The sequence below is a fragment of the Sus scrofa genome, chromosome 15, assembly GCF_000003025.6.
Source record: "Sus scrofa isolate TJ Tabasco breed Duroc chromosome 15, Sscrofa11.1, whole genome shotgun sequence".
NCBI lineage: Eukaryota > Metazoa > Chordata > Mammalia > Artiodactyla > Suidae > Sus > Sus scrofa.
Window position 1 is genome coordinate 49,222,798 of NC_010457.5, and position 288,358 is coordinate 49,511,155.

The 288,358-nt window shown below is 40.7% G+C and overlaps 1 protein-coding gene across 1 annotated transcript; it reads right to left on the minus strand.

Annotated features, from left to right (window-relative positions):
• Positions 94,313-221,540, minus strand: KCNU1 (potassium calcium-activated channel subfamily U member 1). The gene is given in 31 exon segments (XM_021075407.1): positions 94,313-94,879; positions 97,419-97,552; positions 101,584-101,778; positions 107,609-107,748; positions 110,695-110,747; positions 110,849-110,864; positions 114,001-114,039; positions 116,611-116,767; positions 118,826-119,050; positions 122,528-122,645; positions 127,737-127,752; positions 140,571-140,622; positions 146,133-146,152; positions 166,406-166,503; positions 166,644-166,733; positions 171,048-171,116; positions 171,698-171,810; positions 175,090-175,242; positions 178,921-178,990; positions 180,322-180,404; positions 181,714-181,819; positions 196,174-196,287; positions 198,014-198,105; positions 199,027-199,197; positions 203,904-203,979; positions 205,308-205,383; positions 206,321-206,432; positions 207,724-207,814; positions 208,857-208,918; positions 218,308-218,424; positions 221,394-221,540. Coding segments are annotated over 31 exon segments (3,171 nt in total). The 3' UTR covers positions 94,313-94,713.

Consider the following 288,358-nt stretch of genomic DNA (forward strand, 5'->3'; position numbering starts at 1 on the left):
TCAACCAGTGTTAGCCAGGACTCGCTTAGAATCCCCATTTAATATAAATCCTGTTGGATCAATTTCACTTCAGAAGATAATCAATCTGTCTTTGACCCCTGAGTTAGAGGACAGGGATTTCATCATCTCCTAGAAAGAAATTTTTTGATAGCTCAGGCCTGTGTCTTTGGTCCTCTGTCTTGGTCAATTGCAATCCCAAATACTCTGTTGGGGGGCTCAGTGTGACGTCAAGAAGGGGATCCTGAGGAATGAAACTAGAACCAAGGTTGAATTCTATTCAGGGAGTTAGGGTAGGCAGGCAAGCAGGCTGTTGTGCATAACCTCCTCGGCAGAGACGCTATCTGAGGAGTTTTATCTTCTTTTAGAGTTGCAAAGAAGGATTTCATCCCACATGTCTGATTTCAGCCATGTTTCTACATGACACTCAATGGTTTTATTCAGATTGATTCAGGTGGTGCCAGAAAATCGATGCATTGCTGCCTGGTCAATAGGATTGGGTTGTTCAAAAAGTGAACTTCTCAGACCACTTCTTAAAGCTCAGATCAGAGCATCGATGTGTATTTCACCTGTCCGCTGGGTAGTGGGCATGATCATCAGAAATCAACCCCAAAGAAGCTAAGCCAAAAGCCCACACCTGCAGGTTTGACACCAGAGAACATGTCCACGTTTAGCCAGCTGTACACGCAGTCCAAGCAGCATGCCATGCATCCCATTGGGCTGGAGTGAGAGTGGGCTCTGTGCATTTTCACATCTCAGAGCAGGTGATGAAGTCTTGTGTTTTACAGGATTAAGGAACATTTTGGGGCGGCGACGATTGAGGAAAAGGAGGCCGAAAACTGTTGGCAAGGAAAAGGGAGCTGGTAATTGTCTATTACCTGCCCCCCTGAAATGGACATGGGATTTCTGGGGGATCCCCAGTGCAGAGTTGGCCCCATCCTTTCTTTCTGGATGATCTCAGGACTTCTGAGTTATCTACCTCAAGAGAACAGCTCCGTCTGGCATCCCCACAGGCTGGCCTCATGATTGACGTCTTTCATCAACAAGGGGAGGCAGGTAATCTTGCCATTAGCAAAAAGAGATTTAAACTTGATGTGTAGGCTCTGATTCATGCTTCTAGAAAGACCTTGGCCAGGGGCCTAAGTGGATACCATGTCTCCCCATCCAAAATTTGCTCTTGCTTGTGTCCTGTCTTTTGTAGGAACTGAGAAATTGACAAAGTGCATTTATCTATTTATATCATGGTTGTGGCCGACATCAGTCCATTAGAATCAAATCATTACCACCAAAATAGGGACTGGGTAACAGCATGATTAGGGTAAAAGGCCCCCCTGCCAAAGATAAGATAGTGACGCTACCATAATTTTGATGTTATACAGGAAAATAGCGTGATTCACAAGATGCTGTATGTGTAGTAGACTTTTATGTGTCCAAAGGCAGAATCCCCAGCCAGCCTGGGGCCCAGGCTGGTGATGAGCAGAGGCCTAGTTTGAACAACTCCAGAGCAGGAAGACTAAAGACATAATAGGAGAATAGTGATTTAGGGTGGATATAATTACTTTTTTTTTTAAACATTCTTTCATTTACTTATTTTTCCCAGCGTCTATACTTTTTTTTTAAAGCTTTATTCAAATCTAGTTTATTTACAATATTGGGATAATTTCTGCTATACAACAAAGTGATTCAGTTATACACATACAAACATCCATTTTCTATCAGATTCTTTTATTTTTTTTGGTCTTTTTGCCATTTCTTGGGCTGCTCCCACTTTATCAGATTCTTTTCCCATATAGATTATCCCTGAATATTGGGTAGAGTTCCCTGTGCTATACTTGCTAGATGTAATTATTTTTAAGCCAAGAAAATAAATATGACAATGTGGAAAATATATTCTGATAGTTGGTGACCTAAGCCTACCACAATGTGAATTATTCAAGGACTGGATTGGGATAAATTTACACCAAATTCACCTCTTAGATAGCTTTTTTTTTTTTTTTTTTTTTGGTGGTGGTTTGCAAGGACATAATGGAAGATAATTAAAACAAATTTATTGAAACCAAGTAACATGTTGCATTTAGAAATATTCTTAGCTCTCATTTCTTCCTTTCTCAGTCCTTTTTATACACATATAGAGAGAGAAGAGAAAAAGAGAGACCCACTTACACTTGCACACTTTTTTGTTTAAATCAAGCTGAGAGCAGCCCAGTGGAGCTCAGGTGGGTTTTCTTGCAGGTCCTGCAGGAAGGTGCAAAGTAAACCAATATGCTTCAGTCAGCAGGACTCAGCAGGACCCCAAACCTGGGGACTTTCTCCCAGAAGCCCTGACCTCAAAGCCTGCCGAGCCCCACAAGCTGGGCCCTTTCTTCATGTTCTTCAAAGAGATATTCCTCTAAGGCTTGGGTGGTGTTTTTCATCAGAATGACTCCTGCCCATGAGCTTTACCAGCCACTCAGAAACACCTCTGAAAACAGAGGATGGCACATCCCTTTGCCCTTAGGCCCTGAAAAGCAAGTTTACTGCAGTGAGTTCAGGCACAGTTTTTGAGGTGCTGACCTGGAGGGTGGTGGCAATTCAGGGGGCAGAATGTGCTGAGTCACTAGACTGGCAGGTGGTCTGCAGAGAGCATCTTAGGGTCTTTCCTTCCAGAGGAGGAAGCTCTGATGCCCTGGTCCCAGGAGTGGAGCTGTTGAGCTGAGAAGGAGAGCTTCCACTGTAGTAAAAACTGGCTTGGGTGAAAATCCTGAGCCTGCCATTTGCCAGCTGCGTGACTTGGCACAGGTGGGAAAATGTCTGCACATGTTCCTTACGGTGTGGTGATGAATGCAAGCTCCCCCAGGGTTGGCATTAGCTTCACTCTGGGAGCAGAGGTGGCCTCCCCACAGAGGAAGCCCAGACAACTAAACCCTGTGCCGTGAGGTTTGTAGTGCAGGGAAAGGGTGAGACAATGAGACTCGGAAAAGACCATCTTTGTAGGTCAGTAGAAGGAATGGAGAATTTTGACCTGTGATATTTTGAAGCGCTAGGACAAGTCCATCTGTGCTGAAGAAAATGTTCCAACATAGAAGCCACGACCCCCTGCGCCAGAATGAGGCTAGTGCAATTTGGGAACTCATTTTTTTTGATTTGGTATTGGCTTCTTGAACTTTAAGTATTCATAGATGGCTGCTGTATGTAATAACCCAGTTCTAGAACAGTGGTTCTCAACTCAGCCCCGGCATTTGAAGCCTCTGGGAAGCTTTAAAAAGTATGGCAGACTTGACCTCACACCATGTACATCCTGAGAAGCTGTAAGAGTTCCTGAGATGATTATAATGCGTAGCCAAGGTTGGGGACCACAGCTCAGGGTAGGAGAGGGATTTTCGTGATGTAGGTGCTTGGATCAATCATGGCACTCTCCATGCTAAACAGGAGAGCTGATGGAGACTGGTTTGCTCTGGGATGGATCCACTTTGATGTTTCTCTGTTGAGAACTCCAGGAAGTGTGCTCTCAGAACCATGTCTAGATACCTCTAATTGTGGCAGGCTAACTGGTCACGTTTTTTCACAGTCCTGAATATGTATTTCTCTTGGCTGACAAGATTGGGGAGGGTTCTTGAGTAGGGAGCAGAAATGGTTTGGATGAGGGTTACGTGGACCAAGATTCCTACAAGGATGATAAGAGGCTTCCTCTCCAAGTTCTGAACAACCCTCTCTCTTCTATTTCCCTCATCGTTTACCCAAGGGAAGTTTCATTTCTTACAAGCAGTAAGAGGGCTTTTAGTGGAAGGACATAGGGGAGGGGGGAGGGTCCTACCTCCTTGTAGAGAAACAGGATCATTGATAACTTGAAACCCAATTAGACCAGAAGGGAAATGCTTTGTTGGGATTGAAGGAGCCAGAATAGAGTTTTAATGAAGAACACATTTTGTTTCTAAAATAACTGGTCTTGTGTTTATTCCAGAGAAAGTCCTTTGAGCTCAGAGAAGAGAAATGTAAGAAAATGATAACGAGGGCATCCATGACCCTGACGAAAACACTGCTCTTGTAAGTGGCTACTTCGAGGAAGTCTCCTGCTGCTTCCACCTCCCTTGGTGGTGGTGCCTGGCAGAATCTTCTTATTCTAAATCAATGCATGTGCAGGGAGGCCTCCCCCCACCAAAAAAAAAAAAAAAAAAAGAGAGAGAGAGAGAATGTGCTTAGAGGTTGTCCTAGAAATGGAATCAGAGAGCAGAAGAGGGGTTGTCAGATGGTCTTCACAGCCATCAGCTTTCCAGGTGTGCAGCCTGCTGTGGTCTCTGACTGAACCATGCCTAATCCCAGAGCCTACCCTGGTTCCTCCCCAAGACCTTCACCCTAACCCCAACTTCTTACCACCCACCTGTGTAAAAGAGGCAGGGAAGGGTGGGACAGGCCTTAAAGGAAGGGAAAGCTTTCATTTGAAGACCTAGAAAGACTCAGAACTTCCAATTCTGGATTTCTGGACTCTTCTTAAACTTGATGCAGTTCAGCCTGTTTTCGCCAATTGAGCTATATGTCTGGACCCTAGAAAGCACAGAAGTCTCAACAACTATTAATAATTTCTCTTCCCATTTTTAACACCAAAGGTCCTTGGCATTGCTCAGTAGTGTTCATGACCTAAACATGATTTAAAAAAAATGCTACACATACTATCTCATTTAATTCTCACAACTATTCTATGAATAACTGTCATTATTATTTACCATTATCACTGTTGTCATTATGATGTGTTTATGTTTAACAGAAAGGATAAGTGCCTTATCCAATTCGCATACCTGGTGAGCATGTTCAGAATTTGAACCTGTGTTCCTAACCTCTGCCCTGCACTGAGGTGAGGAATAGGCTGGAGCTCCCCCTAGTGGTCATCGTGCTAAACCAACAGTGCCTACACTGATTTTGACTCATTGTTCTTCCTCTTCCATTATGACTGACCGCTTCTTTCCAAGCCCTGACCATTAAAATCACAGTCCTAAACCCACACTTCTATCCCCCTTCACCTTAGCCCTTATTTTAATTTCTTTCCATAGAGCCCTAAATGCTTGTCGAAACCATGTGCTCTATCCCCTGGGATTCTTCATATTTAAAAAACAACCCTCACAGATCTCCCCAAATAATTTTTCATCTGTCCTTCCACTTCCTAGCATTAAGCAACTTCTGGCTTTTCTCTGAAGACTCCATTTACCTTGTAACCATCTCCAACCTATCTTTCCCTTAACTGGACAGAAGGTGGTTTAGCACACTCATGCTCCCCAACCTTTCCCCCAACAATCATTTCATGATCTTTATCCAATGACTTTGGCATGCAGAAATTCCTATTCCAGAATTTGGAACACTTTCTTCCTTTCCTTAGTGACCCCGGCAGCTGACTCACAGGCATCCTTTTCTTGCTCAAGTTCGAGGGACTCCAATATGAAAACTGGCCATCCTCCCAACTCTATGATCTGCTACAATTTAGGTTCCACGTCCTCAGGGAGTTCAGTTTTGCCTCCATGGATCTGCTTACCTGGGTGACAGTAAAGGTTGTCACGGCAGTTGGCATGAAGTTCCCTGGAGCTCATGGGACTAGGTTTGAATTCTGAGTCTGTCAATTGTGTGCCTGGAGGCAATGGCCTGGCCATTGGTAGCCTTCATGTGTCCTTGTGTAAAATGGGATAATAATGATACCCTTCTGACTGGGGCATTGTGGAGATTTGCTGAGATAATGCAAAGAAACTGGCTAGGGTACTGTCGGCACTTTAATACCACAATCAACATGAGCTGTAATTATTACTATCATTATTATCATCCCCGAGAATTCTTCCGGTACTTAGATCTTGAACTCTTCAATTTTCTGAGACCATAACCTCCTCCCCACATGTACCTTTCTTATTCCTTAATGCATTTAAGCAACTTTCAATTTTCAACAGGCTTTTGCCCATCATTCATGACTCATTGGTTTCCTCTTCCATTCTGGTCGGTACTTCTCACCACCTCCCTCCCGGCTCAGGCCCCTCCTCAGTCTCTCTCATTTTCACTTGCTAGAAAAGACAAGGCTTTTCTACCTGAGATCCTTCAAGGGCTCGCCTCTCTGCTAAGCATCTCTGCTTCTTCTTTGTTTTGTTCCACTTCTCTTTCTTTACCCTTCTCACGGACAGGGAGGCCTGCACTTTTCCCTAATTCCAATGAGTCTCAGTGCCTGTGATTTTGTCTCCATCCTTTTCCATTTCCTCTGAAACTGTGATTCCACATATATTCCCAATGCAGTAGTCATGCCCCTCCCCCACGCTGTCAACTGGGCTTGTGGAGAATTTCTCCTCCTGTAGCTTCCATACATTTGCATAATCCTGTTTCCTTCCTTAATTCCTCTCCCCCTTCCTCCTTTAAAAATTTCATTTGGTATCTTCTTTTCTTTTCTACTCCATACTTGTAAGATACTCGTTAGGCTGTGTCTATGTGTGTGTGTGTATGTGTTTTAGAGGTGCACCTTCAGCATATGAAAGTTCCCAGGCTAGTGATAGAATCAGAGCTGCAGCTACCGGCCTACACCAGAGCCACAGCAATGCCGGATCCTCAACCCACTGAGCAAGACCAGGGATCAAACCCACATTCTCATGGTACTAGGTGGGTTCGTTTCCACTGAGCCACAATGGGAACTTCAGGCTCTGCCTATTGATTTTTACTTTCTCTGCTATCCTCCCTTCTAAGTGGCCTAACTCTCCTCCCATACCCTTGTCTTCTAGTCCATGTCTATGTAGCGACAGGATTACAAGCTGAAGATTCAGGAACACATCTCCAGTTACCTGTTGGGCACAGACTTCATGTGTTCAATTAGCATCTAAGTTGAGCATCACCTGTGTTGGGTTATCCTGTCCCAACCACTAGCCCTCCTTCCTCCAACTTCCTTCTTTCTAATGTCCATTATCTCTGTTCATGGTACCCACTCTTCTCCCTTTTCCATAGACTCAAAACTTTGGAAGCAATGCTGAAATTTCTTTTACTAAATGCATTGCCTCTAATCAGCAGCCATTTTCCTTCGAGTCTATATTCAGGATATCTTCCATCTTTCTCCCCTTCTTTATACCCCTAAGCTGATTCCAGTCTTATCTTCTTGGCTATTATATTACCTGCCTCTGTCATCACTCATCACTTCCAGATTCTCTTCCTTCCAGTGCATTCTATCTGTATATCATTGTTTGTACATTGCTTTCTAAAGTCAACTGCGTTCATGATGATTCATTCATTCAGTAATTTACTCAATCATTCACTTCTAAAATTTATTGAGTTCCTATTTTGCACAAAGCCTGACAGATAGACATAGCATTCTTTATATGGGGTTATTAGCTAGTTGCTAAAATGTACAAATTGAAATTTCAGTGGCCCCAAATGGTAGTCACAGTTTTATGCAGATGTGAGGCAGAAGGAAGGGTGGGTTTCCCTTCACCCAGATTTTGATGCTCAGCCCTTCTATCTAGGGTTTGGCCATCTTTTAGAGCTCTGGATCCTCTTCCCGGATCCTCTGCATTTGGTCAGCAGAAAAGAGAATACGTGAAGGAACGCAGGAGAAGGTATAGAGGCCAGGCTTGGAAGTGGTGCACATGGCCTCTATCCATATTTCTATCCACATTTATATTTGGCTGAATGCTTCCAGGAGGTTGACCAGATAGCCACAATCCAGATCTCAGTGTTCTCACAGTGGGTAAGTTTCATGACTCCAGACAAATTTATTTCCATTGCCCCACTCCTGACAGATGAAACTTGACTTAACATCAAAAAAGCTCTTTCCTATAACTCTTCTTTGGGCACTAATAGGGTTTTGGCCTGAGATTTGCTGCTTTATGATTTCATGATGAAGTTGGGGAAGCAGAAGATATGTTCTCAGAACTTGTCAATACATGGCAAGTCCTCTCCAGACAATGAGGCTACTGTGCAGGAGAAGAGAGCCTGCTGGGACAGATCCCAGGTGTTTGGTTTAGGAGGTGTACCTCTGCCAGGCACCACAGAACCCTTGTGATGCCAGTTATGTGCCAGAGGAATCCAGGATTCAGAGAAAACTTAAGCACTGGATTTGTGGGCTTGCTCTGTTAGCATGGCCGTGTTTCTCATCTCCCTCCCTGTTTTAGGATGTGCATTCTTCAGTATCTTGGTGGTGTTTTCAGTGCAGTTCTAATGTGTCCACTATTTCCAAAGTTATTTTTGACTTCCCATCCTCTCACTCTATCTTTACCAACCTGCAGAAGTTCTGGGCTCAGGATCACAGTGACCCATGTTTTAGCTGAACTCCTTGCTCTGGGACTGAGGTCAAACTGACACCTTCATGACCTTGAAAAGGCAATTCTTGCCAGCTCCCTTTATCACTTGGTTGTGAGTCATGATGCCATTGACATACTGTCAGGATAGTCTTTGGAGTGTTGCAGATTATAGTATTTGAAACAGAAGTATACATGTGTGAATTACTAATACCAACATCCCAAAGAGTTTTGGGATGAGAATAAGCCACCATCACTACCATTGGGTCCAGAAACACACCATTTTTATTGTGATTTTAGGGCTTGGGGGCATGACCACTATGACCCAAATGTCACAATGCTCTCTTTCTCCCGCTCCTCATGCATCCCCTGGCCAATGACTAAAATTCATATTATTGAAAATTGCATTTCTGAAAATGCAATTCTTTGCCTATTGGTCTCCTCTCTAGAAAGAAACATGAGCCAAGGGATTATATATTTTCATTTTTTCTTTAAAAAAATCAATGTTCAGAAAGGGACTGACACATGAAATTTCTTTAACAAATATTTATCAAATGCATGACTGGAATTTATGTATCATGAATTGAAATGTGACACCAAAGAAATACATAACCTTACTCAAATGTCTTCTTTCTATACGCATCTAATTCTATGTCTCAAAAGCAAAAGGATTTTTGCTAAATGATTTTGAAGGTTTCCCTTAGCTCCAATATTCTAAGATACTTTTTCTTATTTCAAGAGGTCTGGGGTTTGGTTTTGCCCAAATTTGATTACTCTACAAGGGAAATAATAAAGCTGAAATGATAGGCTTGTCTCAAGAAATATTTAGAATAAGTTAAGTCATTGGCATTTCTAAGATCCATTAGGAATTATAACGTCTTTCTCTGTGGTGGGTGGTGCAAACTGCACTGTTAATTTATGCACTAATAATTCAATGCCTAGGGCTAAATGGGAGAGAAGGAAGAATAAATACTGACAGTGCTTCTCTCCTTCATCAAATATTAACAATGGGTGAAATGTCGTTAAGATAGGTGTAAATGGTCATTAAAGGGAAATATGATTAACACAGTTTTTTTTGTTTTGTTTTGTTTTTTACTTGCCTTTAAGAGGATCGGAATAGAAGAGGTCCTGAGTGAATTATGAAGAATGAAGAGATGACTAATGAAATCCCTCAGAAAGGTGGCACAGAGGAAAGACATATGCTAGGTCTCTCATAGATAGATATGCTATCTCTCTCATTTTTTTTTTTTTTTAATAGCTCCATCTCTGGCATAGGGAAGTTCCCAAGTCAGGGGTTGAATCTGAGCTGCAGCTGCAACCTATGCTACAGATGTGGCAATGCTGGATCCTTAACCCACTGTGCCAGGCCAGGGATCGAACACACAGCTCCACAGTGACCCAAGCTGCTGCAGAGACAACACTGGATCCTTAACCTGATGCACCACAGGGAAAACTCCTCAGATATGTTATCTCTGACCCACAGCTGTCACTGCTTGAAAAGAATTTTGAGTAGAGGAAGTAAAGTGTTTTTTTAGGTATAATGCCTTTGTCTGAAGGTAACAGAAGCTTACCTGTAGGAATTCAAATACCTTCCCAAGTATTTTTTTAAAAAGAATTCTGAAGTTTCCAGGATTAAAAGGAAGTACAGAGTAAGGCTTGATTTATCCAGTCACTTTTGCACCAAGTTCCTGCTCTGGGATAAATCACTGGCCTCTACTTTCTTTTCTTAATTTTAATTTTTCATTTTTAAAATTATTATTTTTTAATGCCACATCATTTTTTTTTTCTTTTTATGGCCATATGTGCAGTATATGGAAGTTCCCAGGCTAGGGGTTAAATCGGAGCTGCAGCTGCGGCTGCAGGTCTACGCCCCAACCACAGCAACACCAGGTCTGAGCCACATCTGCTATGTGGTAACTTGAGCCAAAGCTGAGCGAGGCCAGTGATCAAGCCTTCTTCCTAACAGAGACAACATCGGATCCTTAACCGGCTGAGCCACAATAGGAACCCCCTATTTTCTCTTTTTTCAGTTGAATGATCATTAAGGAGTTCCTGTCGTGGGGCAGCAGAAACGAATCTGACTAGGAACCATGAGGTTGCAGGCTCTATCCCTGGCCTTGCTCAGTGGGTCAAGGATCCGACATTGCTGTGAGCTGTGGTGTAGTTTGCAGACGTGGCTTCGATCTGGCATTGCTGTGGCTCTGGTGTAGGCTAGCTGCTGTAGCTTTGATTCAACCCCTAGCCTGGGAACCTCCATATGCAGTGGGGGTGGTCCTAAAAAAAGCAAAATCATCATCATCATCATCATTTATTTACAACATGTGTTAATTTCAGGTGTATGGAAAAGTGATTCAGTTATGTGTAAATATCTTTTCAGATTATTTTCCATATTCTCTGTCACCCCCCATAATTACTGTCCCTTCTCTACAGGACCTTTCCCGTGAGTGAACATCTCTTCCCTCTTTATGCAATGAGCAACACTAGTCCTGTGCAATTGTGTGTGATGGACCTCATGATATTTGGGGTAAAATGGAGGGCACCACAGGACAGCAAAAACTCCCATATAACCTGGAGTCATGTTTTCAGCCTCCTTACCGTAGAAAAGTCTTCAGAAGTTATCTTGGTCCTGAGGCCTACTATGGCTAGAGGTTGGGGCCACTTTCACCATGGCTCTGGAACTGCCTCCAGTTTCCCCTCGTGTTCACCATTTCAGGATCCCTATTCTCCTCTGAGGTTTCAAAGAAAATACCATGGAAGTTCTCTGGATTGGTTTTGACTTGATCATTAGGCTTCTGTCACTTTTGCTAATCAGAAGAGTCCAGAGAAGCTGAGTGTCCAGCACACCCTCTAGTCAAGAGAGAAAGGGCTCAGCACTTTCTTTTCTAAAATGGCATTTTCCTCTTGCCTGACATATGAATATGCAGCCCCTTGTAAACATTTTATTGGCTTCATAATGATTTCTATTGCTGTCATCTGAAGTGGTTGAGTCATATTTTGGCACCAGTTGGCTAGTACTCCCACCCAAGCAGCTCCGAGCAGTTTTTTAGTCATCTAAATATTCTCTTTATTTTTCAAAATTTGTCTGTACACCAGTATCACCTGAGGAGCATTTTTAAAAAATACATTCTCAGAGTTCCCACTGTGGCGCGCGGGGATTGGTGGCATCTTGGGAGCGCTGGGCCTCAGGTTCAATCCCCAGCCCAGCACAGTGGGTTAAGGGTCTGGCATTGCCTCAGCTTGGCTTAGGTCTCAACTGTGGCTCTGATCTGATCCCTGGCCCGGGAATCCATATGCTGCTAGGTGGCCAAAAAAAAAAAGGGAAAAAAAATTAAATAAATAGGAGTTCCCGTCGTGGCGCAGTGGTTAACGAATCCGACTAGGAACCATGAGGTTGCGGGTTTGGTCCCTGCCCTTGCTCAGTGGGTTAATGATCCGGCGTTGCCGTGAGCTGTGGTGTAGGTTGCAGACGCGGCTCGGATCCCACGTTGCTGTGACTCTGGCGTAGGCCGGTGGCTACAGCTCCTATTCAACCCTAGCCTGGGAACCTCCATATGCCGCAAGAGCGGCCCAAGAAATAGCAACAACAACAACAACAACAACAACAAAAGACAAAAGACAAAAAAAAAAAAAATTAAATAAATAAAAACTGCATTCTCTTAGGTACCATCTCATGCCTAAGAAGAAGAATTTGGGGAGGAGGGTAGGTTGAATTTGGAGCCCATGATTCTAAAATTTTAAAACTCTTCACATGCTATGCTTGGGTACCTGGTCTCAGGACTGCTGCCATAAAGAATGAGGGTCTGCTGTAGTCAGTCCAGTTTTCTCTTTTCTTTCATTCTTTCCCTTACTCCATAGGTATCCGGCCTCCTCTCTTCCTTCTGCTTTTTTTTTCCTCTCTCCCCTTTTTCTTTTTTTTTCCCCATGGCATACAGAGGTTCCCAGGTTAGGGGTCTAAGTGGAGCTGTAGCCACCGGCCTACACCACAGCCACAACAATGCCAGATTGGAGCCACGTCTGTGACCCACATACACCACAGCTCACGGCAATGCCAGATCCTTAACCCACTGAGCGAGGCCAGGGATTGAACCGGCAACCTCAAGGTTCCCAGTCGGATTTGTTTCCACTGTGCCACAACAGGAACTCCTCTCTTCCCCTTTTCATCCATCAAGTATTAAGTTCCCAGCACTTGGCCTCATACCCCCATTGCTCTCTCCTGTTGTATTAGAGGCACTTCATTTTCCAGTCTTCCTTTGCCTCTACCCATTTCCAAACACCCCACATTGTGGGAAAACATCCTAGTCTTCTGCAGCATCCATTACCTAAGACATTGTCTCCTTTCTCACAGCCAAACATTTCAGGAGCACTTGAGCAGTCTTTCCAAAGTTGCTATGATGTTGCTTGGAAAATACAAAGACATTAATCCTGTGTCTCGATTGATGGTGACCATTATCATTTGCACTGGATCTGCTCTTCCCTTCTATCTTCCTTAAAATCACTTACAGCTGAAAATGTCTTAATGGCCCAATGAGGCTGAATGCCCCACTTATAATAATTTCTAGATAGAGACAATGAGGAAGATCTGTCTCTTAGGAAACCCAGGAAGAGGATACTCTACTCAATTTCTCTCTCACTTCTTTTTTTTTTTTTTTTAAATTGTAACATGATGAAAACCAGACCATTTAGAAATTATTCGAATCCCAGTTTCAAGCCCTATCCTTTTCTCCAGTCATGCACGTATTTAGACTTTTTATTCCTTCACGAACATGGGGGAAATGCAGACCATTATGACAGTCAGCAGACATAATTTTAGACAAATACAACTTCTTATCAAATAAGCCTGCAATAAGTATTTGATGAACCAGGCTCTGCAATATAACTTCCAACACTAATTTAATGAGAAGTATCAAATGAATTTTTTTTATTCTGATATCTCCCATGAGACAAATGATACTTTGCAGGCCTATTTTTAACAAATGAATTATTGACTTAAACTGGCACAATTAATCACAATATAATGGGATCAGGGGATGTCAGGGGCTCATTCATCACAGCTGATGATGAGGACTGACTCTTCCGAGAAATGAAAATCCTTAATCACTCCTAGATTAACAGTTACATGCTTTCCAATTTCAATCATGGGAAACCGGCAGTGTGGAATGAAAAGGAGCCAGTGCTGGAGGAGAAAAACGGAAAGGGAACATGCAGGTTTTGTGGTCTGCAGTCAGAAATCTGGCTCTCACCAGGACTCTTCAGGGAGCCAGAAAGATGATTCCTTAGAAAGGCCACGTTGGCGTTGGCAGGGAATCAGGATGGCAATGAACTCTCTTGCCATCTGGGCTTAACTCATCCGATAAAACTCTGTGTGACTCCTGACAAACTTCTTGATGTCTCTGAACTTCCTCTTCTTCTTCAGCAAGATAAATATTGTACAATCTCTCCAAGGAACCTTCTCGTGACAATCAAATGACATAACCCACGTCCTCGTGTTCTGGATAATCAGAAAGCATGTTTTTTTTTTTTTTTTTTTTTTTTGTCTTTTTGCTATTTCTTGGGCCGCTCCCGCGGCATGTGGAGGTTCCCAGGCTAGGGGTCTAATCAGAGCTGTAGCTGCCAGCCTATGCCAGAGCCACAGCAACTCGGGATCCGAGCCGCGTCTGCTACCTACACCACAGCTCACGGCAACGCCGGATCGTTAACCCACTGAGCAAGAGCAGGGATCGAACCCGCAACCTCATGGTTCCTGTCGGAATTGTTAACCACTGCGCCACGACGGGAACTCCTTGTTTTGTTTTGTTTTGTTTTTTCATGGGAAGCTCATTATTGCTTTAGGAATTGCTTGTTTTCCATCTCCAGGACCCATAACCATGAGATACTTTTGACTCATTGAAAAAAAGATATGCAGTAAAATGGGAAAGCAAAATAGGGAATTCAGAAAGAGAAGGTATACCTGCTAACTCAGCAAGTGTGACAACTTCTGTCACAAGCCCAGCTGCTACCAAAAGATGAGTCAGATGTGACTCTTGTTTTCTGAGAATATGCAACCATATTAGGTAGACAGACAAGAGAGTCACATTATTTGGACCTAAGAGAAAGTAAAAAGGCAAGGCAATGAAGGAATTTTTTTTTTTTTCATTCAAAGATCTGTGTATAGTTAGAAAAACAAATAGTACAGAAAAGCTAACTGGTCCCTTCCTTATATGGTGACTGTACTTCCCAGTTTGCTCAATTCATTCCAGTTTTATGCTCATTTTCCCAGCATAATTATTAATAGCATCTACTTTTGCTCTCCAAAGTGTCTTGGTTTGACAATGTTGGTCAAACTAATCTTAACCATTTCATTTTTCTTTTTTTATTGCCAATATCTAAATAATACGATAATATATTTATTCTATCTAATTTATCGTTGTTATATATAGTCCACTAACTCCCTACCCTTCTAGAGATTGTGGTAGCTCATACCTTTCCTGACTTCCCTCCTCTTCTCCTAATGTAGTTAAATAAGAATCCTAAGTTTCTTCTTTTGTCCCATCTGCCATTTCAAACATCACAATTAAACCTCCATATAATTTCTGGATAGTCTTCTGGACTCCCCATTTTTACAATAATATTAATATCCTCATGATTTCATCCATTTCTAATCCTCTTCTACCTCTTAACTGGCATCTGATATACCTTTACTTTTTATCTTCAAGGTTGATTTTTCAACCTGCTATTTTACTTCTTCTTACCTGTGAATTTTGCCACTCTTTTTCCTTGATTGCTTTCCCCCAATATGTCTTTTTGGGAAACTCCTCATTTTTCAAGATGCAGGTAAAATGCATGTTTTCCGTTAAGAATGCAGCATAGTTTCGGTTCATCTGTTGTCAGTGGTTTTCCGTTGTGTGTTGTATTGCAGCGGTCGATCCGGTGTGTCTGATAGGTCTACAGCCGATTCACCTAGTATCATATGCCGCAAAAAAAAAAAAAAAAAAAAAAAAAAAAAAAAAAAAAAAAAAATGCATTTCTTTGTAGTTTTTCAGTTTCACACCAGTTTCGGCTTTGTGCTTCTGTAGGTTACAATAGATTCCACTGCACTGCAATCACTGTTTCATGTTGCACATGCCTCCCACCTGAGCTCCTTGGAGAACATTTCGGTGTTCCCCAAGCCAAGTAGATTCTTGGAAGGTAGTGGCCACTAAATAAATCTTGTGGGTTTATATGTTTGTCTTTATCAGTAAACATCTGCTCTGATTCAAAATGGTATTTAGCTTAAGGCTCCTTCTGCAGGCTCTTACTTAAATATCTCTTACTAAAATATTGATTAATGTATAGAACAAGACTTTTCTCCTCTTCTTTTTCTTCTTCTCTTTCTTCTTCTTCTCCTTCTCTTCCTTCTTCTTCTGGCTGTACCCACAGCATGTGGAAGTTCCCAGGCCAGGAATGGAACCTGCATCAAAGCAGCCACCTTGGCCATTGCAGTGACAGCACCAGAGCCTTATTCCCTTGCACCACAAGGCAACTTTCTAGAAAAAGACTTTTTAAAAACTCATAACACCACCAACATTTGACATTGAGAGATAACACGTGGCCAGTACTTAATACAAGCAGGGCTGGTAATGCATAGATGCTTCAGAAATGAAGGCTTGAGTCCAGGGAAGGAACTACGTATGACAAGTTGAGAAAGAGAATGTGGCCTGAGCAGAGGAAGGAAGAAGTTATGAACACTAGCAATGATGACATAACCAGTTACATGAAAGAGCATCTACTTCCAAATGAAATGACACAACATTTTTGTGTCCTCTTCAGGGAAGAGGGATATCTTTAGGTTGGATGAGGGATTTGTTTGCATCACTTTGGGTGGAGTATGATTTTTCTATTGTCTTTATTTAAAAGTCCAATATGGTTGAAAGATGTGAATACGGTGGCCACATTGACAGGGGTTGGATTGTATTGTGATTTGTTTTATATCAACTTGGTTGACATTCCCTAGAATCCCTTTCCCAATTGGAGATGACCAAAAGACATACTAGCATGAGGTTTGGGAAGCAGAAGGTTATGGTGGTTTAGTTGTGGAGCCAGAGAGCTCCAGTGTATCTTTGGACCCTTTAATCCCACATCCAGCTTTTCTTCCCAGACACTTAGCTGTGACCTTCAGATTTCTTCCACAGGTTCCCTCTGACAACCTCACTTTAGTAGCTGGCTGGATTTCACTTCTCTAAGTAGCCCGTCATTGAGCTCCTGGTCCAGCTTCTCTGGTCCTCCACATCCCCTATCAGACATGCACTCCCAGCTTCTCCCCTAACAGTGTCTTGTCTAAGTGCCTATCTCACAACTCATAGTTTTTCTGCTTATCTAATGGAAAGCTGATTAACACAGCTATCATTGGAAAAGATAAAGAAAAGAGTTTTAGAAAGGAAGGGAGAAAGTTTCAGAATGACAGTGGCAATAGAAGATGATAACATATCGCTCGAGTTTTTAAAGATCAAATAGAAAAAAAAACCAAGTTATGTAAGTCCTGAATAATATAATTAATAAGGCAGTATGTGTAAATGTGTATATATTGATCTTTGTATCCTGCAGAGAATACTCTTTATTTTCAGCATCAATAAAACATTTATGAAATATTGATCTACATTATGTCCCAAAGAAAAACTTAAAAAATAATTATAAAAAGCAGACACTTGGATCAATGGATAAGCCCCTGTATTTGTAACAGATGTCACAGATGATGGCATTGTGCTGGATTAGGAAAGATATAAAAACAGAATGTGTGTGTGTGTGTGTATGTGTGTGTGTGTGTGTGTATAAATGAGTCACTTTGCAGTCCAGCAGAAATTGGCACAACATGTAAGTCAACTCCGCTTCAACAAAATTTTTTTAATTAAAAAAGTAAAATAAAATCAGAAACAGACTCACAGACAGAACAGACTGTGTTGCTATAGAGGAGAGGGGGAGAGAGTGGGAGGGACTGGGAGTTTGGGGTTAGTAGATGCAAACGATTACATTTAGAATAGTTTCACTATTCATATACCAGCGGCTAAAAGAAAATCCACGACTTTATCTTGTCTTGAAATTACTCTTAATTATTAAATTCACCTAAACCCTTCCTTTCCAGGGAGAGTTTCTGCTAGTAACGTCGGTTTGTAGTGCTCTTCTGCTTTAGATATGTGTCATATGGGAGTCTGGAAACTGTAATATATATGTTTATATTAATCTAAAAAAACCCCAACAAGTTCCTACCGTATAGCACAATTTCCTGGGATAGACCATGATAGAAAAGAATATTTAATAAGAAATTATATATATATAATTTATGTATATGTATAAATTTATATATATTATATATGTACAAATGAGTCATATTGCTGTATAGCAGAAATTGGCACAACATTGTAAACCAACTATACTTTAACAAAGAAAAATTTTTTTCAATTTTTAAATAAATAAAATACTGGGAGTTTGGTGTTAGTAGATACAAACGATTACATTTTTTTTTTCAGTCTTTTCTAGGGCCGCACCCACAGCATATGGAGGTTCCCAGGCTAGGGGTCTAATCGGAGCTGTAGCCACCGGCCTACACCAGAGCCACAGCAATGCTGGATCCCAGCCGCGTCTGTGACCTACACCACAGCTCACGGCAATGCCAGATCCTTAACCCACTGAGTGAGGATGGGGATCGAACCTGAAACCTCATGGTTCCTAGTAGGATTCGTTAACCACTGATCCACGACGGGAACTCCAAACAATTACATTTAGAATGGATAAGCAATGAAGTCCTGCTGTATAGAACAGGGAACTATATCCCATCACTTTTGATAGAACATGATGGAAGATAATATGAGAAAAAGAATGTATACATATGTGTGACTGGCTCACTTTGCTGTATAGCAGAAATTGACAGAACATTATAAGTCAGCAATACTTTAATAAAAAAGTTAAATAAATAAAACAAAAGATATGAAAGATAGAAATCAGTGCAACTGAATAAGCATGAGATCAAAATTGTGACTTGGATAGCGAAATGGGTGTTGCAGACTTGTGAAGGTGAATGGACTTGACACCTACTTCCAGGTGCTTATAGTCTCACAGGACATGGGAGGGCATTCTAGGCAGACTTGGAATTGATATTGAGCATTGTGTGTCCTCCGGGTCATACTGAAAGGTGAGGATGCTCTGTGTCAGGGAGAGATTGAAATAAGACTGTTTACAGGAAGAAATCAAAGAGTGAGAAACCTAAAAGCATTTTAATTTTATCCAATTGAAAGTAGGAGCCACTAGTGGTTTGAGATGTTTTCAGAGGATTAACTTCAGGGGCATGCAGTATAGATTAGGGTCAGGGAGTAGACTGGGAACAAATTAGAACATGAGATTCCACTAGAGAGAAGGGCTTATTTAGGATCATCACAGTGGAACTGGAAAAGAAAGACTGAACTGCAAGCAGTGTTTTAAGAAATTTGGGGTGGGGGTTGCATTGAGATGGGGAGGAATAAGAGAATGGAGTCAAAAGTAAGTCTACCGATTTAAAACCTGGATGACTATTAGAATGGGGTCAACACTGACAGAAATAGGTTATTAGTGTTTTCCAATTTCTAAAATGCATTTTCACACTTTCAAGAAAGATATCCACTTACATACGTCTAACCTCTTGCCTCCAGAGTTCTGCAGAATTACCTAGGGATAACCACAGGGTTTATTCTGCACTGGAATCAAGGAAAGGATGCAAATCAACTCCAGAAACTTGGAGGAAATTTCACTGGATTAAGTGACGGTAGAAATCTTCTGTAACTGGCCAAGAAGAAATGTGTTGTTTTTCTGCAAATGAAAGAACAGTCTGCCTGGGACTGTTAGTAGATGCTAACGGTAGATGTAAGCAGAAGAGACCCAGTCAAATCCTTTCCATTCACCACTGGGCAGTGGAGGTTTGCAAATGGACATACAGCTGGGAAAGACATTTGCATCCCATCTTTTTGTCCTTAATACCAGCTGGATTTGAAGGATGAGTGGCTGATGGTGATTCTTAATCCTTGCCTTGACAACAGAAAATAGAGAATGGGCTCCAACAATTTCTGACTGCCTCAGTATTCCTGAGGCAAATTTACCTGCACAAAGGCCAAGTCACCTCCAACCCAGTATCTCCAAATATAGTGGATAATGCTGGTGAATTATCTTTTTTCATAAACTTAAAAAAAAATTACCTTTTTTGGGGGGCACAACATCTATGTCAGAAGCCACGGCAACTCATAATACCTTAATATCTTCAACTATTTTTTTTTAAATAACTATAGTTGATTTACAACTTTGTGCAAATCTCTCCTGTACAGCAAAATGACCCAATTTTAAATATATATACATTCACCTCCCTTCCTTTTATTACCTTCCATCATGGTCTAACCCAAGAGATTGGGTAGTTAGTTCCCTGTGCTAACTGGTAGGTCCTCATCACTTATCCATTCTAAATGTAATAGTTTGTATCTACTACCCCAAATTCCCAGTCCTTCCACATATCTTCAACTCTTAACTAGCACACATGACTCTTTCTTTTCCATGATTTTTTAAAAAAATAATGTATAGTTGATTTATAACATTATATTAGTTTCAGGTGTTCAATATAGTGATTGATTATATTATAGATACAATTCACATAAAGTTATAAAATATTGGCTGTACTCCCTGCGATGTACATGACATCCTTATATCTTAATTGTTTTATACCTAGTAGTTTGTTCCTCTTAATCTCCTTCCCCATCTTGCTCCCCTCTCCGTCTCGCTCCCCACTGGGACAGCTGGTTTGTTCTCACATACAACTTTTTTCTAAAATGCACAAATGGAGAAAAACCACCAGTAGAAACATATTCTACAGTTTAAAAAGACAGCATTCTGTGGAATCAGAGCAATATTCTCCTATAAAACTCAAACTGCAGCAATAAACATAGAAATTGCTGAGCATTCCTAATGTATGTTCTCTACAACATTCAAGTAGATATTACATCTTTGAAATTTGAGCCATACCACAGAGGTAACAATACAAAATCATGAAAGACCAAATGAAAATTTTAAAAATGTACCACAGAATTTAAACCTCCATGTGACTGTGAACAGCTGAGTGGATACTGACAAGCTGAATCTGAAAATAAAGGCATATTCTAGAAATCCTGCCAGAGCTCAAAGGAGCAAACTCAAAAGGAAAAATGAAAGTGGTAAGGGAATTGTGAAAGCACATGATCTGGGAATTCCAAAATATTCATGGCATAAGAAAGTAAAGCAAACAGAAAAACAATAGAAGAAAAGTTTCTTGAGAGTGTTCACAGAGCACTAAGATCAAAGAAGAAAAATATCACTTTATTTATTATTTATTTCACTTTTTAGGGCCATGCCTACGGCATATAGAGGTGCCCAGGCTAGAGACTGAATCAGAGCCACATCTGCGACCTTTACCACAGTTCACAGCAATGCCAGATCTTTAATCCACTGAGCAAGGCCAGGGATCGAACCCACACCTCATAGTTGCTAGTCGGATTCGTTTCCGCTGAGCCAGGACGGGAATTCTGAAAAATATCACTTTAGACATGCTTGATGGAATCTCCAATTTAAGAAGAATTTTCTCATCTAGATCTTGATCTATCTTCCTACCAGAATCTAGACACTCATGTTCCTGTTTAAAAATGCCAATATTCCTAATTGTCTGTAATGAACATGTATTGCCTGTGTTATTAGAAAGAATATAATAAATGTCATTAAAAATGAAAGAAAGAATTTTGAAAGTTACTAACATTTAAAATGTGTAAATGGAACTAAATCTCTTGGGTTTTAAAATCAGTTGATATGTTTAATGCAATTCTGATCAAAATTCTAAGAGGATTTTTTTTTTTTTTAACTTGGCAAAGTAATCAGAAAGTTCATCTGGAAGGTTTTCGAAATATTCGCAAAAGGATAATAGATATGGAGACTTGCATTTGTAGGTTTTAAAAGATTTTATAAAGCTACTGTTATTAAGAAGAGATGACAACGAAATATAATTTAAAAAAATGGAACAAACCAAAGTGTATAATTAATCAAATGAAAGTTAGTACCTTAAATCAGTGAAGAGAGATGATTATTAAATAAATCATGTTGGAACAGTTCTAACTATTGGAGAAAACAGCTAGATACCTGTCTCATATCATTTGCCAAAGAAACTTCTAGATGGATTAAAAGATAAAAAATGAAATCATGAATGGCTTGGAAGAAAATGTAGATGGGCATCTCTCTGATATCACATAAAAGCAAAATAAGAAAATATGGAGGAGCATATTGATAGATTTTTAAAACATAAAAGAATGAAAACTCATATGAACCAAAAAAACAGTTTATAAGTTTCAAAAGTTTATGATAGACTGGAGAACTATTTGCACTACATATATAGACAAAGGTATAAATACGAATGTATAAATATGAAGCTATGAATATATTTGAAAAATCCAGACAAGAAAATTTAATTCCATAGTAGAAAATGGGCAAGAAGCATAATAAATAGGCATTTTCAGTCGGGAAGAATATGGTGGTCAACACATCTATGAAGACTGGCTAAATCCAGTGGATGATTCTGTAAAAATTATCATAAACTTGTCTGCTTGAAACAGCAAAATTGATTCTCTCTCAGCTCTATATGTTAGAAATTTTAAATCAGTTTCACTGGACCAACTCCAAGGCATAAGCAGGGCCCTGGTCCCTCCGGAGGCTCCAGGAAAGAAACCATTCCTTGACTGTTGGATTTTTTTGTAAAGGTACAGTATGTCATGCATACATGAAAAATCATTTCTTGAAGACTATGCAAAATGCACATGACAAAATGCTAAGCATACAAAGAAGGGAACCAAACTGTGTGACTGAAATCTTGTTAAATATATTTGAAAAACAATAAATGCACACACTCACCATCATGAAACAGAACCTACGTCATAACATCTCTGAGTTTGCAGATTATGGGCGACTTTTAGTTTCCTTTTTTGGTTGAGAACATGTTTTGCTTTCTTTTTAATTCTGTGATCCTTGATATACTGAGGTCTTCATCACTTAAACACTGCATCATTTGATCAAAGTGGGTTGATCTGAGTTAGGCAGTCTTGAGAGAGGAGAGAGTTTAATATTTTATGCAAAAGTGATAATGGGATGTCCTGGTATCATTTGAATATGGACTCTGAGGTCTTGGTGGTAAGATGTGGCTCAAGGTACAGACACCATCTCTGGAGCCCTTGAGGAGCCATGATGACTTTCTGGCACCGTGGAATATAGTTCTAGTATTTGTTCTGCGGAACCCCAGGATCATGGACCTAGAATCTTTCTACTTTTTTTGGCCTATGTTTGTATGAACTGGCTGCTTGACTTGCAGTAACTCATTTCTCCAATAAAATATTAATGAACCAAGATCTATATTTCATACAGAATATAATACTTAAAATGATCATTAGAATTCTGTTTCCATTTATTGTTCTTATATTGTGGAATGGCCAGTGAGTGCAATCTTTCGGGGTTGCCTGTCCCTAAGCAATGGAAACTGAAACCCTGCACTCCCAGCACTGGGTATAGCTCAGTTCTCGCTGCCCAAAGTCACATATAACTTAATCCATTTCAGAACCTATGCTGCAGAAGAGAACGTGACATGAGAGATGATGGTTCCTGGGGAGAGTGTATCATAGAAACACAGGCTACCAGCTCAGAGAGAGATCTACATTTGGCCTCCAGGAGTATAATTTTTCCTTCTCTCTTGAGCCAAACTTGTTCTGAAGCCCAGACTGAAAGCTGGAGTCTGAGGGGAAGTAATAAGAGTATAGAAGTGAGCAAGTCATTAGAGTGTCTGCCCCCTGCTTCCTGGCCAGAGACCTGAGGAAGCAACACAGGTCTACAAGAGCAATTTTTACAGAAACTCCGAGAGCCCAGTAGGCGCAAATGAAGCTAAGAGGCTGGGGTGGTGCAGAAGAGGCCACCTGGCTATAAAGACATCTTAGCATTATCTTGCCTGGGCCAGTAGCCAAGGACTGGGAAGGAGAGGTCCATTTCAGTGGATGCCCCTCTGGGCAGCGGACATCAAGATCCAGAGGTCTGTCCTAAAGGCCTTGGTATTGCTTACTTACTTGCTTTGAACCTGGGTGCAACCCCAGGGAAGTGGGGAAAGAAGGGCTGAAATGACTCACTTGATAAATAGTTCTCTCATTAACAAAGGGTTCAAATTGTTATTAAACTGATTTTGTGGACTGCATTCATGCCTGCTGAATCAGTCTGCCCATCAGCTGGGGCTTGTTCCCACTGGAGAGAAGGCAAAGCTGGAGGGGAGAAGACAGTGCGGTGTGGACCAACGGAGTATAGAAATGCAGCCTTTACAGGAATTTTTTCCTCTTCCTTCCTTCCTTCCTTCCTTCCTTCCTTCCTTCCTTCCTTCCTTCCTTCCTTCCTTCCTTCCTTCCTTTCTTTTTAATTTTATGGCCACATCCACAGCATATGGAAGTTCCCAGGCCAGGGATTGAATCCTAGCTGCAGCTGCAGCAACTTGGGATCCTTTAACCCACTGCACCAGGCTGGTGACACGAGCTTCTCCAGTCAGATTCTTAACCCTCTGGGCCACAGCCGGAACTCCTACAGGGATTTTTCTTGTGCATCACAGTTAGGAGAGAGGGAGCAACTGGCTTGGCTGTTTGTACTCTTGAGCAGAGGCTGAACATTCACTCTGGAATTGAGGCTGCTCCTCAATATCTCAAGGGGATCTGGTAGCCAAGAATGCATTTATTGATGGGCAGGTCAGAAAGTTAGGATTGAGGGGAGAGGCCTTGGTTTACAGAGCAGAGCAGAGGAAATCCTGGGGCCCAAGCATCAAGCTGGCCCTGTTTTCATTCACTGGTTCCCTTTAACAGCTTCTCACAACATATGCCGTTTACATTATGGTATCCGGCATGTGTAGACTTTGGCTGGAACGATCCTCCTGAGTTTAGAATTTACGATGGTGCAAATAGACACTGAAGCAAAGAACAGGCGAGTGGGCATGCCAAAGAACGAGCAGGGCGGGTGGGGGTGGCCTTTATCCTGTTTCTTCTGGGTCACATTAACTCTGTCCTCACCAACAGAAGAACAAAGGCATCTCCTTTTCCCCAAAGGGAGGCTGGGCAGGAAATGAATACTCAGAGATTCTGGTCCAGAGTTGGAGAAATGTAGTTTCTCCTTCTTTCTCTTTCGTTTCCCTGGCACAGGATGCTTAAGAACGGAAGGAGACCACCGAGCCCGCTCTTTTTTTTTTTTTTTTTTTTTTTTTGGCTCTAAGAAAATGAGGTCATTTGAGTAAGAAAATAAGCAGACTAGTCATTTACAAGCAGGACTCAGAAACCTTATAAATACTTCCTCGTTAGGACAACACAGCAATTTACAGCCAAACTCAAAACAGGGTCCTTTGAAGTTAAAGGGAGTTCAGTTTGAGTAAAGGCTGTGAGCAGGCTGCTGGTGTCACTGATGAATGATGTGAAAAAAATGCATTTGGAGGGTTTACCCAGTCGCTGTGTAATTACATTTGGTTAAGCTGAGAGTAATTGTTGAGTGAGGAAACCGGGATCAGGAAAGAGAAAAATAAAACATGGGATAGGGAGATTTAGGTAGTTGCCTGAATATCATATGCAAATTATAATTATTTAATGTTTTCACCTAGTGTCCCTACTTCTTCTACTCTCCGTACATCTTTGTGAAGTGTCTGAGGCAGCATCAAACATGATGTCTGGGTCCCTTCTTTGTTTTCACCATCAGGGAAAAGAGAAAAGGCAATAAAAGAGCGCTAACATTTAGTTCATCACTGCCAGTGGCGAGGAACTGTCAAAATCACTTTGTTATTATTTGTCTCCATTTTGTAGCCAGGGACATTGAGGCACAGGGAGGGAAAGTAATTTCAGCAAGATCACACAGCCTGAGAGAGGTCTTCCTTCCTCCCTCCCTTCCTTCCTTCTTTCCTTCCTTCCTTCCTTTCTCTCCTCATCCCACTCAACTCCCTCCAGCTTTAATACTCACCAGTCCATCCATATACCTTTGGTGGAGTCATCAACAATATTAGTTGCTGCATTTGACTAGCATTTTTTAATATTTTCCTTCTTTTGTGAGTCGTAGTTCATGCTGCTGACCACTCATTCTTTCCTGAAACTCCTTTCTTTCGAAAGTTTGGTGACTGTATTTTCCCGATTAAGAGTCGACCTCTTTGGATTCATTTTATTGGATATAATTATAACAAATGGTCAGAGAGCAGTATTTATTAATATGTTCTAGATACCATCCATTGTCTCTCATTTAAATTTCACAGCTACTCTCTGAGGTGGTTATTATTATTATCAGCACTAGTTAGCAGAGGAGAAAGCTGAGGTTCTGAAAGATTTAATAAATGGAGTAAAGAGAGAGACTAAGAAAAGATGGAGTGGGAGTGGGTTTGTCACGTAAGATAAGGTGGCAGATAATGGCTTCTCTAATAGCTTGATCTTTAGTCAGAGACTTGAAGGATGTGACACAGAGGGTCCTAGGTGTTGCTGGAAAGCTCTCCAGGCCCCAGGAATGGAAGCCAACATTCTGAGGCCCCAAAGCCAGGAACCTGCGTGGCTGGAGATGAATGAGTAAGAAGACAGGACAGGGCATGAGGCAGAGGTGGAGGGATGGTGAGGCCACCACATCGGGGGTGGAAGGCCACTGTGCACATTGGGATCCACCTGTCCTGGGAGTGAAGCAGGGTGCCCCCTGCAAGTTTTGAGAAGATCGTTTTAGGCTTTGAAGGTAAAACAGGTGTTTTGGTGGTAGGCTTTGAGGAAGCAAGGGCAGGAGCAGAGAGACCATTTAGAAGACAGATGTGAACCCCAGGCGACTATGACCAGCAGAGGAAAGGGTAAGAGTTGGAGTTGTGGTGCCCTTCCAGAGCAGTGTGGAAAAAAAGTACATATCTGGAAAGGAACACTTCCACACTGTTACAAAGCTCAGAGCCCCTCCTGACCAAGTCTTCACTCCATGCCAGCCTTGTGGGCTTCCACTGCACGGCACGTGTGGCAGTGTTGCTCGTAATGTACAGAGCCCTCATCCTCTCCCAGTCTCCTCGTGCCTCCTGAGCCTTCTTTCTCCATCGGGACCACTTTGCAAACTCAATTTTAAATCCCAGTTCAAATGCCACTCCCTCTTTGAAGCCTCACCTTGGTTCCCACATCTATTTGAAGACTTCTTCCTCTATGTGGTTTAGTTAGTTCATAATCCCATTAGAGCAATCACTTGGTGTATCATAAGTCATTGCTGCTTTCTCTGCTAAGTCGTTAAGCTTCTTGAATGTCTAGACTTGAATGTTTCATCTGCTCTTCTCAGGACCTACCATGGTGCCAGCATGTAATGGGCATCTTATAAGCACTTATTGAATAATAAATAAATGTTTTAACTTCAAAACTCATTTCAGAGTGTGATTCCAGCTTTAGCAGTAAGACCCCCAGGGGAAAATTTTTCTTTAGATTTTTTCTATAGTGTGAGTGCAATTTTGGAATATGACTCCACTGGAACAATTGCAGGTTTACTTTTGGGGGGCCGTGCCTATGGCATGCAGAAGTTCCTGGGCCAGGGATGGAACCCACTTAGAGCAGCAACCTGAGCCACAGCAGTGACAATGCCAGGGAACCATAGGTTTGCTTTTAAGAGAGATTTGCACATAAAGTCTCAGCCAGCAAGATCCTTGAGTTGGGAAAATGGGAGCTGGAGGAAGCATTTCATTGACATGCAAGATGGGCCACCCGTTGTTTGGGACTCCTTGGCCATTTGGGGAGTTTCTAGAAGTTAAGTGAACTAATATAGATTGAAATTTCATGATAAGACCCTTACTTTCTGCATCTTATGAAACATGTATTTGGAATACAACCACACCATGCCATTATCCCATGTTAAGAAACGCAAGATGAGATTCAAGATCCATGATTTACATGTTGGACACTTTCCCTGAATTGGGAGGTTTCTTTAGGGATGGACATCTCTGCTTCCAGTCTAAGCCTTGGCTTGACACCATGGCTTGAGGAGTTATTTGTATAATCACATGTTTTTGTTTTTGTTTTTTCAAAAGTAAAAACAAAAACATTTGGATCAAAGACTACTATGTCACAACGGGACTCACAAAAATCTCCAAAGAACCATGCTGCAATCTGCCAGCTGTCAGTTGTTTGAAAAAGCTTTGCTGGAAATTAATTTTCAAGTGCATTTTTTAGTAGTTGTTGATTTAAAACCAAAGAATAATGAAATGAAACAGATTTGAAGTAGGGTCGGCATGTTCCTAAGAACGAGAAATAAAAATTATTATGTGCTAATTCCATCCACGCGTGTTAAGCATTTCTCATATTTTATCTCATTAAATTCTGACAACAACTTTTCAAGGTATTTTATTTTCACTTTCCAAATGAGAAATTAGAGGCTTTAGGGTCACATAGATGGTTAGAGAAGAGAGCCAGTTTCAAAACAAAGCACTGTCAAATTACTAAGTTCTTTCCATTACACCCTGCAGACTTTCTGCCTTGGTTATTTCTTATAATGAACACTTTTATTCCTCAGATACATGCACTGTTTAAATAAGATTTTCTGGGTTGTTTATAAATCATCTTTGAATAAGGTGATCTTACATCTTGGTTTGCCCTGGATGGATACCCTTGGTTTATGCCTGCTACCTTGGTGAAATTATTAATAACACTATCTTTCCTTCTCAGTCCCAGTCTGGAAAGTAAATTACCTGGTCATCCTCTCTTTGAACTTGCAGCTCACACTGCTTATGCAGTTGCTTCTTAATGAATCCTTTGCCCAAGCTCTAGGGTAGTTTGTTCTTTTTTCTTTCTTTCTTTCTTTTTTTTTTTTTAAGGCTTAATGGCTTACTTCCTAGGACCATCTAGATCTTCATAAATGCAAGAGAAAAATCCATACGGAATCATTACACTACAAAGCCAACAAGGCAATGCAAGCTGATTTTAGTTCACTGAACAGATTGAGTGAAAATTTTTCCAGTTGTTCATCTGGAGAACCAGATTTAAATTGTGTTGTGTTAAAAACACTGATAAGTTAAAAAAAAAAAAAAGATACACATACATATATACATATATACATAAATTGTGTCTATATACACATATACATATATGTAGTATACACACACACAAAACATATATATATATAGAGAGAGATTGTGTGTATACACACGCACATGTATATACACACATCATGGTGCAGGGTAGTTCTCTGAAGTTTTGGCAGTTGGCAGGCAGAGACCCTGTGTTTTGCAAATAAGGAGAAGTTGATCCTCGAAGGCCCACACAAAAATAACTTATTCTGCATTTCTTACAATCTAGATTCTTCCCTGGGATGGTAATACCCTGGGTTATCCAGGAGTAAAGCTAGAAAACCCAACCTTCCTTTTGTCTTGGGAAGCCTGGTCACTGGGATAAAGATCAATCCAGAGATAAACCTTTGAAACACAGGCTAAGCAGTGCCCCAAGCCATTCCATTTCTCCCAGCCCCTGGCTTGCCTTTTGAGGATAGCCATTCTGCGTCCCTGCCAGTTAGTCCAGTGGGACTCCACTTCCTGTTTTGCTCTGGCTAATCGAATTCCCTAGCGGGATGAAAGCATTTTGTGCTGGCTTGAGAACTTGAGAACGGAAGAGCCCAAATGCATAAACTGTAAATACTGATGACAACAGGCTCTCATTCCTCCTGTTGTTATTTATTTTGAGATTTCTGCTGGGGCAATAGTTTTATGTTTGACATTTATATAGGTCACAGTGAGCTAAGAGCCATCTGCCATCTGGGGACTCTTCTGTAATGAATGTTATAGAAGACTATGGAAAAATGCTCTGGCATTTCTGACGTGCACACAGGCTGATCTTTAACAATATGCTGTTCCTGCTTCTATCAGTCACATGCTCCACCAAGATGCTTTCTCATGTTCAGGCCTTCTGGAGTGGTACCCTGGGAGCCTGGGCTGGCTGAGCTGATGCTCAGTCATTCTCAGAGACATTTTTGGCAGGAAGATGAGCTCTGGCTTTCAAGCTCAGGACTTCAAGAAATCTCACATGTCTCTCACATGACCTGGGCTAGACAATGGGCTTCCATTGAACTCTGCTAAGTTTGTGTTAGATTTCAAAAGGATAATGACTGTGGGAGACAACCTCAGGGTGTGGCCTGCAGATAGCCTGGTGCCATTAAGAGCACATGGTATCCAAGTGGAAGACCTGTACTCATTCAAATCAGACCCTTACTTGAAGGTTAAGCCTCTACCTTTTTTTTTTTTTTTTTTTTTTGTCATTTTAGGTTCACACCCTCAGCCTATGGAGGTTCCTAGGCTAGGGGTCCCATTGGAGCTGAAGCCGCTGGCCTACACCACAGCCATAGCAACATAGGATCCGAGCTGCATCTGCAACCCACACCACAGCTCATGGCAATACCAGATCCTTAACCCACTGAGCAAGGCCAGGGATCGAACCTGTGTCCTCATGGATGCTAGTCAGATTCATTTCCACTGAGCACGATGGGAATGCCATATCTTTTCTTTTAAAAATTAGAAATAAAATGTCAACATTATTAATTTTGAAAATTACATGAAACACCTAACACACCACTTGATAAATAGAATTTCCCCTTTATGGTATTAATCTCACTTTTTTTATTCTTTATCTACCTACCTTCCTAGTAAGGAAAGGGAGCCCTAGGGAAGGGAAGTATGTGTACGTGAGGAAGGATGGAAGGAGATAAGCTTCCTTTTAATCCATGCCATTTCTTCAGTTTTACAAGTAATGCCCAGGCCAAGTGAGAGCCTGAGTGATTCTGATTGATGTTACAATGGCAGGTTTTCGGGTGTTGGGAAGCTCAGTTTAGTTCTTCCCAGACATGTGGGTTCAGCAACCAATGGAGCAGAGGAGATGAGAGTGTGTCCGTACTCTCCACGACCCATGAACAAACCTAGGCCACCTGATGAGGCCCCAAGGAAGAAGAAGTGAGTGAAGGGGTGTCAGGTGGTGTCCAAAAGAAGAGTATCACAGGAAGAGGTGAGCCTGGGGAGGTGACAATTTTGTCTCTTCTTGGGTAACTGCAGTTCTTTTCAATATGCAGTGAGATATTTTTCAAATATCTTGGAACCCAAAGATGGAGGTGGAAAGAGAACCTATAGACTAGCACTGACCAGATCTTATTCATTCTGAAGTGAGAAAGGATCTGTTGGATCAGAAAACTTTGCTTTACCTGGTTTCCATTCCACCAGTTTTTTGTTTTTTTTTTCTTTGATATTGGAGTAAAAGATCCTTATTCTAACTAAAGTGAATTCAAGGGTAGAATTAGGATCCTCTGTTTCAGTTATGCCACCAAGATGAGATTTATTTCTGGTAGGACGATTTACAGCCCATACAGCTTGATCATTTTTTGCTTTGTTTTGGTTTACCAATGATGTCAGTGCAATTGATTAAAGCATCTCCTTGTGTCCACAGTGATAATCTAGAATCCCGAGGTTGCTCATCCCTAACCTCAGCATGGGGCTCAGCCCCTCTTCCTCTCTGCTCTGTGTTTACACTCCTGTGTTATTTACGTATGTATCTATTTCCTCTATGAGCCATCAGGTTTATTAGGACAGAGACCATACCAACGCTCTCTGCTCTCTGATGAAATGATGCAACATCACCTCTAATCTTGCCACAGAGATCAAACCTGAGTCTGATCAATTTCCTGGGCCCAGCTGCTGATTTGCACATATTTCCAGGATGGACATAATGCCTTGTATCCTGATCTTGCACTTGGGAAAAACCAGACTATGAAAGTTCTACAAGTCTAATCACTCAGCTTCTTCAGCATGTGAGCTATACAGAAAAGAAAGTGGTAGAAGAGAAACCTACTCACAAACAATTCAGACAAAATAATAGGTGTATTTATATAGGAAAAGAACACAGATGTGGCAAACATTTACAATTGATGGGTCGAGGTAAAGAATGTATGGATATCGGAGTTTCCTTTGTGGCATAGTGGAAACAAATCCAACTAGTATCCATGAGGATTTGGGTTTGATCCATGGCCTCGTTCAGTGGGTAGGGGATCCATTGGTGTGAGCTGTGGTGTAGGTCGCAGACACAGCTCAGATCCCATGTTGCTGTGGCTGTGGCGTAGGCCAGCTGCTGTAGCTGATTCGACCCCTAGCCTGGGAAACTTCATATGCTGCAAGTAGAGCCCTAAAACCAAAAAAAAAAAAAAAAAAAAAAAGTATATAGATATCCTTTGTGCTGGTCTTTTAACATCTATAAGCTTGAAATTATTTCGTAAGGTAACACAGGCCGACCTCATTTTACTGCACTTTGCTTTCTTGCACTTGTGGTTGTTTTTTGGTTTTTGGTTTTGTTTTTTTTTTTTTTTTTTCTTTTTAACAAGTTAAATGTTCATGACAACCCTGCCTTGAGCAAGTTTATTGGCATCATTTTTCCAGAAGCATTTGCTTACTTCCTGTCTCTGTGTCACAGGTTGGTCATTCTCACAATATATCAAACTTTTTCGCTATTATATTTGTCATGATGATCTGTGATCTGTGATCTTTGATGATACTTCTATGACTCACTGAAGCCTCAGAGGATGGCTAGATTTTTTAGCAATAAAGTATTTTTTAATTAAAGTATGTAGTTTTTTTTTAAACATAACACTACTGCACACTTAATAGGCTATGCTGTAGTGTGACCTTATAAAACTTTTATATGCACTAGGAATAATGCACTATGACTGACGTTCTTGTCATACTCATTTTATTGTGGTGGTCTGGAACCGAACTTGCAACATCTCTAAGGTATATTCCAGACTTTCTTTGTACAGTGTTGCCTGAGAGACCATGCAAATATTGCATTACTTTATCCCCTCTGTGAAACTATTATTTAACAGTATTTTATCAAGTATTTATTGCCTACTTTGTGCCAGAAAGCATGCCAAGTTTCAGACATTGATCTGCCCTGTTGCTTCATGCTTTCTTTCATCCAGTAAAGATAAGATGACATAGAACATTTACATTCCCTTTTGGGATTTCAGGTCTCTCTGGGCCCTATGGTCCTTGTGTGCTGTGGACAATGAAATAGATGTTCTCTGGTCATAACATTAATGATTCTCAGTCTCGCTACCCAATTCCTCTCATTATTATTATTTCTTTCTTCTCTGGACTTTCCTTCCTCTTTTCTGAGCTTTTCGATAGACTGTCCCTGAATGGCCATAATATCAGAGTGTACAGGGTTAAATGAAGGGGGCCAACTACAATGGCCTTTCATAAATAGGAAAGGCTGTTGGAATCCATTTAGAGAGGTATAAGTTGGCAGACTCTCCTTCTTGCCTCTGGAACCACTGTCTCTTTGGCTCTGGAAATGCCCCAACACTTAGACAGGTAGGAGTCCACGCAGTCTCCCAACCACATGCCATGGACACTCGTTTTAAGCATTGGCACTTTGCATTGCTATCCATCAATGTTTGCATACAGTTCACAGAAACTGTAGCTCAAAGGTCACATTGGGACTTACACCCCTCTCCTTCCACAGCAGAGTGGGCTTTGGGGAGCTCTGCCATGAGCCCAAGGCTTGTAAAAAAAATAATAAAGTGAAACCAAAGGCCAAATCAGCAAAAAGCAAGTGGGACATTTAATTTTATTTCCTTTATTGGGAGTTTAGCAGTAAGTCACTGTTTCTGATTAAGAAACCTTTGAGTGGGAACATGGGCCTTTAAAGGGAAACACATGGTTTTGGGCAGAAAACCTTCATGACTCAGAGCACAACCCTTCGTCAAAGAAGTAGAAGGCCCTGGGGTTAGAGAGAGCCGGGCTAAACGCAGTAACTCAGGGCTTCAATTTCTCTCTCTGCTCAGGCCAGGAAGCAGGGGGCTGGGGATCTCCTCATTTAAATGAGCTGGCTCTACAGTGTCTAAGGGGAGGCCTATTCATTTTCCTTGGCTGAAGCCAACCCTGAACTTGAAGCAAGCTCTGTGCAGAGGCACAGGTAGGGAGAGGGCCGTCATGTCTGCAGATCAGGTGAATTTGTCTTGTGGGTTTGGGAAATGACACCAGAAGGAGGACAGCTGGACAGTTTGTGGGGGCTGAGGGGGTAAAATATAGGGTGGGGGTATGTTACTCTCATTCATATATCTTTCATTTTTTTCCGACATTGACTGAAAACCTTCCACATTTCAGACATGAGCCCAGGCCTTGGGATACTGGGGTCCAGTAGATTCTCATGGAGCATTCTTTTGAGGCAAACTCTTCCACAGCCAGATAAGCACAGTGTGGTAGGTGCTGTTTGTGAAGTTCTATAGGAGTATAGGAGAGGGGAAAATCCCTTCTGCCATGGCTGGGGTGGAGGTGAGGCAAAGGAGATCTTCACAGTGGAGGTAATATTTGTGCTGAATCTATAAGAATGCATAGAAGTTCATCCTGTGAAGAGGAGGAAGCATCTTTCAAGCAGGCAGACAAGGTAGACACTTATGAAAGCCAAGGCCTATAATTGCATCAGGCTGGATGTTAGGATGCTAGGCAGGGTGGGGTCCAAGATGACACAAAGGAGTGTGCGTGGAAATACCATCTAGAGTTCCCTGTGTATTAGATTTAGGAGTTCCATCTTGATCCTCTGTGATAGGAAGCTGGGGAAGGGCTATTAGCAGGGACTTACCTGCCCTGCTCCAGGAACTGTGCGGAGGTGGGCTGGGAGGCAGTGAAAAGTCCTAACAGTAATCAAGATGGGATGGTGTGAGGTTCTGGATGAGGGCAGGGGTCAGGGGAAGGGAGAAAATTGATGGGTTCAAAATGGGAGACTTCTTTCTTTCTTTTTGAAACCTGGCCTTGTACTCCTTTCTGTTCCCCATCTTCCTTGCTTTTTCTTCTCTCTTTGACCAATATCCCCACCCCTCGCCACACTCCCTCCTCTCTGTCCTTTGACAGCAATCCTCAGAGGTTCTCTTAGAACATGAACTATGTCTGTAAAGAAACATAGGTTTCTTCTTTTTTCCGTTTTTTGTTTGTTTGTTTGTTTTTGCTTCTGTTTTATTGTTGTTCTATTTTGTCAAAGTACTATTGAAGTATAGTTGATTTACAACAGTGTTAATTTCTGCTGTACAACAAAGTGATTCAGTTATACACATACACACATCCATTCTATTTCAGATTCTTTTCCCACATAGATTATCACAGAATATCGGGTAGGGTTCCTTGTGCTATACAGCAGGTGCCCATTGGCCAGTCATTCCATATACCACAGTGTGCATGTGCCAATCTTATTTAAGCTCCAATCACATCTAATCTACACCTCATTTTCCTCAGAGGTCTGAAAACCCCCAAGTTGATGGAACCCTGCAATTCCCAGTTTGATAGGAATCCTACTTCCTATCCAAAAAGCCATATTCTTCATCTTCACACAGACTGGTGCTGTAGCCAAAGTGTTCTGGCCACTGAGCAGACCATCCCTGAAGCACTGCCTGAAGGGTGCCCAGGACACTCCTGTCAGCAGTAGGGCTTGGTGACGTTTACACTTATGAGTTCTGATGGGCTCTACTTTCTATGCTGCCATTCTGATTCACTCCCTTCCTAGGGCTGGTGTTACAGTACCAGGAACAGGGTGGCTTAAGACAACAGAGATTGACTGTCTCAGTTCTGGAGGCTAAAAGTCTGAAATCAAGGCCTTGGCAGAGCCATGCTCTCTCTGGTGGCTTGGGAGTTCCCACTGTGGTTCAGCAGGTCACGAACCCGACTAGTATGAGGATGAGGATGCATATTCAATCCCTGGCCTTGCTCAGTGTAGTAAGGATCCTGCCTTGCTGTGAGCTGCAGTGTAAGCTGGCGACTGCAGTTCTGATTAGATCCCTAGCCTGTGAACTTCCATATGACGTGGGTGTAGCCCTAAAAAGGAAGGAAGGAAAGAAGGAAAGAAAAGAAGGAAGGAAGGAAGAAAAAGAAAGAAGAGAACACTTCCTTGCCTCTTAGGTTCTGGCAGTCCCTGGCCATCCTTGACTCAGGGATGTGGCACACCCATCTTTGCCTCCACTGTCACCTGGCCATCTCTGTCCTATGCATCTCTGTGTCTTCACGTTGTGTTCTCCTTTCCTGCAAGGACACCGGCCATACTGAATGAAGGGCCTACCCATTCTAGTAGGACTCATCTTAACTAGTTACATGTTCAATGACCCTATTTCCAAATAAGGTCACCTTCTGAGTTCCTGTAGGATAAGAATTCAACATATTTGGCAGAGGACATAATTCAACCCCCATCACTCCCTAATACGCTTTTCTCTGAGAAGATCAGAATTTATGAAGCTGAGGTAAACTCAGCTCTTCTTCCATAAGTGAGTTATTTGCTAAAACTGGGCTGGGGGTGAGGGTTGTTATTTAAGGCCTAGACAGCTTTCACAAAACTGAAAATAGACTTTCCCATCTCTTCTAATAAATCTATCTGTGAGATTCAGTTCTACAGCTCCTAGGACCAGGTGGGATCAGACTAAGGGCCCAGGGTCCTGCCTGTAATTGTGATTTGATTTTCTGGTCATGTGACACAAACACCTTGACTCCCAGTGGTTTCACCGCAGTCAGACACAGGGTTTCCTCAGACGCCTCTCAGAAGCTCCTCGGCCAGGACAGGCCAGCAGTGAGGGCCCCTCCATGCTTTCAAGGGACGCCAGGGTTTGACAGGTAAAAGCTCCAGTCTCTCAACCATTTGGTGGGAACAGCACAGAGCTGCATTCTAGACTTTCTTATCTTCTCAGGAGTCTGAGTGCAATTGAGCTCTCTTTTGCCTACATCAGGACACTGATCATTTATATGTGTTTATATTGGCTTTTCTGCTGAACAGCCAAGTGATTCAGTCATACTTATACACAGCTCCATTCTTTTTTTTTTTTTCTTTTTTTTTTAACAGCCACACTAGCATATGGAAGTTCCCAGGCCAGAGGTCAAATCAGAGCTGCAGCTGCCAGCCTACACCACAGCTCATGGCCACACCAGATCCATAACCCACTGAGTGAGACCAGGGATTGAATCTGTATCGTCATGGATGCTAGTTGGGTTCATTACTGCTGAGCCACAATGGGAACTCCCCACAGTTACATAATTTTCCAGATTCTTTCCCCATATAGGTTATCATAGAATATTGGGTAGAGTTCCCTGTGCTGTACAGCTGGTCCCCTTCTCCATTTCTGCTTCCCAGGATCTCCTGCCAAGTAAATGACCTACACTAGAATCTTTGCCTCAGGTTCAGCTTTTCGGGAAATCCAGACCTTAAGAATCTCTTGAGGAAGGAAATAAATAAGGTGGCGACTGGGAGTTGGGAGAGAACTGTTCTAACTAGAGGCTCCCCTGAGGAGGTAAATGAGCTGGGAGGATTCCTAAGGTCTTCAGACGTCGAGGCTTAAACTGTCATCCAGGCCCCACGTGTTTCTGATTTGAGGAAATGCCTGTGACAGTAACTTCCAGGTGTGGATGAATGACCTCCTCCACACTCCCCACAATGAATAGCAGTGTCGTCGTCGTGTGGACAGCAGCTTCACTGACTGTGGCACCTGCCAGAGGAGCCCTGTGCTCCCCTGAATGGAGAAGGAGCAAAGTCAGTCCCTCCAGCCTCCCCCCACCCCCACGTAGTGTCACAGGAGAGTGTGCCCCAAGGGACAGCCTAGGAAGGCTTCCTACAGGGGCTTTGCATGTCACATCTCCGAGTCCGCTTCTGAAAAGGATGCAGGGCATCTGATACCAGGAAAGACAGAGAAGATGGGATCTGAACAGGTCTTGAAGGCAACATGTGAAGTGACTTACTAAGAAGGAAGGGAAAATTGAGGACCCCTCATCCCTCACCCAGGGTAAGTGGGAAAACTTCCGTGTTGACATTGAGGCAGGAAATCTCAGGTGTGTGTGGCCGTAGGTGAGCCAGCCAGCACCTCCAGTGCTCCCCCCTCATTTGGGGGCATTTCAGGGAATGAATGGGGGAAGGCAGCTTCCAGCTTCATAATGGAAATGCCCTTCATCTCTGCAACCCTGAACCCTTCGCAGCCAACGACGCCACTGTTTCCAATGTTTGTCTGCACAGAGGGCTGCAGGCTGACCTCCGGTCCAGCATGATTTAGTAAGACTCCAGACAGAGGCGTAAACTCAGCCGGGACCAGTTTCACACCACTCTTCCCCACACCTGGAACAGACTGGCCTTTGGAAACTTCAGTAACTGGGATTTAAAATTAATTTTCCATTCCACCATTCTCTTCAGCATTTGGTTCCAGGGTGCTCACCCTGGCCTCTTTCTGGTGACCTTGCTTCATGCCTCAACCCTGGGATTTTGCAGTCAGGGATGAATGACCGCCACTCAGGTAAATCAAAACAGGCAGGTTCAAAGGTCAAGCCGGTACAAACGTCACTCATTTCATACAATAAGTTGTTTCCCCCAAGGTGCCTGTTAAAGGCTTCTCTGGGATTATTTTTCAGAGGTGGTAGGCTCTATCTGCCAACCCATGTGACTGTTCATCATTTGGTAATCTGGCCCTGAAGTCTTGCAAATGTTAATTACTCTGCCCTGTTCCAGTCCCTGAGTGACGAATGCAAACGTATGAACGTATTACAGGAGCTTGCCATTGAAAGAATCATCTGTAACATGAAAACCCTCCAATAATCATGAAACACTCCACACGCTCCTTGGTTTGGGGACCTCTCCTTGGCAGGTCCTTCGCCTGGAGTCCTGTAGCTCATGCCTGCCCTGGTCCACTATCAACTTCCATTTCCTAGCACCTGACCTTCCCTCGTGGCCACATCAGAGCCAGTCTTTTGCTGCAGTCTCTTTTTGCTGGAGCACTGCCTGGTGTTTGGGTTTTTACACACTGATTTTTCACAAAGTGGAACTCATTTCTATTGGGGTGTTTGTTTTGGCTGGATGGTTCTCTGGTAAATTTTAGACTGTTAGAAAGAGCTCAGTGTTTTATGCTGGGGGAACTTCAGAAAGTAGGTTTGCTTAGTCTGGCCTTCCCAGTACTTTATTTTAAAATTACTTTTTAGTATAAAAGTAACACAGAGTCATGACAAAAAATTTGAGCTCCCACCTACTCTTCCAGAGGTAACTACTGTCAAATCTCTTATGTATTCTTCTGGAACATAAATTAAATTTACATAAACACACATATATTCAATAGAAATTGGATTTTATTATGCACACTCTTCTGCAAGCTGCTTTTTTTTTGTCCATTACACGGTACATCTTTTTACCCGAGTGGAGGGAATATATTTCAGAACCCTGTTTCTTTCCTGTTGTATCTCTTGTTGTATCTCTAACACATGTATGGATGGAATTAGAAAAAAACCAATCAGTCCTCAAGATTTGGAAGGAACAGGGTTCAATGTCTAGGCCAAGAGGAAGAGGTTGGGAAATGCATTTGGAACAAGGATAGGCTTTGGAGGGTGTGAGTAAAGTTGAGACCAGTTCTGATGTACTCAAGATTGGTATATAGCATGATGACTGCTAGGGCCTATTTAAAATTTTTTTTTTCTCCTACTAAATAGTGGCAAAGGTATCATGCCTATGTATGTAGTAGCTTTGCATGGTACAAAGTTAGGCACTGAGATAAAACATAATAATTTTTTCTACCATTAATCAATAACTGCTACCATTTCTTGGCCACCTAGTTTTCAGAGGATGCTTCGACAAGGCCTAACACATATTCTGTACTGGGTATGTATGTACCCCAGGTATCTGTATTTTATAGTTAAAAAGAACGAGGCTCATATAGCTTAAGTGATCTGTCCACAGACAAAGTGAAGTGATACCTGGTCAGTCACCAGCCTGCCCTCTGCTGAATCCACACTCTATCTGCTGCATCACTTCGACTTCCATAATGGCAACATCCTTCTAAAATTCAACAAGCCTTTATGAAGGAAAAAGGCACATTCCTAAAGTAGGAAAAACACCATTAGCAAGAATGAAACAGCTGAGCTTATAACATTTTGAATGGGGTTTCAAGCTCAAGCACATGTCCTGCTGCCTTTTAACCAGCAGGACCCACAACCTAGTACCCAATGCCAGAGGCCCTGGCAGCAGAGTCTACCAATGGACCCTATCAGACCCACAGAAATAAGGTCTAGAAGCCACGCAATAATAACACTTGCTTAAGACACAGAGTTCTAGCATCTCTTTGAATCTTTTCAAAAGTTTTATTTATTTATTTATTTATTTATTTATGTATTTATTTACTTATTCTTTTTACGGCTGTACTTGTGGCATATGGAAGTTCCCAGGCTATGGGTCGAATTGAAGCTGCAGCTGCTGGCCTACCCCACATCCACAACCACACAAGACCCTAGCCACATCTGCAACCTTTGCTACAGCTTATGGCAATGCTGCATCCTTAACCCACTGAGCAAGGCCAGGGATTGAACATGCATCCTCATGGATACTAGTTGGTTTCTTAACCCTCTGAGCCACAATGGGAACTCCTGAATCTTTTTTTTTTTTTTTGGGAAACTATCTGTGACCTGGTTTAAGATTAAAATGGAGGCTGGTAAACAGGAAAGTCATCTTTTCTGTCTTGGTGATGGGATGGTCCCCCTGCCTGACTTGGATGGTCTCATTCCAGTGAGTCTTTTACATTTAACTGCTTGAGTTGTTTGTCAAAGGAAAGCAGTTCTATTTTAATTCTAAGGGAAATATACATTGATTTGATGTTACTACTCAAGAGACAGCCCAGGAGATTTTTCTCAAGAAAGAAATGCGTGTATATGCATAAAATCTATGTGGAGAGGTTGACTGGATGCAAGCATGTCCACCTTTGGGCTGAGACCAAGCATCTATGTTTTAGCTAAGGAGCAGCTCTGGTTACTGGAGCTCTGGAAGAACCTTGGGGGCTCAGAGGGTCTCTACGGGGACACACACTTCAGAGATCAAATTAGTCCAGTCAGCACAAAGAGAGTGTATTCCTTACTCTGCCTTTTTTTGGAAGAGTTTCAGAAGAATAGGTGTAGCTCTTCTCAGCCACAAAAAAAGGACAAAATAATGCCATTTGCAGCAACATGGATGCAACTAGAGATTCTTGTACTAAGTGAAGCAAGTCAGAAAGAGAAAGAGGAATATCATATGATATTACTTATTTGTGGAATCTAAAATATGGCACAAATGAACCTATATGCAAAACAGAAACAGACTCCCAGACATGGAGAGCAGATTTGTGGTGGCCAGGGGGAAAGGGGAAAGGAGTGGGATGGAGTGGGAATTTGGGGTTGGTGGATGCAAACTTACATTTGGAATGGATGGGCAGTGGGGTCCCACTGTACAGCACAGGGAATTGCGTGTGACTGGGTCACTTTGCTGTACAACAGACATTGAAGAAACATTGTAAATCAACTATATTATAATAAAAATAAAAAAGTTTGATGATGCAAAGAGGGTGTCTGGCTGGAGTGGCTCAGCTGCGGGCTGACACTTATCAGCCCCCTCCAGCCGCTCCTGTATAATAACACCCAAACCCAGTGGTGAATAACCTAATCAAGCCATTAAAGGAAACAGAAGCCCTCTGCCCTGTTTGATTTCTTCCCATAATGATATAAAGTGCAGTTTAATGAAGTCAAAGGGGTCCCGGGCCTCTCGGTGTGTTCAGTCGCTGGGAAGCAGCGCTGTTGAGCCCGTGGCTGGCGTTCATTACCAGTCCTCCACCTGCCTCCGCAGCCGACAAGCAGCCCGGGCTCTCAAGCTGCCTGTAGCCTGGGCTTTGGGGGGCAGTTTTCTGGTCGCTTCAGCCCCGCCTGCATTTTGTCTACATAAATTAGACCTTGTGCAGCATATTGGCCTGTCAGGGGACTAGGAAGAAACTGTATATTGTTTCTGGCATCCCTGAGCCCTTCTGCCCCTGACATCTGCTGTGTCTGTGACAGGGAATACATTCTTGACTCATTATCCGGGCAAGTGGAATCCCACCCTGACAGGACCATTAATCAGAATCAAGCAGTCCAGCCAATAAAAAAGAGAGCGAGCATGGGAGTGAGAGAGCCACTCCGGGAAAGAAAAGAGACACTTTCTAACTTTGGCTTTGGTGTCACGGCGGGGTCCGGACAACTAGCAATCTATCTTTCTGAGTGACAGCCCTGATGGATGGCATTATTTATGCTTTTGTGTATTAAAAGACAGCTCTGGCACTGGCTTGTCATTTTCACCGAGGTTTACAAAAAGTTGAAATTTAATTTGGAGGCAAAGGAGGGCAGGGATCAGAGGAGGCTGGTGATTTGACAGTCTGCAAGACAAGAGCAGGCGCCGAGGGCATTCGAGTCCAGGGGTTTCAGTGGACAGAGGTGGGCAGTGGATGCTGCCATGTGGCTGGGTGTGGGTAGGCAGGGCTGGGGGGACTGGATCTCTGGGGCTTTGAAATTGCTTTCAGCACGTGTTAATCATTTTGAGATGAGTGGGGTTTTACCAAGAAAATAGGCAAATGGAAAATACACTTGAGGCTTGGGAATGTGTTTTCACACATACATGTGGGTAAACTTTCAACGATTATTTCCAAAATTAGAGCATTGCCTGAAATGGGAACTTCATCCATATAACTGGTGATACTGTTAGCCACAATGCAAAGTACTGGATAACAAAGTACTGGTAATTTAATCCCATTGATCAAATCAACATGGTGGCCCTTTGAATGTGTATGGGTATATGAAGACACAGAGATCAGTAGGGGATAAACAATTCTGTGGCATGAATTTCTCATTGTCTGTGTCATTCCTGTGACCTAGCTTAGGACACAGGAGAGAGAGGTGTGAAGGATAGAACAAAGAGATTACGGGAATGCATATTAATTAATTAACTAATTCTTTCTCTAGCTTTATTGAGATATAATTGACATGTAACATTGCATCAGTTTAAGGTATACAAAGTGTTGATCTGATGTATTTATATATTGCAAAATGATGACCACAATAGTGTCAGCCGACACCTCCATCATGTCACGTAATTACTGTTGCTTTTTTGTGGTGAAAACATTTAAGATCTACTGTCTTAGCAACTTTCAAGTCTATACCACAGCATTGTTAACTGTGATCACAGCAAGGCCTATTCGTAACCATATAATTACAATTCTTTGCTCATGAAGGCCTTATACTTGGCTATTGCCACAGACAACCAACCAAAAATGCATCATTTGCTTTAAATTAAAACTTAAAGAGTCTGCAGTCCTTGATTCATTCTCTTTTTTTACCCCTGAGAGGCTGGCACCACAAACGTTCTCCCTCAGTGTCCCCTACCTTGGGTAGCTCCAGCAGTGATGCCATTTGCTGGCAAGAGAAGAAAGCCCAGCCCCTTGCTCATGAGCCAGGGAGAGGACAAAGCCTGTAGCTCACATGGGCCAGGATGGGTCTCCAGCCCAACCATCAGCTGTTCTTCTTCCCCCTGAGTTTTCCTCCTTTCCTGGAAGGAGACATATGGGGTCCTGCTCATCAGCTCTGCCTTTTCCAGAATCTTCCTCAGTGTTGTCAGCTCTAGGCCATGACCCTGGAGGACCTTGGGGAGATTAGAGGACCACTGATGCCCCTGAGAATATATAGATGGCATGGAATCAGCAGGCAAAGATGCTGCAAGGTAGACTTTTTCAAGTTGGGGTTGAATTTAATCTTAAAGGAAGGGCTTAACTCAGGATAAAGGTCTAATACTAATGGTGGTATCATAATGTCAGGCCTCTGCATTTAGGATGGGATCACGTGTTCCTTGTTCCAATGAACAAGCTGGTCAGAGACACCAAATTCTGTGTCTAAATTCACAGGCATTACCAATAGTAGGCTAGTCAAGAAGTTGTTGTCAACTGCCAAGCTAAGTGGGACAACTATAACAGTCAAAGAATTCTCTTGGGAGAAGGAGTTACACTTTTGTGACAAGGATTTTGACTTCCCAAGCCACCCCACTTGCTGGCTGTGCTGTCAAACAGTGTTAGGTTCTAATGTCAGCTTCATCTCCTTTTAGCTTTCTAATTCTCCGTGTCCTTATCCTTAAAATAAGGATGATTATAGGAGTTCTCGTTGTGGCTCAGTGGTTAACGAATCCATCTAGGAACCATGAGGTTGCGGGTTTGATCCCTGGCCTCGCTCAGTGGGTTAAGGATCCAGCGTTGCCGTGAGCTGTGGTGTAGATAGCAGACACAGCTCGGATCTGGTGTTGCTGTGGCTCTGACATAGGCTGGTGGCTACCACTCTGATTAGACCCCTAGCCTGGGAACCACCATATGCCACGGGTGTGGCCTTAGAAAAAGACCAAAAAAAAAAAAAAAAAAAAAAGGATGATTATAATTACTTCTTTGAGATGTAATGTTTAAATGTGACAACATGTGTAGGTTTATCATAAAAAGGCTGACATGTAATAGATACTTGCGGAACATCTCAAACATAAAGGATCTATGGCTCTCAAAGGAGCAGAGTTCCCTTCTAGAATTTTTACTTTTGTCTTAAGGTCTTTATGCCCAGCTGAGAAAGCACTTCTTTGGTTTGAAGGAGTGGTTTGAAAGGCTCTCTTGGGAGTTTCTGTTGTGGCACATTGGAAACGAATCTGACTAGGAACCATGAGGTTGTGGGTTTGATCCCTGGCCTCGTTCAGTAGATTAAGGATCTGGCGTTGCTGTGAGCTGTGGTGTAGGTTGCAGACTCGCTCAGATCTGGCATTGCTGTGGCTCTGGCATAGGCTAGTGGCTACAACTCTGATTGGACCCCTAGTCTGGGAACCTCCATATGCTGTGGGTGCAGCCCTAAAAAGACAAAAAAAAAAAAAAGAAAAGAAAAGAAAGACTCCCTTGATCTTTCATTTATCATTGTAAAGTGTCATCAAGGGTTAGGAACTATGCGTCAGTTTGAAACTAGAAAACTGAGGATTGGAAGCACTGAGAAAATAGAATGACCTGGTGTAAAGTATAAAAATCAAATACAAAATGGAGGCTTTCTAAATATGGCATTTTGTCCATCAGAAAACACCTAATCATGTTACACTTGAGATCAACAGTGTAGGGTTGGCACAAGAGGGCACAAAGTGACAGGCCGTGGGGCATGTTTCTTGGTGGCCCTGCAGAGTTCTAAAGTCACTTCTCCAGGAGACGCTGCCCTAAGGGGTTATCTGGAGAAGTTTGAAGTTGGCTTTTCTAAGGACACCAGCATCCTCCCCCTGTCTCCTGGTCTTTGTTCTGTAAACAAAAGGAAGAGAAGTGACTTCTCTCTCACCACATACATTTAAGACAAGTCAGTTAACCTTGATGGGCATCGGTTCCTTCACTGGCAGTGTGGAGGGACCATATTTTCTTTAGAGGGTCTTAAACTACAGATATTGCCTAGAAAGTACCCAGCCCAGCACAGTGCTTGGAGCACTCTGTTCAATCAATGGGTCTCTTATTATTGTCACAGCCTGGTTCTCAGAAAACAATTTGCACTAATGGATTAGGCATTGACCCAGGGAAAGAGTCCGTATGTGGTAACTTCCCAATCAGGAGTGTCCTTTAAGAAAAGCCTGCTACAAGTAGATGTATATTCATGTCTTCCAACTGAATACTTAAGTGAGAGTGTTCTAAAACATTTTGTTACTCTTGACAAGGACAATTAGAAAGAGAGGAAACTGTAGGCTTGGGCAGAAAGAAAAGGCACAAAGTAGAAGAGATAATAGAAAGACTAGGCATAGAGATTTGTTTGTTGCTTTCATTGTTAAGAAAACTCTTATCCAAATGAAGTGAATGAATGCCAGATCACTTTGAACTTCCAGGAGTGACTTAACTTCATTTGAACAAATATTTCCTTTCACCATGTAATAGCAAATGGAATAGTATAGATATAGAGAAATAAGAATCACAAGTGAATATCAAAAGTATAACCTCGAATTCAGTCAATAAATATGGCTGTGTGCTGGTAGTGGGTATAATGTTTCAATAGTTGCTGGTAGAGACTCCAGAGAAGAACAATGTGGACTTGGCATGGGGTAGAGAGAAGAGCAAAGAGATGAGTGTTACAGTTTGGATTCCCCCAGAAACAAACCTTGAGAGGACAATTTGAATACAAGGAGAGAGAAAAATCCATAGGGGAATAAGAAAGTGTCTTAGTTTTCCATTGCTGTTGTAACAAATGTGCAAATGTTGCTTTAAGGGAGGACAAGGCAAGGGAGACAAACTAAACCTGGCCTTTGGGACACATTTTTTTTCTGCAAGGTGGGAGCTGAGGCTTGAGTGAGAAGCTGGGCAGAGGAGGTCAGAATGTTCTACTGTGTTCAGTTCTCAAGGGTGCAACAAGACCTCCGTATAAGGGTAAGGCGGGTTCATCAAGCCCCCCTTTTACCAGTGTAGGAGTCCAAGTTCCTCTTCATCTCCAGTCCATAGGAGGAGGGAGTCAATAGCTGGGTCATTATCGATAAGACCGCAAACGTGTGGATGGAGGAGCAGCTGCAGAAGGAGAGATCCTCTTGGTAACCATATTTGGCACGAATGAAAAGATATTTATAGGCATCTCACTGAAACTGAGAGCCTGAAAACCTTCTGGCATGGGGGCAGTGGTAGAGTAAATGAAAACAAACCACAGAGAGGTCAATAGTATATAACTGAAACCTGCAAATTGTTTTTTTTTTTTTAGATAGTCTTGTTGATGCATTGTCTTTATCATTTTAGCAAATCCAAAAATACTCTTTAAGATTTCCATTTATTTTCCTGCCCCTTCTATTTTTTCAGAACATGTTAAGTCTCTCATTTATAAATTCTCTTGCTATGGAGATTTAATGGCTTGGGGAGGAAATATTGCAGACATCTGGCCCATTTTTTTTCCTGGTGGGGTAGGTAGGCAACTTCCTACTGAACAGGTCACCCAAGTATTAGTGGAATGGACGAATATGTCACTGGCCACTCGGATCTGCTCTGGACGAGTCCTGTGACCATAAGCAAATCAGCACATTGCTTAACCAACCCATCAGCCCACCCCACTTAGACCCCAGACCTTGGTCATATGTTTTTAAAATCTCGATATACTGCTTTCATTGGTTGTTTAAAAATACATGCCAAGTTTTTAGCACAGTGTCTGGCCTTCCAATAAATGGTTTCTCTTATTACTGTCTCACATTCCTATGACAGCGGTGATCAAGTAGAAATGGAAAGTCTAGAGCTGATGCCTTTTATTGGTGGAAAGAGAGAGAAAAGCCACGTGGAACTGGAAGATACAGCCAACCATCTCAGGAAGGCCTTCTACCGTCATTTATATCCACACTACGGTCAGCCAATCTCTCTCCTTGGTGCAGAGATACAGACGTGGAAAGACACGGTTCTTGCACTCGCAGTGGAGGGAATAAATGGGCAAACGTAACCCCCACAGAGAGTGGCACAGAAAAAGAGCGGGATTTGCAGAGAAACACTGCTGAGGCAGCCTTTGGGGTTCTTTAGCTGCTCCATGGGGCTCTATCTTTACTCTTTGGACCACTGGCAGTGGTTTGGTCATTTGCTCTACCCAAAAGGGAGCTCTTTCTTGCTTCCAGCTCAGAATTTCTAAGCCCTTGATGTCCTCCTAGGACTAATCTCTGTTAGCCAGGCAGTTCTTCTGAGGCCCTGAAGTTCATTTGGTGAACTCAGCTGTTTTGTGAAACCCAAGGGAGTTATTCATTAACATCGGTCAGAAATGCCTGACTAACATCTGGCTTGTTGGGGGGCTGGGCATGGTTAATTCTACTTGGAACAACACCAATATTAGTTCTGCTTGGATTAACACCAGCGCTAATGATGACATAAGACTCTTACTTCATTAGCCTGATGAAGGGAAAATCTTGCCTGTTCAGCCCCAGCCAAAGAACGGAGCCCAGGTCCAAGACCCAGGAACTGAGCCTAATGAGTAAATCAAGCTAAGTGGACAGAAACAACCCAAGCACAGAGGAAGGGCTGCAATGGTCTCTTATAAGGGTATCTTGAGCCTGGGCAAATGTGCTGAAAAAACCTAAGTAACAGATTCTAGAGAATGGAGGCATACTGACCAGTCTCATTTTTTAAGGACAGTTCAAAAAAAAAAAAAACAACACAACACAACAGCCAAAACAGAGGCGTTCCCTGGTGGCTAAGTGGGTTAAGGGCCTGGCATTGTCACTGCTGTGGCTCTATTACAGCTACGGTACAGGTTTGACCCCTGGCTTGGGAACTTCTGCATGCCTCCAGCGTGGCAAAAAAAATCAAATAGAAAAACAGCCAGAGAGCTGCTTTGGTTCTTATATCTTAAAATGTTCAAATACCTTTCGATAAGGGAAGAAATGGCCTGTCCTCAGGAAATAAAACCATCGGCAGTTTTATTCAGAGTTCTTCCCTTTCTTCCTACCCCCCACTTTTGGGTTCAAATACATATGTACTTATAGACACACAGATTCTCTGTACCCACTCGGACTGCAAATATGTCACATGCATGTGCCATAAGCCTTGCACAGTATCAGAGCTAAAGCAGTAGATGAAGTGGGCATCCCTCCTTAGACCCCCACAGAATTCAGATTGGAATTGGACACATGTGGACCAGGAAGCAGAAAACTAACAATGCCAAGGACACAGATGGACTAGCGTGTCACTCAGACTGGAGGACAGAAGGTGGATAACAAGATCCCTGATGCCGTAGTGAATAGGAGATTTTTCAGAAGAAGATGCTTTCGCTGAAGGGATGGCTGTTCAAGACCCTTCAGAAGAATGAGGCTGGGGTGTGGGCAGAGGGGCTGAGAGACCTCCAGTGAGTTTTGAAATAGAACTGGAAGAAGAGTGAGAATGAAGAAATGGGTGGGAATCTAACCATAGCCTGCCAGCTATACTAAGGGGTCTGTCAGCCTCTCAGTCTCAGATGACACCTTTAAAAACTCTCTAATCCAGAAACACGGTCAGAAATTCACTCAGGAATTCCCTCTGTGGCTCAGGGGGTTAAATACCCAAGATAGTGTCCATGAGGAAGTGGGTTCTATCCCTGGCCTTACTCAGTGGGTTAAGGATCCAGTGTTGTCATGAGTTGTGGTGTAGGTCGCAGACAGAGCTTGGATCTGGCATTACTGTGGCTATGGCTACAGCTCTGATTTAACACCTAGCCTGGGAACTTCCATACTGAGGGTGTGGCCATTAAAAAAAGAAAGGAAGAAAGGAAGAAGGAAGGAAGAGAAAGAAAGAAAAAAAGAAGGAAAGAAAGAAAGAAAGAAGGAAAGGAAGGAAGGAAGGAAGAAAACAAAGAAACAAAGAAAAAGAAAGAAAGAAAGAAAGAAAGAAAGAAAGAAAGAAAGAAAGAAAGGAAGGAAGGAAGGAAGGAAGAAAGAAAGAAGGAAAGAAAGAAAAAAGAGAGAGAGAGAGGGAGAGAGGAAGGAAGGGAGGGAGGCAGGAAGGAAGGAAAAAAAGGAAGAAAGAAAGAAAAGAAAGGAAGAAATTCACTTCCTAGAAGAACTGTGAAGTCCTACTGGCCAACATGCTTCTACTCTTGTTTTGCTGGTTTCAGATACCTAGTGAGCTTGTGGCTTTGTGGTTCAGATTCCTCTGTACCTTCCCTGTTTCTCCAAGCCTCAACATGACACATGTTGGGAGCAAGGACTGTGTTTCTGCTGTCATTCTGATTCAGATGTGACCAGGACACCCACTGATGGCGGCTAGTCCAAGAAGGCTGCCAGCCTGGAGTGCAGGCTTGGATCGGGAAGTCCTGGGAAGGAGGCGCTTGTGGGCAGGAAGCCATGGCCTTGAGGTTTGACTGCCTTTCCCTGATACTCAGTTGTCCAGAGTCACCCCACACTCAGCCCCAATGGCATAAAGTTTGATTCCTTTCCACTGTTGACCTAACACATAGGTCTCAACTACCTGTTTTTACAAAGATAATGGGGCTGCTGTTTCAGTGACGGAGAGTCACAGACCTGTTACAACTATCTTGTCTTACGCCATTAAGTGCTTCTAAGTCCTCAGAAGGTAGGTCCCCTTGTGTTTACATATCATATTAAGTGAATCGCATGTCATAAATGAATCAAATAGCCCTGCAACTCAGCCTCCAGATCTTCAGCACCCAGCAGAATTTATCGGAATAGTGAAAGCTCTCATGCCTACTCCAAAACCAAGTATCTCATTAAGGCAGAATTTGAAGACTACAATTTGAAGATTACAACTTAATTCCCGCGAACCAACAGAAAGAAAACAGTCTGCCAGGGAAACTCAGTTGAGTTTATTACAATTGACAATATTAAAATTCAGAGGAAAAAAATGTTTTTTTGCTGGTTCTGCTTTTCACTAGCCTAATGAAATGGAAAGGGACAGTGGGCAAAAGCAAGTGATTCAGGTGTGTTTTTCTTTCTGCAGCAGAAGCTGAGGTCTGAGGCCTTTGTCTGCTCCTTTGGCTGCAAGAAAGCCCAGAGAGAGGGTCTGGGAGCAGCCACAGGGTGAATTCTGGGCTCTGAGTTCTCTCATGGTTTCTGCCCCTGGTTTGTTGATAGTCCCTGAACTGCAGGCTTTCACTGCCCTGTGGCCACCCCTCATAAGAAAAGAAAAGAAAATGGCTATAAATTGTTGGGGGAGGGTCTTTGCGAATGTAAAACTTAATGAAGGCATCAAATGAAATGATAGAAAGTCCAGTTTTAGGTCTTACTTTTGAACACTAAGAAAATACGTTCCAAGACCTCTGACTTAGATGGGGAATGGATTGGCTTGGATTTGTGTGGGGAGCAGGAGGATTGAAGGTCATGGTTAAGAAGGGCAGGGTCTCTTCCAAACCCCCCATTTGAAGAAGGCTGTCTCAGAGTTCCCATTGGGGCAAAGCAGAAATGAATCCAACTAGGAACCATGAGGCGGCAGGTTCGATCCCTGGCCTCACTCAGTGGGTCTGTGATCCGGCATTGCCATGAGCTGTGGTGCAGGTCACAGACATGGCTCAGATCCCACATTGCTGTGGCTATGGTGTTGGCTGGCAGCTGTAGTTCCAATTGGACCCCTAGCCTGGGAACTTCCACATGCCACCAGTGTTGCCCTAAAAGTGGGGGAAAAAATTAAAGAAGGCCGTCTCAAAATAAATAAATAAATAAATAAATAAAAATAAAAATAAAGAAGGCTGTCTTAGACATCAGGTTTCACTGGCTATTGGAGCCAGTTGTGCTTTCAAGGATCTCTAATGGGGATTGAGTGTATACATCAAATGAATTGAATATGTCACTTATTTTGTCCTGAAACTGTGTGAAGTAGACACTGGCCCTACTTGTAGAGAGGAAAGAGGGGCTCAGAGAGAGACAGAAACTTGCTTAAAGACATACAGTTAAGTGTTGGAGCTGGGACTAAATTTGTGTGACTACAGTGAAGGCTTGTTTCCTTTCTACCATCCTTCCCAAAGGGCATGGGAAAATGGAGTGGGGTTTAATAAATACTTTGGGTTTTAGGTAATATGTGTATCCACCTTTGTTTTTTAAGCTGCAGCCTACACCACAACCACAGCAACACTGGATCTGAGACTCATCTTTGACCTACCTTGCAGCAACACCAGATCCTTAACCCACCATGCCAGACCAGGGATCAAACCCACATCCTTACGGACATTATGTAAGGTTCTCAACCTGCTGAGCCATAATGAGAACTCCTGTAACCACCTTTTCTATGTTTCTTTCTGAGGAGAGAAGTTGGAGGATAAGCCTTATGGTCTCTCCCATTGAACAGTCCATTGTGGGTTGATTCTGCTCCTCCCACTTCTGCTCCACAGACCATGGAGGGGTCAATATTCTCCTTGTTCAGATATGGTCTTAGCTACCCACTTTTTTTTTTTTTGTCTTTTTAGGGCTGCACCCACAGCATATGGAAAGTTCCCAGGCTAAGGGTATAATAGGAACTGTAGCTGCCGACCTACACCACAGCCATAGCAAGGCTAGATCCGAGCCACATCCGCAAACTACACTGTAGCTCACGGCAAGGCCAGACCCTTAACCCACTGAGCAAGACCAGGGATTGAACATGCATCCTTGCAGATACTAGTCAGGTCTTTAATCCACTGAGCCACAATGGTAACTCAAATGGCTACCCACTTCTGCAAAGAGAATGCAAGAGCACATGTGCATGCATGCGTGTGCACACACACGTGACTATGAATGAAATTTCAAAATCCTTTTCTGTGAATCTGATTTCTCCCAAATTCCTGGATTTTCCCCCTCATTGCAGAAGAGGATATCAAAGATGGGAAGTGTCGTTGCAGGGGCGGCACATGTGTGTGTGTGTGTCAATATCATAAGCATGTTACATTTATAACCAGATACTCACTGGTCTGTTCACTGTCCACCAGCTTCCAAAGGAGCCTATAGAGAACAGACGTGTGGTTGCCAAGGGAGAGGGGGCAGGGAGTGGGATGGATGGGAAATTTGGGGTTGGTAGATGCAAACTATTACAGTTAGAATGGATAACAAATGAGTCCTGCTTACAGCACAGGGAACTATATCCAGTCTCTTGGGATAGACCATGATGGAAGATAAGAAAGGGAATCTACATATATGTATGATTGGGTCACTATGCTGTAGAGCAGAGATTGGCATGATGTTGTAAATCAATTATAATTTAAAAAATGATTTTAAAAAAGAGAAAGTCCTTTTTGAAATTACAAAGCACTATACAAATTGAAGATCATCTTGTTAAGATCCTCAAATATGCATTGCCCCCTTTTCTGATGCCCAAACAGTTGGGACAAGCTATCATACAGAGCCCTCTCATCTAACCCAACTCCAGGGCTCATGGTGGGTTCCCCATTCCTCTTCTGCTCCGTATGACAGAGGACATGGGATGGGAGCAGAAGGACATGTCTCGATTTGTCTTTGCTTGTGCATCTCACCAACTAGAGTGGTGATTAGTCAGCCTGGGAATAAACAAGTTTCAGTTGGCTTAATACAACAAAGGACAATATCTTACTCCTGCCTCAGCCCAAAGCAGGGTGAAGGGAGAGGGCTGGGGGCTGTTCTCTACATGGTCACTCAGGGTCAAAGCCCCTTTCATCCATGGCTCTGCCATCACCTTGAGCTTCAGAATGTTCCACTTCTGAATGTTCTATCCACCCAATCTTTTGATGAGCAAAAGGGGAAAGTCTAGAGGACTGTTTGGGGGTGTTTACAGGTCAGTCTTGGAAATGGTGTCCATCACCTCTACCTACACCCCACTGGCCAGAACTCGAGTACATGGTCTCATCTAACTTTCAGGCCCATGGGAAATAGTGTACCAGTGAGAAAGGGAGAAATACACATACTGGTGAGTGCTAGTAATCTCTGCTAAAGTGGAGTCCTACAGGCTGATTTAGAGACGTTTAAATTAGGATCAATTTTGCTTGGTCTGTAGCCATTGACAACAGACTAAATCTTAAAGATATTAGGCATTACTCAAGGCAAGCAGATGCATGTATGTGTGCATACACAGATCTATACATTCCACACCTAATGAATGGATGAGGTTCTTGGGATTTATGGTTAAGTCAGTTGTTTAAAGTTTAAACACATTTCTTACAAAAGCAGGGTAAGCTGTAGAGTATATCAGTTAAGGTATAAAACTTGGAAATCAGATAGCCTAGATGCTGATCCCAATTCACTGTTAGCTAGCTGAATAGCCTTGGGAGAGTTATCTAGTGGCTTTTGAATATGCCTACACATACACACACACACACAATATACATACTCATATTCATATACGTATGTATATGCATATATATATACACATGTTTGTATTTTGTACTTTATGTTTACATATTTAACCCATGGAATCAACTTAATTGATTTTATACCAAGTGATGGGTCCTGACTTTCAGTTTGACTTAACCTCTCATCAGTCTCAGTTTCCTGCACTGAAAAATGGGATTGTTGAATTCATCAAACGGATGCTCAACCATTTCACACACTGAGCATTTAACACATTAGCAATTATTATTAGTATTATGATGGTGTCACTTTTAAGCTACAGCTTGCCAAAATTCATACCACTGGTAAGAGAAAAAGACAGAACTCAAGAAAAGAGTTGTTGTCTTTTTTCCAAGTTAGCCCAGTAGGATCATTTAATTATTTCTTCTTTCTTCACTTCATTCAGTCCAATAAGAAATACTTAGGGTGAAATACGTACCAGGCACTGTGATAGCACTGGGAACAGAGGGGAATAAATTATGACTGCTGTACTTACACAGCTTGAATATCTAGGACTGTGCTGTGCAGTACAGGGGACGCTCGCCATATGTGGCTATTTGCTTCTACATTTAAATTAATTAAAATGTAATACAATTAAAAATGCATTGCCTTGGTCACCCTAGTCATATATAAGTACTCAACAGCCACAGGTGGCTAGTGGCTACTATGTTTAAGAGTATAAGTATGGAGCCTTTCTGTCATCACAGAAGGTTCTACAGCATAAACAAAGAGCCTTGATAGGATGGATAGTTATTCCTCAGGTTTAGAGGATGAAGAGAGAGAACTCACAGGAAATGGGCTTCCTCTTCTGAGGAGACTTGAGAATTTCTGGAACATTTCAGAATGCCGTCCCCCTAACCCAGCTGGATGCTACTTTCAGTTTGTCCTGGTCTCACATACTCGGGCAGGGGTCACTTGTTGCTGCATCTCCTCTGCTTTTTGCTGAGGGAAGTGGCCCCCGAGATATCTGGGCAGCTTTACCTGGATTGGAAAATAGAATCTTATTCATGAGAAAGCAAAAGGGACTCGCTTAATCCAAAATACAGATGTTAATTCCAGCTGGAGTCACTGCCTCCAGCCCTGCCCAGCTGCCGGATATAATAAACCTCTTTCTCTGGAGCCAGTGAAGGGAGGACATTTCTGGGAGCATGTTGTTTAGTGGAATGAAGGTCTGGGGAGTGTGTGCAGGTGGACGTAGCCCTGGGGGCCTGCTGAATGTGGGGCTATGGTGCCCTGTCCATCACTGTGGGTTGACAGTCTGATTGGATTCTGGTTTTTGATGGAAATGGAGCCTGTATGTTTAGCTGGTGACCTTGACCTTCTGCTTGATAACTTCCAGCCCTACTTTTGAGGTTAAATTCTCTTTGGATATTCACTGACCAGACCCCATCTTAACTTGAACAATTCTCCCTAGACACACAGTCCTAGTAGCTCCTTGAGGCATTAATCTACTGAAGCCTAGAAGCATCTATCCTGACATACTGCCCCCGCCTTTAGAGAGAAGTGCTTTTAAGACTGATTTGGGATTGGCAACTTGATGTAGATGAGATCCACTGTATGCAATGGAATGGAAAGAGCAATACCTTTGGAAACAATCCTGGGTTCAAAATCGCAATCACTTCCTATTCAAGAGCTTGCAGCATTGGCCATTCACTCCCAGAACAAGAACCTTCAGTCTGTAAAACCAGGGTTGAAGCAGACATGCAAGTTGTCTAGGATTTAATGATGTGAGTGGGGTAAAGGCACTTGTGCATAGTTGGTGCATCTTTCTTTTCCCCTCCGCCAGGCTTACTCTCCTGCCCCTGAACCAGCTCTGTCCATGTGCTCTTCACCCAGAGTCTTGCAGGTTTTGCTCCCCAGCCCCCAACCTTCAAACAATAAAGGGGAACATCCAGAGGTAGTGTGATACAAGATCCTAAGTTAGGGAGGGCACTGCCCGCCCTGGTGCAGTGGGCTAAAGCCTTGATCTGGGCAGGGACTATGGTGCCAAATAGTAAGAACCTCTCACCTCTGAAGGGATGTGCCCTAGGACCATGAAGCTTACGACCCAGGGCAGCTGATTATGAGAAATGATATGAGCGAAGTGTGTTTATACACTCAGTCATATATTTATTTGCACCTCTGCAGTGAGAGAATCTTTCATGTGGGGATGAGGAGCATAAGTGAACTTCCTCTGGATTGAATTAGGAGAGGGTTGACAGATGCATTTCTTAGGTGACACTGGTCTTTGTTCAGGTCTTCAAACAGCTCAGCTCTTTCCTGCTGTACGACCCTCACATACACACTCCTTCCGCCTAGTCAGCTTTGGCTATCCCCTCCCCGTTCAACATTCATTTCTCAGCAATCCGTACGTCCATCCTTAACAATGCCCCCTCCAAAAACTTGGCACCTGCCCATTCTTCTCCCTAAGGGCACATGCTCTATTCATAAACTTATGAAAATACAGAATTATTGTATGTGTTCATTTGCATGATTATTTGTTTAATCTCTTGAGCTGGACTAGAATTCCCATGAAACCATATGCAAGCTCTAAGCACAAGACCATGTTTGATGAATTCTTTGTTTGTTTATATTTACATGGTTTTATTTTATTTTTTAGGTTTTATTTTTTAAAATTCAATGAATTTTATTATATTTATAGTTGTACAACCATCATCACTACCTAATTTTAGAACATTCCATCCCAAACCCCCATTTCCCCCCACCCACTCCCACCACCTGTCCACTTTGGTAACCACAAATTTTTCAAGTCTGTGTTTGTTCTGCAAATAATTTCATTTGTATCCTTGTTTTAGATTCCTCATATAAGTGATAGCATATGATGTTTTTCTGTCCTGTATATAGAATGTCTAGCCCAGTAGCATTGTCTACATTATAGCATAGAGGTTGATGATAGTAAGAAGGCTGTGGTCCAGGTGTACACTCTGTTCATTCACATGCTGAACTCTGAGGATGGATACAAAATACTGAGAAGGGCTGAGCTGAGATTTAAGAATGAATGGACGTAGGCATGGGGTAGGAAAATCTGGAGAAAGATTCATGGGATAGAAAATAAATGAATTGGGGGGAATTAATGATCTCAATTAGAAATTAGGAGGAGTTCCCTGGTGGCTCAGTGAGTTGAGGAGCTGGCATCATCACGAATGTGCATGGGTTCAATCCTTGGCTCCAGAAATTCCATATGCCCTGAGCTCTGCCTAAAAAAATGAAGAAGAAGAACAAGAAAGAAGAAAGAAGAAAGAAAGTAGTGCAATGGTTGAGATGGTGTTGGAGCCAGCCACTAAGGAACCTGTTTGGTTTGCCTGCATTTAGCTCCTAAGACCCATATTGGACTTGTGACCTCCTGAAGTGTGAGAAAAACATGTGTTGTTTGAAACCATTATGTTGGCGGCCATTTGCTACAGCAACAGTAAGAAACAAATATAGACACACTCAGCAAACACGTGTCTGCCCAGATTAATTCTGCAGGCTGATAGAATTTTGAACCTATTTTGGAAAACAATGAAATGGCCAGGATATACTTATGTAACCTGTAAGGCAAGCGTGGCTGTGTATGGCAAGCCCCGGGGGCTGGCTGCCCAGCCTGCCCAGAAACTAGCAAAGGAGTTGGGCCTTAGCTGTGCTCTTAGCCTGACGGGCACTTTGCTTGGTGGTTTGGAGCAGTTTACAAAGAGAGTCTGTGCCACTGCCAGGAATCCGGGAAGAGAATCTATTCCATAATTTAGCTTAAAGTGGGCAAAGCCTCTGCCACCGACATTGTGGGGCCTGTCCCAGGCCATTCCTTCCTTTCCTGCTGAGCCCTCTCCAGGACCCTGGTGCAGGCAACCCCCTGCTCCCAGGGATCAAAAGGCAAATGACAAAAATGGTGAAGGAATCCAGTTCTGTCTGGCTCCTGAGATGGGGGTAGTTTAGCAGATTTCCTCCAAGCCAAGGAAGCACAGGTCTGCCAGAGAAATCAAATTAAAACAGGAAAGTGGAGAAATGCTCTTCATTAAAAGCGTACCTGCCACACTCTTTCTTCAAGCCAATTTGGCAACAACCTGGCCTCTCCTGCTTTTAATAGGTGTGAACTGATGTTTTACTTAACTGTCTCTCTTCTCCTGGCTCCTGATGCTGCCTAGAAAAATAAAGGTTTTTAAAATTTATTTCTGATTTAGTTGGCCATGCGTCCAGGCTATTCCCAGGGCTACAGCCTCAGGAAAACATTAGAAAGAATTCTCATTTTTTCAGAATTAGGTATTTCATTCAAAAACTACTGAGCTCCTATGAATCACATATGGAAACATCTGAATCCTGTCTTTTTTGGAGGGAATGTTATTTTTGTTTTTACAGTGTTCTTGATTTTTTTCCCCCAGGGCTTATTCAGCCATTTAAATGTTCTTCCTTTTTTGAGCTAATTTGTATAATTTATATGTTTCTATAAAATCTTTTCATCCATTTTTCTTTTTCTTTTAAAAACTTTATTGAGGTACAATTGACACGATATTATGTTCATTTCAGGTATATCACATAGCTATTCAATGTTTTCATACATTATGAAATAATCACTGTGACAAGTCTAATTACCATCTGTCACCAAAGTTATTACAACATTTTTGACTATATTCCCTATGCTGTATATTACATCCCACGACTTATGTATTTTATAATTATTTTAATCCATCTTTCAATCAAATGAAGTTTTTTTAAATGTCTTCCAATTTCCATTAAATGTATGAATATACTGCCTTTATCTTTCCCATCATTATATGCTTCTGTTTTCTTTTTTATTTACTACACAAGTCAGTGGATTCATCTGTTTTGCTGTTAGACTTTACAAAACCCTAACTCACTGAGTTTTGGTTTAATCCATAAGAATTTATTTCATATGTTTACCTATATTTGTTTACTTATAATTCCAACTTTTTGGATTAAGTATTAATTACTTATACCAGTTTTGTTTAAGAATGATGTTGTTTAGGGCTATGAATATTCCTCTGAGTGCAATTTTGTTCACATTAAGTAAGTTTGAATGTGCAGTTTCCTTTATTGCTATTTAATATTTAGGATTTTGACATTCTTTTTGACCTGAGGCTTTTAGTAGAGTTCTGCTTATGGGAGTTCCCCTCGTGGCTCAGTGGGAACAAATCTGACTAGCATCCAGGAGGACACAGGTTCGATCCCTGGCCTTGCTCAGTGGGTTGAGGATCTGGTGTTGCTGTGAGCTGTGGTATAGGTCACAGAGGCAGCTCAGATCCTGTGTTGCTGTGGCTGTGATGTAGGCCAGCAGCTACAGCTCTGATTTGACCCCTAGCCTGGGAACCTCCATATGCCACAGGTGCAGCCCTAAAAAGACCAAATAAATAAATAAATATTTCTGCTTATGAATTATTTGTACTTCAGTTATTTATTTCCTATTTTGTTGCATTGTGGTTAAAAAATATCCAGTTATCTTTGGAATTTACTTACATTTTATATGATCAACTTTTAAAAATAATGTAGCATTTACACGTAAAAAGTAGGTATGTTTTAAATTTATAGGATATAAAGCTTGACATACAGAGTTTAAAATTATATAATGCACATAATTTATTTTTATTTTGAGATAGTTTCCCTATTGCTTTTGGTCTGCACTTACTTGTATACCTTTTGCTATATGCTTATTTTCCTTGTAGGTCAGTTTTTGAGAACTGCACTCAGTTCCTTCTGATCACGAATCTTTCATGTGTTTAACTATTGTGCCAAAACTTATGACTTAATGAAATTGAGAAAGTAAATAATATTGACTTTTTTTTCCTACTAAAGATGTGGGTATTAGGTTCCTTATACTTTGCTGTCTGGGTTTTGTTCTATACTTGTATGGTTCTCTTAGTGAAATTATCATTACCACATTAAATTATTAAATTATATTTCAGTTATTATTTTCTAAATTACATGCCTTGACTTTGAAGAATTAGATATCTACAATCTTTTGCCTCAATGTAATTAGCAAAATTACTTGGGCTTGTGTTTACATATATTAAATGTCAGACATTTGCTTTTTCCAAATATTCTTTATTCAAGGCCTTTTGATCTTGATTAATTTCTTAACTGGTTGGACTCCATACTTAAGTAGGTTTTTCCCTGGATTCAATATGCTTCAAACTTTGAATCTGTCTATTGTCAATACTGGAGTAGAAATTTGACTACATATAAAAATTCTTGGTTCACAAACCCTTACCCCTTTAAGATTCTATTTCCTTCTGGAATATTTTGTTTTTGAGGATTTTGCTTTGAGGTCAATCTGATTGTTCTCCTTTGTAAATTATTTTTGCCTGGCTGCCTGTACCATTTTTTTCTTTCATCTTAAAATTAAGAAGAGTCTTTAGGATATATTTTGAAGTTTACTGGTAAATTTTTCCAGTCTGTAGACTGAAATCTTCAGGGACTCTAGAAATATTTTCTTCTATTATATTTTTAAACACTATTTCTGCCTCATTTGTTCTGTTTTCTTTTTCAAGTCAGCTTATCTATGTGCTTGTTTTCCACTTATTCTACATATACATTGCTGGTTTTTGGTGTTTTGTGATTTGTCCTTATAGCTTAAGTACTTTCTTTTTGCAAGCACAACTTCATGCCCCTGATTCTACTTTCATATTATTAACTCTGATCTTTGCTAGATCTTATAACATTTAAATACAATGTCATTATCATATTAAATTGTTTCATTATTTCTAGAAACTCTCTTATAAAAAACTCAAGTTAACTAATTACCCCCCTTGAGTTTGTTTTGTAGAATCTCTTTAATTTCCTTGAAAATGTACCCACATTTTCTTACATTTTATTATTAACTCTTATTTTAGAGGATGAATGTCATCTAAAACATATGCTTTATACTCATTTTCATTTTGGGGTGTACATTTATTATTGCAGGATTTTTGCATAGGTTTGTGTTGTTTTCTTGTGTGGGTTTTTGTTTGCTTTGTTTTCCTGTTCATCATTTTTTTCTCTTTCTCTCTTCCTTTCTTTCTTTCTTTCTTTCTTTCTTTCTTTCTTTCTTTCTTTCTTTCTTTCTTTCTTTCTTTCTTTCTTTCTTTTTGCTTTAGGGCCCCACCTGCAGCATATGGAAGTTCCCAGGTCAAATCAGAGCCACAGCTGCCACCCTACACCATAGCCACAGCAACTCAGGATCCGAGCTGTATCTTCGACCTACACCAGAACTCATGGCAATGCCAGATCGCTGACTCACTGAGTAAGGCCAGGGATCAAACCCACATCCTCATGGATACTAGTCCCATTCGTTTCCACTGCACCACACTGGGAACTCCCATGTTCATCATTTTTTTAATGAGAGAAATTTTCCGAGCTTGCCATTTGTCCAACTGAAGTGTGTTCTTGCTTCTATGTTCAGTTTACTTGTATTCCATTTTAGTCCCCCCTTTGAGTTTGATCTGCAGTGGGAGGGAGTGAGATGGACTGGAAGGCTGGGGTTAATAGATGTAAACTATTGCATTTGGAGTGGTTAAGCAATGAGATCCTGCTGTAAAGCAGAGAGAACTATATCCAGTCACTTGTGATGGAACATCATGGAAGATAATGTGAGCAAAAGAATATAGGTATGTGTGTTTGTGTGTATGTGTGTGTATGACTGGGTCACTTTGTTATACAGTAGAAATTGACAGAACACTGTAATCAATTATAATGGAAAAGATAAAAATCATAAAATAAATAAATAAATTTGATCTGGTGGCCTGGATGATGGATTGAAATGATTAGGTCAGCAGATCAGTAGTCAAAAGAAAAAGCTGCAGCCATAAGCAGCTAAAGAATTTGGGGAAAATACAGTCTATCATAGTGAAAAAAACTCTACCAGGGCTCTTTCCAACTCAAAACATGTTCTCTATATCACGAGAGATTGTTTTTGCTACAAACTCACCTTTGCCATCATAAGGAAGTCATGTTAGAGAGAAAAAAATGTGGCATGACTGTGCAAACTTCTATCCCAGCTGTTGGGTTTACAGGGTACATGTGACCTCAGCCAGGAAAAATTTTCAGAGTAGGTTGTCTGCTTTTTTGCTTATGGCTGATTTATATATGTGACCTTCATTTTACTTTTCTTTTTTTCTTTTTTTTTTTTTTTTTTTTTTTTTTTGGTAGAGCTACACATGGGGCATGTGGAAATTCCCAGGTTAGGAGTCAAATCAGAGATACAGCTGCTGGCCTACACCACAGCTACAGCAACAGGGAATCCGAGCTGCATATGCAACCTGCCCCACAGCTCAAGGCAATGCTGGATCCTTAGCCCACTGAGCGAGGCCAGGGATCAAACCTGCATCCTCATGGATCCTAGTAGGGTTCGTTAACTGCTGAACCATGAAGGGAACTCTGCAACTTTCATTTTAATAAATTGAGGATTAGAGTCTTAACAAAGTTATTATACAGAATTTCTTAATCTTTCCACAATACTACATGTATCTCTTGAGAGGTGGAGATGGGCTCTCAGCCTTTGATGACTCATTTCACTTTGGACCAGATTGTATCTGCCACATGTTTTTCAGAGCTTAAGGATCATTCTCTTGGTTCAGAAGTAATGAAATATTTTTCTCTATTTTGCTTCTTTTTGGCTCCTTTCAATAATATATAGGAGGGGAGTTTTGTAAACCTTCACTTACATTACCTTCTTTCCCCCAGTTCTCCATGGGATTCTGCTCATTACCTTGCTGGCAGCTATTAACACAGTAATCTCCAGTGCTTTCTCTCTTTTCTTATCTAATCTCATGTCTTTTCCTTTTCTTAGAATAACAACCACCTCTGCTCTGTCCGAGTTTTACATATCAAGCAAAAACCTAAGAGTTTCTCCCACTATGAGAAACCTTTCTTGAACAAGGTAAACGCTTCCCTCTATAGCATTTTATATCGTTACTGGGAGTAACCTTTGGTACCTGGAACATACAAAGATAAACTGTTTTTCTATGTGCTCTATACCCCATCTTTCCCCCCAGCTATATTCTAGTTATCCAACATGATGTTTAACACATAATAGGTGGCCACACATTTTTGGATTTATGACAAAGAGTTTTAAAAACGATAAAAGAGGGAGTTCCCGTCGTGGCGCAGTGGTTAACGAGTCCAACTAGGAACCATGAGGTTTCGGGTTCGATCCCTGTCCTTGCTCAGTGGGTTAAGGATCCGGCGTTGCCATGAGCTGTGGTGTAGGTCACAGATGTGGCTCAGATCCCGAGTTGCTGTGGCTTTGGCGTAGGCTGGTAGCTACAGCTCTGATTAGACCCCTAGCCTAGGAACCTCCCATATGCCACGGGAGTGGCCCAAGAAAAGGCAAAAAGACAAAAAATAAATAAATTTAAAAAAATAAATTAAAAAAAATAAAAAGGATAAAAGAAAAACTGTCTCTTTAGATTCTTCCCCAATAATGACCCTTGCCCAACCCCTTTCTGGTCTGACCACCTGGATTAGTTTAGAGAACACAAAATAGTTTCTTTTACTCTCGAGTTTGTTTGGTTTTCAAAATTTCTCTGAAATCTCAATTTAAAGGGTCATCAGCAGGTCAACTGTTTAAATATCTCTGCCAGCAATGTAAACAGTGAATCGAATTACCTATTCACACAGGAGTGCTTTAATTTCTCCTACCCCTTCATCACTCCCTCCCTTTTTATTGTTCTCACTCATTTGATCCCTGTGGCAAGAAAAGTTAAATGAGACTGAAAAAAAAAAAAAAAAAGTGCAGCTGATTAGGGCAGATGAACATAGCTCAGGGAGCTATCTTCCTAAGCCCAATCAAGTCTTTAAAACAGATCAATTTTGTTTTCCACAGACAGCCTGGCACCTGAAGTATGGGCGATTTTAAAACCTCATTTGTTTGTGCTTTCTGGGGGCGTTTTAGCTTTCTCCTTATATTCCTCAAATATAGAAAGAGGGAAGAAGGAGGAAGAAGCAAGTTGTTAGAGTATTAGTATTTTCTTGATTTCCTATTCTTCCTTCCAAGATGTCTCGGTATGTCCTTTCCAAGAGGTGTTTGACATGGCAGCCTTATGAGAAAGGTGGTGATTCATAGCAAAACTAGTCAGGGAGGGAATGAAGCTGGTAAATTTAATTCTGTACTTTATCTGCAACACACACACACACAGACACACACAGACATATGTGCATGCTCACATGACGACATAAACCAGCATCTCATCCACCATGCACTGACCCGATAGGTCAGGATCAGCCCATGGAATTCTGCTGCCTCTGGGGTCCGGTTGGTGGCATCCAGGCACTTGCCATTCTCCTGCGCAGAGAATCTTTACCAATTTATATTCTGCCCCTTTTATCTCTATCCTGGCCGAAGAGCTGCATCAGGGCCACCACTCTTTCAAAAGCAGGGTGCCTGGTGTTTTGCACACTGCCTTTTTTTTTTTTTTTTCAGATGAAGGAGGGGGAAAGAGAATGAGATTACAGTCTGGTGGTGCTCATGGGTGCAGGTAAAGCCTGGAGCTTTTGATGGGGCAGCCAGCAGAGATTCTCAAAGCTTGATTGACTGTGTGTGAAAAACTATTGTATTGCCTAGATGTCAGGCACTATGCAGGAGGCTTCGAGCCCTCACACTGGCTGGAGGGGAGAGGATATACTCAAATAACTAGAGTGTGCAGGGAGCATGTACAGAGTAAGGCTCATCAAAGCTATGCATACATGGCCAGGTGTAAAATTATGTTCAGTGAGGAAACAGGCAAAACACATAGAAAAAAAAAGCCCTTAATGATGAGGCAAGATGCTCCACCCAACTAAAGAATGTCATTGCCCCTCTCCCCTTTTTAGGGCCCCACCTGTGGCATATGGAAGTTCCCAGGGTAGAGGTCAGATCAGAACAGCCAGCCTGTGCCACAGCCACAGCAATGCCAGATCTGATCCATCTCTGCAACCTACATGATGGCTGATATTAAAGAGGAGGTTGAAGAGGCTCTAGGGGGCTGGATGGGGTCCAGTGGTTGGGCTGTCCATGGCAGGTTGTAGTGGAGCTGGAAATAGAAACCATGGGATGAGCAGGAGTTCCTGTTATGGCTCGGTGGAGTAACCGCCTGACATAGGGAGTTCCTGTCCTGGCACAGCAGGAATGAATCCGACTAGTATCCATGAGGATGCAAGTTTGATCCCTAGTCTTGCTCAGTGGGTCAGTGATAAGGTATTGCTGTGAGCTACGTGAAGGTCACAGATGTGCCTCCAATCCCCGCTTTGCTGTGGTTGTGGTGTAGGTTGGCAGCTCTGGCTCCTATTCAACTCAGCCTGGGAACTTCCATATGCTTTGGGCAGGGCCCTAAAAAGAAAAAAAAAAAAAAAAAAGGAAGAAGAATCTGACATAGTTTCCTGAGTGTGGGGGTTCTATCACTGGTGTTGACCAGTGGATTAAGGATCTGGGGTTGCTACAATGTATGGTGTAGGTACAGAGGCATCTTAGATCTGGTGTTGCCATGGTTATGGCATAAGCCTCAGCTGCAGCTCCGTTGCGACCACTAGTCCAGGAACTTCCATACGCTGACATTGCAGCCATAAAAAGGAAAAAAAGGAGAAGAAAGAAAAAACTTTATTAAAAAAAAAAAAAAGAAAGAAAGAAACCGGGGGTGAACAGGTTCATGGGAGTAAGGAAGCAGAAAGCAACCTCTCTACAAAGACGCTGGGCTCTAACACATGGAGGAAAACCCGATGTTGCTTTAGCCTTCTTATCATCGCAGGGGATTAGGTTCAAAGCTCTACCTCTTTGACTATGTATATTATGATTTCTATCCCCCGTCTGTTCCTGTAATGACAGACTTGTCAGCTTCTGTGGATGTTGGCAGGCAGGTATAAGAAGGAGAGAAGACCTTTCATCGAGAGGGCACACCCATTCACTTCCCCACACATAACACCCTTTTCCCATCAGCACACTTTTTTCCCTTTCCTACCTTGCAACCGCTCCCCAGTCCTGCCCAATGGCTGGCCTCCACCACCTTGAATGAATGTTTCTTTCAGCAGCTCGATTTTTCCACCTGGTTGACTTGATGAAAGCTTTATGAGTTGACATTATGAGAAAAAAGAACAAAGTGAAGTCAGTGTGTGTGTGTGTGTGTGTGTCTGTCTGTCTGTCTGTGTGTGTATGTGGTGTATGTGTGAGTGTTTGTAGGGGCAGAGGTTGCAGCAGCTAAAAAGAGTTGCTGAAAACTTTATTACAAATGAAGAGATGTTAGAAGCAATAAATCACTCATGTTTCTGCCACCAGGCAACAGACACAGGACTGGCTTTCAGGAAGAATTGGACACACATGCACCTCCTCTGCTAACACTCAGGGGTTCTGTTTCCTCTGGAAACAGGTCTGGGCATTGTCACGGACCTTTTCCATTCTATATTTCTCCTCTTTTCTTAACCCAGAGAATAAATAAAATCACCCGAAAAGTATGGAATAAAAGAAAAAGCCATTGGTTGCCTGGGAGGTGGAGTTTTTGCTTTTCCCCTGCTTGCTGTAACAAAGTTAAAATATTAGGCTTTTGAAGCAGGTTCCTGGATGAGATGTTCATTTTCAATTGGTTTACATTCTTGTTCTGGGGTCTTAATTTTTTTTTTCTCAATAGGGAAGGTAAAAATGCTTTGCCCTTACATCATTGCAGGACCTTCCAAAGAACACCAGGCTTTCTCATGACCTTCATCGAGACCCTGAAACTGTCCATAGCAGTGAAAGTGCCATAGGGGTTTTTTGTTTGTTTGTTCTCCCCTTCCTTGCCCTCTAACACCTTGACACTGTCCCATCTCTTTGCTTCAGTCTTGTGGAGAGATCAACATCCAGAACGGGATATAACACTGGTTATGTTCAATGTTTCTCTGTACCTCATTCTCCACCAAACCTCAAGTCTCCAGAGGCATTTCTTAACATCCACACTCTCATCTCAAAGGGCTCTGGACATTAATTAACCCACCTGTTTAATGAAACAAAGAGGCCATTGGACTGAGGTGCCTTAGTAGCCCAGTAAATAATCAAAGCTTAGCCAGAAATGCCTCAAAGTTAAGAAATCAAAGTCTAAGGACAACCAATCACAAACAGCCAACAAGCCTTTTCCAAATAAGGCCACGGCTTAAGCTACAGCTAATCCTTGCTTTGCTTCTGCCTCTTTCTTAAAAAATCTTTCTGCTCCTGTTCCTGGAGCACCCCTAACCACTTCCGGTTTGGCGCTGCCTGATTCAAATTGATCTTTGCTCAGATAAACTCTTACGATGTTGACTATGTTTCCATGTATCTTTGAACACACCTCAGATTTTCGCCTTCCTCAGTCTCTTCAAATTTTTTCCTAGTGCTTCTCGTCATCAGCCAACCTGGATCTATTCAGACTCTTTTCTGATTTGTTCATTTTCCTACCTTCCCTTAAACCCAGCTGCCCACAGGACTCTGACCCCTGCTGAGCTCTCCAAGGTCGGGGGCGGGGTGGGGGGGAGCTGGTTTTTTCTCTCCACAGAGCTTGGGGCTGAGTACTACCCACCTTTCATACCTTTGGAGCTTCCAGGATTTTCCCTGCTCTTTGCAGCACAAGCAGTCCTCCATTCAGTTACAAACTGTGCTCCTGGTCCCATTTTCATTCACTGCAGCATCAGCACCTTTTCCTCTCTGCCCTGCCCCACTATGGTGGGTCCCAGCCCTGCCCCCTTCCCACTGTTCTTGTTTTCCTTCTTGATAACTTTAACATGAAGGTCAGACAATCCATCTAACACCTGCCTTCTGAGTTCCTTAACCTTCTGCTCTGTACGAATGCATCTTCTACTTCATTTTAGCCACATGCTCCCCTGGTCATAGCTCAGTCACTGTCATTCTCAATAATAGTATGAATACCACCCTCTCATCTTGATTTCTAGCATCCTACTCTTTGGTCACTACTTGCTAACATTTCTGTTCCTTTCTTCTAAGCAATTTAACTCCAATAAATCCTGGGGTTAACAAAGATCACCAACTTAACCCTAGTATTTTTCTGCTTTTTACAGCCCACCACCCACAATAACTCATCTTATTCTTTACCCAGGAGCTTAGATCCCATGGCCTATCGCTCAGTTCCTTTACTGACACACCCTCAACGCCCTTGCTTTCTCTCCCTTCATGATAGTAACCTCACAAAACCCCAACTCAGAGTCCAACTCAGAGTCAGTGCCACTCTTTACCTACTCTAAGCAATTCTGATTTTGTAGGTGTTTTTATTTATGTATTTATTTGACATTAAATAGTGTTTTTTGTTTTTTTGTTTTTTGTTTTTTTTTTTTGGTTAAGCATCTGTAAAGGAAGGAGAAATATAAAACTATTATAAGGAGTTCCCATTTTGGCTCAAGGGAAACGAATCTGACTGGTATCCATGAAGAGGCAGGTTCGATCTCTGGCCTCACTCAGTGGGTTAAGGATCCAGGGTTGCCGTGAGCTGTGGTGTGGGTCACATATGCAGCTCAGATCTGGTGTTGCTGTGGCTGTGGTGTAGGCCAGTGGCTACAGCTCCAATTTGACTCCTAGCCTGGGAACCTCCATATGCCGTGGATGCGGCCTTAAACACACACACACACACACACACACACACACACACAACTACTCTAAGTTTGGGAAGAAGTGAGTGGCCTTCTCAACTGGCTTATCCCGGGTATCTTTAAGGAAAAGAGCACCTTAGGGAAAGAGCCTCCTTTGGATTAAAGGCCCACTGAAGCCTTTCAGTAAAAAGAGCCATAACAGTAACTACATTTTGAACAACATACTTGAACAAAATGCTGGGCTAACTTAACCACTGCTAGGAACAATTTCATTCTTTATTTTATCATCCAAATGAAAAATACATGTTCATTGAAGAAAACTTAGAACGTAAAGAAAACATACAGAAAAGAGACTAATGGAATTTCCAATGTGGCACAGTGAGTTAAGAATCTGACTGCAGTGGGTCACTATGGAGGCAAGGGTTCAATCCTGGCCTGGCACAATGGGTTAAAGGATCAAGCATTGCCACAGCTGAATGTAGGTTGAAGCTGCAGCTCGGATCAATCCTGGCCCCAGGAACTTTCACATGCCATGGGTGCAGCCATAACCAAAAAAAAAAAAAAAAAAAAAAAAAAGAGGAAGACAGACAAAAGGAAAAGAAAAATGAAAAGATGCCAAAAAATCACCCATAATTCCATCCTCTTAAAAAGCTGACTAGATAGTTTCACCATCTTTTTGGTGCCCAGGGTAAATGATTCCTCTCACTGGATGATTTAAAAGTCTCCAGTAGCTTGTAAATCAATTATACTTTAATTTAAAAAAAATTTTTAAAGGCTCTGGTAGGGTTTGGTTCAAAACTTTGAAATCTAAAAATATCACTTGCAGCTATTGTGACCAGAACCTTGTTGACTCAGCAAACATCATGGCAGACAACATGAAGGAAAAAAGCCTTTAGAGCCAAGAATAAAGCTGAAGTATGGGAGAATGTGGTTCTTTCTCCTTTTGAAAGAAAATCATGACCATTATCATTGTCATCATCATTATTATTACCACCCCAACTCATCCTGCAACTGTTATTCCAGTTGCAACTTCTACACTGCTATAACATTAGGGAAAGTGAGAGTTAAAGAGGGTTGCTTCCAAGGTCTCATTAAGTGCTAAGTGCAAAGCTAGATCTTAAATAGTTCTTTTGGGAGTTCCCTAGTGGCCTAGCGCATTAAGAATCCAGCTGAGAAATAAAATATTGCCTGACATAACAGTAAACAAAGGATATCACCATCCTTAGTGATTGCAGCCACCTCCAAGGGTGAGCAAGTGAGCTCTGAGGGAACTCAGGAAGGAAGCAAAGAATATCTGCTAACTAGCAGCCATAGAACTGCAGCCACTCCCTGTGCTGAGCCCTCAGGATGGGAAAACACAGGATAGCAGAGGTGCATATCAAAGAATAATTTCAGTGAGCCCAGAGCTTGCATGTTCCCTTACACAGAAAAGCACTAAATTCCTTAACTTGAGAAATCTGGCTTTCTTTTATTAACAGGAATCTTTTGATCAGACTACCTGTCCTTTGTTGCAAACCCCCAACATATCCAGGCTCCCACCTTACCTCCTCAGAGCAGTTTTCTCAAGGTTACTTAAGATGCTGTCTCCAGGGCTTAAGTCCTCAGTTTTGTCCACCAAATAAAATATAACTCTCAGCTTTTGGGTTGTGCATATTTTTTTAGTCAACACTGCTGTGGCTCAGCTCACTGCTATGGTGTGGCTTCGATCCCTGGTCTTGGAACTTCTACATGCATAGGGTGCAGCCACAAAGAGCCCCAAACCATTCTTTTGTCTATAGAGCTTGTGTACCTTGTTTCATTGATTAGCAGATGACAACTTCCAAACCACATTTGCCCATTTTATCTCATTTCATTCTTCTAGAAGTTCTTTCAATTATGCATTACTTATCCTGGGTTCTGTCTGAGAAGACACCCTACAGAAAGTGCAAGGGGGAGCAATGACCTTTCATCTCATGTCAATGGATGAGGTTCCCCCCTAATGTTGTAGAAAAAAATCAAGATGCACGAGACATGTCCTAAAATTAGGTAGGTAAGGGAGCTGACTTGCTCCCTTCAAGGTTTATCCTCAGCTCTCTGCCAGCTCTCCCAATTCTCCATGTTAGGGAGAAACCCCTGGAACAGCACTCTCCACTCTCCACTGCCGTCTCTGCCATCACTTTACTTGCAGCCTCCCCTCCCCTGTAATTATCAGCATGGCCAAATTGCCAAGCAAAGCTTTTTACAATCCACAAACAAGGCTGGCCCCCTCCTCCTCTCAGTCAGGTTGCTGTGCTCTGCATTAGCTGTGCCTGCATTCACCCCGAGCGCTGGTCTCTGGGGCACCACACTCTGGGATGCCTTTTGCAACATAAGCTATTCTCGGGCTCTGTGAAGCAAAGCAAAGAATTAAAGACAAGACTGAAATTAGAGCTACCACAGCACTGGGATTCAGAGAATCATACAATTAGAGCTTTTTGTTGTTGTTGTTGGAAGGGACCACTGAAATCTTTTCAACCTGCTGATTTTACATGATGGGGAAGTCAGGGTTGAGGATAGAAGGAGCCTGGGAAGCGGGCTTAGAACTAGAAATACCCAGCGCTGGTTGTGATGCTAACTGGGAGACGAGGAAAGAGTGGGCAAGCCAGGTGGGAAGACTAAGGGCAAAGGTGGTAAGGCTTGGAGTTGTCTAGCTAATGTCAGAGTCTTTGGCTGTTTATGAACCTTCTGTGACTAGAAGGGTGAAACATTGTAGAACTGGAGCCCAGGTCACTCCCTCCCTCCCTTAGCCCATCACATCCTACCCACCTTCAAATAAAGTGACACGGTCCAATGCTTTCATCCTTTACATCTGGGCAGAGAAGGGACATGTCCCTGGGTGTCAGAGCATATAAGCTCAGCTCATTTATTTGTGTTTTCATGGAAAGCTGTAAAAGTAGGGAAAAACGCTCTGAGGGGGGTCTTATGAAGTGCAAATTTATTTTTAAAAAATCCAAGCGTTGGAGTTCCCTCTATGGCACAGTGGGTTAAGAATCCAACTGCAGCAGCTCAGGTATCTGCGGAGGCAGGGTTCTATCCCTGGCCCGGAAATTTTCACATGCCATGTGTGTGGCCATAAAAAAATTAAAAAATTAAAAAATCCCAGAATCAATCTTTTTTTCCCCCCTAAAATAAGAGACTAAAGTCACTTTGAGGGAATTAAAGTGAGAGCGGCATCTTTTCTTTCCAGATATTAACTCTTTCTGAGGGCCTACCTTTACTGAAATGTCTCATTCCTACTGTAGCATTTTATTCTGTTTCTCTTACTGCCTCTTGAAAGATCAAGGTGTGGTTTGCTGTGAAAGTTTGTGTTCTTCCTGAAAATTCACATTGAAACCCTAACGTGCCAGGTAAGGTATCAGCAACAGGGGCCTCCGGGAGGTTATGTCAGGAGGACAGAATGGGATCAGTGCCCTTATGAGAGGCTGAAGAGGGCTCCCTAGCCCCTTCCACCATCAAGGACACAAGGAGGAGTCTGCTGCCTGGAAGAGGGCCTGCACCCGACCACGATCCTGGATTTCCAGCCTCTGGTACTACTTGAGATACAGTTCTACTGCTTGTGAGCCATCCAGTTTCTGGCACTTTTGTTACAGCCCAAATGGACCAAGACTGGTGTTGGCAGGGTTGGTTTCTTCGGAAGCCTCTGTGCTTGGCTCTTGCATGGCTGTCTTCACAGAGCCTTCCCTCCCTGTATATCTGTGTCCTAACCTCCTCTCCTTAAAGGACACCAGTCAGATCATATTAGGATCCACTGTGATGACCTCATGTAACCTTAACTACCTTCTAATAGAGATTGGGAGGCACTAGGGGTTAGGATTTTAAGAGACGAACTTGGGGGGACACAATTCAGTCCACAACCTTCCTCACTTCTTTCTCTCACTGTGTAGTTGGGAAGATTGAGTCTTGGAAAGGTCCTATGGTCAACCCTTGAGCATAGGAACCCAGGCCACATGACCTTGAGTTTTTGAGCCCAGGCCAAAGCCCCTGCACCCTACTGGCCCATACCTGTCACCAAAGCCCCTGTCTTTAGGACGCTCACAGTCTAACAAAGAAAGATTGATACCGAAGTGAACTATGGTGATTGTGTGTGTAATGCCTTACCATGTGGGGACGAGGACGACAGACTGACCACTCCTGCCTGCAGCCTCATGTCCAAGGTGCTCATAAACATCACGGCCTCTGGGTTCCCTTGTTTTTGAGGGAGGCATTTTGTAGTGATGGAAAGAAAACTGGAGGAACAGATGAAATATCCATGTTGGATCCAAAACACTTTGTGATTGCACTTCCTGGAGATGGGCTGTTCAAGAAGGAAAGGGCAGGATCCTGGGGAGGGACAAGTGGGCCTCTGTCACCAGCTGGAGGTGGCACATTCAGACTCCAGGCTGGCTGACAGGTCCCTGATTCCACAGCCTGATTTCAGGAACCCGTTCTCAGCTCTTCTCGGGTAATGAGCTTCTGCCTCATACTTGAACACTAACAAATGAGGCCAACTGCAGCAGGCTGCGGATCACCTTTCCATAGCGGGCTGACAGGGAGAACAAGGCGCTTGTTTGCAGCTGGAGAGTCTTCGGGGAGGATCCGTCAGCACTGTGGTGAGTGTCAGAGGGCTTTCAGGCTCTGAGTGAGTGGCAGGAGGGAGCAGAGGAGAGAGGCGAGTTCAAACCGGCTGACACTCCTTGGGTGAAATTCCCAGGCCACCTTTTCCTCCTCTGAATTTCACCAGGAATGAATTTTGTTGGAGTTAAAGAGGCTGTTAATTATAACAATTGCACACTGCCAATTAGTGGGCTTTTTTCTTGGAGGGTAGGTACCTTCTACAACACATGTAAATTCACTGCTATGTGATGGAGGAAGGGTACCTGCCTTCTATATATAGAAGGATACATTTACACCTAAATAGAGCAATTGTTCTTGCCTTCATTTCTCTGTTGATATTTTTCTGCTCCAGGTAGTCTCCAGCCTCTTGGAAGATTCATTTCAGCTATTGGAAAGGCAATTAGTAGAGCGACATGCTTATCGCTGGGCCCCTGTGAAGTTGCTCTGCTATTAGCCAGATGACCAGGTGGGAGGACCGGCAGGGGCCTCAATTATTAGGAGATTTACCCTGCAGCACTGGACATAACCACTGACATGACCAGTCCCCTGCACTTTCCAAAGAATGGGGACTTGACCGGGTGTGCTGAGCGGGACAGGGACCTGAGGCAGGGACCCAGTCATGTGAAATTGCAACCTATAATCGTTTACCTCCTGGCAACCCCGAGGGATCCCTCCTTAAAGGGATCCTCTTGCTCATAGAGCCTGTTTCCCTCTGATGCTCTGAGTGATGGTGGTATTATGGGAGTTAGGGACTATGTCAAGGTTCCTGCTTCCAGGTACTGTTTCTGCCAGCTTCCTACTTTTTTGCAAGACCATTAACTTGAATGTCTCAAAATTCCCATGCCGTTGGATGTGAAAGCACCTGCTTATAACTTAGGGATGTGTTGTTCGAGTAATGAAATTTAGAGAAAAGAAAAAAAAAAAAAAAAGACCCTCTTAAGTCATTTAAATGAACCCCACGCACTCCTTCCTAGCTACCTTGATGAGGTCACCATCCAAAATATTTTTCCCAAATGTGATGAAAAAAAATCTTAACATTCAACAATAAGAGAGTATGTACTACGGAAAAGAGAGAAAGAAAAAAAAAACAAACAAACATAGTGAAGATCTATAAGAAAGAGCTTCTGGAAACTAAAGGGGGAGAAAAGTGATTTCTGGGATCCAGCTCCTGCCTTTGACTCAGGACTTTCTTGGGTGGGCCCTTGACCCACCTCCCACAACTCAATCTAGAGATTATTTATTCCGAAGAGCAATCTTGAACACTGAAAGTCCAAGGGTTCCATTAGCCCAGGGGTGAGACTGTACAAATGTTATCTCTCCTGATGAATGAGCAGGATTCAAAATTCCTCTCATGTTCTTCTCGCCACCTCACCAAAGACAGGGCCACTTCCCAAGAAGTATTTTATGTTTGAAAAACTGAAAGGACAAAACTTCCTCCTTCAAGCCCATCAGATGCTGGTTAAAGATTCTTTGTCTATTCTTCTCTTTTCTGAAACAGTCTTCAATTAAGAAACCAAGAGGCAGGCTCTCCTACCAACTCTCAGGAAGGTATTAAATAACTCAGGTTTGAAGGATTTTCTCACTTGCCACAACTCCATGAAGTCCCCTCCCTGACGATCCAAGCCCACTTTTTCACTCAAATCCATTTTCCCCTTTAATTTCCCATTAAGTGGTCCAGGGAAATTAAAGCCCAGGTGCAAAGCCTTGAAGGGTGAGCCTCCTTCATGGCCCCTTTATTTTGACTGTCCCTCATCCTCGACGTGTCCCTACAGTTTATGAATATGTGTGCCTCCGTGCTACTAGATGATAAGCCCATCATCGATCATCGGTCTTTGGCACTTAACAGCTCTTCTTCTTATTTATTTATTTATTTGTTTGTTTTTGTCTTTATGCCTTTTCTAGGGCCGCTCCTGCCGCATATGGAGGTTCCCAGGTCAGGGGTCTAATCGGAGCTGTAGCCACCAGCCTACGCCAGAGCCACAGCAACGCCAGATCCGAGCCGAGTCTGCAACCTACACCACAGCTCACGGCAACGCCAGATCCTTATCCCACTGAGCAAGGCCAGGGACCAAATCTGCAACCTCATGGTTCCTAGTTGGATTCATTAACCACTGCGCCACGACGGGAACTCCTTCTTTTTTTTTTTTTTTTTTGGCTTTTTGGGGCTGCACCTGTGGCATATGGTAGTTCCCAGGCTAGGGGTCGGTCAACTGGAGCTGCAGCTGCTAGTCTATACCACAGCCACAGCAATGTGGGAGCTGAGCCTCGTCTTTAACCTATACTGTGGCTTGTGGCAATGCTGGATCCTTAACACACTGAGCGAGGCCAGGATTGAACCCCCATCCTTGTGGATACTACGTCGGGTTCTCAACCTGCTGAGCCACAATGGGAACTCCCTAACTGCTCTTCTGAACATGTCTTTGAATGAAGGATTTCATGATTGCTCCTTGGAAGATGTGGTGTCTGAGGTTCCCAGGCTAGCATTTCTGCAGCCACTCACAGTCAATCTTCCATTCTGTCCTCCAAATAGCAGCCAAACTGCTCTCCATCTCAGGATCACTACATCTGCTCTCACTTACATAAACTGATTGGAGCCAACAGAGACTTGCTGTAGAGCACAGGGAACGCTACCCAATATTCTGTGATGACCTATATGGGAAAAGCATCTGAAAAATAATGCATGTGTGTACATGTATAACTGAATCACTTTGTTGCACAGCAGAAATTATAAGCACATTGTAAATCAACTTTAAAAAATGAAAACAAAACCCAATCATCTATATGCTGACACTGCACAACAATTGTAACAAAACATAAATGAGTTGGAAAATGTTTTATAATATCATGTATCTCTTGGAGTTCCCTTGTGGTGCAGTGGGTTAAGGATCTGTCATTGTCACAGCAGCGGCTGGGGTCACTGTTGTGGTGTGGGTTTGATCACTGGCCTAGCAACTTCTTCCATAGGTGTGACCAAAAAAAGTCTTGAAAGTTAGGTTTTGATTGAAAAATGAAATGGGAGTGTCCATTGTGGCTCAGTGGAAATGAACCTGACTAGTATCCATGAAGATGCAGGTTTGAACCCTGGCCTTGCTCAGTGGGTTAAGGATCCAGTGTTGCCTTGAGCTACAGTATAGGTTGAAGATGTGGGTTGGATCTAGTGTTGCTATGGCTGTGGTGTAGGCTGGCAGCTGCATCTCCAGTTTGATCCCTAGCCTGGGAACTTCATGTGCCTTGATAGCAGCCCTAAAAAGCAAAAAAAAAAAAAAAAAGAAAAATGAGGTGATCTATCCCACTTACTGTTATATCTGATGTGTCATAAAATATAGGAAACAAAACTGATTGGAAAAGGATGTTGTCAACTATCTGAGAGCCCAGGATAACCGGTATCTTGGACAGCTGAGAACCGTAACCATTTTTGAGGAGGGAGGGAAATCATGGAGAAGCTTGGCCAAACATCTAGATGTAGGAATGAGATAGGAATGCAAGATGGCTCCAAAGTAGACATGAAAATAATGAAAATTGATGTCTTTCCTAGGCTCTTACTTCCCTTTTATGGATAAAGGTAAAATGTGAGGTCACCAACTACAGATCAATAACCTGTGTTGATTTCTGGAAGAGTAAGATGTTGACATTGCTTTTTGGAACTGCTGCCTCTCTGTGTGTCTGGATGGCCACGTGGGGCCTGATGGACCTCAACTCCAGAGACTTTTGTTTTTTTGGCCGCCCTGCAGCAGCATATGGAATTCCCAGGCCAGCGATCAGATCTGAACCGCAGTTGCGACCTATTTGGATGCCGGATCCTTTAATCTACTGTGCCAAGCTGGGGATCGAACCTGAGTCCTGACACTGCAGTGACACCATCAATTCTATGGCAACACAGCAAGGAACTCCTCTGGTGACCTTTTATGGAACCTGGAACTTGCTGCTCTTGGGGTTGGGTCATTGTCCTTGGGAATGGTGGAAAAATCTATTCCCATGCTGTGGTTCTAAAACAAGGCTATATTCTTCTATAGAAATCCTTATAGTACTTCACTAAGTTGTGACTACTTTTTTTTTTTTTCCCCAAAGAGAAGTGGTTTGGCTGAGAAATTCCAGACAACAGGGGTTGGCAAACTCTGTTAAGGTCTAGGCAGAAAACAATTTATGCATGTGGGCTCATACAGTCCCTGTTACAACTATTCAACTCTGCCTTGTAGCACAAAAGCCACCACAGATTGTATGGACACAAATGAGCGTGACTATAGCCCCATAAAACTACTATGGGCACTGGAAGTTGAACATCACACATTTTCCATAGGTCATAATGTGTTCTTCTTTGATTTTTTAAAACCATTTTTTTTTTTTTTTTCCTTTTTGGCCAGCACCCAGCACATGGAATTCCTAGGCCAGGGATCAGATCCGAGCTGCAGCTGTGACCTATGAGGCAGATGTGGCAACATCAGATTCATAACCTGCTGTGCCAGACTGGGGATCTAACATGCATCCCAACACTCCAGATATGCTGCAGATCCTGTTGCGTCATAAAACCATAAAATGCCATAAAACCATTTTTTTTGTTGTTTTTTTATTTTTATTTTTTTTCCCTTTTCTAGGGCCGCTCCCGCAGCATATGGAGGTTCCCAGGCTAGGGGTCGAATCGGAGCTGTAGCCACTGCCTACGCCAGAGCCACAGCAACTAGGGATCCGAGCCGCATCTGCGACCTATACCACAGCTCATGGCAACGCTGGATCCTTAACCTACTGAGCAAGGACAGGGATCGAACCCGCAACCTCATGGTTCCTAGTCGAATTAATTAACCACTAAGCCATGACGGGAACTCCATAAAGCCATTTTAAAGTACAAAAAAATTTCTTTGCTCATTGGCCATCCAAAAACAAGGCAGCAGAGCAGGCTTAGCCCATAGGCCACAGCTTGCCGACTGACCCCTGCTGTGGAAGAAAATTATTTACCGTGGGAATCCACATCTCCAGCACTGGGTGCTTCCGCTAGCCTCATCCTGACAGCCAAATCAGGGTGTCTCTTCAAATCTGTGAAACTATATAAATGAGGGCAGGCCCCCTGCACCATCTAGAATGCCGTGCATGTACACTGCTGTAATTTCACCTATCAGATTCCCTCACCGAAAACACTGTTGTGCCATTAATAATCTTTGGAGGAACACCTTGAAACTGACTCGCTGAGGGCACGTTGCAAATGGGCTCTAATGGCTTTTATTCCTCATTCTTGTCACCTCAGATCTAATCAGCTGTTTTGTCATTTTTAATTCCTATTTGGCAGGATTCTCCAACTCCCCGGGACTTTTAGACAAAGACTCCGAGGAAAACTGGGCCCTGAAGTGTCTAGAACTTGGGTGGAGATTGGGCGGGTGGGGGACTGAGTGGATGGTGACCATCAGCTGGTTCAGGAGGACCCTGAATGTCCCCCATCCTACCCTCTACCTCTCTTCTGGGGTTCATTCATGTCCTGAAATTGCTCTCTCTGGGGAAAAGACTTCACTCCTCAGTTAGGAATAAGAGTCCAATTTCTTATCATTCTGGGTTGGCTAAAAAGAGGCTGAAGGTCTGAAATAGAAGACTCTCAAGTGTGTGACTTTTAATTATACAGAGCAGTTGAGTTCTGGTTCATCTCCTTTAAACAGGTACATCTACCCTTATCTGGCCTGAGCAACCAAAGGCCACCCCACCTCCCTCGGAAGGCAGTAAGGAATTGTGAATAATGAAAATGAATCCATCCCATAAAAATAAAATTACAAGGAAATATGTGATAATTAAAAATCAATCAATAAAACTCAGAAGAGCCAAGTATTTTTTAGTGTTTGCATATTACTAAGAAGCTTGCCTACATCAACTCATGTAATCTTTACTATAACTCAGGAATATCATGGTTTTCATTTTTCAGGTCAGAAAAAGAATGTCAGAAGGCAAACAGTTTCTCATGGTCCACAGCTGGTTAGGAACAGAGCTGTTCAAATGCAGAAATATCTTGCTTCAGTGTCTATAATCTTAATTACCTACTAGGTGCCTGTGCATCTTTGCCAAATCACTTTACCTCTTTGAGCCTGCATCCTCTCAGCTCTGACAGGCAGCTTAAAATGATGAAATCTCTAATCTCACTTCTAAATCAAAATTCCAAGGAGTTTCCATTGTGTCTCAGCAGGTTAAGAATCTGACTAATGTCCTTGATGATGTGGGTTTGATTCCTAGCCTTGCTCAGTGGGCTAAGGATCTGGTGTTGCTATGGCTGTGGCACAGGTCTGCAACTGCAGCTCTGATTTGACCCCTAGCCCAGGAACTTCCATATGCTGCAGGTGCATTAGTATAAAGACAAAAAATTTGTTTGAGTCTATTACTTTCATTCCTCCCCTTTCTGGAGGGGAAAAAGGAAACAACTAAGTTTACACAGTAACTCAGTGAAAAAGCAAAAACTAAATTTCCAGGGTATATCTTTGAGTCAATCCTTACTTAGTACAATCTAGTATACATACTTTCTATGACACAAGCAAGCAACAGCAAGGAATTAGTATTCATACTATGCTAGACTTGGTAAAGAGACTAAATGGAGACTCATGCTCATCTGGGCTTGCAAAAAATTTATAAACTACCTTAAATGTAGATACAAATCAGAGCAAAGGACTTCTCGATCAAAAATTCAAGATTCTGAATTATTAAAAAAAAGCATTATGCTTATTACACTACTTTTATTAAGAAGAACAATACTTGCTAACAAGATCTTTCAGCAAGGATTGAAGCTCTAGGCACTTTGGAGGTTAGCAGAAACTTGTTTGATTCATTTAAACAGTGAGTACTTCTGCTTAATTCTGCAACCTAAAGTAGTCAATTAACAAAAGCTCCCATTCCTGGAATGTTCCCATATCGAGTGTCAAGGCAGAGGGAAGGATCAGGGCTGGGATGAGAAAACCCAACGCCCTCCTCTAGACACTTCCTGAACAAAAAATTCGAGTAATTTCCTTCCAGCCAATTAAATCCAGAAAACTAGGCTCTGTCCCAGCTGGGACATGGTGGGAATTGGCTAACATCAAACCCCGTGATCTAGCCAATCACCTCACAGAGAGAAACCACCACCAACTTCCCCATAGGACACAAGCTGTGACTTTTAAAAGAAGAACAAGTATCTGGCAGAAGACAGATTTCCTTCCCTGTCTTACAATCCCTAGCAGAGTGACCTGCTCCCAATTTCATTTATATGTTTCATTTCGGTCTTTCAAATATTGATTTTTAAAATACTCTTCACGAGAGAGCCACTTGGGGACCTTTACATCGGGGTTCACAAATATGCATGCCCCGATGTGTTTATTGCAGGAGATGGAAATACAGACTTTTTCCCTCTCCTCCTTTCCCTCCGCCTAAGTATCTCTTTATTCATTACTTTAATTACCTAATCGTAAATTTCTTTAGGGGGTTACTTAGAAAGAAAATTAGCATCAAAGCTTGGCAGTAAATTCAGGGGCTTTTGGAGACAGTCCAAGCTGTTTCACCTGTGATTAATTAGATGATTTTTTTTTTTCCCTTTAAGTGCCAGAAGGCTGTTGAGGTCTTTAAGCAGTTACATGACTGCTGGCAGTGCTGCAATTATGATTGATGCGTGTGTCTGGAGTCTGAGGCTGCAGCCTGGCTTTCATTGATGGTTTGTGTGTGTGTGTGTGTGTGTGAGAGAGAGAGAGAGAGAGCAAGACAGAGACAGAGATAGAGAGACAGAGGGACAGAGACAGATCAGATTTTGGAGGCACTAGCTTGGAAAAACTCCCAGGGTTTCAAAACCACAAAGAGGTGCTTTTTTAATATTCTTGCAAGTGCAGGTCTAGAAGCTCCAGGCCAGGATCTCCCATCAAACTATCTCAGCAATTTCAGAAATGTTGGTTTAGCAGGCCTCTTCCTCACCATGAGTCACTGCCATCCTTTGTGGAGTCTTTGCATAAGCTCTCTGTAGGCATGAGCTGAGGAATGCATATTTTCAACAATCCTTTCACTATACACAAAGCAGAGCAGTCACACTTGTTTCAACATTTCACTCTGGTGAAATTCAAGAGGTGGGGGATGCGATCTCTTCGGGTAATTCATCGTGCATAAAATTATCCCCAAACACTGGCCTGAAGTCAAAGTAACCTCTTGGTATATTTAGAAAAAAAGCGAATCCTTTTAGTCACCGTGAACGTGCCATCAAGGATACAACAGAGAAACTAGGTGACTGTTTGATTTGGAGTGCCAGCTTATCGGTTTTTTTTTTTCCCTGTATGCTCTGTGTAAATGAGAAAAGAAAAGGATCCTTCAAACCATTTGAAGTTTGCAGTCAAGGTTGCAGAAAGTCCAAAGTGTTGGCCAACTGTAGCTGGTGTCTGTATATGTTACGCACTCCCCAGCCCCTCGACTGGAGATCATCTAACATATTGCTTCACCGTCCCTAATGTCTGTGACACTGTTTTTACAGCAAATGAAATAATCGGATATACTCACCTGCCCTCTGAAGACTAACAGGAATGTTAGTCACGTGGGGTGGCAGCAGAGCGTTCTGCCTAGAGCAGGGCTCGGCCAACTCTTTCTGTAAAGAACCAGAGAGTCAGTGTTTCAGGTGTGTGGTCCACAAGGTCTCCATTGCAACCATTCACCCCTGTTGTAGCGTGAAAGCCACCGAATCAAGAGGCCAAAGGATGCACAAGCCGAGTTCCAGTGAAACGTGTTTGCTGTCTCCTGGCCTGGAGCACTGCTTGTCAGACTTTAACGGGCAATGGAACACCTGGGGAGGTTGTTAAAATGCAGATTCTGGGAGTTCCCATGTGGCTTAGTGGGTTAAGGATCCAGCATTGTCATTGCAGTGGCTCAAGTCACTGCTAGGGCATGGGTTCAATCCCTGCCTGAGAACTTCCACATGCCAAGGGTATGGCCCAAAAAATGCAGATTCTGAGGCAGCTGTGCATGAGATATGCATCCCTGACCCTCTAGCAGATGGTGATGCTGCTGCTGGCCAAGGACCTCACTTTGGGCAGCAATCCCACAGCATCTCCTTGGAATATAGCCTTCCTTTCCATGTGCAGGCCATTGCCAATGACACTGAGGCTCAGAGGACAGAGACAGACTCTTGGTTCATCAGGAAGATTGCTGTAGGGCTACTGTTAGGTCTATTTCCTTCAAGTCCCGACTCTTCAAAGATCCCTCCGGCCCTTAAGAGAGCCAAGATTTCCTTCTGCTGAACGTGACCTTCCTTTTTTCACCTTTAAGAGTGGTTGTTTAAGGAGTTTCCTGGTGGCTCAGCAGTTAAAGGAACCAGCATTGTTACTGCTTTGACTTGGGTCATTGCTATAGCAAGGATTCCATCCCTGGCCCAGGAACTTCCACATGCCACAGGCACGGCCTGGAAAAAAAAAAGATTGGTTGTTTAAGATCTCCTGTTCCTAAATGGACAGATGGCTCGGGCTGTGGTGCAGCTGTAGACGCAGCACATCAGAGTCATTTTACCTGACTGCCAGCACCTTCCGGCCTCTGCGTGGAGAGCTCTAATGGCCAAGCAAAGGGCCCTCTGGCCTCTACCTAATTGGCTGCAATGCAAAAGCTAATGTAGGTTGAGAGACCAATTAACTGGGCTTGTTTCTACCGATGCTGCATCTGAACATCAATTATGCTAAACAACACGCTGTATTAAGACATTTCCCTGCCACATTATTTGCGATGGGACACCTCCGAGCAGAGTAGAAAGAAACTACCTCTCACTGCCTGCCTGAGGGGCTTCTCCTGTCTGTCAGCACAGAGGGCTGGTCATAGGAAGCACAGGTTTAGAACAACGAAATCCACATTGAAGGTACACATCTGACAGGGACGGGCTACCTTCTCTGAGACTGGGGTTCAGTCTCTAGACCATGGAGGCTAAGGTTCAAGAAGCTAAGGAACAGGTTGGAGAAAGGATGCTGGTAATCCTTCCACTTGACCTGCTGATGCCACAAAGAAATAGAAACCTCGAGGCTCTGGATGCTCAAAGGATAGTTTCCCTAATTCTTGAAACAAAAATTAGGAACTGTCGGGAGGAGGAAGATCGTTGTATTTTCTTCTACAGGTTGAGCTGGCTTTGAAACCTATTCTTCCCTCATCTCAAGCTTCTTTCTTAGAACATAACATCCTTCTTGATTTTCACATAAACACTTTGGTCTTTAAGCTGCCCAGTTCATTTTTTCTTTTTGTGGCTACACCAGGCTAGGGGTCGAATCAGAGCTGCAGCTGTGCCCTATGCCACAGCCACAGCAATACTGCATCAAAACCATATCTGCAACTTTACACCACAGTTTGTGACAATGCTGGATCCTTAAACAACTGAGCAAGGCCAAGGATCAAACCTGCACCAGCACTAAGGCTTCCTCAGGTCTGTAACCTGCTGAGCCATAACAGGAACTCCTAAGCTTCTCAGTTCATTTAATTCATCCTAACTGTGCAGCTCCTATGTACTGAAAATGCTAGGAATCCAACCAAAGTGAAGACACGATGCAGTCTATAGTTTAGCTGGGAAGGTGAATGACTAATTCAGAATCTCCTCCTTCACTCAATCACTCCTTAACAAATATTTTTTAATCACCCATACTCCATGCACTCTGCTGGGGTAGAAGCCTTTTTTGTTGTTGTTGTTGTTGTTGTTGTTGTTGTTGACTCTAAGTTTATTTCTAGATAGAACTACAGATAGTCAAGTGAGTAATGGTAATTCTGTGTATTATTTGCTATAAAATTTTCAATAGTACAGATGCTAAAGGGGCAGCAAAAATATAAAAAAAACACACAGAACATAAAATTATGTCTGTGCATTAGAGCATTAAAATATGATGGAGGTTTACAATGGAGTGTTATGCCCTCTTCCACTCCTCATGATGCTTACTTCAAAAATCTGCCACTTTTGGAATAAGATAAAACTGAAAACATCAGTCATAACCTCCCTCAATTTCCAGCATCCCAAAGCTTTTGCATTTATCCTCACCTCTGTTTTGCCAGTCTTGCAGAAAGAGCTGTAATTTCTCTTAAGGCCATTCCCTCTACAAGACCTGTGCTCTTGACAGATTCTCTGTTGGACTGCACCCCACAGGCCCTCAAGCCCTGTACTTGCCCAGCTTTCAGACCCAAAGAAAGAGTGACAAAAGGTCAGCGACAGAGACATCATGATTTAACAGATGGGAGACTTTAAATGTCTAAGGCAAAAAAGGGTCCTGGAGCAACACCCCAAGGGGAGAACAGAGAGACTACCGGTTACAGGAGGAATTGATGTCAGATTGTCTCATCAGTTGTCAGGGAAACCAGAAGGGGAAACCTCTTAGCCCCTCAGGCTAAGTACCTTCTTCGGGCAAGAGGAATTATCAAAGGGAAGCCATTGGGATCTAAAGATTAGGTTAGAACAATCGCTGGCTGAGGCAGGGGAACGGTGAGGGCAAGTATGTAGGTACTGACTGATTAGGCGCTATGATTAAGGGGGAAGGGCAGTCGTATGATAGGGTGTAAGTAAAGTAGGGACTGGGCAAGCAGGGGATGTACAGAGGGCAAGAGAGCGGCCACCTTCATACACTCTCCTGACTCATCTAGACATTTTCGTGTCTGTTATTCCCTTTCTCCTTCCCAAATTGGCAACTTTATCCCAGTTGTTTCCTTCTGCATAGCATACAATTAGGACCAAGTCCACGTCCATCTTTGAAAGTCCTCCCCTCCCCAGCATCTCCTGGCCTTTCCCTACCTTCCAAGCCCAGGATTCTTGCATCTTTGATTATTGCCATCATTTTCACCTTATATTCACTTCAAACACTTGGAGTCTTTGTTTGACATCATCTTTCTTGAACTTGATCCAGTATTTTGCATGAATGGCTGTAAAATTCTCTCACTCTTTTCTCTCTTTGCTTCTCTCCTAGTTCTGCACTCTTTCACAGACCGATCTTTCTGTCCTCTGTTGACTCTCATTGCTCTGCACATGCCATGCATATGTGTTCTCCGTGTATGTTTCATCCTTGGACTTCTTCTCTGAGTGATCCTTTCTTATCACCTGCTGTCACTTACCACCATGTGCTGACTTTTCAAAATGTACTCAAGTCAACTCTGCTCCTCTGAGCAGCATATACCTGCTTCTCAGGTTTCTAAATTTGTTCTATACACAATTCATCAATTTTTCGCCCACATCTGCTCCTCCTTCTGTCCTGGTGAATGGCAGTATCATACAAAACTTGGGTGTTATCATCTACTCTGTCCTTTTATTATCCTGACCTCATCAGTCAGTAAGTCCTGCCAAGTCTATTTCTCAAATACCTACTATATCTGTACTCTCGTCTCTCTTCCCACTACTCTTGCCTTAATGCAGGCCCCATCATCTTTTATTTGGACAAAGACAATTAGATCATCATCTGAGTTCTTTCCCTGATATGATCTCTGATTTTATACCCTTTCAGTCTACCCAACACATCATAGCCTGGGTTACCATCTCAAAATACAAATCTGATGGAAAAAAAAAGCACACACAAAACCTCTATGGTGAGCCACTGCCCGTAGTGCTTGTTAAGCTATAGAGGAGCAGTTCATCTGAGGCCTTTCAGCAGCCACTGGGAAGGGGGCTAGAGAGGGTAGGTAGTTAAGGACTTTGAATTCTAGGCTCCCCACTTTTGCTGAGACCCACCCAGGATTGTCCTGGTAGATGCTCAACAACCAACTCTCACAAAGTAAACAAATTCCTTATGTGTAGAGTTTGCTGGTTTCCATGGTGCAAATACTACCCTGAGGGCCAACTTCAAGCAACCGACATCACCGGAGTTTGGAAGACATTTGCAATCGACTCTCACAACATCCCAACTTTTGTTCTCTTTCCTCATACTGGGTATCTCTAGGGTGGGATCCAGGTGAAAAAACTATTCCCTGGTCACCTCTGGCCCATTGTGGGGGAGCTTTCTGACAAGCTTCCCCTGGAGTCAGCCGAGCCCTGGATGAGCAAAGGCCTTGCTGGACCTCAGAGAGAGGCAATGGCTGGCTGGCTGGCTGGAGGAGACTGAATGCAAATTGATGAGATGCCCCAGGCTCCATAGACAGAAGAGTAGGTGGAGCTGATGCCCACAGCATCCTGTGCAGTGCTCTTGTGAATGCCCACTTTCCTGCACAGGGGACAGCAAGGCTCCATAAAGAGTCAATGCCCTGTGGCCAGTCCGCCTGGAGACACCCCCCCCCCCGCCCCCGCAAGATGTCACTGCCTCTGTTCCCCAACGCACACGTGTATGACTTTTTCATAACTGTGACCGAATGGATTACTCCTTTCCGCACAGGAATATATGTCATTGTCAACATCAAAAACTTCCCTGCTTTGGCTCTGGCAGCACCTGCCTTATTGATCAGGTGCCTTCAGAACAACTCACTCACGAAAAGCAATTAAACCTGTCTGACTTCAAAAGTAAGGTAAGACAAGCCACAGCGAGCAGTACTGCACACACCTAATATGATTACTTCTCCTCTTCCTGGTGATAATAGAATTATGCAAAAGCAGCCTTGACCCACTAAGGATTTTCTTTTCAAAATCAAATCTCTGCTTTCCCCTAACTCACAGCTCCTCCCTGCCTCCCTGTCCCCTCTTGCTTTCTAATCACTAAACCAGCACTGCCCTCCTTTGTGTACCTGCTTGCAAATGTGAGTTTCTTTCCTGTGAAGTGGTAAGAACTAAAGAAAACTGTAGCCAGATTCATCTAGCAGATAAATAATGAAGGAAAAACATCCATCTCCATCTATTTATTCATGCTGAAAAGTTCACTGATTATCTCAGCATAAATGCAGTCCACTCAGATGGTTCATTATAACCTGAGGGGTGAGAATCTTTACAACAGTCTCAGGGTTCTCCTCCCAGTTCTCACTGTCCTCAAGTTGTCTGCATCCTGGGCAGAGTTTATCAATTACTCATGAAAATACTTCATTTGTTTTGATTAAATAGTCCACCTTTTTTTTCCCCATACCCATGGCATGTGGAAGTTCCTGGGCCAGGGGTCAAACCAATGCCACAGTAATGACAATGCTATATTCTAAACCCACTGAGCCACCATGGAACTCCTATATATATACATACGCACACACAATTTTTTTTTTTTTTTTTTTGGCTGTGGCATGATTGAACTCAGGCCAAAGCAGTGAAAGCACTGAGTCCTAACCGCTAGACCACCAGGGAACTCCCTCGTTTTTATTTTTAAAGCCTACTATTGGTAACGAACCCAACTAGTATCCATGAGGATCCCTGGCTCACTCAGTGGCTTAAGGATCTGGCATTGCAGTGAGCTGTAGTATAGGTCACAGACATGGCTTGGATCCTGTGTTGCTGTGGCTGTGGCGTAGGCCAGCAGCTGCGGCTCTGATTGGACCCCTAGCCTGGGAACTTCCATATGCTGGAGCTGTGGCCCTAAAAATCAAAAGCAAAAAACAAACAAACAAAAAAGCCCTACTATTTTCTTTCTTGGTTGTTATTGTTTTTTTTTTTTTTTTACTTCGTTGTCCTCTTTTTCATTACTTAGAGTTTTTTTTTCCGTTTTCCTCTTTCATAGTTCACTACGAATTCCTTGTTTTATTTTCTTAGTGTTCACCCAAGATATTATAATGTGCATCTTTCTCTTAATAAAGTTAATGTGGGAGTTCCCACTGCGGTGCAGTGGAAACGAATCCGACTAGGAGCCATGAGGTGGTAGGTTCGATCTCTGGCCTGGCTCAGTGGGTTAAGGATCCAGCATTGCTCGGATCTGGAGTTGCTGTGGCTCTGGCACAGGCTAGCAGCTGTAGCTCTGGTTGGACCCCTAGCCTGGGAACCTCCATATGCCATGGGTGTGGCCCTGAAAAGACCAAAAAAAAAAAAAAAAAGCCAAAAAAAATAAATGAGAATTAGTATTTTCAACACTGCTTTCTACCATTTTCCAGCAATGCCCAAACGTTAGGTATTTCTCATTCCATTCATCTCTCACCCATGTTTATTTTAAATAAAACAAAATTTTATTGTTGAAAAATAAGTATTAGTTTGTATTTATCTATATACTTACACTTTTTTCTGCTCTTCATTCTTTTTTTTTTTTTTTCTTGCCGATCCACAGCATGCAGAAATTCCTATGCCAGGAACTGAACCCGTGCTACAGCAGCAACACAGCTGGATTTTACCCTACTGAGCCACAGAAGAGCTCTTCTGCTCTTCAATCTTTACTGCATTTCTGCACTTCCATTTATGAATCTTTTCTTTTTGTCCAAAGAATTTCTTTTAGTATTTCTTTCAGTATTAGTCTGAAGGTGATAAATCCACTATTTTATTTTTTGTATTTTGCATTTATTTACAAATGAAATTTTCACTGGGTATAGAATGATATTTCTTTTTCTTTTTAATAATATAAAATAGCTTTATTTTCCCAAAAGGAAGTTTGTTTGTTTTCATTTTTCTAGCCACAACTGCAGCATATGGAAGTTCCAGGCTAGAAGTTGAAATGGAACTACAACTGCCAGCAGCCAGGGCAACACCAGATCTGAGCTGCATCTGTGACCTATGCCACAGCTTGTGGCAATGCAGGATACTTAACCCACTGAGCGAGGCCCGGGATCAAACCAGCATCCTCATGGACACTGCTGGGTTCTTAATGCATTGAACCACAACAGGGACTCCCCACTTCATTTTTAAATATTTCCTCTTTAAACTGACCATGGGCTCTTTTAAGGTCTGGAGGTTGTTGATGGTTGGTGTCATATATTGAATATAACAGTGTGGCCATTGCCAATTTTTCAGGCATTCTTTATACAACTGAGCTCCATCTCGGTATTTACTTAAGGAAGAATTCATCTGCTGAAGACATAAACTAGTCTTCTTTTCAAATCTTCCCTTCTCTGAGTAGCATCTTAAAGAACTTGCTGGCACTTCCGGAAGATGATGGCAGGGAGTGCTCCCACAAGGGTCAGCTTGGGGCTCAGTCTCTTATGCAGTCTTTTGTGCCTGTGTCTAGTGCTTTCTGTAGCCAGGCAATGATGTTTGAAGTGAGCGCTGACTTGTACATCTGGAGCCACATATGAAGAAAGTAAGAGCTTTAGAGCACTGATGTTCCCTTCTAGGACCTGCTCCCCAGTCCCCATCATCTCTGCCCTTGTGTGGGTGTTCAGGACACAAACAGGCTCATCATCCCATGAGATCCTGCATCCAGGCACTCAGGGCTTGGTGGTTTAGGAGGGTCTGAAAATCTCATAATGAGGAGAAAAACACACAATCATCAGGTGTTTGGCAGCAATGAGGAGTCAGAATAAAGTTACCCCTGGGCACTGCCACCTGGCACCCAACTGGCAGTGTCCTCCAATCTCCATTCATTACAGTAACTTTAAAATCTATGTCTTGGGTATTAGATCTAGATAATCAGTGAGTGGTCTCCATTATCTATTTATTCTCTCTTGGTTTTTGGTCATTTGAGTTTCTCTATTAGTCATTCATGGTAATTATTTATTCCTTGAAGGCAAAAAGGAATAAGAGAGACTATCAACACTGCCACAGCTCAGAAACTGGAAGGAAGCCAGGCTTGCTGGTCTACCTGGAGGCTAACTTAGCTTGCTAGAGAAAAGCATCAGTTAAAGCACAGACAAGACTGACTCCATTTTTACTAAGTGTATAAAAAGTGTAGAAATTCTGAATAATAGTAACTTCCACTGAAAGATAATTAATAAATTTTTAAATTTTTACTAGGTTAGTTAGAGTAGGGGGTTGATCCTTTTGATCCAGTCAGAGAATGGGAGGCATTAAAGCTGATTTCAGGCTTTGTGAAGACTAGTCCACTTCTAGCTTGAAGTAATCCTAGAGGAGGACCTTTCAAGAATCTCAGGTGAGAGCAAAGGTTGTTTGCCTGGGCTCAGCTCCCTTGCCATGCCTCGGATGCCATCTTCACCTCCCCAGCACTTCGAAACGGGCTGAAACTCTGCTTAGCTTTCTAGCTTCTTAGTGGGTCCTTTCTTCTTCTCTTCGCAAACTCTTATGTTAAAAATATTGTAATATGGAGTTCCCGTCATGGCTCAGTGGTTGACGAATCCGACTAGGAACCATGAGACTGTGGGTTCAATCCCTGGCTTCACTTAGTGGGTTAAGTATCCGGTGTTGCCGTGAGCTGTGGTGTAGGTCAATGATGCAGCTTGGATCCCATGTTGCTGTGGCTGTGATATAGGCCGGCGGCCACAGCTCTGATTAGACCCCTAGCCTGGGAACATCCATATGCCACGGGTGCGGCCCTAAAAATACAAAAGACAAAAATATATATATTAGTAATAAAGAATATCCTCAAGGAACAAAGCAGCACAGACTGTCAGGCTCTCTTCGCTCTAAAACCTAGTCCCCTCAACTCTGTTATTTTCATCCCAGCCCCAGAAGGCTGCGGGAAGCCCTTAGCCTTGAAATTCAACCTGATGTCTTATTTGGTACCATACTAATGGGCAAGTGCCTTGAGGGAAAAACAGCAGAGAATGCCGAACTCACCTCATGGTATTCTTATCTTTTGGATCTTCACCTTTCAAGTTCATCCTGTGTTGCCCTCGGATTACTTCAAGCATTTTAAAAAACTACTACATTTAGAATGGATAAGCAATGAGGTCCTAAAGTACAGCACAGGGAACTATATCCAATCTCTTGGGATAGACACGATGGAAGATAGTATGAGAAAAAGAATGTGTGTGTGTGTGTGTGTGTGTGTGTGTGACTGGGTCACTATGCTACACAGCAGAAATTGATACCACACAAAATCAACTATACTTTAAGAAAAAATAATACAAAAATTTAAAAAATTAACCAGTTTTAAACTTTTTTCTTAGAGTGAGGGTTGGTCTGCTACAGCTACTCTCTTACGACTAGAAACAAACTTATTGTCATTTTTTTTTTGTCTTTCTGCCTTTTCTAGGGCCGCTTCCCGTGGCATATGGAGGTTCCCAGGCTAGGGGTCTAATCGGAGCTGTAGATGCCAGCCTATGCCATAGCAACGCGGGATCTGAGCCATGTCTGCCACCTACACCACAGCTCATGGCAATGCTGGATCCTTAACCCACTGAGCAAGGCCAGGAATCGAACCCATAGCCTCATGGTTACTAGTTGGATTCGTTAACCACTGTGCCACGATGGGAACCCCACAAACTTATTTTTATATAAAATCAGAATTCTCCATTTCTCACAAAGGAAAAAAATCTGGCAAAACTGAGCACACATTCTTGCATACAAATAATGGCTAGATATGACACCACTGTCCCTTAATTTCAGGTGCATGCTCCTCAGATAAATCACCTGGATGACTCAGTGACCCCTGAATGTAAAAAAGAAAGTCCATGATTGAGGTTTCAGTGATGCTAATACTGAATTGTGGAGTGCAAAAGGATAGCCAAAGGGAATAAGCACTGAGAATGCACAGTCAGGAAAGTAAAAAGAATGATTAAAAATTGTTGGATCACACAAGCCAAGACAATGTTTCAGGGCAGAGGGAGGGGTCAACTCTGCTGCATCCTGCTCAGGCTTCAAGGAGGGCTAGTGCTAAAAGTCTTTCTCTATTGAGTGACTTACATGTAATTAGTGATCTGAGAAAGCGTATTTTTAGCAGAATCCTGGGGGTTACCCAGCCAGAGATTGGGGTGGCTTAAGGAATGAATCAGAGTTGTGGGAATAAAGGAGTGGTGGAGACAACTAGCAACAAAGTCCATGACAGGAAGGCAGGTGTTGAGAAAGATCGGGGCTGAGGACTATATTTCAGAGAAGGTTGGTTCTTCTTTGCTGCCTTCTTAGTGCATTTGCTGGCCTCTCCCTACTTTCTTGCAAAATGAAATGCTGCGAAGACATTTTCTTAGAGAGGAGAGAGAGGGAAAGCTAGTCATCATCTCCATATCTAAGAAAGAAACAAGACTTGATGAGTCTTGGGAGGCTAACTTGTGTGGCTGGAGAGCAGAGTCAATGAAGGCAGAGAAAAAGCCTGACTCTAGCCTGACCCAAGGAGCCTTGCCTTGTTATTCCCTTTCCCTGCCTTCACAGAGGCAACAATCAGAAGGTAGAAGATGGCAACATCAAGGCTGCCTGGGTTTTTTTTTCCTTTTCAAAAACCAGAGGAGGGCTGGGACTTTTTCGCCCTAGCTTCAGGGTTCTGTTAATTGGCACCCCAGTAAAATTATAGGAGCAGCCCACCTGATAATGATTGTGAATGACAGGGATGATTGGGTTTACCTTGTGCCACCCCCAGGGGACTGGCAGTTAGTTTAGTCTGAACTTAGCATCAGCTGCTCAGGTTCCTTTCTTTTCAGCAGGCAGTGGCTGGACCCCTTCTGTACTCTTTCAAACCTAATTAGCGTGAGGGCTCCCTCTCCTCTCCTCTTATCCCCAGCCGCACTCCTCTCCTGCCTCCTCTTCTCCCTTGCTTCCCAAGCTAGGAACCGAAGCAGATTGCTTTTAGAGGTTTAGCTCTTTTGTTTCTTGGGCCTGGAAACCGTGTGCCTTTTGAGCTGTAGGTTATTTATTGTTCCTCCAGGAAAATCTACACCAGCTTCAATGAACTCCAACCTCCTTTAACTCCTTTATGCTTTGAAGGTACTCAGGTTAAGGATTTTATAGTTAATTAGAGATGTTTGGAATGCACCATAGGTCTTAAATAGAAGTTAACATGCCAAATAGCTAAATGTTGGGGGGGTTTCATTAAGACCAAATATCCAGATTTTTTAATTTACCAGAAGCCACTATGTGTGTGCTTGTATTTCTGTATGCATGCATATGTATATATGCGTATATATCATGTATATTACAGATATGCAACACTCATACATATTACACACACACACACACACACACGAAAGCCCTGGGATTCTCACACTTGAATGTATGGGTCACTTACACACCTTGTTAAAATGTGAATTCAGATTCAACATGTCCCAGATGGAGCCCGTTTTCAGGTAACGTAGATTCAGATGCTCAAATTACATTAGCCAATTTAGGTACCACACTGGGTTTGTGGATTTTGAACATACGGAGAGCTAAACCATACGTTCCTAGGAATGTTTTAGTTCCACTAAACCTGTTGTGTTTGTAAAATGGCCTGGGAGAGAGGGAGATTACAGCATACACTTGGTGGCAGTCCACCCAGGCCAAGGACCATCTTCCTTCCTCGAAGACAAGCCCCTCATTCAGAGGTGTCCTGTTCCTCAGCCACTGACTGCTGGGATGGAGAGGACAAAGCTGGGCCCACTCTAATACTTTCTTTTAGAAATCAGGATCTGAGATGCATGGATAATGTATCTACCTATAAATGTGGAACTGCAGGAAAATATATTTTTGCCATGTAAATACAGTCAGTATTTAAAGCAAATCTTTAAAAAGGATGAAGATGACTTAGGTAAGCTTTGAATTTTTTAAAAATGATTTCTTTATCTCTGACATTTCTCCCTACAATTACTCTTTTTTACCCACATAGATTGAGTTGATTTCATTACAACCAAAGCTTAACTAATTCAAAACTTTATTTTCTGTGGATGAATGTTTTTGTTTCACTTCTTTTATTAGGCATCACGTCTACAGGTGCTGGAGGCTAATAAACCAAGTTTAAATGTCAGTCCGATCACTTACTAGCTAAGTGCAATGATTTAGACACACAAACTAAGAATATGTTGTTAATCTGAAATTCAAATTTAACTGGGTACTCTTTCTTTTGTCTGGGAATCTTATTTTTTACATAGTTTCTTCCTTTGTAAAATGGAGCTAGTACTACCAAATCGGCAAGTATGTTGTGGAAAATGTCAAGGCTATAAACATTATGTAAAATGATTTATGAAGCTGCAAGTAGAGATTCTAGTCGTAAGTCAGAAAGAGAAAGACAAAAACTATATATGACTTACAAGTGGAATCTAAAATATGGCACAGATGAACCTATCTACAGAACAGGAACACACTCACAAAGAACATACTTGTGGTTGCCAGAGGTAGGGAGGGAGTGGGATAGGGTGGGAGTTTGGGGTTGGTAGATGCAAACTATTACATTTAGAATGGTTAAGCAATGAGGTCCTGCGGTACAGCACAGGGAACTATAGCCAATCACTTGGAATGGACCATGATGGAAAATTACATGAGGACAGGAGTTCCTGTCATGGCTCAGCAGAAACAAATCTGACTAGTATCCATGAGGATGCAGGTTCGATCCCTGGCCTCACTCAGTTAAGGATCCAACATTGCCATGGGCTGTGGTGTAGGTGGCAGACACAGCTCAGATCTGGCATTGTTGTGTCTGTGGTATAAGCCAGTGGCTACAGCTCCAATTTTTTTTTTCTTTTGCTTTTTTAGGGCCGTACTCGTGGCATATGGAGGTTCCCAGGCTAGGGGTCAAATCGGAGCTACAGCTGCCAGCCTTCGCCCACAGCCACAGCAATGCAAGATCCAAGCCCGTCTCTGACCTATACCACAGCTCACTGCAATGCCAGATCCTTAAGCCACTGAACAAGGCCAGGGATCAAACTGCGTCCTCATGGATGCTAGTCAGGTTCATTAACCACTGAGTCACGACAGGAACTCCCTACAGCTCCAATTTGACCCCTAGCCTGGGAACCTCCATACGCCATGGGTGCAGCCCTAAAAAGACAAAAAAAGAAAATTACATGAGAAAAAGAATGTATATGTATGTATGACTGGGTCACTTTGCTATATAGCAGAGGTTGACAGAACATTGTAAATCAACAATAATAACAAAAATTAAATAATTTATAAGATGATGGTTTTTCACTTTCTTCCTTCCTTCTCTCTATGTTGTACTTGGAACACAAGAAGGTATTCCTTACAAGGCTCACCAGTTGGGAGTAAACGCTTTCTGGATGTGCCACATTTTCATCTTGCAAACAGAGTTAATTTCTAGATGAAATAATTTCAAGATGAGATTTACAGGGAGGTGGACTGGTTGCTTTTGGAACATGGGGAAAGTTTGTATTACCTCAGATACAATGATGTCTTTATTCCTGAATCAGAGAATTTGGAAGGTTATAGATTTCTATCTACCCAACTTCAATGGGGTAACCCATGCAAGGATGCTCCCAAATTCATTCTTGTGTCAGGATATACTCAAGTTTTAATTTTACACAAATTGGTTTCCAGTTCAAATAAGGATCTCCTGATCTGGTCTTTCTCACCTCCTATAGAAAGAGATGAAGAAAGAAAAAGCATGAAGGAAAAAGAGAAGATAACAATATGCATTTTAACTCTTTGCCTGTTTGAGGATAAAGAATATAAATGCTTGGTTTGGGAGGGTTCTTTATTTCTCATCACTTACATCTAAGTCCTCATTTTTATCTTGATCACTTACATTCCCTCTCTATGGAGTAGCCCAGAAAAGACAGAAGAACTTCTATAACACAGCTCCAATGGTCATGTTTTCTGCTCAAGAGACACAGAGCAAGGAACTTTGCTTACAGAGGCATTTATCATCTATTTATCACACCCGATCCAATGGGATTAGACTTTTGTTTCTTCCTCAAAACTGAGGGCATGCAGATCCATCCACCATTGAGCAATCGACACAAAAAGGGCATGCTCCCATTTTTATCTTCCTTGTTCCAAGTCACCATCTCTGGAGATGCCTTGTAAGTAGTGAGATAGGAGCGCCTGGAAAATAGCAACCTGTCTAGTATGGCTTTGAATAGGCACAGGTTTCTTCCATCGTGGTTTCCTCCATGTGCTCCTTTCTGCTTCCTGTTGTGCTCTTACTTGCATATATCTGGGATGAGAATTTACCACTTGGAATCAATACTGCTTGCTTGGAATCTGTCATAGGTTGTTTTGGGCTCCAAGAAATGGATGGATGTACCTGGTGACTGTGCTGTACTTTGGGAAACTGAAGGATAATTTACATCTGTGATGTGTCTTCTGACAATGGCACTATATTTATATTATCATATAGATTTGGAGATGAAATGTCCTTTTTGTAGTAAGAAGTGCTGAAAGGGATGGCGCAAAACACGAGGTCCGAGGGCAGCAGCCTAAACTCATTCTCTGGCCGGGTAATCACAAACCTGTAAGAAAAGCCAAAGATGAGCTCTGAGCCTCTATGGCTGGGACAGTGTGACTGCAGCCAGTGCCCCAAATAAGAAAGTCCTTCTGCTGGGCCACAAGAGGAAATGTTTTTTTTCTTGCTTTGCTTTACTTGGTTTCTGATTAATTTTTTTTTTTTTTTAATCTTTGGTACAGTGCAACAGGGGAGGTCCTCGGTTAGTCACTGGGAGACTAGTTTTTATACCTGCCTCTGAAACCGACAACCTCTGACCTTAGGAGTGTTATCTTTCTTCTGGGCTGTTCTTCTCTAACATCTTCATGGGAGAAGGGTAAGATGATGGTTTGGAAAAATTGATTTGTAATAGCCTTTCTAACTCTAGGTTTCTCTGTTCTTGTGAGCCACACGGGAAGTCCATAGGTTTCTCTGTTCTTAATGTCCACTACACCTATGAATTCAGTTGGCACAATGCTGAGCACTTAGCCAACTTTATCAAAACTGAAAGATGATGTGCACTCAAGATATTCCTATCCTGATTTAAGCCTATTTCAATTTCCATGTCACCGACTTTCAAACATAGAATGTAGTTTGGCCAATGAAGAAAAGAAAAGAAACTAATGGTTTATTTGAAACCTTGACTGGTATGCAAAGAGTGACTGTCAATGGAGTTTTAAAGAGACACCCAGAGCCTAGAACTGTGGGGACAGACTTTGTAGAGAAGCAAGATGTCCCAGGACAAAATCAGACACATGGCAAATCCTCACTAAATGCGAGTCCAATTCATGAGGACACCAGTGTTCCTGTCAAAACATTGAGACAGGATAACTTTCCAGGACTTCCACCCTGCATTTCTTCATGGCTGCCCGGAATGGTCACCTCTTCTTTCCTCAACACCCATTGCAATGCACCTCTGATCTTTCACTGAATAACCTTCACACTTTTCTCTGGCCCACTGAGCCCCTCTATGATCCTATAAACAAGATCTACTCGAATCATATACTTCCTTTAAAACAAAAATAGCATTTTCTCCCCTTAGGTCAGCCCAGCTATGGGCTGTTCATTCTCCCAATTACCATGTTCCATAGGGTTTCCAGAGGTGGTGGGGGAGAGGATGGAGTTCAGTTACAAGCAAAGAGAGGGAGAGAGATGGGGAGGGTAGATTGGCATCATTCATGCTACCCAGTGCTGTTTCGAGACCTTTCCTTCTCTTCTGCCATCTTTATGGTCAAGCCTCTCTAGCCATATCACCCATTCCCCCTTGATTCATCCGTGTCATCTATAGACCTCCATGTTTATTAAGCCTTTGGCATTTGGGACGCTTTTTCCTTCCTCTAGTGCCACCATCACCTTGAGTGCCTGCAGTGTCTGTATGGTTTACGACTCCAACTTGTACACTGATTTCTTTGCTTTCCACAACCAACCTTTATCTCTCAACCACTTTCCTGGCCACAGACTGATGTTATAACTCCCTGAGACATGCTGCCTTTAAAATCTTATGCTTCAATAAATCACTCTCTGACCATGGCTTCTCATCACTCTTTCTCCCTCAGTGCCTTACTCGGAGTACACATGCTCTTTAACTTCATCAAGGTTTGAAATCCCCTGTCCTTTGACTCTGCAGTCCAGTCCTGCTTCTATGAGTCCACTGTAAACTTCTTTTCCCATTCCTCTTAGGAATTAATGCAACGTTTACCTCTTTCTCAACTCCTTACAATACTTTCTCCCATTCTCCTCTCATCAGGGCTATGCCTGCACCTCCCTGAGAAGTCCCAGAGTTACATAAACATTGCCTTTAGCACATCCCTCATCTACAGCCAGATTTTCTTTGGTGTCCATTCTTTTCCTTCTTTTCTCGTGTGAGAAGAGAAGTGGGCTCTGGATTAACTTTGAGTGATTTCATTTCCTTCCCCTGTTTCTCGGAACTGGTTCATCAATTTATTTCTACTCTATTATTTTTAATTTCTCCTCTACTGAGTCCCATCCATTCCCATCATGAGACTCTTGGTCTGGACCTCCACTGCTGTGTTGTCTGCAGACAGCACTGACTCTTTCCTCCTCCCCCCAACTCAACACACATTTTATCTGTCTTCCCCACTGCTGTCAGACTGATCTTTCTTTAAACTGAAAACTCTCCACAGCACTCCCATAATTTAGATGGACAAAGCACAGTAGCTAGAAAGAGGCACTCAATAAATATCTACCCAACGAGTCCAGGAGAAAACAAGTAAGTCTTTCTAATGTGGGCAGTGGCTTTCAGCTTTAAAAAAAATGTTGCACAGACATGGGTGAGGGGTAAGTTACAAAAGATCCCTGACTTAAAATCTGGTTCTACATTTCAAATTTCATTGTGACAGAGATGCCATTCTCCTTATGTGGCCAATACTACCTGGATCCTAATCATCAGGGTTCATTCATGTTATTTATACTTAATTTTCCTTATTCCTCCACTGTTATCTACTTGCCCTGTACCCTCCATTGCAACTATGGTCCCCGACCTCTGGATGTCTCTTTCACACTGAATAAAGATGCCTTGGCCCTTGTGCTTAGACAGTGGCCAGCACTTTCCAAGCTAGTATACTCCCCTTTTGTGTTCCGGGTTGTGCTCCTCATCATCTATCATGCGGTACAAGCCAAGGCACAGGACTCCAAGACGATCTAAGGAGCCGCAGAATATCTGTCCGAAGGTCCTTCTTGGCTGAGGAGAGAAGAGAAAAACTACGTCTGGTGGCACTTGAATCAAGCAAGAGCAAGAACTTACTGGAGCATCACTGGCCTTTCCCTGCAGTAGAAGTTTGATATCACTGATGAATATAGAGGAAAAAATCCTCAAAAAAATTAGCAAACCAAATCCAACTATATATGAAAAGGATCATACACCAAGATCAAGTGGGATTTATCAAAGGGATGCAAGGATTCATCAATATTCATAAATCAGTGTAATACACCACACAACAGACTGAAAAAGAAGGAAATCATATGATCATCTCAATAGATGCAGAAAAAGCTTTTGATAAAGTGCAACACCCATTTCTGATAAAAACTCTAGGGAAAGTTGGCATAGACAGAAGCTACATCAACATAATAAAAGCCATATATGACAAACCTACTGGTCACATCATTTGCAATGGAAAAATTGAAAACATTTCTGCTAAGATCAGGAACAAGATAACAGTGTCCACTTTTACCACTATTATTCAACACAGTTTTGGGAGTCCTTCCCATGGCAATCAGAGAAGGAAAATAAAAGGAATCCAAATTATAAAAGAAGAAGTAAAACTATCACTGTTTGTGGATGACATGATACTATACCTAGAAAATCCTAAATACCAGAAAACTGTTAGAGCTCATCAATGAATTTGGTGAAATTGCAGGATACAAAATTAATACACAGAAATAGATTGCAATTCTGTACACTAACAACAAAAGATCAGAAAGAGAAATTAGGGAAACCATCCCATGCACCACTGCATCAAAAAATATATAAAATACCTAGGAATAAACCTACCTAAAGAGACAAAAGCCCTGTACTCTGAAAACTATAAGATGCTGATGAAAGAAAGCAAAGATGACACAAACAGATGGAAAGATGCTCTTGGGTTGGAAGACTCAATATTGTCAAAATGACTATACTACCCAAGGCAATCTACAGAGTCAATGCAATCCCTGTCAAATTACCAATGAAATTGTTCACAGAACTAGAGGAAAATATTTTAAAGTTTATATGGAAACAGAGAAGACACAAACTAGCAAAAGCAGTATTGAAAGAAAAATGGAACTGGAGGAATCAGGCTCCCTGACTTAAGACTATACTACAAAGCTACAGTCATCAAAACAGGATGGTATTGACACAAAAAAAGAAATACAGATCATTTGAATAGGATAGCAAGCCCAGAAATAAACCCAAGCACTTATGGTCAACTAATCCATGACAAAGGAGGGAAGAACATACAGTGGAAGAAAAATAGTCTCTTCAATAAGTGGTAATGAGAAAACTGGACAACTTCTACAAAAGAATGAAATTAGAATACTTTATAACACCATACACAAAACTAAACTCAAAATGGATTAAAGACCTAAATGTAAGGCTAGATACTACAAAACTCCTAGAGGAAAATAGGCAGTATGCTCTTTTGACATAAATCACAGCAATATCTTGTTTGATCCACATCCTAGAATAATAACAATTAAAAAAAAAATAAACCAATGGGACTTAATTAAACACAAAAGCTTTTGCACAGCAAAAGAAACCACTAAAAAATGAAAAGACAAACCCAGAGAATTGCAGACAATCTTTGCAAATGATGCAACCAATAAGGGTCTAAACTGCAAAATATACAAACAGCTCATACAACTCAACAGCAAAAAACCAAACAAGCCAATTAAAATTAGGCTAAAAAACTAAATAGACATTTCTCAAAAGAAGAAATACAGATGGACAGTAGGCATGTGAAAAATGCTCAACATCACTAATTATTAGAGAAACGCAAATCAAAACTACAATGTGGTACCACCTCATGCCAGTCAACAAATGCTGGAGAGGGAGTTCCCGTTGTGGCACAGTGGAAATGAATCCAACTAGGAACCATGAGGTTTCAGGTTTGATCCCTGGCCTCACTCAGTGGGTTAAGGATCTGGCATTGCCATGAGCTGTGGTGTAGGTCACAGATGCGGCTCACATCTGGCATTGCTGTGGCTCTGGCATAGGCCAGCAACAACAGCTCTGATTAGGCCCCTAGCCTGGGAACCTCCATATGCTGTGGGTATGGCCCTAAAAAGAAAAAAAAAAAAGAAAGAAAGGAAGAAAGAAAGAAAGAAAGAACAAATGCTAGAGAGAGCATGGAGAAGAGTGAGCCCTTCTGCATTATTGGTGGGAATGTAAATTGGCACAACCACTATGGAAAACAGTATGAAGGTTCCTCATAAAACAAAATATAGAACTACCATATGATCTAGCAACACTGCTCCTGGGCATATATCCATACAAAACTTTTATTCAAAAAGATACTGCAAACTTATGTTCACTGCAGCACTATTCACAATAGCCAAGACATAGAAACAACCTAGTGTCCATCAACAGATAAGTGGACTAATTAAGAAGAGGTAGTACATATACACAGTGGAATACTACTCAGTCATAAAAAGAACAAAATAATGCCATATGCAGCAACATGGATGGAACTAGAGTAGAGATTCTCATACTAAGTGAAGTAAGTCAGAAAGAAAAAAATAAATACCACATATCACTTGTATGTGGAATCAAAAATATGGCACAAATGAAACTATCTACAGAACAGAAACACATTCACAGACATGGAGAACAGACTTGTGGTTGCTGAGGCGGAGGGAGGAAGTGGGATGGACAGGGAATTTGGGGTTGGTAGATGCAAACTATTACATTTAGAATGGATAATCAGTGAGGTCCTGCTGTACAGCACAGGGAACTATAAACAGTCTCTTGGGACAGTACATGACGGAAGATAGTATGAGAAAAAGAATGTGGGGGGTGGGGGCGGTGGGTGGGGGAACTCTTGGAAGGGAAGAAGTATCACTTCTTTCTCAAGTGGAGTGTTTACACCTTGCTGTAACATTTGAACTTTCACAAGAGATGTAATAATTTTGATAATAAAATTCTTAACCATAATAATCATAAAAAAAGAAAAAGAATGTGTGTATGTATGTGCATATATATATGTGTGTGTATGTATATATATATATACATGTGTGTGTATGTATGTGCATATATGTGTGTGTGTATTATGTGTGTGTGTGTATGTGTGTGTATGTGTGTGTATACACACACACATACACACACATATATATATACACACATGACTGGGTCACTATGCTGTACAGAAGAAACTGACACAACACTGTACATCAACTATACTCTAATAATAAAACAGGGAGAGACCCTGTTCAGACTGCTTTAAAGTAACCCTGTGTGGTCACAGATAAATGACACCACCTCAGGTTAGTACTCATTTTCCTGCATCTAAGCCTTCTTTATCTGTACCCTGGCATCAATAACAATGCCTACCTTGTAAATACTTAAACAGATTAGGTGAAACAAACAAACAAACAAGAAGTTCCCTTTGTGGCTCAGTGGAAACAAGGAAACAAATCTGATTAGCATTCATGAGGATGCAGGCTCAATCCCTGGCCTTGCTCAGTGGGTTAAGTATCTGGCATTGCTGTGGGCTGTGGTGTAGGTCACAGACATGGCTCAGATGCCGAGTGGCCATGGCAGTGGCAAAGACCCTCAGCCACAGCTCCAATTAGACCCCTAGCCTAGGAACCCCCATATGCCATGGGTGTGGCCCTAAACAAAAAGACAAAAGACAAAAAACAAAACAAAACAAAAAAACAGGCCAGGGCACGTGCTCAGTGAACAGTAAACATTATACTTATTAATAATATCCTTGTCAAGGCACACATTTATTGAGCTTCTCTGATGCTTCCTGTAGACTTGGATTTTTCACCTGGTAGATGAGGATAGTAACAACTGCTTGATCTACCTCCCAGAATTGTTGCAAAAAAGAAATAGAACATGAAAAGGCACTGTGAATTCTAAATATACTATGAAGTTAACATTGATTTTTTTGGTTATTATTGTAGTTATTATTTATGTGTTATGGGGTATCTAGGAACCCAAACAGCCTGGCTCATCTTCAAAAACCTCGAGAGGTAAGGACGTGGGAAACCATCTGATGATGAGAGTACACTCACTTGAATGTCAGACAAAATGGTCTGGTTTAAGGACAGGAGCCCCAGCTTACACCGTGAACTTCTAGACAAAACTGTACAGCTGTTGTCATTCAGCCCATAATACTTCTCTTTATCCAAATGCTGTTCCAGCTGAGAACTTATCCCTCCAGTCACCAGCATCTGTAGTAATTCCAGGACGTGGTAATTGTAGAAAGCCTGGAAAGCAAACACAAGGCACATGCGGAGTCAGAAGAGCTGGTGTATAAACTGGAGGTGCTGAGATATGGGAGATTTGATGGGCATCACTGTTTGAAATGTGGTCCAGGGAGTTCCTCTTGTGGTTCAGCAGGTTAAGAACCTAACTAGTAGCCATGAGGATGTGGGTTCGATCCCTGACCTCGCTCAGTGGGTTAAAGATCTGGCGCTGCGTGAGCTGTGGAGCAGCCCAGTAGCTGCAGCTCCGATTCAGCCCTTGGCTTGGGAACTTCTATATGCTGCACGTGCAGGCCTAAAAAGAAATGGAGTCCATGGTGTAAAGCAGTGTCTCTGGGGATCATTACTAAAATCAACCAGAAGCCGGCAGTTTGGGTACAGAGCTGGGTTAGGCAAAGTGTGAAGAAAATAACATGGATTCAGCTCCTGTTTCCTCAGGGGTACTTACACTGAACTAGAAGAAAATGAGTAATGATACTGACCCAAGGATATCCCCTCTTCCAAAAATGACCAGAGGAGTATATCAGGACATAGATAGACCAGTAATCATCAACGCATATTTAAAAATATGTACTTACTGAGATTTCTATAGACTTTTCCATAGGGGACTAGAATATTATTATTATCATCTGTATTTGAATCTTCTGGATTTGAATCTACTTGTATTCCTTTTGACTTCAGCCTATCTGAAGACAGGTATTAACTCAGAGCTTCCACAGCTCTTACCCTGTACTTCAAAAATTGTAGGTATTGAGTAGGTGAATGGAATTTTAGAATATTTGGCATTAAAAACAGAGGACACGTGGGCCAATTCAGTTTGTACTGGCTTCCTCATCAGAATGAAAACTTCCCATCATTGTGATCCCCTGGCCATTGGCTTTGACTCTACTTCATTCTTCTGTACTTTATAGTCAGCTGTTTGTACAAAGCACACTCGAGTTTGAATCTTGGATTGGTATGTCCTAGAGGCCCGGAATGCCTTTGGACAAATGGTATATTCTCTTGCAGGCAGAGTTTTAGGATTTCAAAGCTGACACGACAGTGCCCACCAATGAGTACTGTTTTCAGAATTAAGTGAGATACATGGCACACTTCACCAAATTCTGTTGTCTCTGACACTAGTTCTCAGGTACCTAGATCACCTGGAGTGATATTTCCAAGAGCAAATGTCTGGGATCCCAGATCGACTGGATCAGAATCCATGAACCAGAGTGGGAATCAGACTTTAAAGGGCACCTATGGTGGTTTTGACACTGGTGGTCCTCTAATCACACTCAGCAACACTTCCTTAAATGATGTGACACTTCAGAGGACAGACATTTGTCTACTGAATACTCATGTCCTCAGGCGTTCACTGGACCAGGAAGGTGTTCAGAAGCTGTAGAAATCCTGAGTGTAACTGGCAGCTGATTTTTAACAAAAAAATATTGATTGCTAGTAAAATGTAGAGGACAAGGTGACCGAGGAATAATATTTTCTACATAAATTAAGAGAAAATAAAAAGAAAATAACTTTAACCATATTTCTTCAGATTTGAAGAGGGCTTCTAATGCTTTCTCCACCCTAAGGTCCAGACTGAAAGAACCTCTCCCCCTGGGGGAAGGGCCACATCCTTACATTTCCTCTCTGTTTGTCCTGCTACCTCCAGAAGGAGGCTTATAGATTCAGCTCCCTGAACTCCGTGAGGGAGTGGAAGATGTAAATCCAGGTTTGGCCACAATCCGTTTAAAAACAAGTGGCCATAGTGAGGAATGATCAAACATAATGCTGTTAGAATAATTCTCCACTGATTAAAGAAAAGGTGTAATTTCTAGGGTTATCCCAGTGTCGATGGCTCTAGGGAAACATGTACTTTACATATTTAACGGAGAGAGGCTTAGCTTGTGAATATATCATTTCTTCAGTTTTGACATCAAAAGGACTGCAATTCTATATTGGGGAAAATAATGGGATTTACATGTCACCCTTACTCTGGGAGCTCATCTCATATTCTTATTATTCGGGTTTTACTGCACTGCCCTTTACTGGTCCCTATCTTTTTTCTTTCTTCTCTCCCTTGATCACTCTCTCCTTCCCTTCTCTCAATTCTTTTTTATTTTTCATTCTTTTTTTTCTCAAGAAAATATGAAAGTTTCTATGTGCTCGAAATATTTTAGGGCTTCTACACTTGGATCGGGTTTCTAATATAATCGGATTTAGTAGAATTTTAACTTCCAATATTAGAAAATGTTGTGGCCCAAAGTGTTTTAATTTCTAGCTACAGTGAAGTTTGAGGTCTCTCTCATAACCCAGAATATTACTTCATACTAGCATCCCAGCCACTTGCTGCTTTTTCATGCTGAGAATCTCAAAACATGAAACATTCTTTGAGAAATACTTCTGAGAATGAGGCTAGATAGTAGGAAAACTGCCACTAACTAGCTGTGGGAACATGAGAAAGTCAAGTCACTTCTGTTGCTGTCCTTAGAAGTAAAGGAAAACGCTCCCAAATTCATGTTCACTCTGAAGCCACATAGGAGTCCTGCTTCTCCATGGAGGGGTTTGCCTGTCCGTATTTTAATCTTTATACCATTGAACTGATAGAGGGTTAAAAGCGAGTCCCAATTACACCTTGTAGGCATTATTTCAACTGGGCAAGGAGTTTACAGTATTCCAGAGGATACTTGAAGCCATAGTGTCAGCTGAATCGGAAGATTTGGAAGGAAAACACATTACTCTATATTGGAAAAAAAAAAAAAATCACAGGTACATCAGGGGACAGAAGGGGAAAAATCTTCATGAAGATCTAAAACAGAACTTCAGTACTTCCAAGCAGTGACAAGCTCATGCCCCATTATTCAGGCTTTGTTCTCTCCTGGGGACCTTCAAGTTCATTCTTGTGTTTCTTATGGGAGACTTGGAGTAGAAGGCAGGGGAGCACAGTGCAGTTTTCCGAGGACACATGAGAAGGAAGAGGGCCCACAAAATTGGTCAGAAATGGAGTTTACAGAGATTGGAGCCAAGGAGGAGACCTCATGCTGCTTCCAAAGCTGCTGGGGTGTCAGCCCCCTTTATCCCAAGGGCATCTGTTCTGAAGGCATATATTCACAATGTTGCCCTTCAGCAGAGGATAGGCATCAGGGAAGCACAGATTTTGATTCAAATTATAATTTTATTCAAATTATAACCTGTGCAGCAATGGGAAACAGAGCTCTTCGTGCTTTAAGCTGGGTGGCTGGTGGGAAGAGCCGGATCCAGAAGTTACTCTTTGGTGAGGGAAATTATGGGACAGAAGGGACATGCGTAATGGGGCGGAATGGCTGCTCCTGTCTCCCAGACAAGACTCCAGACTGGCAGCTGGAGACCTGACTCAGAAGAGAGGAAGACAGGAATGTGGTTCTCTTGTTTCATGCTTCTCTACTGGTCCTGTTCTCGAACTTCTAGGGAGTGGCTTTTAAAGTCTTCTTAGCAACGGAAATCCTTCTTCCAATCAAATCTTAATGCAGGAGCCCCATATAGGACACAGATGAGACAACAGTCGTTCTGACTGGGGTTGGCGGGGGAGGCACACCCTGCTCTCCTCCTCCCTGCCCATCTCCTCAGGGTCTCTTGAGCACCCTAGGAGTTGGATTCCTCCAAGCAAAATGTCAACATTAGGGTATTGCAAGGACTCAGGTGCAGAAAGAGCTTTCTGGAGTGGCAGTGGATTTGGTTGTTAGGTCTGACTCTGGGATCTGAAAACCAACTTGTCACCTGTAAATGATGTGACCTTGGGAACATTATTTACCCCTCGAGGCTTCAGAAGCTTGATCTATAGAACAAGGCTACTAATTGTTTCCTCCTGGTTTGGATGATGGGAGAACTAAACAGACCATGAAGGTAATACACTTAGCCAAGACCCTGACACAGAGCCAGTGTCTGAGAGATAGTGTTACTACTGTTCCTACCCCAGATACTGCCCAGATTACTCACATTACCCCAACAACAAAACACACTGGAAGCAGCTGCCTCAAGGTCTGTGTTGGGAAAGAAGGGCAGGTGTGATATGGAGGAGGAGAACTGTGGGCATCAGGGGTATCCACTACTGGCCTGTTCTAGGGGAGTGACAACCCTGTGCTCATCATTGCCATCCTAACTTTAAGGGGAGATCCAGATCTTCCAAGAGAAGGCTGGAAAATGGCTGAATACCTACGTACAGAAGCTTAAATAGCACAAGGCCCTGAGCACAGTCTGATAGATGTGCTGTCTTCTGGAATTCTGTGCAGAAGAGGTGTCACTCCTGAGTTCTGTGGGTACCTCCAAAGTGCAGGTGGCATTTTAGGGGAGGGTGGCTGGGGCACGTGCATTGCCCTTATGACATCAATGCATTATGTTGCCTGGTTCTGTCTCCCTAAGCCTTGAAGGAAGATCTTCATGAACCCCACTGAGCTCTTGGGGAGATATACTACTGGGGATCATTCAACATTAAATAGGCTACAAATGCCCTAAATTAAGCAGCACTCAGCCTCAACCGAGCCAGAGAGAGAGAGTATCAGAGGGAGTCAAGTCAGGTTACCTTCCTGGGAAGCTGGCTCTGTCAGGGAAAGGGTTTAAGACACTGCCTCTCATGGATAGTTCAGTTACTCTGCCTATGATTAAGAACTGGAGTGTTAGGCAGGAGGTGACTTTTTATGAACTAGACCTGTTGGCAGGATACATCTTAGGTGGGTTTAAGGTCCCAGTTCTCTTCAGAGATCCCCAGAGGGCAGGCAGCTTTCTGCCTTTAATTCAACTCAAGCCTTAGGTGAACTCCACTGGCCCACACAGGTAGGAACAAAGGCATCTATGAGGGAGCTGGTGACAAGGATATCTCGCAGTCACTGACAAATGGCTATGCACAGATTTTGTGGGTTTTAGTCACATTCCTTGAACACACTGGGAGTGCTCCCATCTCACCTTCTCTCTGCCTGGAATGCTTCTTCAGCAAAGATCAGCATGGTGTGCTCTTCGCTCCTCCAGAACTTGACTCACATACCACCTTCTCAGGGATGCCTTACCTGGCCACATTATTGAACTTTAACCTCCTTCTTCAAGCCCTGCATTTCCTATCTCACTTTGCTGTAGCCCTTCTATCAAACATACCTTATGTGTTCCTTATTTATCATGTGTATGTCAACCACCATGAGTACAAGCTCTACATGGGTGGAGACTTTGGTCCTTTGCATCGCTGCTGTGTCTTCAGCACCTACAACAGCACTCTACAAGGTGGTCAATGGGTGTTGGTACAATAAATTGATTCTACTCCTGGAAATCCTCTAATCCATGCAAGGGAGTTGCTCAGGTAAAGGACAACCATGCAGTCAAAAACGCATCCCATAAGAAGGGCAACATGGAAGGAGACTGGATTCAGCTCTGAACAAAACTCAAACCACCAAAGGCCAAACAAACAAAGCCCTTTCCTTGAACCCCGTGTCCTTTCATGGTTGATTTCTGTCTGCATAAGCTGTTGGGGATATTTTAGAGAGAAGAGAAAGAAACATCACCCAGGCTCTGACACCAAAGCCTGGTTGGCCAAGATGCCCTTGAAGCTGAAAGGTGGTCTCTGTGCCCTGGATGTGCTCACTTTTCCTAGTATCAAGTGTTCTGGCTCCAAGGGTTTCACATTTTTAATCATAGAAAAATGTGAGTATTTTTGCTTCCCTTGCTAGGTAGTTATGAAAAAAGGTGAAATAATGTGTGTGGACAAGCTTTTCTGTTAAATCAAAGAGAATCCAGAATTGCGAGGCACTACTTTTCATAAGTAAGCCCTGAGCCCCATACTCTCCCCTCTGCAAAGGGCTTGGTCTTGGGGGCTTCTGGGCTTTGCTGCACTTACTGTGGCAAGAAGGGAATCCAAGAAGCTGCCGGAAAAGACAGTGCCTGTCGCAAAGGAAGTGCTGAGATGCAGGCTTGTTCCAGAGAAGTTTCCTTCCATTCCACCAAGCTGTTCAATAAAGTGGATGTTGGAAGGATTTTCTGCAGGCAAGAGGCAAAAGGGAAAGGCAGGCAGACAAGTTCAAGAACACAGGACTGCTGGACAAGGCAGGGCAAGAGGGTGCTGTCGCTCAAAGGGTTTGCTGCCTACTTTGGGGTCAAGGTGGGATCTGCCTCTACTTCACTATATATTTTTTTCTTTTTGAGCATCTTTATTCCATAAAGACAGGAATCCCCCTTGCGTATCTTTATCATCAAGGAGATATCCTTGTACCTCAGGCTCTGTTTCTCCAAGCAAGTGTCCTGGATGTCACCCTTATATAATTTGCCTTTCAAGAAAGGACACTTTTGGAAGAAAAAAAGGGAAACTTTCAGTAACTGTGCAGAGACAACAGGCATAAAAAGGAACATCTGCTCACCCCCATCATCGTCTTTTTTCCCCATAATACTATGCCATAGATGGCTTGGTATTTACTTGAGTCCTTAAGAGTTATCTGAGTTCAGAATGAGTTAATCAGTACATATCAGAATTTAATGTGCCTATGAGTCAATCTTGTTATAATACAGATTCTGCTTCACTGTGTCTGAGAGTCTGCATGTCCAACAAGTTTCCAAAGGGCTGTTGATGCTGCTGATTTAATGGACCACACTTTGAGTAACAAATGCTTTGAGAATCATCCTAATCAGACCAGTTTGTGGGTGGCCAAATTATCCATCAGCGTACCCATATCGGCCCCAGGCTGCAACTCAGACCCCTCTAGGCAGCCTCTACAGTCAATGCTATCCTTCATTTCTGGGAGGACATCAGAGGCACTGGTTGCCTTTATTCTAAGACTATGCTTGAAAAATGTTTGTATAGCAAAGAACATTGACAGATAGTGATTAACATCTCCCACTAGAGTGAAGGGAAGGCATGTTTACTGCCCATTATAAAATATTCTGGTTCCCTAAGCTTGGAGTTCCTTTCCTATAAAGTAATCCACGGTAGGTCTGGTGGATTATCACTCAGCCCTTATCGTGTCCCACTGAGGGAATGAGGGCTTAGGAAACCAGCATAAAAATGATAATCCTCTGGCTGCTGCTATCATGGTGAGTAATAAACTGCTCTGTGTTTCTGACCCAGTGGTCTCCTGCCTTCTACCAGCATCTGTGAAACTGGGCAGATTAACTTGCTAGTTTGCAAGAAGCATGACGTCTTAGACCCTTCATAGTTCTTGATAATCATATTACAGATCCAAACAAATATACTAGACATACAACTCAAAGTACATTTCTGAGATTTAATTAGCCCCTAATACTTAACATTATTTCTTAGTAAGTTTGGGGAAAATTATAGCTGATATAAGGGAATCATTTTCTTCTAAAAACTATATATCTTTATACAAGATGGGGGGGCGTCTGTGCCCAAATAATTTCATCCCCTAGCACTGCCCACTCCTCAACACACACACACACACACACACACACACACACACACACACACAGAGAGAGCCCTTGTCCAGATCTTGCTAGTGTCTTTAAACCAGTGGTCTCAGCATTCCCAGCCATTTTCCTGCAGGTCTGTTCCAAAGTGCTGGCAGTTAGACCTTCAGCTCTCATGTCACTGTGACCCTTTCCAGCTGGCTAAAGAATAAAAACTGAGTGAGCTGGCAGGCTATTTGTTAGGTTAATTTTACAGGCACTGCCTGCTTCCAGAAAGTCTTCAGTTGAACAAAGCTGTATGTCCCTTGACAATGACCAGATGCACTTCCAGGTGAGAAGCTGGCTGGTTTCCTCCCAACCACTCTAACTTACACGACAGTTTTCTGATCAATGTTCTAAACGTATCTATACCTCAGGGTAAGATGTGGCTCAAAAGGCCAGAAAGATAAAAATATAAATAAGAACTGCAGCTGACAGCTTTAGGGCAGTCACAGGTGGGCTTGCAGATATGAGTTGAGCTGAAGGGATCTAAAATCTTTAAAGCTGAACCAGAAGAGCTGTGGCTCCGGGATCCAGGGTGACTAGTCTGTCTCCCACCTATTGTACTATTACTCCCACATCTCCTGGTAGTGTCATCTACCAGTTCCTCTCTGTCTGCTTGCTCCACTTCTGGGACTAAGAAGTATGTTCATCTAGTTTGGTGTACGTTTCACTTGGCTTACATACTCTGAATCATAAAATGCTCATGAAAACGTCTGTTACACTGTAGAATCAAGTCAAGTCACACACCCAGGACCAGCTTTTTGGGTCAGTCCAGCCTGTGTTCATGTTACCATCTCCCTCTTTGGCAACTTTCCTTTTTATTATCAAGCACTCTCAGTATTCAATCCTAGGGTCTCCCTGGTGCCGCAGAAACACACCCTCACTGCCTTCCCTACCCTTCTCTCTGCTCCCAGGGCTCCTCCCAGCTAGGAAAGCTCCCTGTGTGTGCATTTCCCACAAGGTGTGGATAAGAGAACAGTTCATCCTGTGACTTCTGCAATGGGGGATTTCCACCTTGGAGGAGCACCACTCAGGGCAGGGATTGAGAAGACACGAGGGATGCAAAAGGTAACGACCCCAAGAATAAGCATCTCCTTGACGTCTCCACCCCGGGGCCTTGCTTGGTTCTCTGACGCCTGCAATGGGGAAGAAGGTACATGACCTAGCGTACCATGAGGGGTATGGAGGTAGGTCTGGGGAGAGCCTTGCTTGCAGTCTTCACTTACACATTCCCTCCCTTGGGACATCCCCTCTGAATGGGACTGAGCCACGTGCTGGGCTCCCTTTCCCAGAAACTGGAAGAGTGGATAAAGCAGGTGCTCGTCCCACACCCTGACACCCAGATGACGTCACTGTCACCAAGGGTGAAAGCCCAATTTAGCATCTGGCCAAACACTGAATGGTCCCTGGGCTCCATTCTGGGTCCTCAGTCCTTTGCCTGTGGATTCTTAAAACAACTCTGGGGCATCGAGTGTGGATCACAGAGCTCTCTCCCTTGGATCCTGTCCTTGAAACACAACTTACTCAGTTCAGTGATGATGGGGATTCTTCGGTACTGTGATTTCCTGGGATTGCGGCTGAAGCACCCCCCGCACTCTGCAGACAGAGACAACAGGGGAGGAGAGACGTGGATGAACACAAACAAGGCGGCGTGCTAAACTGACAGGGATGTGGAAGCACTGTGTCACCTGGTGCTTCATCGCAGCAAAGTGACTCTCATGCCCAAAGCCCCAATCCTTTTCTATATGTAGGGGAAGAATTAGGGGTTTCCTCAGCACCTCCTTTCCAGAGGTGTGTGTACGCTTTCTAAATGGCACTTTCGATGAATTACAAAAAGGTTGATGCTCTTCTCATAGCTGCTTACTGGTAACGTGAATTAAATACAATTATTGTCCACCAAGTGAGGGTGCTGGGTAATGGCTCAGGTAGGCAGTGCCTCAAACCACATCCATTTGCTGGTAGAACTTTTAGGAAACTGTAAATAAGAGGGGGTCCCACCCCATGAGAGCTTGTGGAGACACAGCAACCGGCTTCTAGTTTCTGATGCCTCCTCCTTTTTGGGACCCTCTGCGGGCCGAGGCTCGGCCCTCACCCTCTTTTTTTCCTCATTTTTCCTCAGCAAGACTGGCTGCCTCCACCTCTGGTTGGCCTCTCAAACCCATAATGTCTCGGGAGGTCCTTAGAGACGGGCGTGGGGATCCCTGAGAACCTCTGTCCTTGGTGTTCACTTCATGCCTTAGGAGATGAGCTTTAATCCCAAAGAGGGCTGGGTGCCCAGCTCTGGCCTGGAACACAGCCTGAGCAGGCACTGAACTATGAGGAATTTCAACAACAGTGACACAAGAGTTTTGCTTCTCCAAGTTAAAACAAACCAATCACAGTAAACTAGGATCTTGATTTTTAAAAAAGTCAAACAAACAAAAAAAGTGAAACAACAAACACAATGATCTCACCATAAATTATGCTTTAAAATTGTTGGTTGCCTTTCTTGAACTTTTCTGAGAAAACTATGTATGCAACAGGGAAAAAATACTGCGAAGTTTCAATTCTATCGTCATTAAGATTCTCTGCTGGCCAGCCCTTTGTTTCCTGGGCCAGCTAAGCGGTGGGGGGAGGGTAGAGTGGGCTGACCAGATGGGTAATACAGCTTGAGAGACACAGAGGGTGGGCCATGGGGTGTCCACTAAAACATGGACGGGGGGAAGAAGGGAAGCCAAAGGGAGGTTTTTTCCTTGGTAGAATGCTATGCATGACAATATTTACCACCTCTTCCATCTTCCCAAGAAACATTCAGTGAAAGAGACATTTCTTAAGGTGGAGTAGAGCTGAATATATCTCTGATAGCCATTAAGATTCTGAGTCATGCTTCAAAGTAGATTCAGGGTAAACACCAGCTCCAGAGGAAGAACCCAACACAGTGGTTCACAGTTAGAACTGGAGAGGGCCTTAGGACGTCTGCAAAATCCTTTAGCTTCAGGTGAGGAAACAGAAGCCTGGGGCTAACCTTGTCCCCACTGCTGCTGGAGGGGAGGGTTTGCATGAGGACTAGAGATCCTATATCCAGACTCACTGGGAAATCTTACTGCTGGCAGGATCCGAATACCTTCAACTGTTTTTCCTAAACAAACTTCTGGGATTTTCAAAATTCAGGAAGAGGTGGGGGAAGAGAGATTTTACTCTATTCTCAGAACCAGGCAACATCCTTTATCTGTTTCATGTACCTTTCCTTCCTTTTACTTCATTCTTCCCATTTTCATTTCCTTCCTTCCTGTCTTCCTTCTACAAGTATTGAAAGAGTAGTGCTTCCAGGCTAGAGCTGTAAACAGTCCCTAACTGGGTTACATACCACATGCTGAAAATACAAAATATTTTCAGGAAGTAATGAATACTGTGAAAAACCCACAAATTTTAGGAGCTATTGATTGATGCAAGGAGGTGACTTTAGATATGGTTTTCTGACAGTGAAATGTGATCTTAAGGAGTGAGCAAAAGTCATCCAGACAGAGGGAATGGGGTAAGGAACTTAAAGCAGCGATGAGCCAGTACAAACAGATTGAAGGAGGAGAAAATTTAGGCTCCCTACTGGCCTGCAAGACCCTACATGATCCTCCTATAATTGCCATCGGTCCCCATTACAGGGTTTAAAGGAGGAAAACTATCATGATCTGATAAATATTTGTAAAAGATCCTTCTGGCTGCTGTGACAAACTGCAGGGAGGTAAGAATGATACTGTGTTCACATCAAATCTGAGAATTACGTCTGGTACAATCACCTTTGAAGATGAGGAAACTGACTCAGGCTTTATAGACTCTGCCCAAGATATACATGGCTTATAAAGGATGGATGGGTTTTCACAACCTGTTCAGCACCAACTTCAAAGCCCACTGCCCTTTTCAGGGCTACTCTGTAGCCCTATGAACATATACAATGTTTGGCTGGCATTTTCAATAAAATATTGAGATCACTTTCCCTCCAAGGAGATAGCCTCCTTAGACTCCACTTTCTGATTCCAATTCTTTCTAAACAGGCTTGGGATTTGATTCTGAGTTTCAGAATCAAATGTTTTTACTGGATACAGACACATCCAAAGCAGATGATGTAACCTACTTAAAATACCTGCAACAGAATTCCTGCCTTAACTCCATCTTTTCTTGTACAGCAATGGTTAATTTGAATGGCTAATTTGAATACGTGTCAGATCATAGCCTGAGTGCATTTCACTAATGTCAATATTTTTGCTACCTAATAGTACACAGTATTATACCTGAAATCTTCCAGGCTGGCAGGGTGCTATTACAAAAGATTGCTTAATTGTAGATTACTTCTGTACGTTTAAATTTCAGCAGCATATTAAGTTGTCAGACTTAATTACTGTTATACATGTAGATTATGCCACAGATTATTTAGTTCAATACCTAGGTTTGCCAACCTGTTCTTGTGATGAGACAGGGCAGTGATTAGAGCATCACCGAAAGACCTAGAGCCTTCCATGGAAATGTCCAGGAGGCCCAATGTTCTTACTTATCCTTTGGAGGGTCCTCAGTCTTGCTGTCCCTCCACCTCCAACATCCTTTGGTGAACCATTTGGTGTTCCCAGTGAGGTCTTACGTGTAAATTTATCATGACCATGAAGATGTGGGAAAGCCCGCTGATCCCACAAAACCCTCAGCAGATTTGTCTGAGCAATATTTCTCAATTTTGGTACCACCACCATTTTGTACCTGTGCACTGGAAGATATTCAGCAGCATCTCTGATCTCTACCTACTAGATGCCAATAGCAGCCCCCAACTATGACCACCAGAACCGTCTCCAGACATTGTCAGATGACTTCTGGGAGCAAAGCTGCGACTTGGTTGAGAACTACTGTCTTAGAGCAAGGAAAAGAAAATTGCCAGGAAGCTAATCCTATGTTGGTGCTCAGCAGGACATGTTTTCTCCCTCTGGCAGAATTTTGCAATCCTTAAGCTGTCATTCTTGGAGGTGGGCATTCCCATTTCTACCTGTGTGGTGTGGTGACAGAGGAGTGTTAGTATTGGAATGGGAAAAATGGTGAAGAGAACCAAACAGGCTTCTCTGAAGGTAAAGAATTTCTTTTCATTTATTTCTTTTGGCTGCACCCATGGCACATGGAAATTCCTGGACCAGGGATCGCATCTGAGCTGCAGCTGTGACCTACACCACAGCTGTGGTAATGCTGGATCCTTAACCTCTGTACCACAGTGGGAACTCCATGAATTTCTATATGTAAACTCCAGGTAGATTCTTATGATGCCAGAGTAAATGGTGAAGTTTCTGAGCAATGGGCCCCTGCTATTCCTATGTGCTCAGAATGTGACTTTACTGTCACTACCTTCACTAGGTAGCACAGTAGACCCTGTCTGGACCTCTAGTTCCTTGTCATACAAAGGGGTGTGATGATATCCACACAAGATCTACACAATATGTTTTTCTCTTGACTTTCTCTTGTGTCATTGAGGAAAGCACCACTCATACTTCCTGATGATTCAAATACTCTGACATTCTTTCATTTTTTCTTTCTCCTTCCCGAGCCTTTCCTCCCTCTCCATGACTTCTTTCTACCAAGCTGGTCATTTGCTCCTTTAAGGGTAACCTAGCCTGTAGCAGAGGACGTGACATATACACAATGAATAAATTTTTGTTAAATGAATAAATAAGTAATAGGATGAAAATCATCTGATATAAAAGAAATCAGAATTACAAATCATAGTTTTTTTTTCTAGCCTATATAGGATGTGAAATTAAAAAAATAATAATAGGAAGGACAAGTCACCCAATGATTACCTGGGTGGCTTATAGTGGTGCTAGCTTATCCCCAGTTTTTATTGAGCAGGCACTTTCATTTGTACATTGATAAAACTGCCTTCAAAGTGAAAACTTCTCTGTCCAATTTCAGACAGCTGCAAGTATGATGCATGCACACACACACATGTATCACAAATCTTGTGTAAATCTGAGTGACTCTAATTGCTGAGCTAAGGATTTACATGCAAGACACAATGCCATTTTTAGGTATGTTCAACAGAGATATGGCTCACACTTCCTTAGTCAAGATTTTCAATGCATTTTTGATATTCAGGAAATACTCTGCTATTAGTTCCACTTTGCAAAACCCCCTGAAACCCCTGGTGCTGATCAGTGTATGGTTGATTAGGGAAGGTGTGTGAAGTAGCTGGCTCAGTTCACTTACCAAAGATGAGAGTAGATTACTCACTTATTCTTTTGTCCCCAGAACTGCATATTTTCCTCCCTTGCAACAGTATTAGGAGTCAGAGAAAATTCTAGTGGTTTCCCAACTTGACTCATGAACATTTTTATCCATAGCCATAGGCAGGAAAGCCTTGTGAAGTCAGGAGCATCTGACCTCTCCAAGCTCCAGGCAAAGTGGAACAGTCGTGGTCAGCAGCCACAGGCCAGAGGATAGACTACCTGATCTCAATAGAGAGCATCCACCTCTCCAAAGGAAATCGTTGGGTCTGGGGGTGGGGATGAGTGCAACTATGGGTTATTTTTATTTCCTGAACTGAAAATCTGTTCTAGATACAGAAAATTCTTTAGAGGTGGTACTTTCATATTAGGTTGAGGGACTGGAAGAGACTGATAGATAAGCCTTTTCCCATTTGGGGGAGAAGGAAAACCATAGTTCTGGAGTGGGAATTTATTGGAAGCACATTTTGGGTGGAGTGAGATGCAAGGAGTCCTCAAGAGTCCAGTTTACTGGCTCATTTGCATCAATTCATAGGTACATGTTAGGCATCAACCAAGCAACCATAACTGTAGCAGGCACTGGGAGGAGTAGAAAGGAGGAAAAGATGAGAGCCCTATTCTGAAGAGATCCTCCCTCCCACCATCTCTCTCCAATCTGAAGCTGACATGTGGCACTTTTAATTTACAGAAGTTGGAAAAGACTTGGAGAGATAATCTTCTAAAATTCATATACTGAAAGTATCTTGAACAGTGAAAAGAGAAATAGACTTCATTCTCTCAACCACAAAACTAAGAATAGTAACTTGAACATCTTTAAGAGCCTATGAGAACTGACAGTATAATCCTGCCTGTTATTAACTATAATAAAATATCAATTGCCATTTTCACTGATATTTGATTAATAACAATAACAGCACTTACAATTCCATGATTTTTCTTAAGGTGGGAAAAGAGTGTGATGTGCATTCCATTCAGAAGATGGATATAATTTTTCACTTGACTGGGATTCCCGAGGACTTTACTGTCCATACTCCTACTAGATAATTCTCGGAGCCGAACAGGATTTATGAGGACTCCTGGTCCAACCTCTCCTCCTCCCCATCATTAAAGTTCTTCAAAGAGGAGTTAATTTCCTTTCCTCATCCCATCCCCCAGCCTCTTCCTGTCAAGGTGTGGTTCTTACGTGGCTCTGAGGGTGTCTGGGCACAGCAGCTAATCTGCAGGGATCCAATGTTGAGTGTGGCCATGATGGGCTCTGTGTCCACCAAGGTCGGGCTGCTGGATGACTTCGACGGAGAGGACAAGACAGCACACATGGAACACTCCTCTATGTTGACTGCGTGGAGGTCTCCAGAATAGAGCGCAGATCCCTAATAAGAGGAAACCAGGTAGTGGGAGCACTTGTCAGACGGAGAGGCTTTAGAGCATGGCTCCCCATGGTGGCCCTTGGTGGATGAGGCAAGTTTTTGAGCCAAGTTTCTCCAGCCCCCCACTGACATGGCTTTAAGACTCAGTGACCTGCTGGCGTTGTCATTCAGGAATACCTGAGTGTGACTAAATTTTGCAGACCCTTTTTGTGAGCAGGTCTGGATGAGTCAAAGGAGAGTTTCAGGGGGGGCTTGATGACTCAAGTGGGAGAAAGAGTCAGAGGAAGGATGACAGTGGTGAGGAACAAATTCTGAGAGAGAAGTTCTAGCTCTAAACAAAATCTGCATCCTCACAACTTTGCTTGTAGGTGACCTCACTGGTACCCTGGAGGAATTAGCCAAGTGGCAGCTGCTTCTTTCCTTTGGTGAAGACACAGGGACAGATCTGGTCACATCTTCAGGTAGCTTAGAATCTAACACTAGTACCTCCTAACACTAGCTGGATCTAGAGACTTAAGGTCATTTTCTTCTCTTCCTTTCCAAGGGCTAAAGTAAAGGGGTGGTGCAGGGAAGTTTATGGTGGCTTAAAAAAATAAATAAATAAAATATTCTTGAAACAACCATTTTTGAAAAATATTCCTTACATATGGCCAGCATTATTTCATAAGAAGTCAAATACTTTGATGAATTTTACATGGCACATATACATATTTGACTAATTATAATATTATGTATTATAAATATATATATTATAATTGCATGTTATGTGTGATTTTATGTACTATAAATAATATTATGAATTATAAATATATGTGTATTTATTTAGATACATATATATGTGGAGATATATATATGTACACACACATGTATATAATAAATCCAGGGAAATGATGGCATATAATGGGATACAAACCTATGATGGTTCTGAGTAAATACAATTCAACCACAGTGCCATATGCATTATTGTTCCATTTCTCAGAAATGTCAAACTAATCATTCTTTTTCATACACCTATGAACAATTACATGGCATGACATGTCCCAGAAAAGATGAGTGTTCAGAAAATAAAGTTAGAGCACAAAGGCTAGCAGGCCTTAGCTTAGGTTGAGCTGTTACATCAGAACCAGATTCAGAAATGCAGAGAAACTCATTTACAGAAAGATCACAAAGGAGTTCCTGTCGTGGCTCAGTGGTTAACGAATCCGACTAGGAACCATGAGGTTGCGGGTTTGGTCCCTGCCCTTGCTCAGTGGGTTAACGATCCAGTGTTGCCGTGAGCTGTGGTGTAGGTTGCAGACGCGGCTCGGATCCCGTGTTGCTGTGGCTCTGGCGTAGGCTGGCAGCTACAGTTCCGATTAGGACCGTAGCCTGGGAACCTCCATATGCTGTGGGAGCACCCCAAGAAATGGCAAAAAGACAAAAAAAAAAAAAAAAAGAAAAAAAAGAAATGCAGAGAAACTCTTATTTACAGAAAGATCACAAAGGAGTTCCTGTCGTGGCTCAGTGGTCAATGAACCCAACTATATCCATGAGGACACGGTTTCGATCCCTGGCCTTGCTCAGTGAGTTCAGGATCCGGTGTTGCCGTGAGCTGTGGTATGGGTCACATACATGGCTCAGATCATGCATTGCTGTGGCTGTGGTGTAGGCTGCTGGCTACAGCTCTGATTCAACCCCTAGCCTGGGAACCTCCATATGCCATTGGTGAAGCACTAAAAGACAAAACAAAAAACAAAAAAACAAAAGACTTGGTTATAAACAGAAAACATGAAACATGCCTGGATTGAAATCCTAGTCCTGCTACTTATCTGCTCTATAAACTTGGAAAGGTTACTCCCGCTCTCTGTGCCTAAAGTTCAACATCTTTAAAATTTCACCATGGGGTTACTGGAAGGTTAAATGAGTTAATATATGTAAAATACTTAGAACAGTTTCTGGTACCAGGAAGTACTGTATAACTGCACGCAATTAGTATTACTATCAATCTAGTATCATCATGATCCTAGTACTGTTAGGATTACTATCACTATAAACATCCACTCTCCCTTATGTAACACTTACAGGCAGAAAGTATATCTGGGGGAAATTCCGGAGGAATCGCCATTCTCTCTGCAGGTAATCCAGAGACCCAACAAACACAATGTCCTTCAGCTCCTTGCGGGTGTAGTTGCTAGCTCTCAGTGGCATTACAAAATTCCGAAGCCCCATCAGGGTCGAATGGGCATCTCCAAAGACACATGCCACGATGTGGTTCCGAAACTCATGTTTTGACTTGTCAGTTCGTTTCTAAGCATAAGCAGGCCAGAGTCTGGTCATTTTTAGAAACAAGATGAGAGTGCCTTAAAGATGGCTCCTTCCCACATCCCACCTCTTCTAGGAGCACTCCCAGGAGCACTCTCTTAAGGATCATGGACTTTTGCAAGTTACTCATAAAAAGAAATGGAACATCCATGGTGGGGCAATTCTACTTTGTATCTTGTACAGCTTTTTTCAGTTTTCTATCAGCCTGGAGTGCCTCGGTTAAAGTTTTCTATCAGCCTGGAGTGCCTCGGTTAAAGTCCAGATCTGCATACTTCCTCAAGCACTGAACCAATCAGGGAAAATAGTCCTCATTTTCATTACATGTTTTTAGCCTCATATGTGCTATAGTTCCACTCCATGAAAAAACGAAAACATCCTAAATTCCATTAATTAAACTTATGTCTTCTGGTAAGCCCTGGAAATTACACCAAGGTGTACAACATGTTGAAGTTTTCAGCAGATCTTCACACAAATGAAAATATATATTGGTTTGAACCATATGCAATTACCTTTTTTTCTGGGACAGACGGTTGCATATTGGTAATTTCATATGGTTCTACCTACTACACTGGACGGATTCAACAGACTCCAGAGTTGAGGAAATTCACCATGAAAAGTGCACAAGATAAATTAGAAGGTTACAAAAATTCCATTTGCGGAGTTCCCATCATGGCTCAGTGGCTAAAGAATCCGACTAGTAACCATGAGGTTGCGGGTTCGGTCCCTGTCCTTGCTCAGTGGGTTAACGATCCGGCGTTGCCGTGAGCTGTGGTGTAGGTTGCAGACATGGCTTGGATCCTGCGTTGCTGTGGCTCTGGCGTAGGCTGGCGGCTACAGGTCTGATTCAGCCCCTAGCCTGGGAACCTCCATATGCGCGGGAGCGGCCCAAGAAATGGCAAAAAGACAAAAAAAAAAAAAAAAAAAAAAAAAAAAGAAAGGAAAAAAATTCCATTTCATCCCAAGTATTTGAAGATGTCCCCATATTCTTATGCATGTGGCCAATTTTTAACATCCCTCTACTTATAAGTTGAAAGCAAAATAATATATGCGACAGATACTTAGATTAAGTTTTCCCCACATTCAAAGAGACTTTTAAGAACACTAAATGTAACTTTTAGAGAGGTATGATAGTCCTATAGGAAACAGTGTAGGCCTCTGTCTGGTTGCTTTCAAGCACTGGTCTTCCTTCATGGTGCTGAGATGGGTAAAATGAGTGCTTATTTTGCATTCTGGTGGGTGTTAGTGTGTGACAATGAACAAATTAGTTAACCTCTTTGACCCTCAATTTCTTTAAGTCTAAATGATTTAAAAATAAATAAAAGTTAATTCTGTTGTGGAAATAAAATAATATACTGAAAGATTAGGGACTGACTCCATAACTGTTGTTCCATAACTATTAATCAAGTCTGAATCTCATTGAATTCCCTGTTTTTCAGAAGTGGACTCTTGGAAGCTGGTAGAGAACTTGATAAATGTATTTTACAAGTACTTCCTGTGGGGAGTGTGTTGTGTGTTCCTGAGCATACTGAAGAGAGAGTATTTCAAAGGATCTTTGGCTGGGTTAAGTGGGTGGGTTAAGTGACAAGCTTCTATGACACAGGGGCTGTTGAAATCTAACAGGATAACTAAGTCACATCTGACATCTCCACAATTTGAGTTTGCCGAATTACAATAGACTGGAAAATGCCCTCTTGCCAAAGGGAATGGCCCTGGGAGGGGGACGAAGCTACTTGTCTGAAGAGCCTTCCTAGGCAGTGATGTGAATCTTAACTAAATCTATTAAATAATTGTCTCTGGCTAATCCGATTAGTTTTAACTTGAATAATGAAGCCTTGAACAGTATTTAATGTAACAGGCCTGAAGTTCAGAAATTGCTCTTCTGAGTCGAACTAAACAATTGGGAACAAGATACATGGCAGAGTGCATTAATGGGCACAGCCAGAGAGGCAATTTCTCTAAAGAACTGTGGCACAAAACTGTCTCCCAATTGAGAAGGATGGTAATTCTCAGGGGAGGGGAGGATGCACTCTTTGTTCAAAGGATCAGATTGACAACTTCTGTTTGACTTTTCTGCAAACTGCACTAAGTTCAACGATGGCTCAAATTTTGCAATCTGGACATTTCTCCTTTATAATCACAGTTTCAAAAGCCATAGAATTTCTTAAAACTAGAAGCCCTTCTATACTTACCAGGAGGCTCCATTGGGGCATTCATCCTAGCCACCTGCCTGCATGCTTAATAAATAGGGTAAAAGATAGTGTCTGTTATTTCCATCTCTTGGAAGCTTCCATCTGCAACCAACCTCTCAACCTTCCTAATGATTTTCCTCCCACTGAAAACATGTTTGGTTTCCTGCTCGACGGATGTTTATTTTGTTTAGTTTAGAATAAGACATAATTGCTAAAATGGTGAGTTTCAGCCACCCTAATAGCTTTCCACTTGATATGACAGCTCTTGACAATTTTGTGCTTCTGATCAAGTGATTGATCATGCCTTTTACAAAAACTCGAACATACTCCGTCAGGATACTGGCGCTGAGCCAGGATTGTGTGTATGAGTGAGTGTGTTTAACAGAAAAAGTGAACTAAACTACTTTTGGAAAGCAAGAAAAATACATAATTATCAATTAACCATAGCTCAAAAAATTACACAAGGTTTTTATAGCATACAGTTAAATTTCCCAACTACTGCTTGCAAGGTCATCACTGAGATTATAATTGAGTTTCCAACTCTAGAACACGAGACGAGATGGGGTTCCAGAAAGTGGATGTCAGAGCCTGGATTAGGGTACAACGCTTTTACACCTTAGCTGCTGACATCGCAATGAGCTGAGCTGGCTGGTCTCCAGGAGGGAACAGAGACAAGCACAGAATTCTCTCTGTAAGGATCACTCACACTGCAGAGGGTGAGAGAAGTGAGATTTTACGAGATACATTCTTGGCTAATGTGTTGAGTGTATGTAAAGTGAGCTTCAAGAAAAAATACTATAGAAAATCCAAACTTTTTAAAAACAACAAATTAAGGAAATGTATATTTATTTCTAAAAAAAGGCAAGACTGCAGAGTTCTTGCAAATAGTGTGCTTCTCTAGTGCATTTAAATGAATTAGATTTACTAGCAAAACAGCCAAGTTTCAGAAGAACATTATTCTGAATAACTGACTCAGCTAAACTATTAAAGGGGGGAAAACCAGAGTGGAAGAATCTGACTAGCTGCTTTAAATCTCAGCCTATTACCTACTTGGTCCTTGTCAAATGCCACACCTATTACCTACTTGGTCCTTGTCAAATGCCACATCTAGGTAAAAGGCTGTACCATTCACATGGCCGGTGAGAGGTGTGTTTTTCCTTCAAAACTCATATTTACAAAGAGAAAGGGCAGGTATGCTTACGACTAGTGGAAGGATGTAATCTACCCTAAGAGGAGCTTTATTTTACTTGAGATTTGGTACTAGAACACCTACCAGAATCATTTTGTCCAATGGGGTGGCTCTGCACCAGTGAAACATGCCAGTGTTATCAAGGTGGTCTTGTTCCATTTCATACTGAAAAGCCCTAAATATGAAGAATTGGAGAGTTAGCCTGGGAATTCAGGGCCCTGGTAGAAAAAAAGCATGAAGTCAAACTCATTAGAGCCTCAAGCCCAAAAGGAAGTGACAAGGGAAATGACCTTGGGTCTGTGAGTCTCTGGAATAGAGACTCACATCTAAGGGACACCAAAGGCTGAATGTCTTCATAGCTGAAGACGTACTAAAGGCTTTGGGCAGAAGCCAGTAAGAATTGTGTGCGTGTATGTTTCACAGACACACCAGTCTTAGATTAGATGTGCCTTGAAGGTAGTTATTTCTGCTCTTAATTTTGCTACTGACTGAGAGGTGTTTCGTGCACCTGAATACAGAATTTAAAAGGCTGTGAGATCAAATCATGAGTAGTCATCTTTCTCCTTAGCCTGTTTTCCTTTCCACTTCTTCCCATATCTTTCCTTATGGGTCCCTGTTGAAAACAGCCTCACTTATTAAACACTTTGGGCATTCTTAATAGCTTCTGCTGCTGGCCTGAATTTGACTAAAATTTGCTCAAACCTTGGTCTAAGTCTTGCAATGCCCTTCGTGTGATCCTCCGTATTGCAGACAGACACAATGCCTGACATGTCAAATATACGATCACCAAAAGGTTGGAGGCATTTTTGGAAAATCCCACTTAGATTTCAAAGAATGTGTATTTGCTTGTGAGAAAAGAATGGAAACTTTGAAGAACTGCAGAAAGTTTAAGGTTAGAAAGGATCAGTTCCAGTTGAGAGCATCTAGGTATAGGCTGCAAAAATAACCTCAAAATCGCAAGGGCTTAACCCAATACATGTTATTTCTCACCCACACTATGTATTTTATTTGGTGAACAGCTGTCTCTGCTCCACTAAGCCACTCAGAGTCTTAGAGGGACAGAGGCTCTACCACCTGAAGGGCACACCCCTGGAACATGCCCTCCCCAGTCATTAAAGCAAGAGAAGAGAAAGAGCCTTGAGAGACAAGCTCAGGATTTTAACTGCCTTGGCCCAAAGCAACACAGTGAGTCACATTGCTCACATTCATTGGCCAGGAAGGATCACATGGCTTCTGCTGATTTTATGGTGCTGAGGAACATGCAAAGCATCTGAAATACCTAGTGAGCATTTCCGTCTCTTTCAGAGACTTTAAAGAACACTCCTTAGTTTATGGATAAACATCAAAGAGCTAACAGACTGTAGAGCTGACACTTGACAATAATGCTAAGGTTGAGACTACTGGTGCTCACACTTTCTAATTTTCCTTTCCCGCCTTAGTAGATGGGTGGTTTGGTGGGGTCATGCGATTATTTCTGACCAATGAAATGTGAGAAGTGGTGGCTGAAGTTGGGAGGAGTCCCTTCAGGCTCCCTCCTAACCTGCAGAGATGACCAGCCAGAGTGCATGAGGGACTATGTGGAGCCAAGTCCCTTGCCTCCCTGGCCAGTGCTGGACATGTAACACGAACAAGAAATTCATCCTTGTCGTGCTAAGCCACTGAGATTTCATGGTTGCTACTACAGCATTACTCCACCTTCTCCTAACACAAATACCTTTTCCAAAATACGTGTTCCCTGGGATATTAGCAACTGGAGATGTCCTCAAGAAATGTTTCCTACAGGCAAATAAGTTTTAAAAAACATATACCCTCTTTGAAATTTACCCCACACCTTAGCATATGAAAAGTTTTGAAAGGTCTTGCAAAAGAGATATCCTTTAAAATTTGTATAATCCAGTGTTTCACATACTTGTTTGAGAACAAAACTTCTACTATTTACTTAGGTACTTACTTATTTAAAAACACCTGCTACCACACCTTGAAACACCTTCTCTGTTGTATTATACTATGTCATACTATAGGTAACCAGGAGCTTATGACAGCATTCTCCTGTGAGATTTCACAGTACATCCTGGGAGTAATATGACCTACTGCCCTTTGTGCTGAAGGGTTGGGGGTTTTCCCTGTGAATTAATGGAGCTTGTTATTCAACTCCTGGTCCAAACACTCTGACTCCAACATAACAGGCAATTTTGTTCTCTTTAACCAGGTTAGTTTCTAAACTGCTATCTTAAGTCATAATTTTTCAGACAAAGGAATTTTAAACTTAGATTGACAGGTTAGACCTAAAGCTATAGAATAGAGAGTGGACTCAGGCAGAGAAGCTGGGGTGGGAGGACTGAGGTGCTGGAGAAAGGTTTGGAAAAGGAGAGAGGCTAACTGCTAATGGCATCAGCCAACACCTAGGTGCAATCCTTTATTTTTCTCTCCATTTAAGACCTATCAACAGACTTAGTGGTTTCTAGTCATTGACCTATCCAGAAGATGTCACGTAAGCCTCAAGGTTCAGCCTGACTGAAATGGGTTACTTGTTCAAATTAACATGGCTTTTGGTGGTTTAAATATGCCTAAGTCCTAAGCCCCAACTCAGACTCCTAAAAGCCATCCAGGCTCTAATAAGGGTGATGGCTAGACAGGACCATGGGGACGGCTTCACGCCAAGCTTGTTAAGCAGCATATGCCAGAGACCTGAGTCTGGTTTTAATTTTTATCAGGCTTTGGAGAACTGGCCATATTACTCATTCACAAGACCTTTTTTCTCCATGCATAGTTTCCTAGACACCGTCCCTCAGATACTAACATCATGTACCCAAGGTACCTTCAGGAGGTGGCTTCCTGCTCTCTGCCCTCAGCACCTAAGTCTATGCAACAACTGCCTCTGCTCTTTGTCTGCTCACTTTCATCTGGTCTTTTGCCACTCCCTCTAATTCTCCCTCTCCCCACCCCACCACTCATAGAGTCCTTGGTCTGGAAATTAAATGCCCTTTTGGCAAATGGAAGAGGATTCTTTCCCAAGCACATCTTAACTGGACTCAGAGTAGCAAATAAATCACTATATACTTTTCTATCTTAATAAAAGCATGATCTATGTACACAAGCTGTCATAGACAACATTTTTCTCCATTCTGATGCCATGGAAAACAGATATGCCTTAGAGGAAACACCTGTTGGAGACCTGCATGAAAGAAAAGGCTAGAGGAGACCCACTTCATCATAAAGGCATCCATCTGGTATCCTTGCCAAAGCAAAACCTGATGCAATTTCATTCACCAGCCCTTAACTAAAGCACCCTTCTGCCATATGCCTTCCAAATGACATGATCCTTGCAGAAATATACCTCCCCAAAGAGACTAATAAATCATCCATGAGAATGTACAGCACTAGCAGTCTTAGAATTTGGAAACAAGGATTCTAACATAAAGGCCGATTCTGTTGGAGGAAGAGGCTGAGTCTGCAGGGCATCATCCATTCAGGGCAAAAAAGAAAAGTCACATTCTGACCACAGGGAAAAGCCTCTTGGGCGAGGGGGTTTCTGTGTAAGAGAGCCTGGCAGGAAATGAGGTGGGAGTTATCTCACAGGACCCTCAGCAAAGCATGTTTGGGATGAGGGTGGAATTGGTTCTGATCAAAAGATAGACTTCCTAATGTCCAAGCAAAGTGTGGTACTTCTACCTGGGAGAAACCCAGGTGGCTTTGAACCTTGCAATGTCCTCAGAGTCAGGTCTCAACTTTCACCTTTGGAGCTGATAGGTTGAATGTGCTGGGTGAGATCAGCTTTGCAGCCATCCATCTGCTCATGCAACACATGAAGGAAGCCAGCAGCTTTCTCTGCTGACAGCTGCCTTTCCTCAGACTGCTTTGATAATCATGAAGCAAAAATCTTGTGGGCACAAACTTGACTATGTCCCAGCTAAGGAAGGCAGGCTCTTTCCTCTCTGCTTTCTGGAACCATTCTATAGAGAACTTTCCTTCTCCTGTGCCCATGGCAACTCATCCTGTACAAGTCCTATCACTTAAAGGAAAATATAAACAAGGGCCCTTGCGCCTTTGGCTTCCAATGGTGGCTCTGATGAGACAGAGATCACATCATGCAGGGAAGCCTTCACTAAAAAGGTCTCAGCACCTGGTCAGGAAGCATGATTTCCAAGAGTGTTAAGTCTGTTGTCATCATCTCCTCCAACAAACAAACTTGATCCCAGTTATTCTTGAGAAGGATCTGCCAATGGGCGAGATTCTCCACTGTTCATAACACCTATCTGAATGTTTGAAAGGCACCTACAGTTCCTCTTCTGTTTTCACGGGCCTCATTTCTGGATGTGTTGAGAAATCCTGGCGTGTGACCATTCCATGTGAAACCTCTTTAAAACTCCACAGGTGGCTTGTCAATTCTTAGAAGAGAGTTTTCTGGCTTGGAGGCAGAATAATATTTTTTTTTTCACAAGACCTGAGTTGAATAAAAATAACATTTCATAAAGTCTTAGCACAGGGAAGAAGGAAAACTCTCTTGGCCAAGTGTTGGGGAGGAGGGGAGGGGAGTGTTCCTGTGTCCAGGAGCTTCAGTGCCCTTCTTGGTTCAATCTTTGGGAAAATTCATTGCAGCTGCCTCTTGAAAGCCGTGATCAAGTTCTCACCAAAAACGGAGGGAAAATCCTCTGTCCCAGGATGCCTTTAGTGCTGCTGAGGATCCTGTATCCTGCAGGCCCCAGTGGCCTTCTCTCCAAGGACTTTCCATACACATAGCGACGGGGCTGTACAGTTCAGACTTAACCTGGAAATAGTCATTTATCATCGATTCTGACCACCACCTTTTGTGTTCTGGGAAAGGGGACATCATCTAAAACGTGGGAATGTGAGGGAACGCATAATCTCTGTTTCCTCCTCTTTTTCAAGCACACACACATACAGACACCTCTACCCACACACACACATGCTGGAGCCAAACTTCAGAATATGAGTCTTTATGACCACGGCTGTGATTGCATTTTTTAGGGTGTCACCTGGTTGCCATTTACTCTTTATAAAACATTATTTTCACCTGGGAGGGAAACTTATGGCACAAAACAGTAATTTTTTGCAGTCCATTCACCTAGGGACCTGTGCATGAACAAGAAGAAAAGGGCTCCTGTGAGCTGAGAAGCCATCAGGACCAAGAACCATGAAAGGATCTCAGGAAGGTGAAAGGTACGGCCCAGCTCCGGTTAGTAAGGGCTCTGTGAACACATCCTTTTCCATGAGAAGGGAAAAGCAAGCACCAGACTCCGTGCCTCCATCTCCCTCCTCAGCTTGACCAGACCTCCTGGCTGAGACTCCTTTACCAGGTAAAAAGTGAGAAAGTGTGGCACAAATATCTCATAGGACATGACCTATGTTGACTGTAGGCTGGTGATCGCCCAGGCCCCAGGCCCTCTTGGTCGCAGGTGGGAAACCTTAGGGAAGGAGAGAAAGAAGAAGCCCACTGTGGGGCAGCTGGCGTGACCGACGCTTCCGGTTGGCTTAGGACTCCAGTGGCCCAGGACAGGAGACTTTAGTACTGACCCTAGTCAGTCTACTGCCAGAGTCAGGATACTTTGCCCTGCTAATGTGAAAAGCTCCTAGAGATGGGGGAAGAAGTGGGAAGGAAGAATTCAACCTTGTAAGGCTATGCCCAGGAAACCTTCCACCCTTCTCTGTTTATAGGTAAGTTTGGCTGATGTTCAGTGAAAGAAAGGACAGATGGGTGGCCCTGAATCTTCTAAGACAGGGAGCTCCAGTGAATTATATCTTCCAACCTGCTTCTGGTTCCCGTCTTCTAATTCTTCACAAAGGAAGAGTCCTCATGAAGTCACTGAGGAACTTTAATGGTCAAGAGAGTAGGTATGATTAAAATAAATGTGAAAAGGATGTTTTTAAAAAGAGATGTGTTAAACTTCAGGATATCTTTGTATTTAGTGGAATCTTATGTCACTCTATGTAGGAGAATGTCAAATGTGTTCTCCTGGAGACTCAACCAGCTGTGAGTAGGGCGTTCTGTTTGCCTTTAAATACTACTTTCCAGATGGAGGCTATCAAATCCATGGCCTCTGTTTTCAACATTTACAATTTAAAATCTCTGCAAAGACATTTTTTTCCACTGTCCCACCTTAGATGCCAGACCCGAGGTCAGAATGGCCCCAGTCCAGGTGAAGACACAAAGAGAACGGTGTTTCTCTTAGATGGAACATCTGAACTCACATTTGAGCGTCTCTTTGCTAAGTGTTGCTTTATTTCTGATGACACATTCTTTGCAGAGCGCTGTTTTGTGAACGCATTCGTGGAGGCATCACAGAACTTCAAATTATTACCAGACGGATGATCAAGGAGAGAGATAAAAAAAGACACTTTCCCTCTTCTTCATCCATCCCCCAGTTGAACCCTCATTTAAATTCCTTTGTATTTCATGGATATTGCATTTGGGATTTCCTACCATTTCCTACAATGTGAGGACAAATGGGGCATGACCCAGAGCAGTAGGTACCTTTAATAAAGGCTGGAGTTGGCATCCTGGGCGGAAAAGCCCAGGGCACAAGGCCAGAGCCACCTCTCAGGGGATTAAGTTCCTCCCTAACCTTTTCAGCATGAGGTTGTGTTTTCAGGTGCCCTTTCCCACACCTCCCGACACTTTCTAAACACCAAATGACACCGTAAACACAGAAGTTGATCCAAATGAAAAATATTTTGCTCCCTTAGTTTAGGATACAGTCTTCCCTGTTTCATGGACTAGGACCCGAGCGATTAAGTCAGATACTCTGATACCTTTGAACTTAAAAAAACATATTACAGGAAACAAATGCAAATTTCAAAAGACTTTTGTTTTACTTTGAGGGGCAGGTGTGGAGGTGGGAAGTAGAAATTTGAAATATCTGACCATTGGGTCATTTTTCATTGTACTAATGTACTTTTTAAGGTTTTAAGAGATTGAGCCAGGGTCAGAGAGTAGCATGACAGAAATGCTTTCCTTATGCGGCAGAGTGAGAGGCTTGGCCTTAACAATTACTAATAATCCACCCACCTAAAGAAATTAGGACTGTAAAAAATAGCATCCATCAAAATGCTACAGAGTATGCACGTGTGCTGGTGCTTGTGTGTGTGTGAGAGGAAGACAGGGAGGGATACCACATGGAAAGTTACACAAACTGTGCAAAGGAAATAACATAATTGCAGGGTATATGAAGACTACTGGATTTTTTTCCCCTGGAAATAGGGTGTGATTTTTGAAGCTTCTTATCCACATTCCTTAATTTCTCTGAAATTCCTGTTGCTAAATGTCAAAATGGAGACAAATTATTAGAGTGCTGGTGATTATGGATTTCTGGAAACGTTGGAAGGACCTAATGATGTGGCGAGGGCCATGGCCTTTAAAAATCCCCCCACATCTGGAAGCCATCACCAGAGGGAAGCCTGTGGAATGAAGGCATCCTGCATGTTACAACGTTTTACTTGGCACCCATGACCTGTCAAGAAGCGATGGAGATAATGGAGATGGAGACCACTGGAGATTAGTCATGACACCGAGCTCTCCCCAGCTCTGTGTGTTACAGGATGGCTATTTTGAAAAAAGTGGCCTATCTTAATTAAAGGTGAAAAGTTAGAATGAGGGCTCTCTGGTGGGAGGGAAAAGGCTGTGGTTAGTGTTTCATAGTTTCTCATTAACTTTACCCCACATTCCATACATAGCCTCTAAAGAATCATACTCATTCTGTTTCCACCAATACGATGCCCGGTAACAAGACAGACTTTCTGCTTGTCACAAAAAAGAAAACGTTGAGCTTTTTTGGTTAGTTTTGTTTTGTTTTCTTGTTTTTTTTAATTATTTTTTCCCCACTATAGCTGGTTTACAGTGTTCTGTCAATTTTCTACTGTACAGCAATGGCAACCCAGTTACACATATATGTATACATTCTTTTTTCTCACGTTATCATGCATGATAACGTGAGAAAAAAGAATGTTTTCTTGTTTTTTTTCTTTTTGTTTTTAATTTTTATGGCCACATCTGCAGCATATGGAAGTACCTGGGCCAGGGGTCAAATAGCTGCAGCTGCCAGCCTACGCCACAGCCATGGCAACACCAAGTCTGAGCCACATCTACGACTTACACGTCACAGAGACCAGGAATCGAACCTGCATCCTCACAGAGACCATGTTGGGTTATTAATCTGCTGAGCTGCAATGGGAACTATGAGTTAGGTTGTTTTTAGAGATGAGAAGTAAGAGTTGGGGTTTTTAGGTGGGAGACAGGAGTCACAGAGGAAGATGAATTTAACAGGGAAGAGGGTCTTAAGCACTGTTACTGAGATGTTCCCTGTGTTTTAGCTCTTTAAATAAAGATGAGTAAGAACACTAGGAAAGGAGGAAGAATGTCCATATTGTCTGGTCACCTCTAATTTGAAAGTAAGTTTCTACAGCACATCAAGGATTTGACTTTTCTTATGGGTGACCATATAGGTGACACTCATATTTGGATTTCTGGAAGCTGAGACTTGTTGCATCAAGAAACTGCCCAGATGCCCCATCATGAAACACTATTGACTAAGCCCCATCAGGAAAGTTTTGAAAGTCATACACTGCCTTGTCAATATTGTCTACTTAGTTGCAGCCATTTATAGGAGAGAGGGAGAAAGAGACAAAGACATAGACAGAGAAAAAAAAGATTCTACAAACCTTCCTATAATTTAAAAACCACACACACTCACACCCTTTTCGGCAATAAGATTCCTTCTTATGTCCCACCTGAATGTCTCCTGGACTATGGAACCACTGCGTATGCTGATAATCAGATTGTGACTTGCATCTTTCTTGCTATGTCTCATGGCAGGAACAAGATCTCCCCATGGTCCACCACTAGTCATCCAGCAGGTGGGAATGCAAGCAGGTCCCTCATCACTGCACTTGAAGACCAAACGGATGACCCAAAATAATGCACTGTCAAGATTTTCAGCTAGGAAGCTCTGCCTTTTGTAGATTAAAGTGGCATCTGCTTAGAATTATACTGTTACTTAATACAAATATAAGAAATATTTAACTTTCTGGTGAGTCATTTCTGGACTTATTTTGCAAGAATGCAAATTCTTTCTTAGCATCTCTTTCTCTTCCCTATAAAAATCTCCATGGAAGTAGTGGATTTTAAGTTCTGCCTGAGCTCTCATCATTCTGAAAGAATAAAGAAACTACATGTTCTGTGAAATCGTCTTCCAATCGCTTCAATTTGACCATCTGCCAGGAACCCACTCTCTTTCACTCATGATTCCAGGGCAAAAGTCTAACCACACCAAGTTTCAGGTGTCTTAATAATTATTTTATTCTACTCTTTCTTTTTAGCTTCTATTTTTTTGTTTGTTTGTTTCTGTGGGAAATTTAGATTATATAATTGAGGAGATTATATTCTGATTATATAATTGCATTTTATTGGCACTCTTTATTCAAGTGTGTTATGTGAATTACACCTCAATTATATCTCAATAAGTTTTCACTAAAAAATGAACAAAGTTGTCAACAGAAGGGAGAAAGTGAGGTATTCTACTTTCTCTTCTCATAGGGTCAACTACTCCTCCAATTAACTATAACTGTACTGAGTACTGAGGACACGTAGAAACACTGACATTCATAATGATAACTGAATAATCCAGAAGTTAAATTATACTCAATGCTTTCTTCCATAAAGATTCAGGAAAAGTGCCTATGATGTTACTAGGGTTATTTTCCTCTAAAAGTATGTGAACAATAATGAAGCTTAGATAAGTTCTAAGCAAAGCTCTTCAGAATGATTCACTCTAATAAGAGTTTTGACTCACTGAAACTGAAAATACCTTGAAACTATTATATAAATATATATGTCATATGATACTGAGATTTATAAATATAAGAGACAATTGACATTCCCTCTCTAAGGATTCCATACGTTTGACGGAGTTCCAAGAGAGCAGAGATTATGTGTATGACCCTGCATCAAGCATAGTGTTTGGCACATGGCAAGTACAGAGGACCTCCACTGAGTTCCCAAGAAATGTCTGTCATCTTACTGATTGGAGGGTGAGTAGCTGGTGAGAGCCATTGATTGTATCTCTAAACTTGACCAGTTGCATTGCTGCACGTTATTGGTTTAAGAAATAATAAGTCCAGGCCATTTCTACTATCAAGAAATTCAAAATCAAAATTAAAATTCAACTTCTTTATTGTTTTCATCTTACATGATGCTAGGGAAATTCACCATCTACTTGTAGGTACATGGTAACTATAGAAAGCTGTGCCCTCATCCCCTACAAACTGGGACAATAATAAATAAAAAATTTTATTTTATTTTTTTCTTTTTATGGCTGCATTTGAGGCATACGGACGTTCTTGGGCTGGGGTCAAATCTGAGCTGTAGCTGCCAGTCTACACTGTAGCTGCTGGCCTATACCACAGCCACAGCAACACCAAATCGGAGCCACGTCTGTGACCTACACAGTTTGTGACAACACCAATCCTTAACCCACCAAGTGAGGCCAGGGATCAAACCCACATCCTCATAGACACTATGTAGGGTTCTTAATCCACTGAGCCACAAATGGAACTCCACAACAGGTGAATTTTAAAGTAATAAAAATCCACCTGATGAGTACCATAGGATATATACAAGAACAAACCAAGAAATTATCTAAAGCCCCCAAATTCCTGGTGGGGGGAAAGTTCAGGATAGCCGGTTGAATATGACTGTGATTTATTAACAAATTTGATAAATCCTATTTTCCAAGAAATATTCTCTAAATAAACTCTCTTTGACCTAGGAAATGCAAAGAGTAACTGGAGGCAGCATCACCCAGAACGTAATCTATTTTGTGCACTTAAGAATGTGCATTTTGCTATTGCTGGAGTATTCTAAAGAATGTCAATTAGAACAAGTTGACTGATAGTTCTATTCAAACCAACTATATCCTTAATTTTTTCCTGCTAACTTGATCAATTACTGAAAAGGGGGTCATGAAGTCTCCTACTTGGAGACTGGGATCTGTCTATTTCCCCTTTCGATTTTAACAATTTTTTTGCTCCCTGTGTTTTGATGCTCTGTTTTTTGGTACATACACATTTAGAATTATCTTTAAGGCCACTTCTTTATCATTACGTAATGCCCCTCTTTATGCATGATAATTTTCCTTGCTTGGAATCTTCTTTGATTAAAATGAATATATATAGTTATTCAAGCTTGTTTTTTTGGCTGCACCTGTGATTTATGGAAGTTCCAGAGGCCAGGAAATGAATCTGAGCCACAGCTGCAATGTACACCACAGCTTTGGCAATGCCAGTTCCTTAACCCACTATACCAGGCTGGGGATCGAACCCACACTGCAGCAGCAACCCAAGCTGCTGCAGAGGCAGCATCAGATCCTTAACCCAATGTAGCACAGGAGAACTGCTCCACTCTCTTCTTTATTACAGTTTCTGAGAAAAAAAGACCACTGTTAATTCTTACCTTTGCTTCTCCTGAGGTGGGGTTTTTTGTTTTTTGTTTTTTGTTTTGTTTTTTTCCTCCTCTGGCTTCTTTCACAATTATCTCTTCATCTCTGCTTTTTTAGCAGTTTGGATATGATGTGCATAGTTGTAGATATTTTTGTCTTTATTGTACTTGGTATTCTCTGAGCTTTCTGAATCTGTGATTTGTCATTAATTTTGGAAAAGTTCTCAGCCAATATTAACTTCAAGTGTTTCTTATCCATTTTCTCCTTCTCTTCACATTCCAATTAAGCATATATTACTCACTTTGAAATTGTCCTATATTTATTCAATATAGTTCTTTTTTTAAATCCTTCTTGTTTCTCTTTTGGGGGGGTTCCCATTGTGGCTCAGTGGTTATGGACTAGCATCCGTGAGGACGCAGGTTCAATCACTTGCCTTGCTCAGTGGGTTAAGGATCCAGCGCTGCTGTGAGCTGCGGTGTAGGTGGCAGACTCGGCTCGGATCTGGCATTGCTGTGGCTGTGGCTTAGGCTGGGGGCTACAGCTCCGATTTGACCCCTAGCCTGGGAACCCCCATATGTCGTGAGTGCACCCTAAAGAGACAAAAAAAAGATCAGTTTGGGAATTTCCAATGACATGTCTGCAAGCTTACTTATTTTTTTTCTTCAGTTTGTCCAGTCCACAGGTGAGCCTATCAAGATGTTTTTTATTTGCTACAGTGTTTTAAATTTCTAGCATTTCCTTTTGAGTCTTTTTTAGAGATTCCATCTCTCTGTTCATATTACTCATTTGTTTTTTCCACATTGCCTGCCTTTTTCTTTACAACCTTTAACATATCAATCATTCTTATTTTAAATCCCTTAATAATTCCAATGATGACACATCTGAGTCTTATTCTAATACTTGCTTTGTCTCTTCATAGAGTGTTTTTCCTTGCCTTTTAGCGTGCTTTGTAAATATTTTTTCACAGTGGGATATGATGTAATAGATAATAGGGACTAAGGTAAACAGACCCATAGTTTGAGGTTTTATGTTAATCTGGCTAGCAGTTAACACTCTGTTTAATGTTGGCTATAGCTGTAGTTTCCAGAGGCTTCAAATTCCTCTAATGTTCTTGGTTTTGTCTCTTTTATTGCCTTTGGATTTTTCTATGAACTCTTACTTGAATAGTCAGCATTTTGAAGTTCTTTCAACCATAACTCACTCTTGTTCTACTGGAGCCCTGATGCTATGGTAGTAATGTGTGGGAGAAGGGAAGATTATATAATTTGTGATTAAATCTCAGCTTTTCAGGGGCCCTGTATCTTGCAGGTTCAATCTTTAAGAGTGTATTTTATCTCTACCAGTTCCCCTCAGGTGAAATAGGAAAGCCAAAAGAGGATAGAGTGGGAGAAAGGTCATTCTCTCATGTGGGATAAAGCCTTGGAAAAAACACTTTTTCCCTAGAGAGTAGACCTTTGTTATGGAGAATCCTCTGGGTGTATTACAATAGTTCCTCTTCCTCTCCCTCTCCCAAAGTTACTCAGGGAATTTTCCTTGCCTCTTCCCTGTGAGAATTTGGTAGAGTTCCTGGAGGTAAAACCCCCAAAGTGTGAAGTTTCCTCTAAGCCTCTAGTCCCAAGTTTCTCATTCTTCACCTTGACCACACTCAACCTCCAGTAAGTAATAAATATTATTTAAGTATTCCTACCAGTTTATGGCTCCAGTGGCCTTTTCCCCAGGACAGCAGACCTCAACTGTGACTGCAGAGTCTAAGGTGAAGGTTTGCCCTGCAACCTCGCTTCTATGATGGGTGAAAAAAAGCCTTTAATTTTCAGTTTATTCAGTTCTTTCCTGTTGTAAAGGGAGGAGTGATGACCCCAAAGCTCTATGTGTTGGAGCTAAAACTGGAAATTTGGAGCTGTCTTTCCTCATTCTCTATAATACAAGTTTCAGAGGCTGGTTCCTCCATGTCATGGAATCAGGCAGCTCAGTTTTCACATCTCATTCACATCTCAGCCCATCACATCCACCTGTCTAATCTGAGAACTCACCCTTCAGTAATTAAATATACTTTCTTTATGGGTCATTATGATGTGATTTATGACATGTATGTAATTGTCAGAATTACTGTGGGTAATTAAAACATGAAGTGAATGCTGCCAGAGGCTTCAGTCACTCTCGGTGCCCTCATTAAAAATCAAGAGCTGACCAAATTATAAATAGACTGGTTTGCACAAGTTCCCGGCAAAACCTAATTATGAAACTTATCCTTATTCTATCAGAACTCACTCCATTAGTCATGCAAATTCATAAAATGATTAAGTTATTTTATGTGCTGGAATTGTGGAATTAATAATAGAGGTGAGTAACAGTAATTAGACATTACGATGAAACTTTATTATGTCAGGTCATTCTGGGTTATACTGCATCTCTTCTTGACCCTACATGCAACACAACATACACACACACCCCACCACACACACACAAACCTTTAAGACGGCTTAATGAATGCCTTAATGATTTTGGCTGATTTATGATAACTGTTTAAATGAGAGTTAAAACCAGGAGAAGAAAGATTTGCAAATGCTGTATGAGTATTATCCTGGAATTGGTCAGAGAAAGAAATGTGATAATTACCATCGGGGGGATCCTTTCTCTCCAGAAAAGGCAATGCATTACAAGGAGAAAACAGTTACTATGAGGATGTTTCAAGATCTGGCAACTGGAACAGGAGCAAGTGATAATTTAAATTTTGAAGGAGCTTTAGATGATCATGACACATCTCCTCTCCAATTCTATAGATAGTGGCTTTAGTGTAGAGAGTGCCAGTGAATAAGACAGCTAAGCTCCAAGTTTCTCTTTTTTAATGTATGGAAGGTCATGCACTGATGGGGAAACTGGAGAACATCAGAGGTTTCTCAGCATGAGACTGGGTGAGACGACCTCGATGGCAGGTCCATGCTTAGTTTGCAGAGTAAAGAAAAGGTTAAGTCACTGACTGCTCAGCTTGGTGAATCATGGCCTCATCTGTGACAAGAGAGCTGCTATATGGAAACAGACATCACGATGCCTACCCAAAAAAGGCTAAGAACTTTGACTCATTACACCTCTGGGAAGGCAAACATAAATAATATTTATAAACAATAAAGCAGGGAGAAAAGAAGGGAGGGATATAAAAATGGAGAGGGGGAGGGAGAGAGGAAGAAAGAGAAAAAATGAAAAGCCTGCTTTATAGACAGATGTTAACATTCAAGAGTTGCATGTTTACATATTAGTTTGTAGAGGTTAAGCACTGCCAGTGCAGTCGGGTTGAGGATAGAGCTGATAGACACGTTCCTTTGCAGGGCACAATGGGGGAAGCAGAATGTGGAGGAGAGAGAGGCGCAGTTCTTACAGGGATATAGAAATTGGACTCTGAATAACTAATGCACTGTCTTTATCAACTCTCTCCTTGGGTTAAGGGCAGAAAACTTTCTGTGCTGCTAGAGCGTGAGACCTCAGATGAAAGATGGAAAAGCTGTGAATGTGGCCCAGAATGAAGCAGCCCTTCTCAGCCCTGCCTAATTCAGGTGAGGCTGGTGAATGTCAGCATTTACCTAGGTGTCTCCAGACGGCATCCTTATGCAAATGTGACGAATCAACAAACAGAATCTTTATAGAAGGTCCTTGGCAAGATGACACAGAGGAAGAATGGAGGATGGCCAAGGGAGCTGGAGGCTCGGTATGAGAGGATGGGTCTGATTGTGGGCAGGCGTTGCTGAAACTCAGATTATTTGTCTACAGATTCCCTCCTAGTAAGGTAACAATTTTAACAGATGGCAGAGGAAGGTTTTGACATTAAGGGATCTGGGGACGAAGAGATGAATAAGAGAGTGATAAACTGGAGAAAATGTAGAGCTTTATAGGAGGGAAGGTAAGAGTCTGGTTGCAACATGGTGATTAAAATATCTACTTCTGACAGATGTAGGAGCCAGTAAACTTTAAAGAGTGTGCGTGTGTGTGCATGTGTGTGGTAAGATTTGACTTTTTGCAGCAATACCATGAGGTAAGTGGGAAAAATATTCTTACCACAATTTAGGATGATGCAAAATTAAGGGACTCAAAGTCATCCTGAGATGGTAGGCAAGGAACCTGGGTTCCAGCCACTCAGCCTATGTCTATCATGTGATCCTCTACAACAGGCTGGTACTTTATACAACTGCTCAGGATGGATGCAGCCATGAGTGGGAGGGTGACTGAGGAAAACACACAGACGGTTCCTCTTAAAAAACTGGTGGGCTTTGTAGTGGGTTAGTTTTCTCATCTCCTCCAATGGTGGCAGAGCCTCAGGACTCTGATAAGGGGTTTGTGTGACAATTAGGCACCTTACCAGGTCCATCAGAGGAGGAGGAAGAGGAAAGCTAAAGGCACACTGAGCTCCAAGGCACACCAAGCTCCAAAGGGTACAAGGCCTTGGAGACCTCTGTTTCTGCCTCCTCCATGAGGGGCCTGAAAACCTTAATTAGGGGCCTGGAAACCTCCATGGGGCACCTTTTCTTTTTTTTTTTACCTTTTTTTTTTAATTAAAATATAATTGATTTACAATGTTGTGCCACTTTCTGCTATATAGCCAAGCGAGCCAGCCGTACATATATATACATTCCCTTCCTTACATTATCTTCCCTCACAGTCTATTCCAGGAGACTGGATACAGTTCCCTGTGCTGTACATGGGGTGCCTTTGATTCCATTTAGATTGATTCCAAGGGTCCTGCCCAACAATTCAGATTGCACAGAATCCTTTGCTCATTCCCCACCCCCACAAGTTGCTTGCACATTCATCACTCACTCAAAAAGTATTAAATCCTGATTAAATCCTTTTGATGTCTTTCTTTTTGTTCTCCCATTTTTCTTTCTTTCTTTCTTTCAAATTTCTCAGCTTTCTGGGAAGAGAGTATGACACATTCACCTCCAAACACAGAGATGTCTCAGCAAGAGGCATTCTGAGAAAATGCCTTTGAAAATGGCATCTGTTGGCTGGCTGGAGCCAAATACAGCCACCTCATCTCTTGCCTAAAACCCAAACAGGGTGACTGCCAGTCAGGGATTCCAACCAGCTGGTGGAATTGGCCTAAACCATCTGACAAAAGGGATCCCTTTTCCTCAACAGCAGCTTCTCCACCTCTCCCGCTCTCCTTTTTTTCTGCTTGAGAATGCACAGTTTTGCACTTGCCCTTCATACAAATAACTGGAGGGTGGGAATTATTCAGAAAGCTCATGTTCGACACCCCATCTGTTCCTTCCTGACAGCAATATATAATGGAAGGCTATAAAAACTTGAAAAATAATGCAACATAAAAAGGGATTGACTCAGCTCCAAGAGGCCATAAATGGTAACAAATACCAATGGATGATTTATTTCATGCTGTAATCTTTACAGTAAGTCATCTTTCAGACATTTCCTTGTGACAGGTTTTAATAATATTAATGCCCAGAGCAATCCAAATCATCGCCAATAGACGTATTTATCAAGCTGCCAATCCGAGTAAATGAAATTCTATAAGCAATAATGTAACGTGTTTAAAGGAAGCTAATAAAACAAGTCAGCAGAGAAATATTACTTCAAAGTATTCTCTCCCTTTAATCCAGTCCTGTATGTTATACAGCCAAAATGCAAATCTTTCTGTACTTGATTTATTGCTCCAAAAACACCAATGACCTTTTCCCAAGCTTCTGTGTATTCGCTCTCACACATTCATAAAGCCTGCAGTGCGTCCTGCCAGAGTTGCTGAATACTGGTGCTTAGCATTGATTGTTATGTTTGTCTTGCTTCTACGCAGGTACTTGATTGGCAGCTGCAATGAATAACATCGAAGTTCCCAAGCCCTATTAATGTAACGGACATAGGAGCCATAAAGCAATCCTTACAATGCCAGGTCTAGGAGGGTGTTCTAGAACACCTAAGAAAGTGACTGAATGATGGACCAGTCGCCATGTAAATTTCACATGAGGGAAAGCCAACCAGCATTTTCCTCTCACCCGCTTTGCCTGGCTTTGTCTTAATTATCTCTTATTCATGCAGATCACAGGACGCCAGCTGTTAAAGCATTTGGCATTTCAAACACAGCTCAAGATCTGCCTCCTGCAGGAAGGCTTCCTTATTAATTTCACTAATTTTCTGATGTCTAGCACAATGCCTGACCCATCCAGCAACACAACTTTCTAATTAATGAATCTGTGAAGGCACAATGCACATCAAAGGCACTCAGCAGATATGAGGTGGAAATATGTATTGCACTGATTTATCCTATCCATCCTACAATTAATCGACACCTCATTTTTTTCTTGCATCTCACACATGTGGTCCTTGAGGAGAGTTTTACTGTTTAATGGGCACCACAAGTGTTTACTATATCACTGTGTACCCTGTAGGATCATGATATATATGATATATAAATATGCATATACAAGTATACATATCATATGTATCATGTATATCTCACGTATGTGCCATATACATATATATATACACACACATATGTATCCTCTAATTGACATGATATTGCTTAAATTTATTACAATTATGGTTCTTATGTTTTTATGGGATAAATCCTTTCAAGTGTCTCCTGAGTCCATTATCTGCACTTATTCACTTCTTTGAGAACTATCTCACTCTCCCACCCCCCACGTAATGGCCAAGTTTGTTCCTGATGACCCCACTTCCTGGACTAGTGAGGAAACTGATTCGAGCTGAACCAATCAGACACTCTTTCTGTGACAGGAAATCCAGACCCAGGGACTCTGGTCAGCTAGTCTGTAGCACTGTAGCTGAGATGTGGCTTTAGAACCGGAGTACCCAGATTTGGCAGAACTGAGTTCCAGGAAGCCTTTGTGCAGAGGATGGAGCCAAGGCAACAGCTCCCAGGACCTGGGGCAGAGGGCAGTAGAGAGAGTGGCCACCTAAGGAAACAGAGACGTCCCATCCCGGCTCCAGTCCCATCAGAGGATGCACAGCACATACTCTCTTATATTTCTTCTGTTTCATGGTTCCTTACTAGGAATTTTCTTGTCTTTCTTTGGTTTAAAAGGGTTTCTCTTACTTGCAAGTAATTAGACATTAAAATGTTTCTATTTCATTGAAAATCAGCTTTCCAAAAGACCACATGATAAACATATTTTGTTTAAAAAGAGTTGTTCACTCTTTATCATGAGAAGCTGGACTTTTTTTTTTTTATGTTAATCAAATACAAAGCCATTTATATCTTGGTAATCCAGGGTACTTTGAGTTGCATTTTGGAGAACTCATGGAACATAGGAAGAATTTACTAGACAAATATAAGAAGGGGGGCACATTCTAGGTACACGCACAGTCCAAGGCAGGAAAAGAAGTATGGTGCATATTTGCAGAAGTGATAGAATACAACATTAAGTTCAGAGGACTTTCGTGAGATGCAGGGACCACACAATGAAGGATACTGTTACAGATTTTGATCTCATTCCTAAAGACAATGAGAAACCACTGAAGAGAAGCAAAGTCCAGATTTTCATTTTGGATACGTCATTCTACGTATATAGGAATAGATAAGGAGGGACAAGTGATGTGGGAAGACCAGGTCAAAGGCCATCTCTTTTTCTTTCTTTTGCAGAAGTTCCCAGGCCAGGCATCAAACCCATGCCACAGCAGTAATTCGAGCCACAGCAGTGACAACACCAAGTCCTTAACCACTAGGCGCCAGGGAACTCCAAAGGCCTTCTCAGCACTGGTCTACAAAGAGCAGATGGTGGCTTGGACTGGGATTACAGTTAGAGATGCAAAGGATATAGATAATCAAGATAATTTTAGGGCTGAAATAAGAAAACATGAGGATTGATGGAATTTCAGAGTAAAACCTATCTCACAGTTTCCACACTGGATTCGTCAACCCTAGCCAAGACTGCTTGCCCAGGTGTTTGCTGATGATAAACCCAGCTAGGTTCACTGTTTACTGTTTTCTTTGCCTTTGTCTTTGCCTAGCTTTCAGTGTGTTTCTAGGTGCAGTTAATATAAATCAGGTATTTGGGGACAAGTTTTCATTTTATAATTTTATTCCCTAACTTGGCATAGTGACACTGTTACTTTTCCTACCTCTCCATTTCTTCTCTTCCCTCCTCTTCCTTCCAACTTTAGCACTTCTGTCATCTAGCCTTGTACACTGTGAGGCTGAGTGAAGACAAGTCAGTCAGGATGTGCTATTAGATGTGGGTCTGGATCAGGAGACATTTCTTCTTATTTTTTTTATTTCTCCAATACTTTTTTTTTTCTACTGTACAGCATGGTGACCCAGTTTCACATACATGTTTACATTCTTTTTTCTCACATTATTATGCTACATCATAAGTGACTAGACATAGTTCCCAGTACTACACAGTAGTATCTCATTGCTAATCCATTCCAAAGGCAATAGTTTGCATACATTAACCCCAAGCTCCCAATCCATCCCACTCCCTCCCCCTCCCCCTTGGCAACCACAACTCTATCCTCCAAGTCCATGATTTTCTTTTCTGTGGAAAGGTTCATTTGTGTTGAATATTAGATTCCAGATATAAGTGATATCATATAGTATTTGTCTTTCTCTTTCTGATTTACTTCACTCAGTCTGAGAGCCTCTAGTTATGTCCATGTTGCTGCAAATGGCATTATTTTGTTCTTTCCAAAGCAGCCTCAGAGCCCTAAAATTGGTCTATCTATGCATATATACACCATTCTCCTGGGAATTTGTTTCCTTCCTCTCTACTCTTCTGTTACTTATTGCCTGGAAAAAATACACCTGAGAAAATACTATGATGAGATTCAGTGGCTAAAAGAGTAAAATGAAGAAGAGTAGAGAAGGAGTAAGAGGAAGGATCTTATAGACAGATTTGAGAATATCTGGTAAGACAGTAAAAGAGTGGTTGATTAAGAAAAATATTCCCTCCCCCCAAGAGAGAAAAGGGTTCTAGGTGGGAAGGCAGACTTTGAAAGATCATCTGGGAGGAGGAATATCATCAGGGTTGCATCTGCTTCCTGGTCCCAAATAACCCTTAAGATGTAGAGTCACCTGACCTAAGCCTTTGACTTTGAAAAAGCAGATGAATGTAAACTCACCTGGGACAGTTTCTGCCTATTTTATTCCTTAACATGTTCAACTTTCCCCCTACAAATTAGTTCTAAAAATAAAAAAAAGAGAGAGAGAGAGAATCCATATAGAAAGGCCAGAGCCTTACACCACTAGGTTCATTGATTTATTTTTTTTGGGGGGGGGGAACCTTCCTCAGAGCATCTTCCTAGATGAGCTTAAGCGACATGGATGGAAATCAATTACTTTGGGTGGAGTGAGTGTGCAGAGTTGTTCCTGAAAGACATAGGACAAGAAGATACCTGACCTGGCCCTGTGAATCCTTTCCAGTTAGCTTTACCTCTGAGCCATCTCTAAGTCTCTTAGAACTCGCTTCTGACGCTGACCCACAAGAAGAGTTTCTCAAAGGAGTAAAACAGAAGTCAAGTGAGACAAAAGGCAACATGGTCCTGGCAGCTGAATACCTATGCTGTGGGCTAGGGCTAAAACTGGGGATATTTTGAAAGGTCCGTGAATATTCATATTTATCCTTACGGGCATCAGGCTTGGCTGACTGTAAAACCCAACAGAAAAGTTCAGTTCAGAAGCAAATCTAGCCCATCAGCACGAAAATGTTTTTCATTAACTTTTTTAAGAACTAATAATATTAATGTGCTCTTGCAAGTCATAAAATGCAAACATAAAGGTATTAAACATAATGGTCACATCTATACATAAAGAAAGACTGAGAGCATTTTGCTGTTGGAAGACTATTTGCATTGTTTTCCATGACTAAGCCTCACCAATGGATAGAGGTGTTACTTTGGATTAAAGTCTGCTTTTGCCACTCCAATCTTCAGTCTCTCCTAGATTTACTTGTAAACATGTCCATCTGAGATGTCTGTGTATAGGTGGCTATAAAGTATCAATGTGTAAAGTGAACATATATATATATATATATATATACATGCACAATATATGTGATCCACTGTATTGATCAATTGATTCTTACACGGCAACACCAGAATCTCCCCCCAAAGATTAATTTATCTGCAAATATATGTGTTAGCAATTCAAAAAAATGTATCAAAAATTTCTTCCCTTATCTAAACTGAATATCTTAGGAGAAATTTGAGACTGAAAATGGCATCTCCTCTCACACTTATAAACTGCTTCTTCCCACTGGCACCTTAAATATAGATGAGCTACAATAATGCCTACATTTTATCATGAGAAAATTAGAAAGCATAGAGGTAGTAATCTGTGTGGATCAAAATCGGAACTGGGGTTAGAATCACAGCCTCTGAAAAAGGAGCAGAACCTGGCCTGACCTACAGAAGCTCCCGCAACAGAAAGAACCCAGCTCAGGCACACATGGCAGTGTCTCCTGACCCAGCCAGGGCAGTGACACCCATGCCATCTTATCTGAAATGGACAGCTGTGCTCCCAATACAACCCTGTTAAGTAGAGGCAACTCCAGATTTTCAAATGACAAAATGACAAAGGTTATTTATTTCTTGTCTTTACATAGGAGTCTCCAAAGAATTACATAAAATAATTACTCAGAGCATTAAATAGAATAATACTTGGAAAAAATCTGTGATTTCTCTATATGTTTTAAGGACTGTGATGACTGCTCAAAGAGAGACAAGCTCGTAAATAAAAAAGCATGGAGACTACTGGGCTTTTCCTGGGGCTTTGAGACCAGCATCAGTTTCCAGGGAACCAAGTTATTTAGTTCACTTTTTAGCACTATCTGCAGCAATATTTCAGGGAAAAATAAGTAAAATATCTGTTCCTTTTCATTTGGCAACAGCAAAGATCTCAGGGCAAAAAAATAAATAAGAAATAAGTAATCCCCGTGGTGTAGTCCTAGGGTGGAAACTCACTTCTCTTAAATACCTCCCTCTGGCGTAATTGACTTTTCATGTGCATTTTAATAATGATATTTCAGCAGGTTGCAAGAGGATTTTTTTTTCTTCTGTTGTTGTTGTAAATTATGGTTTGGAAAAAATGTGTTATAAATCTAATTACATTTTCACTTATATTAACAAGTCAGCACAATCTTCCAGCATGTTTACCAAGCAAGTCCAATATTTACAGCTGACCTAATTGGTTGTGGGGTAGAAGCAATGAACAGTATTTTATTGTCCTGAAAGCTGTGCATGTGCTGAAGACAGCTGCTAAGGTGTAAAGCTACCCAGAGACCCTGAGGTTTTGCCTGCCTTGTGTTTGCCTTCACCAGCCAGCTGTAGAAAAGGACAGAAAGCAGGAGGAAAAGAGTAATGGGTTCTAGGATGGGGAGGGGCGAAGTCTGTTAAAGAAGTCCATTCTTTTTTTTTCTTCTTTGGGCCGCACCCATGGCATACAGAAGTTCCCAGGCAGGGATCGAATCTGAGCCACAGCTGCAACCTATGCTACATCTGCAGCAATATTAGATCCTTAATCTGCAGTGCCAGCCAGGGATGGAACCAGCGCCTCCACAGAGACAAGCTGGATCAGTAACCCTCTGTGCCACAGCAGAACACCCAAAGACGTCTTTTCTTAATCTCTCTTGGCAAGAAATATTCTCCCAATTATCTGGGAGCTGCTACAGATCCAAAAATGAACTTGTTTTTGAGTCTTGGCAAGTCTGTATGAAAGGTTACAAATAACTGCCAATATCATCTTGGGTCAACATCCCTGATATTGATGCTAAATAGAGGACAATCTTAGCCCTGCCCTTGAATTTCACTGTCAAAGCCCTGTGGGCTTTAGAAGCCCAGCATGTGTCTAACATAGGCTGGAAATTCTTACAGTCTCAGGTCCTTAGAGAAAGAGCTAAAAAGAGAAATCACTTTAACTGGCAAAGAGCATATTGCTTCATGGGGAGATAGGAACTAGGTCCACCTCTCATGTCACTCATGGTAAGTTCTGCTGCAGCTTTGCCACCTCTCAGATTTAAATTAAAGTGACATTTATCTCTAAGTTTCTGTCCTTCCTACTAATGCTACTGGTGTTAACACAAGTGTAGAATGCTAGTCAAATTTCAGCAGAGAGCAACTTGAAGGTGAGTCTTCAGACTCTGGACTCAATTATTTTGTGGGCCAATCCTGTGGGTCTTCCAGGTCATGATAATGGCTAACATTTACTGAGCACTCACTCTCTGCTAGGAATTTTGCCAAGAGTCATATACTTAGTCTTCTCATCAGCCCTATGACATTGGCACCACTTGTTTCAGAGATGAAACTTCTGAGCCATAGAGCCATGAGTGACTGGCTCACCATCATACAGCATGGACGTCACAGGGGTGAGATCGGGCCCCTGCTCATTCCCATCCCCCTCCGTAGTCCCCACCATCACCTTGGTGCTGCGTGGCCTCCTTCTTTATTACTCTCACCTGAAAACGTAAAAACTAAGATGCCACTGCACACAATAGGCTTTGAGGTGTGGATTTAGATGCACTCTGGAGGCCCTTACCAAACACTGCCTAGACTCCCACCCCTCCTTCTCAAATCCCCCAGTTGGGGCTTTGCCTCATAGCTGAAGTCCCTGATCCCTGATGAAAGAGCTATCCCAGAAGTATTATTTCAAACTTCTTTTTTTGCAAATGATGGTTCAAAGAGCAGATGTTGACAGGGACAGGAAGAAGATAGAAAGGGTGAGTCCTGAGTAGAGGTGACAATAGGCATCAAACAGAGAACAGGATGCCTAAGGAAAAGTTTGTGGCATTATTTCTTTCTTTTTATGGCTGAATAGTATTCCAAAGTATATATGCACCATATTGTCTTTATCCACTCATCTTTTGATGGACATTTAGGTTGCTTCCACGTCTTGGCTATTGTGAATAGTGGTGCAGTGAACATAGGGGTGTATGTATCTTTTTGAATTGTAGTTTTGTCCGGATATATGCCCAGGAGTGGGATTGCAGGATCATATGGTAGTTTTATATTTAGTTTATATTTAGTTTTCTGAGGAACCTCCATACTGTTTTCCATAGTGGTTGTACCAATTTACATTCCCACCAACGGTGAAGGGGGTTCCTTTTTCTCCACACCCTCTCTAGCATTTGTTATCTATAGACTTATTATTGATGGCCATTCTGACTGGTGTGAGGTGGCACCTCATTTGCATTTCTCTAATCATTAGTGATGTTGAGCATTTTTTTTCATGTCATGTGACTGCTGTCCATCTATATGTCTTCTTTGGAGAAATGGAACAAAATAATGCCATGTGCAGCAACATGGATGCAACTAGAGATTCTCATACTAAGTGAAGTCAGAAAGAGAAAGACATATGATATCACTTATATGTGGAATCTAAAATATGACACAGATGAACCTATCTACAGAACAGAAACGCACTCTTAGATATGAAGGACAGACTTGTGGTTGCCAAGGGGGAGGGGGAAGAAATGGGATGGTCAGGGAGTTTGGGTTTAGTAGATGTAAACTATACATTTAGAATGAATAAGCAATGAGGTCCTACTGCACAGCACAGGGAACCATATCCAATTACTTGTGACAGAATGTGAAAAAAGATAAAAAAAGAACATATATATATGTATGACTGGGTCACTTTGTTATACAGCAGAGATTGATAGACCACTGTAAATAAACTATACTTTAATTAAAAAAATTTTAAATGAGCCAAATATAACATTCCAAAAATAAATAAATAAATTTTGTGGCAATTGCCCAATTCATGCTTATTTTCTTCCTAGAAATGACATCATATCCTTAATCCCTGAGTAGAGTTCTACTTAGAAACACTGACTAAGCCTCCCCTAATCTTCGCTTTGTTGTCTTGCTGAGTTACTTGGTCGTTTATATCTGACCCTCACAGATGAGGTCTCCTCTCTGTCTCTTAGGGGATTCCCAGTGAGAGGAAGAAAACATGCAAAAACAAATTTCTTAATTCAAATAAACATACCTGCTCAGTAAATAACCAGTTGGCCCTACTGTAATTCTCATTCCTGTGTTTACCATAGCTCCTTCCTCATCATATCATCCAGCTAAATCAATGGCAACTTCCATACCCATAAGTTCTAGGAGAATCTGAACCCATTTTTCTTCAGACCTGTCCACATATTCACAAAGAGGTTTTAAAAAGACCTTTGTCCCTCCTTTATTACAGCCTTCTAAGCTAGTCCAGGTGAGAAAGACAAGAGTAATGAAAGGGATATGTTGAATTTTCCTCATTACTGACACTTGCATGAAGCCTAAAACTATTGTGTCTTCTACCTTTAAGTAATGAGAACAAAATACTGCTTGTTAATGTAAAGAATTCATGTATCCAATACCTATCTGATGAATTACTCCACAGGAATACCTGGGGATATTTAGGGTTCAGCTTCTGACCGCTACAATAAAGCAAATAGCTTAGTAAAGCAAGTCACATGAAATTTTTGGTTTCCAAGGGCATGTGAAATTATGTTTATACTATACTGCAGTCTATTAATTTTGCAGTAGCATTATGTCTAAAAACATACATCTATAAATTTAAAATATTTCATTAATAAAAAAATTCTAGCCATCATCTGAAACATCAGTGAGTTATATAGTCTTTTTGCTGCTAGAGGTCCTGCCCCAATGTTGATGGCTGCTGACTGATCAGGACGCTGCTACTGAAGGTTGGGTAGTGGTGGCAATTTCTTAATATGAGACCACAAGGAAGCTGGCCCCACCGATTGATTCTTCGCTAATGATTTCTTCATAACATGCAGTGCTGTCTGATAGCATTTTACCCACCAAAGAACTTTCAAAATTGGAGTCGGTCCTCTCAAACCCTGCTGCTACTTTATCAAATAAGTTTATGGAATATTCTAAATCCTTTATTGTCATTTCAACCATCTTCACAGCATCTTCTCCAGGAGTAGATTCCATTTCAAGGATCTTCTTCCTTGGCTCATCCATGAGAAGCAACTCCTCATCCACATCAGTTTACTATGAGATTGCGGCAAGTCAGTGCTGTCTTCAGGCTCCACTTCTGATTCCAGTTCTCTTGCTGTTTCCACCACATCTGCAGTTACTTCCTCCATGAAGTCTTTCACCCCTCAGCATCATCCATGAGGGCTGGAATCAACTTCCTCTAAACTCCTGTTCATGTTATTTTGACCTCTTCGCATGAACTGTGAATGTTTTAGTGGCATTAAGAATGATGAATTCTTTCCAGAAGGCTTTCAATGTACTTCCCCCAGATCCAGCAGAGGAATCATTATGCATGGAAGCTATGGCCATACCAGATTACAAAATGTATTTCCTAAAGAAAAAGACTTAAAAGTTAGTATTACTCCTTGATCCATGAGCTGTGAATGGATGTTGTGTCAGCTGGCATGAAGACAACTTGAATCGTGTCCATCTCCATCAGAGCTACTGGGTGACCAGGTACATTGTCAATGAGCAGAAATATTTTGAAAGAAATATTTTACTAAGTAGTAGATCTGTAAATTAGGTTTAAAATATCATAAGCCATGTTGTAAAGAGTTGTGCTGTCATCTACTTTGTTATTCCATTTATAGATCACAGCCAAGGTAGATTTAGCAAAGTTTTTAAAGGCCATAGGGTTTTCAGAATGATAAATGAGCACTGGCTTCAACCTAGAGCCACCAGCTACATGAAGTCAGACACTGACTTCTCTTCTCCAGCTATCCAAGTCCTAGGGCATCTTCTTCCACTATAAAGCTGTTTCAATCACACTGAAAATCTGTTGTTTGGCATAGTCATCTTCATGAATTATCTTAGCGAGATTTTCTGGATATGCACCAGTTTCTACAGAAAGATTAGACAGGATGTGGAGAGAGAAGAAGCAAGTATGGTGATCTGTATCCAAGCTTGGATGAGGCTCTAGGAAGACCCTGGAAGCTCCATAGGACTTCAGGCACCTGAGGTTAAAAAGACTGGGTTTCTCTTGCCTGGATCATCTGGGGCACAGGATGCCATCAACGCGAAGAGCTGAGAATAAAAAGAGAGGCAGGCCCAGCTTCCTTCCTAACATCTGTGTGTTTGTATAAGGAGTATGGTTCCTTAATGTGAGAGGTCATAGAGACAGATGTCTGGCAGAGGATGCACTGGCAGATCTGATGGGCTGTAATCTGCTCATAAACTCAAGACCATCCTGTAAACAGCTGTGCTGGAAGGCCTTGGGAAAGAGCCAAGGAAGGAGCTGGAACTGCCATGGGAAGAGTGTTCTGGAAGCAAAACAGCAAGCCACAGACAGACTTGGGTGTGGCGAAATGAGCACCCAGTGGGAAGTATCCCATTAGGGATCTTCACTGAAAACCCTGTTGATATGCTGAGCTGAGCAACAAGCCCCCTCACCTTGAATAAGAAGAAATTGGTTGCAAAAGCACAGAAATCTAAGAGCCAAGGAAATGATGGAAGAAGGCATGGAGGGGGCAGAACCACAACAAGGAACCCTTTTCCACTTGCTAAGTTTTTACTTGCTCAAGTTGACAACATAATTTAATCTGTTTTATTTCATTCGATCATCATAACCTTTCAATTATTTCAGTCCTTTGGTTTGTTTGTTTGTTTTTTGACCATGCCTACCACATGTGGAAGTTCCCAGCCAGGGACTGAAACCACACCACAACAAAGACTCAAGCCACAGCAGTAACAAGGCCAGGTCTTTAAACACTAGGTCACCAGGGGACCCCCAATTATTTCAGTTCTAATACTAGCACTGTTTTGCAGAGAAGGAAACTGAAACTTAAAGGCTAAGGAAGGTGGTGATGTGGGGGCATGCCTGCTGGGAGCCCTGCTCATGGCAGGTATCAGTGGGTTGACCACCCATTCTAGAGCCAGGCTGGGTTGGATATCAGGGAAGAGAGAATCTTTCTTGGTCTCTGGCATCTCTAAGAAGGACATGAAGGGTATGAAAACAAAGCTGATACTAGAAGTGGGATCTGAGTCACAGGTTTCACAAAGTGGGAAGGGAAGTCACATGGGAATGTATTCAGGTTGCAGTGCAGACTCTAAGAGTTGAATTAGGCAGACCCAGAGAGAGGGATTCTAGGGAAGGGCTGATATGAAGACAAACCTTTCTGTTAGAAATGGTCACCTCTTCTGACCCAGATACATCATACACTGCCTGGAAATTTCCACCTCTCCTCCTCCCACGGATCAACTATCTATCTACGCCCACTGGAGTTTATAAACACCCACCTTTAAAAATACTGAATGGGAGTTCCCGTCATGGCTCAGTGGTTAATGAATCCAACTAGGAATCATGAGGTTGCGGGTTCGATCCCTGGCCTTGCTCAGTGGGTTAAGGATCCAGCGTCACTGTGAGGTCTCAGATGCAGCTCAGATCCCCCACTGCTGTGGCTCTGGCGTAGGCTGACAGCTACAGCTCCAATTAGATCCCTAGCTTGGGAACCTCCATATGCCATGGGTGTGGCCCTAGAAAAGACAAAACAAACAAATAAATAAATAAAAAAGTACTGAATGGCTTCTTTCGTTCTTGGGTTACTGGTCAGTCCCCATAATATGAGTTGGTTGTACCTAAATCTTTTCTTTCTAACTTCTAATCAAAACTGGTTTTCCTGAAGAAGTAGATTTTGATAAAGAACAGAGAGAATAGTAAATACTGTACAACAGTAAGACAGACCAAACTGTACTAAACTCATCCAGAGGGGGGTGGTCAAAGTAAGGAAATTGGAAGTGAAGGTGAAGGGGCTCCAAGAGGGGCCCAGATGCATTTCTTTCTTTCCTTTCTTTCTCTCTTTATTTCCTTCCCTTTATTTCCTTCCCTCCCTCCCTCCTTCTCTTTCTTTCTTTCTTTTCTTTCTTTCTTTCTTTCTTTCTTTCTTTCTTTCTTTCTTTCTTTCTTTCTTTCTTTCTTTCTTTCTTTCTCTCTCTCTTTCTCTCTATCTTTCTCCTTCTTCCTTCCCCTTCCTCCCTTCCTTCCTTTCTTTTTAGGACTGCACCTGTGGTATATGGAATTTCCCAGGATAGGGATCAAATTGGAGCTACAGCTGCCAGTCCACTCCACAGCCACAGCAATGCCAGGTTGGCTGCATCTACAACCCACACTGCAGCTTGTGGCAATGCCAGATCCTTAACCCACCGAGCAAGGGCAAGGATCCAACCCACATCCTCATGGATACTAGTAGGGTTCTTAACCCGCTGAGCCACAATGGGAACTCCAGTACCGTTTTATTTATTATCACATTTCAAGTCCATCTAAGTTTATCACCCTGAAAAAAAATAAGAAAAAGTATTCATCCTCACCTTTACATATTACATGACCTCCTAATTTAAGGACACAGAACTCAGGTGAATAGAGCTAGTATTTGTTTATTTAGTCAACAAATCTATATTGAATTTCCATCTATTAAACAGAAGTTTGTGAGCTTGTCTAAGCCCCTAACTACTACTTATAATGCTCCTTATTGTTGCTTATTCTGTGGAAAAAGAAAGACACCAGGGATGCAATGAAATATTGGACTATAACTTTTGTGTAAGTTAGGGCTGTCTGCACTGTTTCAAGTACTAAGAATAGAAGATAGGAGTTTCTGAACTTACCAGAAAACCCACTGGTGGTCTGAGGATTACATCTTTAAAAGCACCAAGCCCACTGTCAGCAAAACTATAAATAAACTATGCTGATTTTGGAATGTGAATATAATACTATTAACACATCAAAAATGGATCAAAAATAGCACCTGCCACACATTTGACATTTTTTCCCAGTAATGCCTACTTGTCTCTGTTAAGCCATCAAGTCTATTTTACCACTCATGGCTGTTACCCAAGACATATGTTTGCTAACCTGCTAGTTGGAATCATCTTTGCCCTATAAGAAACAAAACAAAACCCAATCCCCAAACCTAATAAACCCACTCTATTCTGTAGTCCCAAATGGGAGCAGGACTTTTCATGGATCCCATTAACACTAACTTAAATCAACTGGGCTGACCATTCTATTAAGAAAACATCACAGAAATTCATCCACAAAAGGCACTTATCAACTCATGTGTATATGACCATCTAATCAGCATTATGGCTGTGATTAGTTTTTTTAAGTTCTGGAGTTCATGAGAAGAGTTCTGCTTTTGAATTAAGAGGTGCAAATGAATTAGGCATCATCCTTAGAGACTATCTGGCTGGGAAATCATCTCTATCTCTGACCATCTTTGGGGGCTTTAAAGCTTATTCAGGGATTCCCCAGCTATATATGGGGCCAATGGGCCAGTTTAGCATTGCATCCAGGCCATCTGGATCAATTCTCCTTTTAGAAGCCTGCTTTAGACCACTTCCTTATTTATCACAGACAATGAAGGAAGTAGGCAATGGGGAAAACATCAGTAAGCTAAATTCTTTTGTTTTTATAGCTGTATAAAACAATGGTAGGGCAAGTCAGTGAAACAAAAGGGCTGAAGCTGCATATAAGGACTTTCTGTGGGGTTTGAATATCCATGACGTGCCAATCCTCTTTTATCACAAAGAAGACCCCAGAAAGAATCAATGAGAGCATAAACATGGTTGGAGCACTCTATGTGTTATCGCCTACGCTGTCTTTACATTCTCAAAACACTTTTCAAATTAGATTCATGTTTTTGCAACAACGTAGCATTAACATCAACATGATGTACACTCTTGCAATACCAAGGATCAGGGGGGTATTCCTGAGGAGGCTGAAATGTTATTTCTCACTCCATCCTACATTCTCACCTCTAGTCAGGCTACTTGGTACATAGCAAGCGCTATGTTTTTCCCAAATCTTTCTCCAAATCCCACTTGCCACGGGAAACATTTTGGAACAATCTACCCAGTCCTCTGGGCCTCCTCCTCTTTGACCTGCCAGAATCATCAACAGAGCTCTGGAAGGGATGCTGCTTGATTTGGCCTCTGATTTAATTGATAGGAACTGACCTTGCTTACCCCACTGGATGGCATGGGGGTTGCAAGAAGATGTCTGCATCTGCTCACATATCAAGCAGGGTGCCTTCTTAGCACACAGAGGATATGTGCCTATTTACCAACCATTTTAAAAGAAAAAAAAAAGTCATCTACAAATCCCAGTGCTAGTCTGTAGCTGTTCTGTTGCCATTAAGAGTGAGATGAAAGGAGTTCCTGCAGTGGCAAAATGGGATAGGCGGCATCTCTGCAGCACTAGGACTAAGGTTTGATCCCCAGTCCTGCACAGTGGGTTAAGGATCCCACGTTGCCGGAGCTGCAGTATAGGATGCAACTGCATCTGGGATCCAATTCCTGGCCTGGAAACTCCACATGCTACAGATGCGGCCAAAAAAAGAAAAAAAAAAAGTGAGACAAAATAGGAATTCGGAAATCCCATACAACTTTTCCTCCAAACAGCTTTTAATCCTTTCCCACAGATTATCTCACTTAGATTTCATAAAATCTTGGAATGGAAGGTAGGGGGGGGGGGCAGAAAATATAAGCCCGAGACTTTCACATTCCTTTTAGAAAGCACACACATGGATTGGCTGCACCTTTGGTGGCTCAGATGCCTGACACCTGCCTCACCTGTTGGACGGATATAGCAAAATCTTTATTAACCAGGCCCACCTATCCAGAAGCCTCAGTTAGACAGAAGTATGATTTGTCGTGCATTAAAAGAAAGTGGTGTTACAGCAAAACAAAATCAAGGATATATTTCAAAATTCATATCCTTGGAGGGCTCTGAACATCCTACATATTCAGTCTCACTTTTTATGCCTTCCCAGATGCAATAACTGATCATTGCAATAACAAGGGACATTTAATGAGTGCTGATTCTTGGCCAGGAATTAAGCAAAGTGCTTTAAATATCTCAGCTCACTCAATCATTACAATGAAACTCCCAAGCATCCACTACTATTATACTCATGTAAGATATCAGAACTGAGACAACTAGAAATAAAGTGATGTGCCTATGATCACACAGCTTAGGGCTAGCGTTTGCACTGTATGAGGCCAGAGCACAATTTCTACGCTCCGAAGATAATTCAATATTTACCCATAGCAAACACGATTCTCCATCATCAAAAGTTTTCCCCATATGTTGATATATCATAATTACTAAACTGAAATGTTGCCAACATATTACAAAGTTATTCATAATAAAATTGAGAGTGACAAGTTTTAGATCAACACTCTATTTAAAAACTAACTCAACAGATCACACCCTCTACCTCTAACCCCGCATTCTTCTTAATTGGGGTTTTAATGTTCTAAAGATCTGTAGGAAAAAAGAGAGCGAAGGAGGAAGAACGTGGCCATATTCTACAGATTTAAAACCAAAGTCAGGATTTCCCATTGTGGCTCAGTGGTAACGAGCCCAACTAGTATCCATGAGGATGCAGGTTCGATCTCTGGCCTCGCTCAGTGGGTTAAGGATCCAGCATTGTTGTGAGCTGTGGTGTAGGTTGAAGACATGGCTCGGATCTGGGGTTGTGTAGGCCTGCAGCTTCAATTTGACCACTAGCCTGGGAACTTCCATATGCCACAGGTGCGGCCCTAAAAACCAAAAAAAACCAAAAACCAAATAAAAAAACCCCCACGAAACCCCAAAAAACCTCAAACCCCAAAGTCAATCTCATCATCAGTTTGTTGGGAATTAGGAATTGGTTAACAATAGAAAAAAATGTTTGGTAAGAGTTGAAGTTTTGCCCTGACTCATGTTTCCAGAGTGCCTGAGGGTAAGCCAAAAGAAAACCATGTACACAGCCTTTGATTGTCACAAGGATAAATTATCTGAGCCATGTTAGGGAGAGGCATGTTTGCTTTGCTCAGTAACATTGGGAGGAGTCAGGATACACTCATGTTGGTAGGGGAGGAACTGTATTACATGGTATAGGAGCTGATAAAGCAAATATACCAGTTCAAGTCAAAGTTTTACTGTCCAGTGATTGATTCTCAGACAAACCTGAGGGGACCAGGGTTCTCTGAGGCTCTTACCTGGTGCTGCTGCTCAAGTTGCTAACTATGCTCTGACGTGTCTCTGAGTAGGGGTCCCATGACTTTGGACCAGAATACTCCTTCCAGTCGCTTTTCATCACCATGACCATTCTCCCTGCAACGGCACAGCCATCTTGGTGAGCAGGCACGACATGCTTCGTGAGGGATATTAGGATTTTTCCTATTGGCTCAGACAACCCCAGGCCCTTGACGGGGAGAGGCTGGGGATCCTGAGCTACATGGACTAGTTCTAGGACGACGGTTTGGGGAAAACTCTTTCCTTTCCTCCTACAGAGTTCGAGAATGGGTGAAAACGACTGTGAGGATTTTAATCCAAAATGGCACACTTCAAAGAAGTATCTATGGAGTAGTTTCTTATCCATTCTAATGGAATAGAACCTTTCCGATCCATCATGCCTCCCACCTCACCCAAAGATTGTAGCATTCAGGGAGCCTTTCTGCTACAGGCAGGGTCTACAGCCACTAGAGGTCTCTGAGAGAAGATCACTCCGCAAGTCCTTCTGCAGCCCCCTCCCTTCTGCAGATGCTGGTTAGGCTGCAATTCATCCTCCTTGGATATCATATCCCTTCATTTTTTTCTTCATTCCATTTTCCTTTATTCTTAACCTTAACTGTAGAAGAATCTTGGTCTTATGTGTGAGATATCTCAAAACACTTGTCAATTTCTACTTCCAGAAATAACAGGAAAGCAGACAACCATCTCATCTGCAAAATGGCGATAAGACTGGGACTTCATAGGGTGATTGTTGAGGATAAATGCAGGAATGTTTGACATTCAGACATTAAATGAGCAACATGAAGCTGTTTTGAGATGGAAAGAAAGAAAACTGACACCAGAGCCATGACTTCTTCCTGCACCCATATGTTGATACTCAATCATGCCATGCTTATACTAGAATTGAGATTTAACTTAGGAATCTTTTCAACACCCTGGGGCAAGAAGCCGCCCTTGGTCAATAAGAATTGGCACTTGGTATTGTGATAAAAATAACATTCTAAAGGGTGCTTTAAAAGTTAAATGCTTCTCTTTCATGATTCAAAAACCCTGCATTATTCTGCTTGGCTGAACCTGACTGCCAGGTGACCTGAGATGGGGAGACTGCCTGGAAAGAAGAGATTGAGAAGATGGACGAAGTCCAAGAGGGGCCATCACTCTCATTCCTCTGCCGCCACCACCTAAGTGGTGTGTCTATTCAAGAATCTTTCTGGACTTAAGACTACCCAGAATGGGGAGTTTCTCTGAACAAGCCTTTAAACCTGCGTCTCACCAGGTTTTGGACAACGGCAGAGCCACAAAAACATTTCAGTATCCCTCTCCTTTTGATGTAATTCTTTATGAACCCTTTTAATCTGCAGAAAATATCAACTGAGTCAAAATACACTTTGGGAAGAAGAGGGATCTCCTTTGGGTATGTGATCTGTCGGCTTAAGTCAGCAGTAATTGTATCACACAGGTGTGCTAAGAGCCAAGTCTGGAATAAGATTGCTCCCTACCTGTAATCCTCAGTAGCCTTCTTCACTTACGGAATTTTGATGGGGTTTTTCAGGGTGAGTGATGTTTCCTTCTTTTGTGGTTACTTTTTTCCCTGGGGGGGAATGGCTTGGGATGGGAACTTCTGAAGAAAAATCTGAATGAGGACTAGTGTATTAGTCTTTAAAGGCTAGCCATCTTAGTATCCGTGACAGACATGAGCTATGGAATGTAGAAGGCAACATGCCTGAACTGGCTTGGGAACAATGGAACTTTCGGGAAGTCTCTGCTTTCTCAGAGCCTAACTCTCCAGTCAACACATTGGCCAGGTATCAAGAAAAGGTGGGAGGGGAGGGGGGGTGAGGTGCACCCTAGGTACGAACCTCTGAACATTTCTGCTAAAGCTTGTAATCTTCCCCTGTGTCCTTCTTAATAAGATCTCTCCTGAAAACTCAGGAGTGATTTGCCTAATTTTGGAAGCTTTCATAACTCTGGCCATATGTGCATGCCCGTGGGGCTAGAGGGAGCAGTCTGTGTGAGGAATGGTCAGATCTCTGGTGTGTGTTGTCAGCTGCCTGAAGGTAAAAGAACCAGTCCACATGAACTCTTTGGTCGTTTCGACTCTAAATCCTACAGCCCTAATGAATTTCAAAAAAAAAAAAGTCTACAAGCATCTTCTCTACCAGGTTGCAGTCAGGGCCGTTAAGAACGTACAACAATCTATTACTGCCCTTCCTCTGGTCTCCAGGCTGCTTCACACACTTGGAGGGAAAAGCAAAGAATAAAATAAAAATAGGAAGCAAAGCCCCTGTCTCTCAAGGCAGTTGATAAGCAACTGAAGTTCCTCTGACTTCACTTTAAGAGTGTCTGGTCATTTGATTTATTTATATTTTTATCTATCTATGGCTGACAGTGTGCAAGTAGTTTATTCATATTTTAGGCAAGGGAAAAATGAAATGGATTTTTGCCTAACGCCCTAACCAGACTGTTAACGGCTTTCCCTGACTTACTATGAGTTCTTCTCTATGGATGTTCTAAAGAGGGTTTCTGAATAAAGCATTAGGCATCAAAAAAGACATGGCATCTAAGACCTGCGGGTGACTGGAAAAAAAAAAAGTGGAAGTCCTATGCATGGACAATATTTTGAGTATCTTTTTTTTTTTTTTTTTTTGTCTTTTGTCTTTTGTTGTTGTTGTTGCTATTTCTTGGGCCGCTCCCGCGGCATATGGAGGTTCCCAGGCTAGGGGTCGAATCGGAGCTGTAGCCATCGGCCTACGCCAGAGCCACAGCAATGCGGGATCCAAGCCGCATCTGCAACCTACACCACAGCTCACGGCAACGCCGGATCCTTAACCCACTGAGCAAGGGCAGGGACCGAACCCGCAACCTCATGGTTCCTAGTCGGATTCGTTAACCACTGCGCCACGACGGGAACTCCCTTTTGAGTATCTTTCTTCTCCAAGAAGTGATTTCCTTATCTAAAATATGGCACAAATGAACCTATCTACAAAACAGAAAAAGACTCACAGACATGGAGAACAGACTTGTGATTGCCAAGGGGGAGGAGGGAGGGAGTGGGAAGGACAGGGAGTTTTGGGTTAATATAGGTAAATTATTACATTTAGAATGGATAAAACAACAAGGTCCTACTGTGTAGCATAGGGAACTAATCCAGTCTCCCGGGATAGACCATAATGGAAAGGAATGTTAAAATAAGAATCTACATATAACTGAGTCACGTGCTGTATAGCAGAAATTGGCACAACATTGTAAATCAACTATACTTTAATAAAAAAAAAATTTTTAAAAAGGTGATCCCCTTGACGGCTACAGGCAAACATTTTCCTTTCCCGGCATACATGATAGGACTATTATTAACACATGCCTCATATATGATTTCTGTGTGGAGAGCAGTAATTTGACCCCTGTCTAGCTCCCTCAAAAAATCTTATCACAGTCCAAATGAATGAAAGTAATTTATGCATTATCTGGCTCATTCTGAATCTGTTCCAATTTACTAAAAAGCTAAATGGCCACACTTATTTACAGGATTTAGTATTTACCCATCATTGTGACACACCTAAAAAGTGATGCCAGGTATTCCAGATAAGAAACACTGTGCTTAGGAGCTGAAGCAGGAATAGGACAAGAGATCAAGCTAATGCCTTCCTCTTGCAAAAGTAGGGATAATATTCATCCATCCATTTATTATTTATTTATTTATTTATTTATTTATCTGTTCATGATCAGCACTTCAAGAAAAGTATTATAGCCAGGAAAGATGGTATGGATTGACAGGAAGGGAGGCTAGATCCAGGGAAACCAGCCAGGATGCTACTGTGATGAGGGAGTGAGATAAAGAGGGCCACACTGAGGAGCAGGTGGACACTGACGGCTGGAGAAATGGAGCCCCAACAGCCAACTGCAGGACTGACTTCAAGAACAGCTGTCATGAGTACAGGAACACAAGATACTGGAGTACGGCCTTTGTCAACTATTACCAGGTTGTTTTCCTTTTCACTGGATTGTGGACATGTGGTCCCTGACCCTGCTTTAGAGAAGGGCCATTTACGAAAGGCTCTGCTCTCCCTACTACCTGCAGCCTTTGGTGCTGAGGAGAGTTCTGACTTCTAACCCAGCCAGGAGATTTGTGATGGGCACTGGATCTCAACCTTCTGGGTTTGTAATGTTCATCCCTGGGGAATGCTGGCTGGGGTGACCCCCTTCTTAAGGTGGCCAATTAGTCTTGGATGTTTATGAAAAAAGTGGCCCAAGGCTAAACCTGAAGAAAGGTGTGAAGGAGGGGAAATTCAAGTGTGGACTACCTATTCCAACCATTCCTTAGCACTTCTTCCTGTCCCTGACTCCTTTCACACCGTCCTTCCAATTTCTTCTCCAAATCCCCATCTCGCATAGATATGATTCCATATCGACAATTAGCATTTTAAAGAGGGCTTCTTGGGAGTGGGAATTAGAGGAATGTGGACACAACATTCCTGAGGCCTTTTTCATATTGCCCACCCTCTCTACCACCCTGGCAAGTACAGCGAATCAGACGTGACCTGGTTGAGGACCACTGCTCTTAAATCTGAGGCGGAAGAGAATTCAATGCTGAAATGACAGGCAGTGAACTATGGAGTCAGGGCTGGTGGGGTTTCTGCCCAATAACTTATCTAATTAGACTTAGTAGAAAAGCAGTGATTCCTCTGACAATGATTCCTCTTTCTCTGAGGGCTGGTTCTACTGGTTTTCACCTCTGAATCCAAAAAAACATCAGAGAAAGGATTCAAATAAGGATCATCTACTGGGACTTCTCTGCCAATTCTTAGTTCATCCTTATTCCACTGATGAGAAATAATGAGATTGTTTTTGAGTTTATCTTCCCGTGGGTATAATGAAAATTACCTTACGTATAGTACTTTTACTATTTGCCAGGAACTGGTCTCAATGCTTTTTATATTAATATACTCAATTTGTACACTCTTTTTTTGTGCTAATGTTCTCATGTGACCCTCTGAGATATGGAATATTGCTACCAACATTTTACAGAAATCTGAAGCACACCGAGAGATTAAATAATTTGCCTGAAGTCACATAGCCAAGAAGTAAATGATCGATGCAGAATTCATTGGTTTTAATCACCATGCTGCCTCTCTAAAATGTTAGATTATGAACTTCAGTGGAGAACCTCTGGTATGGTTATAGTTCAGAAGAAATGGAAGTAAGCAAAGGATGGGAATTATAAATCACAAACTATCAGACTGGAAAAAGGCCACAGAGATGATGAGGACTGAAGGGTTTGGAAACAGTGACACTGAGACCCCAAAAAGTAATATGTCTTTCCTAAACCACAGCCAGTCAGCGGTGCAGCTGTGGTCAGAATTCAAGTCTTCTGAATTCTCCCTGAGTACAGGAGGACCAAGACATTGGTGGGACCCAGCAAGCTTAATTAGCTCAATGAAACAGTAATTCTTTAAAAGGAGTGGCCTGCAGATACAATTCATTTGGCTCTGAAACATAAAATATTCAACTTGAAATCTGTACTAACTCAAAGTCAGTAAACTTTCAATTTTTGTCATCTATTGGTAAGTTTTGAAGTCCTTTTGGAAAGTAGATTCTCTGGGAGAATTTCCAAGATATTATCATGACTTTTAAATCCAAAAGTAGTCCCCTTCCACAATGAGGTCCTCTTTGGCACATGTTTGGCTAGAACTAACTCTCCAGATTCAAATTCACTCAGAAGTCCACTCACTCCCTGGCCACCAGGCCCATGAGTGTTTCATGGTGCTCTGCTGCCATCGTCTGGCAGAATGAAGTAAGAACTGATGGCTCATTTGCTTCCTGCCATTTAAGAAGCTTGGTACCAGATTAATTAGATGCAGCAGAATGGAGCAAGAAGAAAAATAATTCTTATGAGAACAATAAAAGTTTCTGGGGAAGACCAAACCATTATATTGTAAATTGAAAGTCTTACTCCCTACATGCTTTAATGAGAATGTCATAGAACTGATTAAAATGTGGCAAATCTACAGATAATATGAGAGCAGAGCCTTTCCTTTTTATAGAAAAGTCTTTGCATCCCTATACTAGAGCGACTAACTTCAAGCTTTAAAATGTTTATAACAGAACTACACTTAAAATCCAGCTGGGAGTTCCCATTTGGCTCAGTGAGTTAGGAACCCAACTAGTGTTCATGAGGATGCAGGTTCAACCCCTGACCCTGCCCAGTGGGTTAAGGAACCACCATTGCCATGAGCTGTGGTGTAGGTCATAGACTTGACTCAGATCTTTCTTTGCTGTGGTTGTGGCATAGGCAGGAATCTGCAGCTCTGATTCCTCTGATTCCACTCCTGGCCTTCAAACTCCCATATGCCATAGGTGCGGCCCTAAACACAAACCAAAAACACCTAAATAAAGTGGTGAGTCAGCAGTGCATGCATATGAGTGAATATAGTTCACTTGCAAAAGCTTTATTTTTACACTGTATTTACAGGGACATGTCTACTTCATGAAACTATACTAAATTTTCATAAAGTATAAAAATATGGGTAATGAGATGACACAATGTATTATTTTTCTCTTTCTTATTCACATCTTTATTTTTTCATTTTTTAAAGTTTTACTGAAGTCTAGTTGATTTCCATTGTTGTAATAATTTCTGCTCTATAACAAAGTGATTCAGTGATACATATATACACATTCATTCTCTTTTAGATTCTTTTCCCATATAGATTACCAGAGAATTCTGGGTAAAGTTTCCTGTTCACATCTTCTTTAATGGGATGTTTCTCCATTTAGTCAGCCTCAATATTGTCTCAAGAAAGATTCATTGTTATGAAATGCAAAAAGAGTCAGTGTTTAACTTTTGAATCCAAATTAGGGTCTTAAAAGCCTGGGTAATTAACGATTTCCCCAGGCTCAAGCATTCAGCTACAAACCGTATAGGCAGTAGAGATTTCAGGAAACTGCATAGGAATAGTTTCTTTCTATGCCCCAAATTGCCTAATTTTCAAGGAAAAATTCAGAGTCAGAGAAAATAGATAGGGTTAAGACAGAGCCTTAGTCTGGCATGAGGAATGGAAGCATAAGAAGTTCCATCGACCTGCTCCTCTGTGAAACAACAGTAAGTAGTGAAAATTAAAACACACACACACACACAGAGACACAAGCCTATTTAAAAGTCTCTAGAAATTGTCCTACAGGCATGAAGCAAATGAAGACAATTTATTCAAAAAATTATACCACATCTTAGAAAGAACTATAAGAGCCCCAGGCACTTGGTCCAACTCTGACTAAGTGAGACAGAAGTTCCATTCCCGGTAAGTATGCTGAGGAATACAGAGCACCTCTCCCTCCAGTTCCCAGAAAGGAGGGGAGGGCAGGGCACCAGCTTTTCTCATTTCCCTGCCCCGGGGGGCAGAAGCTAAGTTTCAGGTGAGCCAAGAGGCCAGAGGCTTCCTTCCCCACAAAGACGTCATCCTGGGGCAGAGGCCCTGCTCCCACATCACAGGGTGAAAACCAGGGGGCACTGATTATCCTTGTGCCAGCTGACATCAGTTTCACAGTGGGGGAGGCAAACCAAGCCCAAAGCTACTACCACTGCCACCACTCAACAAGCAGGTGTGTCTATTAGAGAGAAGTGGACCACTGTTTCTATCCCCTAGCTTGAGGGCAGTGGCTCAGGGATTCTGCCCAGAGGGAGAGGCAGACCACAAGAATAGAGGGCTCCCATGTTCTTCCCAAGGGAACTAGTTTACTTGCAGCAGAGGAGAAGCTCAAACCCAAGGGTGCTCTTGGAAACAATGGTGATTTTGATGGGAAATAATTAAGTGGACACTGGTGGCTCCATGAGAACAACAAGGTAAACCATGGGCCAGAATTTACTATGGTGAACCAGGAAAAGAAACTGTTAATCAGTGCTCTCTCAAGGTCACAACCACTCTCAGGCTGGCCTCAGAAACTACTCCTGCAGAGAGGCTCAAATTTAAATGGATAATTCTGTAGAGCAATACATGCCCTATGGTATTAACAAAAATAACAGAGTTAGCCCCAGCTGATTAGTGTAGCCTAAGAGCTGGGTGTGATACCAACAGAGACAGAGAGCTTAACAGAGGTTGGGACAGGAGACAAATAAAAAGAGCCCAGTTAAAAAAAATGTCACAGGTACAAGTGTGACTATGCACCTGCCCAAGGCTGCACACTCTGATGTGCAACGTCAAAGGCCTCACACTGCAGGGGAAAATTCAATGAAATAGTCTAAGCAAGCCACTAACCCACTAATCAAACAAGCAGCAAGAACCATAACAACCCCTGGGGTCCAGAGTTGCTTCAATAAAAATTTTGTGCTTCAAATTACATGAAGAAAATGAAAAGCCAAATGGGACGAAATATTTGCAAATCATCTATCTCTTAAGTGACATGTATCGAGAATATTTAAAGACTTAATGCAACTTAATAATAGAAGGACAACAGCCCAATTTAATTATGGCCAGAGGATCTGAAGAGCAGAGAAGACATACAAATGGTCAATAAGATGCTTGTTAAAAGATGATCAACATCTTTAGTCATTAGGGAAATTAAGGTAAAATCACAATAAGATACCACTTTATACCCATTAGAATGACTTTTTTCTTTCTTTTTTCTTTTTTCTTTTTTTTTTTTTTTTAAGAAAAGCAGCCAATGGTGGTTAGGATATGGAGAAACTGGAATCCTTGTCCTTGTGTACTGCTGGCAGGAATGTAAAATGATACAGCTGCTGTGGAAAATAGTATGCTGGTTCTTCCAAAAATGAGACATAGCATTAACATTTGATTTAGCAATTCTACTTCTAGGTATATACACAAAAAAATGGAAGCAGGAACTCAGATAACTGCACCCCAAAATTCACAGCAACATTACCCAGAGTCTCCAAAAGTTGGGAACAATCGAAATGTCCATCAAGAGATAAATGAATAAGCAAAGGGAAGTGTGTCCACACAATGGGTTCTTATTCAGCTGTGAAAAAAAGTAACATACTGATACACGCTACAACATGGCTGTGTGAAAGGCTACGTGGTATATCAGTACTTTATGATGTGCCTGGAAGGGGCAAATCTGTAGAGGTAGGAGGTGGGCTAGTGGTTGCCAGGGGTGTGAGGAAAAGAGCTGCTTGATGTGGAATTTCTTTTTAAGGGTATGGAAAATGCCCTGAAGTTGACTGTCATGATAGCTGCACAAATCTGCTTACATACTAAAACCCACGGAATTGTTGGACCTTTTAAAGGGATGTGGTCTTTACTTTATGGTATTTGAATTACCTCTTGATAAAGCTATTATAAAAAAGGACAAAGCCTGGACCCCTGAGAATAGACTAAATCCCTCCTACCCAATACACACCCCCACATCCTGACACACATAGCTTTATACATGGGGGGGGGACTAAAAAGCTCCCCATGTCAGAGAGACCAAAACAACATGGAATAAGAAGACCAGAAGTACAGGGGCTTTGGAGACCTTGAGGCCAAAGGCTGTGGCAGGGATGATGGGTTTCAGTAACAAATGACAGAACGTGACCCAAATCCAGGAGGAACAGAGTCACTGGTTGCCCATGGAGAGGTCACAGAGGCTGACACTTACAAACCTCAGGTGCCAGTAAGGAGAACTCCTGAAAGGATGTCTGGCTATAATGTTAAGCAAGTTTACTCCATTTAAATAGAATACTACTGAGGGAAGAGAAGAAAAGAACTCGAGAGATACGGGTAGTTCCAAGAGGGAAATTCAAATTTTGAATTAAGTTGAAATGCTGAAACACTGGGATTTTCCCCAAATTATCTTAATATATCAGGAAGAGACAAAGTTTTAAATCAGAAGGGACTCGGGTATCATGAATGCTCGAGATTAATTTTTCTTTTCCTGCTATTAACTGAAAACAGTTGTGGTGAGCGAGCAAGTTCAATTAGAAAAGAGAAAGTTACATTTCCTCATCAACTATGTCAGAATGAGTAAGTTTTAAACTCCCTACAATCCATTAGGGACTTGGTGTATCAAGGAATGGTTTTGTCCTTAAAACTAGAAGAAATGACAATTACATAGGTGATGGAGGCTTTAGTTAATGCTACAATGGCAATCTCACGACAATATAAATAGTATCAAATCAATATGTTGTACACTTTAATGTATACAATGTTGTACATCAAAGATATCCCAGTAAAAATTAAAAAAAAAAATAGAAAAGGTCATGATATGGCCAACTAGTCAGCTGCAGCCTGAACTTTCAGACTGAGGGTGAGAAGACCAGTGCGACATAGAGAAAAACAAGAGGCTGAAAGTCAGTGTGCCTGCGGTTGAGCTGGCAGGGGCCTCCAACTGGCTGTGTGACCTTGGACAATGTTACTGAATCTCTCTGGGAACTTAGTTGCCTGGCCTGGGAAGGGGTTGATGAGAGAACATGTAAGGTTTCTCCCAGCTCTAAAAGACTGATTCTCAGGCCTTGGGTGCCTGGTGGGGAAATATATGCCACTTCTTGGACAATTCCAAATGGACACTTTCTTTTAAGAGATGGGCCCCCTCCCTTCCTTGGCCACACCCACAGATGCAGGGTCAAGGACAGCCGGAGAGTGCAGTTACCTGCCATGTGTCGGTGATTCTTGCTTCTGCAGTTGCATTTCTCAATCAGCTCAGGGGTATACACGTCACTGTGACAGATGGCACAGTAAAAGAAGGCTCTGGACAAGGAAACAAATCAAGAATGACTGATGTGAGGCTTTCACACTAAGGAAGCATGAGGCTGACTCAGTCCGCCTGCCATTAAGTTGCATTCGCTTTGGGACTTTCTCCCCATCAAGTCATAAAAAAAAAAATTTACCTTTTGACATCCTTTGCAGATTCAGCAATAAAGAACCCTAATGTGTTCTTAAGGAGCTTAACTTGTGCAGATGGATTCAGTATCAGACCACTGGAAACAGAAAATAAAAATACACTAATTATCCCTACCAATGCTGGGGGCAAGAGCGGTGTTTCATCTTGTCTGGAGTCTCTAAGTTGCAGTTAATACGATTCAATCCCCTCTTACAGCCAATGAAAATGTACAGTGAAAAATGTGAACCTGAGTGTATTTCACTCCTTAATCACTGCTGACTATGCTGAGGAGAGCCAAGTCGTAACCCAGTCTCTGAGCTGTGTACATTGCTTCCCCTAGACTGTCCTGAAATGGAAAAAGTCAAACCAACTCAGATGCAGTGGCCTTGCTAGTTTAAGCTAACCGCGGTCACACAGGCCAAAGTCACACAGCTGTTAGTCTTATGTTATACAAAGAGTGTATATCTTAGGCTCTTTGTCCTTTAGAATTAAATTATGTCTAATGAGCTAGCTGGAATCCTTTTATTCACCTGCAAACTTTTTTTTTTTTTTCTTTTATGGGCCACATCTGTGGCACATGGAAGTTCTCAGGCTAGGGGTTGAATGGGAGCTGCAGCTGAAGGCCTATGCCACAGCCACAGCAACACCAGATCTGAACCACACCTGCAACCTATGCCACAGCTTGCAGCAACACAGGATCCTTAACCACTGAGAGAGGCCAAAGATTGAACCTGTATCTTAATGGACACAATGTTGGGTTCTTAACCTGCTGAGCCACAATGGGAACTTCTCATCTGTACACTTTTTGAACTTGTATATTTCTTTTGACTTCACTTTTGTCTACCTGGATTGCAAGATTTTTGACAGCAGGAATCAGGTGAGTCATGTCTATTTCTACCCTACTTGAATACTTTGATTTTCTATTTTACTGCAGTTTGTGTGTTTGAAAATGCTGTCTTACAAACTTCACCCAAGATGCTCCTCCATATGGTTGTCTATTATGATGACCTAAACTCCTCACATTCCCTCCCTTTGCTTGTCAGGATCTCTTTTTTATATTTTCTTTAATTCAGACCTCCAGTGTGCTGAGGCCTTATAGCCCTATACTGCCCCTCACTTCAGTTGTGTGTGATCAAAGTACTCCTTTCCTCCTTTAAAACATACTCCTTTCATATTCACGTTGGAAAGAGGCCAAGTCTTTATTCTGGCAAAACTTAATCTGTTTTTAGGATACTCCCAAGTACCCTGCAAGCCTTAGAGCCTTCCAAAATAAAAGAGCTTGTGCAGCAAAGGTGCTTCAGCCCAAGGCCAAGAGCAGAGAGATGCTGAAGAGCTACTGCTCAAGTGGATTATCACCGGAGACGGTGTCTGGCACTTTCTGAGCACTGACTGATATTAACACATCACTGGAATGGCTGCTTTCAATTCTGAAAAGGAAAGGACATGGATTTGTGCCTTCCCCACCCCCAAATCACTGGCTTCTGCTAATTAGCTAGCAAGCATATGCTTAGCTTATACTGTCTTATCTCCTTTATGAAAGGCAGGGTCCTCTGAATTCATGCTAAATCCTTGGTTGTGAAGATACTGTCATGATAATTTCTCTGGATACATTTGAAAGGCAAGGTGAACTTCTTGTGAGCATGTTTCCAAACTGCCATTACTGCTTGATCCACCCCCCCAACACACCACTCATGAATCATGGCCAGGTGCTCTGTTAGGGAATGTTGGCCACTGGGACAAGCTCAGAACAATCTCTGATCAGGGTCAGGTCCAGCTTTACCTCTTAGCAGGTGACACATTATTCCGAGACAGTTTCCGTGTATTACTGAGGGCTCTGCAAGTCTGTCTCAGTCTAGTCTAATGTGTTAATTAGAAGAGAGAGAAAATATGGAATTCCCACTGTGGCCCATAGGGTTAAGGACCAGACTTGTCTCTGTGAGGATGTGGGTTTGTTCCCTGGCCTCACTCAGTGAATTAAGGATCCAGTGTTTCCATGAGCTCAGACATAGGTCACAGATGTGTCTTAGATCCTGCGTTGCTGTGGCTGTGGTGGAGGCTGGCAACTGTAGCTCTGATTTCACCTCTAACTCGAGAACTTCCATCTGCCTTGGGTGCAGCTGTTAAAAAAAAAAAAAAAGAGAGAGAGAGAGAGAAAGAGAAAATAAAAGAGGAGAAAAGATGGGTTTTCTCTCAGTTTTTCAATATTCGTGCCTAATACTGCATTGAGATGACCTATTTCCCTTTGTTGTAGAGTGACTGTGGTAGATTCGTCAAAGCCTGGTGATCAGAGGGGCCCCAAAGCCAGGCTGAGCTCAGATTCTCATTTTGCCGCTGGGGAGTGATGCAAACTTGCAAAAATTATTTCACTTTTCCTGGCTCCTCGTCTGTAAAACAAGGCTAATAATAGTACTCTTCCTGCAGCGCTATTGTGAGGCTTCAGCAGTTAATGTAAGTAAGTGCCTGTTGCCATGTTGGTTATGAACTAGCAATCAGGTAAGACTGCTGTTATCAGTACCTTCGCTAAATAGGGATTTAATCCCTTTGATGCATCTGACTCTCAGGTGAGAAATCAACTTTCATTCTCTGCTGGAACAGATGTCTCTTTCACTAGTGGTGGATGTGTGCCTGGAAGTAAACACCACCAGGACCTTTTGAATATATGTGGGAATGACTTGCTTGTTCATCCTTCTGGTCTACCATGTCCTACCTGTCATTCTAGTAAAGATCACAGAAATCTAGGACATTAAATGCAGAAAGACATGAACAGTATTTGATCCAAAAGTTTCCGAATGCCACTGAATAAAATGACTTTCCTGGGGACTTAAAAAATTCACAGGCCCCCACCCTTGGAAATGTTGATGTTTATAAAGTCAGAAGTGGGGTTTTAATTCTATGTCTTTTAAGACTTCGCAAGTAATTCTGATGCCTAACCCAAGTCTCTGGAGGCCCATGATGCTAAAACTTCCTCACGTTCTGGGCTAGTCTGAAACCCAAATAGCCTGGCTTGCGAGGCTAAGACACCATTCTCTTCTCTCTGACCTGTTTCCAGCAGAAAGGGCACTTGCTCGTAGGTTTAGATTTTGAGATCTTCCTGAGCATGGCAGAACCGTTCAATAAAATGGAGCCAGCCATCTGTCCTGATCTTTCCTTAAAGACTTGCTTTGAACCATAACCCACTGATTCCTTTTGCCCAGATACCTTCTACATTCCCACCATTTGACAGGCTGTTTCATCTTTCTAACCTTTCATATACTTTGTAGTCCATTCGATATCATTCAAAATTACTGAATTTTAACTGTTTCCTCATGATTCTAGGCTTCCTGGTAATGAATGTCTGCTTTAGAGCTGGAAGGAGTCTTAGGGGTTAATTAACATGACTTCCTCATTTTCCGCATAATGAGTATTTCTCCAAGGCCACTGGACTAGCAAATCATAATCAGGATCAGACTCTAGTCTATGGATCCCTATTTAATTCAAGGGAGTTTTCCATTAAAAAACACACATAAGCCAACATAACAGTCTTTTCTTGTTCCCCATCACACTTAAGCCCCATTTTTTCTTATTTTTCAGCATCTTTTATCACTATCTCATGAGGCTGATCCTGGATTTTATTACATAACTTCTTCCATTATTCAGTATAGGTTTGCAGGAACTGCTGATGGTCTGATTGTGTTATCTCTTTCCTTTACCCCATCAACAGCATGCTTTGTCCAACAGGACAATTAAATTCCCATTTTTCCATATTATGCAGATTACTTTCTTGGGCTAAAGTGTGTGGGAATATTTTTTATCACCAATAATTCTAGTTCATGGCATTATTTCATGGCCAAGAATTACAAGATCTGATGATATATTAAGAGGAACAGATCTAAGAAGGAAACCCTTTCATCTCTCCTGTTCATGAGGGAGATTTGAAGCAAGACCATAGGAACAGACTCAAAAGCTCCTGCCCACCCCCCAGGGTAACTATTCAAACTCTAATTATTAGATTCAAACCCCAGTTACCAGAGACAGTGTTAAGTGCACCATGGCAGCCTAGGGGCCCCACAGGCCACTCTCAACAACAGGCCAAATGCTCTGTTACGGCTGTATTATCAGAAATATCTTTTTTTTGGGGGGGGGCGCACCCGAGGCATATGGAGGTTCCCTGGCTAGGGGTCTAATTGGAGCTACAGTTGCCAGCCTACGCCACAGTCACAGCAATGTCAGATCCAAGCCACGTCTGCGACCTACACCACAGCTCACGCAACGCCAGATTGTTAACCCACAGAGTGAGGCCAGGGATCGAACCCGCATCCTTGTGGTTCCTAGTCAGATTCGTTTTCATTGTGCCATGACGGGAACTCCAGAAACATCTTAATCTAAAGATTCTCCCCACACAAACAGAAGAGATTCAATGCCTCATTCGTACCAGTAACCGTGACACACAGATTTGTGTTCGATGGCTATCAGCATGAGATGCATCTTCACGAAGCAGATCCTGGGAAGAAAGACAAGTCATTGTGAGCAGAGACAGAGCAGCATAGGACTCATCTGAAGACAACACGACTGACCCTTTGTGGTCCTTGCCTGGGGCGACACCCTCCAACCCTGGTCAGCAGAGGGAGAGCCTCTCAAACACAGAATGGTCACTGGTAAGTGAATGCAACCTGTCAGAGCCGACCTGCCAACTGGGATGGAGATGAAATTATCCTGCACAGAATGTAAACTTCCAGGTTTCCCCTTTTTTTTTTTCTTTTTAGGACCATACCCACTGCGTATGGAAGTTCCTAGGCTGTGCACCACAGCCATAGCAATACCAGATCCCAGCCACACCTGCAACCTACACTGAAGCTCACGGCAACACCCACTGGATCCTTAACCCACTGAGTGGGCCCAGGGATCAAACCTCTATCCTCATGGATATTAGGTTCTTAACCTGTTGAGCCACAACGGTAATTCCCTGAGCTTGTCCATTCTTATATCTTTGGTATTTGTCATGGAGCCTGATCTTCAGTGAAACTTCCACAAACATTGACGAAAGACCTTGGGGAACGAAGACGAGTGCTTCTCTCGACCTACCGGGAAACGTCAGGAAAGCTCATTCCAGCAAAGTCATCTGAGAGACGCTGCGTCAGGATTTTGTTCTTCAGGCCACTAAAGAAATGTTTTTGCCAGGGCACCTTAGGACAGATCTGGAATACAGAGTCATGCCGCGTGAAACACAGTGACTTGGAATATAGGATCTCCTATTCCGCTAAGCACCAAACCAGTACCCACTGCATGCAGGTCTCAGAAAGATTTGTCCTCATGATTAACGGGAGAAATGTCAAAGAGGGAACTAAAACTCTAACATACACGTCGACTATTTCCACCAGAGAGAGAAGGAAGTGAGGGTATCTCCACTCAGTCCCTTTCTAGGGGGCAACCACACCTGCTAGAAATTACATCTGCTCCCAATAATTTCAGCACGGTAGACTGGTTTTGGGGTCAGGAACAATATGATGGGAAGGAGGATCTGAAATCCAAGTGGTCTCGCCCTCAATAGGGCCATTCAAGATTTTTTCAAAAAACATATTTGTTTTCTGACTGACTAACCACAAAGATGAAAGTATTCATGACTTCTGCTCGGTATCAGAACCCATCTTGGTTCAAATAAACTCAAAAACCCATCGTGATCAATGGACATGAGACTGTAAAGATCACAGACAGCAGCAGCAGGCTTCCAGAGAAATGGGAGTGTGACAGAAGGACTGCTCTCAAAAAAAGCTGAATGTCACCTAATGGGGGCTGGAGCTGATGGGTAACACATCTCTGCCATCTGTGAAAGCTCCCACTGGGGATTTTGCGTTGTTCTATTTGCCCCCTCCTCATTCTCCTCCAGCCGCAGCCACAAGAATCACCATGACACTCTGACATAGCAGGACAGGCCCCAAAGAGCTCTGAATCTCCAGTGCACATCTGGAATTCTCAGGAACTTCCAAAAACTGTGGCTGGGGACCCTTAATGCCAGTTCAGAAACATCTCTCAGATGGCCATCATGGGGTTTAGGAAGAACAAAAGGAAAATGAACACACAAACAAAAAATTCTGCCCTGCAAAAAAGGACCATTTCCAGCACAACGCACCCCCACCCCAAGATGCAGATGAATCTCCTGCTTTTTCCCACTTTCTTCAAGTCCCCTACTGAGGAAGGCTCACCTCACAGGCAGTTCAAGCTAACAGTTAGGTCCTCATCACTAAAGAAACCGGCTTAGTGCTTCTAATCCAAATGTTTCAGCTTATTCAAGCGGGTGAAAAATAACTATGGAGATGAAGGTTTCCTGAGTTAGTTTTTAAAAAATCAGATAGGCAATCTGGAAGACAAGATGGATTTTGGATTTGGGCAGTAGAATCGGGGAGCTGGAGTAAACCAGCTGGATTAGATCTCATCTAAATTTAAGCTTAAGGAAATGCTCTGTGCCTAGAACCAGTGGAAAATGCTGTTCAGCCTACAGTTTCTCACCATATAGAGAAATAAATGCTGTTTAGACTACAGTTTCTCACCAAAACTGATCAATATAGTCAAGATACATGGCATTGATCTGAGGCTTTATAATCTGGGTGCTCAAAAGTTTTACAAATATTAACTCAGTACTTGGAAAAAGCAGGGTATGAGTAGATTAGTAAGTCTTGTTTTATAGATGCAGAAACTAGGTGCCTGATGCAAGCAAAGCAGGATGTAAGACACTGAAGTCTTGGACATTCAACCTAAATTAATAGGTTTAATTAACCAAATTAATTTTAGTGAGTTTAATTAATCACAGAATCTAAAGCACCAGAACAGAGGACAACATTAAAAATTCTTGCCCTGACTCTGCCAAGGTTAGAATTTCTGAAAGTGGGTTTCAGACTTCACTTCTCCCTCCCCCACAAAAAAATTATTATTACCACAAATCTCTCTCAGTTCCTATCTTCCAAAAGCCATCCTACAGATATTGACAGGTGACCATTGTACTGAGCAGGTTATGACTTTAGATAAAGAAACAAAAAACAAGACCATAATAGGGCTGGTTTTCCAGCTCTACCTTCTACGTTTCCTTGAAGGAGATAAGTCTTCATAAGTCGTTCTCACTCCACTTACTTTCTCCAGCCATGGAGATGACAATCACAATCATCACGACAGATCCTGCAGGTATCTTGTGCTTTTTCAGCTTACAATACGCAGTCAAAGACAATTTCCTCACCAGCCACTTACTGGGCCATATGCAGTGACCACTAAGGTAAGGTTAAAGCATGTTTACTGTGGTATCAGCAAGGCTCTGTCCTACTGCCTGACGGTCGATTCTCTTTATTTCTATATGACATCTCCTCACATTCATGTAAGGAATTACTGGAGAACTCTGTGGTTTCCAGTTAGTATTCTTCTGGCCAGAGTCTCTTGAATCTTTTGCCTCTTTTGCTTTTTCTTAATAGCACCGGGGAAGGAGCCAGAAAAGATGTACAAGTTTGGGGCATTTATTGCACAAAGGAAATCAAGTGCAAAGAGAGGCCAAGAGGAACACTGAGTATAAGAAGAGGCAGATGTGGACACATAATTTAATGGAGAGAAAAGTCACTTTCTGGAGAGGCTTTGGACAGAAGGACTTCAGAGGTCCAGCTGAGGGTTAGAACACCTTTCCTGGAGCATTTCATGGGGATGGCATTTGGAAGGCCATACTGTGTGCTATGATATTCCATCCCAGGAGTCCATTTAGCTACTTATTTTGTCTCAAACAAAGGTATCAAAAGGCCTGATGTAGGATATCGGGAGTAATTAACAGCCAGAAGCACAGGACATAGTGGTAAGGTTGTGGTTCAGACAATTCTACTTCTGCAGTTACTCACTTACTATGCAGTCAATTAGTTAGCTTCTGTTACTGGGATATTACTTTGAAATACTGAAGGGAAACACAATATATTTAAAATGCATGACCCATGGTGACATTCAACATGTGGCAACTATTATTCTTACCCTGCAGAATGTCCTCAAATAATCTGAATAACTAGATTTTAATTATTATTTGTTTAATTTTTTATCTTTGATAAGTATACTTATTCTGATGTTAATTACTTTGTATTTAACTTATATTTAAGTATATGGCTTCTCCACTAAGAACTCAACCTTTATTTATATTTCTACTGTCAGTAGCTCCAAGTGCTTCTACAGTCATGAACATTTACATTCACAATGCTGTGGACTATAGGGAGGAAGCAGAGTTGTGATTTTCATTTTGCAGCTAAGTATTCTTAGGCAAGAATAAGATAATTTCTTCAAGGTCAGTGTGGTACCTGGGACCTCAACCTCCATCTCTCAATCCTTTCCCAGCTCAGGTAGAAGTCAAATCTCATTTGTCAGGGCTTTCTTGCTTTCCTAAATTTTTACTTTCTCTTTTGATCTTAGTATGTGAGGACATGGGGATAGAGCCAAGATTCAACATCAATTTACAAGGTTACCTTCTTGTTTTGCTCAACAAATAGAGATGTTAGAAAGGTACACAAGCCTGGCACTAGACAGCCTTGGGCGATAAATCCAAGCTTTAATTCAGCGAAACAGATGATGTTGTCTCCACTGTTCCAGTTCCAGCTGGGGATCTTTGGCAGAAAAACCTGTCTCATGGTAGAAGGTAGCAGAAACAGACTTGAGGATATGGAGAACAAAGTACCGGTTTCCAGCGGGGAAAGGTAAGGAGGACAGGGCAAGCAGAGGAAGGGGATTCAGAGATACAAATTACTACATAAAAGTTGACAAGCCAACAAGAATATTTTGTCCAGCGCAGCGAAATACTACCATTGTTTTGTAATAACTTTAAATGGAGAGTAATCTATAAAAATACAAAACCACTACATTGTATACCTGAAACTAATATGATATTGTAAAGAAACTATACTTCAATAAATGAAAAAAAGTCAAACATTAGGACAAAATACGCCTCAAGAAAATTCCCCAAATTTGTAAACTTTTTGTTCGTTTGTTCCACGTTTTGGGTGTTTTTTGAGAGAACATATAACTTTATATTAGTTTCAGTTATATAACACTCAATATTTGTATATATTGTGAAGTGATCACCCCAGTAATTCCAGTTAACTTCCATCACCACTGTAACTGCAAGTTATTTTTTCTTGTGATGGGAACTTTGAAATTCTACTCTTAGAATTTAAATATAAAATGAGGTATCGTTAACGCTATCCATTATGAATTTTTAAAACTAGACGCTTGTACTTTTTGTCACCCTTTCCCCATTTTACCCACCCTAGCCTCTGGCAACCACCAATCTGTTCTCTGCATCTATGAGCTCAAGTGATTTTTTGTTTGCCTAATTCCACATGTGAATGAGATATTATGGTATTTGTCTTTCTCTGACTCATTTCACTTAGCATAATACCCTTGATGTCCAGGCACATTGCTGCAAATGGCAAGATTTCATTCTTTCTTATTCTTTTTGAGAAGAATGTGTATTCTGGTGCTTTTGAATAGAATTTTCTGCAACTAAGTCATGAGGTATAACATGTTGTCTAAGGCTAATATTTCCTTATTGATTTTTTTATCCTGATCCATTTATGAGAGTGGGGTAGTAAAGTCCCCAACTATTATTGTATTGCTGTCTATTTCTCCCTTTATATTTGTTGATATTTGTTTTATAAATTTAGGTCTTCTATGTTGGTGTCATAAATATTTACAAATGTTATACCCTCTTGTCAGACTGACCCTTTTATTGTTATGTAATGCCCTTCTTTTTCTCTTATTACAGTCTTCGTTTTAAAGTCTCTTTTGTCTGATATAAGTGCAGCTTCCCCAGCTTTCTTTTGTTTTCCATTGGCAGAGAATATATTTTTCCATACCATCACTTTTAGTCTGTGTGTGTCACACCTAAGTCTCTTATAGGCAGTATATAGATGGGTTTTGTTTTTGTTTTTGTTTTTTGTCTATTCAGTCACTCCACATCTCCTGATCAGGTAATTTAGTTCATTTAAAGCAATGATTTATAATTGTACTTACTATCATTTATCAATTCTGGATGTTTTATAATTACAGTTTCTTTCTTCTCCTCTTGCCCTCTTCATTATAATTTGATGATTTTTTTTGTAGTGTTATGCTTAGATTCCTTTCTCTTTCTCTTTTGCATATTTACTATAAGTTTTTGCTTTGTGGTTACCATGAGGCTTGAATAAAACAACTTATAATTATAAATCTCTTTTAAGTTGATAATAACTTATTTGATCACATCTGAAGCTCTATATTTTTACTCTCACAACCCAAATACTATTTTTGATATTATGATTTACATTATTTATATTTTGTGTATCATTTAACAAATTATTTTTAATTACTTTTGTCTTTCAATCTTCCTATTAGCTTTATAACTGATTAATCTGTCACCTTTACAATTATGAATATTCACAATTTTACCATATATTTACCATTACCAGTGAGTCTTATACTTTCATATGTTTACCATTACTAATTAGCTCATTCATTTCAACTTAAAGAAGTTCTGTTAACATTTCTTGTAAGGTTAGTTTAATGGTGATGAACTCCTTTGACTTTTGCTTGTCTGGAAATCTCTTTATAGCTCCTTTGATTCTGAATGACAACTTTACAGAATCTTGGAGTATTCTTGGTTGGCAGATTTTTTTTCTTTCTTTCTTTTAGTGCTTTGAATATACTGTGCAACTGCTTTTTGGCCTGCAAAGTTTCCATTAGAAAAATCTGCTGATAATTTTATGGGAGTTCCCTTATATGCAACAAGTTATTTTTCTCCTGTTTTTTTTTTTTTTTTTTTTTTTTCTTTTCTTTTTTCAGCTATGCCCACAGCATGTGCTAGTTCCTGGACCAGGGATTGAAGCTGGACCACAGCAGTGACCTGAGCCACAGCAGTAAGAATACCAGATCTTTAACCACTAGGCTACTGCGGAATTCCTGCTGCTTTTTAAATTCTCTCCTTGTCTTCAACTTTTGACACTTTAATTAGAATGTGTCTTGATATGGGTCTCTTTGGGTTCCTTTTACTTGGAACTTTCTGGGGTTCATGGAATATGGATGTCTGTTAAGAAATTTAATAGCCATTATTTTTTCAAGTAAGTTTTCTGTCCTTTCTCCCCCTTCTTCTTCTAGAGCTCCTCTAATGTGAATGTTGATCTACCTGATGTTGTTCCATAAGTCCCTTAAGCTACCTTCACTATTTGTCATTCCTGCTCTTTTTGTTGCCCTGATTATGTGAGGACTATTATCCTGTCTTTGAGTTTGCTGATCCTTTCTTCTGCTTCATCTAGTTAGCTTCAAACCTCTCTACTGCATTTTTTCAGTTCAATTATTGTATTCCTCAGCACTATGATTCTCTTTGATACTTCTAAACATTTTCTCTTTGTTGAAATTCTCACTTTGTCCATCCAGTCTTCTGCCCAGCTCAGGGAGCATCTTATGATCATTATTTTGAACTCTATCAGAAAAACTGTTTATCTCTTTTTCATCTAGGTCTTTTATGAGGTTTTATCTTGTTCTTTTATCTTGTTTGGAACATATTCCTCTGTTTCTTCATTCTCTAAGACTCTTTGTGTCAGTTTCTATGCGTGAGATAAAAAAGCCACTTCTCTCAGTCTTGAAGGAGTGGACCCATGTAGTAGATGAATTTTATTGTTCAACTCTGCCCTAGCCCTTGGTTATCTCTCAAACTTTGTCATTGTCTAATCTGCCTACGTTATTTTTAGTGGTTCCCAGTATTTCAGGATATGTTAAGACCTGTAAGTGTCCCAAAGTGTCTCAGTGTCTTAGTCTCTAAATTCAAGATGATTGGACTCGAGACCTCCAGGCAGTAGCTTTTAAAGTATATAAACATAACCCTCTCTAAATTTACATTTAATATGATTACTAATCTCAGTGAGACTGCAATCTTCATTTAAAACTGGCAAAAATTTTTTGTGTGTGGCCCCATTAGCAAGTAATCAGTTCAGGGAGTTCCCATCGTGGCACAGTGGAAACAAATCCAACTAGGAACCATGAGGTTGCAGGTTCGATCCCTGGCCTCACTCAGTGAGTCAAGGATCCAGCATTGCTGTGAGCTGTGGTGTAAGTCGAAGAAATGGCTCAGATCTGGTATTGCTGTGCCTGTGGCGTGGAAGCTCCAGTAAGACCCCTAGCCTGGGAACCTCCATATGCCATGGGTGTGGCCCTAAAGAGATAAAAAAAAAAAAAAAAAAGAAAAAGAAAGTAATCTGTTCAAATGTTACTTACATTCAATTAGCTCAACAGACTAAAAGAAGAGGAGAGGGGCTAGAATGTTACAGTACCTTGTTATGGGATTGAAGTATCTGTATGATGACTCTGGTATTAGGGTAATAGTTCTTGATGGAGAGCACCCTACATAAAGAACAAATGGGCTCATCAGTGATGCACCACATACAATATCTTGGTAATATAATTCAATTTAAAGTTAAACTGCTGTGTGGGTAAGTACAGGAAAGGATATTACAAAGTTCACTGTTATGATCTTGAAAAGCACACACATGAAAGAGTATTATGGATTTAGTAACTTAGTGAATTAAATCTATCAGATTCTGGTATGAAGAGACTGTGGTCTTCTGAGACCAGTTTTTGAGGATGAAATAAACAGTTTCATACATTTTAGCCTTCAAACTTAAACACATTTATTATAAAAAAAATCAGAGACTAAATTGTTATCTACAGCCTGAAGTAGCCCACAGACTGTCTAATTAAGAAACTAGGACCCTTCTCATATTTACTGCATGATGCAAGTTCTCAGCTATTTCTTGCTCTTTGTAGAGTCACCTTCAGCTATGTATATTTATTTTGTTCTGAGGACCAACAGTTCATCTGGGTTAGGTAACCATGGCATTGCCATCACAATAATAGTTTACATTTGTTACCACAAATTAAGTTCCTGCTCATGGATAATTTACAGTTAGATACTGTAAATCTTTTTTTTTTTTTTTTCTTTTTCGGGCTGCATTCATGGCATATGGAGGTTCCCAGGCTAGGGGCTGAATTGGAGCTGTAGCCGCTGGCCTACACCACAGCCACAGCAATGCCAGATCTGAGCTACGGCTGTGGCCTACACCTCAACTTATGGCAACGCCAGATCCCTAATCTACTGAGATCAGGGATTGAACCTTTGTCCTCATGGATACGAGGCAGATTCATTTCTTCTGAACAATGATGGGAACTCCAAAGATGGTAAATCTTGAAAATACTTGCCAATAGTCAGACTAAAAGCACATCATACTGAACCATGCACAATTTTCAGTAGGACTATTGGACAAAACAAAAAAAATGAAACGAATAAATAAATCTACTAACAAGGTTCATGAATCACAATTACCATCTTTATTTTTGAGGGGATATTAGTTGGAATGGTGTGATCTGAAGAGTTATCAGTTATTTGTATGCTTGCTTTTTAAATTTAAAGAGCTAGGTCCATATAGAGCTTTAGGAAAATAAGCAGAGAAGCACATCAACACACAGTATACGCTATTTTGACTTCCTTTTTCATACATCTGCACAGTCTATTGGAGCAAAAAAAAAAAAAATAGGAAGAAACCTGGAAAATGATGAACACTGTGCTGTAATAGATGACATTATCTCCCGTTTAGTCCTATGCACTGGGTTTTATCTTATAGAAATGATAGTAAAATGAGCATTGGAACATGTAAGACACAGTGCCAGCTTCTTACCTCATGATGTTTGAAGTGTCTTCAGCCTGTGAATCGCTGCATAGAGGGTTGGCTATAATCAAACAAGCTTCTGCAGAGTCCACCTATTCTTCAAGAGTAAACAGCAGCCACTTTGTTAATTATATGGGAAATGCTCAAATGTCCCCCTTTTGGGTTTTCTGACGGTTTTGTCATACAATTTCCAATAAGAAAGAGAGCACATTTGAGAAGGACTTGTGATAAGGATGTCTTTACATCAGAATTACAGCCCAGAAAATGCTGTAAATAAGGATCTGCACAGATGGACGAGGGCACAGGGTCCCTAACACCTATGCAGACAGCTTTAAAATGGTTAAAGTGCACAGTGACATTTTTCCTATTATCCACAAACATCAATTTACGACTGGTGATGAGTAATAATATCTTTTTACGCAATTGCCTGGATACTTATTTACCCTTCAGGATAGCAAAAAAAATTACTGAAGTGGCTCTTATAATCTCCAGTTGCAGGAAAGAGAAAGATTATACTGTGGTTTGTCAAGTTTTGCTTCAAATTTTTTTTTTTTTTTGTGTTGACTCTAAAGCAGATCTCTGCTTTTAAAAGCTGAACATTTAGGTGTATAAATATCTGTGAAATCTAAAACATGAGTGGAAGCTGGCACTGATCCACCATAGACGTCTAGAGGACTGGCTGTTGCTCATCTGTTTTAACCTCAGCCTAAGTGGGATCTCTGCTATTTTCCTCCATGCTCTTCCTATCATAGGGCATATCAGTATGTTTGGGAGAAGTTAATAAAAGCTGATTGACTCCTAGAAATTTGTCATCTGGTAAGAATCCTACTTGGATAGTAATATATAACACACTTCTGCTATCTACAACTTTTTCAGATCTCTTAGACTGATAAAATAAAACTAGATAAATAGAGAATTTAGCGAAACAAATAATATAAGTACAGGTATACAGGGAGGTTTGCTTGGAATTTGTTAAGGTTTAGAGGTCAGTTACTACCATTTCCCTTATGATAAGCTTTTAAAAAAGTCAGGAGTTCCCATTGTGGCTCAGTGGGTTATGAACCTGACTAATATCCATAAAGATGCGGGCCTGATCCCTGGCCTTGTTCAGTGGGTTAAGGATATGGCATTGCCATGAGCTGTGGGATAGGTTGCAGACACAGCCTGGATTCCACATAGGACAGCAGCTGGTAGCTCCTGCTCTACCCCTAGCCTGGGAACTTCCATATGGCCACAGGTCCCGCCCTAAAAAGCAAAAAACAAAACAAAAAGAAATTGAAGAAGTCATATTTCACCCAATTTAAGAGTCTGAAGTAATACTTTTGGGAAGAGCAATACACCCTATTATCTTAATGGCTTCAATTTAGGGAAACCACAAGGAGTAAAAGAATTAGATCTTACCGCAACTCGCCTCAGATCTTCCCACTTCAGTGCAGACCCAGAAACAAAAGTTGTATAGGCCATGTAGCACTTAAATATGGTCTCCAATTCCAAAGACGGAGGGACCCTGGACAAAGGACGTAGGGCCAGATATGGAAAAAGGAGGTTGGCTTTGGTTTAGAGATTGTGATATTGATTTAATGCATTTAACAAACACCTTAATCTCCTCTTAGAAAATATCCATCCACCATTATTAATCCACATAGTTAGGTCATGTTGATAGCACCAGCCTAATTCCAGGAATGGGTCTGAAGCTCAGGTGTAATCAATTAGAGTGAATGAAAAAATACAAATAAGGTTAACACTTAAAAAAAAGGGATTACTGAGAAAAAGGAAATTCAGGATCAAATAAAAACAACTCAGTTATTCAAAAAGACATCTTAAAATGACTCTGTATTTACAAAGTGATTTCTAAGTATATGAAAAATTTTAAACAAAACTAGAGAAAGTGATGAATCTGTTATTGTAATGAAAGATCTCGATGCATCACAATTACTGACAGATCAAGGAGAATAAACATTAACTTTGATATTTATAAATTCCACAAGCAACATTTACGATATCTAATTTAAAATTTTTTCACCTTTACTGAGGTATAACTGACAATTAAAATTGTAAGGTATTTAGTATACAACATGGTAATTTGATAAATGTATACATTGTGAAAGGATTTCTCTCATTAAGTTAATTACCACATTCATCACTTCACATATTTATCTTTCTGGGGGGTGAGGGCATTTAAATCCTACTCTGTTAGGAAATTCCAATTATGCAACACAGTGTTATAAACTATAGTCACCATGTTTTATGTTAGATCCTCAGACCTTATTCATCTTAAAACTGAAAGTTTGTACACTTTTACCACCTTTCCCCTATTTTCCCAACCCCCAGCCCCTGGCAAAGCATCTTTCTACTTTCTGTTGCTGTGTGACTTTGCTTTCAGATTCTAGATGTAAGTGATACAATGTATTTGTCTTATTCTTTCTGGCTTATTTCACCCAGCATAATGCTCTACAGGTTCATTCAGGTTATATGCAAGTGATAGGATTTCCTTCCTTTTTTAGGGTTGAATGATATTCCATATTTTACATACATATATTACATATACATATATATAATACATATATGGAATATATTGGTTGTTTCCACATCATGTCTATTGTGAATAATTCTAATTTTTTTTTCAAGAGCACACAAATACTTATCAAAACGATAATGCACTTAACTAATAAGAAAAGCCTCAACACACTGCAAAAAACAGCTGTTATGCATATTATGACCTCTCATCACAGTACAATGAAAGTAAAAGTTAATAACAAAAAAATTAAAAATATTCATCTTAGAAGTTCCCGTCGAGGCGTGGCAGAAATGAATCCGACTAGGAACCATGAGATTGCAGGTTCAATCCCTGGCCTCGCTCAGTGGGTCAAGGATCTGGCATTGCCACGAGCTGTGGTCGCAGACGCAGCTCAGATCCTGCGTTGCTGCGGCTCTGGTGCAGGCCAGCAGCTATAGCTCTGATTAGACCCCTAGCCTGGGAACCTCCACACGCCACAGGTGCGTCCCTAAAAAGCAAAAAAAAACACCTCATATTCGGAAATTTTGAAAAACAGACTGCTGAAAATCTCATGAATTTTTTCAAGAAGAAATTATAAAAATGTTCTAAAATTCTTAGAAATAAATTATGCTGAAAACACTAAATACATAAACTTTTTGGATACAATAAAAGCAATCTTTTAGAGGAAGGTTATAGCTTTGGATATTAAGACTGGAATAAATGTAAAGAAATAAGAAAAGAGACAGTAAACGCAAGAGTACAAAGAGTGAAACAGAAAAGAAAGATAAAACAGAGAAGATCAACAAAGACTATGGCTGGTTCTTAGAACAAAAACCACTAATATAACAAGCAAAGCTGGGATGAAACTGATTGAGGAAAAGAGAAGACAAAATGGCTTATTATACTGAAAGAAGAAGAAAAAATACCTATAGGCAGAAGATGAAAATAGTAATGAAAGAATACAACACCCAACCAAATACAAGAGCATTTAAAACTTGGACAATATAGGCAAATTACTAGAATTAGAGATCTTACCAGAACTAACTCTAGAAGACAGGAAAAAGTCTGTACAGTATTATAACTATTAAAGGAACTGACATTTAGTTTAAAATCTCTCAAAACTCAACAAAAACAAACAAAACAGACATCCACATAGCAAACAAAATTCTTAAAAGCAATAGTTCTAAATGGTTTATTTAACAGGCTATTTCTACTATACTTTCAAGTAACACATTTTTATACAAAGTCTTTCAAACACCTTAAGAAGTGATAATGATCCCCAACTAATACTATAAAGCCAAAATAATCATTATATCAAAATCATTAATGTAATTCATCACACTAAAAAATTTAAAATGAAAATGTACACAGCCACCTCAAATGTAGAGAAAAAAAACTGATAAAAATCTTACATAGTTAAGAAATAAAACTCATGGTATATTAGGAATAGATGAAAATATCCTTAACCAAATAAAGAGTATTTCTAAAATAAAAAGGATGGCCTTAGTGGGAAAATATTAGAAAATATTAGAAGAGTTTTCTTTAAAATGAGAAATGAAGAAAAGATAAATCATTTCTTTTTTTCTCACCATTATATTTGATGTCTCATCAAGTGCAAACAGAAAATAAACTGTACATATAAGGATTAGAAAGGAGGAAATAAATCCTCCTTATCTGAAATAAAATGATTATTTACACAGAAACCCCTAACTCCCCCCCAAAAAAAACTTAACAATATGAATGAATGGAAGATTAATATGCAAAAGTCAATCCTGTGATTATATATCAAAAGCAAACAACTAGAAATATAATTGATAAGACACTATTTCCAGGAATATCAGAAAAAAATCAAGCATAAATTACATAGTATAAAGTATATTAAGTGAAAAATACATAATATATAACAAACATCAGAAAGCCTGGGAAATTATACAATATATTTAAGAGACACTAAATAAAGCCTAAATAAATAGAAAACCATGCTATAGTCAGAATTAGGAAGAACTTGCAACATAAAAAGTCAATTCTGAATGAAAGTTTCAATTAGATTCCCATCAGTTTCTGCAGAGTTTTTCATAGTTGATGATTATAAAATGTATATGAAAGATAAAGGGTCAAGAAGAACTTATCAACTACTGAGAAAAGCAAAGGAAGGAAGACTTGCTCTAAGATTTATAAGGATTAATTATGTCTTTAGTAATCAAAAAACCACAGTATTTACGCAGTAAGAGATACATCAATTTTAAAAAACACACAGAAGAGACCTATTTATAGTGGTAGCATGTTAGATCAATGAGGGGGAAAAGGGTTTTTATTCAGTAACTAGCATTGATAAAATGGTTATACATGGAAAAAGGTAACAATTTATTCATGCCATACAAAAAAATAAATTCTAGTACAATTAGAGATTTAAATGACAACAAACAACAAAAATTAAAAATTTTTAATAGGAAATATAGTTAAATACCTTTCAAACATTGAGACAGGCAAAATTCCTAAACAACCCCCCAAATTATTAAACATAATTGAAAAGACTGAAAATTTGAACAATAATTATATTAAAAATTTTTGAATAGCAAAATACATCTAATACTCACTGAAAAGACAGTTACAACTGGAAGGATATAGCTACGATTCACATCACTGATGACAAATTAGTATCAAGAATATATTAAACACTCCTAGAAATTAAGAAACTCACAAACAATCCAATAAAAAATAGGCAAAGTCCATGAATAGGTATTTCACAGAAAGAAAAAATACAGGAGTTCCTGTAGCGGCTCAGCGGAAATGAGTCTGACTAGTATCCATGAGGATGCAGGTTCAATCCCTGGCCTCACTCAGTGGGTTAAGGATCTGGCATTGCCATAAGCTTTGGGGTAGGTTGCAGACATGGCTCAGATCTGGCGTTGCTGTGGCTGTGCCATGGGCCAGCAGCTACAGCTCTGATTTGACCCCTAGCCACGGAACCTCTATATGGCACTGGTGAGGCCCTAAAAAAAGACAAAAAAAGTAAAAAGAAAGAAAGAGAAAACACATAAGGCTATTAAACATGAAGAGAAACTCTACAGCCTTAGTGATAAGAGGCTTACAAGTCAAAGCCATGATGAGATTCCAGTTAACACTGATTCCACTGCAAAGATTAAAAAGTAAGACCATGCAATATGAGAAAAAAGAATGTATACATGTATGAGTAACTGGGTCACCATGCTGTACAGTAGGAAAAAATATATATATATATAAATAAATGATAAAAAAAAGTAAGACCACATCAACTGTTAGAAAGAATGTCAATGTATAGATACACAAAGGCCCTTACTCACTGTTGAAAGGCTTGAAAACGGTGGAACCCCTTGGAAAAAATGATATTATCTCCTAAAAATGAACATTCACATAGTTCAAACCATTAAATCACACCCCACCCCCACCGTGTATGTGCACATGCGCATACACACACACACACACCCTTGCATGGGTTCACCAAGAGCCATACACAAGCTGTTAATAACAAAACTATTTCCAATAGAAAAATCTAGAAACAATTCAAATCACACCAAGAGTGGAAAAATAAACTAAGGTTTCCTCTATCAATGAAATATCATAGAACAATAAACACCAATTAACTATAGCAACACTACGGAAATATGAATGTATCTTAGTAATATAAAATGAGGACCATCTCAGAATGATAAGTCTGCATTGGTGGGATCTTTCTGTAAAGTTAAACATATCTAAACTAATATGTACTTTTTAAGTGTACATAAATGCAATAAATCTGCAGGAGAGAGAAAGAATGATAATGATGCACAAAAAACTGAGAGCAGGATAGAATGTAGGAGTATCATATAATTAGATACAGGTTTCATCCTAAATTTTGTCTTGATAGGAGGGGGAGTTCATGTACTGGTGCTTAGAACATTATTAAAAACAACTCATTACAAAAATAAATAACCAAAATGTGCTTATGTACAAGCCAATCACAAGGGCTGTTGCTAAGAATGATGATAAATCCAAATCTAATTTTCCAACACCAAAGATGGAAAGGAAATCTGATCATGTCAGCTCTCTGCTCAGGGAGTTCCCATTGTGGCTCAGCGGGTTAAGAACCCAACTAGTATCCATGAGGATGTGTGTTCAATCCCTGGCCTTGCTCAGTGAGTTAAGGATCCAGTGTTGCCACAAGCTGCAGTGCAGGTTGCAAATGCAGCTCAGATCTGGCTTTGCTGTGGCTGTGGTGTAGGCTGGCAGATCTGATTTGACCCTTTGCCCAGGAACTTCCATATGCTGCAGGCACAGCCCTGAAAAAGAAAAAAAAAAAAAAAAAATCCTCCCAAGAATCCACAACTGACTGGGAGAAAAAGCAACTTCCTTAAAGCTAAATCCTTACAATGGGCTACATAATACTTTTGTTATCTGCCAGTATCAACTGCAGTATTTTGAAATTTTCTGAACTTGTCAGTCCTTTTGACAAATTCCCCTATTCCCTTAAAACAAATTTCATTCAGTACGTGAAATGTGGCCATCACCAGAGCTGGGGACTTCTGCTCTCAGAAATAGCAAACTAGGTAGCTTCATCCAACCTTCTACTGAAAATAGACAAAAAATGCTGGATGAAATATAAAAAATATCTCCTAATAAATCATCAGGTCTATAACTAGACCACGAAGAATTACCAGACCAAATATAGGAAAAATCAAGGTCTCAGAGGTTAAGCCCTGAAAGCATTTAGTAATTCAGCAGCTACCAAACGGAGCTAATATTACAGTGATGTCACAGGGTGAGGGATCCAAAAATTCAAGCCCCCTGAAGAGTTTTTGATAACCGTTCCAAATTTTAACCTGGCATAACGAAAGGATGCAGGCACAGAAGAGTAAAACTGAATAAACTAGCTTTCAGATGGATAGTCATCCTGCATGTGCCACCTGGGTAGTACAGAGAACCTCAAGTCTTGAACTTGAATTTATGTGGTCCTGAGGCAGAAGTGCCCCACTGTACTTTGCAGAAGTAAAGAATCATCCTCTTGAGAAGAATGTAACATTGCTCTAGGCTATAAATTATTTCTACAAATATATTTTTAATATAAGAATCAGTACATAATCTAAGACAAGAAAGCACACAAAGAAAACAAGACACCACGTGTAACATGCAGTGGGAACAACAGATAATAAAACTAAAGACTTATTAAGACAGTGAATTACTGGACAGAAAATACAATATAATTATGTTTATTGTATTGAATTAAAAGGTAAGACTGGAAATGCAAGGAATGATAAAAACATAATACTTGATAAAGAACAAAAAATGAATTCTACAATTGAAATATACAATTTCTTGACATTAAAAACTCAACGACTGGAGTTCCCATCGTGGCTCAGTGGTTAATGAATCTGACTAGGAACCATGGGGTTGCAGGTTCAATCCCTGGCCTCACTCAGTGAGTTGAGGATCTGGCATTGCTGTGAGCTGTGGTGTAGATCGCAGACGCAGCTTGGATCCCGCGTTGCTGTGGCTGTGGCATAGGCTGGCAGCTACAGCTCCAATTAGACCCCTAGTCTGGGAACCTCCATATGCCGCAGGATCAGCCCTAGAAAAGGCAAAAAGACAAAAAACAAACAAACAAAAAACTCAACAACTGAGTTATGCACCCTGAGGTATGTGGAATGATTGGCCAACGGGGACCTGCTACAGAGCACATAGAACTCTACCCAATATTCTGTGATGATCTATGAGGGAAAAGAATCTGAAAGAGAATGGATGTGTGTACATGTATAACTGTATCACTCTGTCGTACAGCAGAATTATCACTACCTAGTAAATCAACTACACTTCAAAAAAGCCTTAAAAATTTTTTCAAAAAAATCAATGAATGAGTTTGTAAATAGATTAAACACAGATAAAGAGAGAAGTAGGAACCTGGAAGATAGGTCAGAATAAATTATCCAAAATGAACACAGAGATACAAAAAAGTGTGGAAATACAAAAGACAGGGGAAGGAGTACACTGGCACAGTAAAAAAGGCCTAATGTACTTCTAACTGAATTCCCAGAAAAGAAGAAAGAACATAGTGACAAAGGCAATATTTGAAGAAAAAATGAGAATCTTTCAGAAATGGTGGTAAACACCAATCCAGAGACTCCGCAAGACTCATGAATACTAAGCATGACAAATGATCAGAAATTCAAACCTACACACATCATAGTAAAAGTATAACATACTTTCATATTAAGTATAATATATAATCTTTTAAGAAGATAATTCAAAATAGTTTAATAGACTTCTTAATAGCAACAACAAAAGCCAGAAATCAACAGAATACCTTCAAGGTTCTTAAGAATAAAGAGTGGCAGCTTAGAACTCTATATCCTTAAAATTTTCTTTCAAGAATGAAGAGAAAATAAAGATGTCTTTACATTAAAAAAAAAGAGCTTGTCATTGGCAGATCTGCATTTAATTCAGGAGAAAAATGAGCAATCCCCCAACCCCGTCATGGAAAAGAATATGAAAAAGAATATGCATATGTAACTGAATCCCTTTGCCAGAAACTAAGACCACACTGTAAATATATTATATTTCAATTTAAAAATGGGCCAGATAATAGTCATTTCAAAAGACGGAATCCAAATAGCTTATATATATATGGATATATGCTTGGCCTCATTACTAATCAGAAAAATGAGCCTAAAAACCACAGTAAGATCCATTGTCTTATAAAACACTACCTAGAAGAATGGCTAAAATCAAAAAGTCTGATGTTTCTAGGTGTTAGGTAGTATGTGACATTATGTTTCCAAGTGGTAGTAAGGCTGCAGGGTGACAAGAGCTCTCACGGAGGCTGGTGGAAGTACAGACCCAATAAAACATTTTGAACAGCTGACAGTTCTATTATAGGAAGATTTACTGCCCTGCCATTTTACTCCTGGGTACCAGGACACATGTACAAGAATTTTCAAAGCAACATTCTTCGTAATAGCCAAAAAGTGAGGAGAATTGTCAACCGACAAGAGAACAGATTAAGAAAAATTGTGTATTCAGCTAATGGAATGCTCTACAACACAGCAATGAAAACGAATAAGTACAGCTATACACAGCTGCAACATAGATGAATCTTACAAACATAATAATAAGGTAAATACATTTATATCCCATTGATGTTAGTTTTTTTAAAAAAACAGTAGAAAACTTAAATGTTCTAAATAAACATAGGAGATACAACAATTAATAAATGTAAGATATAAAGTCAGAATCATAATTACCTCTTGGGACTAAAGACAGGGCTACAATTGAGGAGGGTTTTGCTGGGGTGTCAGCAAAATAATATATTTTGATTTGGGTGATGGTTACATGGGTGTTCAATTCATAATAATTCATTTTAATGTACATTGCAATTCTGTGTAACTTTCTGAGTTATAATTTGGAATAAAAATTTTTGCACATGATACTGAATTATCACCTTGCTATTTAAAAAATAAATGGAAGTTCCAAGATATTTTTTCCTATGCTCCAATGATTCATGTGCAATGCTGGGAATTTCTCACTCAACTTCTGTCATTATGAGATGATTCATGTTGCAGAAATTAGAAAATATTTATTGCTATGCATGTGATATATATACATATAGGAAAATATTTGACAGAGATATAAAAATAAGACGATCATTAAGTACTGAAAAGAAAAATATTTGAAGAAATGCGCTATTATCATAAGACCAACATTTATTAGCCATAATGATATAAATACCAGTTGCTGCTATAATTACAAATTAGAAGATAACTATATTGGAACAACCGGAGGAGGAAAAGTGGTGCAGAAGGTGGAATAATACTCATCTTCAAAATATCAGGCGATGAATAAATACCATGTAAAATGAAGGAGTCAAAAGAGTGATAAAATACTGATTTACACTTAGAAGATACATTAAATGTGAAAGAGCTGAGATTAGTTACTTCTGAGAAGTAAGACTGGAAAAATAGGAAGGGGAAAAGTATTTGGTGATAAGTATTTTGTTATTTGATGTATAAGTCATGCTTATTATATGTGACTTCCTTGACTACCACTATCTTCTGGATTCCTACACTTCTCTGACTCAGTCCCAACAACTGCTGAATTAGGGTCCCTTGCATGTTGTGACATACCTGTGTGTACATGACTTTCATTCATCCTGACTGATATTACTGTACCTTTCCAATCTGACAGTGGATATATTTTTTTCAACTCTAGAAAGTTTTTATCTTTTAATTGTGAAAACCTGCACTTACACAACGTGTATACGACATATGCATTCAGTGTAAAGAAGAGTAAATCAATATTTACAGACTTGCTCAGGCACAATAACAACACAAATGACTCAGGGAAATAAACATCTCATTATCACTGTTCATTGTTATATATTAGTTATGTGACTTCTATGGAATTTTTTATTCTTTTGGCTGCACCTGCAGCATATGGAAGTTCCCAGGCCAGGGATGAATCTGAGCTGCAGCTGCAACCTACACCACAGCTGCAGCAATGCCACATTGTCAAACCACTGTATAGGGCTGGGGATCAAACCCATGCCTCAGCCATGACTCAAGCCCATGCCTCAGCCATGACTCAAGCCACCACAGAGACAATGCCAGATCCTTGATCCACTGCACAACAGTGGGAACTCCTCTTCTGGATGTTTTGAGAGCTGCATAATATCAATTTTTATTTTTATTTTTTTCTGGTGAATTTAGCCATTGTTAGTTTTTCTTGCATGCTACTACATATCCTGAAGTACAGAAACATAAATTAATATTGTGCCTTTATGACATTTCATAACACAATATCTCAGATATACTTTTGCTTTAAATAATAAGGGAGTAACCAAAGAGAGAAAAGTGACAATTTCTGTATCCATTATCTATGTTTTCACAAAATCTTGCAAAATCTTTGCGGCTTAAAATAAGTTTTGATTTCTTGAAATTCTTGAGTGTGACTGGGCTTAGGTGTGAGACTTCTGCTCCATGTGATTTTGTTGGAGTGGCTTACATGGCTGCCTTTAGCTGAGAGCTGGAATGGGCCTGAACATCCAACATGGTGTCATTTATGCATCTGCTGCCTCAGCTGTGCTACTGAAGGAGCTGGGCCTCTTCTCCCTTGGAGGGGCTGAACTTCTTCGTAGTGGTCCAGGGCTCCAAGGCCCTGAGCACAGAAGCCACTAGGCTTCTTAAGGGTCAGCCCTTTAAATATATCAGTCACTTATGCATATTTTATTGCTTAAAATGAGTCAAAAGGCCAGCATGGATCAATAAAATGGAGAAAGAAGACTCCACTTTCTGTGGGAGTGGATTATATGTGTAAATATTCGGGAAGAATTTCTGGTAGCTGAATTAAAAAAAAAAAAAAAGCCTACCATAATCTTCCCTTTGGCCATAAGAATTAACATCCCTCTCCTGAACCAAATACTTTCTTCCCTAAAAGTCTCATTTCTTTATAGCATCAGTTCAGAGTCCTGATCTGTCCTCTAATAAATCAGGTCTGGATGTGGAAGAGGTTCCTCCACCTGATCTGAGGAGACCTATGAGCTAAAGAAACAAATACCATGATAAGGCAGGAGGCAAAAAATTGCAACATACACTGCTGAGCAAAAGCAGGGGGTGGGGGTAGTGATGGAGGGCACGTGTACATCACTGGTCCATGACAGTTCTGAAATCTGTCTGAGCACATACTATGAGAGACCCTAGTCCAGGGGCAGAGAATGATTTCTGATTAGAGCCCAGATGTGTGCTTATAAGCTAACCCACTGCTCCTGATTCTTGTCTCTGTCCCCTGAATCACCCTTCCTTTTGCCTAATAAATGACCTGTGTTGTGCTTGAGTAGCTTTCTCAGCATGATTCCTGCCTGTGCTAGGTAAGGGGCCCAGAGGCATTTTTTTTTTTTTTCCATTTTGAACTCTGTCCCTTTTGCCCAAGCTGGCAATCATTTTACCAGTAAAATGCATTAAAGTACGGCCATCTTTTTATAAACATTATTCATGTTCATGTCCTGACCCCAAAGTCACATCCATGATTCCTTTGCAGACAAATCTCTACTTTGAGGAGATCAGGATTCTGGGAGGAATGTCCTTCAGCTCCTCAGAAGCCATCTGTCTGACTGGGAAGAGCATCTACAAGTCTCCATCACAGATCCTTATCAGATCTTAACTAAGGGTCTTACAGATGCATCCTTGACTGGATCTTGTCTATTGTCTGAAGTCATATTTTATAAGTAGCACCATGGGTTTTATTTTTTTCCCCTTGAAGTCATTTTCTTCTTGAACATTTTATGGCCAGCTGGAGGCACTGTTCTGGGCCTTCTATAGTTTCTTTATGTTCTGCCTGAATATCAAAGAGTTTCTTCTTTAGCTCAATTTTCTTACAATACCTTATCACAGGTGATTATACTAAGACAAATGACACACAACATTCTTTTAGGAAGTTTCCTTAGCCAGCTTTACAATTTCATTAGTTACATGTCCTATCTTCCATGTTATTTTTTCTGACCCTGTTACCATAATTCTGCTCTTCTTCCAGTGTCCAACGGCAATTTCCTCACTTCTTTACCAGCCTCTACCAAGATTCACTGCTGCAACCCTTCCAGCTTTTGTTCACCACCATTTCCAAGGAAAAGGCCACATTTGGGCTTTTGTTATGATGGCAGCCCACTTCCAGTATCCAGTACACCTTTTCATATCAGTCATCCCTTTCTGCAAAACAAACCCTTCTAGAACTTGCTGACCTAAAGCAACGTTAATATATTCCTTCTCTTGATTTTGTAAGTTGGCTGGTTTCACTCAGCAAGTTGATTTTTTTGTTCTACCCAGTGATGATGGTGGCCGTTCACATGGGTACATTCATTAGGGAAGCCTGACTGGGAGTTAGAATGTCCAAAATGACACGTAGTCTCATTGCCTCAGCAATGTGACTGGAGTATCTGAGAGCTGGCCAGGCCTTCTCCCCTGCAAGCTAGTCTGACTTTTTATATGACAGTCTAGGGCTCCAGGACAGAGAAAGTTGAAACTGTCCATCCTCTGAACTCCTGGGCCTGAAAGTAGCAGAGTGTCACCTCTGCTGCATTCCATTTATAAAATTAAGTCAAAGGTCAGCCTAGATGCAAAGGGAGGAGAGAGGTTTCACCTTTTATTAGAGGAGCAGTACAAATGTAAAGGAAAGCAATGCTAACCTCTGTATCAAAGGAAAATCGATCACAGTCCCTGACTGCAATAATTGCTTTAAAGCAAATAAATGGAATAATGAGACAGAAGGAATAGAAGACACTAATTTAGACAGCTTGGTCAAGAAAGAATGCCTAGCACTAGGGGGATAAAAATAAATCAGTCATATAACATAGAAGAGTTTCTGAGCAAAAAGAACAAATCAATAAAGTAGCCTTTACAGAAATTCAGGAGAGACAAGAAATGAACTTTGAATAAGGCTGTGACGGCAGAGACAAAATGGTAGAAACAGAATGAAGATTTATTTAGGGAACAAAAATTGATGATATGGATGAATGTGTGTGCAGGGTTTGAGGGAGCCAGGAGTATCAAAAACAAAACCTAGTTTTCTGTTTTAAGGTCCTACATCGATGAGGCCCCATTTGCAGAGATAGGAAAAGCTGTCTCCTTTCCTTCTTTATCTTTCACTGGTTAATTTGCCTTGTGAGATGGAAAGATGGACATGAGATCATGAGTTTACTTTGGAAAATGTTGAGTTTGAGAGGCCTCTGTAACACCGGGGTGGGGAAAAATCCAGGAAGCAATTAGCTGTGTGGATACGAAGCACAGAGACTGTCTGGTGGACAATAAAAATTCTGGAATGTTCAGAGTATAGATGCAACTGATAAAATTCTAGATTATTTTTAAAATAAGGATTCAAGTAATGCAGAAATTATTTAACAGACAGGCAGGACAATGATATTGAAACAGAATTCCTGGCTGCCTATCAATAGCACCATAAAGGAGTTCAAAGTGCTTGCTGGTTATCTTACATGTGAGAGGGTCCAAGGGAATGTTGGGCTAAAGATGTCATTTATATAAAAAGCACAGTGTTCAACTATGAAATGAGTGAAGTTGAGGTGATCCTAATGCACTCTTGGATGAGATCAAAATATAATTTCTTATTTGGCTGATTTATTTAGTGAGTGATGTCTGGATAACTGATTGACCACTGAAAACATAAAGAAGTTAGTTCCCTACGCATTATACAAAGTCAATTCTAGAGAGCTTAAAGAGAATATATTTCAATGTGAAAACATAAAAATGCTAGAGAAATATTTACTTAATTCTAGAACAGAGAGGTCTCAGAATGTCAGAAAAGCAAGAAGCCAAAAGGAAAGAGTCGATGGATTAGAGTCCATGTAAACTGAATGCTATTGTATTAAAATAAAGTCACACACAAAAATAAAAAGGCAAAGAGGGAGGAAAATACATTTATGACATATGACACAAAGGAGCTAATATCAAAATATATTTAAAAGTGCTTAAAAGTCAGCAAGGTAAAACGACCCTCCTCATAGAAAAGAGAATAAAAGAAAAGAAGAGGAATTCCAAAAAAAAGCAAGCCATCAAAATACAAAAACTGCTCGATCTCACTAGGAACCGACATTATAAAATAAAACAATTAAAGAAACCACTTTGCCTACTTAAAATTCTTTTTTTTTTTTGCATTATATATGTATTTACCAGAGTTTCAGAAAATATTTGACTTGGACTCTGCTTATAAAAAGGAAAACCACATAGAACAAAAACATAAATCAAAAAACAATCCTTTCTGTATCTAAACTTTACATTTTCAATTCTGAGAATAAATATAATAATAATCATGAATTATACCAGACTAGGCCACAATATTATGATTATATATAATGAATGTAGAAATAATAGGGAATCATTTAAATAATATTAGTACCTATACAGAAAAACATCTGGTAAGATATATTCCTAAATATTTTCAGAGGCTAACTCTGGGCACGAACTGATTTTTCTTTCATTTTTGCTTATTATTATTTCCTAATTTTAAAAATCAAGTTCCCTTTGTGGCTCGGTGGAAATGAATCTGACTAGTATCCCTGAGGACGCAGGTTCCATCCCTGGCCTTGCTCAGTGGGTTAAGGATCCAGCATTGCCGTGAGCTGTGGTGTAGGATGAAGACATGGTTTGGATCTGGCATTGCTGTGGCTGTGGTGTAGGCCCGCAGGTGTGGCTCCAATTCAACTGCTAGCCTGGGAACTTCCATATACCGCAGGTGACCTAAAAAGACAAAAATAAATAAATAAAATCAATAGTGCAAGGGCAATGTTCTTCCACTAGAAATATCCACACACATTTCAAGTATTAATTCCCTGCCCGTGGGCCATACAGATATACTTACTCTCCAGAAAAACAATCTCTGTGTTGATTTCCCCTGCCTTGCGGCGGAGAAAATTCCTCAGGAAAGCTGTTACGCTGTCCACAGTGATGTTTCCACAGACCACAATGAACCTAGGAAGCAAGAACAGGGGAGGTGAGCAATCCGAGGAACAGAAGTATCTTCCTACTGAGACTGAGAGAAGGACATCTCTTTTAGTTTGAAATAAATTTGGCATTTGTACCAGAATTAGATGTTACAATTAGAAGCAAAAGGATTGCATCTCCAATACACAGAAGAAGCATCAGGAGTTCCCTTGTGGCTCAGTGGGTAAGGGATATGGTGCTATCAGTGCAGCAGCGTGGGTTGCTACTCTGGTGTGGAGTTGATCCCTGGCCCAGGAACTTCCACACTGTGGATGTGACCGAAAAAAAAATTGAAAAATAAAAAAAAAAAGAAGCAGCATCAGCTTTCTGTAGCCTCTAGTTCATTTACATGGATAAAGACTCCACACACTTCAGTTACACATAGCTTTACAGGCATTCAAGGATGACTATGGTAGTTCCTAGATTTCTTGGTTATTTATAATTTATAATGAACTTGCATGTGTTAATTTCACTTGAATTTCCACCTGACCCCCAACTGTGTGATGTGGTCTTTTTTTTTTTACTGAGGAATGACTGAATGGTTCACTGATTTTCCCATAGGCTGAGGCAGCACCAGAATCTAGGCTGTTTGGTTTATTTTCTGCATCTAAAATTATATAGTAGTCTCAAAAAAGAGAGTTCAATGGAGTGACATCCAAGACAGGTCCAAAAATCTATGCATGTAATCTTTATTGTGAAAAACAGCTGTCAATTTCCTTGGGCTTAAAATATATCAAGAAGCTATTTTTCTCCCATTAGTTATATAAGGAAACTGAAAGCATAATTTTAGCCTAAGTTAACCTCAAATTTTCCAGACCTTATTGGCTGATTTAGCCTGTATCCCATACCCTTTTCTGAGATGAAATGGGTCAGACTTTGGCTTATCTAGTTTATTTTAATGTATTCAAAATTTGTTTTTCAGACATTTCATTTCTTTTTTTTTTTTTTTTTTTATTCCACTTTCCTCTTCATACTCCTGGGTCAACCTTGGTTTTCATCCAAGTGTGTTAAGACACCATTTTAAGGGAGTTTATCTCTACCGAGCCTCTTTCCTCTACAGCAGATACAAGACTACATAAAAAAAAAATCACTTTGAATTTAAGATCTTTTTTTCAGGTGTGAAAACTCATAATGTCGATGGAGGTAACATAATATATCCACAAGAAATAGTTTAAAAACAACTCAACTTTGCTCCTGGGAGCAAACAGCTGTGGTTTGGACAGAAACAGGTGATGTGTGAAGGAATGGAGGAGAGGCTGGAATAACTTTCCACTCCAGCTAACCTCTTCCCATGGATGAGCCCCATACGCTTGAAGGGAGCTTGGGCTAAGACAACTGAATAGAATTAATTATTTTAAATTAGAAACTATGACTTTATGTAGCCATGAATCAACCACATGATTAAAATGAATAAGACAACCAGTAATGGATATAAGAGAATAGTTTGTGGTAAGGAGGGGGGAAATACTGCCACAATCAACATTTGACACTGATGACAACATTATCTGTCATTTTAGTTTATTTAATCCTCTTATGAGCATCAAGATAGCAGTTTGTATCAAGTAGCAAATATCAGCTTCTGGTGGTATTTATCCTAGCACAGCCCTCTTTAGTGAGTGAAGACTTCCACTTCAGCCAGGCAAGAGTGCTGAGAAAGAGACAGTGACCAGTACAATACCTCAAACTGTAGAAATTATATTTGAAAGCTACTTACTTCTTCCCTTTGACCACTTCATAAGAACTGGTGTATTTCCTCTTGTTAGCAAAAAGTTCCACCATTTCTGGGATATAGTTTGCAAACAGTACCTAAAATGATTGGCAAATAAAACCTTAGGTCTTGTTGTTTTCAGGGATATTCCAAAATTTGAGGATTAGAAGGGAATAAGAAGGTCCATCAAACTTTCTCTAAGAAGGGCAGGATTGTGAACTGTGCTTTTTAAAGGGAGACCAATTTTCTTCCTTACTTCAGCCTTTGGATTTGGTTAAAATTTAATAAAAAGCTTTTCTGTATTCAAAAAGATGAAAGCAAAGACAAGCAGCAAGACAGCTTCCTCACCCATTTTTTCCTGTGTTACTTCTAACTGCCCTTCTGACTCTATCACTTGATACTAATGGGGCTTTGGAAAAAAATTACGCATATGGGACAGAGAGGGGTTAAGGGGAAAATGATAGAAATGAGGGGATGTAATGATGGGGTGGACAGGGGAATGTCTGGGATGAGAATACTGGGATGGTTTTTAAGGAACTGAAATCAAAGTCACTGTAAGAAAAGAAGGCTTCCTTTGCCTTTGACACACTACTGAAACAAGTATAGATGTTGATTCATGTGAATGCTGGTTTGGAGATAGTTTACTCCTTTGGGCTAGAAAGAACAGAACTTCCTGCAGATCAAATTTCAATTCCCTTTCTGCTTTGGAAGAAAGACTTAAATCTGATGGGCAAAAGATGAAGGGAGATGGGGTTGCTCAAATCAGTGCAGAGGCTAATTAGGAAAGTCTGCTTGCCTTTGTCTACCATCTTCATCCCTGGCAATCAAGCAAGGATACCATGGGCTCCAGAGAATGCAGTCTGGAAAATAGGGGATTCTTGTATCTCTTCATTCCCATTGGACGCCTGTTCTGAATAATGCAACATGCACTCAAAACCCATATTGCTTTGTTTCTCACCATTACCCAAATTTTTTCAGCTTATGAGCTACAGTAAAAAGATATTAAAAACATTCTTCACCAAACTCCCTAGGGTGAAGAATATGATGAAGGTCCGTCCCAGGGATGTCTTGGCTACCACATCTCCAAAGCCGACAGTTGACGTTGTTGCCATGACCAGGTAAATGGACTCAAAATAGGATATGTTCTGTGAGTTTCTACCTTTGAGCCAGGGATCACCAGAATTTTCCACCTGTCCAAAGAGAGAAGATTTGGGAGAGGTCTCAGAGTGGAATCCAAGGGAAAGCTTAAAAATAAGCAAAACGTTGGATTAGTTTCATTTAATTCAATCCAGATGAAATATGAAATGATTCCCAGAGGTTATTGTGAAGGGTCTGCAAACTGTGAGTGGTAGCTGCGAAGTCTAGCCTCCCTTCATTGTGACTACTGCTGAGATCTGAGGGGACCATGAAGCTTGACCCCACAGTGGAGGTGGTCAATGAAGGATGGCTGACATCTCTCTTCTTCTTATGTGGGCACGTCCTCCCATCCTGGAGCCACGGGATGCAGAGGCTCTGAGGCTGAGTGACTATTATTCCGTATCATTTGAACCACAGCAGGATCATCATTAAGGAAAGAAGCACTTTAAGTAGGCACTTCATTTCAGTGACCTTAAGGTCATGAATGCTAGTGTGGAAGGAAGAACAAACAAGTCTTATTTCCCTCTTTTCCTGCAAAAATCTTCTTAGTGGTTAAAAAGAAACTCTGCACTAAGCTATAGGGATATATTGTACAAAACAGAAAATATAGCCAATATTTTATTATAACTACAAACGGAGCATAACCTTTAAAAGCTGGGAATCCAGTTATAAGTGATATCATATGGTATTTGTCTTTGTCTTTCTGGCTCATTTCACTCAGTATGAGATTCTCTAGTTCCATCCATGTTGCTGCAAATGGCATTATGCCATTCTTTTTTATGGCTGAGTAGTATTCCATTGTGTATATATACCACATCTTCCGACACAAATGAACATCTCCTCAGAAAAGAAAATCATGGACTTGGAGAAGAGACTTGTGGCTGCCCGATGGGAGGGGGAGGGAGTGGGAGGGATCGGGAGCTTGGGCTTATCAGACACAACTTAGAATAGATTTACAAGGAGATCCTGCTGAATAGCATTGAGAACTATGTCTAGATACTCATGTTGCAACAGAACAAAGGGTGGGGGAAAAAACGTAATTGTAATGTATACATGTAAGGATAACCTGACCCCCTTGCTGTACAGTGGGAAAATAAAAAAAAAAAAAAGAAAAAAGCTGGGAATCACTATACTGTACACCTGTAACTTACATATATTGTACATCAACTATATTTCAATTTTTTAAAAAAAGAAAAGGGGAATTCCCATTGTGGCTCAGCAGTAGTATCCATGAGGATGCAGTTTCAATCCTTGGCTTCACTCAGTGGGTTAAGTATCTGGCATTGCCATGAATTACAATGTATTTGCAGAAGAGGCTCGGATACTGTGTTGCTATGGCGTAGGCCTGCAGCTGCAGTTCTAATTCAACTGCTAGCCTGATAACTTCCATATACCACAAATGCAGCCCTAAAAAGCAAAAAATAAAACATAAAAATAAAATAAAAAAAAAGAAATGCTAAAAAATTCTTCCTCTGATTTCCCTGCTAAGTCATCATAGTTTAAGGAAACTAAGTTTATCGGATTATTTTTTTTTTACATTAAATAAAAGGAGTAATTTAGGCAATGGCACTAACTTTATATTTTTAATAAATACAAATTTTTAAACATTCGTTATTATATACAATATATGCTAATTATATAGACTACATACAAATTTTCCTTTATTTTGCCATTTTTAGACTTTTTCTTCCAAAATTGCTTACATATTTCTTAGAGGTTTTCCATGTCCATTTAACACAAGAGATGGTAAAATGCTAGAGGTGCCTGGGGAAAGTTGGATTTTTGTTTTGTTATTAAGAACTGGAATGAAAATTAGAAATAATGTACTTTTCTCAGGTATTTGATCACTTTTTAAAAGTTCCCTTCCATTAGTTTTATGAGTAGGTTAAGAGCACGAATTCCTATAAGACTCCACTCCCAAGTAAGGAGATTGCATGTCTATACTTTACTCCCATGGTTGGTAGTAGATTTGGCTGCAAAGTCTACTAACCTGCTTCCACTATCTGGAGACTTTACTATTTTCTAAGACTACTGTACTGTAAGAAAACCAAGTTTAAATCACACAGATGTTAACTCCTAGTGGAAAACAGGCACAACACCTGTTGACATGAATCCAAGCAGTTGTTTTGTGGATCTATCTCCTAAAGCAAATGGAAAAAAAGCAAAAATAAACAAACAGGACCTGGAATTGCCATTGTGGCGCAGGGAAAATGAATCTGACTAGTATCCCTGAGGATGCAGGTTTGATCCCTGGTCTTGTTCAGTGGGTTGGGGATCCAGCGTTGCCGCGAGCTGTGGTGTAGGTTGCAGACGCGGCTCAGATACTACATTGCTGTGGCTGTGACACAGGCCGGCAGCTGTAGGTCTGATTTAATCCCTACCCTGGGAACTTCCATATGCCATGGGTGCGGCCCTAAAAAAAAAAAAAAAAAAGAGAGAGCCAAAAACAAAATAAATGGGACCTAAGTAAACTTAAAAGCCTTTTGCACAGTGAGGGAAACTACAGAACGACAAGACAATCTACTGAAAGGGAGGAAAATCTGCAAATGATATGACCGATAAGGGGTTAATACCCAAAATATATAAACAGTTCATACAACTAAGTATCAAAAAATTTTTTAAATGGGCTATAGAACTAAATAGACATTTTCCAAAGAGGACATGCAGTTGGCCAACAGGCACATGAAAAGATGTTCAACATTGCTAATCACCAGGGAAATGCAAATCAAAACCACAGAGATACCAAAAGTTGGTGAGGATGTGGAGAAAAGGGAACCCTCCTCCACTGTTGGTGGGAATGTAAATTGGTGCAGCCACTGTAGGAAACAGTATGGAGGCTCCTCAAAAACTTAAAAATAGAACTACCACATAGCTCAGCAATTCCAGTCCTGGGTATATATCTGAAAGAAACAAAAACACTCATTCAAAAAGATACATAGAGCCCAATGTTCACAGCAGTATTATTTAAAAATGTCGAGATATGGAAGCAACTTAAAACGTCTAACACACACATGAATGGGCAAAGAAGATGTGATATATATCTACAATTGAATATTACCCAGTCATAAAAAAGAACGAAATTTGGCCATTTGCAACAACATGGACAAACTTTAAGGGTATTATGCTAAGCGAAGTAAGTCAGGCAGAGAAAGACAAATACTGTATGCTGTCACTTATGTGTGGAATCTAAAAAATACCAACAAGTTAGTGACTATAACAAAGAATAAACAGACTCACAGATACAGAGAACAAACTACTGGTTACCAATAGAGAAGAGGAGGAAGGGACAATATAGGGGTAAGGGATTAGAGGTACAAATTAAGTATAAAAAAGCTACAAGGGTATATTGTACAACAAGGGGAATATAGCAAATATTTTATAATAACTATAAATGGAATGTAACCTTTAAAAAATTGTGAATCTCTATAGTGTATACCCATGACTTATATAAACTGTACATCAATTATACTTCAATTAAAATCCTGTATGAATATACATACATATATATTTAAATATATATCATATATATTTAAATATATATCATATTTTTTCCTAGGAGTGACAGTCCACATGTCTCTCTGGGGACAATGGTAATAGCTTCTCCCATGGTAGACTCACACTCCTCAAGCTAAACCTCCAGACAGAGGGATCTGCCTTTACTGCTGTGACACAGCTCAGTGATATCTGGCTCCTGTTTGCATGATGAGAATGGATGTGGCTGGTTTTGGATTTCTTTTTCAATTGAAATACAGTTGATTTAAAATTTGTTTTGGTTTTGGATGTACAGCATAGAGATTCAGTTATTTTTTCTGATTCTTTTCAATTATAGGTTATTACAAGATATTGAATATAATTCCTTGTGTTATATAGTAAATCCTTATTGCTTACCTATTTCATGTATGATAGTTTGTATCTGTTTCTTGAAGGTTCTATCAGTGTTTTCATTTGGTGTTCGACATTTTTCTTGATGAACTGAATATGATTATGGATTTGTTTTCTTTTTATGCTTTCCCCCTCCCCCATGTTTCTTATAATTTTTAAAAATTAATTTTGGGAGAAGGACTCAAGTGGAAAATACTTCTCTATTTTTTGTTTTGCTCTGCTTTTCTCAAAGGCCTTTGCAGGCTTTTAACATCTCACTTCAATTTCTGCATTTTCTAATGATGGCTCTCAACTTTCCTTGAGTAATAAAGTCCAGGAGTTTCTCTCCCATTGCTGAAATACATTTATGATGTTGCTGATTACATGGAATGAGAACTAACCTTATTTGCAGGTGAAGGAGGCAGCTAGGTGTACATATTGATTCCAGGAGAACCTAGAAAGCTCCCAAACTCCCCTTTGCAACTCGGTAACCACCGCCCCCTGCCTCCAACTCTCCAGTCTCTCCAGCTTGTATTAAGCGCAAAATTCTCTCATTGGCTTCATTTCTCTGATCTTTTATTCTTTTTGCAAAATGCGGGAACCCCTATGATGATATATCGATAAATTTTACCAACTGCTTATACCTTTGAAAGGGAAGTTTTTAAAATCCCTTCCCATGAGCAGGTTTTGAAACTTGGAAAACACACACATACTTGACTGTGGGAGACACACATTCGTGAGAAATATGGGGTGGAGAAAAACCCAGCCACAGGAAGTAAAAGAGAACCCTCACACCAGTTACGGTGATGGGGGCCAGAGCTCAGAGGGATCCTCCCATCTTTAAAGAAGAGATGTTCGTGCACACCAGGGCCCTTAGACAGTTGGATGAGGTGCTTACCAAGTGAATGAATCCTGCTGCAGTGAACCAGGTGCTGAGAATGATTGATAACAGTTTGGAAAACTTCACTGAATTGCTGGGGGGAGAAAGACAAGGAGTTGGTGGGTTCTGACAAGTTCCAGAGCCACACAAATGCCTCACCTTCTACATGCTCATTCTTCAAGTGTGGTTCCTGGACCAGGAGCAATGATATGTTCTTCTGGAAGCATATCAGGAATGCAGACTCCCAGGCCCCACCTTGACCTACTGATGTGCATTGTTACAGGATCTTCTCCTTGGTCCAACACACACATAAGAGTGGATCTGGTTCTCAAGTACACTGTGTCACACGCTTATTCAAAAAGTTTAGTACCTGGATGATCTCCATTAGCCTGATATTGTACTGACAAAAGGCAGTGTCCTGGGAATCTGGAGAGCAGGCTTGCGAAATAAAAATCTGAATAGATCACAGATGTGTAGGCTCATAATGCTGAACTCACACCAGGATAATGAAGAGGAGCACACAAATCTCCTGCCTCCTAAGGAAAGCCCTAGAGTTTAGCTGAAATCTCTGTGGTTCTCAGTGGGCCACTCTCCCACAAGAACAGCCCCCATCTGATCCCAAATGTGCCGTCATGCATAAACTCTCAGCATTGAGATCCACCTGGCCAGTACTATCTGATGTTTCTAGTGAGAACAGAGAGGCATGGAGAGTTTAAAACTTTAGCAGTATTGATGCTGAAAGGTAGTTTGGATTTTTTCAATTTTAATTTTAATATTTGAAGACATTTAGGTGGCTCTATTTCTCTCAGAAAGAGTTTACTGCTGCTACTGGGCAGCTCTCAGGCTCAGAGGAACTGTCCTACATTTCCAGATGGCAGTGGTGTGGACGATGACAGTGAATATGTATAGTCAGTGTCTGAATTGCTTCAAGTTAAAGAAAAATTGAGGGGGGAGCATAATTAAAGCCTCAATTGACTGACACATGGTAGCTCCAAACAAACAAAGAAGAAACAAACTCTTTCAAATGACGGCAGGAGTTCCTCAGGTCACTGTGTAGGTTCAGGTTTGATACTTGGCCCTGCACAGTGAGTTAAAGGATTCCATGTTGCCGCATCTGCAGTGTAGGTTGCAGCTGCAGCTCGGATTCAATCCCTAGCCTGGGAACTTCCAGATGCCATAGGTGCAGCCATAAAAAAAAGTAAAAAAAATTAAAAATAAACAAAATGATTGCAAACTTTCCAGGCAGTGTGTGAGGTTAATGCAATGGGGAAAAGTAAACAAATGGTATCTTCGGATGTAAGGGATTTCGTGATTTTCACACTGAGGTCTTGAGAAATGAGTTGAATTAAAGGTTCAGTTAATGTTTGAATTTCTTAATCCAAAGAGTGAGTAAGCAGTACTTGGGGTAGGGCTGGCGTTTACCTGGTCCTGATGGCTCGCAGAATCTGCAAGATTTGAGGGAGTTCCAGCAGCCGTAATGCTCTTAAGAACCTTAAACCTACAAAACAAACAAAGAAAGCTGCCAAAGAAGATCATTGAACGGTGCGGTCTGAATTATCCCACTGCTGGGGCTGGGGCTGCTTTCCTTCTTCCTCTCCCTGAAATGCTCCAATTTTATATATTGCAATGTCATCAGTTTAAGACCAGAATTCTAGTTCAAATCCTGGCCCTGACGCTAAATGGCTGTTGTAATCTAAGGAAACCCCCTTATTTTCTCTAATTCCTCACCTATAGAATGGGAATTATAATGGTACCCACCTCATACGGTTATTAAGCTAATGCAAAACGTATAGTAAGCACTACTCATATTTTACTCTATTTAACTTGAGAGCCAATGATCCATTAACCACTTAAACACCTGACTAAAGAATCTCTGTGATATGCTCCTCAGGGTTTGCATGCTGTTTTCCTTTATGCAGTTTGACAACAACTTTGGTATGGAATATTTTGTAGATAATAAATAAGATTACATAAACACTGATAATAAATAAGATTACATAAACACTGTAATAAATAAGATTACATAAGCCACAGAACAACCACACGCAACACATCCACTTTAAAGACAAAGTAACTAATTAATCAATATCTTGCATGTCTGGATATGATGTTTTACTATTTTCAAAGACTGCAGGAGGCTCTGCACCTCTCCCAGTAGGGTGGGATCCCAGCACAAGAGTTAGGGATGTTGGGGCCCTTCCCCTCAGATGTAGACCAGCTAATTCATAAACAACAACCACTGACACCTGCCTGCATCAGGGCCATTGCCAGGGACTGGGGTAAAAAAAAAATGGGTTCTGAAAATATATTATGAAACCACACAATCATGGGGGAGAAGTTTTTTAAATGGCATTTAGACTTCAAAGGAAAATGGGTATTTATGAAGGAACACCAAGGGGCTTTGAGATTGTTTTTGAGTCCCACAATTCACTTACCTAGCCAATTACTCTTTAAATAATAAGAAATAAAGGTTGGTGGGATAGTAAAGATGTCTACAATCGAATTCATCTCCAACCAGAACTTGACCTTGTCATCAGCTGCCACAAACTGTGAAATGGAAACAAAACACTTCAATTTCTGTTACCTTCAAATTTTGAAGTGAACACAAGAATGGCTTTTTCCAGCTATATTTCATTCATCAGCTGAGGCTCTGCTCTCATTCTATTATATTTCATTCATCAACTGAAGCTCTGATCTCATTCTACTATACACATACAATATGCACATATATATACACACATACACATATTCAGATATTTACTTATCTATAATATATATTTATATTGATATATAGATAACTATATGTTTATATGTAACTATAGAGATTGCACCTTTAGCGGGTGCTCAGTGAATGAATATGAATCCATCTTACTTACAAAATCTTAACTCTTACACTTCAGCAAAGACACTTTGACCTTCCCGCTTCTCCTAGAGCTTTCCAATAATAATTACATATATTAAAAAACACTTATTTGTAAGCAGTGAAGACCCATGATTTAGGATAGTCTTCAATGGAAAAAATACAACTTGTCTAGAGACTGGGCTGGCCAAGCCTTATGTTTTGAGCTTCTCTATTTAAATTAAGAGAACAAGCATTTCCCGAAGGGAAAATCTGCTGTAAAAATAAGAGTGTGATGGTCATTGTGGTCAAAGTAAGTTTTGAAAGAAGATTATAGAAATACATACATATACCTAAGATGTATATGTTTTATATATACATACATATAATTTTTATATGTAAATGTGTGTATATCTACATATGCACATGCATACACGGGTGTGCGTAGATATAAATATAGACATAGACATAGACGTAGTCTCCCACAAACATGGAATAAATAAATATAGAAATCTAGAATCTAGATCTCGGGTGGGCCCCAAAAAAGTGCTTGTGGAATGAGAAAACTATTGAATAAATGAATGCAACAAAATTAAGGACACAAAAGTATTTTATAGAGTTATATGGCGTATGTGTCATCAATGGAGCCAATGGCATTTTCAGAGGCTTGTCTCTCAGGTTATGCCAACTTACAATCACTAGTAATTCTTTCTCAGTGGCAGGTGGGAAGCCAATAAGGAGGACAGTGTGACAGGGTGATGATATTTTAAAAAGGAATCCTTTTCATTTGTGCTGAAATTTTTGGCCTGATTTACAGTTTCAAGTGCAGGAGAGAGTTTTGGGGGTCTCATTATACATTTGACAATTTAGGGCCCAGACCCTTTAGATTTAGAGGCTGAAAACAGAGGCAGACTGTATGAGGAAGGCTTCTCTTTGTATCACCCAGATCTCCTTACAGTTATGTGTATCTGTTGACTCCTACTTACAATAGGTACTTACTCTCAACCCAAAATAGAAACTGAAGAAAGCATTGAAAGTCAAATCAATCGGGATGGTTTTGTCTTGGTACGAAGAACAGCTTCTAACAGGGCTGGAAAAAGAAACAAGTACAGTTTATAAAGACACACATTTTAAAAGCTGCATCTACAGAGGACCAACTAAAGAGAACAGATGGGTGGGCAATTTTCTCTTTATTTACTATGAATGGTCAATCTAACAGTTAAGCGCCCATCTCAAGGAACTTACTTTTCTCTTGGGAGCAGAGTTATGAACAAAACCACTGGGATGTGAATGGAGCCAAAAACAATGGGAGAAGTATTTGCTCTTCTTTTCATAGAGTTTATTGGTTCTGTTTCCTTTTTATCAATGGGATTCAGAGGCCCAGGAGTTATGTGACTCTTCTTGGTTTGCAAGACCATCTACCCAGCCAGGGCATCCTGGTTTCTATACACTTCTGATAGAGAGCTACTCTAGGTCAAATGAACTGATCTGAACCAAATTCAAAGAAAATATTCCTACAAGATGAGTAAGCAATCCATGAAGCAAAGACTGCTAGTTCCCCTAGGATCTCTAAAGCAGTCCAACTTGTGTGGTCCTATAATCCTAGTTTTACTTTAGCTGGAAATCAACAGACTTCTCGGAGGATCAACATGGAATTCAGATTAAATCCTTCAGAGAAGAAGGCATTCCCTTCTGCTCCTCTATCTCAGGCCAGGTCTAGTGTTTTCCTTTCTCAAGACCACCCAAAGTTGTCTAGAACCTACTAGGAACCCTAAAACATCTTCAGAACTTCTGCTTCAATACCTAAAGAATACAAAGGCATGTAAGGTCCTCATTTAAGGAGATGACAACTGGAGGCTCAGAGTCCCAGAAACTCTAGAATAGACTTAGGCACAGCACCCCAGCTCCCAGCAGGAAAGGATGACAAGATGCAGGGGAAACTGATGCATTTTGGGGGAGAGCTGGGTTTAGTGCTTCCTGGGGGAAACTCAACACTTACCCTTTTTTCTTAATGATCTTGTGTGTGTGAGTATATAGGAAAGTGTATTAAGCATTATTCCTGAGAGGAATCTCCAAATTAGCCAGAAAACTACTGATATAAGCAGATAAGAATGACTGAAGATTTTACTTACTCGGTAGAGTTGATGAAATAGATTACAAGAGACCCAATGCTTAGGACAAAAACAAGGATCACCTGGAAATAAAATCAGGAACAGATGTACAAATCCCTTCTATTAACATGAACATAGATAAATAAAGATACCAACAAAATTGTGTTTTCCCTTCTCCCCTTGCCTATATATATGTAGACATTTATTCACACATGCATTTGTGTTCGCATTCATTCATTCATTCATTCAAGAAAACATTACTGGACCTTGACTGAGTATTCACTAAATGAACGTATTTTACTTATCTAATTTTATATTTTACACACTTTGGAATAAAGAACTTGTCCTTTCTGCTGCTCCTAAAGTTTTCTGATCTCAAGAAGTCCTATCCACTTATTCATTAAACATTTGTTAAGTGCTTAATGTGCATTATGAACTTTATTACATGCTAGAAAATGAGGGCAGTGGGACACAGACTCTTAACTTGAACTGCCTATTTTGTTGGCGAAAAAAACAGTCCCAAACGTGCCTGTCTCAAGGACGGTTAGAATTCTGACAGGAGAGCAAGTGTGCAATAAAGTGAGAAGAGAAAATGAGTGCTTAACATGCCAATCACTATATCTGGTCTGCAAAATAAGAAAAACTAGTGGAATATAATCAGAAATGTATCCATTTAAAACCCTCGATTCATTTGGTTGAAATCTTTCACAGCCTCCATGACTTTTCTGATTAATAGTAGGTAACTGAACATACCTTCAGTCATTTCTAGTTTACAAGCATTTTTAAAAATATGTTCAGTCCAGTACAAAATTCTGAATTTTATTTACAATTAAAGCTTCACTCCCTTCTGGCTCAGGTGTTCCTTGGGCAGGCTACCTGTATTGGAAAGGGTTCAGTTTCTTCTCTGCTAAGCCCTTTTGTTTTTTCATTCCTCGTTGCCCACTGACTAGGTTACCTCTGGCCTCTCCAGAAATGTAGGTCAGTGCAGGCGAGTGAACAGAAAGGGGGGTGACGGTGGAAAATGTGGGACTTGACTGGTGATCAGTCACTAAGTTCTCCCTCTTGGGCTCTCTGGACATGGGAAGTGTTTAATGTTTACTTACCTTGGATATTTCAAGGCTCTTTGGAGATCCCAATTCAATTCCTATTCAGCTTCAATAGATACTGCTTTAGTACCTACCATGACCCAGGTATTATTATGGTGATTAAGGGGATGTATCAGTCAACAGCATATGCAAAAATCCCTGCCTTTATGGAGCTCATGGTCTAAAAATATGTGGAGTAATTAATATGCAACTTACAATGAGAAGATACATGCTAGGAAGATAAAAGAGAGCAACTTACAAGGATCAGAGATGCTGGGCGAGGGGGCAGAAGGGCTGTCATCCTGATAATATTTAATTGCTAAGCATCCCCTTCATGGTTCCCCTTGAGCTGAGTGAAGGCATATTCTCTCATAGGTTGCTCATAGCTCTTTTCCCAGCATGCCTCACATCCCTGTATTCTGATGGAACCCTGCCCCTCCTTGGCCAGGTTAGAGAAGACTCTCACATGGGAACCATATCCAGCCCAGCGACCAGCTCAAGTATCTTCTGCCCCCACAAACACTGGCATAACAGGGTATCTCCAGTGTGGCCACCCCTTAACACAAACAAGCCAGACATCAGTCCCCTCTGTCCCCAAAGTTTCAAGAGATGCCATCTAACCTTTCTGAGTGGCCTCTTCTCCACCTCTGCCACAACTACAGCTTGTTCCAAAATCCTTTACTTTCCAACAAACCCCAATTTACATGACATTGGTCAAGGCATTAACAGCTGAGGCTGGTTTTCTTCCAGTGGCTCTAGGCTCTATAAGCAGCAGTGCTCCAGCTTCCTTAAAACACCTACTGGCATCTATTTTTCTTGGGGTCTCATCTCTTGCTATTAATTCCATTTTAACATCTGAACCAAGTGTCAATGAAGATATGACCGAGTTTGTGGGTCTTATGGAGATATACAGTTGCAAGTGTAGTCTGATGTTCAGGAAAAATGTTGGGAGTGGATATGTGGAGATACATACATACATATATACATATATGTATATATCTTAGTAAATTGCTATTAATAGTTTTCATGAAATTTTTTTTCCTCTTACATATAATTACCTATTTTGTCTCTCTTACTAAATCCCATGAGTGGTTCTTCATGTATAAATCATGTATTGACAGACTACCAGAGAGACAGTGACAAGGCCATATATTTAGAGCCCTCCACACCATAAAAATTAAAAACAAAAAAAATAACAGAAGACAATTTTAGCTTTATTCAAACTAAGACCTACTTCATGCCACAAGCCTAAAGAAGACAATCCAGAAATTATATACAATAAAGAGCAAAATATGTACCAAACCACAAGAAGGCACTAACAGCTTGTGAATACTGTTCAGTTTGTCAGTTTGAAATGGGAGATATTCTGAGGGGACTTAAGCATTTTCCTTAGGTTGAAGGGGCAAAGACTGGCAGTGCTGGCTATTTGGAGGGGTAGGAAGCTTTGATTTCCACAGTGGGGCTTAAAACTCCTGCTTAGTTAGTGGATGGTTATGGGTATCTTCAGAACACAAACAGCAGCCAACACAGTTTACAAGGGGACTGTAAATACACTAAACCTTCATTTGTGAATATTAGCAGGAAACAGAAAATTGCCAGTTATAAGGAAAGTATAAGAAAACAGGAGGAGGAGGCAGACAAAATAGATGAAATAACCTTCAGGCAAAGAGTTAACAGAGAAAATGTAATTAAACTTTTAAAAAAATTACAATTAGAGTTCCTGTGAGATTCTAAAAATCTGCCAAATAGTATAAGATTGGAAAGACAAAGGAACATGGGAGTAACACAGAGGTAGTAACTGGAAGAAGCTGCACCCCCAAGGGCTGGCTGGGAGATCAACAAAGAGAGGTTGGGGATTATCAACATTTAGCATCTTAAAAGAGGTGCCCTTTGGAGGTGAGCTTCAGACTGAGGAGGGGGTCCTGGTTTGGCTGGTAATGGTTCCTCTGAAGAGATGCTATGAGCTTGATTCTGACAGTGCTGTCAAAGACCACTAATCAGGTGAGGTTGGAAAAAAAAAAAATGTAAAACATAGGGACAGTTCCCTATTCCACCTCTAGGGCATATGGTAGCTGACAAAGACACATGTAATTTTTGAGTGCCAACCTCCTATCACAAAGCAGGGGATAGAGGGTGGATTTGGAGCTGAGAAACAAGAGCTTGTATCTAGCAGGTAACCTTATGTGCTAGAACACTTCGAAACAGCATTTACAGAGATTTTAGGAATAAGGATTACAAGTCAAGAATTCTAAACCCAACCAAATTCTTGTTCACTTGTGAAAAAAGGGAAAAAACATTTTTTTAGATATTCGAGGATTCAGAAAGCATACCAGCTACAATTTCCCTTGCAAATGAATATGGCAAGTCCTCAAGAAAAAAATTAGAAAGACAAAATAAGTTACCTAAGAAAAAGTGGTGCCAAATGAAACTTGAAAAAATTAATGGAATCTTTAACTTTAAAACAAATATTAAGAAGAAAACCTGACCCAATGTGCAGTGCTAAAAAACAAACAAACAATAAACCACAGAAGCTATCTGGAACTGAATGTTCAGATTAATTCAGTAATTTCCAGAAGGAGAGTGGAGTGCTGTGGAAGAAAAACATACCAAAGGTCTCATGCAAGAGCAGTATATAGATGTAAAACATGCAGATATATTATTAGAGAGAAATACAGGTGGGAAGTTTGTTCTGAATTTCATTTACCAATGTGCCTATGCTATTCTGTTAAAAATGGAAAAAATCCAAGTCAAAAGATGCAACAAATAAGTAAAATTAACACAAAGGAACTAATAAGGAAAGAAAATATCAGCCAATGGTTAGTAAACTGGTGAAGGGTTTACAACACTCCCTACAGTTTTCTAAAGAAGTTATTCACATGATATAACGGAAGTGCAGTTTGGGAAGATTAACATGATCAAGATTACAGAGCAAGATGTGGAGAAGCCAATGTTGGAGTTCATGCCTCTCAAAATTCTCAATCACCATGTGTGTAATTCTGCCTCTCCACTAAGATAAGGAACTAAGACGTCTCAAAGGTCCTCATTGTTTATACAATACCCATTCTCCCTTTCTTTACTAACATCTGTTAGTTTAAGCCACTGATATTTAGATAGTCTATTATGCAGCAAATTAAATCTCTAAATATAATAAAGACCAATGAAAAAGATCACCATAAAGGAGAATAATTAAATTCTCTGGTAAATGAACAAATAAATGTATTCTTAAATCAATATAAACAGAAATCCAGCTGCATGATATTTAAAGAGACATACTTAAGAGGAAACAAGACAGGAAGACTGAGAGAGAGCTGGCCATAGACATCCCCATCAGGTGCGAATAAAATGAAAAAATTGTTACATGCTAATATCCTATCCTAAAAATATCCCAGGGAGGGAAAAGAACACCATGAGAAACACCATTAAAATGAGACCAAAATGGATATTGCATATTAGCAAAAGGCACAATCAACCAAGAAGACATAATAAATTTATACATCAACTGATGTTACATAAAATACATAACTCAAAATCTGTTTAAAAAAATGTTAGATATTTGATAAAACTATAAAATCACAAATGAAAATTTTTGACATGCCCTTTTCAGTCAGCAAATAATTAAGGCTAAGGAAAACATATATAACAATTATAGTGACTACATATCGAACAAATCTTCTCAAAAGTCCACTCACTGCACGATAATAAAAACTGATCATTTACTAGGCAACAAAGAATTTCCTCATAAATTCCATAAACTAGAGATCATAAAGGTAGTGATATTCGTGGACTATAAATTTTACCAAAGTACAAAAGAGAGCCACTCTGTCCGCAAGGAAACAAAAGCATGTAACACTCCTCAGCAGTAGATCAGGAATCAAACAAGAAATCAAAATTAAAACCTAAAACAACTTAGAGATGAATCAGGCATCAATAAAAATAAGCACATTACCTGCCTATGAGATGTGGCCAAAGGACTCCAGGAAAAATTTTTTTTTCAGTGAAATCCAATTTCACTGAAAAAACTGCTAAAACGAGCACCGCAGCCCCCACTCAACTCCGCCAGACGCCTGGCCAGGGTGAAGGCTGTGCAGGTGGGTGGGACCTGGTGCTGGACATGCGCAGTGCTGTCCTGCTCAGCCCATCGAGGTGGAGTCTCCAGGGTTCTGGGTCCCAGGGGTCCCCTGGTTCAGGAGGAAGATGCCTGGCAGCCCTGGGCAGAGCTGACTGGGGAGGAAATGTGAGCGCGAGCTCGGAAAGACTCAGTTAATCAAAGCTGCCCCAGCCACGAAAAACTGTTAGGAAATTCAGTGGTGAGGAGACTGACCAATGTGATGTCACAGGAGGAAACGCCGTACTGATCAGGATCCTTGTGACTCAGGAAGCCATGAAAAGGAAGCAGCCTGAGAAGTACCACTCTACTTCTGCAGAGGAACAGGCAATCATGGAACCTAACTCCTGCACTACCTTTTGCAGGGCACTGAAAAACTGGCAGCCTGTGATGGGCCGGCACTCATCCTCAAAGGTGCCCACTTCTACCAGGTCCCTGTGACACTAGCCTACCAGTGCGGTCGCTTCCTGACCTTGAAGAAGCACCACCTGTGGAGTGTGGTATCCGAGGAGTGTCAAAGTTGCCTCACGGAGGCTTCGGCAACCCGGGTGGATGATGAAGAGGAAGCATGACGGACACGAGATGGCCAAGGCCACCTGCACCCTGGCCTGGTACAGCACATAGGAGGAGGAGTGGAGAGGCTCCAGGAGGGTCCTAGGGCCCTCAACTATGAGACACAATGTAAGCCACTGCCACGGTGGAAAATTAACCTGTGAGTAAGGATGTTCCTTTTCCAGGGCAAGTTTCACAAGGTGGGGTAGCTTACTTGTTGTGGGTTAAACCTTGTGTCTTTAGGGGCTAAAACTCACTTTCCCTGCCTCATCTCCTTGCAAGGGGAACCTGTCAAGTTGGGAGGATTTCTCTGAATAAACTCAGGGTCCATCCATCTGGTCAACCCATCTCAAAGCTTGGGGTGGACCTTTGGATGATACAAGAAGAAGCAATTTCCTATCAAGAAAGGTTTATTAGAAAATTCTCACCCTGAACTTCTGGGATAGCATGTGCTATCTTCATTAAAACTGACTGAGATGGGGAATTAAAATAAATAGGGAATAACAGGATACTGAAATTATGAAGGATAAAAGTGATACTAATTACACATATATCATGAGACTAATGAAATGTACAAATCTCCAGCAAGCCGCATGTGACCAAAAAGGAGGTACATGGCCCATCATGAGAGAGAACTGCTGTGAATGAGGAGTAGAAAGAGAAAAAAGGTTCTTTCTAATCAAAGGTAGAGTTGAATCGTCGGAGCAATTGAGGAGACCTTCAAAGTTGCATTCTCTTAGGTGGCTCTTTTTCCTTGGAAAATGTCATGTGGCCTTGAGAAACAAAATTTTTCACTTAAACTAAGGAAGCTACGATATTTACTGTCCAAAAATATAACCTCTTAGGAATGAAAGAGACTCTATTCAGGATTACCTGCAAAAACCCAGCCTTAAATGCTCATCCTACTTATAAAATAGATTGTCATGTTGATTCTGTAATAAGTGTTTACCATAGAGAAGAAATAGCAGTCAAATCAGAAATGGGGGAACAGGTTTGAAATCTTGAGATGAATGTAAAAAACTAAAAGGAAATCTAAAATTTCTGACACCTATCTTGAAATAATTTAATAAAAATTTATTTGGGATTGAATTATTGCAGTTGTTAAGACATGTGATTAAAGCAACATAATTATACTATGGATTCTGATAATTATTAGCTATCAAAAGTAAATTTGTATAGGAAATTCATCCAATTGAGATGGATTTTTTTCTTTTTTCTTTTCTTTTTTTTTTTTAAAGGCTGCACCCACAGCATATGCAAGGTCACAGGCTAGGGGCCGAATCAGAGCTGTAGCTGCCGGCCTACACCACAGTCACAGCAACACCAGATCCGAGCCTCATCTGCCACAGACACCAAAGATCATGGCAATGCCAGATCCTTAACCCACATCTGAGGGAGGCCAGGGATCGAACCCTCATCCTCATGGATACTAGTCCGATTTGTTACCGCTGAGATACAATGGGAATTCCGAGATGGATTTTTTCAATTACTATATGTATTTATGGATTTTACTTACTGCTAGAATGCGATAGGATTCAGCATCAATTTCAGTTATTTATTTTATGTATGTAAATACAAGCACTGAGTTTACAAAAACATTAATTATAGTCAATGCTTAGATATACTTATTAAATGCCAGGCACATCTATAATTCACTTAATTGACCTCATGTAATAATAACAATATGTTAACTCATATAGTAACTCCTTTATTCATTGACATAGACTATCTATAGATAGTATTTTTATCCCCATTTTATAATTTTTACATTTCACCTCTTTATGTGTCAGATTCCTCATTTATCTCTTCAGTAAAATGGATTGTAAAAGAGAGGTGGGAAAGGAATATTGGTGTGGTGAGCCCATGGGTAGATTCATTTTAGGATCTAGCACCTCTGAAAGCTGGAGTCCTGGTTGGACCCACTGGCCATTGGGTATTTTGTTAGAAACTACACACAAATACCCGCAGCTTTTCCTGGGTTGTATCCTGATTTGAAAACACAAGATCAGTGGAGATTAACTTGAATCCAGATCTAATTTTACTTCCACCAGCTCCACTAACCATTCACTTTACTACTCTCTACAAACAACTGCCACAGCGAATAAGACATTTTAATATTTCAAAATTTAAATTTTATAGATACAACTTATGGGGGAAGATGAGTTGTCATAAGCGGTCTAAAGAAAAAAATTCCGAGTCTCAATTTTTCCATAATTAAAGAAATAATGTTTATTGGAATGTAATCAATGACCGTTCCTTCACCACCCACTCCCTATATGCACTGCTTATATGGTAGATGGTACAAGTTTTCTTCTGCCTCACCCCAGTGACTTTACTACTAACCAAATAATCCCTGATAAAATCAGAAAGAAGCACACATCTTTCTCTCAAAGATCGTAAAGACAGGGATTTCAAAAAAAGAGATCTGAGTTCCTGTCGTGGCTCAGCAGTTAACAAATCTGACTAGCATCCATGAAGACAAAGGTTTGTTCAATCCCTGGCCTTGCTCAGTGGGTTAGGGATCCGGTGTTGCCATGAGCTGTGGTGTAGGTCACAGACACAGCTTGAATCCTGCATTGCTGTGGCTACGGCGTAGGCGTAGGCCAGCACCTACAGCTCCAGTTCGATCCCTAGTCTGGGAACCTCCATATGCTATAGGTGCAGCCCTAAAAAGCAAAAAAGAGAGACCAAAATTTTAGAAGGAAGAAAAGGAGAGGCCCATTTCCAGATGATTCAGTGTTCCCTGTAGAATTTATCAAAGCAAATTTACTTATGTACTTTAAAATAAGTTCTACAAATTAGTTAGATCTGAATTAAACAACGTTAACCAGAAAAGAGCCATGCTTGTACTAATTACAAAGAGCAGAGGATGACCATCAGCCCACGCACTTTTCCTTCCTCCTTATCACCATGTGATGGCAGCATACCCTCAAATTACAGATTTGAGTTTTGAATGTTTCAGATGAAACGATACTCCTGAAATGATGGCCAGGGTAATATTCATGTATAGGGCATCTGCTACTTCCAGACAATGGCACATAAACATTTCCTTGACACAGACTTTTCTCTCAAGGAGGGCACAGTGCTCTGGGAGTCTGGCTGATGTACAGATAAATTTAATAAGAGTTCAATAGATATTATAGAAACTTAGAGAACTCAACTTAATATGGGGATAAGGTAAGATTTCCCCAAGGAGATGATGCCTGGATTGAGTTTTAATATGTCAAAGTTACCTAGATGAAAACAGGACATAAATAAATAATATCTTGGAGGGGCAAACAAGACTTGTTTGCAAATTGAGGAAGGAGGCTACTGGAATCAAAGGAGGGGAAAAGAGCTGTAATTAAAGAAGCTCTAATAATCAGGCCAGATAATCTAGTAAAAACCAGCATTTTTTGAACTTCGGCTCTTCACCAGACATCCACCTGTGTACAAGGAAAACAAAGTGCACACAACCTTTGCGCTAATCAAGTTTTTCTTCCAGCGGGTGGTCTGACAATGAATAGAAAATATAATGCCAAGTAATTATATCAGTCCAAAGTAAAAGCAGGCAGAATCATAGGTAGAGAGTGCAGACACAGGGAGATGCTAGTTGGGAAGTAGCGGTATTTTAGATAAGGCCACCAGGGAACAGCAGACACTTACCTGGGTGATAAAAGTCTAAACACTGACTATACATTACACTCGCAGCTAAAGCTCCTTGAAAAGCTGCTACTGGAAATGTACTTACCAGCACTTGTCCCACAAAGGTCTGTGCTGAGAGCAACATTTCTATACGATCGCGGAATGCTCCCTGGAAGCTGAGACTTCTTGAATGTCTATGACCTATGTCATCTGACACAATTCCCTGCAAGCAAGAGAGAGGAGTTGAGAGTGAGCCGGTTCTTGGAGACAGTCATCTGTATCATGCATGTTGATGGCATCTCCTGCTGTGGCATCAGGCAGACTGCACCCCACCTCCTCCACCCGCAGGAGCACTGAAGTCGCTTCCCCGTCTTCACACAATGAATTTTACTATGCTGCTCTTCTGCACGGTTTTTTCATTCTAAGTTCTGCAGTCTTTGCTGTGCCCTTCTAACATGCTCTCCGCTCCAGACCCTTCATGCTTGCATTTTGGAATGATATGGTAATGATCAGGGTTGGGAGTAGTGTGCTTCTTTGTGTTCTGGGAATAAGCATCTTATCCTTTTCTATCATGACACACAGACAAAGAAAAAAAGATTACCAATTGATTTCTCCATCTGCTTTTTTAGAGAGTGGAAGAAGGAGGAACATTTTAGCCATTTTATGTTGCTTTTAATTCCTTATCTGGCATCATATCATGCTGAATTTATAAAATGGCTTTACTTATTATACAATCTCCCCTCTGTATCCACAGGTTCCACATTTAAGGATTCAACCAACCAGCCTCTGATAGAAAATATTTGAAAAAATAATTCCAGAAAGTTCTGAAAAAACAAAACTTGAATGTAAATGCTAGCAACTATTTACATTGTATTAGGTAATAGGACTAACCTAGAAATGATTTGAAGTATACCGTAAGATGTGTGCAAGTTATACGCAAGTACTATGTCATTTTATGTAAGAGATTTGAGCATTCCCAGATTTGGGGATGGGGGTGCGTGTCCTGCAACAACCCCACTGCAGTTAGCAAGGGACAATGTTCTTTGAAATTTATTATAATCCTATGATGTAAACAAACTAAGTCTGATTAAATCCCTTTTATATGGATAAAATTATTTCTGTATACTGACTTATACAGAAAGTAATGACCAGCCCATGGACAGGCAGTGAGAACAGGCCAGGATGTGAATCAGATGCCATGTCCACTGACAGTCTTGAACTGCCACAGAGAAAGACCCAAGGAAACTGGGCTTGACTACGCCATGCAGACAGAGGCCTCTGACTTTCAAAAAAGATCATCTTATGTAAAGCTAGGGTTTTGAAATGGCTTAATTATTCTACTGATATTTATGAATGGTAAGAAGAGAGTCTCATTAAATGACTATTTGATAGAGTTTATATCTTGATCAATGATTGCCTCTAATACTTATGACTCATCATGTGCCTCCCTGGGAAGTTGTCTGAGCATTGATTTTTTTAAAAAAAAACATTTGATGGCATTAATATGGAACACTCATTTGAATTCCATTATAAAATTGAGGTGCCTTCTGTGGGAAAACAAATTGGTCCTAAGATATAATAAAACTGTACTTATGAATGTAGTAAATCTTTTTAAAATGCACATTTAAGAAGAAAATTATGACTCCAAATAATTTTTAAAAAGAACATTTCACAGTATCTAGATTTGCGACATTTTTGCATTAGACCAACTTCCCCAAGGGCTTAGAGAAAAATACAACACTCTCCATTTAATTAGATATGACATTACTGAGAAGTCACTCAACTTTCATCAAACCCTCTCTTCAAGATTTAAAAGCAGAGCAATATAGTCTTCTGGTGGCTCAGACTTCACTTATTAACATTTTGTCACATGCGCTTCCTATTTGAAGTGAAAAAGTTACCCCTGGACTGGAGGGTAGACATAAATTACATCAAAAGAAAGAAATGAAGAATATAGCAAATGTTTATGGACAAATGGGTTCTCACAATTTTGTAACCACACAAAATGAAGATAATGGGGAAGAAGATACATTTCCTGGAGCAGAAGTCTAAGGAGATTAAATAATTCTACCAAGAAAGTTGTGCGCTGAAATAAAAAAGGTAGAAGGCAGATACACCATACCAGGACTGACTTGTGCCCCCTACCTGGGGTGTTAAGAAGCCAACAGCCCAGGATTCTTTTCCCAATTGTTATGCCACTGTTTAAAGTCTTTAATCTAGAAATAATTAGAATGAATTCATCAAGGAAATCTATAAACTTCCATATTGGATACTTCTCGAATGTAGACACTTGAATATCATATTATGATATTGCTAATGGCCTTAAAAAAGTCACCAAGTTCTAAATTCTGTTATTTTATGTCAGCATGTAGCATCTAGACAATGTTTCCAGCACCTTTTCAGTATTAATTACAAAGCATAGGTGAAATGGGTTCTCTTAAGGAAATGACTGTGATCCAGCAGAGAAAAAAAGCTGGGGAAACAAATTGAGAAAGACATTTGCCTTCAACCTTTGGTAACAGAATAGCCGTTACATAGCATTTGAGTTTTTCTTTCAAGCTCTTAAGCAGAGTCTTACCTGTGTAACATACCATTATTCTCACCATCATCATTTTTCAACAGTTATTCACCAGCACCCACCCTTGCAACACTTGTTTGGGTTTGCATTTGTGACTGGATGGCATGTCCATGTAGGCATGGGTTTCTGTGCGTATGTGTATGCAACTCTGCGTGTTGTATTAATGTGTGTCTAAAAGGTCACGTGCCCCTGTGAGTACATGGGTAGCCTGCATGCATGAATGATTTCTAAAAGTGAGACTGGCATTGACCTGCCTTTCTGCCTCCTTCATGGTACCTAACACAATTGTCATTTTGATATTCCAAATGGAGGCACAGACATCACATTCATGGATGTTTTTCCAGAACAGTGACCTCTGATTCCAGAGCCAACATTCATCATCTTCCACATCAGGCCTTGCTTCTCCCAGTGGTGGCAGAGGGGGTCTGGCCTTGTAGCTGCACCCTTTGGAATGGCTGCCTGGGGTCCTGTTTTCCACCCCTGCCACCAGCAGGATGGGGCAGACCTCTTTCTAAGTCACTTTGACCCCGGAGAAAACTGGGTGACTCCTCCACCATCTTCTAAACACAAACGCAAGCCAATCCTGTCTCTGATCTCCACACAGGGGAACTGACCAGGAAAATGCCTTTTCCCTTGCTCTTTTGCCGTTTTTCAATGCCCCTCCAGATTAGCCTGGATGTTAATAAGATGAAGAGTCCACTGAAGAAGGTCACAATGGAGGAAAGAATAAATGCTGCTTGGATCTCAGCTGTACAAGACATTTTCCCCTGGTCTTCCCCACTATTCTCCACTGTCTTGGTTCAAAACACCAGGAGACAGAATTGTCAGGCTGCTTCTTCTATGATGTCATGATCACATGGTAATGATTCCAGGAATCAGAGTTGGGTGTATCAGGGTCCTAACACCAGGTGCAGTAACAGCGAGGGGGTTGGGTAGGCAACACAGTGCTGACTCAAAGGAGGCAATGGAATGAATGCCAGGCAGCAAAAGGTCCACAATGTGGGTCTTCGGAAGACTAGGATCTAGATGGGATGCTGTTCTGGACTTTCTCCATGACCTGAAGGAAACTGCATCCTTTGTGGCCATGGGCCATCTGTTCAGTTTGTGCAAACCACTTTAGAACAACTTTTTCTGAGTGAAATGACTTCCAACCACCTGTGTGTCCAGGTGCTGATTCTTCTCCTGAGCAAGAAGCATGGATGAGAAAGTACTTCAAGATTTCTGCACATCCTCTCAGCCAGAAAGGCACAGTACAGAGCGCAGGTATTGTAGGAGGCACAGGTGAACCCTGGTTGATTGCTTTTACCTGGGGAATCTGTTCCCCTTATCTCTTCTTTGTAGGACCCTTTCCTCTCTTGCTTTTTATCCCTGCCCTGTCAGCAAACCCTTTGGTCCAGCAGAGGTAAAGTTCAAAAGGAGAGCAGTAGCTTTTATTTTCTCTGATGTTTTCAAGGGTGTAAGAAATGTCATACCTTTCAGTGTGCACAAGTGGCAGGCAAAAATGTCAGTGCCCAAGGGAGGGGCTAGTTCCCCCAGTTATTGTGAAGAGGACCTAACATCAGCTGATACGACCCAGGAGGGATTTTGTTGCCCTTTGGAACCTGCCATGATTCTGCTATGTGTGGCAGACTGTAACGACATCATTTCCTAGATGCTATGTTTCCTCCCTGTAAGTTTACCTATAATTTTCACAAAATCCTGTCCTTAAACTAGCTAATTAGCAGAGGGCAGCACTGTGAAGACCTCTGCTCCAAGAGTTCAGAGCTCAGAGCTTCAGCTCCAGGTCTTCTGTTAAGTTACTGTGTGATGACTACGAAGTCACTTTACTTTTCATATTTCTTATTTTATGTTGAAGATAATACATACTTGAATTATTGATAGAATTATTGAGGATTCAATAAGGCAGCAGGATCATATTTTGAAAAGCATAAAACTCAATGCTAGAAAAGGTACTGTTAGCTATTACAGTTCTTTTTCCGAATGGCATTGATTACAAAGAAAGGAGGGGATAGGAGGATAAAGAAAGGAAGGGAAAAGGACGGAAGGGAGAAGAAGGAAGTAGGAAGAAGAAGGAAGGACTTATTTGTTTATATCACACACACACACACACACACACACACACACACACACACACACACACTATATGTCTATAGATATTTGTAAATAAGATGGCAGTTTTCAAGTCCAGGTTCATTCATATCATTTACTTAGTGTGATTACTCTTAGCACTGATTAAACTGTCACCATCAGGGAAATTTTCTCATTTCCTAACTTTTGCGACTTACTATTGCCAATGTATTACAAATTCTTTCCAAGATACTGTCTAGCATCTTTTTCCTTTTCTGAGAAACTGACCTCTGAGAAAAAAAAATATCTAACTCAATTTAAACAGACAGGTAGTAGTTTCTCTAATGTTCTGTTATTGTGCTAATATTACTAGCTTCTGTGGGTGAGTCAAAAAATGTAAGGGTGTTTTCAAAGTCAGGATCTCCAAATTCATCTTGAACCTGGAGTGTCCAGCCATCCTCATTTCCCCAGAACTGTCCCTGGTTCAGTATGGAAGGCTCAAGGCCCTGGGAAACCCGTTGGTCCTGGGTTCTGGACAGACTGGGGTAACTGGTCACCCTGCATCCCATGCTGCCTCACTGTGCTGTGCTCGAGCCGCACTGCATCCTCTTAGCTATGAGAACACGCAGGCTTTTCTGTCTCCAGCCTTCATAACACCCTGTTACCTCTGCTGACTGATGATCACTCACTCCAGTCTCTAGCAGCTGCTATTTTTAGGTCTTCATTGGAATGTCCTGTCCTGCCCTTCTGACCATCCTCCAGAAAGGAGGGCTTAGTCCCATGCCCTGAGATTCTCTCTTAGGGCATCTTGACCCCGTCCTCCTCCTCCTCAGCACTTCCTACCACTGATAATTCTGTTATTTCCTTGTTGCCTGGTCTATTTCCTATCTTCCCTTACTGGGCCAAGGCTCCATGAGCTTAGGGGACCTACCCACTGTCTTCATTGCAGAGTACCCTGATCAAATCAGACACCCAGAACATGCCAGCAAATCACATGAACTTAGTATATGGTGACCTAAGGAATAGATAGATAAACACATAGATCTTTCAATATATGTGTTAGGTGAATGAAATACTGAATCTACATGGATCTTAATTGAAGTTATCCACACCTTTCTACTCTGTATTTCCCACCTCTCTCTACAAACTGTCTCTGAAGGAAGTGCCATCAGCAGTGTGTGTATGCACAGGACATGGTATGATGTGGCATGTGTGTGCAGGCCTGGTGACATGGTTTGTGTGTCTGTATGTGTATGTGTACCTGCAACATGGTGTGTGGGTGTGCCTGGTGACATGGTGTGTGTTTGTATGTGCCTGGTGACATGGTTTGTGTATGTGTATGTACCTGGTTACATGGTGTGTGTGTATGTGCATGTGTTCACCTTGAGTAACTACTATATTCTAAGCACTGAAAGTGTGAATAAAACAAACCTAGTTCATCTCCTCCAGGGAATACAGTTACCAGAGGGAATCATTTACTATTAGAAACTGGAAAAGTGTCTGGGGAGGAAGCCAAGTGGTGGAAGGAGGAACCTCACCAGGTCAGGACACCTAGAGGTAGTCAGGATGCTCCTCCAGTATGTTGGGTGTGAAGCTGGGCTCTGGAGCATGAGAGGCTACCTGGGCCCAGGTGCCCAGTGGGCTTGGGGAAGCTGGGGCAAACACTGTGAGGCCAGGGGAATCTCGTGGGTAAAGGTGGGAGGGGAAATGGCACATCCAAGGAGACTAGTTGGATGGAAAGCAGTGGCACAAGAGAAAGCTGGTCATGTCTGAAGGCAACCTTTGTATTCCAGTTTCAGATAAAAGACAACCCCCCCCCCATACACAACTTTAAGAAGAAACAGGACTAAAAAGAATTTTAAAGAAGGGAGTTTATATGATTAAATGCCAGTTATGAAAGGATGGTCCCGGCTTCCACACAGAGAAGACACTGGTCCAGAGTGAGAAGAGGCGAGTCTCAGTGAGACATGCGGGCAGGTGAGAGCAAAGTCCAGCCCAAGGTCACATCTGCACCTGAGGGCTGGGGGCAAGGACACCTCAAGGCTGACCCTGTACTCTGGCTGGTACCTCCTTATGGTTGTTGGGGCCTTTCACTGCTATGCCTTTAAAACTAGATCTAAGAAATGAAGACTCTGCTACTGAAGAACTTTTTTTTTTTTTTTCCAGTTCAGATGAATTTTTTAACATGTCAGTGATTTGATTAGAAAAATAGCTTCACTTTGTACACATCTCTGTAATTTACCTCTGGGCAGTCCAATATTCTAGAAAAATTATACTGTATAATGAGACTGAATAAATGCTTCATTTTTAAAAATTTGCTCTCTTCAAGGGACATGCCACTTCTAAGAAAGCAAGAACTTAATTTTTTAAGTGTATATAGCAGCACTCATGAATGTGTGTGTACATGTGTGCATGTGCTTTTAATGCTTCTGAAGGTAATACGTCATATTGTAATGTTATCTTCTAAGTGCCTAAAACCATCCATCCCAGCTAATTCATCAAGCAGGGGTTTATTTCATACCGCAGGGAACATCCACACCCTTGGTCAATTACATCAGTTAAGACATAGGAGCCTCAGTCCAGGCAACTAGTTAATGACAGAACCAGGTCTAACGCCAGGAATGAAGGAGGTTTTACCTCCAAAGAATGTTCATACCATAGTGGAAGCCATTTCCAGGATAAGCATCTTCCTGTTGATTTAATGTATCTAACACACTGGAAAAGCTAAACTGTCTCTCAGAGTGTTCCCATGAAGCTATTTTAGTCACCAAGTCTTTTCTCCTTCTTCAGTCTTCCTTTTTGGTTGAATTCCTCTCCTTACAGTTGCATGGAATAGGAGAGAGAGTATATGAACCACATTCAGACAAAGCTTACCTTTGAGGGAATATAATTTAATCTGTATTCTATTTAGACCTGTTTTCTATTGAAACTCACTCTTTAAAAAAGGCACTGTACTTTTTTCCTCACTCTGTTATTCCCTATTTATTCTAAGCAGACAAACCATGGAAGCTCCACTGTAGTAGGTATTTTAGTCCAAGAGAATGTCTATACCATTTTAGTGAGCACATGAGTTTGTTTTTTAGAAATTATTAACTCCGGAGAAGCTGATATTATAAACAATACACATGTATTTAAAATCCTTACAGAAAGCTTGAATTTTGTTATCTTTTGTTGGATTTGTTAGTTTACTTCTGAAGTTTAAGTATTTATAGACAGCATCCTTGTGCTTTTCCAATCCTAATTTTCTTATCAGTCAAATGAGGAAGCTGGACTTGTGTTTGAGATTCCAACCAGCTTTGACACACTATGAATCTTTAATTCCATAAGTCTGGATTAGTTCTCTAATAGATGGTAAACATCTTTCCAAATTCCAGCATCTGACCTCACTTTCCATATGGATTCTTTTTAAAAATAAATGAGAAACTCATATAAGTCAACACAAAACCCCACAAACAACCCAGTTTAAGAAAAGGACATTTTCCTGAAAATGCTATAAAATCAGGTTGTGATGATCATTGTACAACTGTAAATGTAATAAAATTCATTGAGTAATTTAAAAAAAGGGGTAGAGATCTAAATAGACATTTTTCCAAAGAAGACATACAGATGGCCAACAAGCACATGAAAAGATGCTCAACATCACCCATCATCAAAGAAATGCTAATCAAAACCACAGTGAGATGACACCTCATACCTGTCAGAATGGCTATTATCAAAAGGACAATGAATAACAAGTGTTGGCTAGGATATGGAGAACAGGGAACTCTCATGCACAGTTGGTGGGAACATAAAATTTGTTCAGCTATTATGGAAAACAATATGGAGATTCCACAAAAATATTAAAAACAGAGCAATCATATGATCCCATGATTCTACTCCTGTGTATTTATCCAAAGAAAACAAAAACACTAATTTGAAAAGGTACATACACCCCTATGTTCACTGCAGTATTTACAATAGCCAACACATGGAAGCAACCTAAGTGCTCATCAGTAGATGGATGAATGAATGTGTGTTTGTGTGTGTGGTGTGTGTGTGAGAGAGAGAGAGAGAGAGAGAGAGAGAGAGAGAGAGATCAACAATTACTCAGCCATAGAAAAGAATGAAATCTTGTCATTTGAGAAAAATGGATAGACCTAGAGGGTAGTATGCTAAATGAAATAAATCAGAAAGACAAATACTGATTTGTTTTTTAGATTTGAAAAGGTACATACACCCCCATGTTCACTGCAGTATTATTTACAATAGCCAAGACATGGAAAAACAAAACAAACAAACAGACCAAAACAGGCACAGAGTCATAGATACAGAGAACAAACAGTTGGTTGCCAGAGAGGGAAGGGGGTAGGAGGATAAGGAAAGAAGGGGGGATTAAGAGGTACAAACTTCCAGATGCAAAATAAATGAGTATGGAATGTTTAAAAAAAAAAAAGGGAGGAAGAAGCATCATTTCTGAGTAGCTTTGATTGAGAGTGTCCCCTTTGATAAGTTAGAAGACAATCTTACTTCTTTTCAGGTCTCATGGAATTACTTTTCTTCATAGAGGAAATATAGTTAACTTGGCCACAATCTCTGAATCCAGAGCCTCCTTCCTGTGTGATTTGACTAGAAACATGCCACCTGCTTTACCAGAAAGGCCATCTCTTCCCCTCTCTCTCTGCCTAGCCTCTCATCCCTTTTCCCCTCAAATTTGCTTTCTGTGACAACTGCAGATTTATATTTCAATCTGGCTATTTCCAAACTGTATATGTGTGTTCATTTGTATATCAAATACATGGGGAGTTTCCTTTGCTAGGTTCAAAGTGAAGAATTTCCTCAACCTCTTTAATTTTCTAATTTGTGATTTCTAATTATTGTGCTAGATGGTCTTCATATATCCTGGTACAAGTATAGCAACAAAGTCGAGGCATGAGTTTTCTCCATTTATCCAGTAGATGGAAGTATTTCATAGGGAAATAAGCAAACAGTAGGGTTTTGTTTGGTTGGTTCTGGTATTGTTGTTTTCAAGAAGATGGAGGACCCATCCAGAAAAGAAGTAGAAAGGAGAAATGAAAAGCAGAAATGAAAAGACAAATTCTATATAAGACAGGGATTCTAAACTCACCCAAAATCCATTCTCTGTTCAGGCTCTCTCCATTTATCCTCTGTGACTCTGTCTCTTTGAAAGAACAGAAAGATAAACTGTTGATAACTCTGGAGGTTTTTTCTTCTCTTTCTTTTTTTTTTTTTAAATCCTCTATGGATCCTTGAGAGTCCTAAAAATCCTTTTATGAGAATGAATAATGTAATCAGCTTCTTCAGCAATCAGGCCAGCTGAACATGAAGCTGGTGATTTCATTGGAATACTAAATGCCCAACAGCAAGAGTGGTGTGAGAAACACAATGGGGAGGCTCACTTTGGCAGCTCCAACCAGAGATTCTAGCTGTGGTTCCCATGCATTGATGACAATGCCATGGCTTTGTTCATCTACTCTACTACTTTGGATTACTGGTCTACCACCAAAAAGCTAAGAGGTATCACTAGGCATTGTCCCAACAGTTGGTTGCATTATTCTCTGGGTACTGTAGGGAGCAGGTTTCCAAAATCCTAATTTCAATCAACTGTGTGTTTGCTGGAGCCCCTGGGCAGATGCATCCAACTTGGATATTAGATTGAAAGACTGAGTTGTCACCAATAGCACGGGAATGAAAGCCATCTTTTCAGTATCAGCTCCTATTGAATCGGCATGTTCATCCACACAGTCCTCTCCAATCCCTTGTTTCTTTGCAAGTTTTGGCAGGAGATGAAAGGACTGGCCTTTAGCGCCATCTCTGGTATGGGGATAAACCATCAGTTTTGCAATTACATCAGGAGTGAAATGAAGACTCTTTAGTTATAAAATAACTTCCCAAAAACCAAATTTCTTTGAATCTACCTATTTTTAGAGAAATCTCAACAAATGATATGCATGCACAAGGCAAATGAAATGCTCTGAAACTGGTTAACATCTTCTAAAACAGAGCTCTGCTTATTCACCCAGCTCTATTATTTCTCCCATCAAAGGGTGATGTTGCCCTCTTTAATAGCATGTGTTTCTTCATCAGAACTGTGATTTTAATTGCATTTTGCCTAAAAACTGCCTCTATAAGCAATGCCCTTGATACAGCATTTCAATGAAACTGTTGCATTACTGTATTTATTTGCTTTTTTTCAGTATGTCCTTGAAGTAAGGGTCTTTTGGAATACAATATGCAAGAACTATGTAAATAAGTATTGAGGTCCAAGAATAATTGAGCATTAAATCTGTTTATTCTTAAGTCCAGCTTATTTCTTTTAAAAAGAAAACTGAGATCAAGGCAGAGGAATATTCTTCAATTTGTGAAAGCAGTGCTTGCTACCCAATCCATTCAAATGCACAGCATTCTGTATGAAAAAGATGGTGAGCTGATATCAAGCACTAATGGTCAGCTTATTTGGTAAAATCTGAGTATTTTAAAACATCTTTTTGATTTCACTTCTAACAAGCACTGAACTGATGGCTGGGGGATGAGTGCTACCAAAGAAATAAGGATCGGACCCTTTCTGGCCAGGAGAGAGAGAGAGAGTGAAAGAAGAAAGCAATTGTGTGGCAAGATTTTACTCACTAGCTGAGAAAGTCAAACTCCATGGAATGGCCATCACTAAGCAAGTACCCTCCTTCTGCTACTCATTTATTGTCCACAATCATTAGTATCACAGGCCAGGTTCTTGCCTGGTAAGTGTCATAGCAGTAACCATCCACCCTCCATATCTGTGGATGCGGAACTCATGGATACTGAGGCTCAACGGTATCAGTGGTTTTATATGAGATTCAAGCATCCAAAGTATTAAGCATGGCAGAGGGGGTACTGGAACCAAGGCCCCCAGGGCACTAGGGACTAATTTACTCACTGAGGTTACCCTTTGGAAATCTTGCCACTAGAAAGCAACACTAACTTTTGCCTTCAAAGCCCCCCTCCTATTTTTTTAAAGGAAAAGTTAGGCTTTTTTTTTTTTTTTTTTTTTTTGGCTTGAGGCACACACAAATAAACTCTCCTAAAAACCATACCTTTGCAGTTCCTGCTCAGAGTAGGGGGAAGAAATGGAGTCCTGAGAAACAGTGGATAGAGGACAGCCCATGTCTCCCTTTGTAAATGCCTCGGCTCATTTCTGTGAAGCTGGAGGGACAACTGTCTGGGGCTGTGCACATGAATCTCGTCAGTCTGGGAAGGGTTGCTCTAGATACCTCCTGGTTTTCATATGTCAGAGGACCATTATGTTTGCAAAGTTAATCCTTGCCCTGAAGCACCATCCTTGGATTAGTAAATTTAATGAAAGAACCAAAATAGCACATTATTTTATTGCATTTCCACTCAGAAGGTTTCCTTCTGCTTGGGTTTTCTGGCTACAAAGGCCATCTTACAAGAGTGACTTCAGTCATAGACAATCCAGGTCCACCATAGAAATCAAAAAATAGGGGTATATTTTTAAAAAAATCCTCCCATTTAATGAGATGAGGCAAAACAAAGCCCAGAAAGGTGGAAGAAATTTAATGAGCCTCCCCTGGAAAGACAGTGCTTCTGTAAGAAAGATGGCTCTTGGCTTTCTGAGTCCTCCCAAATCCCTTCTCCAGCTGGAAAATGTTTCTGGGAGCCTTTTGCTTTCCAAACTCTTTCTTTCAAACCTGCCCCACACTGGTTATTCTTTCTCATCGTAAGCATCACACATGCTTCTGGAGTGAGATAGGAGCTGGTAGTAGGGGTGTTCAGAGTCTAGTACCCCAGCCTGGCCAAACAACACTCAAATAATTAACCTTGCTTTTGGGTTGATGGCTGAGTCCTGAGTCTGAAAAACATGCATTTTTATCAAATGGGAAATCTGTCACTTATACCTAGAACACCTCCTCCTGGAACAATCATTAAACAAACTGACAACATGTGATATCTAGACTGCTCCACTTTAACACTTCCCAGAAGAGTCAAGCAAATGGAATGAAAACAACCACAACACACCACTGCACATGTTTTAGAAACTCATTAGTTACAGGGGAATTACTGGCCTCTAGAGATGGTGATTCTTTCTCTGGAGAATCAAGAAGTCATTTGTGGCCAGGGGACAGTTCCCTGGCCCTCAAATGATGGCTTTGAATCTTGACTTTACTACTTACCAAATCTGGGTCGAAAAGTCTCCTAGAACATAGAATACCTACCTGAAAAATGTCTACCTCATAGCTTGCATGAGGGTCAAGTTAGGTACTAGGAGAAAAACCTAAAGAATTAAGCCCTCAATAGAATAGCACTTTGGACGCTCAATAATAATAGCTGTCATTTGTTGAGCACAGGGTTCCCTGCTGAACACTTTATGCAGATTGTTTCACTAAATCATCAAAATTGTATATGATAGATAAGAGTTTGCCTACTTTAGAGATTAAAGATTTGAAGTCCAAAGAAATTCAGCAGTTTGTCCAAGATCTCTGAGTTAAAAGCAGTGATGTTGAGTCAAAGCCCAGTCCACAGTCCAGTTGACTCCAGAAGCAGTGTTTTCACCGATGGGGTTCAGGACAGGCCACCCCAAAATATGACCCCTCAGCATATCAAATATCTTAAGCCTTTTATTTTTTTACAAAACGCAGAAGCAAGAGGTCACTCCCTCCACCTTGTTGCCCTTTTGCCCTGAAACAGGTCATATCCCCCCCTGCCCCTCGTGAAAGGTACCGTCTTGGTATCAAGCAAAAAGACATTTTTATCACCAAAAACAGGAAATTTAGGACCAGGAAGTCTGTATAAATAAATCTTACTCAAGTAACCCTTATCTTCCTAGTTACCCCTTCACCATTAACTATACCTGCTGGAAACCCCTTTGCCTTTTCAATTCTTCACAGATTTATTGGTTGTCAAAAAGCTATAAAAGCTTCCTCCAGCTCTGGTCACTTCTTCAGTCTTCATTCTTTTTTTTTTTTCTTTTAGGGCTGTACCTATGACATGTGGAAGTCCTCAGGCTAGGGGTCAAATTGGAGCTGCCAGATTCAAGCAGCATCTACAACCTACAAAGCAGCTTGTGACAACACCGGATCCTCAACCCACTGAGTGAGGCCAGGGATCAGATCCTCATCCTCACGGATACTAGTCAGGTTCATAACCGGCTGAGCCACAATGGGAACTCCCCGTCTTCATTCTTTTGTGAACGCTGTCATCTACATGTAAAAATTCAATAAAATTTGCATGATTTCCTCCTATTCATCTGTCTTTGCAGTTTAATTTTCACACCCAGCCAGGGACCCTAAGAGGACTGAAGAAAACTCTTCTCTCCTCTATTACAATTAAGCAACACAGCCTTATGGACTGGTCTGTTGCAGGCTGCTGCCTTTATCTTGCACAGAGAAATTCGCTTCTGAGTTTGCTTCCATGCAGAGGCTGAACCTTCTTCTTCCTCTCAGGCTGCATTGTTCTTTACAAAGGGGCACTTGATGCTAATGAAGGATCTTTGATGGCCTTGTATAGCTATCCTGATTGACTGCCTCTGCTACTCTGATTTGGAAATCACGTATCTCAGGGGAGCTCTTCAGTCTAAGGAGGAAAGAAGTGGGCAGGGGATGAAGAAAAGGGGAGGTAGACCATACTGAAGGGATGGGACCAGTTATCACACCTGATTAGCAGTATTTTGCAACCTGTCTGGAAGAGAGCTCTTCTAAGAAGTCAGATGAGGATGTTCTGATGCTTTAATGGTGTGGTCATCCCCTGGGAGACAGGAGGAGAAGACTCCAAGTGGCTGGCTCAGGTCACCTAGAAGGACTTTAGTTTGAGGTCCCAACCTGGGAGCCTTCGCTCAGAACAAGGAAATAGTCCCAATGCACCAAAATGTACTGAGAAGGGCATATAACCTACAATATATCATTTGCCATTGAGGGGTTGGAGTTATATATTAAGGTGCAAGTTCCTTGTTTAGGGTAGGGTTGGCAGTAGGCATTTACTTCTTAAATATTGGTTTCATTTTGATAAATCAAAACAAAAAATAAAGAAAACAATCAGCTGAGATTTGTAGATCTTCTTGGTCTCCTCTACTGCATCTTGCAAAATCTGCTCACATTTTAAAAAGATGAGTTTAGTGGAGGAGATAATTGTGTGGAGAAGGCAAACACACAAAAAAACATGGAGAAACTGTGAATAGGTATTTAGTACTTAGTTATAACCTCAGAGGTACAGCCCTAAAGAAGGACCTGAGACCAGATAATATCTTTAAGGAGGAGACAGTAATAAGGAGCAGGAGGAATTTAGAGGATAAAGGAAACAAAATCTTTTCAGATGAGAAAATGTCATGAGATGCAAGAATGAACACATATGAAATTGGGAGAGGGAGCAGAAACAATGTTTTTGGGATCCCAGCCATTTTACAGCATCTCCTTTACAACAGTCCTGGATGGTGGATGTTCTGATACCCACTTTACTCCAGGATGTGAGTTAATTGTCTAAGATCATAGACCTAGTCAGGAGTAGAAGCCTCAAGCTTTTGATCCCAAAGTATGTGTTCTTCCATTAAACCATATTTCCTCTTAATTTCAGAGCTCAATTCTATAAAAGAGATATGAGATTTACAGAAATTTTTCTAAAAAAAGCAAAGACAGGTACACGGAAGAGAGAAGAGAGCGAGTAGAAAAGAAATTAAAACTGGAAGAAAATTTAGTTGCTATTCATCTGATCTGGGAAAGGAAAAAGCTTTCTAAGCATAACAAGAAAAAAATCACAAAAGGAAAACAGATTTCTTTGATTACATGAAAATTATTTTTTATAGTTCATGATAATTATAAAATTAAAACCAAGCAATATATTTTTGCAAGCAAAACATTTTTTCTTTGTCTTTTTAGGGCCGCACCCCTGGCATATGGAGGTACGCAGGCCAGGGTCAAACTGGACTGTAGCTGCCGGCCTATGCCACAGCCACAGCAACTTGGGATCCAAACAAAATCTGCAACCTACACCACAGCTCACGGCAATGCCAGATCCTTAACCCACTGAGCAATGCCAGGGATTGAACTTGCGTCCTCATGCTAGTCAAGTTCGTTTCCACTGATCCACAAAGGGAACTACTCAAGCAATACATTTTGTTTTGTTTTGTTTTGTTTTGGAGGGGGCACCTGGATAAGCAATACATTTTTGATACAAATAATTGGCCCAAATTTTGATGCTTCTTATAAATAACAAAATTTATAAGAAACATTAAACATTACTCAAAAAAGGAAAAGAAACATGAATATTCAGTGGTGAAAATAAAACAAATATTTGAAAGCAATCTGAAAAACTTCCAATAAAAGAAAATGTTTTCTCAAGTGCAAACATGCAGCCCCAAATACTTCTATTGAAAATGTAAATGTTACAAAAGCATCAAAATATTTACTTTCTTTGGCTCAATTATTCATTTTAAGGTATCTATCTATAGGAAGTAAACAGAATTAAAAAAAAAACTTCAAGGAGTTCCTGTTGGGGTGCATTGGGTTAAGGATCTGGCATTATCATTGGTGCGGCACAGGTCTGATCCCTGGCCTGGGAAGTTCTGTGTGCCAAGGGCTCAGCCAAAAAGATATATAAAATAAAAAGACTATAGATAAAGTATCTTACTGGGAATCAGGAACCATCAGAAAACAGAACAATGGATTCTTGGCCTTTGTGAATAACATATAATATTTCAATTATTTGGCAAATTGTAGTAGTCATCGATAATTTTGCAGGCCTCGTGGCTTTGAGTTTAACGTTCTAGAATCGGCTAAGATGCTGTGTCTCTTGGTGGATAAGCTTAATTGGCTCCCCTGTATTTAAGTCATGACTCAGCTTAACTCTATTCTCCACTTGGCCTTGTCTACTCACTAAAGCTCAAGATTACATTTAATAAATAAAACAAACAAATACACATTTAGATCTTCTGAAAAATGACCTCACAAGAAAGTCAACAACTAAGTTTAAGATGAAAGTTAAGCAGCTCCAAAGATTATGTTTCTCAGCCAGAAAATAATATTAAGGAGTCAAGTGGTGAGTTCAACTCAGAAATGTGATGTGTTCTATATGTTCTATAGAAAGACAAGAGTAAGCAATCAGGGAAACTATTTTAGCAATAGCTTCCACTAGGATTAATGTTAATAGCAGTATAAAAGACTTCAGTACTGAACTATTTTTTTCTTTTTTGGCCTCCCCTTGGCATATGGAGTCCCTGGGTCAGGGATCAGATCTGAGCTGCAGTTGTGACCTAGGGTGTAGCTGCAGCAACAGTGGATCTTTTTTTTTTTTTTTTTAGGGTTGCACCTGTGGCATATGGAAGTTCCCAGGCTAGGGGTTGAATCAGAGCTGCAGCTGCCAGCCTGCAATGCCAAAGCAACGCTGGATCCCAGCTGCGTCTGTGACCTACAATGCAGCTTGTGGTAACTTTAGATCCTTAATCCACTGAACAAGACCAGGGATCGAACCCGCATCCTCTCGTTACTAGTCAAATTTATAACCCACTGAACCACAACAGGAACTCCCGACATTGGATCTTTTAACCCACTGTGCAGGGCAGGGGTTGAACCTGTGTCCTGGCACTGCAGAGATGCCCTTGATCCCACTGTGCCACAGTGGGAACTCTGGAATTTATAGAATCATTAATTGTTGAAGGGGGTCACTTAAAATTTTAAGTTGAGAGTTGGAGGCAAGATGGCGCAAGAGTAAGAGGACAGGCTCTCCCTCTCCCACAAACACATTAAAAAAAACACATCTACAGTAAAACAATTTGCACGGGACATCAACTGAATACTGGCAGAAGAACTTAAACCTCCAAAAGGGGCAAAAAACTCTTGACATAACTGGGTAGAACAAAAGAAGAAAAAAAAGGGAGAAAAGGAATCAGGATGGGACAAGCATTCCCAAGAGGGAGCTGTGAAGGAGAAAGGCAACTCACACCCTGGGAAGCCACCTAACCGTCGGAAAGATCAGCGTAGTTGGAGGGATCTCCAAGACTCGGAGGAAAGTGAAGCAGTAGGTCTGAGAACCGAAAAGTAGAGTGAAAGAAGCACAGATCATCTAAACCACTGGCATAGACACCACAGCCTGAGAAGCTCAGGTGGGGGCTGGGCGGTGAGACTTAAGACTCGGGAGGTCAATCCTTGGGAGCAGGCTGGGGTTGGTGGTGTGAAGACAGCCTAAGAGTCTAGGAAGCCGTGTGCCCCGGGTGGAGGAAGCACGGTATACTAAAGGCTGGGAAGTGGAAAGCCACGGCAGAGGGCAGAGGGAACATGGGAGAAGGTCCGGACCCACAGAAGAGATAAGGCGCCATGCTTGCCCCCCCAAACCCAACACAGAGAGCGGAGCTCCTGGAGGCAGCACCCCACCCTGAGGGAAGCAGAGAAACTGTGCTCCAGGCTGCTCCGCTTTGCAGCACTCTGGGCCCTGCCTGACCAGGGGAAAGCCTTGCACTGCTCCGCATTGCTCTGGTCCACCTCACCCTGCCCTGCAAGAAGCTGCACAATGCTTTGCAGCACTATGGGCCCAGCCCCAACCCGAGGGAAGCCAGGCGCTGATCCTCATTGCTCCAGGCCTCCTCGCCCCACAGGAAGCCACGGTACCCATACTAGATTGTGCCTCTTGGGAGTAGCCCCTCATGACCAGAAGTCACTTGCTAGTCCACCGTAGACCTTCCAGCAGTGGGAATTCCCTTACTAGCCCACAATGGACCAGACCTACAGGTGGTGGGAGCAAACCACTGCAATTATCCCTGACTCCAGAAGTGGGCATGGCCTACCACAGCTAGGGATATCTGAACAAAAATCACTTGCAGCCGCAAACACTTCAGAAGGCATCAAAGAGAAGGACTCCTGATGTTGCTCTCACTCCCCCAGGAACACACACACACACTGCAGCTGCCACTGCCAAACATTCTGGGAGGGGCCCAGATGCTTGATCACTGTCCCTTCCTAGGAACCTGCAACTAAGAGCACCTTGTTCAGCACATCCTATGGGGGCTAAGCAGGATTGGGTGCTTATTGCATGATTTACAGTTGGCAGGGGCAAACCACCACAGTTATCTCTGGCTCCAGTGGTGGCAGTGGCCCGACACCACTAGGGGTGGGTGAACAGGCACCACTTGCAGCCCATTCACCTCAAGGGCACCACAGAGGAAGGCATTGTGACCAAATCAACTATTGGTGCTCATGCACCCTTGCAAACACACTGGCCCTGTTGCTGCCAGGGCTGAATGTTCAGGGCAGTACCCATATGCCAGATCTCTGTCACTTCCCAGGATCCTACAACTAGGAACAGGCTGTGCAGCACCTCCTATGTGGGCTAAGTAAGATGGATCACCTCATATATGTTCTACAGGTGGCAGAGGCAAACCGCTGCTGTTATCACAGAAGCTAGAGACGATCATGGCCCACTCCCACTAGGGGTCCCTGAACAGCCATCACCTGTGGTTCCAACCACCTCAAAGGAAGGCACTGCAATCAAACACAAGCCTTTATTGCTCTCACCCCTCCGGGAACTCACACACCCTGCTGTAGCTACAGCCAAATTCTCTGGTCACCTTGCAGATCCTTCTAGAGCTCATTATCACTGCCGGGCCCTGCAAATAGGAGTAACATGTGCCACCTTCCTGCAGGTCTCTGCTTTTGTTGAGAGCCCAACAATCAGGCACTGAATGCTGGCCCTACCCATTGCCCCCTTCTCCCTGAAAACACACTGGGCATCCTGGGGATAACAGACTGCTCACACCAAAGAAAGAGACAGCAAAGATTCAAACGTCCCCCCTCCAAAATAGTAACCCCCCAAAAAAATACAAGGGGGTATTATTGCATAGAAATAGACTTACAAGACTATAGTTTGGCTTCCACAAATTCACAGGAAAAAAAAAACACACACACACACACAAGCAAGATGAAGAAGCTCAGAAACCATTCCCAATTAGAACAACGGGAGAACTCACCTAGAACAGTCAACAATGAAACAGACCTCTGCAGTCTGACAGACTTTGAGTTCAAAAGAGACAGAGTGAAAATACTAAAATAATTAAAAGAGGATATTAACAGTAATGCAGATTCCCTCAGAAAGGAGCTAGAAAATATAAGGGGGAGCCAAGAAAAACTAGAAAATTCATTTGCAGAGATACAAACTGAACTAAAGGCAATAAAGACCAGAATGAATAATGCAGAGGGATGAATTAGTGATGTGGAAGATAGAATAATGGAAATCACCCAAACAGGACAGCAGACAGAAAACCTCATGAAGAAAACACGAAAACAATATGAGACCTATGGGTGGAAGATAGAATAATGGAAATCACCCAAACAGGACAGCAGACAGAAAACCTCATGAAGAAAACACGAAAACAATATGAGAGACCTATGGGATAATATAAAGCAGGCCAATATATGCATAATAGGAATTCCAGAAGGAAAAGAAAAAGAAAAGGGAATTGAAAATATATTTGAAGAAATTATGGCTGAAAACTTTCCAAGTCTAAAGAGTACTGATATCAAGATACAGGAAGCACAGAAGGCCCCAAACAAGTTGAACCCAAACAAGCCCACACCAAGACATATTATAATAAAAATGGCAAAAGTTAAAGAGAGGATTCTAATGGCAGCAAGAGAAAAGCAAAGTGTTAATTATAAGGGAACCCCAATAAGGCTATCAGCTGATTTCTCTACAGAAACACTACAGGCCAGGAGGGAGTGGCAAGATATATTTAAAGTGCTGAAAGGAAAAAACTTGCAACCTAGAATACTCTATCCAACAAGAATATCATTTAAAATAGAAGGGGAGATAAAGAATTTGTCCAACAAACAAAAGCTAAAAGAGTGCAGCAATACAAAACCTATACTAAAAGAAATACTGAAAGGGCTTCTCTAAATTAAAAAAAAAGAGGAAAATCTGGAATGGAGGAACCACAATTGGAAAGCAGTCACTTAAATAAGCCAGCATACTGATCTAAACATGAAGATGCTAAAGGTAAAAGAAAAAAAGACATCAAATTCATACAATGTAGGCAAGGGAAGAAAGAAAAATTAGATTCTTTTTCATTTTTTTTAAAGGATGTGTTTGAGCCCATATGATTATCAGTCTAAAGCAAGCAGATATAGGAAGGGGTTAACATACTTAAAAAACAGGGCAAGCATAAATCAAAACCAACATTACATTCACAAAAACTGAGAAGAAAAGTATTCAAACATAAAATAAATGGAAATCATCCAACCAAAAAAAAAAAAAAGAAAGGAAGAAAAGAGAAAATAGAATCAACTGGAAAACAAGGTTTAAAATGGCAATAAATACATATCTATCAATAATCACCTTAAATGTCAATGGACTGAATGCTCCAATCAAAAGACATAGAGTGGCAGATTGGATAAAAAAGCAAAAACCTTCAATCTGTTGCCTATAAGAGACTCACCTTAGGGTAGTCTAATCTAAGGACACATAGATTGAAAGGGAAGGGGTGGGAAAAAATATTTCATGCCAATGGATATGACAGGAAAGCAGGAGTTGCAATACTCTTATAGACAAAATAGACTTTAAAACAAAGGCCATGAAGAAAAACAAAAAAGGACACTATTTAATGGTTAAAGGATCCATACAAGAAGAGGATATTATAATCGTCAATATGTATGCCCCTAATATAGGAGCACCCAGATACCTACGACAAATATTAACTGACATAAAAGGAGAAATTGATGGGAATACATCTTAATAGGAGACTTTAACACCCCACTCACATCAATGGACAGATCCTCTAGACATAAAATCAATAAAGCAACAGGGATTCTAAAGGAAACAATAGAAAAGTTAGACTTAATCGACATTTTCAGGACATTACATCCAAAAAAATCAGAATATACCTTTTTCTCAAGTGCACATGGGACATTCTCAAGAATTGATCACATATTGTTGCTAACCTCAACAAATTTAAGAGTATAGAAATTATTTCAAGTATCTTCTCTGACCACAATGGCATGAAACTAGAAATTAACCACAGGAAAAGAAGTAAGAAAAAACCTACTACATGGAGACTAAACAACATGCTACTAAAAAACCAATGGGTCAATGAAGAAATCAAGAAGGAAATTAAAAAACACCTCAAGGAGTTCCCGTCGTGGCGCAGTGGTTAACGAATCCGACTAGGAACCATGAGGTTGCGGGTTCGGTCCCTGCCCTTGCTCAGTGGGTTAACGATCCGGCGTTGCCGTGAGCTGTGGTGTAGGTCGCAGACGCAGCTCGGATCCCGCATTGCTGTGGCTCTGGCATAGGCTGGCAGCTACAGCTCCGATTAGACCCCTAGCCTGGGAAACTCCATATGCCACGGGAGCGGCCCAAGAAATAGCAAAAAGACAAAAAAAAAAAAAAAAAAAAAAAAAAAAAAAAAAAAAACACCTCAAGACAAATGATAATGAAGACACATCCATTTAAAATCTATGGTACACTGCAAAAGCAGTGCTCTGAGGGAAGTTCATAGCAATACAGGCCTTCCTCAAAAAGAAGAAAAATCTCAAATCGACAGCTTAACCCACCACCTAAATGAATTAGAAAAAGAAGAACAACAACAAAAAAAAACCCTAAAGTCAGCAGAAGGAAGGAAATCATAAAGATCAAAGGGAAATCAATAAAATAGAGATTAAAAAAAGAAGAAATCAATAAAACCAAGAGCTTATTCTTTGGAAAGGTAAACAAAATTGACAAACCTCTGGCTAGACTCATCAAGAAGAGGAGAGAAAAAACCCAAACAAACAAAATAAGAAATGAAAAATGAGAAGTCACAACAGATAATACAGAAATACAAAAAACCAAGAGAGAATACTATCAACAATTATATGCTAACAAATTTGACAGCATAGAAGAAATAGACATCTAGAGACCTACAGCCTGCCAAAACTCAATCAAGAAGAAATAGATCAACCTAACAGACTGATCACTAGAAATGAAATTGAATATGTCATAAAAAACACTGCCTATAAATAAAAGTCCAAGACCAGATGGCTTCACAGGAGAATTCTACCAAACATACAAAGAGGCACTTATACTCATCCTCCTTGAACTTTTTCAAAAGGTTAAAGAAGAAGGAACACTCACAAAGACATTCTATGATGCCATCATAACCCTAATTCCAAAACCAGATAAAGATACCACCAAAAAAGAAAACTATTGACCAATATCTCTGATGAATTTGGACACAAAAATTTGCAACAAAATTTTAGCCAACTGAATCCAACAACATATAAAGAAGACTGTATACCACAACCAGGTGGGATTCATCCCAGGTGCACAAGGATGGTTCAACATATGTAAATCAATCAACATCATACACCACATTAACAAAAGAAAAGTCAAAAACCACATGATCATCTCAATAGATGCAGAAAAAGCATTTGACGAAGTCCAACATCCATTTATGATCAAAACTCTTACTGAAGTGGGTATAGAGGGAACATTCCTTAACATAATCAAAGCCATTTAAGAGAAACCCACAGGAAACATAATACTCAATGGACAAAAACTGAAAGCCTTCCCACTAAAATCTGGAACAAGACAAGGATGCCCACTCTCACCACTGTTATTCAACATAGTACTGGAAGTCCTAGCCACTGCAATTAGACAAACAAAATTAACAAAAGGTATCCAAACTGGAAAAGAAGAGGTTAAATTGTCACTGTATGCAGATTACATGATACTATATATAGAAAACCCTAAGGACTCAACCCAAATACTACTTGAACTGATCAATAAATTCAGCAAAGCAGCAGGATATAAGATTAACATTCAGAAATCAGTTGCATTTCTGTATTCTAACAATTAAATATTAGAAAAGGAGTACAGAAATGTAATACCTTTTAAAATTGCACCCCAAAAAATCAAATACCTGGGAATACACCTGACCAAGGAGGTAAAGGACTTATATGTCAACAATTATAATACTTTAATCAAGGAAATTAAAGAAGATGTAAAAAAAGGAAATATATTCACAGACAGGGCTCGGATCTGGCGTTGCTGTGGCTGTGGCGTAGGCCGGCAGCTGTAGCTCCGATTAGACCCCTAGCCTGGGAACCTCCACATGCCACGGAAGCGGCCCTAGAAAAGGCAAAAAGAAAAAAAAAAAAAAGAACTCCTTCTACCTAGTCCGATGTGGATTTGGAGATAAAAGAGTTTGAACCACTGGAATCATAACACATTGATAAGGGTACTGCCAAGGAAAAGAGAGAAATGTGTCCATGCAAGAGGAAGGCTGGAAACTCCTAAAAAGCATGATGTGAATCAGGAAATGTATGTGAGCAAATTCAGGGAACTATGAATGGGGAGTTCCCAGGACCAGGACTAGAATTCCGGTCCTTGTCTGTCTTAAGTAATTCTTTGACTTTGGGAAAAGTCATTTATCCTCTTTGATCCTTACTTGCTTATTTTGAACCTAAATTTCTTCATCCCTAAAATGATTGCAGGGGGCCTTGGTGATGTCTGAGATAGAGTTTAGTGATTTTATGTAGGTAATCATTTTATGTAGGTAGTCACAGTTATGCATCATTTTTTTTCCTTCTATTTCACTTTACATAGTAAATATTTTCCATATCACTGAAATTACTTTAAAACATTGTTTCGATGATTGTCTAATAAGATTGGTTTATCTTAATTATTTAGCTATCCTTAGATATTTAGGGTTTTTTTCCAATGTTTTTATTTTTAAAATGCTGCAATAAGTATCTTTGTAAATATTTGTCCCCATCTCCAGTGACATCCTTGGATAGAGTCCTAAAAGTGAAACTACTATGTCAAATGGGAGCATTTTTCACGTGTTTGATATTTATTGTCAACTCTCTTCTTAGAAAGCTCCTGTCTGTTTCTGTTCCCCCTGGAGCTCCTGGGTCTTCTCTCTTCCACTCACATCACTGTGTTTAACATTCCTCATGTATTGGTTCAGTTGATAATCACCTTATCATTTTAATTTTAATTTCTGCTTTCATTTTTAAATTGAATGTTTGTACACGGGCATTTATAAGTCACAGTTCTTCATGCAGGGCAGAAAAATGTTTTTCCTCAATCTCTTATGGACCCTGGCTGGGTCTGAAAATTAAACTGACAGAGACAGTCAGAGAAAAGCACACAAACTTTATTGAATTTTTACATGCATAAGGGAGCCCTCACAAGAGAATGAAGACCCAAAGAAGAGACCAGAGCAGCAAGCTTTTGTGCCTTTTAGACAAAGAATCAATACATTTGCAAAGAATTGACAAGACAAAAGGGTTTGGACTAGAGATAGTAAATGGTGGAGAAGTAACTAGGAAGAAAAGGGCTTAACAAAGGTTTGTTTGCAGATTCTTCTGGTGCCATTTCTGGGCTGATAAGGGTGTGTCTCCAGTAAAGAGAATTTATATTCTTCCTTAGGCAAAAAAGGGGAGCCTATTCTGTGTTTCAGCTCAATTTTTATGTCAAAGAAGCATATTTTCGTGTGACATTTTGGCTTCCTTTATTCACTGGTAAATTATCTGCTGATATTTGTTGACATTTTTTCCATTTGAAAGGTAGTCCATTGTTTCAGTGTTAGGAATATCTTTTAAATTAAGGATAATATTAACCCTTTGACTCTTTTAGTTATAGTCCATAGATATCCTGGCCTTGCCTACCAGTGATTACAAATTTTTCTGCGGTTCCATGAATCTTAATGTTCAGACCCTCTTCCTTGACAAAAGCCCTTCTGGGGTCCCCTCCCACCACCAACAACCACATTATTCTTCAGAGACCTGGTTGGGGAAGGAGAGGAGTTCACATAAAGATCAGACATCCACACCTCTCCATGATGGCTGCTCCTTCTGTCTCAAAGTCCTTGACAACCAGCCCAATGCTTTTTTCCATATTCCTGAGCCAGCATGAGGGCTCTTCTCTCTGGCTGGTCAGAAGGTAGATTCCTCTATGTTTTTAATCAGCTCTTTAGGTTTTCCACACCAGAAAAGTCAGATTCCTCAATTATCCCAAGGCCCCGTGTCCCCTTCTCAGGCGGCACAGGTGCTCCCAACGTGGAGGTGGTGCTGTGGAGGGTAACGGCCAGGCCAGCATCACGCTTTTCTCGGAACCCACCTTCCCACTGGTCTCCAGGCTCTGACACTTTCTTTCAGACACACTGAACAATTTTCCCCTTTCTGTCAAGTCCCTCTGTCAGACCTGCAGACACATTTGAATATGTTCATATCCATGTTCTCTCTTTCAGAATGGCTCCTGAGGCCATCCAAGTGCAAGGCAGACTGCGGCATTTTCTTCCTCTCCTGAAACATTTCCATGGCAGTTGGGTAGCTTGTTGGCAGGTAGATGCTGTTCCTTCTACAGCAGTGTGTGTGGGGGGGAGGTGCTGTGACCTGATGTCACAAGGACCCACAGCATCAGTCTGACCCCCACCCAAATACTGCTGCACATCGTGCAGATACTTTTCCCACATTGGTTTCTGATATTTTCCCGTGTACTGAAGTTCACATTTTTTTTTCCTTTTTTCATTCCTTTTTATGGCCACACCAGCAGCATGTAGAAGGAAGTTCCTGGGCCAGGGGTCAAATCAGAGCTACAGCTGAGGCTTATGCCACAGCCAAGGTGGACGCAGGATTTGAGATGCATCTGCAACCTACACTGCAACTTGCAGCAATGCCAGATTCTTAACCCACTGAGTGAGGCCAGGGATTGAACCTGGCTCCTCACAGAGAATATGTTGGGTCCTTAACCCATTGAGCCACAATAGGAACTCCCACATTTTATATAAACAAATTTAGGGATTTTTTTCCTTCACGATTTTTTCCACTTTCATTCTACACTGAAAGTGCCCCCAAGTCTAAACTTTAGAGTTCACCTTGAAAAAGTTTTTCTATGAAAAACTTAATAGCGGAAAAGTAAAAACTTGGCCCATTAATTATTACAAAATTTACCAATTCACAGTGATAAAAATGGAGTGACTTTGGCAAAACCACCAGGCACAGACATCCAAGTGACAGAGCAGAAAATCATAAAATAGACCTTATATAAGCACGTCATGTGTAATAGGGAACACATTGCATGCTAGTGAGGAGGAAGCCTATTATTCTAGGAATAGTATCTGGAAAATTGGCTACTTAGATGAAATATCAAGGTAGAAGTTCATAGATCTATGAACTATATGTATAGCTATTTTACCCAATTTCAGAGATGCAATTTTACTTAAAGTGTCAGATATTGTTCTGGGTACCAAGGATACAACCGTGAAATAAATAGAAACTCTGAGTTATTCTAGCAAAAGAAACACACTAAGTGAATGAAAAAATAAAGTAATAAAACATTTTACAATATAATTGCTACAGAGGAAATGAACAGGGTTCTGAGTTAGAGAAGAAATGGGGAAGAGATGGGGTGGCTTCTGAAGGCGTGGTCCTAGAAAGCGGCTCTGAGATGGCATCTGAGAGAAGGCACAAGAGTCACCTCTTGAGTGGAGGAATAAGAGAGAGAGAGCCATCTGTAGTGATGGCAAAGGGGAGAAGTGGCATCCCTGGTATATGCGGATGGCCTGAGTATCATAGGGGCTGTGACAGTGCAGGAGGAAGGAGGAGTGATGTGCAAGAGCCAGTGGGAAGAACACTCACCCAGCCTCACGGCCCTGCACTGTGGGGGATGAGAAAACTTGGAAATGTGGAGTTCTTCGGATAGAGACAGTTTTGAATAAAGGTAAAGCTATGAAGAGGTAGAGGAGGGTTTACTGTTTCTATATAAGGGGATCCAAGGTGCACAGGGTATGCAGGGGTGGAAAGGTGTGGTGAACGTACCAGATGATGAGATGTCTCAAATAGGAAGAGGATGAGATTGGAGATAGCAGTAAAGAGAGGAGAGTACAGATGGTACCTAAATAAGCAGGGAGGCATGACATTGTGGGATTATCTCTAGTGCTCTCCTAGAGAAAGTGGAACACTTATTTCCATCTAAAGTTTCCCAAATTAACTATAGAGTGATTGTTCTCTGCAACTGCAGGTGATGTCTGCATAATGTCTTGACTGGGGCTAGGACTGAGGGAGAGGGAACAGGTTGGAAAATTCTCACTGGGAGTGAGAAGCCAAATGTTCACCTTTGGGTACCTATTTTCTCAATCACTGTCTGTTATAATGGACAATGAAGAATGCAGGAATGATTTAATAAGCTAGAGTTACAGACACTGATATCACAAGTCTTAGGTGGAACTATCTCAATAAAGAAAAGGAGGTGTAAGCTGTTATTTCCACAAAAGAGTTGTAAAGAAGATATGGTAAGCCAAACTGTTAGCTGTAATCACTTGGAAAAGAATTTTTAGCCCCAAGAAATTTCATCCAATATTGTCAACAGTGCTGCAAATCATGTGTATCTTTATCAGTTAGAGTTTTGGCTGCAAGAAACAGAAAATGACCCTGATGAAAAATGAATTATAAGAATATTAGCCATTCACAGTAGCTTGAGTAGCTGAGAATGCTGGACAAGTAAGCTTGGGAACCATACAGCCAAAGCAATAGTTCAAAGAGCACCACAAGTCTGGTCTATCTGGAAACCCACATCACTGCCAACTGTAGTAGGTAAAATGGAGCTCCAGAAATACCCATGTCCTAATCCCCAGAACCTATGGATATACTACTTTACATGGCAAGTGAGGCTTGGCAGATGTATTTAAAGTAATGGACCCTAAGATAAAGTGGCTATCCTGTTTTATCCAGGTGACCCAATCTCATTAAATAAGCCCCACAATAGAGAACTTTTTCTGACTGGAGGCTGAAGAGATGTGGCAGGTGGAGAACTTGGGGAGATTTAAAGTATGAGCAGGACTCTACACCATCACCTGTTTGAAGATGGAGGCAGTGACAGATGTGGAGTGCAGGTGGCCTTACAGAGCTGACAGAGGGTCCTGTTGACAACTAGCCACAATACAGGGAGCTCATATTACTCCAAGGAACTGAACTCTGCCAACAACCTGAATGAGCCTTGGAAGTGGGTCATCAGTCACACCCAAGACAAGGCAAGGCCAAGGTCAGGACCCAGAAGCTTCAACTGGTAAAGCACAGCGAGGCACTTCTAGATTTGGACAGTTTCTGCACCTGTGCATTCAGCAAGAAAGAGCTCCATTTCTAATTGCTGACATAGAGTGAATTCCAATTCTATGTCCAACACCCCTATTTTGTTTGGCATTTTCTCCTAGTTAACACCATGTCTCATTGAGGCATTCTACTGGTTTAGAGAGCTAGCTGCTCCTACTTGATGGATTGGGTGGAAAGATCAGTGAATCCCATGGGCTTAATAAATAAGTTCTTTGGCAAAAAAAATTATGAACTATTACTCTATTTTTTTAAATTTATTTAAGATGCTTCAGTTTGACAGTGTGAAGTGTGTGCATACCTAAATTAATACTGATCTTGAGTGTAGGGATGGTAACATAACATGTGAAGTATGATACTCAGTAACTTACACTTCAGAATATATCAGAAGGATTTGGTTAGAATCTGAAAACCCTATTGGATAGTTTACACTCCATAGAGGGGGGTACAGAAATTGCTTCACGTATCAGTCTGATTTGGCACTGGAGGGTTTATTAATTAACAGGAAGAACTTTAAATTATGTTACTGGAGAAATGAAGAGTGTCAATATATGTCAGGCAGAAAGATTTGTACAGAAAAATCTACTCTTGCATGATTAAAACTCTGAAAATCCCAGCAGGCTAATATTTTTCGAGTAGTACCTAGGTTTAGAAGTTCACACATTCCTGAATTCCTTCATTTTATGGAGATCTCTTTGCTCTAATTAAACTAGGAACTTAGATGCTTCTGCCATCAGAATTCTTACTGTGCCCAGATGAGCCTTTAGTGCAAGGGGCTTATGGAATGCCTACAGAAGACAGAGTGGAAATGACACAGAGTGGGGACTTCACTTGATTTGGAAAACTTCATTATTTGTATGTATTGATGCAAGTCACTGATCAGTATCAGTACTGCTGGCAAAATGTGTGGCAATATCAATGGTACTTATGGCACCATCAATATTGGTACTTAGGTCTGATTTTTGCTTTCTTTAAAACACAATATCTGGCAATGACATTGCAGAGAAAACAAGTGGCTCCAACTATCATTCATCACTAGGGGGCCACCAATACTCACCAAAAAGGAACCTAATGACTCTGAATAGCTAATTAGCCTAGGTAAGCCTCAACAGATATCATTAGAGTGAATAATGCATTCAATAGGGCCACAGATGGTGATGAGTGCAGGTATATGGTGGGCAGGCATCAATCTTCTGGTTATTCCCTGGTTGGTTTCACTGATAGACAGGAATAAATTGGTCTCTGTCAACTCTGGTCTCCTTTGTAGATGGTGGTTGCTGCCAAGTGTCTCAAAATAGGTCATGTGTTACTTCCAGTGCCATCTTCCATTAAGATGCTGAATCCTTGACCCCAACCCACTAAGACCTACAACATGCTTTAGATGCCACCCAAAAAGCCCCAGAAAGAATGATCTGGCTGTATGTCAATGATCTCACATGGGCGCTTTTTGAGCTAGCATCCCACAAGATCACTCAAGGAAAGAGTTGTTTTATCCTGTGGTTTTTTAATACCATACTCCACAAAGAGTGGAAAACCACAGATCAGAAAACACTGAAAGTGGTAGCCATTGTTTCATTACCTTACTGTACTCAATGTCCCTGTATAACATGACTTCCTCCAGCTGAAAACAAACACCCTGTGTATATAAATTCACACAAAGAGACACTGAAAGAGAAATACGTGTTCATGAAGTATAGTGGAATCCTGTATCAGTCTGTCTTTAGCATGGGGTCATATATGCTAATATATATCAAAGTGAAACAAGCATATTTTGTGAAGATTAGTCATTATTCAATCTGGTGTAATTTCCTCACTGTGCTTAAAACCTTTTGATACTTGGGAATACTTTCAAATATTGATTGCAGAGTGGATACCTGCATAGGCAACATAATATCTGTAGGTACCCTAAAGTAGCTCAAAGGGCAGTCATGTTCAAGGACAGAGAAATATCCAGCTGGGCACGGGGACAGTGTTTTAAATTTTGAAAAGTAAGTTGCTTACTTTTGTAAATTAAGAAATTTCACTTTAAAACATCTGGATTTCTGGGTAATGTAAAAATAAAAATGGCACAAGTTTCCATCAAGGCTCAGTGGTTACTGAACCCGACTAGGATCCATGAGGATGTGGGTTTGATCCCTGGCCTCACTGAGTGGGTTAAGGATCCAGCATTGCCATGAGCTGTGGTGTAGGTCCCAGACGCAGCTTGGATCTGGCGTTGCTGTGGCTGGCAGCTGAAACTCTGATTCAGCCCCTAGCCTGGGAACTTCCATATGCCAAGAGTGCAGCCCTACAAAGCAAAAGAAAACAATAACAACAAGAAGAAAAAGGCATCCTCATTCCCAGATGGTGGGACTAGGCTATGACTTTGGCAGAGAGCACTGAGCTACAGTTTTTCCTACTTCCCACTTGCCCACCTCATCATGCAGGTATATCTGTTTGTATTCTCTGCTTTAGAGTCTCACTCAAATGTACATTAATGGAAGTGCCTATACTAATCCTATAGAAATTAATTGACCAAAAAAAAAAAAAAAAGCTCTATGAATACCCTAGCTTAGACTCTTGACCATAATTTCATCTCATCCAGTGGTTTTCAAAAATCTGGTCATGAACCAGCACATGGATGACTGCAGAAAAATTACCTGGTAGAGTTTTCAAAACTTAGATCATCAGGGTCCCACCCTCAGAGATGTCCAACTTGTTTTAAAATCTCAGGGGCTATTCTGTTGCACAAGAATGTTGGAAACCATTGGTCTCCTCCAGTCCTTCTTACTCTGGAGTGAGGGAGGGATGGGAGGGCCATGGAAGTGCACTGACTACTGCAGCCTGACGACATGGCAGGTCCAGGAAAATTGATAAGTAGAATTAAATTTATTTGCATTAATACTTTTATTTTGATCTGCTAGAGCATTCCACTCCATAAATATTTTAAAAGAATATATATGTACATATATATATATTTGGAGGTGTATATATATATATATATGCATATAAAACCAAAAATTTAACACAACATTGTAAATCAACTATACTTCAATTTGATTTTTTTAAAAAAACTAAAAGAAAGGTGGTTGAAGCCAAAATTGTGGAAGCAAAGCAGCTCAGATGTCTCAGTCCCATGTCTCCTCTGTTTTCTCCAGTCTATTCTCTGATAACACAAGCATCTCTGCCCTGCACATCCTTAGTTCCCCAGGCTTCTTGTAAATTTTCAAACCCCTTAGCAGTATAGTAGGCAATTGAGTTATTATTGGGTTTAATATTTCTCTCACATTACCTCTCCTACTTTTTTAAAGCTCCTCTGACCCTTCTTTGAGGTCCTTGCATAGTATCAAGATAGAACATTGACATTCTGATGGTAGATCAAATAGATACATCTTATTTAAATTTTGATATTAATTGCTTTTTCATGTCTTTGGCAGTAATTTTCACTAGATAATGTTCTGCATGTATTTATATATGTATTATAGAAAATTATATTATATTATATATATACATGTTTGGAGGAGGAAGAAGAAGAAATTAGAGTCCAGATGAGATTAGAGTCCAGAATTCTGTAGCCTCAAGAATCTGGTCAATATTATCAAAAAAATAATCTCACTCAAACCTCTATCAGCAGCCTTAAAAAAGTAAAGCGTCAGAATCCTAATAGACACAGGAAAGCAATCATGTTCTGATAAGTGGGCTTAATCAAAGGGAAAATTGCCGGCGAGACAAAGTATCTATCCATTGCTGGAAGCCAGATGTGCTTCTGTATACATGAACTAATGGCAAATGAAGAGATTTCTCTTGAATTGTAATGTGTGTTTATCAGTGGGAATATTTAAAATCTCAAATTTGATAAAAAAGGAATGCAACATAATGTTTGTGACTTGGCTGAATGCTAGCAGCACAACAGCAACCCTGATTAAATGAAATACAGAAGTCAGGACTTCCTTGAGACAAACTGTCCACAAGTTCAAGTCCTCTCTTTTCCCATCCTGCCTCCTTCTCTCTCTTTTTTCTCTTATTCTTCCCTCCATCTCTTTCATTACTTGTTGTTCTCTATGTAAAACACCACCCCAAATAGGGTAGCTTAAAACAATAAACATTTATTTAGCTTACAGTTTCTGTATCTGCACACCTGTTCTCAGCTTGGCTCTAGAATGCACCTGTAGTCAACTTCTGGTCTAGCCAGGAGGCTCCACTCCAGAGAACAGGCTGCTTCTTAGCTGAGGTACTGGAGAAAATAGAGCAAGTATCTGTTAATGCACAGCAGACTCAGCTTTGTGAATTCACGTGGGGGCTGGGAGGGTCCAGGGAGAGAAGGAGGCATGCAAGGCCTCTTGAGAAGGAGGCTCAGAACTAGTACAGCATCATTCCTGCCATGTTCTCTGGTCAAAGTAAGTACAGCCCAGATACAAAGACTGAGGAAGAGATTCTGCCTCTTGCTTGAAGTCCTATCAAATCTCATTGCAAAGAGGCATGAATAAAGGTTGGAGTGGAGAATTATAGCATTAAAAAAAATCTATCCTTTCCCCTTTGCAGTTTTCATGAGCCTTTTGGTGAGTTACAATCATAGCAGTATCTGTATGTGTAGGTGCTATAAGAAGTGACATAAGGAACAAAAAATAATGGTTCTATAGTCACCTTCCTTATAATCTATGGGAATAAAAAGATCAGCCTCATCTGAGATCTATAGGTACAGACAATCTCAGCTTATAAGCATCAAACACACATATACTAGGGAAACAAGAATGAGAGGTAATTGGAGGTCAGGAGCAGTTGAACCACAATGAAATGTGTTTAGTTACTTCAGCTCCCTGTTTATTTCCACTGCTGTATAAGCTCTTCTGAAGGATTTTCAAAGCTCTCTTTAATCTTGTTCCACACAACATAGATTACCACTTTGAATTTTAAACATTTTATTTCTAACAATTTTAAACCTATTTAAAAGCAAGAAGAACAGTACAAACACTCCCTCATATACTCATTACCTAAATTAAACAACTGTCAACATTTTGCCATATTTGTATCATATATACATGCACATACAAGTTCGCATGTATAGATATGCATAATATTGAAAAATGTACACACAAATTTTTTAAATTATACGCTTTGGCTGAGAGAAATGCTTATTTAAAAAGTCACAAATGAACTAACTTTATACCTTAAAGAACTAAAAAAGAATAACAAACTAAACTCAAAGCTAGACAGAAAAACATAATAAAGATTAGAGCAGAGAGAAATAAAATAGAGAACAGAAAGACAATAAAGAAAATCAATGAAACCAAGATCCTTGTTTCTTTTTCAAAAAGATCATAAAGCTGACAATCTTTAGCTAGACTTAGAGAGAAAGAAAAGTCTCTAATAAATAAAATCAGAAGTAAAAGTGGGACATTACTACTGACTTTATAGAATTAAAAATAATCATAAGAGACTACTATGAAGAATTACACGCCATAAATTTGATAAACTATAAAGAAACACAAGATTTCCTAGATGCATAAACCTACCAAGAATAAATCATCAAGAATTAGAAAATCTAAAGGGAATCCTCCTACACTGTTGGTGGGAATGTAAATTGGTACAATCACTATAGATAACAGTATGTATGTACCTCAGAAAACTAAATATGGAACTATCATATGACCCGGCAAATCCACTTCTAGGCATATATCCAGACAAAGCATTCATTGAAAAAGATACATGTACCCCTATGTTCATTGCAGCACTATTCACAATAGCCAAGACATGGAAACAACCTAAATGTCCATTGACAGATGAATGGATTGAGAAGATGTGGTACAGTGCTCGCTTCGGCAGCACATATACTAAAATTGGAGAAGATGTGGTACGTATACACAATTGAATACTACTCAGCTATAAAAAGAACAAAATAATGCCATTTACAGGAACATGGATTGAACTAGAGACTCATACTAAGTAAAGTAAGCCAGAAAGAGAAGAACAAATACCATGTGATATCACTTATATCTGGAATCTAATATATGGCACACATGAACCTATCTACAGAAAAGAAACTGATAGACATGGAGAACAGACTTGTGGTTGCCAAGAGGGAGGAGGAGGAAGTGGGAGGGACTGGGAATTTGAGGTTAGTAGATGCAAACTATTGCATTTGGAATGGATAAGAAATGAGATTCTGCTCTATAGCTCAAGGTACTATATCTGATCACTTGTAATGGAACATGATGGAGGATAATGTGAAAAAAAGAATATACACATATGTATAACTGGGTTACTTTGTTGTACAACAGAAATTGACAGAACATTGTAAATCAACTATAACAAAAATTAAAAAAAAAGAATTAGAAAATCCCAATAGGCCAAGGAATAAGGAGATTATACCATTAATTTAATAAAAAAACATAATTCTGGTCCAGATGGCTTCACTAGTGAATTTTTCCAAATGTGGGGGGAAAATGTATACATGTAAGGATAACTTGATCCCCTTGCTGTACAGTGGGGAAAAAAAAGAATTAACAGAACCTCAAATTCTTCCAAAAAGTTAAAGGGAAGGGAACACTTCTTAATTCATTCTATGAGGTCAGCATTACCCTGATTCCAAAGCTGGATAAAGATGCTTCAAGAATAGGAAACTACATACCAATATTGCTTATAAATATTGATCCAAATATTCCCAAAAAAATACTAGCAAACCGAATCCAACAGCACATTAAAAGGATATACCCATGACTAAAAGAAGTTTATACCTGGAAGGCATTGTTGGTTCAACAGACAAAAATTGATCAGTGTGAAGAATCACATTAATAGAAAGAAAATGATGCAGAAAAAAATCATTTGAAAAAATTCAGCACTCTTTCATATCACAAACACTCAACTAACTAGGAATAGAAGGAAACTACCTTAACATAATAAAATCCATATGTGAAAAACTCACGGCTAACATCATCCTCAATGGTGAAAGATGGAAAGTTTTTCTTTTTGGATTGAGAATAAGCCAAAAATGCCTATGTTTACCACTTCTATTTAACATTGGTCTATGAATGCCTTTTTGCTTTCTGGTACAAAAGATGTCCTAATATCTTGTACTTTCCCTATGAGATTTGGTAACAGCCACTTTTAGAAAAGAATACATGTCCCCTTTAGTGGAGAATGTATTTAGAAAACAAACATTGGACACAAGTGGTACTCAATGCTACTTGGATGACACTGCTCACAGGCCCTTTCATGAATGCATTTTTTAAAAAAATCTTGAGTTTATACAATTTTTATGTCAAGTTTAACATAATAAAAGATTTACTTAATTTCTTGAACTTCAGACTAGTGTCCCTTTTCCTGTACATTGAAATCATGGCACATAATAACATGAAAATGACTATTCATAGCATAAAACAATATTCACAAAGAGTTTCAAAGTAATTAAGCACAATAAATACTATCACTGAAATAAAACTACTGAATATTCCTACTGTATAGCATAGGGAACCATATCCAATCTCTTGCGATAAACCATGGTGGGAGGTAATATGAGGAATGCAATGTATACATATGTATGATGCGGTCACTTTGCTGTACAGCAGAAATTGGCACAACACTTTAAATCAACTATACTTTAACGCAAAATTTTAAAAATGAAACCACTGAATAAAGTTTAATATTTCTTTATACTTCTTTTAAAAATAGGTTATCAGTTTTTTTTTTTTAATTGTGGTAAGGACATTTAACGTGAAATCTACCCTCTTAGCAAAATTTTAAGTACACTATGCAGTATAGTTAATTATAGTCACGATGCTGTAATGATTCTGTTGTGACACACATTTGGGTTTGCCATGGAGTATTCCAAGTTTTCTTCAGAAATCACCAGCTTTTTTTTCATGTTAGCTTAGAGTGCCTATTGTTGAACACACACTTATGGGTGTTATTTCTCTCTATATCAGAGGTGGCTCCTGCTTTTCAATAACCTGTTCTGCCAGGTGACCCATGGAAAGAAGGGCTCCCTAGTCATCTGTTCTTAGGAATACAGAATTGAAACCTACATGATTTTTGTCCACCTTAAAATATCTCACTGTTGTGAATCCTAAAGATTTTCTGAGTGTTAGGTTATCAAACTCTCTCTGTTCTATTCTTAATTTTCAGAGCACTCCTTAGGAATCCTGATTGAGCCCAAACTGCCTCCTTCTGGAAATAAGAGGTTTTTTAAGTGACTGGATCACATTGGTTCAGTATCACTCACACTGCAGACATGAACCTCTACCAAACATTGAATCAAACATTGACTGACTTGCTGAAATAGTGTTTCTAATTTGAGAAAGTAATCACATTTGGATAATTTCAATGATTTATATGATTCAATACAGTAGAATCCTTGGCTTGTGAAATTCTATTTTATATTTCAGGGCACATGAATTTTATTCTTTTGAATACTTAATGCTTTAAACCTCAAATGAAGAATATCTTAAAACAAATTCTCTCCTTTGTCCCCTAAGAAAATGTATTTTGTCCTTTTTAGGGCCACACCTGTGGCATTTGGAAGTTCCTGGGCTAGGGGTTCAATTGGAGCTACACCTGCAGGCCTATGCCACAGTCACAGCAATGCCAGATCCGAGCCACATCTGCAACCTATGCTGCAGCTTGTGGCAACGCTGGATCGTTAATCCACTGAGCAAGCCCAGGGACCAAACCTGCATCCATAACAGATTCTTAATCTGCTGAGCCACAATGGGAACTCTGTGTATTTTAAACTAAGAGTTCATTGTTTAGGCCATGAATGGGGGTTCCTAACTCTTCTTATCAAGCACGTAATACAATTACAGGTAGAACTTAAAAACACTGAACCCATAGAAACATACAGGAGAATGATAAAAACAGACAGGAGAATGATTACCATGGATTGAGTTGGGGAAATGGGGGGATACGGATGAAACAGTGCAGACTTTCAGTTATAAGATGAATAAGATCTGGGTACAGCATGGTGACCACAGTTAATGATACTGTATTATATGCTCGAATGTTGCTATGTGAGCAGAGTTTTAATGTTCTCGCCATAACAACAGAAACAACAAGAATAAAATGGTAATTGTGTGAATTAATCTTGTTAGCTAACCCTGTCATGGTAAGCATTTAGCCATATTTAAATTATCAAATCATTACATTGCACACCTTAAACTTACACCATGTCATACGTCAATTATGTCTCAACAAAGCTAGAAAAGAATTCTGGGAACTTAAGGTAGATGTAAAATTTGGTTAACAGGAAGGGAAACTGCATATATAAAATTATATGAATTTTATAAAAGCTTATAATTCAACTCAAGACAGTGTGATTTCAAAGTCCTTGAGTATTATTTTTTTTTTAAATGAAGAAGTAATCATTCAATTTAGTTCCCCCACCTCCTCCCACCAAAAATAGATAAGAATCAACTCCTGGTAGGGGTTGTCCATGTCCTGAAGAACAGAAAATCTACATACACTAGGTTTATCCTGTCTGCTTGGGTACTCAACAAACTTGATTAAAATCCAAATGAGTTCTGAGCCTGGACAAAAAGCATGCTCAGAAAATGTCAGAAAACAGGACAACTCAGAACTGGCTTCTGATTTGGCAACTGGTCTGGGTTATGATTTCTTCTGTGTTGGTTTACATCCTGAATAAATGCCAAATCCTATTTTATACAAGAAATTAGCTCCTACCTTGGTCTTCTATGTCCTTTGTTTTGCAGCTAAGAGTCAGACGACAAATGAAAAGGATTAATTAAATCCATTCAGAGAATGTAAAGAGAAGAGACTCTTCTCGTGCAGTTTTTTTTTCAAAGAGGATAAAACCTATCAAGAAAGATTTGTTTTCTGTCAGATTTATTTGAGAGAATGAAATTCAATATTGCAACCTATTTTTGCTAACATTTCTGAAGAGATAGAATTTTTCCTGTTTAACATTGTGAACTAATCTCTTTGGTTTAAAATCCTACAATGATGCCCCAGATATCTTTTGGACAGTTAGACTAAATTAAATAAACAAAGGAAAAAGACATCTTGTAAACAGGATGATATACAGTGTTGTGACTGAATATATATTATTTCACTATTTTATTTTTTTATGGCCACACCCATGGCACATGGAAGTTCCCGGGCCAGGGATCGAATCTGCACTTCCACAGCCTCCTGTACCACTGCAATCAGAGTCTTAACCCACTGTCCTATGGCAGGAACTCTTTTTTTCACTATTTTAAACTTAGTGTTTCGTCTATTCCATATAGATTTTCTTCCTACCCATGACATCTTGAGTTACAGCTGGGAAGACAGAACTGGTCTCCTGGAATCCAGGAGGCTGAAGTTGCAGCTATAGATACTCCTCCTGATTATAAAAGCATCTTCTCTCCCCCTCTCAGTCCCAGGTCTGTGGGGAGAATCCAGTGGAGCTTCCAAGGTAAGACTAGGATCACATTCCCTGCCTTTCCTTCAAGCTAGTAGGATGGCTGGGGAGCTGCTGGCAGTCAGGGAGCTCCTGATTTCTCCCTCAAGAGCAGATTCATCCTGGCAGAAGTTTCTAGGGAGTGACCTGAAGTCCCAACAGCCCTACCTATTTTCTCCAAGACATTTTATTCACCCTCAAGGTCTACCTTTGGTTTAAGAGATTTCTTTCTCAAATTCTCTTGTTAAATGGAACATCTCTCCTAAGAATTAATTATAGCTACTCAATAGTAGCAAGTCACTAATGAGTGACAAAACTATTTTCTGAGACATGATAGAACAGAAATAAAGGGAAATTTGGAGGCATGTATTCTGAGTGGAGGAGCAGGTACTGGAACAGGTGCCCTGGAACAAGTGACCTTCACACTGAAAGCATTGGCAAGTCCAGATGAGCCAGTCAGGGAAGGTAGAGAGGGAAACCTCCCAGAGACAAGCCAGGCAGTTGTTGCCCCCTTTGTGGGGTTGTGCACTGAGGTCATGTACATATAAAGTGGAAATGGGGTACAAAATGGCTTTTTCCTATCACCCCATAAATCAGGCAGAGAAGCCATCAGCCTAAGAGAGGAAAGGGCTTTTAACTTCATTTTCTTCTGAGGTTAAGAGGATACAGCCATTTTTGTTTAATCTTACAGACAATTTCCTGCTAATTCACCACTGAGGGCACTTTCCGTGGCTTAAGGATAGAAGAGAATTGAAGAACAGTGATGACAGGATTATCACAGCTCAACAAGCCATGGTAAGAGGTGAAAGAAATGTTGAGTAGATGGCAGAGTGTGATGTCAGGGATTTAATAACACATCGAGGGGGACTCCTGAACACTTGAGCTGCCCCCTCCTGCCTCTCTGCTGTTCTCAAAGGGCCCGGCCACCCCTTTGCCTCACTTATTTTCATTCTGCTGTGCTCCTGGACAGCATGTTTGATGGCAGCAGGTTCTTCTGTAGTTAGAAGGTGTAGGTCTGTTCAAGCCCTGGCTCAGACTCATTCCCAACGTGTAATCCTTAGGGAATATCTTCATCTCTTTCAGAGACAGTACCAAGTTTTTACCACTTATGTTGTGGAGACCACAGAGAATATCCAATATCTGAATAACGTGTTCCAGTGGAAAAGTCTTTTCAGTGGTCTTTTCTTTTCTGCCCTTGCTCCCCCACGTTGAGGTATACTGAAGTATTTTCTGAATGTATCATTAACAAAAGCTCTGTTGCATCAAAATCTAAACATTGGGTAAATACAAGCAATGAAACCAAAATGGAATATTTTACTTCATGTGGGCTTTATATTTTTTCTCTGATGGATGATTGATTTATGTATTTTGGCCTTCAAACAAACAAATTTTCCTATTGCAGACCCATAGTTTTATTGCATTTTCTCTTAAAGATTTAATAAAACCCTGCCTTTCAGCACTTGGTCTGGGGCTCCCATACTGATATCGCACTGGTTTGGGTGAGGGAAGCAAACAAAACAAAACCTATTAACCTTGTTCAAAATTGTTATGATATAAGTTTCTTCCTCAAATAGACATACTGCTCCAGGGTTGAATAGTTGCCCTGGAAAACTTTATAGCCACCTCTCCATAGCCGTCAGCAGTGAGAAGGAAGGGAATTTAAGCTCGGGAAGAGAGACCATATTGACATCAACCCCAGGATCCTAAAGGTGATGAGAATTTGCACCTCAAATATTCAGAGCAATGGACTTGACACAAAGAAAGAAAAAGAGCATATATTTTCCCAGTAAATGGGGCAAGTTACTCCTTGAGTCTAATAGCACCCCTCATACTGACCAGGATGATAAGGTAGAAGTTCCCCATGGGCCCTGGGAAGATGGTGAGCCAAACCCATTAGTGTTGGTATTTTCAACAATTCTCAGTATGTGTGGAAGCTTAGAGTTCTCCAATTTCTATTTAGTTCATTTGACTTTGCATTTTCCTCCAAAGAAAATGATTGCTATTTACTGATATTTATGGCACTATGAAATAAATAGGAATTGGGTCAGCTCCTTTCATACTTTGGGATCTGAGATGGTATTACACCTGTTCGAGATTATTAATTTCCTTCTCCTGACATCTGGCCTTCTCTTCCTTAAATAGGGAATTCTGATTTGTAGGGGAGCACACTGCAGCCTAGAATAGAAGTCTCTGTTCCAAACCTCTTTACTGACTAGAAATGACAAAGGGGTGAGTCTTTACCAGGAAGATGTAAGTGGAAACATGGAATTGTGGCAAGGCTACTTGAAAAGCTGAGCTGACTCAGCTGAGAGAAGACCCTTCTAGGCTCTTCTGCATTCTTCCTCCTCCTCACTCAACACAGCCATAGGCATCAGAATGGGACCTTGAAAAGCAAAACAAAACACAGGCTGAAGATGCTGAGATGAAAAGGCAGGAGAAGGAACTCTGGATGGTGCCATGAAACTCCCTCCACACCCCCATCCCCAGAGCTGCTGACTCAGGACTTTATGTAAGAAAGAAATTGCTCTCTAATTTAAGCCACTGGTGGTTGTTTTGTTTGCTGTATGAAGGTAAATCCTAAATTTTAAATATAAAGTATATCAATAACATTGCTATGAAAGGTCATATTGGAGCCTAAAATCAGAAAATTCAGTAATACTGATTCTGTCTTTATTTAAAAGTTTTGACATTTTTAGGTTCAATCCCTGGCCTCATTCAGTGGGTTAAAGATCCCGTGTTGCTCTGAGCTGTGGTGTAGGTCATAGACACGGCTTGCATCTGACATTGCTGTGTCTGTGGTGTAGGCCAGCGGCCACAGCTCTGATTTTAACCCCTAGCCTGGGAATCTCCACAGGCCATGGGTTCAGCCCTAAAAAGGCCAAAAAAAAAAAAAAAAAAAAAGTTTTGGCATTTTGTTTTCCTAGATTTTGGCATACATTCTTAACATACTGCACTGGGATTCCTGCTTTTGAGAAGGTAAATTAGGGGACATAATTTCCCCTCTTTCTCCTAAGTACAACTAAAAACCTTGTATTAGATGGAATTATATAAACCATGGACTTTTCATGGTGTCAGAGCAATCAACTGTAAAAAATGCACCATGCCCGTGGAGGATATTAATAATAAGGAAAGCTATGCATGTCTTGGGCAAGGAATGTATGGGAGATCTCTGTATCTTCCACTTAATTTTGTTGTGAACTGAAAACTGGTCTAAAAAATAAACTCTATTTAAAAAAACCTGATAGAACTGAAAGGAGACATAATCACATGTGGAGAAGTCATGGAAAAGTCCTCACCTGTCTCTTAATTAAAGAAATTATTGGGCCAAAAATAAGCATGAATATAGAAAAACTCGATACCATTAATGGTCAGAACATAATCCAATTTTGTAGAAGTTAAACCATACTTGGGCCATAAATCCAACCTCTGCATATTTAAAGAAAAATGAATTCAGATTAAGTGTGCTGTCCAACTACAAAGTAATGATATATAATCTCTTAATGATACTTACTAAAATCAATATATTTTGTTCTCTCATTCTCCAAATATTTTCCAAAGATAATAAAAATCAAGGACATGCCTTTTGGGACCAATTTAAAAATTACTCAATTAGCAAATATTACTTAATAAAAATGTCACATTAATTGCATTGTGCACAACATCCTAGACAAGGTGTTCATATTAACTATTTTAAAAATTTTAAACAAAATTTTACAGAGGGAAATTTCCACTTAAGATAATAAGTCCTGAGGAGATATCAAAATTCGCTGTTGTTATGTTGTAATAACTGACTCTAAACAGCTGAAGCAGATAGAAGACATGGACTTTGAGTGATCCTAGTATTCTTCCTTGACCTAAATGAAGACATTGTCCAAAAAACTGAACAATGAGGCTTATTGCCACTAACCATGGTGGACCCATGGACTCACTCTGCTCCATCTATAATGTTAGAATTCAGTTAACTAGAAAAGAGCTACCATTACTTTGACTTACTGGCACTTGAAATCCTCTTTTTTTTTTTTTTTTTTTTCTATTCAGTGAACAACTAGGTGAATTTCTTCACTGTTGTATGTTTCCTTGTTGGCAAGCTAACAGACTCTGAGTTGCAAATTTTTCAAAGATATAGTGGTTTTTCTTTTCTTCTTTGATATCTGAATAAACCAAGGTCTGTCCAATTCTGAGCCCAAAGATCTTGTTTGTCTCTGCCCTATACTGTCTCTGCATGCCCAGCTCCCATGGGATCTGAAGAATGCACAGATTTAAGAAACACAGTCCTGGAGTTCCCGTCGTGGTGCAGTGGTTAACGAATCTGACTAGGAACCATGAGGTTGCGGGTTCGGTCCCTGCCCTTGCTCAGTGGGTTAACGATCCGGCGTTGCCGTGAGCTGTGGTGTAAGTCGCAGATGCGGCTTGGATCCCGAGTTGCTGTGGCTCTGGCGTAGGCTGGTGGCTACAGCTCTGATTCGACCCCTAGCCTGGGAACCTCCATATGCCGCGGCAGCGGCCCAAGAAATAGCAAAAAGACAAAAAAAAAAAAAGAAACACAGTCCTGATCCCTCAAGAGACTATTCATTTGTTGAAGTAAATGGAGATGAAAATATTTCAAGAAAACAAAAATTTTAATTACAGAAGAATGGAAGGGGCCAAAAGTCCTGGCGCCTTTGAGGCAGGGAAAGAATAGGGTGAAGAAAGAAATTTCAGGCAGGGATGTAGAAAATACCTAAGTAACATTGGGGCCTCTGGTGTTCCTGTATCAAGGGTTGATCAAGCTGAACAGGAAGTTGTGGGGTCAGGAGTGGCCAAAGTTAGCGTTAGGATTTTGTATTTTATTCTCCAACCTGATAGACTAGGGGAATGTGCCCTATTCATCTCAATTACACAAGCTGACATAAAAGTGGCCCTCAAAAATGGGGTGGGGTGGTAGAGGAGGTTAAAAACTGACCACAGAATCCCTGTGATAAGCCGTGAGGAGTTACTGGAGACTTCTGAACTGGAAGTGACATGTAGTGACAGGGGTGTTTTTAAGAGATTAATAAGGAGAACGGAAGAGGAGCAATAGAAGGAGGGATGGAAAAAGTGACAATATATTTTATTTTATTTAATTAATTTATTTTTGTCTTTTGTTTTTTTAGGGCCATACCTGTAGCACATGGAGTTTCCCAGGCTAGGGGTCTAATCAGAGCTGTTGCTGCCAGCCTTTGCCAGAGCCATAGCAACACTAGATCTGAGCCGTGTCAGTGACCTACATGATAGCTCACAGCAACACCGGATCCTTAACCCACTGAGCGAGGCCAGGGATCGAACCCACAACCTCATGGTTCCTGGTTGGATTCATTTCTGTTGCACTAAGACAGGAATTCCCATGACAATATGTTTTAATCAAATCTAAATTTTATTCTGAGTTGCTTATATCATTTAAAGAATTAGAGGATAAAATTTGAAGTGCTGAAGGGAACTGAAAGAAAGAAGTCCTCTGATGGACTGTGAGCATCAATATACAGCTCTGGAGTCTGATTCATAGTTGTGTCCACAGAGGCTGCGTCAGTGCTTGGGAAATCACAGACATGCCATAAATATTTTTTAGCTAAATGAGCATTAGATGATTGAGCTAAAGCTGATGCTGGAGAACTTCTGGGTTGGGTTTGTCATGTGAAGATTTCGCAAATCTAGGGACATTAAAATCATCCTACTTAGGCCACCTTTGATACCTGTGTCCCTCAGTATTTGAGTGGGAACTAAATTTGAGGAAATAGAATCTTTCAAGTTATGAGTTTCTTCCCCTGACTCAGGTTTTATTTTATTACAGAGAGTTAGGTAGTATTCTAATGAAAACAAATCATTTCAGGAAGAGATAGGTTCTTGAGTCATCAGACAGTTATTGCCTTTATGTTGAGACTACTTGCTCAGAAAAGTCATTTAATATTCAGGATCTGACCTTGGATAAGAATAGCATGATCCAGATAACTACTGACCTAATACCTTTTCCTTGCATAGTAAACTCACCTAAATTCACTGCCATTCAAACTTACACGCAGAATTATCTGGGAAACGCTTCAAACACCCATGCCTATAGCGCCCTCAGATATCAAGATACTATTTGATCTAGAAGTGGAGCCTGGACATCAGTATCTTTTGAAAGTTGCCTGGTGATTCTAATGTGCAGCCCTAGTTGAGACAGTTCCTGGTAACTTTACCTCCTGATATCCCATCTTCCTGGCACACACACCACAACTGTACCACCTATTTCATTTTTCGCCAAAGGTACCAAGCCCTGTCACATTTTGCTCATGCTGTCCCCTTTCACTCCTACTTCCTCCAATGAATACATGTTTACTGTTTTGTAACCCAGATTTCCATCTCCTCTGTGACGTCTACTCTCTCCCCATGGCCAATGCTGGCATAATCCCTTCATCTCTGTTGGATGTCTCCACAGCTCCCAGCTGACTTGTTCACCACTGTTCATTTAATTTCTCCACTGAATTGTGCATTTGCTGAAGGCAAGAAACATAGCTCATTTCTTGTAGTACCCTTATTGTTTGTGACATGGAAAACAATTAATAAATGTGTATTAATTGAAAACCAAAATTATTTGAGAATATATTGCAAAGTAATTTCCAAGTTATGTTGAAGTCTCATCCAATTTTTTTTTAAAGCATCCTTTGTATGTGTTTTATGTGTCAGGACACAGAACTGAAAACCAAGGGTCCTATTTGCTGGTCTGGGCAGTACTTTGATTTCCTTGAATTTGAGTTTCCCCATCTTAGAAATGACAGAATTGTTCCATATGATTTCTATGTTCTCATTGATTTTGAAAGCGATTCATAGCTCATAGACTATAAAATTGTCAAATAGCCTAATGGAGTGGTAAGAAAACATGTAACTTCCTGTTTGTAAACTATTTATATGTTAAATGCATATTAACCTTCTGAAATCACATCTTCATGGACTGGAACATTCTCTGAAGTACACAAAATGCACTGACCTGTCAGTGCTTTAATAAACATCAATCACTTAATGGATGTCTACCAAATACCAGGAAATTCACAGATGGGGTGGTATTATAGGTGTCTACTTCACTCATTGATCATTTATCATTAGGCTGCAATAATATTAACATATGCTGCATTCAGGCTAATAGTGTTTGTTTGACAAGCAACACTGATTTACCCTTCATTACTCTAAAAATATGATTGCTAAGTGAAACTAATTTCAGAGGACCACATTATTTATTCTGAGTGAACACATGGATCCTTACTCTAGAATAGAGAATTCCAGTGGGAAGATAATATTATACAGCACTTTTTGAACACCTTCTGTGTACTCACATTGTGTCTCGCTTTCTCATATGTACAACTGTATACTCATTGATGTGGCAAGGTAGATTTATTTTAAATTTATTTTTAAATGTTACAAATTTGAATGTATTTTAAATTTATTTTAAAATTTTATAATGAAAAAGCTTAAACATTTTTTTAAAGTACACAACTATAGTGTCGTGACTATCCGCATCCCCATCCCTTAGGTTTAATACTTTGTTAACACTTTGCCTTTGTCTATTTTGCTCTAGGTGTATAAAACTAAATTATAGATATCATGATATTTTACCCTAAATTCTTTAGTCTGAATCTCAAAAAAGCAAGCATAATTTCTAAAATAACAACAAACAATACCATTACAGCACTAAAATATAGTGCTATATTAATTTCCTTAATACAGTCTGTCGAGTTGATATTAAAATGTTCCTAACAGTGTTCAAAATGTGTGGTGTTAAAAAATACATATTGCCCAAAGTAAGATCCAAAAAAGTAACACAGATTTCACTTAATAGTATTTATGTTAATGGACTTTTCCTCCAGAATAGATTTCCCTTCGTCTCATCTTTCTTTTTTTCTAAAGACACTAACACTGAGAAATGAGTAGCTTGTATAAGACTAAAGACTACACTTAAGCAGCATGATCCAGGCGATGAGTGATTCCCCTGGGCATATGAGTGAACAGTGTTGATACCGCTGTGCATATACGCTGGACCTTAACTAGGAAGTAAATGAATGGTGAGTGGCCAGAGACAGTTTTTCACTGTTGTAGCAGGAATTTACAGACAAGAAGGAGAAGAGGCTAGAATGGGCCATGTGGTAATGGAGTATAGGTGGCTATCAGTCTGAATTCATGTTTAGTTAACTATAGACAGAGATGGTTATAGAGAGAAATACTATAGATAAGTGTATTTACACGGGTTAAGATACACCCATATGTTATGGACAGGTGCATATATATGGATTAAGATTAGGATACACATATATTACAAGGAGGCAAAGCAGGAGTGCCTAGTCAGAGGACCTTGGCCCTTTCAGCCATGAGGCAGAGAGGCAGGAGAGCCAGAGTCGGGCTGTATGCCACTCCCCACCCCTCAATCCCCCACCTTCCACACACCACCAGGGAGAGGCAAGGGGCCAAAGGACAGAAGAAGTGCCCAGGTAGCCATGAACATCACTCTCTCACCTGGTTTGCTTAGGCCTGGCCCAGGAGAGCATGACATTACCACATGTGTTGATGGACAGGTTAATCATTTTTGACAAAACTTCTTCATAATTGGAGGTTATACATCATAGTACAACATTTTAGGGGGCATGCCAGTGGCTTGATATCTCACTATTTATAATGCTAAGATTGATCGCTGGCTTATTATCTTCATTTGACAGTCTGAAGTAACTGAAACACAGAGAACTTACTACAAGTACAAGTTATTAAAAGCTCTTAGGTAATAAATAGCAGAGTCATTTTCCCCAATATCATACAGTACTATACCATACTGCTTTTGGAACAGTACATGAGACAATTTTCATCCTGAGAATCTACTCAAGAACGACATTTGGCACTTTCTTTACCTTACCACTAAGGACCTGATGATTGTGTTAAAAGAGAGAGAAAAATGGGATCAGAAACAGTTAGCAAAGACTTCTTTGGGGATTTGAACTAGATGTTCAACCTATATGGGATACTGTAGGTATTAGGGAGGATGATGAATTCATGTTTCAATACAAATGACTCGTGCCATTGCAGAACACTTTGTTGAATGTTCTGCTGAGTAGTTATTTAACTCTGAAGGGTGTATTACTTTCTCTGTCAAGATAAGGTCTTCTCCAAATGCCATTACAACTCAAAAGCCAGCCAATAGGAGATCCAATCCTATCCTCAGGTATAGTGCTAGAATGGGGGCTAAATGCTAGAATTGTGGTAGACTGGGATATGTTTTTGATAAGTGGTATGGCTCTGCCAATTACCATCTGGGATTCTGGCAAGCTCATTGTATAAATGAGAAAGATAACAATAACTTTTTGGAATGAGCTCTCTGAATACAGCATGTGAGAGAGGCAGTCAAATGCTGAATGTTCATTGGGAAGAAACACCTGGAATACATGCCTTTTTGGAGGTGAAAAATCATTGTTGGGCAGCAAGAGAAGCAACCTGCAGTATGGCTATACACCTGGAACAAATATAATATTGTAAATCAGCAAAACTTAAATTAAAGAAAGACAAAATCTTGAATCCTCAGAGTGCTTTGAAAGTTCTGAGACTGTAGAAGTGAATCCTTCCTTATTTCAGGTGAAGACTAGTGCCCCCCATTTGTTTGAAGACTGTATAGAGACCTGTTTTTTATGGCAACGCCCCCTCTGAATCTACCCTCAGGTTCTTCATAGCCCTCCTTGGTTGGGGCTGAATAAGTAGGCTCAAGACACAGCACAGCCCTGTCCAGGAAGTGAATGCTCTGAATGTGCTGAAGAAGGAGCCAAGGATGCACAGGGCATACATGTGAGACTGGAACCCGAAGGTTCTACTTCAGAGGAGCAGACATAGAGTTATGCAATTATATGAAGACTTACAGACATGGACATGTAGTACTTAATGCGTTGGTGGGGGCCCTAGGGGATGATACGGACATCCTGATTGGATGCTCCTAGAAGCTTGGAAAAACCTAACACCTACACTAAGCTGAAACACTAGACCTTCCATGGCACAATGTGGAAGGAGCAATCAAAAAGCTCAGAGAAATGAATATACTAGACGAAGGCCAAATTTGAACCTAACTTAAAAGCTTCCCTCCATACCATACAGTACTATATCATACTGCTTTTGGAACAGTACATGAGACAATATTCATCCTGAGGATCTACTCAAGAATGACATTTGGCACTTTCTTTACCTTACCACTGCTTTCTAGAGGGTCTGAAGGACACTACAACTGCCAAAGCAAGAAGTAATGCACTGGAGAAGTGGGCAGAAATATCATGGAAAACTGACTGGTACCCTGCCCTCCACAGGCCAGGGAGGAAGAGCAGGCAACGCTACACAACGGGGTCCCTTGGTAGCAGTGGGACAATAGGATCTGATTTTATAGTCTAGGTGGCTGCACTTAAGAGTGCGGTCAAGTGGGCACCATTACTGTAATGAGTGTCAAGGTCTGAGCAGTAACTGAGAGGCCCAGCCTGCAGGGAGCTATGAAAATAGTTACTAGGATACAGTATTCTTGGGGGCAGAATAGATGGGCAGTCACCAGGAATAATACCTATTTTATACAACAAATAAATCAAGAATAGAGGACCAGGAGGTTGGGGAAAGTGACACCACATGGTGCTGAGTGGTCAGCATCCTTGCTCAGTTTGCAGATGTGAGCCAGTTCTTGGGCCCAGAATCCATTTAATGGAGAAGAGATGGATCAAAATGGAGAAGGATTCTGTAATACTCTGACAAAAAAATACCCTAGTGATGACACAATTCTCCCCAAAGGGATCAACCACTATTTTCTTGGGTTCATGTGTGCTAGGGAAAGAGAAAGAGAACTAGCCCTTTCAAGAACTGTTAGATACTGGGCTCACATTGCATTGATATTCTGTGATACAGACTTATTCTGCCCCCCCACCCCTCATTAGAGTGGGTAATAGGGTTCAGACAATACATGAAATCTTAACCTAGGCCTGGGTCCAGTGAGTCCACTAGGTCCTCATCATGATAAAGGGCAGAATTCCCAAGTGGGAGTATGCTGCCTTCAGAACCTGAAGAAACCTAACAGGCACTGCATTTCCTTCTTAGTGATCAGAGGTGCAATGTCTCCTCTACTTTAGAGAGGATATCCTATCATAACGCACAGCACCAAATCCCTAATAACATTGCTAACACAGGAGGCCTTAGAGTGTTCACAGGCTCTATCTTCCATCCTCACAAACACATTCTTACTGAGGCCTCCAAAGTCATCGTCATTTTTTGGTTCACTTTGATCAATTAGCATATTAATAGAGTGGGCCAATGTAATATTCTGTGAAGACACCAGGTTGTCCAGGGCTGCTTGGAGGGTGGAAGGAATGACAGGTGACAGTGTAAATGTATTCTCTGGTCAGTCAGTCCCAGGTGAGCAAGACCTGCTTCTGAACCTCTTTTCTGAAAGTAGGGGAAAAAGAATGCACTTGTCAGATCAACAGAGTGGATGCTCTTTGGAGGTGGCCATGGGTCACATCCTGGAAAGAAACAAAATCTTAGGTGTGGCAGTTCTTTGATGCCAAAGGCAATGCCTTAGGAGAAGGGAAGCTGTGAAAACTCAGAACTAATACTCTCCTGCTAATTCTAAATAGTTAATGGGTCCTGATAAGAGATCTGAGTGGAGACCACAATAGCTATTACAATAACCAATTCCCATAGTCTGAATGAGAATAATTTATGTCAGTTATTTAAATCCCAGATAATATTATTATGATTTTAGTATTACATTTAGCTACTGGAATCTATTAAAAAATACATTTTTGGGGAAAGTTCTGTTATTCCTACCAGGGGCTTTTTCCTTAGTGAAGTGGATCAGAAACACAGAATGTTTAGCAAGATCTTCTCCAGTTTTTTTTCCAGTTATCATACACTCTTGATGTGTGTATTTTAGGTTAATCTGACCTTGTCACTTGAAAAGTGTTCTCCCTTAGATCCTGGAATCAATATATAGATGTGGATAGCCTTGTCCATACACAGAATACTTTCCAGCAGGGGGGAAGATGGTTAATAATACAAATTCAGCAAAAAGGACCTGGCAGACTTTTGCAGGTAGGAGGAGAAACTTGAATTAAGGCTTGTCTGTCATAGTGTTCCAGCCAGAACTAAATGCAATAATACACATATTGATTGACCTTGCTCCTCCTGCCTTGCAGTTGGTCTAGTGGTGTAGATCAGAACAATTTGATTTCTTTGTTTCTGCCTTCTATAGTGCAGACAAGTTCCCTTGGCCCTTGGGCAGCATTTCTGAGTGGGAGACCAGCTCATCTTAAAGAAGTCTTATCATAGACTTTGCCGTGGTTGAAGGAACAAAATCCTACTCTGCTAGTCTTCCCCTCATGTTTGGGGTCTAAATAGTGGAGAAGCAACCCAGAGTTTCTTTAGATGTCAGTTCCACTGTTTTAAAATGAAAAAGTTGGAAACAATGGTAATTGTGGACATTTTCAGCTCTGAAATTATTCTTGAGGTCCTAAGATCATCGTTCTGTACCTAGATTATCCTAAAATTGACTTTCACTACCATTACCCAATGCAGTCTATGTTCAATGGTGTTTGAAACAAGGTCTTATTATTATTATTATTATTACTACGTAAAAGTGATACGTGATTTTCAGAAAAGCTTCTCCATGCATCCTAACACTTACGAGTAATAGTTAAAGCACAAAATTACAAATGGCAACTAGGAACTGGGGATGGTGTTACTTTTCACAAATTCATTTGTGAAAGGAAGTTAGAAAAAGCTACTTCGACAGTTACCAGAATCTATGGCTTCCATGAGGCTGCATCTCCAGAGAGCAAATGAAAGGACAGGGATGTAGACTTAAGACTACATCTGAGACACACCACCAATGGGCTCAGTATCTGGATCTACGATGTCTTCAGATCACCAATATAAGACTAAGTTCTAAGTTTGAGCAGAAAGCTCAGATAAAACTGAGTAAAGACATAAATGGCCAACTAGAAAGGAAGAGTAAATAGGAGATTTCCTCCCCTGCCCCGTATATAGCCACACACCACAATTCCAAGCACAAGTAGACAACTCACACTAAGAAAAACTGTAAAATGTCAAAACTAGAACATAAGTGTTCTCTAGATGCTATTAAATAAATAAAACATTCTGAAAATCTCTACAAAATGTTCATATGATCGAGGAGTTAAATGTATAGCAGCAAATAATGGAAAAGAAAAAACACAGGCACGAAACAGGAACAGGTAAAAAATGAGAAATATAATTACTGAAATACATTTTTTTAAAAAAATTTGTGCTAGACTGAGCATATGTATAATAAATTGAGAGACAGTACCAAGAAAATTATGTAGAACCACACAGAGAAATGGAGATTTTCAAAAATATATAATACATACTTAAGAGGCATAGGGCACAGATTTCAAGACACCAACATATACATAAAAGAAATTTAATAATAAGAAGATAGGGGAGCTTCCCAAGAAAGCATATACATAATGGGTAAGGATTTTTCATATTAAAATAAGACCTGAGTTTCAAATTGAAACTGGAGTCTGTAATAATGAGAAAGAGGAAGAAACACAATCTGTAGACAGTGAAACTGCAGACCACCAAGGAAAGAGAGCACATTAAAAAGCTACTGGATTATCATACTGAGTGAAGTCAGTTCAAGTCAAATATCATATGATATCACCTACATGTGGAATCTAATAAAATATGATACAAAACAACAGATTTATAAAACAGAAACAAACTCACAGATTTCAAGACCAAATCTTATGGTTCCCATAGGTGAAACCGTTGGGGAAGGGAAGAATTGGGAGGGTGGGAATAACACATACACACTACTGTATAAAATAGCTGATTAACAGGAACCTACTATATAGTATGGGACAATCTACTCAATAGTTTGTAATGACCTACATGGGAAAAAAGAATAGATAAATTTATATATATATATATACAATTGATTCACTTTGTTGTACATCGGAAACTAATACAACATTGTAAGTCAACTATACTACAATAAAATTAATTTTTTTTTTAAAATGCTACCAGAAAACTAAATTAAAGAAGGGGAAATTGGCTCACTTCTTAATGGAGATGAAGAGGGTCTTTGTCTTTTGAGGGTATTTTGTCATATTTTTTCATAAATAGGTAAAATTATCCTATACTGTTTAGAAGTTCAATACTCTGCTACGGAGTTCCTATTGTGATGCAGCAGAAACAATTCCACCTTGTATCCATGAGGATGTGGGTTCAATTCTTGGCCTTTCTCAGTGGGTTAAGGATCTGGCACTGCTGCGAGCTGTGGTGTAGATCACATAGCTCTGATCCCACATTACTGTGGCTGTGGTATAAGCTGCCAGCTATAGCTCTGATTTGACCCCTAGCCTGGGAACTTCCATGTGCAGTGGGTGCAGCTCTAAAAAGCAAAAAAACAAAAACAAACAAACAAAAAAACCTCCTCTACTATAAAGCTCCTTTAATTAAAAAAAAAAAATCAGAACATGACTATCATCAATGCCAACATACTAGTTATTTTCAGAGAAAGAGAAGAGACAGCAACTGGGAATTGACAAATCACTAGCTTCTAAGATGCTGACATTTCATGGTTTGGCCCAGAGAGTTCACCTTCCTTAAAGTATATTAACTATATTGGAGTTCCTGTCTGGCTCAGTGGTTAGCAAACCCGACTGGCATCCATGGGGATTCGGGTTGGATCCCTGGCCTTGCTCAGTGGGTTGAGGATCTGGCTTTGCCATGAGCTGTGGTGTAGGTTGCAGACGTGGCTCGGATCCCACGTTGCTGTGGCTGTGGCATAGGCTGGCAGCTGTGGCTCTGATTTGACCCGTAGCCTAGGAAGCTCCATGTGCCACAGGTGCAGCCCTAAAAAGACAAAAGACAAAAAAAAGGTATATTAAGTACCTTAATACTTAAAGCACCTTTATGAATGTGTGATACATTTGAAATTTTTTAAATGTGGAAATTTAAAATTTTCATTCCAGAAATGACAGATTTCTAATTAAAAACCAAAAAAGTAGACTGACAGTAGTTTTCTCAACGGTAATAACAAATGGCAGAAAACAATGAAATGGAATCTTATAGTTTAAAGGAAACATTATCAACAACTTAGAATTATATACCCACCTAACCTATCATTTTTTAAAAAGGGTAAAACAAAGATATTTTCTGATAAAGATTAAGAAAGTGAATCTTTCATTTATAAACTCCCCCTTAAAGATTTTTTTTTAGATTTTTATTTTTTTCTATTACAGTTGATTTACAATGTTCTGTCAATTTCTGCTGTACAGCAAAATAACCATTCTTTTTCTCACCTTATCCTCCATCATGTTCCATCACAAGTGACTAGATATAGTTCCCTATGCTATACAGCAGGATCTCATTGATTATCCATTCCAAATGCAATAGTCTGCATCTACTACCTTCAAACTCCCAGACCATCACTCTCTCCCCCTCCTCCCTGGAAACCACACGTCTGTTCTCCAAGTCTATGAGTTTGTTTCTTTTCTGTAGATAGGTTCATTTGTGCAATATATTAGATTCAAGATATGTGATATCATATGGTATTTGTCTTTCTCTTTCTGACTTACTTCGCCTAGTATGAGAGACTTTAATTCCATCCGTATTCTTGCAAATGGCATTATTTTGTTCTTTTTATGGCTGAGTAGTAGTCCATGGTGAATATATATCACATCTCCTTAATCCATTCATTAGTCAATGGACATTTAGGTTGTTTCCATGTTTTGCTACTGTGAATAGTGCTTAAAGATATTTTAAAGGTTAATACTTCAGAATGAAGGAAAGATATTATTAAGGAAAAAGCAAGAAGAAATAACAGCAACAATGATAATAAAATAGATTCATAACTTTAGTTAACTGTTAAAAGTTACTGTTTTTATTAGAAACTAGCAATATAATCTCTAAATAACTAGCAAGATGTAGGTGGGAGAGATAATTGATTTAAATGTAAATAAAGTATGTTCAAGTTTTTGTCTTTTCAAAAGTTGGCTAGAGATACTTTTAACTTTAGACTTGTTAGGAAAGCTATAGTTAATTATGTACTTTAAAATAATAAATATTTATTATAGAAAATTTGGAAATAAAGAAACAGATGAAGACAGAAATGAAAATCTCAGAGTTCCCATCGTGGCTCAGTGGTTAATGAACCCGACTAGTGTCCATGAGGACGGGGTTCAGTCCTTGGCCTTACTCAGTAAGTTAAGGAACTGGCATTGCTGTGAGCTGTAGTGTAGGTTGCAGAAGTGGCTCAGATCCTGTGGTGCTGTGGCTGTGACATAGGTGGGCAGCTACATTTCCAATTCGACACCTACTCTGGGATCTTCCATATGCTGCAGGTGTGGCCCTAAAAAGACAAAAGACAAAAAAAAAAGTAAAGAAAATCTCATATAACATTGTCACCCAGAGAGCCAAAAGTATCAATCCTTGCTATAATTCCTTAACAGATATGTGTAATTTCTATATATATATATAATTCCTTCATATAAATATATAAAGGAATTATATAATGTGCATGTATGTATACACACACACACATATATATGTACACACACACAAAATTGTACAATGTTGTCATACTCTACAAATGTGGTCCAAATGTCATCTGCATCCTGCCCTGCCATCATTCATATATCTGTGAAGCTATGCCAAATTTCCAAAAGCAAGGCTGTCATTTGAGGTCCTCAATTATTCCTGTTCTTTCCACAAAATTATCTGTCTCTCTCTCCCTCCTCCCTTTCCCTCTCTCTGTCCCTCTCTCTTCCTGCTCTTCTTTCCCTTACCTATGTTACAACTGTGTCCCTCCCTAAGTTTCATGTAGCCTGATGTCACCATCACTCAGGACTACTGATCTTTTTAATGCCAAAAACTTAAATATTTGTCCAGTATGTTCATTGACTTTCCTGATATAATATATTCTCACTTCCTCATATTTTTTGTATCCCTCCGAGCACCCATTATTTTTAACTGAATATATGAGGGAGAATAATACTTGAAATTATGATTTTAATTATTGGCTACGTGATATTAAATAAAAATGCCACATATGCTTATATTTCTCAAAGTATATGCAGGTCTTACTACTGTTCTTTAAGACATACTAGCTGGTATGTCCTTAGAAGAAACATTAAGCATGTTCACTTTTCTCATCCAACAGCCTCAGTTCTAAGGCTTTTGTCACATATTATTATTTTCCTTGTTCAAGTAGGAAATGGCGAGCATCGCATTTAGCTGCTAGTAAACACATATCTCCATTTCTTAAAAACAGCTAGCCCTATGATAAAAATGAGCGGCTCTCTAAAAGTCAGGTTATACATCTGAGTAAATCATGTGTAAAATATCAAAAGGTAATTAACAAAGTCTCCAATGTCCACTTGAAATGCTAGAGTTCACTTCAAGTAGTTCTATTATCACCCTGCAAGTCTTAAAACTCCCTAGTTCATTATTGTCAGTGTACACCTTCAAACTCACCTAAACTTATTTCTAGGTTTATAAGAAATATGAGTCCTGTCTCTGAGCAGTTTAATATAAAGAATAAATCTGAAGTAGATTTATCCAGAACCTCACAACTAGTATGTCTACTCCTAGGGAAAAAATAGGCATAAGTTAGTTTTTATGAGCCTTGTGGCCAAAATTTCATTTTATGTTTCAACCAAAAGGGATGATAAACAATCTTGTCAACAAGTTAGTACGTGCTAGCACTTCAGGAACTTTATATAAACTCCAATTATATTATGCTGGCAAAGATTTTAAAAAGTTATTCATTCCAAGAAGTATTAGGCTTATTACTATTAAGCAGATTTGCTTTCTAATATAGGGTACAAACACTAGTTGATTAACTGCTGTCTGCTTTTGTTCACTCCTAAACTTTTCCCCCCACAGTTGGATTACCATGGAAGTTGTAATAAAATTTGTAGCTGGTGCTTCATTCACATTTCAGTATTATTTTGTTACTATTCAAGCCAGTGAATAGAAAACAAATTTACATCATGGTAAGAGCCCAGGCAGATGCTATACATAATGTTAACTACTTGTCACACATGGAGATGTATTTTCTCTCCCTTGGGAATAGGATTTCTCATTTCTCCTTACTGTAGAGCAGTAACATTTATTGTCTCTCAGCAAGAGCTACAAGGCATTCATTGGATGATGTGTTTTCTCAGAATAGAGTTTTATGGTTTATAGTTTCTCTCACTGGCCTTGTCTTTGCCTTTGGAGTACGTGACAGAGATTCTCTCTGGCAAGGTGTCTGGACAGTTAAGGGGGGTTAAATCATGCAGCTACAACCTGCTCTCTCCTGTCACAGCCCACAGAGACCCTGTATCGAAGCTTTGGGTACCCTTAATTGAATTCTCTGGTGAGCAGAGGGGTGAGCTGCTAAAAGTGCCAGAGGCCAAAAGACAAAGCAAGCAAACAAACAAAAACTGGCAGATGGAGTTTTATCAGTCAACCCTAATAGACTCCATATATTTGAACTCTGTTCCCCAAAGTCAAGTTTAAACCCAGATAACAGTTTTTGACATGTCCAGGAATTACGCTTGCTGACAACCTGGGAACTCTCATTCTCTGCTCTCCATATTAACTTCCCTCTGTAGCAGTAAACTTTTGATAAAGTTACTAAACTATTTTTAAGCAGGTAATGGGGACTAATACCAAGGTTCTGCAATTTTTTTTGTTGTTGTTAGTAATACTGAAATTTACTCCTCGCGCTTTGCAACCATATGAACTGACTAGTTATAAGTATTGTTGATGGGATGTCACTGTTGCCTGCTCCTGAAAGGTGAACTACAAAGTAATTTGGAAGGGCAGAGGATCATTGTCCCTAAAATTTGGACCTTATATTTGGTTGTGGCTCAACTATTCACTAGCAAAATGGCCTTGGGTGAGCCTACGACTTGTCTGGAATCAAGGCTTTTTTTATCTGCAAAATATAAGGGTCTAATATACTTCACTCATTCTAGCTGTAACTCTTAGGTCCTATTACTTGAGTGAATGGTATATGTGCGGAAATAGCATAGAGTAGGAGAGCATGAACAAAAAGGAACACAGACCTTAAAGCTAGAGAAGTTTAACTTGGTTATCTTCAGATCCTGGTTCCACTACATATAAGTTGTATGGACAAAATCTCTTAATCTCCTTGCATGTCTCTTCATTTATAGAGAGGAAATAGTGAGGCATACCGCCAAGGTATTATTAAGTATAAAAACATAAGGAAGAACGAAAAAGCTTGACCATTTACTGGCACAGACTATGCAAACTAAAAGCGGCAATTGAAATCTAAGTTTGAAATCTTTTTCCACAAAGTTCTGAAAGCCATTCATATATGGATGAAAAATAAATAAAAGAGAAGTACACTTCAACTAAAATAATTCTGGGAGTTCCCGTGGTGGCGCAGTGGTTAACGAATCTGACTGGGAGCCATGAGGTTGCAGGTTCGATCCCTGCCCTTGCTCAGTGGGTTAATGATCCGGCATTGCCGTGAGCTGTGGTGTAGGTCGCAGATGCGGCTCGGATCCTGCGCTGTTGTGGCTCTGGCGTAGGCCAGCAGCTATAGCTGCGATTCGACCCCTAGCCTGGGAACCTCCATATGCCATAGGAGTGGCCCAAGAAATGGCAAAAAGACAAAAAATAAATAAATAAAATAAAAAAAATAATTCTGGGTTAAAATTAGAAATTCTGGATTTAAAGACTGTTGTGTGAATGATAATAAAAATACAATATACAAAAACTTGTTTATTCATTCATATATATATATATATATATACACATACACACACTCTATATATACATAAAATACATGTATATCTTAAATAAAAGCCAAAAATCAACTGAGACTTAAAGTCAAGACATTAGGAAAATGACAGTGTAATAAACCCAAAGAAAGTAGAAAAAAATGAAATAATCAAAATAAGAACAGGTTTTTGTTTTGTCTTTTTAGGGCCTAACCTGTGGCGTATGGAAGTTCCCAGGTTAGGGGTCGAATCAGAGTTGCAGCTGCCAGCCTATGCCACAGCCAATGCAACACAGGATCCAAGCTGCATCTGCTACCTATAGCACAACTCAGGGCAACACCAGATCCTTAGCCCACTGAGTGAGGCAAGGGACAAAGCCTGCATTCCCATGGATAATAGTCGGCCCATTACCACTGAGCCACAGCAGGAACCTCCAAAAGTAGAAATTAATGAAACATAAAACAAATATAAAATAAAGAAAAATCAATCAATGAAATAGTTTCTTTAAAAAGACTAATAGAATTGCTAAAGCTCTAGCAAAGCAGATCAAGGGAAAAGAAAGCACATATCAGAACTAGAAAAATGGACATACTACAGAACCTACAGACATTAAAATAATAATAATACTGTCTTTTATGATTATAATGTTAATATTTAAAAATTTAGTTAAAATGGATAAATAGCTTAAAAAGCACTAATATATCTATTCTTTCAGAGAACAGAGGAAGAGAAACACTCATATGGAACTTTAATAATTTTGTTACCCAAATCTTGGTACAAATTTATTGTATCAAGGGCAATATAGGAAAAGAAAATTTTAAGTCAACAAATCATGAATATGAATGCAAAATCTTAAATAAAACCTTAGCCAATTATATCTAATATATAAGAATGTTTGTTATAACACAATCTAATTGGATTTACTTTTTAATTGTATGTTTTATGTAACATGAAAAACTCAATTGATGGAATTCACTACATAAATAAAACAAAGAAAAAATAATGTACACATTGCAAAAGATATAGAAAAAGTATTTGATAAAATCTAACAGTCATTCATGATGAAAACTCTTAGTAAATTAGTGATAGAAGCAAAAAGTCTTAATCTGATAAAATCAGAACTGGTAAATTGTTAAATTTCCAAGGCCACTTCCTATGGGGTTTTTGGGTCTTGACAGGGATTTCTACACCACGATGGTGAACTTCCTAGCAATGACATTAAAACATCATTGGGCATGCGTAAAGAAGTGAAGGGAAAATAATTGTTTCTTTAATACATGGGCAATTAACACAATTGCCAAAGTATGTAACTGAGAGTTGGGCTAGCTTCCCTTCCACTTCCTCAAGAAACAGTGAAATATGCATAAACTTTTGAGTCCCATTTAGCATTCAGGGTGGAAACATGGTTGAAAGAGAAAATTTAAATTCTTGAGCTCAGTAATTACCTAAATTGTCATGACTTATTAGGAATTATCAAAAGCCTTCCTTAGTAGAAACAATTTAACTTCACATGGAATATATGGTGTTTTTCTAATATAATTCTCACATTATGAAATTAAGACATGAAAAAATGTCCTTTCATCAGAGTTGGTCTTAAGGCTTTGCCCTAGAGTTTGTCAACTTGTCTTGGTTGAGCAGTGACATGAGAAGGCAACTGTTACAGAAAGCAGAAAGTAGATCTTTGAAGATTATATTTAATGCCAGCAATGACTCTGGAATATCTCTCTTGTTAATAATAATAATAAAAACAAGAGTAGTAAGATCCTAGCATGCATTGAAGCCTACAGTGTGACAGAGATGCTGCTCTAAGTTTTCATGTCTGAAATCACTTATTCTCGTGATATGCCTATAAAAAAGCTTTATTGTGGTATAATTGATATAGAGTTCACTGCACATACTTCCCAGATACAATTTTGTAAGTTTTGTCATATGTATACACCCATGAAACCATCATCACTGATCAAGATGAAAAAAACATGTATCACCTCCAAAAGTTTTTTATGCTCTTTTATAATTCCTCCTTCCTATATTTCCCCACTGCATATCCCTTTACAACCACTGCCCTGTTTCTGTTGCCATAGATCAATTTGAATTTTCTAGAATTTCACATAAATTAGATCATACAGTTGTTTGAGGGATCTGGTTTATTTTACTCAGCATAAGTATTCTGGGACTTATCCATGTTGTTCTGTGTGGAATCCATTCATTTTTATTACTGCATAGTATTCCACAGTATGGCTATATGACACTTTATACATGTATCTGTTGATGGATATTCGAGTTATCCAGTTTTTAGTTAAAAGTAAAGCTGCTATAAACATTTACATATAAATATTTTGTGTATATATATATATATTTTAAGTAGGTAGCTATCAGGTAGTCAAATATTTAGATATTTGTTCACCATTTTAAAAAACTGCCAAACTGTTTTACAAAGTGCTTATACAATTTTGATTATAAAATTTTATTTTGTGTCCGTGTATGAGTTCCAATTACTCTACATACTTGTCAGTCCTTATTATTCTCTGTCCTTTTTTTTTTCAGTTAAGCTATTTTAATATGTGTGTTGTAGTAGCTCATTGTGGTTTTTGCATATCCCTAGTGATTAGCGATGTTGGGTGTCTTTTCATATGCTTATTTGCCATCTGTTTATCTTCTTTGGTGAACTGTCTGCTCAGATCTTTTGCCCACTTTTAGGATTTTTTTGCTGTATATTTGTAGAGTGCAAGTTTTTTAGAGGGCTCTGGAAAATAAGCAAACAAACCTTAGTTGTGAATAATGTCACGGATATCCAGCACCAGCTCATCCAGGTTAATGCAGTCTCACTTTATCCCTTTCTTCTCCAAATGCAGTTTACATCTAATAGATTTCATGCTATACATGACAGCGTTACTTAGTTGGTCTTTTCTTGAGATAAGTTTAAGCCTGGGACCTTTTCCTTGAAACAATGCTGAGTAGAGATAAATGCTTCTGTTGTACAGGACTACATTCAAATGTTGGTTCTGTTACCTGCCCGTTGAGTCACTGTAGGAGAATCACTATGTCTCTGGGTCCTAGTTTCTATCCGGATCACTGGGGGTCGATGTCGGGGGTGATGGAATCCCTTTAAGGGCTTTTGGTGGGGGGCAAAAGGAACTCAGAAAGGGAAACATACAGGACTGCTCTGGATTTCTGTTGTTGTTGTTTTTTTTTCTTTCTGCGTCTGCAACTTGAGACAAGCAGAGAGATGTGTATAGATCTGGATAAAACAAAAATACATGATATTCTTTGGGGTACTCTTTTAAACACTCTTTAAGTAGATACCTTCCTAATGATACACTCAAGAGTAGAAATTCTAGCACTACAGGATGTCAGTGAGCAAAAGGTACTTGGCACTCTTGTGCCAGACTTTGTGTAAATCAGCACAGGGACTATATAAGATGAAGAGTTTTCTTTCAAATATCTGAAGCCTCGCTAGGGACACAGAACATATCTCCGTAATTCTCTTTTATTATTTTGAGGTATATGAAATGTTTACTTGGGAACAGAGGACCTCCTCTGGCTAATACTGAGTGATGCTGATGTTTTTATGAAAAAAGGAGATGACATTGTTTGCTACAGTTAGGTGAGAAGTAGAATGGGAAATTGGAATTGAGGATCCTCTGTAGGTTTTAGATATTTTTAATGTGTTTAAATCGGGTCCAAAGTGTTTTGTGGCCAATTGTATTACTTGTTCATAAGTATTTGTTTATTCCTTAAGCTTGGTTTCCCTTGATTAGGATACCCTTCTGTGTGGCCTCTTCTAACGCTAGATATGTCTTTTTAAGTCTCCAAGTCTTCAACACTGACTGGGTGTCAAACAATTCAATTCCATTCTGACACTAATTATACAGAGTTAGGGCAGTCAGGGGCTCAGTCAGACAAAACTGCCCCCATTTCTGATGGCAGCTGCAAATGGGGCCCCCTGTCTATCCACACTTCCTCCTGCTGACTACCAATTCAGGACTTCCAACAAACCCCTAGGTCAGGTTCAATAACTTGCTAGAATAATTCACAGAACTCAAGAAAGCACTTCACTTACATTACTGGTTTTCTATAAAGGCTAGAATTCATACACAGCCAAATGGAAGACCTGCAAAGGGCAAGGGGGGAGGGGGGAGGTGCAGAACCCCCATGCCCCCTCCAGGCATGCCGCATGCATCCCAGCCCATTAATAGTTTCACCTGCCCATGAAGCTCCTTGAACCCCATCATAGGAGTTTTATGGGGGTTTCATCATATGGGCACAAATGATTAAATCCTGAAACATTGGTGACTGAACTCTCCATCCCTTCGTCCCTCCCAAGGCAGTGGGCAGGGATGAAAGTTCTTATGCTATATTCACATGACTGGTTCTTCTGGTGATCAGTCCCCCTCCTAAAGCTCCCTAGGGCTTCCTTTCCTGTGACTCATCTCATTAGCATACACCCCTCGCCCCCCATACATTCCAATAGTTTTAGGAACTCTGTCAGGAAATAAGAACAAGGACAATATATTTGGTTTTTATTACACCATGCTTCCATGCTCCATTGACTTTGGGTTTGGTTATGAGACTTGCTTGGAACAATGAAATGTGGGCAGCTGTGACACCGTGCCAGCTCCAAGTGAAGGATTTAAGAGAAATTCTATGTTTTTGCTCATCCTCTTAAACTTCTGTGCTCTGTCACCAGGAGAGCCAAGCCAGATACTGACTGCTCCTTGAGCCTAGTTCCTAGAATGAAGATAAGTAGAGCAGACCTGAACCCAAATTGTAATGTGGAGCCAAGCCTAGCCAAGCCAGCAGAGCCACACCCAATCCACAGACCCATAACTAAGAAAGACAGGTTTATGTTCCACACCATTGAGAGCTTACACTTGCTTGCTGCCACAGGAAAAGCTGACCAACGTGTATTACTTCATGTCTATCCTTTCCTTACTGCTGGATTTTAAAACATGTTGGAATTAAATCACGTTTCACTCAATTCAGAATTGTCATCCGTTTAGATTTTTCTTTACATCTTGGGTATTAAGCTGAACTTTAAAAGCTTTACTATCACTCCCTCCTTTGGATTCAGGCCCTCTTAACTCCACAAAGGCCTGGAAATTAAAGGAATAAATAAGTAGGTTACCTATGGGGCAAAATCCAATGTGTCTGAAAAATACGTTCCTTAAGCCTCTCAGTCCAAATGCCACTGGCTTCTTCCATCCCCAGTTGATAGTACATTATGTTCAGGACTTATCAAAAATGCAGCCAGCCTGCAATTCAAACCTGCTCACACAGAGGCCAGGTTCCCATTGGGAGTCACTTCACAGAAGTTAGTTATCTCTTGACTAGGAATAGCTAGTTAGGGATGACAGCTCTAAGAAGGAAAATGGGTTTGGGGTGAAGTGCATACTGAAGAAATATAGATGGGAAAGAGACAAGAAGATAGAAAGAAAAGAAAAAAGAAAAAACTCTTGGAAAAAAAAAAAAAAACAACTCAAGTTTGCCCTGTAGAAATTCAGCTCTGTGTGTACGTGTGTGTGTGTGTGTATGTGTGTGTATGAGTGCAGTGAACTACTTCAAAGCCCAAAGAATCAAAGCAGACTAGGTGTTAGCCTACAGTGAGAGACGAATACACAGCTTGCACTGCCTCGGTGCCGGGCAGGTGCTGGCTTGGACCAAAGAAGGGGTGAGAATTAATTTAAGCTGCTCCTGAAAGCCTTCCTTGGAGTTGCCTGTTTGGGCTTTTGTGGTTTTGTTTTCCCCTTGTTCTTGGTGTTTTTACAGCTACCAGGCTGCTACAAATTTAGAGCTTGAAAACAAACCCTGACTGCAAGTCTATAGGACAATGAGCAGAGCAGCGTTTATCCCTTTGATTCGAACTCTCTTTGCCGTGGATCTTTTTTTTTTTTTTCCCCATAACCCAAACACTTGTAACGGTTAATGAGCATGAAATATACTTACTCCTGAATCATCTTTGATTGTGGTTTCCACAAATTCATTTGTGGATTGCTGGATCCAGATCTTACAGGGGCTGCTTATTTTCAAAGGCAAGTGCAAAGCTGTTGACAAACTCAAAAGACATAGATCTATAAATAGCCCGATTTCGGTACACTCAGCCTTTGAGTCTTCTCTTTGAAACCCATTACGTCCTTTACAGTAATGCACCATTTTAGTCTGTCTTATATTTAGTCATCTCTGTGAGTGTTTGGCAAGTTTAAATGTTCAACCAGTTTCACCAAGAGCCATCAATATTATTTTTTTTTCCAATTTTGGACTTTAGGTCACTGAAGTAATTGCTGGAACTTGGTAGGTTTAGATGGATCAATTTCCAAGATCTACTACTCACCTAATATAATCTACATGGTTGCAACTGGGATGGAGTGACAGCCTCTTTTTACTGTTATTTGCCTTTTCTGAGCAAATATTTTTAAAAATGCTTAGGTAATGCCAAGAGTACTGCTCAATGGTGTTACATCTGAGCTTTAGAGAAAAATCTTTAATTACTGGGAATAAATTAAAGGATTTTTCTTCTTAATGGTGGAGATGCTCTGTATAGATAGTCCCTCTGTGTAACACTGGGGTCCTGCTTGTCCTTTCATTCCAAGTTAATTCCTCTAGAGTATGGAGTTCAGTGAAGCAAGGTCTGGGAGAGTACAGACCCCGCTGAAAACACACTCCTCTTAAAACATAATCTGTCCATGGACAACCTGGGAGAACGCACATCCTGTGAAATGAAGCCTCTGTTCACCTGCATACTCCTTAGAGGTTAATCCTCTGCTCTTCCTAAATGGAACTCATGCATAGGAATAAACAGTGGGTATGTGTTGGCCTGTCTGTGGAGGAGTAGATATATAACAGATTTTCATAGCATCTGACATTTCCCAAACTTGTGAGAAGGATGACTGTGAAAAAGCGGCACTTATGCTACTGTGCAGCCAAAAGAGAAGAAATGAAAAGAAATTGAAAGCTGTCCCTGGGCGCCACCAAACCCAGCTTCCAGCTTCTTCCTCCCGTGGCAAGCACAGATCATTAACATTGGTAATGTCCTCACTAAATCTGCTTGGATAAAGTGACAAGTCTAATTTGTTACTGACAGACCAATGGCTGGGAGTAGGTTTAAAATGCATCACTCTTGCTCCTGGACCCTTCGACTTGCTGTGCGATGTCTGTCAGGTAGGTTTGGGATTTGGTTAAAGACTATCTGTGGCTTAATCCATCTCCTTGGAGGCCTCCCAGAGGAAAGAACCTGCCACTTCTGCTCCTTCCTTCTTTCTTCTGTCCCAGTAATAGCTTCTGCCAGCAAGCCTAGAGGTGCTGTGATTTGAAATTCAGAACCTGGGTAGGGATTCCTTAAGCAAGTAATTACCATTAAAAATCAATAGCTCTCAGCCGGCCAAATAATTGTGACAAATCTGATAAAACTTGTTCTTTGAGACACGTGGATGTAGCAATAATACTGGTTTTCATTAACTAGGAAATATATCTGGGATCCCATATTAATAAGCTTTCCAGTGATTTTAAGTTAAACTAGGTAGAGTTTAAAAACATGATGCAGATGGGGGGCTCAGGAATGGGGAGAGTTAGCCTCATGAAGGAAAAACTTAAATCATGGCCTATGACCTAAAATTAAAATAAAGTAAATTTTATGTGGAAGATGATGGTGTTCTGATCCCAGTGACAACTAACTTAAGAGCAATGATTATGTTTGTTTGTTTGTTTGGTCTTTTTAGGGCCACACCAGCGGCATATGGAGGTTCCCGGGCTAGGGGTCCAATCAGAGCTATAGCCGCCGGCCTACACCACAGTCATAGCAACCCACTAAGCTCATGGCAACACCAGATCCTTTACCCACTAAGTGAGGCTAGGGATAGAACCTGCGTCCTCGTGGATGCTAGTTGGGTTCGCTAACCTCTGAGCCACGATGGGAACTCTGATTATGGATTTTAAATGAATTATATAGATTCTACACTGGGCATGCTCCCTCTATAATGCAGTTTATGTAAGAAGCCACAGTGGAAAATGGATTAAGAATAAGCCAGCTATTTACTCCTAGACTATGTGCCTTACTTCTAGTTATAATTAATGGTGCTGAGACTTTGAAAGACATTCATGGGATTTTAGAACTGCAAGTGAGTTTCCCAAAATGTCAAAGAAACAACTATCTGCTGTAATAGATGTGGGTCACAATTTAAAGTAAAAATTGTGTTCTTCTTTATTTGTGTTCTTCATTATCCTTTCAGTTTAATGCTAGTGGTTTCCTGAAGTAGTTGTAAAAGTTTAGTTTTTTATTTTTTATAATGATTTTTATTTTTCCCATTGTAGCTGATTTACAGTGTTCTGTCAATTTTCTGCTGCACAGCAAGGTGACCCAGTCACACATACATGTATACATTCTTTTTCCTCACATTACCACGCTCTACCACAAATGACCAGACATAGTTGCCAGTGCCATATAGCAGGATCCCATTGCTTATCCATTCCAAAGGCTATAGTTTGCACCTATTAACCCCAAATTCCCAGTCCCTCTCACTCCTTCCCGCTCCCCCATGGTGACAAGAGATCTGTTCTTCAAGTCCATGATTTTCTTTTCTGTGGAAAGGTTCATTTGTGCCCTATATTAGATTCAAGATATGTGATATCATATGGTATTTGTCTTTCTCTTTCTGACTTACTTCACTCAGGATGAGAGTCTCTAGTTCCATCCATGTTGCTGAAAATGGCATTATTTTTTCTTTTTTATGGCTGAGTAATATTCCATTGTGTATATATACCACATCTTCCTAATCCAATCATCTGTTGATGGACATTTAGGTTGTTTCCATGTCTTGGGTATTGTGAATAGTGCTGCAATGAATATGTGGGTGCATGTGTCTTTTTCAGGGAGAATTTTGTCCAGGTATGTGCCCAAGAGTGGGATTGCTGGGTTAAACGGTAGTTCTATGAATAGTTTTCTAAGGAACCTCCATACTGTTTTCCATAATGGTTGCACTAATTTACATTTCCACCAACAGTGCAAGATAGTTCCCTTTTCTCCACATCCCCTCCAGCATTTGTTGTGGACTTTTTAATGATGGCCATTCTGACTGGTGTGAGGTGGTATCTCATGGTAGTTTTGATTTGCCTTTCTCTAAAAATCAATGATGTTGAGCATTTTTTCCTGTGCTTGTTGGCCATCTGTATATCTTCCTCGGAGAAATGTCTCTTCAGGTCTTTTGCCCATTTTTCAATTGGATTGTTGGCTTTTTTTGCTGTTGAGTTGTATAAGTTGTTTATATATTTTAGAGATTAAGCCCTTGTCAGTTGTATTATTTGAAACTATTCTCTCCCATTCTGTAAATTGTCTTCTTGTGGGTTTTTTTTTCATGGTTTCCTTTGCTGTGCAAATTCTTGTCAGTTTTATGATGTCCCATTGGTTTATTTTTGCTCTTATTTCTGTTACTTTGGGAGATTGACCTGAGAAAACATTTGTAAGGTTGATATCAGATAATGTTTTGCCTATGTTCTCTTCTAGGAGTTTGATGGTGTCTTGTCTTACATTTAAGTCTTTAAGCCATTTTGAGTTTATTTTTGTGCATGTTGTGTGGGTGTGTTCTAGTTTCATTGACTTGCATGCAACTGTCCAGTTTTCCCAGCATCACTTGCTGAAAAGACTGTCTTTTTCCTACTTTATATTCTTGTCTCCTTTGTTGAAGATTAATTGACCGTAAATGTCTGGGTTTATTTCTGGGTTCTCTATTCTGTTCCATTGGTGTGTCTGTCTGTTTTGGTACCAGTACCGCACTGTCTTGATGACTGTGGCTTTGTAATATTGCCTGAAATCCAGGGAGTGATGCCTCCTGCTTGGTTTTTGTTCCTCAGGATTGTTTTGATAATTCTGCGTTTTTGTGGTTTCATATAAATTTTTGGATTTTTTGTTCTAGTTCTGTGGAAAATGTCATGGGTAATTTGATAGGGATTGCATTGAATCTGTAGATTGCTTAGGGTAGTATGGCCATTTTTACAATATTAATTTTTCCAACCCAGGAACATGGAATATCTTTTCATTTCTTTGCATTCTCTTTAATTTCCTTGATGAATGTTTTATAGTTCTCAGCATATGTCTTTTGCCTCCTTGGTCAGGTGTATTCCCAGGTATTTGATTTTTTGGGGTGCAATCTTAAAAGGCATTGTATTTCTGTATTCCTTTTCTAATATTTCATTGTTAGTATACAGAAATGTGACTGATTTCTGAATGTTAATCTTATATCCTGCTACTTTGCTGAATTTATTGATCAATTCAAGTAATATTTGGGTTGAGTTCTTAGGGTTTTCTATATATAGTATCATGTCATCTGCATACAGTGACAATTTAACCTCTTCTCTTCCAATTTGGATACCTTTTTCTGATTGCTTTGGTTAGGACTACCAATATTACGTTGAATAAAATTGTTGAGAGTGGGCATCCTTGAAAGTATGTGCACTGCAGGAGTAGGATATAAACCAATAATAATCTAGCCCCTGCTAATACACAAGGCCTTTTGCTAAGCATCATACATACATCATCTCATTTGATTCTCTAAACCTATGAGATATTTACATCTTTCCATCAATTTTAGATAAGAAACCTGAAGTTCTAAAGATCACAGATTTGGAACGTCAAGAATTTAGCAATAAATCAAGTGGAAGATAGTATAGGAAAATTACAGCTACATGAAAGTAAAGTCCAGGGTAAAACTGTTTTCAGACAGCCCTGATTTGGAGATAGATACAAACAATGTAGTCATTATTAATTCTAAATTTCAAGGGCATGGAGGTAAATAAGAAATAGTCCCCTGAGTATAATGGAACAACTTGGAGGAAGGCATATTCCCAAAGGGGATAACCTTTGAACCGGACCAGGACTGTGGATGGGAACATGCCACGTTAACTCCAGGGGAGAAGCTAGACTGATCAGAGGGAACATCTTAATGAACGGCTGAAGAGCTTGATGTTTGTGCAATGGTGACAAACACAGTGTGGGTGGAACTTTCATGGTGTCCGTTTGTTGAAGGCGAGTGGTGAGCAAGCCAAGAGGGGTCTAAACAGCAGGAAATGAGGCTGGGAAGTCAGGGTGGACTTGGATGCTAAAGGGGTCTGGTATGTTGCTACATTGCTCCCACTCCTCCCAGAGTAGTGAGCCTTGAGCAATACAATTTTCACTTTCTCCATTGAGGTTGTCCAACCAGAGTTTTCGTTTCATCTTTAAAAGGGTCCAGAAACCTTTGCTTTGGTTGGGCACAGAAGCTCAACCAGTGGTACAAGACCAAAGGGTTGGTTGACCTACTTCCCATATTGGAGAAATCACTTCTGAGCTTCAGCAT